General features: G+C 42.5%; 2 protein-coding genes and 2 long non-coding RNA genes across 8 annotated transcripts; 2 read left to right on the top strand and 2 right to left on the bottom strand.

Moving 5' to 3' along the window:
- The first annotated feature begins 464 nt into the window (after nucleotides 1-464).
- Nucleotides 465-32,996, top strand: DCP2 (decapping mRNA 2). Of its 3 annotated transcripts, none has more exons than XM_081213824.1 (11): nucleotides 465-812; nucleotides 10,946-11,097; nucleotides 13,390-13,517; nucleotides 13,885-13,983; nucleotides 16,475-16,627; nucleotides 17,677-17,789; nucleotides 17,921-18,031; nucleotides 21,646-21,778; nucleotides 22,069-22,170; nucleotides 22,868-22,919; nucleotides 27,891-32,852. In XM_081213824.1, the coding sequence occupies exons 2-11, from the start codon at nucleotides 11,043-11,045 to the stop codon at nucleotides 28,046-28,048; spliced, it is 1,104 nt and encodes a 367-aa protein (XP_081069950.1). In that variant the 5' UTR covers nucleotides 465-812; nucleotides 10,946-11,042; the 3' UTR covers nucleotides 28,049-32,852. The 3 variants fall into 3 exon arrangements, with proteins under 3 accessions (XP_081069950.1, XP_081069949.1, XP_081069948.1); XM_081213823.1 differs by lacking the exons at nucleotides 465-812; nucleotides 27,891-32,852 and adding exons at nucleotides 5,884-6,125; nucleotides 27,408-27,704; XM_081213822.1 differs by lacking the exon at nucleotides 465-812 and adding an exon at nucleotides 5,886-6,125 and having other exon boundaries at nucleotides 27,891-32,996.
- A 192-nt stretch (nucleotides 32,997-33,188) lies between these two features.
- LOC308597831 lies at nucleotides 33,189-34,925 on the bottom strand. Its single transcript, XR_014013165.1, has 2 exons — nucleotides 33,992-34,925; nucleotides 33,189-33,927 (listed from the first exon to the last, which is right to left on the bottom strand). It is a non-coding gene; the product is annotated as an uncharacterized lncRNA (long non-coding RNA).
- Nucleotides 34,926-36,464: 1,539 nt separating this feature from the next.
- MCC (MCC regulator of WNT signaling pathway) lies at nucleotides 36,465-238,413 on the bottom strand. 3 transcript variants are annotated; one of them, XM_081213590.1, is made up of 19 exons: nucleotides 238,082-238,413; nucleotides 217,795-218,042; nucleotides 202,187-202,398; nucleotides 111,184-111,297; nucleotides 102,813-102,955; nucleotides 97,189-97,331; nucleotides 91,930-92,093; nucleotides 84,267-84,473; nucleotides 66,584-66,730; nucleotides 66,152-66,241; nucleotides 61,689-61,837; nucleotides 58,576-58,716; nucleotides 57,267-57,367; nucleotides 54,368-54,551; nucleotides 46,971-47,205; nucleotides 46,456-46,662; nucleotides 46,042-46,139; nucleotides 38,545-38,667; nucleotides 36,465-37,501 (listed from the first exon to the last, which is right to left on the bottom strand). In XM_081213590.1, exons 1-19 carry the CDS (start codon nucleotides 238,234-238,236, stop codon nucleotides 37,321-37,323), a joined length of 3,042 nt encoding a protein of 1,013 aa, XP_081069716.1. In that variant the 5' UTR covers nucleotides 238,237-238,413; the 3' UTR covers nucleotides 36,465-37,320. The 3 variants fall into 3 exon arrangements, with proteins under 3 accessions (XP_081069716.1, XP_081069717.1, XP_081069718.1); XM_081213591.1 differs by lacking the exons at nucleotides 217,795-218,042; nucleotides 238,082-238,413 and adding an exon at nucleotides 204,926-204,953; XM_081213592.1 differs by lacking the exons at nucleotides 202,187-202,398; nucleotides 217,795-218,042; nucleotides 238,082-238,413 and adding an exon at nucleotides 179,144-179,831.
- On the top strand, nucleotides 49,426-52,608 carry LOC308597924. The gene is made up of 2 exons (XR_014013291.1): nucleotides 49,426-51,781; nucleotides 52,302-52,608. It is a non-coding gene; the product is annotated as an uncharacterized lncRNA (long non-coding RNA).
- Nucleotides 238,414-242,646: the final 4,233 nt, after the last annotated feature.

The raw sequence follows: 242,646 nt of genomic DNA, 5'->3' as shown, positions 1-242,646 counted from the left end.
CCTTTAATTCACTGTCCCCTCTCTCCTCTTGCTTTAATATCCATCCCAATTAAGAATTATGGTCAACCTGAAAGCTTGACTGCTGTTTTATAATGTTTTAGTTTGACCAAGTAAAAGGTATTGACTGATTGTGCTTTCTCCCCCTTCCAGTACCTTTACTTTTAATGTATTATGTAAGGTACTGTATTTTACATAATACATTGGTTCTCATTGAAGGGTGCTGGCCATTTCTAAGGGATAAAGAAACTGTTTCTAGATCCACTCTTTCCTAGCCAGAAGAAAAGCTACAGTAAATAGTTCTTTGTCATCATCATAGACTTTTATTGTGCTAGATATAGGCCATGGCATCATTCGGAAAAATAACAAGAGGAAAAACTGCAATAACCATAAAAACCATCAGGTACAACTACTAAGATCGTTTGTTGCATCAAATAGAATAGCAGAAGATTTTCTAGTAAAATGTGCCAAATTAAATATCCGAATCCCCTTTGCAGTTGACCGCTATTTTATCTAGCTCTTTCCTCCTGATCTCCTTAGCTGCCAACGCATAGAGTGCTACTTTATAAGTTACAAAGTCATCAGTATCACTCAGTAAATAGTTAAGTTTACCCCCTTTATCCAGTTTCTTTTATAAGAAGATGGCCTTTTTAAGATCACCTGAAGTTGCAACTAGTTCCAGCTGTTCCACATCTAACTTGTCTGGCTGCTGAGTGGAGAGGGAATGATGCTGAGCTTCCCTTCCTGCAGGCTCTCCTAGCTGCCATCTTCTGGTGAGCACCGTTGACTTGGACCCTGATTCTTCCCGTAAATAGGTAGGAAACACAGAATGCAACAGGGCAGTCTGTCATGTGTGCATTGTGGATACGGGTCACCATGTTCTATCCATTTTATCTTCTGTCCAATTCCCTTGCTTGATTTCCATTTCTGCTTCCAACAGACGTTGAGTATTCTGGGGCCACGGAACATGCTCAGTGGACTGATTTAGGGCATTTTTGCCCACTCGTCATTTTTGCCTAAAATATTTTTTCCACTTCTGCAACCCTTGGGATTCTCCTGGGCATGGCAATACCGTACTTTTCCGTGTATAAGGCGAGGGGTTTGTTTACGTTAAAATAATGGTAAAAAATTGGGGGCGTCTTATACATGGGTAGTGCAGAGGGGTGACGGTGGATTGTTTCCTTCTGCGAGCAGTAGATTGTTACTGGCATTAGTGTGGGTGATTTCTTGCTGTGGCAATGGCTGCTGTTGATTGGCCACTGCTGCGGCTTTGGGCAGTCAATTGGTGGCTGCTGGCGGTGATCAGAAACACAATTGGAGGCTTCGGCATCATGTGCTATTGGACGTGTTGGCCAGTCGGGTGAGCGTTTTCAGGCATCCCCCCAAAAAAAGCTCAACAGCTCTGGGCAATCTCCCCCCATTTTCTAAATTTTGAGTCCCCCATGTCTTATACATGGGGGCATGTTATACACAGAAAAATACTCCCTCTTGTTTCACAATAGGCCCATTTTATTTAAATGTCTGTTGCCACTCATCAGCTCACAATTAGAGAGAAGGATAGTACAGTGGTACCTCTAGTTACGAACTTAATTTGTTCCAGAGGTCTGTTCTTAACCTGAAACTGTTCTTAACTAGAGACATGCTTTCGCTAATGGGGCCTTTTGCTGCAGCTGTGCCGCTGGCACACGATTTCCGTTCTCATCCTGGGGCAAAGTTCTCAACTCGGGGTAACTCTTCCAGGTTAACAGAGTTTGTAACCTGAAGCGTTTGTAACCTGAGTCATTTGTAATTTGAGGTGTTTGTAACTCAGGGTACCACTGTAGTAGTTCCACAACCGCACTTCCCTTTTAGTCATCTCTGGAGCTAAAGTTACAGAGTTGGGACTGCAGAGATACAAAGTAGGCCTAGATAAGAGATTGTTAGTTTGTGGATTATGCTGCATTCCTTTGCTCCCCAAAGTTTATTTTCCACTGAATTCTTGTTATTTTGCAACGGGGAATGTAGGTATTTTATTCCCATAGGTTATACAGTGGTACCTCGGGTTAAGTACTTAATTAGTTCCGGAGGTCCGTTCTTAACCTGAAACTGTTCTTAACCTGAAGCACCACTTTAGCTAATGGGGCCTCCTGCTCCCGCCGCGCCGCCACAGCACGATTTCTGTTCTCATCCTGAAGCAAAGTTCTTAACCTGAAGCACTATTTCTGGGTTAGCGGAGTCTGTAACCTGAAGCATATGTAACCTGAAGCATATGTAACCCGAGGTACCACTGTATTTGCTGAACTCAGTAGAAGGCTTACCTATGTGCCATCCATTATTATTTATCCTCTGCAATTTTATGGAAGCATTTTAAGTACTGAAAGGAAAAGCGCTTCCTTGCAAGCATCCAGTAATATGCGACAAGTATACAGTGAGTCAGCTTTTGCAGTTGAAATGGTAGTGCTTATGTACAATCTGGAGTTTTTGGCATAAAAGTGGCACTCCTGGATGGACTGATAGCAACTAAAGAGCTTGCTGATGCTGGCATCGTAAACCTTCAACAAGGGACATTACAGCATCGCTGCTGTGTTGGAAGTACATGTTGTGAGACAGCCGGTATTTGAAAGTTGACTGCCAGTGCCGTGTATTCCTATTCAGTGTCAAAACAAAAACGATAGTTGAAATCCCTGTGGTACGCACATAGTACTGTATGCACAGAGCATCAAATATAAATGCATAATTTGGCAGAATGACTCACTGCATCATGTGGTTTGTTTTTTTTTTGGTCTTCTGTGATTCTGTGGGTTGGCCCATTTCTTTGTAGAGTTAGGATACTGGAACAAGAAGCAGAACATTATCAAGGTCTTACTTAGTATTCTGACAACTTTTTTTTACTGGTTCTGTAACGTGACATGCAAAACCTGGTGAAGAGCTCACTGTTTCCGTCTCCAGTCGCCAGCTTAATTTCTACATGTAAAGTTGCTCTGAAGTCATTTTTATACTTTTGATATGCCTTTAAGAGTGCTTTGCTCTCCTGCCTCGAACAGCTGTTAATGTTTATCTCTACTCAGTGAAAAGCTTTTGCAAATGCACCTGAGGTTAAAAACACAGGAGCAGGCAAGGCCATTTTATTTCTGGTCTGCTGGAAACTTTCAACTCAACTATTTCTATTATTACTTTCTATTATTCTTAGAATAAGGCTTATATTTCTCTACAGGCAGTGGCAAAGAGTGTATTGGAATGTAGTGTGCTATTTTCCATAACTCTGTTCAAAAATATATATTAAAATTGGAGCAAGTGCAAAGTGGTATCTGATCAGGGATCAGCTTCCATGTATTTTCAAGTGGAGCTTGACACAGGTGTCCTTGACAATTGTGTGTGTGGTTTGTCACTGTATCCCTCTAAATGTAAAATCAAACAAGAAGCCACCCTTTGTAGGCAGGCAACCAATGAATGAAACTGTAAAGAAATAACAAGGTCAGTATTCAGACTGGGCACAGGGAATTGACAGTCCAGATAACCAATTCGAAATTTAACAACTTGAATGGCAAAAATGGGTTAATAAGCCTGCACCAAACAATTTAGCTGAGATTAGGACCATCTAACAGGGGCTATAGCTATTGCACCATTATACAGTTTTTACTCATAAACTATCTTGAAGGGAGAGGGGCATATACATGAATAAGATAAAATAAATAGTTTAATACCAGCAAACACAGGTTGTTAGTGAGTTATTTTCAGGGGAACATGTGTGGTTTTGTTTTTAACAGGATGGGGAATACTGAAAACAGGTTTATTTACAATTTCATAGTTTGTAGTTTTCAGAGCCCTTGCCCCATCCTAGCCTTTTGTCTTTTTCTCAAAGGTCTGGCTATCCTTTGTTGTTGTTGTAGGCATTGTCTGAATGCTTAAAGAACAAAAACAAAACCAAAACCCTAAAAAAGCATGCCACCCTCTGGTGGCTGAAACTGATATAGAAATGCTTTTATGTGGGAAGTCAGCTGAGAATGCTGTGCATAGAATGCAATGAACAAATATATATTGAACTGAATATATATGTGCACTGAATATATATTGCACCGAAATGATGCATTTCTTGTGGGTTAGGGTTAAGGAAATGTGTCGCCCACAGCAGTTAATTAATTAATTATACCGCCCTTCACCTGAAGGTCACAAAAACCCATTCCCACGTTTTAGTTTAGTATTTTGCAGATGAGCTCAGCATGGCTTACTTCTGAGTTGACTGCACTATTGAAGTCTCTCTTGTTTGAAAGTCTCCATAGTCTTAGATAAATCTAGTCATTCAGTTAGCGAAAGGTGGAATAACAAGTTCCCTTTGATGACAAGAGGAGTATTAACAAGTTGCATGGTAAAACCACAATCATGAGTGTTCATAAAATGCTGCCTGCAGGGTGGGGCTTTCTCTGTGGAGCCTCTCAGCAAAGGAAAACTGTACAGCCACATATGACTAGCAGGCACATTTTTTACTACCCTTTAACCCAGGCAGAAATGGTTCAGTTTCTTTGGAGCGACAATAATAGTTTCGTAACACTTAGAGTGGCCCTCTATCCACTGGCTGCAAAACAAAAACACTGGAGAAAAGTAGTTAGATAAAATTGCTGTATTTTTTGGTGGCGATTCGGAGGTTTAACCTGAAATTAAGCTGTTGCTGTCTTTAGTAACTTCTCTCTTTTGGACAACAGATGTTGGCAAAGTGGATTTTAAAATGGCAAAACAATACAGTGGTACCTCGGGTTATATACACTTCAGGTTACATACGCTTCAGGTTACACACTCCGCTAACCCAGAAATAGTGCTTCAGGTTAAGAACTTTGCTTCAGGATAAGAACAGAAATTGTGCTCCGGCAGCGTGGCGGCAGCGGGAGGCCCCATTAGGTAAAGTGGTGCTTCAGGTTAAGAACAGTTTCAGGTTAAGAACAGACCTCTGGAACGAATTAAGTACTTAACCCGAGGTACCACTGTATTAGAATTGAAGATGTGACAGAGAAGCACAAGATGTGTTGTAATGCTCAGAAGCTTTGCAAAAAAATATTTTATTGATTTATGTTCCGTATTATATTATTAAAACTATTGCCTAACACAAGTTTGCCATGGCCTTTGTTTTGAACAATAAGCCTGTTAGCTTTTTTACTACCCTTTGAGTGATCTAGCTTTATATGCGGAGCTCTGGAAGTATCAGAAAATGCATTCGCATTATGGGGTAGGTTCAGCAAATGGGCTTCGATATTCTCACGCTATCTATCCTAGGCCTTAAGACGTGCGTGAAGTCGTAGAAATCCACGGAGCTGGAGGGGCCCAACCCCGCGCAGAATCGGGCTACAAATCTGACTCGTGTTCATATGGAGGGGCTGAGAATTACCCAAGAAGCTCAGATCACAAGCTGATAAGGAGCTGCCTGGTTTTGAGAAATTCTCACTTATCTACCCATATCCCCTGAGCATGTGCAGGGCGCGGAGTTCCTGAGCAACCCACATAAGCCGGAGTCGGGCAAGGGGGAAAGAGCTTCCAGGTTACGGGGTGTGACTGCCAGGCGGGTTTGAGCCTCGGCGGCTCTCATTTTGGAAATGACGCACGAATCGCACCTCGAAAGCTCCGCCCCCCTATTTTTATTTTTTTAAAATCTGATTTATTTATTTATTAACGCGGAGCTTTAACGTTTCTTTCGTTTCCCTGGGTGCTGAACGCTTCCTCTCCTTCCTCTTTCGTCGCCCCGCCCGTCGCTCACCGTCCTTCGCCGACTTGACTGGCTATCTCCGCTGTCCGTCTTGAGCAGCGGGCAAGCCGATTAGTCCATTCCTTTCCTTTCGCCGCGGCGGTTGGTTGAGAGAAGCAAGGGTCCTTGCCTTACCTCCCGCCCACCCCGCCGCCTCGCGCCTCTCTTTACTAGAGACAGAGAGACGATTGGCTCGCTGGCACCCTCTCCTCCTTCCTACGGGACGGAAACGGCGTAGTCCCGCCTCCAACCGCCTCGCCTCGTTTCGTTTCCCCTCTCGCTCGCTCCCCCCCCCCCACTTTTAAGGTCCGTCTCGCGCGGCGCTGTGGGCCCCGCGGAGTCGGGATGAACCGCGCTGCTTCCCCATGGAGACTAAGCGGGCCGAGATTCCCAGCGGCGTCCTGGACGACCTGTGCAGGTATTAACGCCTCCGCCCCCACAAGCGGGGAGGGGAAGGGCCGGAGCGAGACCTCCCGGGGGTCAGCAGCGCCCGACGCCCCTTCCTCCACCTCTGGGAGCTGGCGGAGAGGCGGCCGCCCTTCAGGCGGGACCCGAGAGAGAGACCGCGTCGCCTTCCCTCAGTTAAAAGTCCCGCCAGGCTTAGAATCTCGCGGCTCAGAATTGCCCAGAAATCGGTGGTGCCGGTTAATTAGCTATAAGCCCAAGTGGCGGGGAGGGAGAGGGAGTCGTCGGTTGTATAGGCGGCTTTAAAGTGCGCGCGCTCTTACGACGCGTGTCTCTCTGTGCGAGACTATATATATATACACACACACACACACACACACACACACACGCAATGCACAGATATATATATATTGAACGTAGCACTGAAATGATGCATATTTTTGTGGATTAGGGTTAAGGAAATGTGTCGCCCACAACAGTTGATTGATTGATTGATTGATTGATTGATTGATTTTCTATACCGCCCTTCACCTGAAGATCACATACACACACAAAAACGTTCCCAAACTTTAAAATGGAAAATTCATGCCGCTATGAAGTTATGAAATGAAAATTAGGTAGTCATTTTACAGCATAGTCAGTATAGCTACTGTTTTTGAAGTAACATCCACAATGTGTTTTGACAATAGGTGGTTTTGTAAATAGTTTTGTTAGACTTTTGGTGCTATTGTATTGTACACATAGCATGTGCAGTTTGATGGAATTATTATACCTCAGCAACTATAACTTTCATTTTAGCCTAGTCCCACCCTGTACGTCTTTTACAGTGTACTGTACAGTCATACCTCTGGTTGCGTTTGCTTCATGTTGCGGATTTTCGGGTTGCAAACGCGGCAAACCCGGAGGTGTTCTATTGCACTTTGTGCAGACTCAGTAGCAGCGCTCTACTGACAGACTTTTCAGGTTGCGAATGGCACCCCGAAACAGATCACGTTTGTAAGTAGAGGTACCCCTGTAGTCCAGTGCATGTTTATCATATATATATGAAAAACGTTTCCCAAGTCTGTTTTGTGGCTTCCCGGGAGCATTATGGCATATCCTCCAACATTTGTGAAAACAGAGAAGCCTCCTTCCATGGCATTTTTAACTGAAGGGACAGTTTTGAAGGATCCTTTTAGGGAATGGCCATGTTGGACTTGGTAGAGGTGCACTTGCTGTTACCTCCAAGTCAGATTCCACACCCATTTCCCCTTTTTGGGTCTGGTGTCAAAAGGAAACAAGCAGCTTTAAAACACCCAGATCTGGCATCTGTGCACTGCTTTCTACTGCTGCTGTTCAGACATAGTATGAGGGCAGTTCACATGTGCAGATCTCAACCACTACTGTTGTTGTTTTTTGTGGGGGGAATCCCTCTAAAAACAGAAACACAATTTTTGGATACACTGTAGGACAGTGTTTCCCAACCTTTTTGGGGCAAAGGCACACTTGTTTGATGAAAAAAATCTCGAGGCACACCACCATTACAGCCCCGTGACGTCAGCGCGCAGCGTCACGCCGGGAGGGACGCACGAAAGTGTAAGTTTCAATTTTTTTCCCTCCCCCTTGCTGGGGAACCTCCAAGCTTTGGGGGTGGGGGGGGGGAGGAGGCAGCAAAGCGAGGCAGGAAGGAGAGCGCGGCTTGGCTGGGTGAGCTTTGGCAGGGGCAGGGAATGAGAGCCGCGAGGCGGGCGCTGCGGACGGAGGCGCTGCCCGCCGAGCTCGCAGGCAGCCAGGCAGGCAGACGGCGAGAGCCCCGCGCTGGGCGGCCACTCCTCGCCGCCGCCGCCCCGCCTCTCGCCGCCCGACTCGCCCGCCTCCCTCCAGGCAATATCTCGCGGCACACCAGGCAACATCTCGCGGCACACTAGTGTGCCGCGGAACAGTGGTTGGGAAACACTGCTGTAGGAAACCAGTTTTGCCCCCATTTAGTGGATCTGTATGGAGGATAACGGTACTTGGTTTACCAACAGGATAGCAGTCAGAGGGAGAACTCATCCACAAAGTGTTGAAACGTAATGAGATGGTGTGGAAGGTGAGAGAGAAGGGTAGATAGGCAAGAGAGAATATCAAAGGGACTGCTGCTCTGGAAATGCTGCTTTTACCAAGTAGGGCTGCCAGGTTATTTACCAGTTTTGCTTCTGACAACACACTGAAATGTGGAGAAAAAGTAGATAATGCTTTTCACATCATTTTGCTTTCATACCACTTAATGTTTGCATGTTAAGGCAATGTCAAAGGGAGAGAAGCCAGTAAAATATGTCGGCTGTTCCTCCTCATCTTGGCATGTGCCTGTAAATGTATTCTGTGCTCCCAGCCTGGTATTTCCCAGCAAATTTATTGAGTTCTTGCTATCCAGAAGAATGCTCATCCATCCAGGATCAGTTATTAAATTCCAGAATTAACATCTGTTGTACAATAATGATTTCTCAATGATCTAATATTAAGTGAGATGAGAAGCCCCAGGCATGCAAAAATTAAATATCTGACAATTATTGTCAGATTGAACCTGTTAGATGAGATACAAGGGTGTTAAATGATGCTTAGACTTCATAAATTTGGGGTTCTTCTTCCTAAGGTGGGTACACCAGTTTCAGTCTAAAATACTTTCTCCCTTATTTGAGATAGGAAACTGAGCTTGAGAAAATAGGGCATGTCAGAAGGAACTCTGTACAAACTCTATGCCATACCTAGTCCTTACCTTACCCATAGAGTTGCAATGAACAGTGTCATGAGGGTTGCAGGGTAAGTAAGTAAGAAGTCCAGCCATGAAACAAATCAACAGATTCATGTCAGACTTTGATGTGGTGGCCAATTTGAATGATATTATCCTGGCTTTTTAAACCGGGACCATTGCTAAGGCAAAAGGAGGAGGAGAGGAAGGGGAAATCCCATTGTGTCCAGGGGCATGCATGATGTTGGATCTCACCCAAAGTATGCCTTTAGCTTCAGAATAGTGGTGATTTTTTTTTGCTTATTCATATTTAATTGATTAAAACTCATAGTTAATAAAATATTGAATCAAATTAATAACATAAAAGTCCATTTATAACCAATCCAGTTGTTACAGAACTCACTATGAGTTTTTGACCCTAAATCAACTTGTTGCTGGATAATACTGCAACATGAAACTCACCTGGTTTTTGGTCAAAATGAAAACAGCTCCCAAAAAGTCCTTTCTCTTTGCTTGGTTTAAGTTGTAGGAAGAAATACAAATAAAATTAACCAATAAATTTAAAATATTTATTAGCATCCCCAAAGTGTTTTCGTTAAAACACTAAAACCTGATATAAAAATACCAATCCAGCAACTTTTCTGAGGAAATATGCACTCAACTGAGGCTACAGCTTTTATGTGATAATAAAACTAGAATTATGTATCTCACAAAGAGCCTCTCTTCATCCACCTAGTATGTATGTGAGCTTCAAACATTAAATGCTCTCTGCTTCAGCTACCTATTACACACAAAGTAAGAACCATAATGGCCAGAAGCAAGGCTTTTACACAAGTAATGCAAGCCTGTTGAACGTCTTCACTCAGATGCCTATACAGTGGTACCTCAGGTTACATACGCTTCAGATTACAGACTCCGCTAACCCAGAAATAATACCTCGGCTTAAGAACTTTGCTTCAGGGTGAGAACAGAAATTGTGCTCCGGTGGTGCGGCAGCAGTGGGAGGCCCCATTAGCTAAAGTGGTGCTTCAGGTTAAGAACAGTTTCAGGTTAAGAACGGACCTCCGGAACGAATTAAGTACTTAACCAGAGGTACTAGCTTTTATGAGGGTTTGCAAGGCACTTCTTTTTCATTTGGCCTTAGTTCATTAGCTTTTGTTGCTAGATTTATCTTAGTCTTACATTGCATTTTTATCTGTTATTAGCAGTCATTGTAATACACGTTAAGTTATGAAAAGGCAGTATACAAGTGTATTAAGTAAAATAAAAAAATAAGTATTGTCAAATATTACAAACATCCTGACAATTCCTGCATTTTTATAACCCCTTCCAAGCTTTCAAGTGAGGTTCATGGCGGTGGTGCTGAATCATGGAGAGCTGAAAGCATTTGAAGGTCCTATGTAAACCATAGTATTTACTCATATGCATGAAGCTTAAGGATTCTAATCTCATGGTGGCTGATGGGAGTTTGTCACTAAAATGTCCCAGATCTTGAATACATGTCTTGAAATTTACCGTATTTTTCGCCCCATAAGACACACTTTTTCCCCTCCAAAAATGAAGGGGAAATCGGGGTGCGTCTTATGGGGCGAATGCCTGCAAGCCTCGCGCGCCCGGCAGGAGGTCCCGCTGGGTGCGCGAGGCTTGGGGCAGCAGCGGACTGCTTGCGCGCACCTAGAAGCTTGGGGCCAGCTGAGCTCAGCACGCCCCAAGCTTCTCGGTGCGCGCAAGCAGTCCGCTGCCGCCCCAAGCCTCCCGCACCCAGCGGGACCTCCTGCCGGGTGCGGGAGGCTTGGGGCGGCAGCGGACTGCTTGCCGGCACGCAGAAGCTTGGGGCGCGCTGACCTCAGCTTGCCCCAAGCTTCTGGATTAGCGCAGCGCACCTGGGGGGGAAATAAATTTTTTTTCCTTTATTTCCCCCCCTAAAATCTAGGTGCGTCTTATGGGCCGGTGCGTCTTATGGGGCGAAAAATACGGTATGTGTGGCTTTTTTTCAAATATGTGTGGTCCTTTTCAAATAAAACGTTTTGACTTTGCGCTTGCTGTTTTTGTAATTTAGGAGTTCTTTGTGCTTCAGATGTTTCAGTGACTGGTTCATAAAATTATTTTCCCCCTCCCTACAGTCGATTTATTCTGCACATTCCCAGCGAGGAACGGGACAATGCCATTCGAGTGTGTTTTCAGATTGAGCTTGCCCATTGGTTTTACTTGGATTTCTACATGCAGAACACACCAGGATTACCTCAGTGTGGGATAAGAGATTTTGCTAAAGCTGATATCCTTTCTGTATTACTGTGTCTTTTTGTAGTCTGGTGAACTATGTGTGGTGAAACTGTGTTCATGAGTGCCATTCAGGAAGCTGCCTCATACTGAGAACAGACTATTATTCTTATTTGCCCATTTAGCTCACTGTTGTCTACACTGACTGGCAGCTGCTCTCCAGAGTTTCAGATAAAAGTATTTCTCAGCCCTACCTAGAGATGTCAGGTGCCCTGGCAATTTACCTGTGTCATGAGACACTTGAGAGTAACCTCTTTTGAAATCATTCTGATTAGGTTTTAAGGCAAGGGATCTCCAGAATTGGAATTTGTGAAGTTCTTCACATTAACCACTGCTGCACGTATTTATGTGTGCTTTCTGTTCCTTTTTTTTTTAATGTTCTTATTACACAATTTCTATGTGTTTGGAGGTGGGAATGGCACAGAATTTCACTCATTGTTAATGTAGAGTGGGCTATCCTTTCTACAGAAATGAATGGGGAAATTGGTTTGTGCAGGAGTGCCCTTTGTTGGAATGCATGCACAGCTCTGGCCTGGAGGCATTACAAGTAGATTCTGTTGATTTTTGTGGTTCCTGTTGCTATGTAATGAATGCATGTAAAACTGGAAAATGCCAATCAGCCCATACTTTTTCTGGGGTGGGGGTAGCATGCATTCTAAAATTACTTTAAGCTGTTGTTTCTCACCTGCCTGGCCACAGCCGATTATTAGGCTTCTTACTGCTGCATGCCAGAATCTTAGGCAGAGACTTTTAAAAAGAAGTGCTATGATTTACCGTAATTTTCGGCCCATAGGACGCACCGGCCCATAGGACGCACCTAGTTTTTTGGGGGGAAATAAAGGGGGGGGAATTATTTCCCCCCCAGGTGCGCTGTGCTAAGCCCGAAGCTTGGGGCGTGCGGAGCTCAGCGCGCCCCAAGCTTCTGGGTGCTGGCAAGGTCTCCACTAGCCGTGGGAGAGCCGCGCGGCTCTCCCAGGGCTAGCAGAGCGGTGCGCTAATCCCGAAGCTTGGGGCGTGCAGAGCTCAGCGCGCCCCAAGCTTCTGGGTGCCAGCAAGGTCTCCGCTAGCTGTGAGAGAGCCCCGCGGCTCTCCCCGGGCTAGCGGAGCGCTGCGCTAATCCCAAAGCTTGCAGCGTGCGGAGTTCAGCGCGCCCCAAGTTTCTGAGTGCTGGCAAGCTCTCCGCTAGCCCTGGGAGAGCTGGGTCTCCCACGGCTAGCGGATAGCTTCCTGAAGCCTGGAGAGCGAGAGGGGTCGGTGCGCACCGACGCCTCTCGCTCTCCAGGCTTCAGCGAAAGCCCGCATTCGCTCCATAAGACGCACACACATTTCCCCTTCATTTTTGGAGGGGAAAAAGTGCGTCTTATAGGGCGAAAAATACGGTATATACTACTTTTAGACTGCAAAATTCACAGAGTGGTTGAAGCTATAACGTTAAATCCCATTTATAGGACAGGCTAAGTGTGCTTCTGGGGCGTACGGTACTCTCAGCAGCGCCCGATCTGAGGAACGCAGTTGCCTTGCAGGGAAATATGATAGAGCAGAACCCTCCCAACCCACAGAGACGATCCAAACGGAATATTCCCCTGCCCATCTACTTGCATAGGTCATCAAGAAGGGAAACAAGGCAGTTTTCTGACCCCAAAGCTGACTGAGATTAATCTGTAACCAAGAGTGTGATGGTGGACTGTTTGGCCACTGTGATAACAGAACAGTAGACTAGATGGGCCTTTTGCCTGACAGGATTCAGTGATGATTTCTCGAACTGGGCCTCACGACTGCCCCTTCAGGGCATCAGGAACACATCCTACCCTAAAGGACACTGGCCAGCTTGTACTGCTAGCTCATTGATCTGTAAATTTAGCCATGCCATGTACCTGACCCATTCCCCTTTCATAGCTTAGGTTGTGTAGTTTTAAAGACTAGTGCCCTGATTGCCAGTTTACAGATATATAGCTCTAAGGTGGTGGGGGTGGTGAAATACGTGTTTCAAATAGGTGCTTCAGACTATGAAAGCATCCCTATGCAAAGTTAAAGTGCCTCAAGATTCTTCACAGGCAACAAGGCAAGTGACTTAACATATCAGGTCCGTCCCCCGTCCCCCCAATTATTCCCATGGCAGTTCTTAAGAAAAACCAACCCACTGGTGTTAAAGCTCGGTGGTGTGAAGGTTCCCTCATTAATGTCAGTGATTATGATTTGCTGGAGACAAAGAAAGAAAGAAAGGAAACATGATTTGAGGAGTGAAAACGTGTATCCTGGTGCAGTGAATTTCCTTGACTTCCTATACTTTTCAGTCATTGTCCTTTTTTACTGCCTCAAGGTGAAGATGTGCAGAGGGTTTTAGATGAATGGAAAGGGTACAAAATGGGAGTGCCAACCTATGGTGCCATTATTCTCGATGAGAGCCTTGAAAATGTAAGTGTGAAACTGATCTGAAGGATTTCTTTTTATGTCTTGGAAAATGGAATTAATATTGATTTAGATTTTAACATTAAAATCATTAGGTGTGACTTATTTCAAAACCTCCTAAACGATACCTTTTAATGTAAATACTAGTTTTACAATTGAATAATATATATCGTTTGAGATTCTTTCCCTCACTGTAAGAAAAGAATGTGTGCTGGATTTTCTTCCTTCTCAACCATTTATTTTGGTGTATCGTTCTTGTAAATAAGAAACTTTCCCAATCCCACTGGTGCTTAACACAATTTTATGCCCTCCAACTACTTCTCTTCTTCTAAGTGCTTAATTATGTCTTGAATTTACTTCTTAAATTTTGCAGGTGCTGCTGGTCCAGGGTTATTTAGCAAAATCTGGCTGGGGATTTCCAAAAGGGAAAGTGAATAAAGAGGAAGCTCCACACGACTGTGCTGCTAGAGAGGTGACTGAGTTGCTTTTATGCTCAAAACGATGTCTCTGACATTTTCCCATGTGCCTCAAGTGCATGTACCATATTAGTGTTTCTCTATCAGGTGGTGATTTTTCTGTCCCCTGATATATGACAAACGTGGGTATAACTTTTTACGTTGTTGTTGCTGCCATTCCTGTGCATTCATTGACATTCAGTCCAATAATATTGTACACAGTTATGTAAGAATTACTTTAAAGAAGAGGTATTAATGCTGTTTATATATTGGTCATACTTTGTGCCAAGTGGCATAAGATAGGGAAACTGGTTGTTGTAGGGCAAGGCTTGCTTTATGGACAGCCTCCTTGATTGCTTTTCCTGCTATGTAACCAGTTTCCCTTTCTCAACATAAAATAAAAACTTCTTGTGCTTTTCTGGTGAAGGACAAAGTAAACATACAGGATCGCAATGCATGTCATCTTGAGTAACTTCCCCCCAATGGGTTTTTGAGTTGCTTGCTGTCATTTTTAGTACTGCGACTGAGAGACAACAGAGGGAATTCTATAATCCCCTACCTGGATAAATACTCTCTGGAATTAATATGAAGCATGAAAAGTATTTTAAATTCATAGATGACATTATCTGTGTTAAGATTTTCTATATAGCCAATGTAATAAATAGGTTATAGTTCTTCTCTTGATTAAAATTGGATGACGTTATAGGTAACTCACAGCTTTCGTGCTTTTAACATGTGTAATTTCAACTTTCCTGACCCAACTAGTGCCGTATGAGTCTTACCCCCTACCTCACCTCACCCCAAGCAAGGCAGAGAGCTTTTAAGATCTCACAGGATACTCCAAAAGCCTGAAAACAAGGCAGAGAGCTTAGAAGCTCTTTTTAGAATCATAGAATCATAGAGTTGGAAGAGACCACAAGGGCCATCGAGTCCAACCCCCTGCCAAGCAGGAAACACCATCAGAGCACTCCTGACATATGGTTGTCAAGCTTCTGCTTAAAGACCTCCAAAGAAGGAGACTCCACCATACTCCTTGGCAGCAAATTACACTGTCGAACAGCTCTTACTGTCAGGAAGTTCTTCCTAATGTTTAGGTGGAATCTTCTTTCTTGTAGTTTGGATCCATTGCTCCGTGTCTGCTTCTCTGGAGCAGCAGAAAACAACCTTTCTCCCTCCTCTATGTGACATCCTTTTATATATTTGAACATGGCTATCATATCACCCCTTAACCTCCTCTTCTCCAGGCTAAACATGCCCAGATCCCTTAGCCGTTCCTCATAAGGCATCGTTTCCAGGCCTTTGACCATTTTGGTTGCCCTCCTCTGGACACGTTCCAGTTTGTCAGTGTCCTTCTTGAATTGTGGTGCCCAGAACTGGACACAGTACTCCAGGTGAGGTCTGACCAGAGCAGAATACAGTGGCACTATTACTTCCCTTGATCTAGATGCTATACTCCTATTGATGCAGCCCAGAATTGCATTGGCTTTTTTAGCTGCCGCGTCACACTGTTGGCTCATGTCAAGTTTGTGGTCAACCAAGACTCCTAGATCCTTTTCACATGTACTGCTCTCAAGCCAGGTGTCACCCATCTTGTATTTGTGCCTCTCATTTTTTTTGCCCAAGTGCAATACTTTACATTTCTCCCTGTTAAAATTCATCTTGTTTGTTTTTGCCCAGTTCTCTAATCTGTCAAGGTCGTTTTGAAGTGTGATCCTGTCCTCTGGGGTGTTAGCCACCCCTCCCAGTTTGGTGTCATCTGCAAATTTGATCAGGATGCCCTTGAGTCCTTTGATCAGGGTACCCTTGAGCCCTTTTGTGCAGGGTTTTCCCAGTGATCATGAAGGGTATGACCTAGAACATACTCGGTGCTTTCCTACACACTTGAAGAGAAGGTGGCTGTGAACAAACTGTCTTTCAAGGATGCTTGTTTGCTAGCATTGATTTCATAGCGGAAACCCTGATGAGCTTCTAAGGATGTACAGGATTCCCAGAAACAGTTTAAAAACTGCTAAAGGGGATAGCATTAACAATAGTGGATGATTCAGAGAAAAAGATTTCCAGCTACTGGAAGCATCAAATTTCTCTAAATTGTGTCTTGTATTGAGAAAATGCTTTGAGATGCATGCATATAAAGCAGTGTAGAAATATCTGTAATAAATAGTATGCTAAAATTGAGAAAGGATACACCTACTCTTTTCATTTTGGGCTCTTCAGTATATTTATAAGATGTGCAATTACCCTATTATAAAGTTTTTTATATGTCAAAACTTGCTGTAGAGATTGTTAAATATTTTTGGAGAGGCTTGCAGTGTATGTTTGATTTTTAAGAGAATCTCATATATTTTTTTAAAGCTGTAGTGAAGAGCTTGTATTTTCACTCACATATAGTTCCCCAAGTGAAAAGTATTAGTCAACTTTTTCATTACTTTGAACTATAAAGTGAAATAATTAGTTGCTCAGCAGCTAAAATGCAAATGCAATTTTTTACTCTGGCCTGTGTATTTTCAGGTATTTGAAGAAACTGGTTTTGATATAAAAGATTACATCAATAAAGATGACTATATTGAATTGCGAATAAATGATCAGCTGGCACGCTTGTACATCATTCCAGGAATTCCAAAGGACACAAAATTTAATCCCAAAACAAGGAGAGAGATTCGGGTAAATAGACTTACATGCGTGGTTTTTTGGTAAGGTCTGATCAAATTAATGGGTATTGAGAAAATAATGATTTATGCAGGACTAAAGCAGTGGTCAAATGTTCTAAGGAGTCCTTCTCTACTGCACCGTTCTGGTATGCAGGACACCAGCATCATATTGTTGTCTTGTTTGTTAGAGTCACATGGAAGTATTCATTTTGAAACAGCTAAATGCTGTTTTCTCATGATATATTATTTGTATGCTCCATTTTTTACTTTCATTGCCCATTGGGCCTACTTTCATGAAGTCCAAGCCCTGGGGTTGGGGGGGGGGACCTGATTCCATAGGCACTTAGCACATTTTGAAAACTGTAGACAAAGAACATAGAAGAGGGTCAAGGCAACATGCATATTAGTTGTGATCTGCAGTCTAAATGGTCTGGTTTGCACATAACACTAAACCACGGGCTGGCATTATGTGTGATCCAAGCCTTTCAGCTTAACTTTTATTACCTAAGGATAAAGGTTGCCAGTTAAACAAGTTTTGTAGTTGGTTTATAAACCTTAGTTAGCAATTATCATAACTTAGTGTTATGTGTAAATCTGGATGTCCTTAACCATGGTTAAGATGCCTTCATGGTCCAAAAACTACAGAACCCTGGGTGAAGTGTGGCAACAAAATCATGACTGCTCTTAAGGCTTAGCTGCTCTCTATTCTGTGATGTACTAAACCAAAGTTTGTCTGCCAGACACCTCAGCTTTAACCATGGCTTACTAATTATGGTTAACATTATCTACAGTTAACACTAATCATGGTTTAGTGTTATGTTTGAACCAGATCAACATCTAGGAAGAAATTGCAGTACATTGAGTGTTTTTTTGCAGTTGAGGGGGGATATTCTGAGTTTTCTGTTTTTGGTGGGTGTGCAACATATAGAACTGAATTTTAATCAGTGATTTTCTAGAGATGGCAAAGAATGCTGTTTTCTGACTAGGTGCAATGTTATTTCAGATTCTTATCCCTGTCCATTATTTATGTGTAATATAAGGAATCTCTTTTCTGTGTTTCAGAACATTGAATGGTTCTCAATTGACAAATTGCCTTGCCATAGAAATGATATGACTCCGAAGTCCAAGTTGGGTTTGGCACCTAACAAGTTTTTCATGGCCATTCCCTTCATCAGGTGTGTTCAGGACGAGAGAGAAAAACAGTCCTTTATATTTCACTTCTGTGTTGAGGAAATTTTTATTTTTGTGTTCTAAAATTTGCCCTAAGAAGCTGGATGTTGCTGACCCAATATTACCTTCTCCACAGACCACTGAGAGACTGGCTTTCTCGACGGTATGGAGATTCGTCTGATAGTGACAATGGATTCTCATCAACTAGTAGTAGCACACCACCTAAACCCAACATGGAAAAAATGAGGTAACAAACTAGCTCAACTTGAAATCTACCAGTAACCTTATAGCCATTATATATAATTTTAATGAAATCAGTGATATTTCCTTGTGCAGATGAAACATTCTCTCCCTTTTGGCCCCTAAATCTGTTCTGGGGTTCCCCCAACCCTCTGAAGTCAATTTGGGATTGGTGTGGGGCATGTATAGAGGAGCAGAAGGAGGAACTCCCATTGGGATTTTTGAGTGGGATTTGTTCCATTTGTGCATTATTTTTTTAAAATACATTAAAAAATTACTGATTTTCCAATATTGTTCCAATAGCAGCTTCATTATAACAATACCAATTTTATCCAATTAATACAATTACTAATGCCAATTATTCAACTGTCAAATTATATGATTTAATTAAACTGGCCCCCTTGCATGCTAGAGTTGATGAGTTGATTCTTCTCCTTTTTTCTGTGTTCCAAAATTTTAATAATTTCCATTCAGCTATAATAATCCCCTGTACAACAGCTACAATCTTGTGATTTCTATTTGTGTTGGTATAATCGATAATTTATAAAGTTTCAAGTGAGGAACTTTAGCTGTAATCCTTATTCTTTCCTGCGTGTGACAGTTTTCTTCTTGATGTTTTCCCATCCATATATGGTGTTGTAGCCTTCATTCCTGTTGATGGTCCCCTTCATACCCCAGGAGAAGCTGTTATCTCACAGTTTCCAAAAGTCGCTGCATCACTTCATCCCGTGATTCGGCTTCTAGTAAACAAGTCATCTTCACCATTTTTCCAGCCTAGGAAGAATGGTCTGAACCCAGACTGCAGATGGTTAATCCAAAAACTTCTATTCTCGCAGCTGGTAGACTCCTTTGCTCCCTACTGCTGATTTATGGCCAATTATCTCAAATACATTCCTTTGGATAATGGAGGTTAGGGGGGATTTTGCTCTATGTTTCAAAGCATAGCATTTCTCTCCCCTGCCTTCCCTCTGTTCCTTTCTCTCACACACGCAGGTCCTATTTTGTTAAATTCCATGTTATATTCCAATTTCTTCTGTCCTCACTTGTGCAGATATTTTTAATAAAACTTGCATTCCCAGGGAGGGTTGCCGTATCATAAATGTAGAGAAAAACTTTAAAGAAGCAGACTGTGGGCTCCCCTCCCTCCGTTCTCTCTTTCACCAAATGAAATCTCTCAGTCCAAACCTTTTACATCCTTGTAGCTGGGTTGTTTTTGCAGTTTCTTGTCTCATCGTCTGGCACGCACCTGTAGTTTACTCCAATTAGAATCCAATTAACAGGATAACCTGTGCTTCCAGGAACGGGATGGGGGGGGTCACGGCAGCCAGAGTGCTCCATGCACCCAGTGCCTTTGCCTGCCCTCTCATTCCATGGGGAAGCAAGTGACAGACCGCCAGGCAAACTGCAGGCGAGAGCCTGGTACCTCTTTCAACCAAAGAGAAATGCAGATAATGAAATTGGTGTTGGGAGAGAGTCCATTTCTGGTGCACTGGAAACAGGAAGCCGCCATTTGTGCAATTATTTAGTTGAATACCTCCCCAAGCATTGTCCATAACACCTAAATGGAGCGAAAGAATGATGGAATGTTCTATTAATAATGTTCTATTTTACAGAAGTGTTAACCAGTATAGATGTTAGAGGGAAAAAGACTTGCAGTACAATCCCATACATTTTAGCTCAATGTAAAACCTATTACAGTGGTACCTCTGGTTATGAACTTAATTCGTTCCGAAGGTCCGTTCTTAACCTGAAACCGTTCTTAACATGAGGCGCACTTTCGCTAATGGGGCCTCCTGCTGCTGCTGCCTGACTACTGCTCGCATCCCGGGGCAAAGTTCGCAACCAGGAGCATCTACTTCTGGGTTAGCAGAGCTCGTTACCCAAAGCGTTCATAAGGAGGACATATGTAACCCGAGGTTCCACTGTATATGCAAAGGGCTTATTCTCAGGGAAAGTGTATGTGGATGCTGAGAGTACATAACTATCATCATTAGCATTATCAACAGCAGTGGTATTAATACATTTGGCATCTATGTAAGTGGTACTTTAATTAGAACAGATCTGGCTGTTCCTTTCCCTGGAGGACTTACAGTCTAAACATAAGCAGAAGGAAGAAAATGGAGGAAGGGGTAAACAGTGCCATTATTTCAATATTTCAGCCTAGTTACAGTAGGGTATCAGGACTAGGGAATTGTTCCAAAGACCCTCCAGAAAAGTTTTGAGGAAGGTTTTGAAGGGAGCAAGTGAGGCATAAGGAATAGCAAGGGCTGAGTCATTTCAGGGGACAGGAGATTTCTGGACCACTGAGCAGTGGATCAAGAAGAGTGAAAGGATGTGTTGGGCTGTTAAGACAGAAGGACTACGTAGTTGTATGGCTATAGGACTGCAGTCTTTCCAACCTAAATTAGGAATGGTTATAGCTTGTTGCTTGGCAAGACATCAGTGAAAGTCTTTGAAAGCAGCAAATTCTTGAGTTGCGTACCAATAATTAGGAGCAAATGAAAAGGTGTTTGGTAAACTGACATATGAAATGTAGCAGCCTTCAGAATTCTGAATCAAATGGCAGTCTACAAATCAAACAGGATCACAGGCAAGTTCACCTATAGTTCATTGCAAGTGCTGAATATGTATGAATGTGTAGTAGTTTAAAATACTGCCAGGTACTGCTGTATGCTTGTATCGTGGGTATTCAATAAATGCATTGAACTGCAGGAAAATGTTACTCAGTGATGTGGCATTTTGGTTCACCGGCCCTTTCTTTTCCCCTGGGACACAAATTTAACAAACAATGTTTACATGCAGGCTTTACAGTTCCATATTGGAAAGAGACCTCTGCAATAAATCTCATATTGTCTTTTCTTTAAACCACCACTTGGTTCCAGACACATGAGAATGGACACTTTTATATGGACAGTGGAGCAATGTGTCTGCCTCTGTGATACATGTGGATGTTTCTGTGATTTGCAGATGATGTGGCAAAATAATGTAATGCACATAATGGTAAAATTTCCACAAGCCTAACTTGATCACACCTTTGTAGAGATGAAAAGATTGTGGAATTGGCCACACATGCCCCAGGACCTGCTGGTGAAGGGCAGGTAATAAATTGAATAATATACTCTGCATCTCTCATTACTTGGTATGTACTGTAGTTGACAACTCTACTGGTCCACCATGTGTGTAGAATTGCAAGCATGTAAATGATCAGTGAACCCTTAGTTGCTCCAGTGCCATTGGCATCATTTGATGAGTGCTGCTCAATGAAATTTTCCTAGTGCAGTGGTGTGTTTTTTTCTGTTAATTGCTATCAAGGCAGGTGACCCCCCCCCCCCGCCCAGCACCATATTGTACCTTGTCACTATAAGCATTGCCAAGCAATGAATCTGAGTGGACTGAGAATCATGCATTTGTCAACAGCAATCGCCACTTTGCAGTGTCTTTGAAACAAGCAGTAATTCCCTAAAGAGGAAATCTATAACATACTGTCGCAATCGTTAATTGGCAAATATAGTCTCATGTAGGGAATACCTAAGCAGTTCGAGTTAAAGCTGTTGTGATCATAATCTGCTGTTGATCTTTTCTAAACAAGCCCCCTGCTCCCCCCTTTTTTTGATGGATTAGATCCAAACTCCATTATAGCCAGCCAGTGGTTACAGATGGTCCTTCAGGAGACCAGTGGACGAAACAAAGGCAGTTGCAGCAACAGAAGCCATATAACAATCATTTTGAGACGTCTGATGCGTTAAAACTAAAGGTGAGTTTCTTTTTAATACATTTTTGTGCTAGCTCAAATTCTGTGAAACTTTGTTTTCTGTGTACATGAGGCATTTTAACTTTCAAACTTCACAAGCTTGTGTCTTAAGGGAATAAGACTGTATATATTACGGTAATTGGAGAATTACTAAGCATATGCACAGTACTTTAATCATCTGCAATATAGTTATCAAATTCCATTCAGTTTAATATATGCATAAGCATACAGGATGTGGCCATGGATTTTTAACTTCAGTTCCTTTTTTTTTCTTTGTGTGGTGCTTTGCTCAGAACCCACGTAGCAATGGTAGAAAGCAATACCAAGACACTCCCAATCAAAAGAAGAAAACTAACGGAGTGCAAAGTCAGCCAGCTAAACAGAACCAAACTTTGGTAAGTTGTTTAATGGTAAATAAGTGTAAAGAACATTGAATGGTCAGCAGTGCTGTAGAATCACAGAGGGTAGCAAGAAGATTGCAGTGATAGTTGGAGCTGCAGGTGCCCTCACAGTGCCCTCGTGCTGAGACAGGCTGTGGACAGATAAAATGTTGGCTTGGACACTGTCAGCTTCTGGGCTTTTGCTGCTCTTGAGACCTGTCCCAGATTTTGGCTGGGTTTAAAAAGGAAGTGGGGAAGGGTCCTCTCGTAACTTTATTTGGATTTGCCCAGAAGTAGTTGAGAAGAATCTGTTGTGCTTCCTATTGGTAAACTGCCACTCAAAAGTAATCCTGGGGAGGATAGCAAAAGTAGTAACGGATTCATGTGGGGCTCAGTTAGCTAGAAAAGAATGCAAAGTAAAGGGGTTAGAGCTTGCAGTATGAGTTGCCACAGGACATACATATGCTTTCAGATTTCTGTATGTGGTGAAAGACCATTGGGTTGTGGTAACCTTCCATGAAGTTAGTTTGGCCTGCAAAAGAGATTCTTCTTTGTAGCTTTCAAGGTATAGCAACCTAATTCTGCATTTTTTAAATATATCTACGTGGTAAGAGGCATCTCTTCTGCACTCTTCATCCATTGCCAGATACATTTAAAACAAAACTCAAAACTAATACAAAACCCAAACTCATACAGTTATCTTCTTAACCAGAAATGTGAAAAGAAGTTACACCCCAGGAGACTTCAAGATAATTTTGAAACAGGTAAGTATGCGTATGCTACATTCTGAAGTTAGCACTTTTGCTGGTTATTTTTCACTGTGCATTGTATCTTAAGCAACACATGACACCCTGGTTCAGATGTAAGGCTCTCAAGCCACTTAACCATGGTATATAGAACCAGGCACTAGCCATGAGTGCAGCTGTGCTTGCTAACCAGGATACAATACATGCTGGTTTCATATCTTAGTTGGCAACTAGGGAACTCCCCCCCCCCCACCAAGAACTGCATTTCCTTTGGGGTCATGTTTTAAGGGATGGTTGCTGGTAGTGGACCTAGCCAGAGTCACCCACCTTTGTAGTGGTGATCTTGAGAGTCTCTTCACCAACCCACTCTCACTCATACACACATACAGCCAGTCCTCCCTCTCACGCATACACCCACCCATCCACAAACACTTCCCTAGTGTTAATTATTAACTGGGGGGTAGGACACTCTCCCCCACCCTTTATACCGTCTACACATTTTCTCCACTTCATTATGATAAATCTTAACCCTTTGTTAGGTTTTAGTTTTAAATGTTTTAATTGCTTTAATTTGCAGCACCTTAAATGGGGGTTGTTGTTTTTTATAATATTATATTATATTATTTCATTATCTGCTGCAAATGTTAAAGATGTTTTTATATATTTTAAGGTGTTTTAAAGGTGCTTTTATTGTTTACTTTGTTGTACCACCGTGAATGGTGGTTTTTATTTATGTATTTTTGTTTGTTCCATTTTGTTTTTTTGGGGGGGGGGTTGGACACTGAGTGGGGCGGGGATTGGTTTTGTTTGGGTATAATTGTTTTGGTTGTTTTGTTTTCTATTTGTAAATGGAGGTTAGTATGAGGCTTGGGATTGCGACCGTGGAGGGGCGAGGGAGGTATGGCGGTGGGGGCAGATGTTATAGGCGAAGGGGATCGAGATATGGATATGCTCGTACCCCTTCCAATCTGCGCCCCATCCCGAGAGACGAGGGTAGGGTGAGCAAGGATTACTCACCTCCTTCACTGGTGTTGTGCAATGCCAGGTCTATAGGCAACAAAACTGCTACCCTGCGAGATTTCTTTATCTCGCAGGGAGTTGACCTGGCTTGTGTGACGGAGACCTGGGTGCGCGAAGGGGTAACTGTTACCTTACGAGAGATGGCGCCCCCGGGTTTCTCCGTCCTCCACCAGTCACGGACTGTGGGCCGGGGGGGAGGGGTGGCAGTATTAATCCGGGAAGATTGTTCTTTCAGGGCTCTACCATCGCCATCGATCCCCGGCATTGAATGTGTTGGCCTAGTGTGGGGCTCCGAGGAGAGCTTGGCTGTCTGGCTGGTGTACCGGCCACCTAGCGCACCAGCAGCCACCCTGTCAGGCCTGCTGGAGGCGGTGGCCGGCTGGGCCTTGGAGTTCCCTAACCTATTGGTATTGGGAGACTTCAACTTCCACGCTGATGCCACTCCCTCCTCACAGGCTCTGGACCTGGTGTCTTCCATGGCGACACTAGGGCTCTCCCAGTTTGTTTCGGGCCCCACACATCAAGCAGGCCACACGCTGGATTTGATCTTTGGCGCCGGTATAGATGTGATCATGTCTCCTTCGATGAAGGTGCCATGGTCTGATCACTACGCTCTGAAAGCCAGGATTGACTTTCCACCCCCATCCTGCTTAGGTGGCGAGCCGATTTGGGCTCGCCCGCGGAGGCTGATGGACCCGGATAGATTCCGTCAAGCCTTGCGGGACCATGCTCCCCCTGGCGACTCATTGACTGAGCTTGTTGAGGGCTGGAATACCCAGCTCCTGGCAGCCATCGATGAGATCGCACCTAAGCGCCCTCTGCGACCCCGCAGAAACCGGGCTCCCTGGTTTACCGAGGAGCTTCGGAAAATGAAGCGGGACCTCAGACGGCTAGAGCGAGTATGGCGGGGTGCCCGTGACGGAGCCTCAAGAACATCTTATAGGGTTTTTATGAAAACCTATGAGATGGCAGTGAAGGCTGCTAAGAAGTCTTACTTCTCGGCCTCCATTGCATCCGCTAGCTCTCGCCCGGCGCAATTATTTAGTATAATTCGGTCTTTAACGTCCCTTGAAGGACAGCCAAATTTAAATAACAATCTGACACACAGCTGTGAGGCATTTGCGAGCTTTTTTGCGGAGAAGGTCCTGTTGCTCCGCCATGACCTCCCTGCCAATTTGGATACAATAAAGGAACTGGAGGCCCCTCGACTGTCCTCGGGTCCAGTATTGGACCACTTTGACCGGATATCTCCAGCCGATGTGGACAGATTCCTCCAAGCTGGAAAGCCCACCACCTGTCCTCTTGACCCGTGCCCGTCATGGCTGATTAGAGCGTGTCCAGACGAGGTGCGGGGCCCCCTGGGGGATATCATCAATTTGTCCCTTGGCACCGGGATATTCCCAGGGGAACTGAAGGAGGCGGTGGTGCGTCCGCTCTTAAAGAAAACATCATTAGATCCCTCAGATCTATCCAATTACCGCCCGGTCTCGAATCTTCCATTCCTGGGTAAGGTGATTGAGAGAGCGGTTGCTGAACAGCTTGGTAGGTTTCTGGATGAAACATCTGCTCTGGACCCATTCCAGTCCGGCTTCCGCGCTGGTCATGGGACCGAGACGGCTCTGGTCGCCCTAACAGATGATCTCCGCAGACAGCTGGATCGAGGCGGGTCGGGGCTGCTGATTCTTCTAGATCTGTCAGCAGCCTTTGACATGGTCGATCACGAACTCCTGGACCACCGCCTTGCCGACGTGGGGATCCAGGGCACAGTCCTTCAATGGCTGCGCTCGTTTCTCTCTGGTCGGGGACAGAGGGTGGCGCTTGGGGGGGAATTGTCATCACGCCACTCCTTGGTGTGTGGAGTGCCTCAGGGTGCAATTCTCTCCCCGATGCTTTTTAACATCTTTATGCGCCCCCTCGCCCAGCTTGTCCGGAGTTTTGGGCTGGGTTGCCATCAGTATGCTGATGACACCCAACTCTATCTGTTGATGGATGGCCATCCTGACTCGGCCCCAGACACACTGACCAGATGTCTGGAAGCTGTGGCTGGATGGTTGCGTGGGAGCCGGTTGAAGTTAAATCCTTCGAAGACAGAGGTCCTCTGGCTGGGGCGGGACGATATGGGATCGAGGGGGCAACTCCCATCTCTTGCGGGGGTGCAATTAGTGCCAGCACCGTCCGTTAAGAGTTTGGGTGTAATCTTCGATACCTCCCTCTCTATGGAGTCGCAGATTACAGCTATAACAAAGGCGGCATTTTTTCATCTCCGCCAAGCTAAGCAGTTGGCCCCTTATCTCTCTCGTCCTGACCTAGCCACTGTGATCCATGCGACGGTCACCTCCAGACTGGATTATTGTAACTCGCTCTACGTGGGGCTGCCCTTGAGACTGACCCAGAAACTCCAGCGGGTGCAGAATGCCGCGGCGAGACTCCTTATGGGGTCTTCGCTGCGAGAGCACATTCATCCGGTATTATACCAGCTGCACTGGCTCCCGGTGGAGTACAGGATCAGGTTTAAGGTGCTGGTTTTAACCTTTAAAGCCCTATACGGCCTAGGACCCTCGTACCTACGGGACCGCCTCTCCTGGTATGCCCCACAGAGAAACCTACGGTCTGCAAATAATAACATCCTCAAGGTCCCAGGCCTCAGAGAGGTTAGGCTGGCCTCAACTAGAGCCAGGGCCTTCTCGGCTGCAGCTCCAAACTGGTGGAATGCTCTGTCAAAAGAGACTAGGGCCCTGCGGGACCTGACATCTTTCCGCAGGGCCTGCAAGACAGAGTTGTTCCGCCAGGCCTTTGGTCAGGGCGCAGCCTGACTCCCTCCTCTGGCAACCTGCACATAATTCTACTTAATTGGTTGCCATCAATTTGATTTAATTAATTTTTATAATGAAATATTTTTAGATTGTGTGATTATTTGATTGATTATTTTATTGTTGTTAGCCGCCCTGAGCCCGGCTTTGGCTGGGGAGGGCGGGATATAAATAAAATTTATTATTATTATTATTATTATTTGTGGGGGAAGGGGGGGATTCTCATGCAGCTGCCAAGGGAAGATCTAACCCTTCCCATGTACTGCAATTCCAGTGAACCCCCGCACCACAAATGTGGCAATTATTATTATTTATTTATTTAAAAGCCTCCCATTTTACCTATAACACTGAAGCCCTACACCGCAAACCGCAGAAAAAATAGTACCTCCTGATTCTTTGTAGGTACTGGGCCTTTTGTCCTATAAAACTACTGAAGTAAAAACCACACGTCTTAATTCATAGCTTGGGTGTGGGAGATTTTGGTAGTGGAGACCAATTGTATGTGAACTACTGTTGTTCAGAAAGTCACATGTTGAACCTTGACCCATGATCACATCCTGATTCAGTTGATATGCCGTATTCAAGAGTCACTTGTGTAACCAGAGTGTTCTACAAATGTCTGTGTGTTGAAGGAAGATATATATGTTACTGATTTTTTTCTACATCTATTTGACAGTCTTTGGCTAAAAGGCGGTACAGTGGTACCTCGGGTTAAGTACTTAATTCGTTCCGGAGGTCCGTTCTTAACCTGAAACTGTTCTTAACCTGAAACACTACTTTAGCTAATGGGGCCTCCTGCTGCTGCTGCGCCGCCAGAGCATGATTTTTGTTCTCATCCTGAAGCAAAGTTCTTAACCTGAAGCACTATTTCTGGGTTAGCGGAGTCTGTGACCTGAAGCGTATGTAACCTGAAGTGTATGTAACCCGAGGTACCGCTGTATATAAATGCTATAAATAAATCACTTCAAATGTAGATTGTTCCAAGTGTTCTTTCCTGCAAACCTGTTTTAACTTAACAGTTTTTAATGAATAAGTGGCCGAATAATTTGAAACTTTCTTTAGTAATCTGTATGCACTGTTCTTTTTTAATCTGAATAGTAAGGCTATTTCTGACACTTGCCGCTGCTAAATAATTTGTTTTATCTTTTTTTAAATCCAGAAGCAGCATATGACATGTGTTGTGTCAATGAAGACCAGCTCTTAGAACATGGACAATCAGGGTCATGCAATGGCCACTGCAAATTCACTTTCTCCTCACGAGCTTTTCTGAGCTTCAAGTTTGACCATGACGCTATCATGAAAAGTTTTGACCTTTGATGGTTGTTCATTTGCACAAGTCTGCCACAGACCTGGTGCAAAGTAGCTGAGCAGGTTTCTTAAATCCAGCCTTTACCCTTTCTCAGGTTTAAAAGCAATGCAGGGACCTAGTGATGGGCTGGAAGGCTTCTCATCGCAATATGGGAGTGACACCATTACAGTGTTGCACTTTAAATGCAGTATAGCTTTTACCTGCAGAGGGGAAAAAATGCTTTCCAGTGTTTCATTTGCTAGTTCCTAACTATGCATTAGAGGGCATTTTTTTTTTTTTTTTTTTTTGCTGTGTGTTTAGATTTCAGAGAAGTATTTTATTTAGCCCTAGTGCTATACTAACCTCTTAAGTGTTTAAATTTGCTCTGATGTACAATAATTATTTGGTTTCCAGTATGTCACAACAGGGTGGCAACTGGCCTGAAACTTCTGAGTACACACCTGTTTTGTATTCTGGATATAGTTAGACCTTTTATGACTTTGTATGCTAAAAGGCAAATTTCTCTTTTTGCTAGTTCAGGATCCTCCTCCCTCGGATCTTCTGGCTTTTGAAACCATTTGATTCTCTTTTGCACTGTACCAGGTTTTTTTTAAAGGCATGTTTTAAGGTGGTAATGGTATAATGAAAAGCTGAATTCTGCTCAGAGATTGTCTCCCCCCTCCTCTCCAGTTCCAGTAGGATTGGGTGGTGGTGGTCAGCTATGGTAAACCTGGTTTTCTTGGTCTGATTTTGCTGTTTCTGCCATTTTGGAATAACAGCAACTGGTTTGAATATGCAGCATGTTAAAATGTGGATTTTGGGGGGGATAATTTTACTGTATAGAATGTAAGCTAGCCTTTTTAAAGTACTGCAAGGAGAGAATTCAAAGCATGTTCAGGACAGCACATGATATTCAGCCTAATGAGTTTTGTTTTGTCATTGTACAGTTCTATTGTGTTATAATTTTGACCAATATCTTTTTGGTTCAACATTGAGTTTGGTGTCAACACAATAGTTGCAACAGTTTTAACGTTTTAACAATTTTAACAAGAATGCAGCAAGGAATGCAAGAGAAAGGCATTTAAGTTTTTATTTTAACAAAATGTACAGATTGCTTAATCTAAAAAAAATCTTGAATGGTTTACAAAACGACGTCCCATGATTGTTCTGAAGGCATGACTGTGAACATAACTTACCTACAGAGCTGCTGCTGAATTTCTCTCTTTATCTCCATATCCTGCCTTTACCTTGGCATTGTAGAACAGCTTGTAATAAGTGTTTGAGGTTTCAAAAACCAAACTTCTAGCCTACCTGGGTTAAAGTTTGGGAACTGAGTAAACCATTTATAATTTTGCATAGTGCCTCTTCTCTTGCAAAATCTGTATAATCTCCCTTGCTGAAGGACTGTCAAGGAAAGTATAAACTTTGTGAGTCTCCATTTTGCCTGGGAAAGAAACTCAAATTAACTTCCAAGTAAATCAGGTTTTATTTACAGACCATTTTAAATATTGCTGAGTGACAGATTTGCTGAGTAGTTACATGCCTGCCGCATCCATAATTTATTCAAATCAGCAAATTCACTGGATCTGCTAATCTGTTAAGACAGTTGAAAGGTTGGTGATGGAAGGAGACACAACTTTCCCCCTGTCCACCTCTATTTAGAGGGGAAAATTTTGGTCAGTATTTAGTGCAGTTTGACTTTTTATAGCAATAAAAGTGCCTAACTTGCTAACTTCTCGTTCATGGCAAATTGCATTTTCAGACTGCTTGTGCCAATCTTCTTCTGATATGTAGCTTGATTTTCCAGGAATATTACTCTTTATGCTGCTTCCTTTTTGGTACACCATGGAACTCTGGCACAGTTATGTGAATTTCAGATATGAAATGAATTCCCTCCTGACAAACGCTAAATCACTGTAGTTGCAGTGAGACAAAACATCTAAAGTGAAACAGCTTTGTGTTCAAGTGTTCAGAGTGTGTAAGTTCTGCCCTAACGTCTGGATAGACAAAGTGTAGCTCCCATTTTGCAATTCCTTAGCAAAGGCAGTGTCAGGCATCTTCATGGATAACTTCCCAGAAGCTATAAAAGACTAACTTGGGTTTGTTAAATCTAGCCTTAAAATGGGTTGCAAGTAAACATGGTAAATATGCAATAATTTTCACTTTTACAAGGTACCATGTTTCATAAAGTTGTGTTCCTTAATTTTATTATCATGTATTAAGAGTGTCTGAAAATAACTGTTTTATGGATTCCTGGGTGTCCTGCACTGTGAACATTTCAGGTTGTTTACTTTTCTTTTTTTGTATGGTAAGAGTTTTTTTGTTTTGCTTGGAAAGTGTTTAAATGAATCTTTTTATACGCGTGTACTCCAAAGTCCAGGCATATGGTTTACATAGATTTCTGTAAAACAATGAAGAAAAGGCGATTTGGGAAGTGTGAATTTTTGTTTCTCTGTGGGCATTTTAAAAGATGGGGGAATAAATGGATATGTGAATTGATTTGAGATAATCTTTACAGAAAGATCAAACTGCTTGAATGTTGACTGCTGATCTGATGTGCTTGAGGAGATGCAACAAACTCTTCTCTGTGCTGCACCTAATTGCATTACTCGTCTGATCCTTTTGAGGTCCAATTATTTCTGCTACAAAAGCAAAGGATGCTCAGCAGACAAAAGACTTTAAACAGGATCCTTGGGACTGCATACTGAGCTTTTGGAAAATGGTTTTGTATAAATTTATGTGTGTCTGTGAGTTGCTTAGTGAAGCTTTGATTTATAGCTACTCTGTTTTGTTTTTGGTGGCTCATGAAGTCTGTGGTTTCTGCTAGACTTGTGTGCTATTGAAAGCTTTGTATTCAGTATCTGAGCTTGAGAAAGCAGAATTGAGGAGAAAGGAGCAGTTTTCACATTTAGCTGCACTTCACTTTTCCAAGGGTTAAGGTAGCCTTTAAGCGCAAATATTTGTGTGCTAAGGTTAGCAGTTTGCTTTGCAGAATTGTAGTACTAAATACTGGTATACAGCTGTGGCAAAAATCCCTCTTGATTTTAGTTGAATTTTGGGGCTGTTTTGCATGGTTGGTTGCAGGAAAAGCACAGCAGAATTTTGCAGTGGCCCATACTAGTGCTGGAGATTTATGCAAGGGTCCTTAGAGCAGCTTCTGACATGAAGCTTGGTATTCGAAAGCTGGTGCCTCTCCCTGTTCCTTCCATTTCTGTCCCATCTGAAACGGAACTGCGAGTTGCAAATGTTCTGAGTCTGGCAGCTTGTGAGTTTTTCTTAGCCGGTCATGCAGAGGTTATGCATGTTCCTCTGCAGCCCAAGAAGTCTGAGCATAGCTGTTATGGTAGTTCCTAATAGTGAAACGTCCAATTCAGATGTTCTTGCTCACAGTTGTTCCTTACACTAGAGTGCTTACATGTGACAATAATTTACTGTGCACTGTGAAGGCATCCTTACAGGAAAGTTAGCTATTACTGAAATCTTGGTATACTCTTTAAACATATGTAGCTATATCTTTTTCACAAAGGGAAAGATAAATAGGCTTATACCTTACTTTTTGCAGTAAGCACTGACTGATGCAATATGGCTTGTATGCATATATATTCAGCATACATTTATGGTTGCTTTTATTTTTGATAAGAACAATGGAAAAAAATAAACTCTTTGATTTGTTATTGTCAGGATCACGAAAATCCTAATGTCCTGCCTGGTTTTGAACTCTTCAACCAGTTTTTAAAATATTTAATCTTTTTTGACAATGATCCAAGGAGCCACATGGCCCATTCTGTGCATTTGTGTATTTTAGTAGGCATGAAACTGATTTCTCCCCGTCCACTCCCCTTTTTTTTCGTTTAAGCAGTAGCATTTTATGGTATGTAACAAATAACTGCTTTTAAAATGGGAGAAGTGAAAAACAATCTTGTTGCGCTCTCCAAAAGCAGCTCTTTAGATTCTTGCTGCTGTGGTTTAAATAACATAATGAAACTTGTAACTGTGGTTTAAACTATTAGAACTGTGCTTGGAAATGATGTACAGGTTGCTGTTTGAAATGAGTTGACTGAATGGACCAATGTTATAAAAAAGTGACATTTAATTTGTGTCATTAATGAAGCATAGATCACATCAAGAAAGGAATGTACATTTTACAATATATTTCTACAACTAGAAATATTTTATTAAAGGATCAATGATGCTACCTTTCATAACGGCTGTAGCCACTGTATTCAACTACAGGCTTGTTCTTGCCCAAAATTGGTTATTCTTTCAAGCTGAACAATTTTAATGAAACTAAACGTTCTCTGAAATAAATTTTACTTTAACAGATTGAAAATGTGTGTTTAAACAGTAGGATTGTTCACTGCTTTGTGAAAAATGGCATTGCTACAGAAGGGTGTGCTTTTGATAGGAGGAGGTGTGCATTCGGCAATCACCTAATCTGACAACTTGTGTTATTTCAAAATACTTTAATGTACAGTGATTTGCAGCCTAGCTTTAAAGAAGAGATAGTAACAAGTCGTTCTTCATAACTTGTGAGAGGCGGAGAGCAGTGGGATAGGTATGTATTGCTTTATTTGTTATAGGCTAGGTAATATAGGTTACTTTTTCACTAAGTTAACATGGTTTGAGATTGCTCTATTAAAAAAGTACACTGTTAGGTGCTAAGTAAGTTAATGTGTTTATTTTTATGTTCATTGAGCAATTTGATTTTACTTATTACTGCTTTTATATTATAAAAATGCTTACTAGTAAGTTTTGGACTTCTGGATAACTTGTAAACTTGAAATGTGATTATTGTTCTGAACTGCAAAATACAGCTGGGTCATGCCTACAATACTGATGTATAAAACACTGCAACTGGTGTTGCCCCTAGGTATCAGTGTGTGAATTGTCAAGAGAAAGCATTTTTCTGAAAATTTGTGGAATTGCACTTGGAGCCCACAAAACATGAAAACAGAGCATAAAAGAATTGTCATGTGAGTTGTGTCATTCATCCATTTGCCATTAAAAGTTAGTTTTCATATAAATAAATGGAAAGCTGTTTATTGTGCAAGCAGTGAGAAGGGTTCACACAATGATTAAAATAAGAACCAGGAAAGCATTTTCCTGTCTAGAAGCAGTGACTCTATAACCTTTGATAAAAAAGAGAAAAGGCCATGGCAGAAGGCGTAATGATATTTGCATTAGAAATTTATTCAGAATATAAGAACATTTGTAAAAGTATTATAAATGCCTCTGTATAAATAAATGCAGTTTGTACAAGTCTATATCAAATAAAACAAAGTAGCTATTTTACAGCAGCTAAGGAACTAAAACTGTTGGGAAATCAATTAAAATTGTAGTTTTCCATGAAAAATGCAAATATAAACAGCAAAGCAATACTGACATTTAATGCAAAATTATATGTTCTTTGTAAGTAACTAACAGTACATTCAAGCTGGTGTAAAAAGTTTTTTTATGCCTTAACCGGAAAATAAAAGGTTTAGAACATGTTCCATGCAACATATGACAAACTCATCGACTTCTAGAAACCTGTTCTAATAATACAACTCAACATGTCACATTTAGACGAAAAGGACTGAATAATTGACTAGATTTGTCATTAAAACAATCACTTCCATGTAACAATGGAATGGATAGTTCTGGAAGTAACTATCCTGGAAGTTTTGTTTAGCATGACAATACACAGCACCCACACACGTCTGCCTGAGGTCTTGGGCACAGAGATGGTTTTTAAAACAGTTGCATAACTGAATTTTTGGTATTTCGTCTTGAGTGGCAGTAACAGATTTTTGCTTTCAACCTAAACACCTTGAACTGTATACTGGCAGTAGCCCATGTCTGCTTTTTTATCATTCTAGCTGCTGATTATGTTCCCTATGATGAAGTGACTGCTTGTTGAAGGAAGCATCTGATAGGCGGGAGAGCTACTTCCCACCACAGAAACATACCAAAGCTTAAATTTAATAGACCACCCCTCCTGTGGAAGGTTCATAACATACTCACAAAAATGTTGTTCGAGAACTCATAAATTGCTGTTCCACACAAGTGTTTTAAAGTAACATTATTGCAATGTTGTACTAAAAAATAATGGATCTGTATTTTCCTGCCAATAACCTCTAACTTAAGTGTTTTGGTGGTGGGTGGGGCGGTTTCCCACCACTTTGCCCCAACCAAGTACAGTTGTAGCTTGGTTTTCAAACAGAATCTGTTTCGGAAGTTTGTTGAGCTTCCTGCACTCAATCGGAAGCTGCATCGGATGCTCGGCTTCCAAAAAAAATTCACAAACCAGAACACTCACTTCCGGGTTTGCGGCGTTCGAGAACCAAGGTATGACTGTAATGAATTTTGATAACGCAGACAGTTCTGGTTATTGAAACACAGCTACACTCCCTTCCTGGAAGTGAAATTGGTGAGTACAGCACACATGCATGAATGCAGTCAATCCTGCAGGAAGGATAGATACGGTTTATCACAGGTATTAGTTAGATGAGAAGGTTATTAGCTGCCCGTTTGCACCAGAAATCAAGAATTAAAACTTTTAAGGTAGTGGGAAGGTATCTTACCTAATAACCGTGGCTCAAGCTCTGGGCATTTAACGTATAAAACCAGAGTTGGGGCAGCAGTCTTAGTCCAATAAACAATTGGTACATAGCACATTGGGGACAGATGCTTTACTTTAAAGCTGGAACTTGTAAAATAGGAAAGTAGTCTTATGAGAACATGCCCCAATGAATTGGACAAAGCTAAGAAAATCTTAAAGGATGGGACAGAAGGGAGTCTCGGTGCTCTTTTATATGTGCTCAAAGTCCTTGAAAAATCCATCAGGATTGATAGCAAAGCAGTGCCTCTAATATAATATAAAACAAGCATCATTCAGGACCGCAGAGGAATGTATACATTCTATAAATACCTCATGTATCTTCCAGGAGGCATTCAGGTCAGCTGAGCTGACCCCCCCCCCCCCAATGAACCGCATAGCTTCTTTAATCAGAAAGGCTGGTTCTGTAAGATGCTTGAGCACTGAACACAGCAAACCTGGTTAGTGGGAGAGTTTAAAGAAGGTGCCCCATACTGTGTAGATGGTGGACCGAAAAAGTTTTGGGCTTCTTTGCAGATGATTATTTCTTGATAGTCTGAAGACCTGAACTGAAATCCACCCAGATTCTATTGCTCCTGCACCATCAACTCATTTAACAGAGCTTATTCACAGAAGCTGTGGCCTGCATCTTCTTCAAGACAATACAGGTCACAGCTACCAACTAGCCTTGAAGATGTCACTGCTTATCTTTTAAACATGCTAAGGTGAAGGAGTTGCTCCTGGGCCAGAAGGTCCAGTTTGGGTAGCAGTGGCCATAGCTGGAAGGTCTTTCCCCCCGGAGTTGGACAACCAAGGCCTCCTTGGACTGGAATTAAGTGTTATACCTTGTCCTCTCCAAATCGATGGCATTAATTCATTTGGAGAAACATTAACATAGTCTGCTTGTAAACTGAATTTTGCTTAAGAAAGCCAATTAGGATGAAGGGCAAAAGATGGCCAGAATTGTCCGCCTGCTATACAGCTTGCCAAATGGATAGATGTGCTATATCGGAAAACAACAATGCAGCAGAAAGACAGAGAACAAATCAGGTATAAATGAGAGTTAAACATGCATTACTTAACATTAATTTTCACATATTTGCCCTCTTCCTGAATGCTAAACCTTAAAAATATGGACAGACAAAACACCCCGTAGAGCAGAAGTGGCCAAAATTCACCCTCCAGCTGTTTTTGAACTACAATTCTCATCATCCCTGGCCACTGGTCCTGTTAGCCTCGGATGATGGGAGCTGTAGTCCAAAAACAGCTGGAGGGCCAAGTTTGGCCACCACTGCTGTTCACCTCTTTAGTTTGAACAGGTAAAATACCACAACACAGAAGAGAGACTGCAGCAGAAATCCCAAAACCCGTCCAGAAAAGCACATATGATCAGCTACAGTGAAATTATGTGGAAGAACCTGGGACCGTTGGCTGCTTAGAGAATCAGTTCAAGGGGGGGGGGGGAGAGTATAAAAGAGCAAGGCACCATAGAGTTGCTTGCGCCACGACTGAGACACTCCTCATTCCCAGAATGTTTGCCTAGACTCCCTCTTCCTGCCACCAATTAGTTATTGCTGCGTTTATGTCTAGAGAAGAACAGAGGCTAGAATATTAAAGATAGCTTTAAAAGCTATTACAAAGAACTGACTAAGGCAACCTGCTGCACTCCCACTGATAACGATGGGTTTTACAGGGCTGAACTAGCATCATCATAACACGTTTGCAAGTGACTTCATCCAGCTTTTCAGGGAGCACCACCCTACATTCATTTGATTAGGCACATTCCTTACAACCTAAACCACGTTCAGCCTCGGAACTTGATGATTTGATTATTCTGACACTATACAGCGATTGCATCTACTCCCATTGGGGGGGGGATGTACAATTTTGTACCACCTCTACCTGGATCGGAAAAACAGTTGGATTGCCTGCTTTGATTCTGCTGGTATGTGAAGAGAGGTTGAAACGGCATAGCACCCTCCTGTTAGATGGAGGGTGTCAGGCACTGGGTCAGGATATTCAAAGCTCCTTTGAATTGCCTCTTCCTTTTGAAATACTACTCCCCTTTTAAAATCTCACTTGGCAGCACTAGCTGCAACGCATGCAGAGCTGGTTGGCTCCAGTCTCCTGGAGAGGAATGAGTCAATTCCTTAGATGTGTCTTGCAGGGCTATGGTAATGCTTGCTTGGGCTGAATCTGTGGCCAGAGGCCACCTACAAATAAATGTCTGGTTCTTCCCTTAGTTAAGTGTCTGAGCATTTTTCTGGAGAAAAGGAGCTAGAGGGGATGGGATAGAGAATTGCTACCCATTCAAATGAAAGCTGCCTGTCCCATGGCCTTTAAACATCCCCCCAAAAAAAATTCAGGGGACTCAAACGAATGTTCTTGATGCATAAGAACAGTAGAGTGTTCGTGACCATAACAATTTGGAGGAAGAAAAAGGGAAATTTTGTGAATAAAAAAATTACATAGAACCTTGATAAACGGATACATTAACCATCAGGCACTGTCTGATATGCAGAGCCATCCAAAGCCTCACTTAAACTTTTGGCTCCTCCAGATGGCTATATATTGCCAAAGCCATAACTCCTCTTTTTGAGGCACTGACCACCACCTTTCCCAGATCTGCCTGTGTGTTCACCACCTATATGAGTCTTTCCAGGAGACAAATATGCAACGCACATGGATTCTTTTCAAAATTAAAATAAAAACCTTCCCCTCTACTTAAAGTGACGTTTCATTGGTGTGGGGCCTCGAGTTCTCCTCTTCCAGCAAGGCAATTCTTTGTTTGAGCATTCTCACTTGGGTCTCGTGCCTTTCAACCATCGCCATCATTTGGGATTCCAGTTTCTTCAGCTTGTTTTGATGCTTCTTCTTTGCTTTCTCATAGGCAGCCACAAGGTTGCTGTTTTAAAAGAAGCATCCACAGGTCATTCTGGGGTCTTTCATGTGAGAATCTCAAATCCGCATCTGAGATACAGATATCTTATTTTCTGGATAGCATCTTCCAACCCCAGTTGCCCATGCAACTTTTATTAAGTGGGCAGACAATTTTACAGTTTTCATTGCTTCTGGGGGCATAGATGCAAAGCTGTAGTCTGCTGAAGAGTACAGTTAGTTGCTTTATTTGCATACTGCTTTTCTGTTAACTTTCACTCAAGGTGGTTCACAATAAACACAAGTTTCAAACATTAATAATAATAATATAACAATAATAATTTATTATTTATACCCCGCCTGTCTGGCTGGGTTTCCCCAGCCACTCTGGGCGGCTTCCAACTGAATATTAAAAACAATAGTGTGTCCGACATTAAAAACTTCCCTAACAGGGCCGCCTTCAGCTGTCTTTTAAAAGTAAAATAGTTGTTTATTGCCTTGACATCTGCTGGGAGGGCGTTCCACAGGGCAGGCACCACTACCGAGAAGGCTCTCTGCCTGGTTCCCTGTAACCTCACTTCTCACAGCGAGGGAACTGCCAGAAGGCTCTTGGCGCTGGATCTCAGTGTTCAGGCTGGATGATGGGAGAGACGCTCCTTCAGATATACTGGACCGAGGCCGTTTAGGGTTTTAAAGGTCAGCACCAACACTTTGAATCGTGCTCGGAAACGTACTGGGAGCCAATGCAGATCTTTCAGAACTGGTGTTAAATTGTTTCGGCGGCCACTCCCAGTCACCAGTCTAGCTGCCGCATTCTGGATTAATTGCAGTTTCCGAGTCACCTTCAAAGGTAGCCCCATGTAGAGCACATTGCAGTAGTCCAAGCGGGAGATAACTAGAGCATGCACCACTCTGGCGCCTAAATAGTTCCAGTTCGGTGTCGCACATAATTTAGTTGAGATTCCTGCCTGGAAATTTAGTTGAGATTCCTGCCTGGACCAGGGGTCTAACTACAATTCTATGATTCTAGTGCGTACTGCCATTTGGCCAGGGGTGGGTGAGATCCTTTACCTGTTTGCTCTTTTCAAGTCATTGACGAACTCTGCAGACTGCTGGTGCCGGATTTCGCTGCTCTTTGTCAGTCTTTCTAAGGCACTCACCAACTCCTGCACTCTGCCTTTCAGCTTCTTTTCTCTGAAAAGCACAAAGCGCAATCATTTATCACTACACATTTATGCATGAAGGACAAGTAGACCCAGCGTGGTGTAGTGGTTGAAAGTGGAGGATTAGGACCAGGAAGGGTCCAAATACAGACTCTCAACCTATAGCCTTCATTGGGGTGGTTGTGAAGATAAAATGGGGTGGGGAGATTGCGTATGGCACCTTGGGTTTTATAAATGAATAAATAGTTCAAAATCACTGGTAGGGAATGGATATACACAACTGGAAGTTGCAGCTGCTGTTGTGTAACTCTTGGAGTCCAGGAAGCCACAAGAGCACTTACTTCCCACACTTGGGTTAACCCTCTTCCCCAAGGATTGATGTTGTGTAAAGGAGCCACCACACAGTTTTCTCCTGTGTGATCCAAGTCTTTGCACATTAGCCCTACAATACGAGAAGCTGCAGTAGCTGGGTCTAAAGTGAAGCATTCATAAGAAGGTCTCTCCTAGATCTCTTTAACAAGAGCCATCCCCAAGGTAAAAGCATCTCAGATGTGATCAGTACAATCAAGTCTATTTTGTTGTTCTGCACAGACAAAGGGCACTTAAGAGAGTTATTTCTCATCGTTCTAGCTTTAACTTGTGTTTTCATTGCACAATTAAGCTTGTGAAAGGTTGAAATTGGCATTCAGAATGAGGGCTCTCATATGGTTTCTCTAAGATAAGGCAACCACTTAAAGTTCTGATTTTTGCAGAGGAGGAGATGGTTCTAAGCCTGGGAGCTACGAAAGGTATTCTCTTTCCCCTTGACAAGTGAGATCAGTGATGTGGAATGGCTTCCAGGCACTCAGCAACACTGCAGAAAGTCTCTGAGAGACTGGTGCCACTTTGAAGGAGATGAGAAATGAAGTTTGTGCAAGCACAGTCAACATGGCTTACTGCAACCTATAAAACAAGCCAGTGGGGAGAGTTTAATTAGCGCATAGTCCTAGACTGGCCTGTAGGTGGCACTGTCCCACTATGTCAGGAAGTGTGACCAAACATGCTTTTTAAAGTTGAGAGTTCAACAAAAAAAATTATTTTTTTTGAAAAAAATATGTGCTGGAAATGCACTTAAAATAGTCATCACTAGTCAACTTGCTAAACATATAGCTAGGGGAGTGGGCCTCAATTGGCGAGATAAGAGACAAAGAGGCAGCTTTGTGTCATACGTGAAAAATATCTAAACAATTGTCCTAACAACCTGGGAGAAATTTCAGTTTCTTAAAACTGCGCATGGCAATCAAAACACATTTGGATGAATATTTGTGCCTTCTTAAGAGAGAAGCTTTCTTTATGAGGACTAGCTAACCTGTTGATGAACTACAATACCAAATGGCCTTGCTGGCTGAGGTTGCTAAGAGTTTGAGTCCAACAATATTACCAGTTAGTGAGCTATAAGATCTAATACCCTTAGGACCTGGGTTCCACTGATCTTCAAGTTCCTTTCTATAGAACAGAAGCTAGAAGATATACATGAAGCTGCAAAGAGTGCAGTAGTCCCAAGATTTGCTGCTTTCTGAGTCCTATTCAAATTTATTTTCATAATAATAGCGTTTTACCCAAACACATGGATTCAACAACATGTATTTTATAAAATACTCTTTCCAGATCCAGAGAACAGCTGGTTTTTATATTTTCAAAAATCAGCCACTGGGAATCCTCTTAGAACATCTTAGATATAACCTGGAAAACGCATAGCACCGGGGAGAGTTGCATATCATATGAAATTTGATACCTCTTCCCCCACTCTTAAGAATGCTACCTTTGCCGTCTTTATGCTTTTAAGACCAAGCTGGCTTTTTTTACTTTCCCATCCCAGCTTTGCATAACGCTCCGCCTAAAGAAGTGTCCTGGAGAACTTCAAAGATTGCTTGATATTTTGTCTCTCTTTTTTTGTCGGCTTAATAAAGATACTGACCTACTATGGATTTGGGGAACTATTTTTCCAGTAAACCACAAACCTGGATTAAAGGCAAATTGCTGCCTGCTTTGGAAAAAAGTTACTCACTCTGTAGCTCCCTATTGCAACAACCAAATTTCATTTCCTGAGTGATGGACCTATCATTCCTTTCTGTGTAGTGACACGCAACATGGAACAATAAGGCATTGTTCAACTATAATAATGCTGTTGAACAGACAAACCTGTGTTGTACTGCGTGAGTCAGGACTACTGAGCTCAGTATCTTGCTCTGACTGGCAGTGGCTCTCCAGAGTTCAGACAAGAGCCTTTCCTACCTGGAGATGCCAGTGTCTGAACCTGGGCCCTACTACATGCGAATAACATGTCCCACCTACAGTTTCTCCCCTAAGCACTGCTTCATCCTCCTGGCTGGCAATATAAACCAAACACAAAGATGCACCAGCTACTGTCAACTCCACAAAACGTTTTCATACTAATGCTGATACTTACAGAACAACCGTCATCAATAAAGGGAATACACTTTTGTTAATGGTAGATTCATGTAACTAAGTGCTTTGCATTTCTGTCTTCCTAAATAAAACTTAAATCACACTGTACAGCTAAGACATTAGTAAGAGTGTATTTCACATCAGGACATGGTTTGGCCATCAAAGTAGGGTGTCGAAGAATATATTTCTCTCCCCAGCCCCAAACATCCATCGCACAAGTATTCTCACGATAGCCGAAAGAAATCTGCAAAATTCTGTGAAGTATACCCGCTTTTCTGGAAGGTGTTTCTCAAACATTCCTCCCCCCTCCCTACAAATTCAGTAATACACACATATATTTTTCAACGCCAGATAACAAGGGTAAATTCAATCATTTGCTGAAATGTGAATCATAGAATCATAGAGTTGGAAGAGACCACAAGGGCCATCGAGTCCAACCCCCTGCCAAGCAGGAAACACCATCAGAGCACTCCTGACATATGGTTGTCAAGCCTCTGCTTAAAGACCTCCAAAGAAGGAGACTCCACCACACTCCTTGGCAGCAAATTCCACTGTCGAACAGCTCTTCCTGTCAGGAAGTTCTTCCTAATGTTTAGGTGGAATCTTCTTTCTTAAATATTGTCCTGGTTTAGAGAGTCTGTGCTATTTTGCAGTTATGCAAAAATACGGTGGCCTTTTATTAGCAATATGGGCATTTTCAAAGAAAGGTATGACACATCTCAACTCTCAGTAGATTAGGGACTCCCTTTGACTAAGGAAAGGTTGAGGAAAGATGGGATTAATGAAAAGGCAGGAATCCCTGTACCCTGCAGATGGCCACGTCATTATCAGAAGTGCTCTATAGCCTCTGTTACAATCTGTCTCAGGATTTGGCACTGAACTGTAGCAGAGCCCCTACTGTTTAATGTACATGGTAATTAGGTCATGGTAAGAGCGAAGTGTGGAATAAAATCTGGCAAGAAGCTGTGAGCACAATGCTTTGGGAGGAGCAATGGGTTTGCTTTAATACACAATCTGAGTTGGCATCTGTGTGTAACTACTGCAGTCTAATTTTTGCTATCACTTTTTAATTGGGTATTGTATGTCTGCAGTACAGTACTGTATTTCATTTTGGTTTTGCTTCTTCAAGCACTTCTGGTATCCAAGAGAGGACCAAGCTCATCAAAATCAATTGTCTTCCTGAAAAGCGACTGAACAGGTCCTAATCCCCGCAAAATGCGTATGTTATTAAAAGAGGCACATACAAAGATTTTTGTTCTGCAGCCCATTATTAGAATGGCTGTGTCTTATAACAGAGGCGCTTCACCAGCCTAGACCAGTTTTTGCCAGCATCACTAAGGGCACTAGAGCGAAACAGCAAACACCCACCCAATAAAGGTCATTCTGCTGAGAAGGAAAAGGACCAGACAACCACTATTAAAGTGAAAATAATTTATTATAGCAAGCCACTGTGGTGCAGCAGACAGCTGCTTTTTATTATTGGCTACTTTTGTACCCCAGACTTCTCAGAGGAATTTTAGCCTGATAAGGTAAAGCTGATTTGTGTGAGAGCTATGCAAGGTTACTGAGAGTGGATCTGAGCCTGTATCTTTGACATCCAGGCCTGACGCGCCACACTGCTAATTTACAGCTCACTGGTTTACCCTAAATGAGCCACTATCATCAGTAGTTTTGCAGTTGGCAAAATGAAGATAACAATCTACTCCACAATGGCTGTTGTAAGTAGGAATAAGAGAGGCGTGTGTAGTTTGGGGGCCGGATATAATGGAAGGTTGGCGGTTCGAATCCCCACGACGGGGTGAGCTCCCGTTGCTCGGTCCCAGCTCCTGCCAACCTAGCAGTTCAAGAGCACGCCAGTGCAAGTAGATAAATAGGTACCGCTCCAGCTGGAAGGTAAACGGCGTTTCCATGCGCTGCTGTGGTTCACCAGAAGCGGCTTAGTTATGCTGGCCACATGACCCGGAAGCTGTATGCCGGCTCCCTCGGCCAGGAAAGCGAGATGAGCGCTGCAACCCCAGAGTCGGCCACGACTGGACCTAATGGTCAGGGGTCCCTTTACCTTTATAATGCCATCAATGAAAAGCAGTAGCAGTAAAATCTCAGGAGTCAGAATTTAACCTTTTAAACATAGGGATTTCTAAGTTATTGGCAACAGTACTGCTTCCAATTCTGTTGAATGTCCAGTATAGAAGGCGGATTTCCTCCATGACTTATTGGTCTTGCTGCTGAGGTGGTCACGAGTCTGTGCTAGCCAAGCAGCATGGATGTTTTTGTGACCTAAGATACTATTCCACAGGGAGTTCAGCTGAAATCATTGCACTTCATGCAATTGTTCACATCACTCACCCTTAAGTGGACTGGCTTTTGGTCAATAATTATCTGCTCCAGATTTGAACTGGGGAAGTAAATCTGAATACCTTTGTATTCTCCTTGCTAAACTCAGTAATCATGTATGATGCATTTTTTTTCAAAAAAAATAAAATTTCTGTCTCTTATCTCTCTCAAAAAAATCCTGTGTCGCAGATGGAGAGGGGAGACATTTACTCCCATTTACTCCTATCTGTTTCAAAGGATTGACAGAGTTTTTGAATCTCTCCCTTCTTCTCATCCATTTTTCATAGAATCCTAGAAATCCGAGTCAACCCACCCTCACAAAAAAGCCTCTGTTAGGTCATCTCATCCTCTGCTTTGCCAGTGCATGATTGTTCCCTACAGGACATTTCTCTCATTTCCTTTTCCCTGGGGAGTAACTGCTGTAAGTGCTCGTGACCTGTTGGTGAATTTATTAAGGATGAAGCCCAACAGGCAAAATGGGGGAGTCTGCGAAGCAAACGATCACTGTCTACATGCAGCAAGGAAAACGCACTGTAAGCATTACAAGAAGGAACGGTGCTGAACTTATTCTAGAGTTTAAGGCTGCAGTCCTGTCCCCACTTCCCTGGAAATAAGCTGCACTAACCTCAAAGGGACGAGTGTCTGAATAGACATTTAAGGCTCCAACAAACAGTAGTTTTTCCTACATAGACAATTATCTAGGAAAGCAATCTTACATCACATGTTTTGAAATACACAGAATTATCAAAGAAAGCCTTTATTTCTACCGCAAGAAACCACCATACAATGATATTCACTAATTTTACTACATTTCAGAAAAGTGTTGTCTGTAGTGCTAGGGAAACACTAGGGAGTGCAACTCCTGAACTTTTCTTTTAAAGAGCAGAAGCGATGACATAATCTGCTAGAGTGCCGGGGCAACTGATGGATCCTGCTTGCTCTGACAAGTTAACAAAGTGGTAATCAAGGCTTTCAATGACTCATGTAACACATCACCGTAGACCAGGGGTGGGTTTTCTGGCCAGTGGGTCAGATCATAAATCTTCCCAGCCCCTAGCAGAGAGTGATGTCAGGTGATGCTGCACTTTGAAGGCCCAGTTGTCGGAACTTCATAGCAAAGTGCAGGGCTGTTTGAAAGCCCTTTGCAAGCAGCTCTGCACTACTCCTGAAACCCCAGGAAAGTGGGTTTAAAGAGAAGCACTGGGCAGTTTACAAAGGGCTGGGGTTTTTTTTGCTGTTTTGTCTATTGCACTGATTAGACTAAATCTCCATTGATGAAAAAATCACTTTCTTTTATATAAAAAAAAGTACATAAGATGGGTACTGATCCTATAATTGTGATGATCTTTGATATATTTAGGCTGCAAACCTATGGACGTTTACCTGAAAGACAGTGGAGCTTATTTCTGAGTAAACATGCATTGGGTTATGCCGCAAATCCCATACTTGTGACAGTAAAAGGTTGCCCTAAGCATGCAAGAGATGAAGTCCAGTCATGGGGCCTTTTGTTAATTTTGACCAGCTTGAGGGAACATCATTAGCAAATGCAGGAGCAACAGAACTGATGGGCTTATACCAGAGTTCCATTACACTGCATGCTTATTAAGATGGTCTAGCATCAGGGCTGAAGAACATGCTTTGAACCCTCTTTTTGCATTATGCCTTTCTTCACTCAGTGTTTAACAAGTCTAACCTTTAACACTTCGCACCAATTTAGCTGGGAAGGAAGTTAGGCTTACAGGGTCTGTAATTTCCTGGATCCATTAAAAAAAAACCAACTGGTGTCAGGTCAGATAATAGTTCAGGTCAGTGATTCCAGTGATACATTATGGAATTTACTTAATAGCCCAGCAATTTGAAACCTGTGGCATGAATACTTTCAAGCCTGGGCGAATTGTTTCTTTTAAATTTGTCAATCAGTTCTACAACTTCATCTTTTATTTGATATTGTTTATCAGATGCACTGCCAGCAAATGGTAGCCTCTAGGCCTGCCTTCCTGGTTCCAATGTTTTCTAAACAAAACGTTCAGCTATTTGTTTTTTTAATTTTCTAAAAGGTAGTATTATTCGTGGTTTAAGAAATAGCTCAATCAGTACAGAAGAGCAGATGAGTAGATGCTTTTCCATTCTTATTCAACCAATGAACATAATAACTGGAAGGGGTGGTACCTGAACTGGGATGGCTGTTTGGGGCAATCCTACACATTTCCTGAACGAGACGGGGACCTTTGTCCAGCTACTACTCTGTTGATCTAGTCCTTGTCTTCGGTTATTTTTTGTGCTACTATTAATGCAGAACCAGGAAGTCTAATTGTCACAGAGATGACATTGAAATGCTATTCCCAGATTTGCAATGTGTCTCCCTTGGGGTCTTTCATTAACTCAGTCAGCTATTCTTGTGCCTCAGGGTTTTCATGTGTGATGTGGGAATTAGTGACAATAATTAAGCCCTCTATCTTTAGAGGCTTGAAGAAACCTGGAGGGACCATGTTGATGAGCGTTGAAGAAAAGTAAAGGAGGAAAGGTATTCTTAGAAAACCGCAGAGGGGCAAGGAAGTGTGATCGCTTAGTATCTGAATGATTTAAAGCCCCAAACGAACGATATCATGAAAATTTTGCTTACCGCCTAAGTGCATTTGCCAGTTCTGTAGTCAGTTCACTTTCACTGTAGGGTTTCAACTCAGCTAGCGTTAAAGATGCCGTGGTGCCATCTGTGCATTCCTGAAAAATAAAGCATAGCAAGTGGAGGTTATAAAAACCCAGAGACATGTTTACCAATAATCTGCAACACCTCCTTGCTGGATATTCCCTATTTGCTTCCAAGCACATCCTACACCTTTTCACATTGCTTCCATTCATATAGCACTCTCACTCCTTGACTGATACCCCCTACACCTGATTATGCTTCCCATAGACACACCTGACTCTCCTCCTCCTCTCCTGCCCTGTGAGTGATCCCTGATATTCACAGGAATACTGCCGAAGGGTATCGAGGTTCCAATTAGTTCTCACCTGAAGACCCACGACAGCACCTCACCTTACTTGACTTGTCTTTGCTGCTGCTACTAGCTGAGCTTAGGGACCTCATCCTCTGCTCCTTTTGTTCTTCCACTTCCGATTTCAGGTGCTCGATGTGGACCAGGTATGCCTGTTCTTGAGCTTCCCGGCTGCTCAGCTTCAGCTCCAGAGCCTTCTTCTCTTTTTCTAGCAGGTACAGCTGCGCCTTCAGCTCTGCCATTTCCTCCTGGTGGGGAAGCACAGAAGATCATGGTAGACTGCAGTTTCACACAGTTCTGCGCAACCAGGGTACAACATTCAGAGAGTGGCTGATAATGCCGGCTCCTTAATATTTGCCTATAAAGGGCAATGGATTCCATACTTTGTGCCCTCAGGCCTCTTCCTTCTAAGGCACTGGGTCTCCTGGGCCAAGGTTTTTAGGGGGTGTTGCATGCTGGGATTTAATGCTTTTCAGGTAACGAGAGATGCTGCAGCTACATTTTAAAAACCGGAAACCCTGAAACAGCTCCGTTCATAAGTCCCTAAATGAAATACCTTCATTGCCATGAGTTCTTGCATGAGTACAGCATTTTCTAGATCCAGCCTTTGGCTGTCTCCGCGAGGCTTGACATCATAGCTGAGGGGATCGATATGGATGCTCTCCAACTCCAGCATGGTCAGCTTGACAGCTGCCCTGTCGTTCTTCAGCTGCTGAATGTAGTCCTTCAGCCTTTGCTCATCCTCCTTTGTGAACTCTGTATCGCAGCTACTTGCTGTCGAACTAGTAGTGCTTGGAAAAGGGGAGGAAGTATTTAGGAAACAGTAAGTCCCAAAAGCGCTCAGTATCTCGTTTGGTGTGAAAAGTAAAGAACAAAATGCAAATACGTGCACATTATTTCTTAAACACAGAGGCAGACATGTAGAAAAGTAAAGGTGCTTTGTTTATTAGTTAGGAAAAAGTTAAAGACCTGTTGTGAAAGATGTCTTTCTGCCCAAGGCCCCAGAGGGATTTTGCCAATCCAGAAAGACATTGCTGGGCTAGAGAGACCTGTTATAACTAAGTTCCCTATGTCACCTATATCCTTATTGCAAAAGGGATGGGACCAACTGTCTTCTGCCTCACACTCCTAAGTTTTAAACCCAGGTATGGTGTACACGTTCAGCATAAAATGTATTAAAGGTAAAGGGACCCCTGACCATTAGGTCTAGTCGTGGCCAACTCTGGGGTTGCGGCGCTCATCTCGCTTTACTGGCCGAGGGAGCCGGCATACAGCTTCCGGGTCATGTGGCCAGCATGACTAAGCCGCTTCTGGCGAACCAGAGCAGCGCACGGAAACGCCGTTTACCTTCCCGTCGGAGCGGTACCTATTTAGCTACTTGCCCTTGGATGTGCTTTCGAACTGCCAGGTTGGCAGGAGCAGGAACCGAGCTACGGGAGCTCACCCCGTTGCGGGGATTTGAACCGTCGACCTTCTGATTGGCAAGTCCTAGGCTCTGTGGTTTAACCCACAGTGCCACCCACGTCCCTCATAAAATGTATTAAAATGGTTCAATTTCAAACTAAAGATGAGGAACCACACTTTTAGTGTTGCCTTGTATACATGTGTACTGCTGTCACAACACACCTCGGAAAACTAGCTGCTCTGGAAGCTGGCTAGGTTAGAACATCTCTCCCAGATGTGCCAGTTTTCTATCTGAAGGGATTTTTAAAAAACAAACAAACAGCCAATCTGGTGCCACTGCAAAAGGGCCTATCTCACCTGTATCCTGAATTGACACAGCCAACTCTACTATCTCAGGATTGTATCGGCTGTGGAGAGAGGCCCCTGGCACTCCTCATCAGGGTTCAAGCCATGGGTCACCAGTGCTTGCTCCTAAAGCCAGTTTCTGATACTGTGGCATATAGTGAAACAAGTGACTTTGACGACAAAAATGCCTCTGTGAACATAGACTTTGTTCCTGTTCTACCAAGCCTCACTTCCTACACATCTTGTGTTGGGGCAGGGCTTCCAGGATATGGTTTGATCACAAACCAAGCCTTGTGCTCTTTAGGCCCACCACAACCTTGGCAGCTTCTAAGCCCCACATTCCCCAACCTGCTGGGCCTCTGGATGTTGTCGGACTACAACTCCCATCAGCCCTAGCGAGCATGGCCATTTTACAAGGCAATGGAAAAATATATAATATTTTTTAATGCAATATTTTTGTAGGGTTCCATTTCAAATTAGGAAGGAAAAAAGAGGAGAGAGAAATGAGGCAATTTGACCCCAGTTTGTACATTAGCAGCTTTAAAAAATAAATAAATGTTAAGATACACATCGTGTAGTGTGATAGGAATTTTATGGTCTTAGATATATAGTAATGTTCATAACTGCACATACATAGATCAGCACAGGAAAGCCAACCTGGAACCATTTTGATTCCTAAACTGACCAAATCCTTTCTCTGCAAGGTTAAAAATGGAAAAGCCTCCCCATTGTCTCTTCCTTCACAAATCCTGTCTTAATCTGTGTTTGAATAAGGTGTGAGCCTGTGACCTGGCCCAGGAAATAAGTATTTTAGCACTACAAAAGAATGGCCAGGCTCCCCAGAAAATCCAATCAAGTAACCTGCTAGACAGGAGATAAACAAGGACAAGAGAAAAACAACATTTAAATTTCTGTGATGTAGGTGGGATGTATCTGAGGGGTGGTCTTAGGTTACACCCCTTCTGTGATGTATGCATAATGTTTCTGGGGGTGGTCCTGATCTAGAGAAGGGGAATTTCAAAAGTCTTTATAAGGCCTTGCAGGCTATTGTTCTGGGTCCTCTTCCTCTCCTGCGTGTGAGGGGAGTACCCTGTTGCAACAGATCAATAAAGATCAAGCTTACTAGCTGCTTTGCTTTTCAATATTCTCTGGTTGGCCTCTGTTATTTTCTCCTACCAATAGGGAACCTATGTAAGGACTCTATATGGGCTCTTGGATACCCCATAAGGGAAAAGGGCATATTTTTATTTACAACAGTAGTTTCTAAACAAGTCTAGGAGCAGACCTCATTAAAGTCTTTCCACCACTCCAGTCTTCCAAAGAAAAAAAAAAGATTTGCAGAGGTTAATTGCAATGCTACTACCCATTCCTTAACATTCCACTCCTCGGCATAATTACAACAACACTAAAACAGGATAGAAACAAGCCTGCTTTTCTTACAGTCTCACACAGAGACAAAGCTGCCTGCTGTCTCCTGAGGACCTGTAATCAGCTGCTGGGTGAGGGTTAAGTCATCCATTAGCTGTGCCTGTCTGGAATGCGGGATGATCTCAGTTATCAGCAGGGGAATAAATCACTTTCTGCACTGGGTTGCAATATTTTTCCATCTTTCTTGACAAAGGAAGGGAAACACAGAGATACACACACACGCACAGCATGGTTTCTATAGCCATGCTGAACATGGCTTGCTCTTGAGGCAAAGGATGAAGGCAAGGTTCATGAAAAGGGATGGCTTAAAGCTCAAAACTATCTTTCACTTCTGAGAAGTAAGTTAGATGAAACGGCCTGTTGACATTGTAGAGGAGCTTTCCCCAAGCCGGTGCCCTCCTGATCCTTGTGACTACAACTCCCATCAGCCCCAGCCGGCACGACCTTGTCGAGGCTTCCAAGCAGACTGCTGTTCAGGAGCAACACACACAGCAATTGGCTGGGATCCAAAGGTTTCCCTGAGCTACTCCTTTCCACAAAGTGTCGCATTACACAGGCTTTTAAATTGCAGCTTCTTGCTGATTCCAACTGGTCTCTTCCCTCTCCTAGGGATAACAGGTAATAGGCAAAGCAGCAGCAAGCAAACAATTTTACTTGTTGTGTTTCCCTTAAATTCCGGGAGGAATTCAACACTGCTGGTACAGATTTGTTTAGCAGTGTGGTAGTTTTGCTAGTACAAAAATGGCTTCTGAAAAAAGAAGGCAAAGGAAGCCAGCATGGTTCTTACGGCTGTGCAACAGATTGCTGAAGTCCCAGTACTTCCTGTTCCACAAGCTGCCGCAACCTTTATTTTCATCCTCATACTACTGCAACAGCTCTCAAGTTGGCGGGCAGAGAACTCTGAAAACTGGGCCTCCCTCTGCAGTAAAATCATGGCTGTGCTGTCTTGCTTGCCGTAAATAAAATATACGGGCTTGAGGAAAATATGAATTAATTTGGGCTCACCATCAGAGAGCGAGAGATGGGGGCAGGGGAAAAAAAGAAATACACACCAAAGCTTCTGAAAAACTTTCTATGGGCTCACTAGGCAACACAACACAAGTTAAATCTTCACACAGACACAATTGTGAAGACCTAATTGCAGGGTGTGTGGAGAAAAGTATCATCTGACCTTAGTGGTACAGTGGTGCACTGTCCCTCAAACACACTTCAGAGGACCTCCCTGGCCTCAGAAGTTTTGAAAAAGTAGTCCCCAGTCACTAATATCTTCTTTTGGAGAAAGGCACACAAAAGGGAAGTGGTGGTTCAACTACAAGTATACTTGAGAGAATTATTTTGGCACATTGCAGTCTGACTTCAGGCCTGGGTGTGGCACTGGAACTGTGATGACCTTTGTCAGAAGTGGAACAGGAGGAGTGTGGCCCAGTTGATTCTCATTGACCTCTCAGTAGAGATCAATACCGTTGACCACAGTATCGGTGCAGTTCTGGGCTGGGCGTGAGAGTCACAGGAAATCCAGTCCTATCTCCAGGGTGTCATTTCTAGAGCGTAATATTGGGAAACTTATTGCTCAACCTTATGAAAATCAATTTTGGTGTCCACCATGTTCAGTCTTGTTCCATGTGTTGTTGACATATGAAGTCATTGGGAAATGTCCTCAGGGGATTTGGAATGAGGTGCCACCAGTCTTCTGATGACACCCAGCTCTAACATTTTGTTCCTTTTGAATCGGGAGAGGCAGCTCAGGTACCGTACCGTTGCCTGGAAGTAGTAAAGAGCCGGACTGGAGCTGAATCCTGACAACATGAAGGTTCTGGGCTTTTGGGTCCGTGAAGCAGGGACACTCCCTTCAGGAGAGGGTTGCACTCCCCAAGAGGAACAGCTCTTGAATCCAGCACAGCTACTCAAGGCCAGATTTGGCCTTGGTGGTTAGGTGTGTCTATTTCCAGCTATGGTCCCTTCCAGACAGAAAGACTGGCCACAGTAACCCATGTCCTGGTAATTTCCAGACAGGACTACTGTACTATACTCTATGTGGGGCTGCCTTTGAAGATGGTTTGGAAACGGCAACTGGGTGGAAACCAGCAGCTACCGGGCATCACTGGCTAGGTTCACATTACATCAGTCCTACAAGATCTGCACTGGCTGCCACTTCAAGAGGCTTATGTTGACTTATGCATCCCTCAGCAGGTGAGGCCATACCTTTAAACTTTTTCTGATGCAAAACTGGGACGCACGTCTCCCAGGACATGCTCACAGGTGAGTCGTGTGACCTGTGCCTCGCTCTTGACCCCCAAAAGGGGGCCTTTTCTTTAGTGACCTCCAGGCTATGGAATGCCCTTCCCCTCTGAGGTGCACCTTTCATGCTTTTCTTTGGAGGGCTAAGACACACCTTTCTACCCAAGCCTTTGGAGGAAGGATGAAGTAATGTGAAGGGTAACGGTGATTTTATTTACTGCTTACATGTTTTATGCTGTGTATTTCAGATTGTTATATTATATCCTTTTATGTACCCTAAGACCATGTGGTGAAGGGCAGATTATAAATGCAACAAACAGACTTCTCTAGTCATAGTTTTTGTGAGTTTTCCTGTTTAACCAGGCATTCAATGGCTGAAATATGCTATTTATTCCTGGCAATCTTGGAATCACTGCATGAGAAAATGTGATTGTTTTTCATGATATTGTTATTCATTTGTTTGTGCCCTCAGCTCCTTTAGAAGGAAGGAATATAAAGTGATGATGATGATGATGATGATGATGATGATGATAATAATAATAATAATAATAATAATAATAATAATAATAATAAATGTACTACTACTACTACTACTACTACTACTACTACTAATAATAATACATTGTTGTATCCAACTAAATGAGATGTCTTTTAGTGGAAAATGCCTTTGTATTGACCTCAACTATGTTCCATCTGACATGCTCTTACAACACTCATGTAAGAACTGTAAAAACTGAACTGTGTGATACACTGCGGTATAAAGGATTTATTGGCTATCACGCAAGTGCTTTCCATCTATTATTCACAATACATAAATACAGCAGGTTTAATATATCACAGAACTCTGTCTAGGTGGTACAAATTCTACATTTTATATTAGCTGAGGAAAGGTTCAGATTTCTGTCCTACTTTTGACCCCATTGATTGCCCAACTGACTGGTTCAAATAATTAAGGGATCTTCTTAATGCAGCAGATATTTTGATGATAACAATTGTCCCTTCTAGGCTTTCTCCATTAGAACAATTATGATTTCTTAATATGCCACAGATTTTCTTCTTCTGTTTTCACAAATAAATTGGCAGCCTTGCTGGGACGCTGCCAGCCCAACAAATTGAAATGCTAGCTATTATTTTTATTCACTTCACTAACAACAGCCTCTGTACTGCTTCTCCCCCCCCCTCCCGCCCCCATTTTGTTGCAGTTGCTCCCTTTTACAGTCTTTTAACCCCTTGTCACCAGTGGCTGCCTGTGCATTTGTTCCCAGTAATGTGTTCTGCAATGTGACATTCAGCGACTCATTCCTGATGCTGAAGTTAAGTCTGGGTCAACACTCCCATTACAAACTCCCATTTTGAAGAGCTTCAAACTGCAGGGGAAATTATTCACTTTGACATGAAAAGTCCTTGCCAAGGAGAAAGCCTCCCCACCACCACCACCCTCAAAGTTTACAAGAGGAGTTTCAACCGCCATTTTGAGTTATTTTATCTGCATACAGCTTGGCAGACAGATTCAAATGGCTTAAATTGTTTCGCCTGGTTGTGAGTATTTTTGGTCAAGGGGTAGTCATCCTTTGCCCTACAGCACATAATGAAGCGGTGTAGCAAAAGCAGGTATGAGTCTTGTCTGTGCCTGGATGGAGAAACATATTGAGATCCACCAAAGAAAGGCTGAATACAAATGAAATACGCAAATAAAATCATTAACTTTCTATCATGTATGGACACTGGCTTTTTTGGACTTTTTAAAGACCAAAGGCCACAATGCAATAAAAAAATACTTGTGTAAGTCCAAGCAAGTATATACCATTAAGTCACACAGTGAGAGTTCTGCCATTCACTTTTAGAGACAAAATTCAACACTGACAAGCATATTTTGATTGAAAATGAAGAAAGATTGAATAAGTGGCTCTAAAGGCAAATTCAGTATTTGGAATTTCTTATTCTATTCTAAACTCCAAGTAGTTCACATACTGAACTGATGTTTCCTGCAGTTGCAGTCATGGAAGTTGCTGAGTTTTGCTTTTTAAAACAATAAATGCTGATAGAAAAACACTTTTAAAAAAAACCACTCTTTTCTTCTAATATGAAATGAATATATTTATGAAACGAGAACACAACTTGCGGCCACTTCAAAAGTTTGAGGCAAAAACCTACGAAGTCTTTAGATTGGAAACCTTTGCGGCCTTCACAGAATACAGGTACCTGCTTTAGGTTTCAATGAGAAGAGGGAATTGAGGGACAAAGAAAGGGCAGGGAAATCACTGAAGTAAAACAAATGGTATGAGTTTGCTCTTTATGAAAGAGATCAGAATCACCCACACGCAACAAATCTACACAAACTTCTTTTTTGCACAGAGCCTGTCGAAAATCTTGGGAGAGTTCAGTCACCGAGGCACTGAAGTGATTTGTAACGAACACCAGTATAACCCAGCATGCTGATTTGAGGATAGATAGATAAGATAAATGAAACACAACATAATCTACTTCATTCTGAACGCTAAGGCCTGGGGATTAACAGACCCAATGAGCTATGCTTACCTGGTGTGGCTATTGGATGACAGGCTCTCCCAGGGCTGCACGCTGCAGCCGGTGACTGCAAACGCTCCACCGCAGCTACCGTCCAATTTCATCAGCAGGGCTTTGGCTGCGTTCTCAGCTGTCTTCCTGCAGTCATGAGCTCTTTTAAGCATCTGAGTGATGTTTTCATCACCTGTTTGGTCCCCTGTTTGCCAAGCAAATGATCAGAGCTATGCAGATAATAAGCATTAATATGAGTAGATGGGCTCTTAAGATGACATCTTGCGCTTCCAACTAGGAAGTTAAATGTCTGATAAAATACACCAGGATTATAGTGGGCCCACAGGCCACGATCCAAATGCAGAGCATGGTTTCTGACTCTCCTCTTAGAATCATAGAATCATAGAGCTGGAAAAGACCACAAGGGCCATCGAGTCCAACCCCCTGCCAAGCAGGAAACAGAAAGCAGACTCTGAGGCTGCTTGACAACTCTCAAAGCTGAGGGAAATGAAGCAGGTGAGGTCTGAGTTTTGGAAATCTACATAGAACTGCATTTACGTGCCTAAGGATCACCACTGCCATAGATGAGATCTCTTAGCAGATGCTCTCTTTTGTTATATCGTTCTCCCCTTGTATCACGTGAAGCAAAGCAACGGCAGTTGGTTCTTCCAAACTTATCCACCCATACAACTGTTTCGGCGACTGAAAATCACCACCCCTTTTTGCACCTCAGCTGGGAACCACTGTGTTTAATCATTTTTGTTTGTGTTTTATTCTCTGCGTTTGTTTTGTTTGTGTGTGGAACGTTCAATGGAGTCGTTGCTGGTGCATTTTAAAATTAAAATAAACACTTTTTGTTGTTGTAATGAAGTACCTAAGCAGGACTTATGGAATAATGGAATAATGGAATAATGACAGTCTCTATTTCAAAGTGTGAGAAAAATATGTATTAGCATATTTCATCACCTTTATAAATGTTAATTACATCTCTCCTATGTTACCAGGATACAGGGAAAACAAATAGCCATTATGCATTTCCATGTGATCCACATATGCATACTGCTAATACAAGAGGCATAAACACACACTGCCTCCTGCAAACTCATCTCTACAAGCTCACACAATTACTTGCTATGCCTTTCTCTGGGTGGCATCTCTTTAATTTGAGATGATTGTGAAAAGCTTCTTGTTCAGTCATGTCCTTCCAGTGAATTACTTATAAAACTCATGTTAGTTTTTATTTAGGCTGATGACTGACATTTTATTGCTGCTTGTGTCTTTTATCATTTAAATTATTTTTAAATAGCTCTTTAAAAATTGCATTGAAATTTCTATCTGCGCTTAATTTTGGGCTCTAATAATAGAAACACAGCATTAAAATTCCACAGATAAATGTGTTGCCTCATAAAGAAAAAAACAAAACAAAACATGCCCAATCCACAGGACTCAAAACAAAATGCCACCACATCTGTGGATCATTGACTCTAGTTTGCTGAAACTCATCCATCACTGAAGCCAGCTGGTCATTTTGTCCTTAGGAGTTTTCACATTATATTTCAATGGCTCTTGAGAAGCTGGTGATATAAATTAGATTTTAAAACAAGCAGTTTCCATGTCACAGTAGAGCATGGGAAACAATTTTTCCTGGGCCCAAAGGTTTCCCCCATGCCCTACAACTCTGTATTATAAACCTTGAATTGCCATTTTGGTGAGTTGAAAATGTGTGAAATCACACATTTTTCTCAACTTCTCTACAATAACAAATAATTGCAATCTTGATGTAATTTTCCTAAATGAACTAGGGGTGTGTCTAGAAAGTGGCTAACTCACTATTAGACCATGCTGTCCCTAAAGTACTGGTTGTGGTTCGTGGCACTAAAACCTGACCCAAAATGCTGAGGTATAGACAGGGTGAAAATTCACAGCAAAAGAATAATGGCAGGTCTAGGGTGAGCTCTTTTGAGATATCTTCATCATCATCTTATTTGTATGCTACCTTTCCACAAAATGGGTCCCAAAGTGCCTCACAACATATCAAATAAATAACACTGGTCAACAACGAATTTGTTGTCTGCGTTTTGTTGTCTGTGGTGAAGCAACATGCAATTTACGTGTATATCCTTTATCAATGCCCACCATTCAGTTTACAGTAATCAATGTTTCTATCAGGTAATCAATATATGTTGTTGGAAAAACATTTTTTTCTCTTAAAAACATATTTAGGATGATATGTGTTGACAAAAATCAGCTGATAATGCCACAAAAATGTAATCGATTTTGTCACAAGATCTGATTTTTTTCAAATCAACATAGCACAAAAACCTGACCTGATGGAGAGAAACGGATACCATTTCCTGATTCAGCAGTGCAAAAATACCCTAAAGCAGTTGTAGAAATCTAGACAACATTCAAAAAGTAAAAAATTGTTGCCCAGTGGAACAATTGATAAAACAGGAGAAACTATTATATCTTGGCTGTGAGTCCTGGAAGTGTTAAAAACCAACTTCTTCTCTCATACATGTGTCCAGCCATCTAGCCACTAAAAATTATGCAGTTCACTTGAATATTGGGTTGGAAACATGTGATACAAATTAAATAGCACTTATTCAGGAATTGACTATACAAAGTATGTGGCCTCCTTCGTTCAGCCTTTGATGTTCCCTTTTGGTGGGTTTGGAACCAAGAGCTTCAATCACTAACGTTCCTCAATTTCCTATACTAGACACTATGGCTATTCTCATTTGATTGCAGTTTAGCTTGGGTTAAAAATGTGATTGAAAGAAAACATACTTGATTAATTGGGGGGCAGAGGTGGGAGGGGGTTACCTGAACTGTCACAAGATGACTGGGTGTTGCAACCCACCCTTTGAGGGCGAAGTACAGAATGGATTATGGAGAAAGTAACTTATTGAGTTCTTACCAACAGACCCGACACCTGCAGCTCTGAATTGCCCAAGAATGAGGGACTGTTCACTTTCTGCCAATGCCAACAGCAGCTCATAGGCTTCAATGCACTGTTCACTGGAAACAACAAAAACAATTCACTATTTGTAACTTACGAGACAGGAAAAAGGCAATATAGGTGACAGCAGGACAGAAGTGATGTCTGAAATGATGTCATTTCCTCTCTGTCTGTTAGCTGGGAAACTAGAACTTTCTTGCAGCTTAGGCTTGGTGATCCTAGCCAATCCCTACCTCATGATGCTGTAAAGGGCCCTGTGATCTTTGGATGAAGTACAGTACAGTGGCACCTCGGGTTACATATGCTTCAGGTTACATACTTAAGTACTTAATTCGTTCCGGAGGTCGGTACTTAACCTGAAACTGTTCTTAACCTGAAGCACCACTTTAGCTAATGGGGCCTCCTGCTGCCGCCGCGCCACCAAAGTACAATTTCTGTTCTCATCCTGAAGCAAAGTTCTTAACCTGAAGCACAATTTCTGGGTTAGCGGAGCCTGTAACCTGAAGCGTATGTAACCTGAGGTACCACTGTACTCTTAAGCCAACATTTAGGCACTTTGCTAAGTGCCATGAATGAGAATAACCTGTAAGGCAGTTAATGTACAGATGTGAACTGAATAATTATTAAATACTTGCACATTCCATCTAAACCACTGAGTCTCTTGGGCTCACAGGTCAGAAGGTTGGGCAGTTCGGGTCCGTGCAACAGGGTGAACTCCCGTTGCTCTGTCCCAGCTCCTGCCAACCTAGCAGTTCGAAAGCATACCAGCACAAGTAGATAAATGGGTACCGCTGTGGCAGGAAGGTAAACAGCATTTCTGTGTGCTCTGGCTTCTGTCACTGTATCCCGTTATGCCAGATGCGGTTTAGTCATGGTGGCCACATGATCCAGAAAGCTGTCTGGGGACAAACACTGGTTCCCTTGGCTTGAAAAGCACCACACCCCATTGTCTCCTTTGACTGGACTTAACGGTCCAGGGGTCCTTTACCTAGTATCAAGCCAAATTGGCAACTCTTCATTTTCTCTGAGGCAGTCCCCAGAGAGCATGAAATGGACACTATCTTCCTACACGCTATCCCTGCCAACTCACACTGAGTGGAGTCCTAACAAGTAATGGTGCAAGGTAAGGAAGTGAGTAGAATTAAGGCGGGGGTGGAACAGTACATTATGTGTACTTACATACCTTCAAGTCTCTTCCAGGAAACAAGCATTACACAAAAATGTCCTACCTCATTTATTTTGTCTCTTGCATTCTCTGTGCACGTACCTGTATTGCAAGGCGAGCTTCAGGGCTGTGGAGTTCGACTCATATTTTCCAACCAGCATGCTCATCCTCTCCGCATTACTCTTGCACTCTTCCAGAGTTATTGTCAATAAATCATTCTGAGATTTTAAATGCTCAATGCGGCTGCGGAGAAGAAAACCATCTATAAACTTTCACAGAGCACCTACTCAGCCCTACCTGCCTTGAACATTCTCCAAATGGCTCCATCTCAAAATGTGAAAAGTAATCTGGCCTTAATCATTTTCATCCATTACTGGAAAAGGCAGGGAAGGAATAAATAATGCAAACTGCATGAACAAGTCTTACGGAGAAAACCCTTTCACCAATAAAGCCCAATGAAAATGTGGGTGGCTTTATTATTATTTTTTAAGAAATGATATGGAGCTGCTTATATAGACACATTTCATTGGTGTACATTTTTCCTTACCAATGCCCACCTCACCCTTCTGTTCTCAACCTTGTGGTTTCTTTTGCTTTAAAGGAGTTCTGCAGCTAACTGGCACAGGAAGAACATCACATAAAAAACAAAAACTAGGGTTGCCATATGTCCAGGCAGAAATCGGCAAAATGTCAAAAACCTCTCTTTTGAGATTTTGCGAAAAAAGCAGCTCAACAACTCTTGTGTCCTTACAGCTTTGTGAGTAGCTCCCTGTACTGCATTGTCACAAACTGCTTTTAAAACTGTCCTGAGTTTTCAGAACCATATTGGGAAAGTTTATACGATGCAAGTTTTCAAGAGCCAAGGAGGCTGCTGCTATAAGAGGTTAAGTCAAAAGCCCTATTGAGGTCATGGAAGCAGTTATCTGTGCAACTCCCTACATCAGTGATACAATTCACTATATCAGTGGTGGGGAACCTCTGGCCCACGAGCCTCGTTAAAGCCCACCAGGCCTCCCTATTTGGCCTATGAACATATTTTGCCTTATGCTTAGGAATGGGAGTGGAATTCATGGAAGACTGGCTCAAAAGTGGATTCATTTGATTCAATCAGGATCATTGGGCGATGCCAGAATTTATGGCGCTGTGGTGTAAACCACTGAGCCTAGGGCTTGCCGACTGGAAGGTCGGCAGTTCAAATCCCGGCGATGGGGTGAGCTCCCGCTGTTCGGTCCCAGCTCCTGCCCACCTAGCAGTTCAAAAACACTTCAAGTGCAAGTAGATAAATAGGTACCGCTCCGGTGGGAAGGTAAACAGAGTTTCCGTGTGCTGCTCTGGTTTCGCCAGAAGCGGCTTAGTCATGCTGGCCACATGACCCAGAAAAACTGTCTGTGGACAAACGTCGGCTCCCTCAGCCAGTAAAGCGAGATGAGCACTGCAACCCCAGAGTCGTCTGTGACTGGAGTTAACTGTCAAGGGGTCCTTTACCTTTAAGGAGGACACCCACCTGTCACCATCTTCTGTCTGGTTCTGACGAGCAGATTTGGAATGAAATGTCTCAACAACTTTTGACCCCAAGTGCTCAAAAAAACCTGTCAAAATCTTCAGTCATTTGTGTATCTTAGGTAGGCTGACTAGGTTGGAGTTGGCACACCGACGATAGCCAGGAAACTCCACTATATTTAAATAAAACACTGGTTCACAACATGAACTTCACACCGATCCAAATTGTGAACTTGAATAAACGGAACTATATCATCGACTGAGGCGTGAGGGCAGTTATGCAGTATAAATAGCCTATGGGAAATTTCCAGTTGTTCCTAAACAGGCCCTACAGGTGCACGCTCTCAGGGGAAAATGCCGGAAACTGAGAGGCTTCCAGAACTGAGCTGCCTGCAATGCGATTGCTCAGTTCGCAGAAGCCATGCCTATCTCTCAGTTGGATTGCAAATGCACCCCAACGTCTTCCAAGTGACCTCAGCGAGCATTTCAATTTCAAATATTCTGATATTTTCTACTTTTAGTTAAGTATTTTTATTCATTTACTTGATTTGGAGGCAGGGAGCCACTCCCCTGCCCCCTGGCTACACCCACATTCAAGATCCTGATTAGATCATGGGTCCCCTTTCAGAACTCACATCCCTATGGATCCCTTTATGAGGAGTCGGAGGGCTGCCTCTGTCTGGGATGCTAGCAATGTTTTTTCTTTCCTTTGGGAAAGCTCAGTCATCCAGCTGCCAACAGCTGGGAGAAGTGAGCACCCAGGGTTTACTGCTGCTGTACATTTGGAATAGAGTGGAGCAAATCTCCCTGGGAGCAATGGGAGTCAATGACACTCTGTCAGTTTCAGAGGGAACTGTACAAAAACAGAAAACAACAACACCATCGCTGCTTCGCTTTGAAACAGGTGTGAGGCTTCCTGCCAAAGGTAGGGTTTGCACGCAAAGCCTATCTCCTTTGCCTGTGCTGTTTCAAAGGAGGTGGATGTGGAAATGATACAGTTTGGGTATTACTTCTGAATATTTAGGTACAATACATTGCTTTGACTGTCAACAAGTACAACAATGCCAACAGCACCTACTCATCTCCACTAAAATTATCACACTGATCTATGCAAATCAACTTGAAAACTGTATTTTGGGTTCCTCTGGAGGCAGCACCAGCTGTTGCTAAGACCTGCAGAATAATATGCAAATCCTAACAAATCACTTTATGGCCTAATGCTGATGACTAAATTATCTTGTTGAAAGAAAGCTATTAATTCAGATTAAGCCCTCCTTTTCATCACCATATTTTCCCACATTTATATGCAGATGGCATAAGCATAATTCACACAAATCAAAATGATGGGGGTAACAAATCAAGTTAATCAACTGAAAGTAAGAGCTGATTACCATTATATGATTTTCAGATGCTGAATTTCCCCCTGCAAGTCAGCGCGATGCCTACATACATATGCAAAATATTTTCTATGAATATGTAATACACAGAAACTGGCTACTGAAAAGAGTCGTGCTCTGAAAGGCAGGTTCCAAAGTGTTGCTGTATAGTTGCCCTGGTAAGCTAATCTTATCTGATACTTTATTCACATTGGTCACTAGTGTTCCTATGCAGGCAAGACTCCATGACCCAGCTGAATTTCCCAATTTCTGGAATAAAATTAAAGGGGAAATCCACTCTAAGCAAAACAGAACTCTGTATATATATGTAAACTTTACCTGTTTAACCGCTCAGTTTCCACTTCAAATTCTCGGATTTTGCTTTCAGAGATAGCAGATCCATGCGAGTAGAGGGTCTGGAAAATTTCTTGGATGTTGGAACAGTCTTGAAGAGAGTGGGCTAAGTGTTCTGCTACACTACTAGAAACCTGCAATGAAATGGGGTATTTATGGAAAACAGTTAGCGAACTCTATGCATGTTGTATTTCACAGATTTATCACCTTTAAAAAGTAGTTGTAAAAGTAATAAACAGGAAAAAACCAAACACACTGGATGAAGGGTGGCATATAAATTTAATAAATAAATGACACTAAGCCATAAACCTTGGTTTACTAAACCATATACTGTAATATGCCAGTTGTGTACTAGTGTCCGCAGCCCAACCATGCCTGCATCACTCCTCAATTGGCATGTGGCTAAAGCAAAGTCCTTTACAGCATCCCAGAGCCATCAAATGGGAATCTTTTGTCATATTAAACTATCCACAAAGCAATATGGACGCTGGGTACTGTAACAAATGAAGCAGTCCAGAAAAGGGGCACTTCGAGCCTTCTTTAATATCCATGTGGGACTGACTTTTTCTAGTAATTAAAATATTTGTGGGTTTTATTTCTTTAAAAGTCACAGCAAAGGAGGTAACAAACAATGCGAGTGGAAGTGTGGTTTTGCCACAGACATTAAGGCTTCACTCTTAAGCCTGGGAATCACTGCTTGGGATCGGGATGCAAATTCTGTAACGAAGGAGACAAGGGCGACAAGGGAAAGAGCTAATCACAAGAGAACAGGAAAGGGTATAAGGGGGTCACCTGATTCTCATTAATTAATAATTTTCAGCAATAGACTGCTCTTCATTAGGAAAATCACGAAGTGTTTTACATTACATTCCTATTCTAGAACAGCAAATATTATATGGAGTGTTCAACATGCATCAGGAGGCCTCAGAAAGGGTGAACACTGAGTGCTATTCAACTAAGTCATTCCTAGAGTAGATCCATTGAGATTTATAGATGTAAAGAACTTGAGGCCACTTGAGTAACTTGACTCTACTTGATTTTCATGGGTCAACTAAGCATGACCAGGAATAGATATCACCCATTATATCCACCAGGTACTTAAAAAGAAATGGGGCACCTGCTCATTTGCAAGAGAGTAAGTATTAAATTTCTCATTTAAATTGTGTCACGAAAGTTCAGATTGAAGAACCTAAAAGCTCTTAGAAGTTCTTCCCTAACCAATCTCTCCTGATATGAACAATAGATTTGGGGAGGGGACTGTCCAAATGTATTGCTGTCCACACTTGTGTCAGATCACAGTGAACTGTTTACTTTGCCTTCGGATTTTCCCTCTGCTATTATGTGGTCCACATCTGCACAGGTGTCAGTTAACTGCTGTTATTCTCCGCCACATCTACAGTGGTACCTCAGGTTAAGAACTTAATTCATTTTGGAGGTCCGTTCTTAACCTGAAACTGTTCTTAACCTGAGGTACCACTTTAGCTAATGGGGCCTCCTGCTGCCGCTGCCACCGCCAAACAATTTCTGTTCTCATCCTGAAGCAAAGTTCTTAACCCAAGGTACTATTTTTGGGTTAGCGGAGTCTGTAACCTGAAGCGTCTGTAACCTGAAGCGTCTGTAACCCGAGGTACCACTGTATAGCCTTCTGAAGTTGCTTTGCAGAACCGTGTGAAATGATGAACCACCATTCATGAATTGCTACTTTCAAGGAACCTTTTTGAGTTTTTGCATCAGTGTAATAAGGAAGTTGCAGCAGAAAAAATAGATTGCTTTCCTGTCTGTGACTCTGAGGTAAGAATTACAGAGAAAGAAGAATGAAGAAAAGGTGTGGCTATGAACTTTCTTAGCTGCTAATGGTCATCAGCTTGATCAAACTGAAAAACCAAACTACTAACAGGAATCACTCTAGTAATAGTAAGTCAAGAGGGTTCCAATTTCCTCTATATTTATTTGAATGCTTATGCTTTGCTTTTCTGTAAAATAAAATCAGACCTGAGGTGGCTTACAAAGCACAACAAAATGAAAAATAATCCTGACATTAAAACAGAATCAACAACCAGGTGAATTATAAAATAATTAGTCTTTGGATACCAAGTAAAGCTTTGCTAGATACAATCTTCTTTCTAGTACGATCCTCTTTCTAGTGCACTTCCGTATAATAATGTTGTCCAAGCATCAAACAAAACCCCTAAGATGAGGACTAGGGATTTTGCTGCTTCATAAACAAATAATAGACAGTTGGAACAATAATGCAGTTATGAATGTTTTACACTGAAGTACTCTGCAAGAGATCAGAATTATTCTCTGGCATCAAGCTTAGGTTGTAAATCATCTTAATTTTCAGTTATTGCATGATATCCTTCTGATGTGGGTAGAATTATTTATGTGAGTGGGATTTTATCTTTATCCATAGGGTTGCTGTTGGGTTGTATTAGAACTGCAAAAATACAGCTCCCTCCCCACAAATTCATGCTGAGTCTCCTTAATAATATAATCTCCAGCTGTAAAAGCTGGTCATGGACTTCTGCCACAGAAACCAAATGCATGGCTTTGCATATTCCATGCACATGGTACAATAACAAGACACCCTTATGCTGCAACATGAAAATAAGTTCTGCTCTCTTTCCTCTCGAAAACAGAATTGTATCATGTGAATATAGGTATGCTTTCTTAATCTGCATAATTTAAAACCACTGTTAAAGAACAGGAAGAAGAATACAGTTGTGCCTTGGCTGCCGAACGCCTTGGAACTCGTACATTTCGGCTCCCAAACGACCAAAAACCGGAAGTGAGTGTTTTGGTTTTTGAACGATTTTTGGAAGCCAAATGTCCGATGGAGCTTCTGATTGGCTGCAGGAGCTTCCTGCAGCCAATCAGAAGCCGTGCTTTGGTTTTTGAACGTTTTGGAAGTCCAATGGACTTCCGGAACGAATTCTGTTCGACTTCCAGGGTACGACTGTACCCGAATAAACCGACAGTTTTCACAATGGAGGGGTGCAAGAAGTGGGGTTCCCCAAGGACCAGTATTGGGAACTGGGCCTTCTAACTTGTTCACAAATGACCTGCTGCTGGCGGCGGGGTGAAGTTTCCAAGTTTGCCAACGGCACGCAATTGCTCAGGATGATTAAAACAAAATTGATTGTTAGGAGCTCCAAAGGTATCTCAGTAAACTGGGTGAATGGGCATTTAAAAAAGCAAATGCAATTCAATGTAAGCAAGGGTAAAGCAAAGCAGATTGGGGCAAAAAAAGAAAAGAAAAAGAAGAGGTTCTGAAATGGGACTGACTGATGAGGAAAGATCTTGGGGACAAGGCAGACAGGTGAATGAAAATGTCAAGCCAGTATGCAGAAGCTGTGAAAAACACAAATTCCGTTTTGGAGATCATTAGGAAAAGGGCCAGAAATAAAACTTCTGATATAATAATGCCACTATACAAGTTGATGGTGCAAATGCCCTTGGAATACTGTGTACACTTGGTTGTGACACCTTAAAAGGATATTGTAGAGCTTGAAAAGGTGCATCCAAACACCCCTATAAGAGTTGTTTTCTTTCTCTGTTATCATACTAGAACCCAGGATCATTCAGTAAGGCTGAATGTTGGACGTTTCAGGACAGACTTCATACAGCACCTAAAACTATGGAATTTGCCAACACAAGAGATGTAGCCACCAACTTGGATGGTTTTCAAAGGGGTCTAGACAAATTCATGACGATAAGGCTCTCAGTGGCTATAGTCACAATCACGATGTACAGTGGTACCTCGGGTTACATACGCTTCAGGTTACAGACTCCACTAACCCAGAAGTAGTACCTCGGGTTAAGAACTTTGCTTCAGGATGAGAATAGAAATTGCGCAGTGGTGGCGCGGCAGCAGCAGGAGGCCCCATTAGCTAAAGTGGTGCTTCAGGTTAAGAACAGTTTCAGGTTAAGAACGGACCTCTGGAACGAATTAAGTACATAACCAGAGGTACCACTGTATTACCTCCAGAATACTAGTTGCTTGTGAGCACAAGTAGACAGTGCACTGTTGCAATCATGTCCTACTTGCAGGTTGGTCATTGTGAGTGCATTATCCTGAAGTATACGGGCCTTTGGTCTAATGCTAATGGGCACTTCTTGTTCAGATTTTCTTTATAAGATTACTTATATATCACCATCTCATGTAAGGCTATGTACAATATATACAAATCCTTATGGAAGGATTATATGTTTGTAGCATTTATGTTTTTTTCTGGGGATACTCAGTACCAGCAAACCGCCCCCCTCCCAGATATTAAAAGTGTGGCACTTATTGTAACAACTTCATGGTCAGTACAGGGACCGTTTTTCCCCTTAAAAGAAGATTATTTTAAATATATATTAATTCAATTTTTATACCACCCTTCATCCAAAGGTCACAAGGCAGTTCATGACATGAGCATAAATCCTATGTGATCATTAGCACTCACCCCTATGCTGCTGATTTCAGATCCCAGGACAGGACGGTCAGATGTTGAAGATTCCGATCTCGTCTTTGAGAGCTTTACTCGTTCAGCTATCTAGAAACGGGGGGAAAAAACCCCACCGCAAATATTAGGTGTCGTATGTAGCTTTTGCATAGCTATGCAAATCCCTCCCCCTTCTTCATACATCCAGAAATTGTATGTTAAGTTGATTAATGTAAACTGGCATGTGTGTTGTGACTAACAGAGGCTTAAAATCCTTAGCACTTATCTCTCCCTGCAGCTCGAGTTTTCAGACTCACTTAGGATCCTTGTAAATTCCCCGGGCGCTCTGGCTCATGCCTACCAGTTAATTGCATGCCTGCACAGCAGCTGCGCACAGCAAAGGCTGCGTCTCCCAGATAATGAGAGGCACTGTGGCAATGTACAAGGACTCACCTTGGCAATGGGGATGTCATTACTGCTGCTGCTGGTGCTCAGTTCTCCAGTGCTAGGGTTAATGGGACGGTTGGCAGGAGTAAGACGGCCGGGACTTGATGGGCCAGTTGCCTGGACACTTTGTAAACGCGTCTGCAGTTCTCGAACCTGGAAGAACACACAATATTAAGACAAAGTCATTTGTTTTCCTTTGCATTGGTCTGATGAGCAGTACTGGCTGCAGCAGCCAAATTCTGCTTTAGCCTGGGGTTATTGATTTATTTGTTAAAGGAAGAAAAGCTTGAAAAAGTTCTGAAGCAAAAGCTTTTCCATTGTGTCAGGGAACTGCCATCAGCTCAGAGGTGAGAGGTGGAAGGGCAGTTGTGTTACAGGGAGCCTCTGAAGATCTTGCAAAGCAGTTCTTCCTCTGGTGGGGAGGGAGGCCCCGCCTCCAGTGGGGAAGGGGCGCAGGGATCAGAAGATGCTAGGGAGAGCCTCAACACCGAGCCTGAGCAAAGGGGAGGGGAGGCAAGTCCCCCTTTGCCAGCGCCCACGTTGCACAGTAGGTAGGTTTGCGCGCAGAGAGAGGAGAAGGATGGGGGTCACATGACTGTTATGCTGGGGAAGGTATAAGGACCGCCCACTCCCAGATTCTGCTAGTGACTGAGCAGACATGGACTTGAAACGCTCTGCACTGTAAGATAGTTTGTACAGATAATAAAGTCTGGAAAAGACGGGTTGGAGTCTTGCCTGTTTGCTCTCGAGCAACCACACCACCACCTGACACATTGGTTCTTCGGCTGCTACAAAGCAGTTTCTAGTACTACCAAGTTTTATGAAGCATGGACATATTTACTGAGAGTAATCTGTCTTTCTGGCCATATGAACACCTTTAGTTAGAGGTCAGATTCAATGAACACCACTGGAAGAAACGCAAACAACACATGCAGGGGGGGGGAAGCGGTGGATCTTGTTCACTTCTTATATGCTACGGAGCAAGATGAATAGTTAACTCTTGATGAAAGTTGCAGTGGTGAAAGGGGAGGAATAATTGTACTGGATCCCACAACTGTTATGTCCCCAGACTTCAGATGAGTAAAATGACATGGACTTAGGCACATATTATGTATAAGCAAATATACAGGTATGTGCCACAAGAATTAGCCTTATTTAGATATACATAAAAGCTGCGGATGTATGAATTCTTTTATATGAATTTATTTCAGCTGAAGATTCCTTCCAGACCACAAACCATTTCAGAATATTCCTCCCATCCACATTGCATCATTGCAAAAGCAACTTGGCAGAAAGACATGGTTAGGTAGGGGAGACTAATGAACCACATAGAATCCATAGGTGTGCCTCTGGGATTATGGCCAGAGTTCTCAGAAATTGATTTATGCATTCAATTTAGCAAAATGAATGCTAAACGCAAGGAGGAGGAAGAAGAGGAGGAGTTTGGACTTGATATCCCACCTTTCACTCCCCTGAAGGAGTCTCAAAGCGGCTAACGATCTCCTTTCCCTTCCTCCTCCACAACACTCTGTGAGGTGAGTGAGGCTGAGCCCAAGCAGCTGCATGTGGAGGAGCGGGGAAGCGAACCCGGTTCACCAGATTACGAGTTCCACCACTCTTAACCACTACACCACGCTGGCTCTCTAGCACTATCAGCTTCACTAGGATTAACAGGTGGCAGTTAAGAAGTTTCAGTTCTCACATAATGTGCACTTCTAGCTTAGAGTTCACTCTGTTTCCCATTTCCAAAATGGTTCCACGTGTGTCAAACTAGCTGCTAAATCAATCTCGGTGCTTGAAAACTCCAATGCACACTACAGAGAGCCTTCAAACCAGTAAAATGCTCACATGCACACAATGTTCTGCCCCAATGCAGGAAGACATTACAAATGAACCACACAGTTCCACATTTGAATGTGTTACATCCATGATCATCTGACCCCAAAACAATAATTTACTTCCAGAACAGATCAAATGATTGGGACGATAATGAGCTTAAAGAAACACAGTGCAGCCCAGTTCGCTCATCCTCTTCTCTTGCCGCGCGCGAGAGAAGGAGGTGCCTGCAAAGAAAATCAGGGCATCATACAGATGAGAGACTTTTCCCCAGAATGTGACAAGCAAATGGATCCTCACTTTAATGGTGAGAGATAACTCACTACTCTGGTCAACTGGGGGGAGGAATAATTCTGAGTCAAGAAAAGTCTGACTGGAGGAGCCATTGTCAGTATGCAGGGCTGGTGGGAAGGAGAAGAGAAACTGATTTCAGGAGCTACTGATGAGGTGCCATGCTACCATCCTCCTGGCAGCAGGTAGTGTTGCACTAGGGTAGAGCAGAGGCAAGGATGGGGAGGGAGCAGCAGCGTGGTGCCACCCCACTGTGCCAGTCGCTGTTGGGTATTCATTCACAAAAGAGTTAACAAAATCTAAGATTAAAGTAACTTATTAAAAAAGCAAACACACTGTGCTTTATTTCATCATATTGAAGTACAAACATACATAGGCAGGCAACCCATTTCCAGAAATGCCTACACAACAAAGCTCAAAACAATAATAAATCTAACCAATTTAGTGCAAACGCCGATAAGTAAATTGGAAGGTTCTTCTCAGCTACTAGGATAAATTGGCACCCCAAATTTCCATCTGTGAGCTGATTCAGACTATTTTCCCCAGCTTCATAAACCATGATTTATCCATCTGGAGGCAAGCGTCAGGATCGAATGTTCCTCCCCACCCCTCATAATATGCCCTTGCCTTATAATCCTGGTTTATTCACCACAATTAAACCAGTATCCTGGTTCAGATAGAACAGGGAATTGTGGCTTAACACATGCCAGGAATTGAGCACCGAAGCTGGCGCATGAAGTGAGGAGGAGTAAGGTGAAAGAGGAGCAAGCACGATGCTGGTCCCTGAATTTATGGTTTAAGACGTAGGGAAAGATAATTTGAACTGGCTCAATGAATCTGTGTTACAGGATACTGAGCTAATGGTCTGCATGTAATAAAGCAGTTTGAAATAATTATTTGTAGAGAAACATCCTAGGATGACCTCATTGCATTAAAAACCCAAAGCGATTGAAGTGTAAATAATTTATTTATACTTCAGAAGCTATAGTTGAAATGCAGCACTGCAGAGCAGATAAATGCTAGAAACACAGCAAATTAGAAAAGGGTACCCAACAAATCAGTGAAGTAACTCAATACCCCCAAAGTTGCTGAACAACTGCATTGCTTTTATTATATGCAATTAAAAACAACAAAAAGGTATTAAAATAAAGCAGACATGATCTCAAAATGGCTTTAGGACTAGAAAAGGAAGGGGGGGGGGAGCTTGCAAATGACATTTTTTGATGCAAGATTATAAGCTTTGCCTCGGACAAATACTTAAAGAAACAAATGGCCTTCTTCAGCACAGCAACTTGGGCCACAAGGGAAATCAAGAGCTCATTTTTCCTGCACCACTAGCATAGAAAATAAAAGAAGAAGAAAGGAAATAAACATGCAGTCTGAAGGGGAAATTTCCTTGAAAGTCAAACTGTTTATTGAAACACATAAATATCCCTTCCGATTATAGCTGTGGACAGAATAAAGAAGTGCAGTGAGCTATAGTCCCTAAACCCAGAGGAACTTAAGTAAAAATGAGTTGCTACATATATACATAAGTTGGCAGCTCATGAAGGACAGGATACTTAGAAGCTCTACTCCGAAAAGATAATACTAATATTTGAGCTATGTGTTACACTAAGTACCCATATTTTAAAAGGATGCTTAGCACTATTCCTTTCTTCCAGCTTCATAGACTCTGACCCAGACTGGGAGAATGATGGGTACAAAGGGGGCTTAACCCAAAATTATTCCTCCTGGTTTCAATTCCCACCCAGAGCTGCTGTTTGCAGTAAAGCAACACCTTCAAGGGAAATAACACATGATTTGCGGCAGGAAAATGTCATGTGAAGGAAACCCCCTCCCCACAGTTCCAATCTGGACCAGACCTTCATGCAGCTGCTTTTTTTCCTGAAAAACCATTACAGTGGTACTTCAGGTTACGAACTTAATTCGTTCCGGAGGTCCGTTCTTAACCCAAAACCGTTCTTAACCTGAGGCGTGCTTTCGCTAATGGGGCTTCCAACTGCCACCGGCACGCAATTTCCATCCTCATCCTGGGTCAAAGTTTGTAACCCGAGGTACTACTTCCAGGTTAGCGGAGTTTGTAACCTGAGGTGTTTGTAACCTGAGGTACCACTGTAGTTGGTGCTAAGCACTTGGATAAAAATTCACTCGTGCTTAGTGTCATGTGCGACTTGTTCACATCACACCAACTGAAATTCCCTCCTCTGCACAACTGTTAAAGATGTTGCAGCCCTCTTCTTTGCTACTGACTATTAGGGGCTCTTTCCGACAGGTGTTTTCCCCCAGTCCTACCTGGAGATTTCACGGCTGGAAAGTGGAAGCCACCCCTGTCAACATGCAAAACTTGTGCTCGGCCAGAGAGTTCTGGTCCTTCGCAAAGCAAGCTTTGGTATGTGTTTTGGGACCAGGATTTCAGAAGAGTCACTTCTGCCTTGTGACTCTGAGGCTCCACCGGAAGCATCAGAAGTATTGCTTCACACTCCACTGGAGTACTGAATGGTTAGTATGCTAGCCTGGGTATTTTCAGGGGTGGCATCCAGGAGTCTTGATTGGCCCCCTTTTGATTTGTGTTTTGGTAAGTTGTCAAAAGGGACACAGGTGGTGCTGTGGGTTAAACCACAGAGCCTAGGACTTGCCGATCAGAAGGTCGGCGGTTCGAATCCCCGCGACGGGGTGAGCTCCCGTTGCTCGGTCCCTGCTCCTGCCAACCTAGCAGTTCGAAAGCACGTCAAAGTGCAAGTAGATAAATAGGTACAGGTCCGGTGGGAAGGTAAATGGGGTTTCCGTGCGCTGCTCTGGTTCGCCAGAAGCGGCTTAGTCATGCTGGCCACATGACCCGGAAGCTGTACGCCAGCTCCCTCGGCCAATAAAGCGAGATGAGCGCACAACCCCAGAGTCGGTCAGGACTGGACCTAATGGTCAGGGGTCCGTATACCTTTATGTTGTCATAAACACAGTTTTGCCAAGCTTCCGGTTTGGTTGAGTTTTTCTCCTTTCTGTTATTTTAACAGGCTGCTGGTCTTAGTATGGTCCATTGGTTTTGATTTCCATATTGATGGTCTATCATTTTAATTAAAGTTAGCAGCATTGGGTACCTTGTGAGGAGCTGAAAGTTGGGATATAAATATTTTAGTAAATGAGTTTAAGATATCTTTAAGTTATGTTTTCTGCAAATAGCACTTCTAGGGAAAAACTGATATTATATAGGGTAATTTCTGGTTAAACCCTTTTCTCATATACGTCATGGCGCGAGTTTGGAGCCTACTTGGTTACTTTTTCTATTAAAAACAAAACAAAAAAAAACAGACAATGCCAAGCATGTTTTTATCAAGAAACACCCAAGTGCTTTTATCGTTTTGTTCTTCTAATAATCAAAACACTAAAGATATTTGCAATTTCCCCTATTTTCAATAATTTATAAATCACTTTCACAGAAAACATAGGAAAATTTCTGTCTCCTTGCTATGAAGGTTTCATAACAGATGTCATCTCCATAATGGAATGAAAGGGAAACTCATTGTAAATCGTGCCAACAATTGCCACTGAATAGCAATATTCTGATATTCATTTGTACATGCGCGCACACATATGGTAATCTGGATATATTTGGGGTGGCCGGAGTGGGGAAGGGAAGCTTGTTAAAATTTCAATGCTAAGTTAAAAGCCACTAACAACTTATCAAGCAGTGACTGCTAGCCATAATTATACACCATAAAACAACATTCATAACGGAAAGAAAAATATATGAGTAATATTCAAACCACACTTAGGGTGGAAAATCTTTTTTCAAGAAAGTTTAAAAACTTTAATCTAAACAAATAATAAAACTACAGTATAGGGTGGGATTCACTTAATGAACCCCACCACTGGAAGCCCCTGCACATGGACTTCCACTTGCAAAACAGGGTTCCCCCAACCCCCCTCCTGTGCCCCAAAATGGGCTCTGCAGGGGTTGTGATACCTCCCAGAATATAGGGGTGAGGAGAGAAGGATCACTCCACCTGGAAACATGCAACCATAGGAACTAGCTTTTAGTCTTTTGGCTGCTCCAATACATTATTTGAAGGGGGCAGGCACTGCCCAAGTCAATGGGGATTGCTATTCAAATGGCGTGCATGTGCCATGTTTTGTGACCAGTTATGCAGGGCAGGGGTTACCTGGGCACCCCCAATATTTTATTCCAATTGGCACCCTTGGCTACAATGCTTGCCCAGGTAGAACATCTTTCTTTCATACATAGCATGATGCTGAATTCCACCCATAGTGCAGGCAGTAAGGTAAAGGACCCCTGGACGGTTAAGTCCAGTCAAAGGTGACTATGGGGTTCTGGCACGCATCTTGCTTTCAGGCCGAGGGAGCAGGCGTTTGTCCACAGACAGCTTTCCAGGCCATGTGGCCAGCATGACTTAACCATGACTTAACTTCCTGCCGGAGTGTTACCTATTTATCTACTTGCACTTGCGTGCTTTCAAACTGCTAGGTTGGCAGGAGCTGGGACAGAGCAACGTGAGTTCATCCCATCACAGGGATTTGAACCACCAACCTTTTGATCGGCGAGCCCAAGAGGCTCAGTGGTTTAGACAACAGCACCACCCGCGTCCCTTACCTTTACCTACTGGGAGTACTGTTGTTCCTCACTGGGGCTGGGAGAGGGAGGAAGAGAGGGAGCTCATGGATCTAAAGCAGCAAATGTCACTGCAGCTGGCCCAATGTGTTGGTGAGAAAGTGGAAGTGATTAGGGAGGCAAGAGAGAGGTATTGCAGGCCAGGGTAGAGAGTAAGGAGCTGAAGAAGGCAAGCGGATCTCCTGAAGGAGCACAAAGAACACCTCCCCTCCCCATAGGCTCTGGAGGCTGTGTCACCTCTGTGAGGCCAAGCCAGCAGCAAACTTTCTATCTGTGTCAGCAGGAGCCTGACTGTGACCTTGTTCACACGCAACTCTAAGCCAAAATTCAAGAGCGATGAAATGGAAGAAATGAAACGACAGCAGATCATATACATAAGGCAAGTCAGTGGTGGTTCAGGAAGTAGCTTGCTGGCTCAGAAGAGTGAGTAAACATTCTGATATATTAAATAAAAGAGTGGAACATAGCAAGAACAAGTGGTGGTGGGAAACAAGGTGAAACATCCATGGCCAACAGTACAGCTCTGAACTATGCAGACAGGAGATTTAAGTCCACCGCCCTGCTTGGCCCTTGTGGTCTCTTCCAACTCTATGATTCTATGTAGGTGGTGGTGGGGAAACCCACTGGTTTAGCACACCATTTGTTAAAACCATTTGCAAGCGGTTTCTTCAGTTCAGAACTTCAAGGCTGGGGGGGACGGACCTACTGCGAAGGAAGGTTGAGGAGCCGTGTAGGTTAAAGGAGGGCAGAGGAGGGAGCATGGCCCAATTAAAAGAGGAATGCCACTGCAAGGGAGGGATAAAAAGCCTACAGGGAGGAATCAAGAGAAGGAAAGCAGAGCATAAGTCTGGCTGCAGGGCTGGAGAAAAGAGAAATACCAATTTGCTGACACAATTTTGGGAATGGGGATGCATGAAGGGGGGTGGGGGGAAGTCAGGGAACAAGGTTAGGAAAGTAGGATTTTCTGAAATTATACATGTTTTTGTCTTTTGTCTTTTTTTGTGTGTATTTGTCTCTATAAAAGGTGAAAAACCAATAAAATTTCTATAAAATACAAAAAAAAAAAAAGAAAAGGTAGCTGGGGAATGAATGGAGGGAGTGTTTTGCACATCTAATAATCCATCAAATCTAAAAAAGAATTTGAGGAGAAAAATGTTTGTGGACAAAAGGAGGACATGGTAAAGAGATTACCCAGTTTATGGGCTTGCAAAAGAACAGAATAAAGAAAAATGGGAAATCTTAAGACTAGACAGCTACAAACACGGGATTCTTACTTAGTTCCGGAATTAGCAACCTGCCACATGAGCACGTCTAAGGAGGGTATGTCTTATTCACAGCAACCTTGGAGATGGCTTAGGCCCATTTTGGAGTATTGGCAACACCTACATGATTCTTCGTAGGCATCACATGAAGAAACTGATTAAATGAACTGGGACTTCCACATGGAACCCTTGCATGGGGCTGCCATGATTGCACATTTTGCAGCAGTTGTGCATACAGGCTATGTAGGGAACCACTGGTTCATACTATCAGGACACCCATGTGTGCACACACACCTCCCACCCAACTGTCAAACCTGTGCGCTCCTGCTGGTGACAACATGAGGTTTGCCAAGCAAGTGCTCGGGCCTCAGAATACTTCCAGGTCATTCTTAACTGTTCATCAGGCTAAACACAGAGAAACACTCCACACTGCTGCCTATGGTTGCCGCCATGGAATTCTTTCTCCAATGAGATTCACCAAAGCCCAACCAAGCATATCGCAGTGGCATAAGAAGGCGTTGTCATCTGGGTCAGTAGCTAGGGTTTGTTTTGTAGTATACTTAGCATTGCCTCGGTGGGCATCGCGCTGAAATAGGTCCTTCCATCTAAGACTATGGCAGGATGCATTAATGGTTTGCTGTCTTTTTTAAAGAACTATGCTATTTAATTACAGACAAAAACCATCTCCCTGGGCAGAGAATGGCAATCGCCTGCAACACAGGAATCTCAACTAAAGCGTCCATGATAGATGGTCATCCAATCTCTGCTTAAAAATCTCCAATGAAGGAGTGTCCACCACTTAAATGTTGTGACCCCCACATCCCCATCCCACCAAGGTGATCCAAAAGTATAACATGGTAAATTGTATCCAAATATAATGTAAAATATGACTCTTAAATTCATATGACTTTCAGTGTTTAAGTATGCAGTTGAAAAACTACACGCTAAACATCAGGTATTCTACAGTTTCTAAGTAAATACGTAGAAGACACAAACTTGACTAGAACTCTTAAAGTTGATTTCTAATGAAATTGTTAGCTACGCTTACTAAAGTAATTTTTAATCAGCAATTTCAGCAATAAGCTAGCAATAGCTGTAATTACCATGCAAAAATTAGCCGAGAAATCTAAGCCTCTTGGGTTGTATCTTAATTAAAGAGAAATGTAGTTACTGCTAGTTCTCACTACACTTTTTAATAAAGTGACAGTCGGGATCTGAACACTAATTTTAAGGTTTCTTGACCCGTATTATTATTATAGTATTATTGAACGGCTGCGATACCTTCGGTGTATCTTAAGAAATGAAAGTAGCGCTCTCTAATTCAAAGTCAATACACTTCCCAGGATTGATTTATTCACATGGGATACATGCTTCATGGATGAGTTGCCTGGAAGAATATAGCTCTCGTGTTCTCTCACAATTATACTAGGCCAGAGTCACTTGAGCCTGTCTCATTCTCAATTTATAATGCCTCAGTTATGCTCAGCATGAGGAGGACCTGTAGTTCCAAAACGAGCCGTGACAATGTTCATAAGGCGGAAAAAGTTACCTCCTATTGTTTACTTTGCACATTCCCCTTGCTACGTTTCTGGTCAATTTTACTTTAGAATTCAGTATGACTCTGTATATAGACACATGTTTTTAATCCCTCCTCAGAGAGGCTAGATTTCAACACAGCCTCTTAGGAATTATGAGTGGCTTGCAGATATTGCGCACTTCAGCCTTCTCATAGCAAACCACATAACCACCAATGTATTATAAGCCTAAAAAAGTTTAAAACGCCAGTTTAAAAACTAAGGCTGGTTTATTTTGTTGTGCATTTGATATTTGATGTGCTTTGCCTCTATGGTTTACAATTAGAATGCCACTTAGAAATAGAATTCCTTTGCCAATTGCTTATATGCATTTCTAGAGGTAACTAAGTTACACACGCAAAGCAAATAAAATCCAACTAAGAACATGAATTCACTAGCAAAAATTCTCCCCCAACCATTCTTTGCAGCTTAACTCAGAGCCCCCCAAAAAGCAGCCCAAATAGCCAGGTCTTAAAACTTCCAGAAGGTGGTTAGGCTTGAATTCTGAGCAAGTCTGTAGTACAATGCCCTTTTCACACAGCTTTACAATAAAGGTGAAAATGAAACATTTTCAAAGAGCCCAGAAAATATCTAGATTGGTTAAAAAAATAAATAAACCACCAACACACATTTTCATGCTTAAAGAACAGAGGAAAGGCCAGTTGAACATTGTTCCCTTAAGCAGCATGTCTGTACGGTGATGGTAAAGATTGGTAAGAAAAATATGCTTAGCCTCATCCTGACTTTTGCTGCAAGATTCATGGGAGCACAGAGCAGAATCTTTCCCATTCCTGACCTAATACTATATATTAGGCTTCCTAAGGAGATTTGTCATGTCAGAGCTAACATATTATTTAAAAAGCATTCAGAGGTCATTTATAGGTGAGGCACATTAGCTATTTAGTCTTATTTATCTATTTTGTGGCTATATTATACATATAATATTATATTATACATATAACTGCTTCTGTCAACCTAGCAGTTTGAAAGCACACCAGTGCAAGTAGATAACTGCGACACTGCGACAGAAAGGTACCACTGCAACAGAAAGGTAAATGGCGTTTCCATGCGCTCTGGCCACATGACCCGGAAAGCTGTCTGTGGACAAACATCAGCTTCCTCGGCCTGAAAGCGAGATGAGCGCCGCACCCCATAGTCGCCTTTGACTGGACTTAACCCTCCAGGGGTCCTTGACCTTTATCTTACATATATTCAGTGCTTTTTTCCTTAAAAATGTTTAGGGGTATTCTCATTTTCCTACTCATATTGAAATACTGCCCCTCAATGAGACCAAACTTAGATGCACAAAATGTTTAGGAGTATGTGTACCCCTGCGTACCCCCAGAAAAAAGCACTGCATATATTATATAATCCCCTTAGGCCATGTTAATAATTGGATAGTCCTACTCCCAATGCTAAACCTTAGGGTGAAGGGCAGACAATAAACAAATAAATAAAAACCGCAGTCAAATGTTAGGACTGTTTACAATGTAATATTTGGGGGAAAGGTGCACATAATCTCCAGTATTATTGTTACAGTGGTGCCTCGCAAGACGAAAATAATCCGTTCCGCGAGTCTCTTCGTCTAGCGGTTTTTTCGTCTTGCGAAGAAACCCTATTAGCGGCTTAGTGGACTAGCGCTATTAGCGGTTTAGCGGTTATTAGCGGCTAAAAGGCTATTAGCGGCTTAGCAGCTTAGAAAAAGGGGGGAATCGGAAAAAAATCGGAACACTCGCAAGACGTTTTCATCTTGCGAAGCAAGCTCATAGGGAAATTCGTCTTGCGAAGCAGCTCAAAAACGGAAAACCCTTTCGTATAGCGGGTTTTCCGTCTTGCAAGGCATTCGTCTTGCGGGGCACCACTGTACTATTAATTTGATATCTCTTTGTTGGCCCATCTGGTTTGTTTGCAGACTTAAGTCACATCTGAGCTCTTGGGCTTGCTGATCAGAAGGTCGGCGGTTCGAATCCCCACGACAAGGTGAGCTCCTGTTGCTCTGTCCCAGCTCCTGCCAACCTAACAGTTCGAAAGCACACCAGTGCAAGTAGACAAATAGGTAAAGCTGTGGTGGGAAGGTAAACGGTGTTTCCGTGCGCTCTGGTTTTCGTCACAGTGTTCTGTGGACTTAACCGTTCAGGGGTCCTTTACCTTTTACCTTTACCTTACTATCTAACTGTCAAAGTGACTCTTGTTAAGGAAAATAGTCCAACTTGCAACTAAGATGGAACCACTTTAGGCTGTTAAGCTAGTGCAAGTGTTTTCTACCTCCTGGCGAGAAGCTCAAAGGAAAAAGAGTCAGTCTATAATTTCACTTATTCAGCTCTGTTTAAATAATTTTTAGGGGTTTCCCATGAAGAACTAAGAGATTTTATTTTCCTTGAAAAAACAAATACTTTGCCTCCTACTGGTGTTTAACTGAGTTATAATCAACTATTATATTGGTCTGCATACTTTCAGTCTGACTCTTCTTTGGTTTACATGAATTTTCAAGATTATTTATCTAAGGTCATTCCAAAGTAGAGAAAGAGGACCAATCAGTGGATGGTGTGCATTTAAACAAACACACACGCACATCCGACATGGCAGACTGAAGCGCAAGGAGAGCAGAACATTTCTAGACTTCGGCCAGGCAATATCACCATTCAGCTGGCTTGCTCCCCTAGATTTTGTACTGAGCTTACAGAGAAACTAGATCTTCCTGCAGACAGAGTTACCATATAGAGCATTGTACATGTTATTGCTTTCCTGGAAATAAGCAGTCCACGTGTTTGCCCAAAACCAAAGATGCATATTTTGGTAGAAGCTGTTTCTACAGGTCACAAACAACTCCAGTATTCAGGGTGCTCTCTTTGTCTATGGCTATTTTGCACAGAGGTAACACTACATTATGGACACTCTACAGAAGTAAGTAATTACCTCATTTACTAATGACCTGCGAGGGATAAAAATCCATACACATGTCATTTCTTAGTTATTGCACTGCAAAGCAGCACAATCTGTTAACTGAATGCATTAAATATCTAATTTAATTAAACCTCTAACAAGGCTCCGAAACCCCATTGAGAGCACTTTGTTTGATTACAGACACTGGGCTAAAGCAACAGCCCTATTGATTTGCTCGGCTCCAACTACTTCTATCTACCCAATTTAGTGTGTGTAAAACAAACAAAAAAACTATTTTATTTTTTTTGCAAGGGCTCCTTTCCTCACTCTCTGGGGAAATAATATAAAGTGACTCTTGGTTCACGGATGCATATATAAAATATTTAGTAGGTCAAAGAAAACATTTATTTGTGTGGCAGCTATTGACTGCATTACAGATGCAGATAAACTCCCTAGTGCTCACCATTATATAGTGTGGCTGACATGGACATCTGTAATAAACAGACTCCTCTCAAGGGAAATAAACCCACTGTTCACCAAATTAGCATACAGTTCACAGCACCAGACTTCACTATTTTCCAATAACCCAAAAGAAGGATAAAGGTAGAAGTAATGATCAATTCTGTGATTACCGATCTGGAATTGTCCCTTCATATTTTAATGTTCAACACTGAAGGGAAGTAGACACTCCTCTTTGGTTACAAAGCAGTTTCTTTTGCATCCCCAAGAAGATCCTACCATACTGCTCATCTCTCTTAGAGAGAGGTGAACAGATGTGGGGTGGGAAAAAGAACAAAAGCACAGTAGGGCCAACGTTTTATTTTAAGCCATTCATTGCCATAAATTGTGAGGATCAGACACACCCATGGGGGAAAGTTTATCAATGATTATAAACAATGACATTATATGGAATCTTCCAGATTTCATATAACCTCTGTTTTGAAACAGCGGCTCTGGTTTCCAGTCGGTCTCCGGGGCCAATTCAAGGCGCTAAAAGCCCTAAACAACCCAGGCCCCACATACCTGGAAGGCCTCCTCCTTTCCTACAGACCATCTTGGATGCTAAGAGAAGTGGAGGGCGCCCTGTTGGTTGTCCCATCATCCTCAGAAGCTCAGGCTGTGGCAGACAAGGAGAGGGCCTTCTCTGCAGCAGCCCCTACCTAAGTTGGGGATGTTCAGGGGCAGCCCAAGGCATTTTGGCACCTGAGGTGAAATGCCCCAGCAATGGGTTGGGGAAGGAAATTCCCTCCTCCCGCCCAGCATCAAGGCTTTGTATCAGCTTCTCCCTTCAGGGTGGCTAACTCATGGCCCTATTTTGGCAGCCCTTGGAAACATTAAAGAAAAAACAACTTAAAGCCTTAAAAGAATATTTTTGTTTGTGCCATGCGTTATTAATGAAAGCATATACATCTGCTTGGGTATTAAATTTGTTTAATAATTAAAAATATAAAATATGTTAATTGTGCAATTATATATATTTAATTAGCTATATTAACTGTGTATATTAAATTATATTGAATATATTGCAAACACTTTAATTTACGATATGGAGATTTAATGCGGTGTGTGGCTCACTTGGGATGAAAAGTCGCCCTGATCTACAATGACCAGCTGCAAAAAAAAAAAAGGGTGGGGGGAGTTCAAAGCTCCCACACATTTAGTAGTTTTGTAGAAAGAGATTATTCCTTTAGGTTACCCACAGTTCTCTGAAGATATCCATAGCTATAAACTAACTTGCATTCCTTTCAACATCATAATCCTTTCTTATTAGGCCTGCAATGACTTCTGCAACATGACTGTGGAATCAAAAACACATGAATATTTGGAAAACATAGTCACAAAAAGAAATAGTTACAAAAGTAGATTCTTACATCCAATCCGTTTGATGCAAAGACAACGCAGGATTTGATGTTGTTTCCTTGTCACAATTCAAAACATTTTTAGTTGTGTATCCTCTCGGCTAGCTTAGTATCTGATTAAGTGGAATGTGGTCCATGAAACCTTATATAAGCATTTAAGGTGCACCAGCAAACTTTGCTGTTTTTGCAAAAACCACCCTTCCAGAAATGTAACTTCTACATCCACATTTCTCACCTCCTGCTTTCTGACTGTGACAATCTGCTCGTCTGGTGATTAATTTTCAGCAACACCGGGGTTAGAATACCCAGCAGCGTGTCAATCATGTGTCAATTGTGCGTCAGTAAGAAGACAGGTCTATCTAACCAAGCTAATTTATCTAATTAAGATCAGCTGTTGGAGAACAGGGTAGAAGAAAGAAGCTCTAATAAGCATCCAAGGAAGAAAGGAATGGAGGTGGGAGTAAACAGTAGAGGAATTAAACACCTGAACCTCAGAAAAACACTTGTGTACTCTTCCTCTGGGTAATGAACCTTAACTCTCCCACCAGCTGGCACAAAAGGCCATTAGACTGCCACAAGGCTAGATGGAAACTGATGATTTGCTCATGCATCTCCTTTCTGGACAGGCCAGTTTAAGACAATATATCATCTTCACTACCTTGAAAACCAGATTTTGGCTGGATCTAAACAGAAAATCTCAAAGACACAGATCTGAATTAAAACTCTTTCATATAGGTCTTGCGATCCACAGCAAAAAAATTGTACACAGCTTTGAAGGAGAATAAGAGAGGGCTGCTTTAAACGCTTTGGCCAAGAAGTGGTAAATATATTTAAGTGAACACTATAAAATGCATTCCCACTGCCAACAAGTGCTCTTCCTTGAAATGAAAAAAAAAAAGGAAACACCCTACAAAACATCTGTGATTTTTTCCCCATGCAAGGATACATAAATGTGCCAAATCTTCAAATACAGATGGATTAAGGCAGTTTCCCTGGAGACATCGTATAGATGCCTAAGAGTTACGGTCTCAGAACCAAGACCAGACAGGGACCTGCAACTTTCAGATTCATTTTGGGCTGCAGGAAGATGAGCATGGAATGGAACAAGCAGGGAAAGGGTGGGGCTTTAAGAGTTATAGGGTGAGGGGCAAAGGGAGATTACATGGAGGAATGAAGATCACACCCACACCATGCATTTATAGCATACTTATAAGCATGGCTTTCCTCAAAGAATTCTGGGAACTGTCCCCCTCACAGAGCTAGAATTCCTGGCAGATGAGACTTCCACACAGATTCATACAACTGCTTTGAGAACACTTTTAAAACGTTACAGCTCTGGTTATCTAACTAAACAACAAAGCAGGTTACACACGCAATCTGTTTCAGTAAGAAGAGTAGAAGAAGAAGAGTTTGGATTTGATATCCCGCTTTATCACTACCTGAAGGAGTCTCAAAGCGGCTAACATTCTCCTTTCCCTTCCTCCCCCACAACAAACACTCTGTGAGGTGAGTGGGGCTGTGAGACTTCAGAGAAGTGTGACTGGCCCAAGGTCACCCAGCAGCTTCATGTCTAGGAGCGGAGACGCGAACCCGGTTCACTAGATTACAAGTCCATCGCTCTTAACCACTACACCACACTGGCTCTCTCGAACACACCGAACACACACACATTAGACTGTGCTGGACCAAAGCTTTGAGTGAGATGGTTTCTGCAAATGAATACTACAAGTGTGAAAATAGTGAATGACAAAGTCTAACACAGCACAGAAAAAACCACAAGTGCCTTTAGAAATTAGTTTTTTGATGACCCTTTGGCAACAATAATCCATACAATCAACAAGGACTTGAGCCAGAAATGAACCATTAAGTCACAGTTCATGAGAACTGCTTCAAATAAAAAGTAAGAGAAGACTGGTTTTCTTCTAACTCAAATTAGCACAATAATTTTTTTAAAAAACCACTTTAAACTTATTGTGTTCACAAAGGGAGTGGGAAGAGGAGAGTTCCGCATTGGAATATACAGTCGTACCTTGGTTGTCAAATACCTTGGTACTCGTACGTTTCGGCTCCTGAACGATTGACACCCGGAAGCGAGTGTTCCGGTTTTCGAAGCTTTTTTTGGAAGTCGAACATCCATGTGGCTTCCACTATTGTTTCTGGTGCTGCCTGCACAATCAGAAGACAATCGGAAGCCGGTTTGTTGGTTTCCGAACATTTCAGAAGTCGAACGGACTTCTGGAAAGCATTCTATTCGAAAACCAAGGTACGACTGTACTCTAGAAAAGGGATGGGGAATCTGTGGCCCTGCATATATTGTTGAAACAGATGAAGATCTGCTGTATCTTTCTACTCACATGTTTATGCACAAGCTCCCGTGTTATGTATTGCATCTTAGATACAATAAAGGGAAGCTCTTGTGGCAAAAGCACTCCTCCTCATCCAGACTTTTGGCTAATTATCTAATCTATGGCCTTTTAAACTGTGGGTGGGGGTGTTATTTTGTTTGTTTGATGCAGTCGAAATAAATTAAAAATTAAAAAATTGTCCAGCAGCACCTTAGAGACCAACTAAATTTGTTCTGGATATAAGCTTTGGTGTGCTTGCACACTTCTTCAGATACCTGAATCTGAAGACGTGTGCATGCACACCAAAGCTTATACCCCGAACAAATTTAGTTGGTCTCTAAGGTGCTACTGGACAATTTTTAATATATTTTTGTGTTTTAATACTGTAAACCACCCTGTGATCTTCAGACGAAGGGTGGTATATATTATTATTATTTTATTAACAACAACAACAACAACATGTGCTTCAGCACATCATATTGAAATTTTTCGAAAAGTGTTATTTGGTATCTCGGTTGTTCAAGGAAAGGTCAAGCCTTCTATCAAGTTTTTCTAATTCAACTCTCTATACAGGTGCATCCCTACTTCCGTGGGGGTTATGTTTTGTGTTGCCATGTGCATAGGTGAAAAGCATCTAAGTGGGCAGCACTCTCTAAAAAGCCTCTAAACCCCTTTCTGTTGCTCTCTTCCCAATCCAGTCCAAAAATACTATCAAAAAACCCAACGACAACCACAACTAAAATTGTGGACGTCCATGAGTCTGTCATACGTAAACTGGGGAACACCTGTATATGATAATGTGCTGAGCAGATGAGGCTGGGCAACTGAAGAAACTCAAGAGGTTGAAGAGAGAATCCATTACACGGCAGATGAGGAAGAAAACAGTAAATGCCTTGAGAAATGGAGCCTGGAAGCGAGGATCCTGCCTGCTGCCAACTCCTTTTATATTCTGACAAAATATTCTTAACGTTTCTGTAGCAGAGTGTGCCACATAAGTGGTTACTGGCCTCACCCTTCTGCGCAATCTGTCTCGCTCCTCCCGGATGGCATTCATGGTGGCCTTCGTCCTGTTTAGCTCCTCCTCCTTGCTGCACAGCATTGCCGTAAGGCTCTCGTTCTCTTCCCTCAAGCCCGCGAGTTCCTTCTCCCAGCGAGACCTCTCTTCAGCCAGGTTGGGATACAGGTCCCGCCCAAGCACACCTTCAATCTCTTCGACTGTCTGCAGAATATTTCAAAGGAACAATAATTCATACACGAAACACTAAACGCATTATTCACACTAACGGACACATTTCAGTTTGCTCTTTTCCATTTTACAGAAGCCATTTTAATTAGCAAATGCCAGCATTGTTTTGAAAAAAAAATGAAACAATTTTTAAAAAATGGTCATTTTTGTTTACATCTTGTTATATTAATGGAAGCAACTGCAAACCTATGGCATTTACAGAGTGCATTAGGCATCGAACACACTAATGAAGGTGAAAAACAGGAAAGAGTGCACATCCCACTTAATCAGTTGATATACAAAGTGGACTGCTGCTTTGGTGAACTAACTGAGCAAAACCAAAGCCGCAGTTGACCAGATGAGTGGTGACAACCCAATAACAAAAATGTTGGATATCACTGACTAGAGGCTTTGAGAACATTAGAAGATGCCTGCTGGATCAGACCAAAGGCCCGTCTAATCCAGCATCCTTTTCTTCCAAATGCCTTTGGGAAGTCCAAGCACAGGACATGAAGGCAATACATGACATGAAGGCCTGAAACTTGCAAGGGGCTTACGTTACAGGGGTCTGCACGCAAAGTCAGAGGGACCCCCCCAAAACCGCTCTCCTGCATGACCATTTCTACCTGTCCGATGCTGCCAAGCTGAGTGGGCGAGATCGCAGGAACCTTGCAGGCTCTTCCAGAGCCCTCACAAATCTTCCAAAAGGCTGGTAAGCAAGGTAGAGAGCTGAAAAAGGTCTCCATATCAGGAAAGCTTGGTGCAGAAAGTGCTTTTAAAGCCCTCCAGGAAGGTCACGTGACCTCTGATGGGTTTTCACCTGTCTCCTGCCGTCTTTCAGCAACTGGTATTCAGGAACATATTGCCTCTGATACAGGAAGCAGTCTTCTGTCATAATGGCTAATCTTATGCTCCACAGATATATCTAAACCACTTTTAAAGCTGTGCACGTTAGAATCATAGAACTGTAGAGCTGGAAGGGACCACGAGGGTCACCTGGGCCAACCTCCTGCGATGGAGGAATATTTTGCCCAACGTGGGGTTTGAACCCACAACCCTGAAATTAAGGTCTCATGCTCTACCAACTACATCTTATGTTAGTGAAGGATAGGATAGAAGCAGTCTGCCCCACCGTAAACGTTCATACTGAAAGGTGTGCCATACTGCCATTTAAATCTACCAACTGCACATGGCTGAGTCCTGATTTAAGGAAATACTCTGTATTTCTACCGGAAGATGTCAAAGCTGAGCAACAGAGAGAAAACTATCCAAGCCTGTAACCAAAGAGTGCTGAACCAGAGAAATCTGCAATACACTGCCTAAGCCTAAGGTAAGAGGCAGTAGCATTTTAAATAGAAAATTAGTTTGCAAAAGCAGCAATCCACTTCATAGAGTTCCTCTTTCATAGGAGGAACTAGACTGCATGTGGGTGGAAATGAATGGAAGCAGCACATTTTATTTTAGTTAGTTCTTTGTTTCAAACAATGAAACCTACCATTATGTTTGCGGGAAGGTTTATTTCTGGATTACCTTCCCAGTTTGCTCATTATTCATTTATTCATTATATTTATATACACATTTTCCTCATCATTTCCAGTACCTAGCGAAGTTCTGAAACTAAATCCATCCACCTCCATCCTCAGAGGTTTTGGCATTCTGGATGCGTGGGTGAACTTCATTTCTGAAGTGTGACGGAGGAAATAAAACAAGAACCCTCTGGGAGAAGTAAAGAAGCAAAAGGCACCTGAATTCTTCCCCTTTGACAAGAATTGCAATACAGAGGAAAACCCAAAGAGGATGAAAATAACTTGACCGGAATAAGAATGTATATAGTAACGATACTTCTACCTTGCTTCCCAGCAATGCTTTTACAAAGCATAACACATAATACCAAAACACACAGAACAAATCAATACCATTTAAAATAGTTGAAATTAAGTCTGCATGCACGGCCCAGAAGCTTCAGCTAGTGCAGAATCCTGCCGCTAGACCGATGATGGAAACAGACTACCATATTGCCAGCACATGGCACCAGTGTTGAAAGACCTACACTGGCTTCCTGTCCACTATTGGGTCAGCCAGGTTAAAGCTTCTTGTACTAGCATACAAAGGCCTGAACAACGTGGGCTCAGAAAACCCACTTTACCCCAAGTTAAACACTGAAATCATCTGGAGGGAGCGCTATTAGTGATGCCCAATCGACTAGAAGCATGGCTGACACCAATAAGGATTCATAACTTCGGTACAGCAGACCCAACTCTATGGAAGGCCTGGGGCAAGAGGAATGTTTTTATCTGGCACCTAAATATATGTAACAAAGGTGCTAGGTGAGTCTCCCTGGGGAGAGCATTCCACAAATGAAAAGCCACTGCAGAGGCCTGTTCTCGTGTTGCCACCCTCTGGACCTCTTGTGGAGAAGGCACACAAAGGGCCTCAGATGATGACTGCAGGGTCCCGATTGGTTTCCATGAGGAGAGGTGGACCTTGAGGTACTGCGGTTCTAGGCCATTTATAGGTCAAAACCAGCACTTTGACTTGGGCCCAGAAGCTAACTGGTAGCCAGGCAGTTGGGCCAGGATCACTCTAATATACTCAAACTGCCTTGCCCCCAAAATTTTGTATACTGTATTTTTCTTTCTCCAAGCTACTTTTAGATATATGATGAAAAGAAGGGTATAAATTTCTTAAAAGTGTGGACTGTTTCAGTTCAGTGTTCCACTCAGTCAACCTGCCTGCCTTGCCCTCTTCCAAGATACTCTACTCCACCCACCCACCCCGGTTTTCTGTCCCCTCCAACACTCAGTTAAAATGATTTAGGCCTCATTTTAGGTCTTGTTCCCCAAACTTTTTTTTTTTTGTACTTCTGCAGATCTTGGGGTTCCTCCAAGCTTTCTGATGTTTTCTACATGAAAAATATGAAGGCTATATAAAGGAGCCACATGTGAATAATGAGTTTGCTATTAGTATATATCAGGCATAGGCAAACTCCGGCCTTCCAGATGTTTGGGACTACAATTCCCATCATCCCTGACCACTGGTCCTGTTAGCTAGGGGTGATGGGAATTGTAGTCCCAAACATCTGGAGGACCGTAGTTTGCCTATGCCTGGTATATATCCTAAAAGAGGGCAGCTCAGGGTCCAGGTGGGCCTTCCTAGGCAATGAATTCAGTATGTGGAGCACTCCTGCTTAAAAGGTTCAAATCCAAGGGAGGGGTGCATTCAGCCTGTGGGTTTAATTATGCCTTCCAGCCCTCTCCATTTAGCTCATAAAGCCATCTTTGCCAAAAACTAAACCCAGCTGTTCTACCCCTGACTTCAGGTATGGAGTCGAAAGAGAGGTTTCAGTGCTTTGCAAGTTCCACTACCCCTCTTTTTTGCTTTGAGACTTCTTGTTTCTAAAAAGGAGATGGGAACAAGTAGCTAAGCTGGAAAGTCAAACTTTTTATCCTTTCCCACACAAGGAGGCTCACTCAGTTGGGAGCTTAGCCTATTGGAAAAGTAGTTTCCTAAACAAGCAAGGCATTTTAAAAAATGTACAGTGGTGCCTCGCAAGACGAAATTAATTCGTTCCGCAAGTCTCTTCGTCTTGCGGTTTTTTCGTCTTGCGATGCACGGTTTCCCATAGGAATGCATTGAAAATCAATTAATGCGTTCCTAGGGAAACCGCCTTCAGACCAGGTCCGGGGACAGTCTGTCCCCGGACCTCTTCTGAAGGCTGGGGGGACGGGGACAAGGGCTTTTCTTCTCACCCCCAGCATTTTAAAAAACCCTGGGACAGCGGAGGACTTCACCGCTGTCCGGGCGATCTTAAAATGCTGGCGGGCGGCATTTTAAAATCGCCCCGGACAGCGGAGGACTTCTCCGCTGTCCGGGGCGATTTAAAAGCCCCTGGGAAGGCAGGCAGGGGGGGACAAAGACTTTCGCCCCCGCCCGCCTTCAGAAGGTGTTCCCACCCCCCCGCCTGGCTTCGCAGCAGCGCTACGAAGCCCGGCGGCTGGGGCAGGTGCTCCCGCCCCCCCACCCCGCTTCGGAGCAGCGTTCCGAAGCGGGGTGGCTGGGGCAGGTGTTCCCACCCCCCGCCCAGCTTCGCAGCAGCGCTACGAAGCCCGGCGGCTGGGGCAGGTGCTCCCGCCGCCCCACCCCGCTTCGGAGCAGCGTTCCGAAGCGGGGTGGCTGGGGCAGGTGTTCCCACCCCCCCGCCCGGCTTCGCAGCAGCGCTACGAAGCCCGGCGGCTGGGGCAGGTGCTCCCGCCCCCCCACCCCGCTTCGGAGCAGCGTTCCGAAGCAGGGTGGCTGGGGCAGGTGTTCCCACCCCCCCGCCCGTCTTCGCAGCAGCGCTACGAAGCCCGGCGGCTGGGGCAGGTGCTCCCGCCCCCCCACCCCGCTTCGGAGCAGCGTTCCGAAGCAGGGTGGCTGGGGCAGGTGTTCCCACCCCACCCCCCGCCTGGCTTCGCAGCAGCGCTACGAAGCCCGCGGCTGGGGCAGGTGCTCCCGCCCCCCCCACCCCGCTTCGGAGCAGCGTTCCGAAGCGGGGTGGCTGGGGCAGGTGTTCCCACCCCCCGCCCGGCTTCGCAGCAGCGCTACGAAGCCCGGCGGCTGGGGCAGGTGCTCCCGCCCCCCCCACCCCGCTTCAGAGCAGCGTTCTGAAGCGGGGTGGCTGGGGCAGGTGTTCCCACCCCCCGCCCAGCTTCGCAGCAGCGCTACGAAGCCCGGCGGCTGGGGCAGGTGCTCCCGCCCCCCCCACCCCGCTTCGGAGCAGCGTTCCGAAGCGGGGTGGCTGGGGCAGGTGTTCCCACCCCCCCGCCCGGCTTCGCAGCAGCGCTACGAAGCCCGGCGGCTGGGGCAGGTGCCTCCGCCCCCCCACCCCGCTTCGGAGCAGCGTTCCGAAGCGGGGTGGCTGGGGCAGGTGTTCCCACCCCCCGCCCGGCTTCGCAGCAGCGCTACGAAGCCCGGCGGCTGGGACAGGTGCTCCTGCCCCCCCCCGCTTCGGAGCAACGTTCCGAAGCGGGGGGGCTGGGGCAGGTGTTCCCACCCCCCGCCCGGCTTCGCAGCAGCGCTACGAAGCCCGGCGGCTGGGGCAGGTGCTCCCGCCCCCCCCACCCCGCTTCGGAGCAGCGTTCCGAAGCGGGGTGGCTGGGGCAGGTGTTCCCACCCCCCCGCCTGGCTTCGGAGCACGGGGAGATCGCTTCTCCCCACCGCCCCTTGCTTCAAAAGAGGTCCGGGGGAAGCGCTCCCACTGCCCCCGGACCTCTTTTGAAGCAAGGGGCTGCGGAGAGAAGCGATCTCCCCGCAGCCGCTTGCTTCAAAAGAGGTCCGGGGGCAGCGGGAGCGCTTCCCGCTGCCCCCGGACCTCTTTTGAAGCAAGGGGCGGTGGGGAGAAGCGATCTCCCGGCCGCCCCTTGCTTCAAAAGAGAAGACCCGCTGTCCCCTGGGCAAGCTTCGTTTTGCGAAGCAAGCCCATAGGGAAATTCGTCTTGCGAGGCAACTCGAAAACGAAAAAACCTTTCGTTTTGCGAGGCGTTCGTCTTGCGGGGTACCACTGTATATAACCAATCAGATAACCTATCCCTATCTTGATTCAAGGCCCTTTCTGTCTGCAAAGCAGGGAAATGTTTACTTACACAAACTACCAGATTTCACTTCGGTCAAACATTTACCAGCGCTGTTAACACTCAAAGCTAAATGTGCACTGTAAGCTGCTTCTCAGTGTGCTTTAGCTATGCTGCACAATTCAAAGTACAAAAATAAATTCACCAGGAGACTTTGCATAGCTCTGACAATGTCTCTCTTAAAATGCCAATGAAGTATGGAATTTAGGGAAGTACAGAAGGTGAGAAGAGTCTATGTGAATCATCTTTTATATGCAAACTACATGCCCTCAGACGTCTCTCCCTTTAGAGGAATTTTTGCAGTGTCTCTTCTATCTTCCATGATTTTACCCTATAGGCCACATCTCATATTTATTGTGAAAGTAAAGCAAATGCTAAAGTATACCATCTCAGGGATGGATTGAGGATTACTGCCAGCCCCTTACTATCTACTTGGCAGTTTCCAATGGAGTAATCACAGCAAGAAAGGGAAGGATGCAGCCTTCCCTCTTGACCTCACATGTGGGGGGTGGAAAAGATGAAACCAACTGCAAGCCCTGACTTCCAAAATACAGCATAGTAGTAAAAGTACAGTGCTTCTAACATGAACACAATAGGATGCAAAATCATGGAACAGATTCTGCATACGAGGCCATCCTTTTAAATGTTCTATGCAAAAAGAAAAGAGCAGTATTACATTTATTCAGACACTATTGTTACTCTTGCTCCCAGAACTGGAAAATATTTTATTGTGCTTTTTCTTTTAAAAAAACACACACCAAAAAACAGCCACACACCAACCTTAGAATAAGAGAACCTTAATAACCTGGCATTAAACTCTTATACCTAAGGCAAATTCTAGGAAAACAGAGTAATATTTGAACAAGAGGTCTTTTCACCTATCCTGTTTCTCATTTAAAACCCCTTAGCAAATGCAGAATGATTTCTTTGCATTGGGATATCTCCCACAGAGAGCATGTCTGACAAAGATTGATGAAAAAGAAGAAACCAAACATAGCTTCTACAATGGAAACAACCAATGAAGATAAACACAGTGGCTTCTTTCTAACTTTATCTAAAACAGACCCATTTGCTAGAAAGTCAAATGTTACAGCTAAACCATGCACAGTTGTCGGATTGCAGAGAATACCAAATGCCATCACTGTCATAATGAGCAGGAAGGAAGTTCATATCCTACTGCATTGAAGGCCCTACGCTACTGAAACCACCTACAATTAAGCGTGCAGTGAGACAAGTATATAATATCTGAAATGACTTCAGGAATAGCTAGGTTGTTTCCAGTTCCACCCATCCCTATGTAAACCTCTCCCCCATGCCCTTTCAACTTCACTTTTGAACCTATTATTTCCACCATGGACTGGCCCTCTCAATCTACCTTTCCTTCAGATTGTACTCTCTTTCTTCCTTTTTTCTGAATCGGTGCTCCCTTGTCCCTTAATTTCTCTACCTCTTGGGCCTGGTTTCCATCTCTACAGGCCAACCTAAAGCCTCTACAATGCACAAAACTCCTTGGTATGATATTGCCAACACAGTGGCACTCAACAGTTAAAATGTTTGTGAATATTCTGTAACGTGACAACAGGTTAGCTTAATGACAAGAGAAAGCTCTGCAGATAAGATGTCAGGCAACAACCAGTTTTCAGCCCGTTTTTATAGGTAAGATGTCTCTGTGACTTAATTATCCTTTCGGTAAAACAGGCTTTATTGCTCAACTGTTATCAGAACTGTATGACAACATGTGCTTTGATTATCTGATGAAAGACGCCATATAGGTACAAATTATGCTCTATTATGTCAGAAATTACGTAATAAAGATTAGCAACCAGCTAATGTTTCCACACCTTAATGGCTAAATCACAGTGTTCACTGGCAGTGGTAAGCTGTTCAATGTGTCTGTCCACATCTGCCACAGACAAACTGCAGCTGCTCTTCTTCCTCCCACAGACAACATTCTCCAGTCCCGTCAACACTCTCTGCAGTTCGGAGTTCAAGTCACTACAGGTATCTGTGGGGCAGAAAGAACATGTCAGACATACATTCCAAGTCACCAATAGACAGAGTTTCCATTCAATCTTAATCTTGAGGGTGGTGGTGAGAAGGCTGCACACCTGCAAGAGGTAACTCAAATCTGCAAACATTTCTCTTCACAATCTCCCAAGCACAAACAACATCAAGGTAATCTTGAAAGTTACTAATTTACTGTGGGGCTAACAACTAGACAAGCTTGAAATCTGTGTGCTTGGCTTTCAAGATCAGGAAATACTTACAAACAAAGAAGTCTTTCACATGTGACTGAATTGGCGGAGGGGTGTGTGTGTCATTTTGTGATGTTATTGGAAGCAGGAAGGAATATCTCCTTCCCTGACCCCCAAGAAAGACTGCTTGGTGGCCTTCAACATTTTTTTCCCATGTGGCATGGAGCATGAGTGGAGTAATTTGTTTTGCAAACATCTTTTTTTTTATTACTATCTGAAGCATGGTAACTGCGTGTTGCCACAGCAGCAAGTGTGTAGATCTTGCTTCCTGCTCATGGCACATCTAGACTGTCAGCCTGGCCTCACGCTAGTGGTAATGGTGAGAAGGGGCTGGACTCAGTAGCACTTAATCCTATGATAAACCATTTCTTTTTCATAGGTACGAGAGCTACACAAAATGAGATGGAAGCAACCATTTCTGATTATAGCCCAGATAAAACCTTGCTTGGAAAGTTTGGGAATGCTGGAAACGTTTTGCTATGTGCTGATCAAGAGTAATGACTTAATCTAAAAAGGTTTAACACCAGGAAGACATTATTTTAAAATGAAGTTCATACTGTCAAACATTTGTATATACTGCTAACCCATCTGCTTTCCATTGTTCTAGCCTTCATCATTGTTCTTCTGCCGATTTCTTTTTCTTGAATAATTACAGTACTGTGTTATGTCCTGCAGGGCATCTTATGCCTATGATTCTCAATGAGAGCTCTGGCTCACCAGTGACTGACCACAGATAAAAACAGGGGTTATTTGCTTCCCACTGGAGACCCATATAATTCTGAACCTGAGCATTTTTCCATAAATGAATATTGGCTGCCTCTTACAAGGCTGGGGTTAAGCAAGATGAGGCAATTAATTTTCACAAACCTAGTGTTTTACATTTTAGTATTTTATTTTAGAATTGCATTTCATTGTTTAATTCTTTTAAACGGAGAATTATGTTTTAATTCTCTAAGGCATTAGTATGAGAAAAAGTTGCTTCTTCAAATATTACAGAGTCCTTTTCTCCAGGAATCTACTGATAAATAATTATTAGTGCAATGCCAATTTTATATTAATTGTATCCACATCCAGCTCAGATTTAATGGACAAGCATTAGCAGATGTTCTCAATATGTAAATATGGATGAATTCATTCTGGCTTCTTTTGCCTCTACAGAGTAGCATCATCAAAGCATCTAGGGCTTGAGTTCACAATTAAGAAAACACATCACAAAACAATAAATATCCAGATACTTATTACTTTCTGGCATGAAGCACCCCAACAGAGAAACAGACAATTTATTACAGTGCAAGTACAATACAGGAGTGGGGAAAAGTTGTGGCTACACAATTAGCATTGTAGTGAAGTGTTTTTGATCTGCATTGTCTCCTCTAACATACACCCACAATCTAATTCAATGGACAGCCAAATACATGCTAACAGAAAGGCCATTAAAATCACAGCTGCACTTACAAAGTCCCTCCTTTTTGGATAAATGGTAGCTGAATGTGGCCCTAGCAGCATTTTTGTGCAACCTGCGGTTGCAGCCCTGCACACTAGACCTTCACAGGAGTCCTACAGGTATGCTTTAATCTGGGAAGAACACTGAGTAAATTGCTCAACAAATCATATTCCATGCTATTATCAATGTGGATTGGTAAAAAGGAGAGCATGGGAGTCTTCTGAAGTCCGTTCATGTGCAAAAAGTGCTTTAATTGTCCCCATAAAAAAATATCTCTGCCCTGTCGACTCCACTTAAAAACCATTTTCCTGCATTAGAAGCTATTCAGCTGCAAAATGTTTGTTTTTTATAAATACAGTTTCTCACAGATGCACCAAGGAGATTGCTGAACTGATAAAAACCTATTTGTGTTGCCTGCATTCCTGAAGCGCCATAACAATTTGTACACATTTTGTCACATTTTACAAGACAATGGCTTGCCCCAAACAAGCTCTTGTATTCTAAGTTCTAGCCCTCAGGCAGCTTTCCTCCCAGGAAATAAGACTTTATAACAAGGCTAAAGAGACCCACATCTCAAGGAGAAAGTAGATTAAACCCAGTCATAGGATTTACAACATACAGCAAGGGAGATTAGCTGTTTTAGCCCTTGATGTTTTATTGCCTGTAGCAGTAGAGAGGCATATCTAAATTTACTAGTATATCATGACATGTGAGTCTAGCTTCGTATGTCAATGAGGTTTCTGCATTCGTGCAATGTGCAGTTCCACCTTTTCATCTCAAGATAGATTTGCATTCTGAGTGTATCCAACAGAAGGGGCTCAAAGGGGGTGGGGGGCTTAAGTGAATGTACCAGAGAATTCGGTGATAAAATAAAACACATACAAAATCAAGAGGAATGAAAATACATTTTTTTAAAAACTTGCAAAATTGTGTTGTGATATCCACTGCCACTATTTGCAGGAAACAGATGTAGCAATCAGGGCCATCTTTACAAATTTCACTACGAGGAGCGCCAGCAATCAAGGCAAGCCAAAGTTTTAATTTACACTTGTCTTCTCAGCTGTGGGAACTCCTGTTCCAAAAACTGCTAGAAAGCCCCAATGAAATATATAGTGTGTGTTGTGTGTGTTGTGTGTGTATGAGTGTGAGTGTGGGAGAGAGAGAGAGAATGAGAGAGAAAGAATGAATGAATGCAGCCGCTTGTTTAAGTAGCTTCACTAAAAGTTTTTATATTCTGATATTCTATGGCCTTTTTATTGCTCTGAATCTGAACGACAAGAGAAGCAGACTCTTAAATGTTTTAGCCCCCACTTTGATTTACATAAGAAGAAGAGTTTGGATTTGATATCCCACTTTATCACTACCCTAAGGAGTCTCAAAGCGGCTAACAATCTCCTTTCCCTTCCTCCCCCACAACAAACACTATGTGAGGTGAGTGAGGCTGAGAGACTTCAGAGAAGTATGACAAGCCCAAGGTCACCCAGCAGCTGCATGTGGAGGAGCGGGGAATCGAACCCGGTCCACTGCTCTTAACCACTACACCACACTGGCTGTATAGAGCCAAAGTGGTTAAACTGTAGTGTAAGGCATTTCAAAATACAAGGGAGAATGCCTTGTCCTGTTATCTCATATTCTTGTCCTGTTATGTCAATTTGTTTCAGGCCAGGTCTGGGAACTGGCAAGATATGTATCATAAATTGTTCATTTTAAGACAAGCGTATCTTCACAAATCTAAACCCCCGAAGTTCATAATGTTCTCCTCCTACATCGCTGTATCAGTCATCTATAACCTTGCCTTGGGCAACATTACAGTTGAACATACGGAGCCAAATTCCTTCAGCCGTCCCTAGCACCACAGAACTTAACCAATATTAATCGTGTCTGTCTAACACCACAAACAAGGGAGTAAGATTACAGATGCTCTGTATTAATTTTCCCTTTACAGGAAGGTTATCCCATAGTTGAACAGCTATGAATTCTGCATGGTAAACCTTCATGCTTAAGGGTGAAACATCATCAAGAAAATGGCTAACAGCCAGCCATTTTCTTTGTTCTTTGGGGAACTTCAGTATTTCATACTGCTTCAACAATATGGTGGGGAACAATCTACTTTTCGGTGGGTGCGGTTTCAAGCCTTTTTTTAATCAGCATATATCTAAGTCATATACTTGAAAGCAGAACTGAATGTGTGATCTATATGTTGTCCCTCTGAACTAAGTAGCAATGACCCTTCAGAACCTGCAAAATATGGCACAACATTTCAAATCCCTCTGTCCCAAAAGTTAGAGCAGGTTATTTCAACAGAACATGCTGGCTGTAAGCCTAAGTTTTTGAACCAGAAAACCTGCTGGAGTTTGACAAAAGCCATCATTATCAGAGTCACTCTGACACAAACAAATGTCCCTAGCACTTCCCAATTCAGCCAAATGTTACTTTGAAACCTGCCATCTGTAGAGAAATTACACAGCTTTCTGAAAGCAAGAGGCTTTGAAAGAACATTGATTATGCAGTGCTGAGAAGCAATGGATGATACAGCTACATGCAGCACTGAATAAAAGAAAACAGAAATCACCAAATAATAACCAAGGGTGATATTTAAGAAGAAACTACTGCTAAATAATCTTGTAAATTAATAATTAGAAGTAGAAAAAAATTAGATGGACATGCGAGAATGAAAGATTTTGTTTATGTTTGTGACTTCTGGTTTCAAACATCAGACATAGCCCCAAATATTTTTGTGAGCTTTCTAAAATTAAAGGGTCAGGACTCATTGTCTATTGAAGATGATGTACGTTTAGCTTCCATTTCCCCCTTTTTGCTTACAAAAAGTTGCTCAATTATGCTCTACTGCTAATATATTATTAAATGTTTGTTATGGACATTTAATGGAGCAGTATGGAAAAACACTGCTATAAAAAGAATATGCTGATATGCATGGATTAAGTATGTAAAGTACAAGCGAGAATAATAATTAGAAACGGTTATAAGGTGTATTATCCAAAGAATGCAATGACAGTATTCAAATTTGAACCAAAGGAACTCAAGTCGTGGTGGAGGGAAGTCACGCGTATGTGTAGGGTTTTTGTTTGTAGTGTAGGGTGTGTATATGTATTTTCTTTTGGTAGATTGTGTATCAGTATTTGTTTATTTTATTTTCATTTTCTGTATCATGTACTAAGAAATAATAAAAATTAAGGGTTTTTTTTAAAAAAAGTTTGTTAAATGCTTGTTTTTATTATGTGCTGCTGTTCAAGACAGCTTGAATAATATATACTTTTAAGTCTAATAATAAGATGCCCCACCATATCCCTTACTTTTGCTTTTAAGTTTTTTACTCTGTCTTATGAAAGCTGCTGTAGTATTCTGCTCCTACTATGAGAGGCATTTAAAATATTGCTCACCCATGTCAGCTGTGACCATTGTAGACTGGTTCTCTGGGACTGAAACAGAAGTTTGATCTTGATCCAAGCTGTGTGAATCTTCATTGACCTCATGTTGACTATGACTAAGTTCTGATCGCAGTTCTGAATACTCATCTTCTTCCCTGAGGAATGAGCCACAGACAAATGATTTTTCTTTTTTTTTAACCACCTAAGAGAAACAGCACAACTGATGGTCCTATAATCACAATAAGTAAGCATTACAAAAACTACCATGCATCTAATAAGCTACAAATATCCACAAAACTTTCATTAGAATATGACCTCTGAAGTCCACAAAATTCACCACATACTTATTAAAAAGGAGATGATTAGGTGCATTAGACCATCTTACCAAACAGGTGGCATGGTTATTTAGATTGTTTTAGAATACTATTTCACTCTCTTATCTATCATTATACCTGACTCTTCCTTCCAGCATGTCAGGTACTGAAATTTTATCCTCATAATCATTTTGAATGGTAGTTTAAGAATTACTCTACAAAAACTTGTAGCACATCTAGCATATATAATGAGTAAGTAAACAACCCAATGGAATGTTCTGCGTAAAAGCACTCATTAAAATAGTTGGATAAGTGTGTGTGTGCACACATACATGGCTTTGCAAAAGGCATTTTGTACGATTCCTTCTCATCTCTATGTGGCACGTGCAAGTAACATTTGGATATCCGGGGAACTTGTCTTAAGCTCTAAATTAAATTAATGGTTGCTTAAAAGTGCTCATTATTGCTAAGATTCTGTGCAGATATAATTGCTAGTGGTTTACCTATGTAAATAAACTGAATGGGGATGTGGAGGGGGGAGTCTTGCAGAAGACTGTGTCTTTCTCCATGATTAAAAGAACCACATAGTGGTTTTTCCAATCACTGAAAAGGAGCTTCAATGAGTCCCTCCTCCCACTTTACAATGCTCAGAAATCATTTATTTCAGTTTTCCAGTCGCAGTAACAGCTGCAATGGATTTTAGGAGACAGAAGGGAAGAATGAATTAAGTCAAAGGAAAACAAATATGACTATTTGCTCTTCACATTGCCCTGTTTCAGTGTGAACTCAGGCATATTGAAAGTATAGCTTTTTAACTATTTAGGAATACTGAAGCATGAGGCACCTTTTGTCCATGACGCCAAGCAAACATTCAAAATACACCAAAAGGCTAAGTTAAAATTGGATCAAAGCAGCACTTGAAGGTTCTATGCGATACATGCTAAAGTAGGCAAGAAAACCAAGCCCCAAACAGCACAAATTAAAGTACAAGATAATGAAGACCTATAAACGTGGATTAATGTTCTATGAATAAGTTAATTATTAGGCACAACACAAGCCAACAATAATTAGCTTTAGACAAAAAACAATTACCATGCAGTCAAAGAGCTGTCTTTTTTTGGTCAGAAGGCTAATATGTTTGCTCATTTATGTCGACTCTCTGCAATTAGCTCTTCATTTTAAAACCTGAATTACTTCTGAGTGGTAAAGAGAATGGGCTTATCACAGTGCTAACACTTACACACACAAGCTTTAGTGAGCTTCATATGCTCTTCTTCCAAAAAGACCATTTATTTATACTAAACACAACATGTGTTACATCACTTTCACAATGCAAACTTAGGTAGAGAACAACTTCAGTTCATTTCCTGAGTAGGAAAAGTATCTTATTTATCTCAGCAGATGCTATTCTTTTTAGCCTAGAGGTTTTAAATCCAAAATATGAGGCAGTATGAGCCATATAAACAATTCGTCCTCCCCACCGCAGCTTGGTGAAAATTAATATTGCAAACCAATATATGGTTGAGGCCAAACTTTCAAACCTGGCATGTGAATTAAACAAAAAATGCATGAAGGAGAAGAGGAGCTTGCCAATTACATTTTTGTTGCTCTGGTTATTTATTCTTCTTGCCTTCCCAACGATGCAGTTGGCAAAACAGATTATTTTAATTTTTAATTAATTTCATTGATTTATGAATCATCTTCTACATGTGTGTCAAGGTGATTCATAAACATCATAAAGAACAGGTAAAGGTAGCTTTAAAAACAACACAAAAATAACTGAATGATATTTTGCTTTCCTCTGCCTTGTATATTATTTTAATGCAACTTACATATATTGGCCATTTTCTACTTTATCGGCTCTACCTCTTTGTGGGGACGCGTTGCTGGGGAGCCACCAAGCCTTCCCCCTCAGCGTAGGGGGCCTCCCCTTACGCTGGGGAGGCACAGCCATGACAGTTAGCCAAGCAGGTGGCTTGGGGGGCATGGCCAGGGCCAATTTAAACCATGGTGCGACGCTGAATCGTCCCTTTTCAGCCTCGTGCCACAGATCTCCCGCCCTCCCACCCTCTCCTCAGGTTGCATCATTGGCCTTGCTATGGACTTCGGTTGGTCGCCATTGAGGGGCCCGGTAGGACTTTTTCCACTTGGCAAATTGGCACCAGCCACTTGGTTTTCGCCTACCTCGTAGCAATCGTCCCAACTTTGTAAGGTTTGGTGGTTAGGCATTGGAATAGCGATGTTTGGGGAAGGGGAGGTGCAGCCATCACATGCCCCTCCGTGCTCAAGGGTATTCTGTTAAAGGAATCCAGGGGTGTGGATCTTGTCTGAAGCCTGAGGTGGGGCTAGGGCCATGCCACGACCCCAGCAGGAAACCAGGGGGTGTTCAAGTCGATCCACATCGGCGGGGCTCCCCCTACTGGTGGTTTACCCTTCCATACTTCCTGCAAGGCGGGCAGGAGTCAGAGATAGTATGTTGATGCCAATGCCTAAGCCAATACCGCTCACATTCTGTAACCAATGAAGTTGTGGCCTAAATTTTGCCCATTAACATTAACCTAAATTCTGTGTCCTTGTGTCTTTATTTTCATGGGGCTGGCTTAGGGCTTTGACACGCAATTATGTGGTTTTTTTTGCATTTAAAAATATTTTTTTGTGTGTTCCTTCCTGACAATTTGATTTAAAGTTAGGGTATCAGTCTTATTCGTGGGACGCGGGTGGCGCTGTGGGTTAAACCACAGAGCCTAGGACTTGCCGATCAGAAGGTCGGCGGTTCGAATCCCCGTGACGGGGTGAGCTCCCGTTGCTCGGTCCCTGCTCCTACCAACCTAGCAATTCGAAAGCACGTCAGAGTGCAGGCGGGAAGATAAACAACGTTTCCGTGCGCTGCTCTGGTTCACCAGAAGCGGCTTAGTCATGCTGGCCACATGACCCGGAAGCTGTACGCTGGCTCCCTCGGCCAATAAAGCGAGATGAGCGCCGCAACCCCAGAGTCGGCCACGACTGGACCTAATGGTCAGTGGTCCCTTTACCTTTATCTTATTCAGAGTCAACCCTGCAAACAGAGTTGGCTTACAGTGAATACTATATACCAGTGACAAAGATATCTTGAAATATGTTTGGACAACCATTTGTGGTCTCTAGACTTGGGTGAACAACTTCCATATTGTGCCATACAGCTCCCTCTTAGCCATTAGGCGCCAGGAAAGCTTACTTGGCTGTTCCTCTGGAGTATTCTGCTGGCACTTTGATCAGATCACAATTACCAAACCCTGCTTTAAACTATGGCAATGACTTATCCTGATAGGTAAAAGTTGGAAAAAGGAAACGAACAGTGTAATATGTAAGTTTGTCTTCATCAGTTTAGCATATCAGAGCAAGAAATTAGGCAAGTGGCACTTGTATTTCCCCATTGCTATCTCCGCTAAGGAATTCATCTGGGGTGTTGACAGGGTGTGTGCAAAGTAATTCTCTCATGGCTTCAAAACCCAGTCTAGGCATTGGCTGGTTTCCAACATTTGCTCTGCTTTAATTAGTGCTGGTAAAGCACTTTGATATCCTCAGGTGTTAGGTCCTCTGTGAATACAACGTTTGCTAGAATTATATTTATGCTAATATTTTTGTCGCATCTACTCAAAAATAAGCAGCTGCCATTTTTATTTCCTGTACCAAAGTGAGGGCAGGTGCTAGTTATCCATGTACTTGGCGTTGAAAGGGCAGCATTCTCATCTCTCCTAAGAAATCAATCTTCTAACGTTAAGATTCCTCTCCTATGGAGCATGAATAAAGTATAACGCTTTCTGGGCAGTGAAAATATATATGAGATATTACGCAAGTGTCATGAGCCAATTAGGAGCTATCTTGAAGCGAGACACCTGCAAATTCATTAGTAATTAAGGGTTTTGCAGATAACTCATTTTGCTTATTTCAGACTCGAGATGTGATTTTTCTTCAGGTGCAAGATCTTCTGTTACTTCAGAAGTAAAGCATAAGCTACAACTGTAAGATCTAATATCGTTCTGTGGTAATTTCATAGAGCTGCTCACGAATGGAATATATTCAACTTAGGAAGAAGCGTGAGGATCTAAAGCAGCCAATATGATTAATGTTTGCAACAAAATTCCTTCAGCTCTAGATAGATTCCATAGATGAATTCCATAGCTAGTATTGCCAGAGATGTACTTTGCAGAGAGTACTACCAGACATTCACAAATACCAAATGTATCTGAAAGAGACAGCATCACATTGAAGAGACATAGAAGAAACTCAGTGTCATTTCCATAAAGAATCTGAACCTGAACACCAGCTGGGTCCTACATTTATGCTCCAACCATCATCACCATTGTCATTTCCCCATACCCCTTTCAATGAAAATTTCTTTGCAAATTGTGTAAAGAAAAACAAAAGCCACTTTAGAAGTTTCACATATACAACCAACAAAATGCAAAGTTTAGTTTTCACAATAATGGTTTGTGGCCCACTGGTGAACCTCAAAAGGGAGGACGAGAGATGTTTTGGCCGCAGATCTATTTACTTTGGGCGGCATAGTGTATATCTGGCTCAGGGGAGAGAAGTATTACTGGATGGATAGCTCAGTCAGTAAAGCGTGAGACTCATGGCTGTGGGTTTGAGCCCCACGTTGGGCAATAGGTTCCTGCATTGGACTAGATGACCCTTCCAATTCTACAATTCTATGACTGGGCAAGTGTATGGGGAAGCAGCAGCATACAACTGTAAGGATTAAGGGATATAAAACAAGGAAGTTTCTAAGCAGGTACATGCATGCGTGCCGTGTGTGTGTGTGTACACACACACATGTATGTGTGTGTGTGTGTGTGTGTGTGTGTGTGTGTGTATGCAACCTAATATGATTAAGGTAAAGGAAAAGGGACCCCTGACCATTAGGTCCAGTTGTGACCGACTCTGGGGTGGCAGTGCTCATCTCGCTTTATTGGCCGAGGGAGCTGGAGTACAGCTTCCGGGTCATGTGGCCAGCATGACGAAGCCGCTTCTGGAGAACCAGAGCAGCGCACAGAAACGCCGTTTACCTTCCCGCTGGAGCGGTACCTATTTATCTACTTGCACTTTGACGTGCTTTTGAACTGCTAGGTTGGCAGGAGCAGGGACCGAGCAATGGGAGCTCACCCCGTCACAGGGATTTGAACCGCCAACCTTCTGATGGGCAAGTCCTAGGCTCTGTGGTTTAACCCACAGTGCCACCCACGTCCCAATATGATTAGATGGGAGCAAATATTTATCGAAGCTCAAGAGGCAGCTTTATGCTGGTGTTAGGCTGACACAATTGATAAGGGACCACTCTACCTTATAGTAGTTCCTTGAAGTCGATCGATTTTCTTATTTAGTTCTGCGATAATGCTGTGGAGCTCCGTGATCCGTTCTTCGTAGCGAAGCGTCGTCCGCTCTTGCACATCTTCGTGCTCTCTCATGAGGTGGGACTGTTCACACTAAAAAAACAGCAGCAGAATAAAGACATTCAGAGGAACAGCATGGACATAATGGGGAGCTATATGGAAATAGGATACAATAAAATGCTTCACATAGGACTCAGCTACATTAGTAAAGGAACAGAGATTTAAATGTGCTATAAACAAGCAGCACCAGATGGCGCCAGAGAGCAGGAAATTTTAAGACGTGATTTTCCATAGCGATTTTTTTCTTTTGTTATAACGATCTAATTTCTGACTTATTTATAGTATGTGTGTTTTTCCTGTGTATATATCCACCTGCAGTCTCTCACAATCCCACATAGGAAATATAAATATAAGTTTTGAATAGGAAATTATAAAGAATAGATCTTAATTTATAGTTTTTCAAAGGGAGGTGTGAATATGAGTTTATAAGCTATAAGCAGCACTGCTTTTTGTATGAATTGTGTCCTTTGGTTGTTGCCAGTCTGAGTAGGAGGCAAAAGAGTTGGCTGAAGAGGCAGCAGTAAATGAGAGGGTGGGTAAAGACTGACATCTTCAAATAGTGTTCAGTTCAGAATGTGATTTTCTGTTAGTTCAACAGTAAAACTGTCTTTATAATATGCTGTGAATCCCTTTTAATGTCATGTTTGACTTCTCTCGTTTAGCTTACACAAAGAAAACATGTCATGATGCACATTACTGTACCAAATTACTCTCTGGCGCCCATGAACCCGATCTCAGGCCTAGCAAGCTGCAAGTTTCAGACATCCTTTGTCTTCGATCTGAAATAATATTTCAGACATGTCAGTGTGTGACAATTACTTTCTGCCAATAAATAAGAACTCTACCAGATTTCATCTCTCAAAGTGGTTGCGCTGAAGAGATGGCCATTGCTTATTTTGACTGAGGATATACAGACTGGTGCTAATGGACTTTAGCCACAGTAGCTATCCTGGTCTCTCTCAAATCAATGGACAGCCAACATTTTTCAAAATAAACCTTATCTGATGACAGACACATACAATGAACACTACAGTACAAGAACAAGAGACGGCACCAAATCTTTGAAGAGGAGGAGGAGGAGGAGGAAGAGGAGGAGGCATGGAAGATAAATGTATATACCCCTGCTCCCATAGACCCTTTAAAAAGGAGCTCACAGTCCGCTAGCATTTGAATCTAGTTCAAAATGGGCTTGATCCTGTTGTGCTTGTTCCTTCTTCAGTTTTTCTTGCAATATTTTATTAAGAAAACATCTTGCTGTCCATCCTTAACCTCTTCTCCTGCCTGCAATATTCCTCCAACTAATCATTGCATCTTATCAGATCTTTTTCTTCCCTCTTTTTCTTTTGTCTCTCTTCTTAGTAACTATCCAGGATATAATAAAGTCTTGACAATATGCAATGCTACACAGGGTAATATGGGGCCAAAACTATCCTATGTTTATCCCAAATTTGTTATAGACTCTTTTACCCAATTAAGCATATTGCTCCATCTGTCTTGTTCATCATAACCCAGGCCCTCAGTGATATCGAAACCTAATTTTGTTCAATATCCCAGCATGAATGAGCAGTCTGCAATTCCTAGGAATGTAAATCTGTCAACAGGGCAATATTTGTTGATATTGGGAGCCACCAACATAACCTCTTTAAGATTTAGCTGCATGATACACGCTTTGATATTAGGAAGTTTTTAACCTGTCCAGTCTGGTTTTCAACCTCTATATTCTTCTGAGTGTGCATGGTGTAAAATCTTCCATATCAGCCTTCCCCAAACTGGCTGTGCTGGCTGGGGCTGAGGGAAGCTGCAGTCAAAAACATCTGGTACCAGGTAATAATAATAATAATAATAATAATAATAATAATAATAATAATAATAATAATAAATTATTTGTACCTCACCCATCTGGCTGGGGGCTTCCTAGCCACTCTGCGCGGCTTCCAACAAAGATTAAAAATACATTAAAATGTCACACATTAAAAACTTCCCTGAACAGGGCTGCCTTCAGATGTCTTCTAAATGTCAGGTAGCTGTTTATCTCTTTGACATCTGATGGGAGGACCTTCTACTCCCACTTCCACTACTGAGAAGCCCCTCTGCCTGGTTCCCTGTAGCTTTGCTTCTCGCAATGAGGGAACCGCCAGAAGGCCCTCGGCGCTGGACCTCAGCATCCAGGCAGGTTGGGGAAGGCAAAGTCACAAGGGCTTTTTTCTTGGTTTCAGCTCCTAATTCTTCCATGAAATTTTGTCAGCAATGCTGATACTCTTTCTACTGAGGTCGCCTGGGGCCTCAGTTCACAGTCACATTTTCTTTACTTTTTATACTCTTCCTTTTGGCAATCAGTCCACTTCTCTTGGCCTGCAACATCACTGCTGTGTCACGAAGCATTCTCTTTCTACTCCCTCCTCCTCTCTGTTCTTAATAGTATTTTCAATAGTTTTACAGGTACAGTCGAATCTCTGTTTACATCACCCTCTGGTTACGTAAACTACAGAATGCATGTGCGGCAAACCCGGAAGTATTTGACCGGGTTTTGCCCCCTCACGCATGCGCAGAAGCGTCCCTCAAGTTGCGGGAACCTTGGGATCCTATCAGACCTCTGGAACAGATCCCGTCCGCAACCGGAGGTACCACTGTATTTCTACTTAGCAACAGACAAGTCAGCAAATTCTGGAAATGAGTAAATAAGCTGGTCACTTGAAGCACTCAAATTGCTCACCTTTTCCTCCTTTTTGTCAGTCTTCTTGCAAATGTACAATTTCTGTAAGTTTGACCACTGAAGCTAAATATCAGCATTTATTAACCTTGTTTGTTTTATATTGGGCATTCTCTATTTAGTGGCAATTAAAATGTTTGCCACTGCTAACGTATACCTTCCAACTCCATATGTTAACTCTTTCATGATTCTTAGTAAACCTGACCAAATTGAGCAATGGTTCTATGGGAATATGATATCAAATCAAATTGTTTATTTGTACAAAAACATCTCCCTGTGTTTCTTTTCTTTCTTTCTTTCTGCATTCCTATCATGCATGCAAGAAATCTCGTATCAGGCTTCTCTGTCTTTTTCACTGTTATAAACGATGCATGGTATCATGGGTATTTACACACACATGCAGACTCTTTTAAAAAAATGACAAAATATTTTAATATCACTGAAGTATTTAAAAGCACATGTGGATCCAATAATAAACAAACAAAGACCTGTTTTCAATATGCTTGTCTATAAACTGATGTCCTCCTCTCACTTTAATATAATTAGTAGCAATATTTTTGTTTCATATGGCAATCATAAATGAATGAGGCTTTGCCGCTCTTGCAGTTTGCTGCTACTTTCAGTCTTGCAGTACAAAGCAGGCTAATGCTAAATTCTACAACACATTTTCCCACTCTTCATGGTTGTCTAATTTGTTTAAAGTGGAACTGCCCAACTGAATAAACGAAAAACTAGATTGTTCCAGTCCAAAAACATAAACCTGAGCAATACACCAGTATATTGGAGTATATCTCCAATATTATCCACCACTGTCTGCAATGCGCTAACATCCTTTTCCCAAATAATCTTTCATATATAAGCACACAGAACTCTGATTTACAAGATTACCACAGACATACTGAATTCATTTGGGGCACCAAGCCACAATTGAAATTCCTTTTCTGTAGTATTTTTTTGTAGATGAACTTTTTAAATGGAAGATTTAACTATCATAAGCAGCAGCGGTTCCAGAAAAGATGGAAAGTTTGGTTATTTTAGCCTAGGACTTTCTTCTTCATGTTATAGCCCTTTCCAAAATTTTGGCCACCATACATGTTTATAATTACACTCTTCCATAGATTTCTCTTTAAATATCTGATCATCTTTCTACCACTGCACTTTCACACAGTAATTATAGGTAATTTACAATTTTACCGTTTCAGAACTAAAGTCCCAGGTCTTTGTTTCAGTGGTCAATGTGTTGCAGTTAACAATATGAGGAAGGAAAGGCTATGTTGATGAGAATCAATGAATTCTTGCAAATGTAGAGCCCTTGCTTGGAACAGGGTAGAATAAAAATTATTTCCAGGCATGAAAGACATGAATAAACTTTAGTTTCTGGGATAGGGATAAGAAGGGCTCACAATGAAGGAAAGGTACTTGGAAAACCTCAAGAGCTAACAAAAAGACAAAGCAAAATATAGGGTAAGAAAAAGACACCGGGCCTGGGATATTGGTACAAAAGCACGACTGCCTTGTCTTTTAATACACTTAAAGTTGCAATGCATTGGATGCAACAACGCAGCTGTATTATTGTACTGAACTAGAAGGCCCAACCTTAACCCCCAGAGCTGTGGTAGCATTTGCTCCACAGACTGAGGCAGCTGCATAAAGCCGAAATCAAATCTTTGAGCGATGAGAGATCCACGGCAGGTCAGGACAGTGCAAGTCATTACACGATTCAGCTGTATCTAGAAAGCCACCCAATAGTTTCTACAGCTTGCATGGCATTTTAAGCCAAGGGAGAAGATTTGGGATGCTAACAGTTAATTCACTCTTGTTATCTTAAAGCTTACACTTTCGTCATTTTTGACTGAGGGACCCCTTAAAGACTCACTGAGGCACGGTTTTTCTCTTGATAGTACAGATGACGTACTGTTCAAATATATCAGTGGGCAGGTGAGAATGATTAAGAAACCTGATATGTGGATGTTGGGTCTGACAAAGAGAACATTTCAAAGCAAAACAAGCACCAAACCAAAACAATATGTCAAGAACCTAGGTCAACTGTATAATCACTCCAAGCTATTTCCTCACTCTTGTGTCACAGCAGTGATGTTCCTGGGCAGTTATTTCCCAATATTACATTCCTGGACCTATTGTTCCAATACACGAAACTAGCTATTGCAACAATACCTTAGGACACTGTCTCTGAAACTTGTGTCTCCAGCTGATCTCATCATCCCTGACCACTGGTCTTGCTAGCTAGCGATGATGGAAGTTGTAGGCCAAAAACAGCTGGAGACACAAGTTTGGTAAACCCTGCCTTAGGATAAAAGTGCAACATCATACACCTTCTATATCATCACAGTATGCATAGCCACAACATGTCTAGTTGCTGTTTCTTTTCTGGGAGAATTGCGTATCTCCAAAAATCTCCAGTTGTGTAATGCTTCCTGGCAAAATAGTCCTTTGGAGGTTAATGAATGCTCTTTTTGATTATGCATTGCCTAACTTTTCCAGGAGTTGTGAGGAATAAGCAACACCCCACTAGCATGGGATTCCCAGATGTCTATTATTATTTGGCAATTTGATGATCTTCTTCCATTGCTTATAAGCTCCTAAATTCCATTTTGTAAAGAAGTTGGTGCTATTGTGTAATGGGCACAAGTGTTGTCACATACAGGAAGCAAGTTTGTGAATTCTGACCATATTACAACTCAAAACTACTTGGAATTCATAAAACTGAAATGCTGTTAAATTTGTTCCATACTCAGCTCTGGTGTTGTACTAATTCCTGTTCAGCCTGATCCAGAAGTGATTTTATTTTCTCCTTGCTGCGAATGGGCGGCTCTGTTAGCAAATGCCTCCCTGACTGTCTTTTTACAAGCTCTGTCTTTCAGAAACTGACAAAGGTTGCACATAACCCTGGGACAAACCATGGTTTAGCATGAATGAGAAGACTGACCTCTGCCCGGGTCCTGCTGCCAGCACACTACTCGAGGTTACCCCATGGTTTGGTTTCAAGGGACATCTCTAAGCTTGTGGTTTGTCTTCCTTCTGACAAGCCAAGCTTTGTTCTCAGTTTACCATCTGTGGTTTTTCTGGGGTTCAAGAATAACACCAAGATAAACCATGGTAGTACAGCAAGACCAGGGGAGGAGAACAGCAGCCATAATCTTTTCCCCAGTAGCACGCATATTTGTTTATTCACTCAGTCTAAGCCATAATCTTCCTCAATGTTAAATGAGAACTTTTTGTCAGCACTGCAGGGGACAGTTAATGCACACACCCCCCCCCAAACATTGAATGTTTAAGCTTTAAAAAGAGGTGCAGCAGAAAGACTTTTGACTCACTTCCAGATGCCTATTTTAAGACATGCTGTGCCAGAACTGATCCAGAGCCAGGGAACATGTGGCCAATACCATTTCAAAATGTCCCAAAACAAAAGATCCTGACAGTATTAATGCAAAACTTGGATCCTGCTTTGTACAGTGGTACCTTGGGTTAAGTACTTAATTCGTTCCGGAGGTCCGTTCTTAACCTAAAACTGTTCTTAACTTGAAGCACCACTTTGGCTAATGGGGCCTCCTGCTGCCGTCACGCTGCCAGAGCACGATTTCTGTTCTCATCCTGAAGCAAAGTTCTTAACCTGAAGCACTATTTCTGGGTTAGCGGAGCCTGTAACCTGAAGCGTATGTAACCTGAAGCACATGTAACCTGAGGTACCACTGTATTCCCATTTTAGGCAGGTGGGATAGGAATGCAATCATCTAAGTAATCTGCTATTTTGCCATCATTACCTTCTCTGAAGTACTCTTTATTTTAATAGGAGTGTTGTTTTTAAAGGGTATCAGCTCATCCCCACCTTTTACAAGAGAAATTACCTAGATAATTTGTTACACACTTCATGTGAAAACCTTTCTATGAGTGAAACCCTTTCCAGCAAAGTGTGTAGCGAATTATCTAGACAGGCTCTCTTGTAAAATGAGAAGCAAGAATTCTGAGTGGGTCAAGCAAGTCTTCAAGAAGTTATTCCCTCACAGCTGATGTTTATTTAATTTTTGGGTGTCCAAGTTGGACCTAAAAATGTAATAATGGAAATTAAGAAACCAGCCCTTGCCAGCAAATTAAAATCCAGCAATGGCTTGGAATGAGTGCTTTATTATGATGCAAATGAAGCCTGGTTAAAAAGCAGTACAAAAGGGCTAGCAAGTGCTATGACAGATAATTTAACCCTGCATTCCTCTTCAAGTCTGCAAACCAACGATGCACAACAAATAAAAATCAGTGTTGCTAATGTGAGACAAATATATTGAATTGTCTACTGGGGTTTTTTGCTCACAGCACACATCCCTTTGCACTAAATTGTGCTCTTTTCACTGAAAATGGTGGACCACATCTACAGGAAGTATACATACGATGCTTGAGTCAGAGCAAAAACATTGGGCAGTATTTATTGTAGCACGATGCACAAGCAGAAATACTTGTGCTGAGGGAGCAAACTCCCCTCTCGCCTCCGCAACATGTTTTTTCTGGGGGTTCTCCTGACCCTCTGAAGCAGATTGAGGGGAGGTGAAGGGAGAGGTGGAAAAGCCCCATTGTGCTAGTGGGAATCCTATCCACTGTCTTTCTTTTCTCTCAAACTAGACTGTATGTCAGCAAAATAAATTTCTGTTTTACTGAGTGGAACTTCATGCCATTCATATTTATTTAGAATACGTATACCCTGCTCTTCAAATGCATTTGCATCAGTTAGGATGGTTTACAACAAATAAAAACACAATGAATTAAATAAGAGAGATGAAAAACATTCAGAAATGAGTGTGCGCCACAACAAGATATTCTGCCTAGCAAAAAAAAGGGTGGGGAAAACAGGAAAGCTTTAACCAGTTGTTGGAAAACAGTAAGATGGGACCAAATGAATCTCATAGAGTAATGTACTTCTCAACTTGGTCATGGTCAATGAGAAAGCCCATCTCTTGTCCCAGCCAACAGTGACTCAGTCTATGACGGACACAGAAGAAGGGCCTCTCCAATAGATCTTTGGGAGCAGCAGGAAGATACAGGAGAAGACCAGCTCCTTGAGTATCCTGCAACCAAGCCATTTAGGGCTTTAATGATAGTCAACATTAAGATTGTGCCCAGAAACAGGTTGGCAACCAGTTGGCAACCCTTGCATAATAGGGGGTAATATGATTCCATGAGCTTGTTATGCATTCTGGGCCAACTGAAATATCTGAAGACTTTTCAAAGGTAGTCCATGCAGAGTGCATTCCTCTAATGTAAGTAAGGCACATGTTTCTGGGTCTTTTCAGGGATGGGTGCTGGTGGCACAGCAACCTAAGCTGAGCAGAGTTATTCCAGGCCACAGCCTCTGTCTGGACATCCAGAGAGGTGTTCCTTTTACCCACTCAACAGCCTCAAACAAACTACCAATTTTCACTGTTTGACTGTTAAAGCCTCACTTATTTGACAGCTATCTTACAACAGTGCCTTTTATCTTTTTACCGATTAAACTGTTTGAAGCCTTGAGAGCAAATACCATTTCAGCGGCTGAACAATCACTTACCTGTGCCTTTGCCAATTTCTTTTCCAACGAATCCCTTTCTCGTTCGGTTTGCTGTAGGCGTTTGTTAAGTTCAACTATGTCTCCTTTCAGAGATGCCAGTGCTGCTAAGTGGAGCTGTAACACAAAAACAAAATGCAGCTAAAATTAAACGTAATCTACAAAATGCACCACTTCCTTATATGTATTCTGGAGCAGTACTGGTGATACAAGTGTCTGAAGCAGGGTGCGATGTTTCACACTTCAGAATTTGTAAATCAAAAAGTAGGACAAGCTATTATATGCTTTCATTTGGGACATTTCCAGCTTTACTGCTGAATACATTTGCTTATCAGAACATACACCATAAAAACTTAAATGCAATGGAGTTTAATATAATTGGAAGTTCCAGTGCATTACTCTTTTAGTGTGACTTTAAATGCAGAATTCTACGTTACCGAAGACTTCATATACTTTGGTTCACTTTTATGTCATGTAAGTCTCCCAGCAGTCTGTTGTCTGAAGAGTTCTTCTTCAAAACCTCATCTTCAGCTGACACAACTAGAGCTAACCATATCAGACTGTTCTAACTCACTTATCTTCCACTTTCTCTCTCCCCCTTTTAAACCCTCTACTTATGTAAGAATCTTTCAATCTCTTGTTGGATAGTCACCTCAGTGTACCCTTGAATTATTATTTTTGGTTGCATGCTAAGAGTGCTACTTAAATGGTATGAAAAATACATATATATATAAATGTCTGGATAAAGCAGTTATCCACAAAATATGGAACAAAGCCATAATCTTAACCCTTATCCATTTAGCTTGAATACCCAATGCTCTCTTAATCTGAACCTAACATACACATCACTTCCTATTTTTTAAAGGTTCTGTCCGAAGCATATAAACTCTGGCCTTTTTCTGAGTTTATTTCAAATTAATTCTGACTTTTCAGCATTCTGTTAGGATATGAAATGCCTATTCTATCCTTCAGTATATTATTTTGCTAGCTGCAAGCATTTGCACAACACTCCATGCAGACTTAAGAGCAAAAGCCTTGGTCATGTGACACCAGCTTGACCGGACCATCAACCGGGCATGGCCATCAGCTTTGGCTTGGTCAACCACAATTACAATTTATAAGACTTAACATATTCTTTACATGGTCAGCAGCGAAGGCATTTCCTTAAAATATTTGGTATTTTAGTGCACGTGAGGATTATATGAATGAGCCAAAATACTATCTTAGAGAAAAATAATATTAGACATAGCACAGAGTTTTAGCTATAAACTTGCAACTTTGGTCAGTTTATAGATATAAAAACTCGAGGGAAACACACATTTCCCTCCACAGCTTCAAAATTACCAGGAATTTTATATCTCTAGTACAGACTCTTATACAGTGGTACCTCTGGATGCGAACGGGATCCATTTTGGAGCTCCGTTCACATCCTGAGTAAAACGCAAGACGCGACTGCGTGTGTGCGGGTCGCGTTTTGCTGCTTCTGCGCATGACGTCATTTTGAGTGCGCATGCGTGAGCGGCAAAACCTGGAAGTATCGTGCTCCATTACTTCCGGGTCGCCGCGGAGCGTAACTTGAAAACGCTCAACCTGAAGCACATCTAACCTGAGGTATGACTGTACTAGAGCCCACATTCCCAGCATGTTTAGTTCTGTCTCAGAGACGTCTACACTGGCTTGGACCTATCCACAGAATGGAAGATGGCTGTATTCTGAAGGATGTATTCTATGGGGAGCTGGCTTCAGGTACCAGGCCCGTTGGCAGACCAACTCTGCATTACAAAGATAAACCCCACGGGGTGGGACTCCCTTGCAGATGACAGCAGCCCCTGGAAACAGTTAGGTTGTGTATCCACAGCAGTGACCAGAGGAGAAATGACAGCTGGGAGGAGCACAACTGGATGTCTTAATCTGGCCCAGCTGCACCAAAACATGTCTCTCCATGTCTCTCTACAATCTTCCAATGGTTTGGCTTCACCCCCAAGGAGCACTCCTCCACCGTCTCTCCCAGAACAGATGGATGCCAACAAGTACAGACTCTACTGATATTGTCCACATGTAAAAATATATAGCTCAATCCGAAAGCTCCCATGTTTTATCTGAGGGGAATTGTGTCCCATCAGACACAGAAGAGCTCTCTCTGGCTAGCTAGTAATAAAACTTAACTACAGGTTGCATGACTTGTATGAAGCTGCTACAATTAGCTTTTAATGAGCTGTGTTTTCAAGCTATGCCCTCCGCCATCCTAGATGGACGATTTAACAGGGTACCATACGAAGACAGGCTCTGCATATGTGGGCAACCCAGGTGGAAGACATCTTGTGCTATTTACTATATTGCCCACTATACATTGGACTTAGGAGATGGTTTCTCACCTTACTGTCCATACAAGAAAAATGTCTCTCCCTGGCAGATGTAAACACTAATAAAGTCTCCCTTTTTGCTTTGGCAGCCAAAACGATTAGAAAGGAGACCCTGAACAACGTATCAGTGTAAGGGAGACACAGAGATCTAAATAGAGACCATTATTTGTGGTGTGACACCCCTTTTGCTTGCATTCATTTTTTTATTCAGATTTGTCATGGCCAATGGCTGGTACAATAACGTTATTCGGATTGGATTGGACTAGCTCAGGGGTCTGCAACCCGCGGCTCCAGAGCCGCATGTGGCTCTTTTACACCTTTGCCGCGGCTCCGGGGCGGATACTAGCGAGGGGAGGAGGTGCATTGTGCGCCCCGACACTCCCCACTGTGGCGGGCGCTGTACTGGCTGTGACGTCGCATGGGGGCGGTGCGTGCGTTAGTCACGCACCGTCCCGACGTCACCTTCCCGCCCGCTGCGGCTCCCAGGGTTTTTTTCTTCGGAAACGGGTCCAAGTGGCTCTTTTTGTCTTAAAGGTTGCAGACCCCTGGACTAGCTAGTAGTCTTGTATACCTCTAATCCAGTTTATTACCACATAAAGGCTCTGCTACTCATAAGATTTCCCCTCCCCCATCAGATATACCTGTCTCATCTGATATTATTTATCCATTCTGCCTGTTCACATTGCCTGCATAGTCTCTGTAGGCACTCAGTTCCCATTTACTCATTGCATGTTGCTCCTGAATCTGACTCTAACTATATAAATGGCCCAGATTTGACCGATGTGTCAGTCTTACCTATCCATTGGCAGAGGTTCTAAAAAAATATAACGCAAAGTACTGTGTCTCCTGGAGGAAGAAACACAAACTTTTTAACTGTGGGGCAGAAGAATAAGAATAATCTGTGCTCCCATGCCCTGGAATATGTACAACTCAGATCTGGCATCACAACCAATACCACCATATATTTCTTACAGCTATGTTTCTACAAGAATGACAAAGGAAATACAAAGAGGAAAATATAAAATAATCCAATTCTTCTCTTTGTATTCATGAACTAAATCTAAAACCATTTTCCCTCAGGAAACAACATTTACTGGATAGTATAACAAGGACATGTTTTGTTTAGCTGTCAAGCTACTGGTTTCTAAGATAAATATATCTTGCAAATCTCCCATGCCACACAGCTTCTAAGTCATGGTGAATGATGATACTTGCCTTTTTTTTTTAACATTATCTGTTTGAATTGAATTTAATGACAAAACCAACCAGCGACCTGAATACCAATTTCAATATATGTGGTAGCAAAAACACTGAAATTACTGTGTTGTATAGAAAGTTAGCAGAAGTCTTATAGCAGCACATTTGGCAACATTTCTTTGGTCTTAACCGGCATTGTGAAAAGGTCAGTTTTGATTTCAAGACGGGGGGGGGGGGGAATTCACGAATCTGAGTTACATTTTCTGCAGGCAAAGTGGATGTCCTAAAAGACCTGTATTGCTGCATTGTTCAAAATTGGATTTCATGGCACAATTTGTTGGGTAACTTCAAATATCGTAGAAGCAAGGTAGGATTGAAGCAGTCAGTCAGCCTGGGAAATAATGGCATCTGAAATATTTTGTTGAAATGACTTCTTCCCTCAACTTTAAAATAAAGTCCAAAAAATATAGTACAACCACAGTAAAAACAGGACCACAAAGTCAGTTAGCATAGTACTGTACCTATATATAGAGACCAAAAGCATAGTAATTACAAATGGCATAAGAGTGCATTTAATTTAAGACTCGCAAAGGACACACACAATCCTTCTCTATACACACAAGCTGTTTAGCTTGTATGTCAGCCTCACAGAATTGCTCAACTGATCTCAGAACCCCTGTAAAGTTTCAATGCGTTTGTATTTCACAAGACTATATGCAAGGCAGTCGAGCAGAAAAAGCAAAAATACTATAAGTGCCACAGATTTCTACAGCAGCATGTCTTTATTAGCCAGAGGGTCTTTTAGCAGTGGTGGTAATTGTTAATGACAGAATAACCTTCAATGTTAGTCCATGGCTATTCATTTTGAAGTTTTTTTGTTGCACACCTTGAAGACTAGCTTATTTGAAGAGCCTGAGTTTCCATAGTCTACACTCCATTTCATCAAAAGCTGCAAACGATTTCACAACCAGCATTTAATATCTTATTATTTCAGTTTAAAAGAAAAATACTCTGTGGAATCTTTATCCTAAAGCAGAATTTCATTTCTTCAATCAGGTTTTACCATGAGAAAGCAAATAACAGGCAACTAAATTTTGTTATCATTTGCTATCCTGTCACCTCACCATCCATCTACCTGAACCAGGGGTCAGCAACCTTTTTCAGCTGTGGGCCGGTCCACCGTCCCTCAGACCATGCATGTGGTGGGCCGGACTATATTTAAAAAAATAATAATGAACAAATTCCTATGCCCCACAAATAACCCAGAGATGCATTGTAAATAAAAACATATTTTACTCATGTAAAAACACCAGGCAGGCCCCACAAATAACCCAGAGATGCATTTTAAATAAAAGAACACATTCTGCTCATGTAAAAAACACACTGATTCCTGGACCGTCCGTGGGCTGGATTGAGAAGGCTATTGGGCCGCATCCGGCCCGCGGGCCTTAGGTTGCCTACCCCTGACCTGAACTAACCTTGGAAGTAATATTCCTGGGTGTTTTTTATTGCCAGACTTCTTTGCATTTTTTAACAGGAACTGGTCTAGTCTATGTTGACTACTAATATGTACAGTTAACAAGATATATCAGTGCCCACAAGCTGTCAAAATTGGTGGAATCTTCTGGTAGTGAATTCCTTAATTTAACTAAGTGCTGTGTGAAGAAATGCTTCTTTTTCTTCCCCTGTCCTGCAAATAGCACCATTCAACTTCATTGGATAACTCGTGAGTTCCAGTATTATAAGAGGGTTCTCCATCTCCTCATTTGGCACACAGTGCATAATTTTATTACAACTCTGTCATGTTCCCTCTTTCTTCCAAACTAAAAAGCTTTTTTTTCTAACCTTTCTTTGTAGAGAAGTTGCTCCACTGGGCTGTCTTTTTCTAGTAAAAGGTAAAGAGACCCCTGACCATTAGGTCCAGTCGCGGACGACTCTGGGGTTGCGGCGCTCATCTCGCTTTATTGGCCGAGGGAGCCGGTGTACAGCTTCTGGGTTATGTGGCCAGCATGACTAAGCCACTTCTGGCGAACCAGAGCAGCGCACATAAACGCCGTTTACCTTTCCGCCGGAGCAGTACCTATTTATCTACTTGCACTTTTGACATGCTTTCGAACTGCTAGGTTGGCAGCAGCAGGGACTGAACAACGGGAGCTCACCCTGTCACGGGGATTCAAACCGCCAACCTTCTGATCGGCAAGTCCTAGGCTCTGTGGTTTAACCCACAGCGCCACCTGCGTCCCTTTTTCTAGGTCCCTCCCAACTCTACGATATTCTTAGCCAGGTCTTGCTAGAACTGTACACAGCATTTCAAATACGGATGAACCGGAGAGTCATTATGTCATTATGATATTGTCAGCTTAATCCCTATCATGGTGATTCCTAACAAGGAATTTGCCTTTTTCACAGCTGCTGTTAAGTGCATAATGAATAGTATCACTCCATGACTACTTTTGCAAATTGGTCTTTTCCTTGGAGGTGGGGGGAGGATAACAGAAAGCACCAGATCCTTGTTCGGATAATACCATTCCTTTTGAGGCTCGATCTATCAAGACTTTGTTCTTTAGTCACAGTAAGACAGGTATCAGCTCTGAAAATGTAGAGGGAAACCTGTGCTTCTACTACTGTTCCACAAAGGTGTCATGATGTTTCTGGTGTCTGTGCTCAGTTTCAATTTCAGCAGTCGACCTTCCCCCCACCCCAAATGATGGCTCTATTGCAAAGAGACACATTTCTTTAAAGTGATTGATCTATACATTAATAGTTTGCTCAGACACTTTCTCAATTTTGTACCTTTTTTTAAAGCTAACATTACACAAAGACACATTTTTATGACACAAGTGATGAAATGAATGTAATCAAAGTCCATTTCAGCAAATGCACTGACAAGATGGGAATGGGAAACCTAAAGGGTAAGCCATCTTCTAGAATTAGTGACTTGACAACTCAGAATTCCCCAAGACAGTCTTGCTGTTTGATTCCTAAAAGCATGAACCTGGAATGCTACAACCAATTGGCCCTTTTAAGCATCCATCTGAGAAAAAGCAAGAATTGCTTTTAAAAGGCATCATTACATTGCTGGTGATTTCCGGGGGGGGGGGAGAGAGCAGAGGACTTCACTAAACTGTTACTTTTGTGAGAATCTAGGATAAAAAGGTAGAAACACCAACAGATTCAAGATACAGCTGAACGAACTAAAGTAGCTACCATTGGATTCATTCCACGTACAGTGGTGCCCCGCAAGGCGAATGCCTCGCAAGACGAAAAACTCGCTAGACGAAAGGGTTTTGCGGTTTTTGAGCTGCTTCGCAAGACGAATTTCCCTATGGGCTTGCTTCGCAAGACGAAAACGTATTGCGCTTTTTGCAAGTTTGTTTCCTTCTTCTTAACACCGTTAATACAGTTGCGACTTGACTTCGAGGAGCAACTCATAGAACGCGGTGTGGTGGCCTTTTTTGAGGTTTTTGGCGATTTTTGAAGCTTTTCCTACACTGTGCTTCGCAAGACGAAAAATTCGCTAGACGAAAAAACTCACGGAATGAATTAATTTCGTCTTGCGAGGCACCACTGTATATACGTGAGAATAGCTATATAGAAGATGTAGAAGGGATCATTTGAACCCAAGTCTAAGATACTTGATTAGCATGCATCTTACAAGACATTTTGAAACGCACCTAAATTCTTGAAGTGCAGGAATGATCAACCAATGCAGAAAACCTCTAACACTGCAAATGCGCAGCCCTCCGTCCTGCCTATCATAGCTAGAAAATTCAAGTTCTACAATAAAAATGATCTATATAGATTCACTTATGTGTACCTGTGGACACTGCCTCTCACCCTAACATACCTCACAGAACTGTTGTATGGATAATAGGGACAGACCTACATGTACGTTCCTGAGCTTCTTGGAGAAAAAGTGTTATATAAATGCAATAAAATAAATACAATTGTACCTCAGAAGTCGAACGCCTCGTGAGAAGAACATTTTGGCTCCAGAACTTCGCAAACTCGGAAGTGATTGTTTCAGTTTGCGAATGCTCTTTGGAACCCGAATGTCCGGCACAGTTTCCGATTGGCTGCAGGAGCTTCCTGCAGCCAATCAGAAGCCGCGTCTTGGTTCCCGAATGTTTTGGAAGTCAAACGGGCTTCCGGAGTGGGTTCCGTTTGACTCCCGAAGTACAACTACAAATGCACTAGGGAGTCTTGTTCTTGGCATTACAGCTTCAGTCCAGCGAGGCCCCCTGGCCGGCTTAGCCTTCTGAAGCCTGGGACAAATGTGCCTGGATGCCCAACACCCTGTGCGGGTCTGCATGCATTGTTATGTGCTGCTTCCATCATTCAGGCTGCAGTGATTTTTTCAGGAGGATGGATAGCCTTGTGGCTTAATCTCAAAATGGCAAATTCCAATCCAAAAATTGTGTGTGCACACATGGCAAGATTACCAAATTACTCAACCCCGCATCTGAAAGTACATGTACAGTGGTACCTCAGGTTACAGAATCCGCTAACCCAGAAATAGTGCTTCAGGTTAAGAACTTTTCTTCAGGATAAGAACAGAAATCGTGCTCCAGCGGCGTGGCAGCAGCAGGAGGCCCCATTAGCTAAAGTGGTGCTTCAGGTTAAGAACAGTTTCAGGTTAAGAACAGACCTCCAGAACGAATTAAGTACTTAATCCGAGATACCACTGGAGGTGCATTTGCTCACATAAACTCCTTGCTGTTGTTTCTTTCATCTTCTCCTCCATACCAGTCCACTCTTTCTCCCATTATCAAAATTTGTAAGCGTCTCTGGGAAAGTGACTTTTTTTATATCTGAAGTTACTCTTTATACTAGGATAAAGCATCATGCACTATGACTACACTGTACAGATAGAGAACTTTTGGCAGGAGCCTACAAAGTATACACACAAAATACAGATGCAAAAACTAGGTTTGCTGCTCCAGTACAAATGTTTTGCAGTATGTTGCAGAAAGCTCATACGTTTTCAGTAAAAACAAGTTGCAAGAACTGATCTGTCTGGATGCACAGAACATACTTCTCCCCAAAAGCAAGCCGAATCCAATGTTCTCACACGCTCTTTACTTCTAAGTAGAAACAAATGGGTGAAGACCAAATGACACAAACCTCTGGGCAATAGTCTGCCCTTGTAATGGTATCAAAATTAAAAATTGATTTCCTCCTTACGGCTTGCTGAGTCTTTCTGATCTGATCACAGTACTCTTGCCAAAAGCCAACAGAGAAAAGTAGAGCCAGACACTCATACCCCTGTTCTAAAAGCATTTGATTCAAGTAGAACCCATACTGACCTCGAAAGAACTTCTGGCTTCAGGAATGGACTGTACGGCAGCCTCAGTCAAGGGCTGTGCTGAAGAGCCAGCTTTTTCCTTCCATCCCTGCTCAACCCTGCACTCCACCCAGTCTAAACAGCACCGTGACAAAACAGAAATGCAACAAACACCCTGCGCTAATTTGTTTTCCCCACAGAACAGGTTTTCAAGATTGCATCAACCGCTGGATCAAGAAGCCTCTCCAACGTTTTAGAAGTAGTAAAAAATATAATGGAGTCAAGTTCTACAACACTCTCTCTCTCTCTCTCTCTCTCTCTCTCTCTCTAAAGAAGACTACTGCAACCACAGTGTCCAAATACATTTTTTTAGAGGGAAAAAGACTGGTGGATAGATAGGTGGAGCAACTGCAGTCCCTTAGGACTGGTCTGGAAGCTGCAGCTGGTGCAGAACAATGCAGTCAAGTTGCTGAGGGAACAGAACTGGCCACTGATCAGCTATCTGCTCACATTCAAGGTCTTGTTAACATTTAAAGCCCTGAACAACTTAGAACCAGGTTACTTGAAAGACCACTTGGCTCCTGTGGCTCTGGGGAAATTTTACTCATGGCACTGCATTGTACAGAATATCACAGCACAGTTACCCAAGAATGGAGATTTTTTACTGTAGCTCCTGTTCTGCAGAATGCCCTTCTCTCTGCCATACATGAAGCAGCAACCACCAGCTGCTTCAGATGCCTTCTAAGACATCTTACCTTCTAAGCCTTATGAGGAACAGTTGAAGGAGATGGACATGTTTAGCCTAGAAAAAGAGATGAGGTATGATAGCCATCTTCAAATATCACATGGTCTGTCACATGGAAGAGGGAGCAAGCTTGTTTTCTCCTGCTCTAGATGGTGGGACTCAAACCAATGGCTTCAAGTTATAAGAAAGGAGATTCTGACTAAACATCTGGATGAACTTTCTGACAGCAAGAGATGTTCAACAGTGGAACCATCTCCCTTGGGAGGCTTCCTTGGAGGTTTTGAAGCAGAGGTTGGATGACCATCTGTCATGGATGGTTTAGCTGTGATTCCTGCATTGCAGGAGGTTGGACTAGATGACCCTTGGGAACCCGTCCAACTCTACAATTCTATAATTCTAAGAGGAATCGTTCTGTCCAGGAGTTCCCCAATTCCCTGTTTTGTGTGTGTGAATCCCCGAATATGCTTTTTATTTGCTTTTGTGTGTTTTTATACTGTTTTGTTGTTGTCAGGATATATTTTTTGGCATTTTAATGAATATTGTTTTTACATTGTACATAGCATACACCTCTTAGGTATTTTTGAAATATTAAGCAGTTTAGAGACACTTTTAAATAAATACAATAAAATTGAAAGGGGGGGTGTAGGTACATTTTTCAAGCAACCCTTTTTTAAAAGAGTCAAAAGAACAGGCATCCTATACAGTGGTACCTCGGGTTAAGTACTTAATTCATTCCGGAGGTCCGTACTTAACCTAAAACTGTTCTTAACCTGAAGCACCACTTTAGCTAATGGGACCTCCTGCTGCCGCCGTAGCACGATTTCTGTTCTCATCCTGAAGCAAAGTTCTTAACCTGAAGCACTATTTCTGGGTTAGCAGAATCTGTAACCTGAAGCGTATGTAACCTGAAGCGTATGTAACCCGAGGTACAACTGTACTTGATGCTAGGTTTTCCAAACACCAGGTTTTACAGTGATTTCTAACATGATGTCAATGATAAAAAATACAGTGGAATGTGCATTACAGGGTACAGAATCTTGTTTGTTTTTTCATCTTGTAACTAGCAATGTGAAATGAAATTGTGGACTGAACTCCAAAACATATATACATTTTCAGTAAATAGGTGCATAATTTAGCTTGCCCGTCTGCTATTCCTACCCTGCAAACGCCAGCAGCAATGACTTGGTTGGAATGTGCTCAGAGCGATTCCAAAGAGGAAGCTGCTTTCAAGAATAAAAAAGGAAGCAGTCTCCCTTGTTCACCTCACGGGAGAACAAGTTGCCATGGAAAAGTTATGAAGAGTTGGGGGTGGGGTGGAGGTCAGAGAAGGAAGGGGCCTGAGGTACGTCATTCACATCTGATTGGCTCATTTGTTTTTATAAAATAAACTTTTGAAATGGGAAATTTCTTTTCTGAAGTTCTCATTGTTCTCATGAAGTTGACCTATATGAGCCAAATATTCACTGCAACTGGGCAACTAAGAGAACTGCACAGAACAGTCATCTCTCGTGACAATTCATAATTTAGGATGCAGGTCACATAAAGGGGCAGAGTCAACGCAGGAGCAGATGGAATTGTGTAATAAGCTTGTTCACAAGCTAGTAACTTCCGAGTCACTCCAGAGCAGGTTTCAGTGTGTCAGCGAAATAAAGTTAAATCATTCAGAAGCACATACAATATTTATACCTTCTGTTCTTCTTGCATTGAGAAATACAACTTACTAAGCATCACCTTGAAAATGTACAGCAGAGCTTTCCAAACTGTGTCGTGACACGTTAGTGTGTCGGCTGCTGTGTGTGGGTGTGCCGTGTGAACGCTCCCCACGCTTTTGTAAGGGGTTAGTTTAACCTCTGGTTTGCTAGTAAAACTGAATTACTGTGTCACAAAATGATGCACGTCTAAGAAGTGTGCCACCAACATGAAAAGTTTAGAAAGCTCTGGTGTACAGGCTTAAAATAGTATGGAAGTTGTGTTGCTGTTGTTGCGTTTGCATCCAGAAAACACCTCGAGTCCTGTTCCAAAAGATTAAGCCTTCTTCCCCCATTCCATAGCTTTATTTGAGTAAGTATCATTGCTTCCTTACTGAACAAAACTCCTCCCTGCCCAAGGATAGGCGAAATCAACATGCAACGTTAATTAGCTTTCATACTATTGTTATGCTGCAAGACAATTAAGAAACTCTGCATTATTATGGTGCCAATATCAATTGTCACTATAAGTAAAGGCTGGCTCACACCATGAGGTTCTTATCCATGCAAGCAGGAAATTCTAGCCATCCTTGCAATGTCTGTGATAGATGTACTACTGGGGTTGGGGAGAGGAAGTATTCCACAGACTGCAGAAAATGCAGCCAGGCCATGTCTATCACTACAACACAAAATCACATTTTCTTCTACTCCCGTGACTTCCTTTAACAGGATCAACACTCAAACTATTTTTTTCTCCTTTGCCTACAATCACCCTAAGGAAATTCTAACCTGCTTAGATTTCATTGTGTCAGCATAAGAACCAGTAAAAGAAACTGGGAATTCTAGGTCATCCGTATCACACACTGTTTGGTCCAGGCCCAGTATCACAGCCTAACCATGGTTTGCTTTGCAGTTCTGTCCCTCTCATTCTAATTTATAAAAACCATAGTCTGTTGTTTTCATCCAAATTAGGCAAATCAGTTTTTTATTTTAATATGATGCTCCACCCCTGCAATAGATCCTTTTAAAATTAAAGTATTTTGAAAACTGTTGGCATAAATCAAAGTAATTTTATAATGGCTCTATTCAGGCACCATGCCAAGTTTGTCTGCTTTTGCTTTCTGTCTGGTTCACACTCCAGTCTCTAGAAGCAGCGGCTACAGAGGTCGGGCAACAGTTTTAATGAGGGTAAATCAATTCAGATATGACATCATGGCTTGCAAACGAACTTCAAAACAAGGTTTTGGGGTTTTTTGATTTGCTGGATTCCTGCAGTATTGTAAGCTGAGATATTGCAACAATTCATAGTTAAGCTTTTTGGTTGAGAGAAAAGGTGACTAGGAGGCAAAATGATAGACGTGTTTAAAATTATGCACAGCATGGAAGGAGGGGGGGGTAGAGGTAAGTTTTTCTCCCTAGAACTAGAACTCAGGAACAAACAATGAAGTTGAATGTTGAACGACTGAAGGCAGACAAAAAAAGGATGCTGTGCATAGCTGACCTATGTTACTGTATTATTCCATGTATAAGACTAGGTTCCCCCCCTTAAAAATAATGTCAAAAATTAGGGGGTTGTCTTATACATGGAGCCATCTCCCTCCATTTTCTTAAATCTGAGCCCCCAAAATAGGGGGCATCTTATACATGGGGGAATGTTATACACAGAAAAATACTTTGAAAACTGGATGCTTTGGCATAATCTAGCAGGCTCTTACATTGCATTGTTCAGAATATCAGAACTGAGCCAATGTTTTGCACAGATTCATATTCAGAATGTAAACCACAAAGAAACGGAAGTTTTCCTTGGAAACATGGGACTAAGCTCCAAATGAGAAAAGCTTTTAACAGCAGATGTTGGGTAGGGGGATGACTCCAAGGAGTGGAGAAAGGTAAAATGAACGACCCCAATATATTTCCCCATTTGCTTCTCCAACTTTCTGCCACAGTACATCAAAGTCCTGCATAAGCATCGTTGAAATCCTTATTCACATAACAATTTTCGTCAAACTTTGCTCCTCCAAAATAGTTTTTTCCTGAAGTTGTTCCTGCTGTTGGAAACCTTGTTCCCAGAGCAATTTTCCTGTAGAAGATTGCTCTGCATTCCCCAAGCTTCTACATGTCACACAAGGGAAACAACTGATCCCATGCATGCTTAGAGCGCAGGTCCCCATCCCCCCAGCTAACTATGAATTATACTAATGTTCTTATCGGCAGAAGCAAGTTTTCACATTTGAGTAAGAAGACTAAATGGAGTGGGAAGAATTCTTAACATGAGTGGCTTCTCTGCTTTTGCTCACCATATTCAGCCACTGCATCGCACACAACAATCATTTAATAAGCCAAATATAGTCATGGACCACTTAAGGGTTTAATGGGCCAAAGTAGTAAAAAGATGAAAAAGTCAATGTAAGTCACCACTTGTAAATTATGGGCAGGGTGATATATGTTAGCACATGCCTCTCAACACTGCAAAATGTCTGCATCCTTGCTATGACCTCTTACTACATTAGAAAGAGCCCTTAAGAAACATGGTTATGTGCTCACAGTCATTGACATGGCTGTAAATCCAAGTAATGTTACAGGCACATAAATCTTGAGTTCTGCAGGCTGCCCATATAGGGCCATAAATCTTAACAAGAGAAGCACACTGCAACACCTCTTTATCTGCTCTTGAGTATTTTGTTCATATGAACTGCTGTGAAAGAAAAACAACCATAAACTGCCCAACTGTGAGGAAATTATTTATTGTCTTGCCCTATGAACCTTTCTTCTCCAGGTCAATTTATTAACAGGTGTGTCAAGCTGGAAACCTAAAGGTATGCTGCATTCTGTTCTCAGCATTGCAGACAACTGAACGACAGGTTCCTTATATGCTTCTACGTCAGCACAATAAAATCTCATTTAGCCTTCTGGAATCTCTGCAGCCCTCAACTTATGAAATCTGACATATCTAGAATCCGGCTGAACATAAATAGGAAGTAGGCTGACATGCTGACGACACTGTTATTAAGGCTTCTAGAAATAAGAGTCTTACAAATTCGAATTCATTGCTTTCCATGTGGCTGGGCTCTCCCTGAGTCACATACCGCACAATCCTATTCATGTCTTTTAAGAAACTTACTCCCAAATGTGGACTGCAAGAAGAACAAACCTATCCATTCTTAAGGAAATCAGCCCTGAGTGCTCACTGGAAGGACAGATCCTGAAGCTGAGGCTCCAATACTTTGGCCACCTCATGAGAAGAGAAGACTCCCTGGAAAAGACCCTGATGTTGGGAAAGATGGAGGGCCCAAGGAGAAGGGGACGACAGAGGACGAGATGGTTGGACAGTGTTCTCAAAGCTACCAGCATGAGTTTGACCAAACTGCGGGAGGCAGTGGAAGACAGGAGTGCCTGGCACACTCTGGTCCATGGGGTCACGAAAAGTCGGACACAACTAAACAACAACACTCCCAAATGATCGAGTTTAGGATTGCAAACTTAGCCTATTCCATGTCATTGGAAAGCTGCCTGTGGTTAAGAGTTTTTTTTAAATGCAAGCTTCTGCTCCCCTTTCACTGGTCCTCAGTATCCTCACCTAACATCCAGAGGGATGGTCCCTGGTGCAGAAAGTGCTGTAAGCTCCCTAAATCAGGAATGGAAAACATATAGCCCTCCAGAATTTGTTGTAATGCAGTTTCCACAATAGCTGACAATTGGCCATGCTGACTGGTACGGATGGGAATTGCAATTGAAGAGTATATACAGAAGACCAAAGGCTAGTAAAGTAAAGCATCAGCACAATACATACATACAAAACCGACTTCCAAAATTTGGATTATTCAATAGAGGAGAACATCCAAACAGACATGTGATATGTCTGGATAGGCTTCCTAGAGTAAAACAAACCAACAAAAAGCTTTTAGCATGCATCTAAAACAATATAGTGAGGATGTATGGCTAATATGAATAGGCAGGAAGTTCCAAAGCACAGATGTTACCACACTAAAAGACAGGCTCCTCACATATGCTGAATGAACATTATATGGCACTCAAGTCCTGCAGATTGAAGGGTTGGGGAGGCACATATGGGGTGACGCGATCCTTAAGTTAAACTGTTAAGAATTCTATATACTTTACACGTAACTTGGTAACAGCCCATGCAGATGTTTGAGCAAAGGTGAGAGGATGTCAGCCACTGTAGTGCAGAATTCTGCACTGACTGCAGTTTCTGGACCAACCAAAAGGAAAGCCCCACACAGAGTGCATTGCATTAATCCAACTTCCAAGTTCCCAATGCCTTAACGACCCCCAGTCCAGGAATGTTCACAGCTGTTGCACAAGCCAAAGCTGACAAAAACATTCGCCAGTCCTAAGCCACCAAAGGCACCTGGGCAAACAGTAACAAAGCCTCATCCAGGCACACCTCAAACTGTGTACCTGCTTCTTCAGAGGGTTACAACCCTGCCTAAAAAGGTAAAGGTAAAGGACCCCTGACAGTTAAGTCCAGCCGCAAACGACTCTGGGGTTGCGGTGCTCATCTCGCTTTACTGGCCGAGGGAGCTGGCGTTTGTCCGCAGACAGTTTTTCTGGGTCACGTGGCCAGCATGACTAAGCCACTTCTGGCGAAACGCCGTTTACCTTCCCGCCCGAGCGGTACCTATTTATCTACTTGCACTTCAACGTGCTTTTGAACTGCTAGGTTGGCAGGAGCTGGGACCAAGAAATGGGAGCTCACCCCGTCAGAGGGATTCGAACCGCCGATGTTCTAATCAGCAAGCCCAAGGCTCGGTGGTTTAGACCACAGTGCCACCTGCATCCCGCAACCCTGCCTAGGGCAGACAATTGGCTAATTTCTCAAGCATGGGAAGCACTCGCCCACAGATCCTCTCTCCCTTGCTAGGATTCAGGATCATTTTACTTTCCCTTAACCACACCACAATTACATCCAGGCACCGGTTCAGGGACTGCATAGCCTCTCCTCACCCAGTTGTTTTGGAAAAGTAAAGCTGAGTGTCCTCAGTATTCTGATGACATATTGCCCCAAATCTCCTAATGACACAACAACTTCATGTAAAAGGGGGCTGAAGTACAGCAACTTCTAGAGTCGCCCCAATTTCCCATCTCTGCTCTACTAAATATGAGGAGGGATTCAGTATTAAAACCAATCAGTCTTCAGCAAGAAAGGATTATGCTTGAAATCATTAAAATAATTATAAAGAAGTGAATACATGTTACTTCTTAGTTACATCTAGTTAAACTAGCAAGAAGACAAGTTAAACTGTACTTATGCAGAGTAAATAAGTTTATTTTAGTACCTTCTTATCATTTTAGACCACACCCTTGGTCATATTTTTACAGTGGGTTATATTTTTTTTGAGGGTCTACTCAAAGCTAAAGTCAGTTGAAGAATCTCTGAATCACAAGCCATTCATACACTTGGGCACTTGAATATTTAACAATCTGAGCTTTATAGAAGGTTTCTATCAGAAGCTCCTAGTTTAGAGATCCATGCTAAAAATGCCTGTGCTGATGGTTTCTTATAAAAATTCCTATTCATGAGAGAGCATTAATCTTACCACTCTAAAAATGGATTTCTTCTTCTTCTTTTTGCACAGGCTTTAATGATGTGAGAAAACATTCTTTTTAGAAAAGCCAGTTTGTTTGGGATTCAGAAATCCCCCAGTATAAAAGAGTCTATTACTACTCAGAAAGTATAAAACCTCTCATATGGAAACTGTTTGCAGCAAAATATGTAAACATCTTCAGCTACATTCCCTTGCTCTGCCCTGTGAAGTGTAGATCAAGACTGTAAAGTCTAAATAGATAAAAACTGGGAAGGGGGTAGGAGAAAAAGAATGTGTGGTGGAATAATCCGCTGGGAATTCTGAAAGCTATAAATGACTCCAAATGCATTGACCAAATGATTGAAAATCGCCATTCTAGTTGACCTCTTGAACATGCATCAGAGCTGCTTTTAGACTTGAGACAAAAAGGGGGAGAGGAGAAATTGCCTTAGTCCCAAGTAGTTAGCAGATCTCATTTAGCAAAAGTATAAATTGAAAACAGCAGTTTGACAAAAGGAGGAAAGTAGACAAAGCCAAGGAAGCAAGATCATAGCAGCAGTATGGCCTGGTGTCATACATCATAGAAACTTTCTACTGTTGATTTTTTTAAAAAACACCCACCCACCCTCATTTACTTGGTTTTCTATAACTGACAGGATACAGCACTTGCAAAGCAATCTGGCAAAAATGAATGAGTAGCTTTTGAAAGATCAAATGAACTGGTATAATCCAAACCGGAGCTGTCACAGTTTACCACAGTGACATAGTATGGCACAACAGTATAATCAAATTTTTAAAATGCTAAATGAATGGATGATCATCAGTGATTTTCAATTAGATGTTTAGGGCATCAATTCTTCTGCCAATACTGTGTGTGTGTGTGTGTGTGTGTGTGTGTGTGTGTGTAAGCATTAACATGACTTTCCTAAAGCAGCAACAAAGGTTGAAGCTAGAGTGGGCAAAACACAGCTTTTATTATAGGTAAAATATATTTCCCTCCAACAGATATACAAAATTTTAGAATTGAAAACATATGTTTCAAGAGATTAAAGGGCTCTAATTCATATGTGTTGTCTTTTAAAAAGGAGTCCCGAAACAGTTAAAAAACTGTGTAAAACATGAAGCCAAGCTTCTCAATGAAGTGTCTTATTTCAATAAACCTGGCAGATTTTTTAAAAGGTGGGAATTAATTAAATAAGACCTGCATCAACATTTGAACTAGATACTATCATCAAGGGATACACAAAAGGGTCTGAGTCTCGCAGAGTAAGACAGGGGGTATAAACACAACTGGGAAAGGTTCCAATCTTCAGGACACACAAAAGGTTGCATATTATTCATAATCAAGAAGGTAGGGATGTCAGATGGGAATTGAAATATAGATACAGCTTATCTTGGTTTGAGCTTGTTCACATTTCACGCAGGCCCTGCGGTCATTTCAGAATGCCCTGTTTTCCATTATAAATTAATCATAGGAGCAGCGTAGCCTGTTGTCAGGCACCGTGGAAATGCAGGCTGGCTGACAAACCAAATTCTTCCCATCATTTCAAAACAAAAGCGTATCAGTTTATGTTCTTCTCCACAAAGCAGCTACCAAATAAGAAGGAAACATTTACCCCTCTGGGCATTAGGAATAGATCAGGTATAATTTTTGTTTTGTTTTAAACATTTCAGAGCGGCTGTGAAATGTATTTTTGCACACTGAAAAAGCTTACGTTGTAAAAGGTTCTTTTCATCTGTTATTGTTTATAAATTATCAGCAGGGAGTCAAACCATTATCAAAAAGCATGAAGGGTGTTATCCAACCAGGTTTTATTCAGAATAGACTCATTTAAATTAATGACTGTAACTATGTTGTTGTTGTTTAGTCATTTAGTCCTGTCCGACTCTTCGCGACCCCATGGACCAGAGCACGCCAGGCACTTCTGTCTTCCACTGCCTCCCGCAGTTTGATCAGACTCATGCTGGTAGCTTCAAGAACACCGTCCAACCATCTCGTCCTCTGTCGTCCCCTTCTCCTTGGGCCCTCCATCTTTCCCAACATCAGGGTCTTTTCCAGGGAGTCTTCTCTTCTCATGAGGTGGCCAAAGTATTGGAGCCTCAGCTTCTGGATCTGTTCTTCCAGTAAGCACTCAGGGCTGATTTCCTTCGGAATGGACAGGTTTGATCTTCTTGCAGTTCATGGGACTCTCAAGAGTCTCCTCCAGCACCATAATTCAAAAGCATCAATTCTTCGGTGATCAGCCTTCTTTATGGTCCAACTCTCACTGAAGGGAATGAGATTCAGCATGGTATGCGTAGCACCTGTTTGTGCAACAGGGCTTCACCGTACTTTCTTTTTCTAGAAAAAGAGGTGCCAGAACTCACCATGAACGTCTCCCTCATTCTCTTAGAATGATAGACACCTGAAATGAGCTGGAACTGAGTTCTGGGCAGTTCTCTCCCCTGCATGCTTCCCCAAATCTCTCCAGAAGGGTAGAAGACCCCCTGGAGCAATATTTTTGGGCATACGTGGGGCTAGAGGAAAGAGAAGAAAAGAAATGGAAGTCCTGTTGTGCAACAGATTGCACAAACTTGTGGACATCACTGGATGTGCAAGCTTGTGAACCTCACGAAGATGGGCTGCTTGGTTAAATGTTATTCAAAATGCACACCAACCAGGGGTTTCAATCCTGCATGGGAAAGAGCATCTAAGTGGAAAAATGATGGACAGGGAAAGGCGCGGCAACAGCAGGAGGCCCCATTATCTAAAGTAGTGCTTCAGGTTAAGAGCAGTTTCAGGTAAGAACGGACCTCCAGAACGAATTAAGTACTTAACCCGAGGTACCACTGTACATCCAAAAGCACAGAGTGTGAAAAGGCCCTCAGGCACACTGCCTGAATTAAGAACATTATTTAGGTTGTTTCTCATGCAGTATACATTTAGGTCCTAGGACAAGAAATAAAACCTTATGCTTTCAGCCCTACGCTGTTAAAAATCATTACCACACAATAGCAGAAAAGTGGAGATGGCCATTCATTTTAGAAACTGATGTGTTTACGTTGCCATTATTATCCCCATAAAATGCAATTCATTTGCGTCTACGTATTAACTCTTGTAGGGCAAAACTATAAACGAAATGGTGGAGAACAAAGGATACAATGTTTTATAAAGATGCTCTTCAATTATCTAGCAGAGACAAAAGGCTAAATGAGATAAGGTTGCAAAACCCCCATGAGGGCCCTGGCAAATAAACAGTTCTTTGCTCAGAAATTAGATGAAGTTTGGAAAAGTGCCAACAGGTATATATATAACTTGGGGGAGGGGGAACCATATGAACTTCAGAGATGCGGAAAGGACAAAACCATTCATTTAAGGTGATGTAGAAGCACACAAGGTCGCCTTGTTATTCCAGTGACCTGTGCGTGGTGTAACAGGAGGGTTGGTTAAGCTGGAGCACAGGTGGCGCAAAACTGTCTGAACCTGACCAAACATGGCTGAGGCTGCACCAATGTCCCTATCACATGGCGGTGGTACTTTTGTAAATGCTGTCCTGCAACTCAAGCCCCAAATATCTGAAAGACAGCCTTCTTCCCTACATACCCTCATGGGTGCCGAGATCAGCAGAGGGGACCTCTTGGTCGTTCCTCCAACTTCAAGAGACTCAGGGTGGTGGTTCAGAAGAGGGCATTCTCTGTGGGAGCCCCAAAACTGTGAAATTCCTTCCCCACAGAGGTATGTGTGGGACCTTTATAATACAGCTTCCAGAGAATACTGAAGAGACATTTCTTTACCCAAGCTTTTAACATTTAAGGTGCATATTTTTCAGACTCTCCTTATTTTCGTGGTTGTAAGTTGTTTTAAACTGTTTTTAATATTGTGGTTTAATGTTGTAACCCACCCTGGGACCTTAGGGTGAAGGTGGGAAATTCATCACCATCATCATCACTCCCCCATATACGTACAGTGGTACCTCGGGTTAAGTACTTAATTCGTTCCGGAGGTCCGTACTTAACCTGAAACTGTTCTTAACCTGAAGGACCACTTTAGCTAATGGGGCCTCCTGCTGCTGCCGCGCCGCCGGAGCACAATTTCTGTTCTCATCCTGAAGCAAAGTTCTTAACCTGAAGCACTATTTCTGGGTTAGCGGAGTCTGTAACCTGAAGTGTAAGTAACCTGAAGCGTATGTAACCTGAGGTACCACTGTATATCCTCAGCATTCTATGGAATTCATTTAGGCCCTGCATACAATTTTTGTTTGGGGCAGATATTAGTCTTAGTAATTTCTTTCCCTGTGAACAGCTTTGGACACACTCACTGAGCCGTGCCAAAGGGAAATAGATTTTCAGGGCTTCCCTCCTCCCCTCTGGTGTTAAGGGCAATCTCCCCCCTCCTTTTTACCTTTCAGCCTAAGCCTGCAACATGCGAAGAGACACACTCTCAGAGGAACAACAATGTACACATAAGTCTGGAATTGCTCTATTAAAAACAAACATTTGTGAATTAATAGGGAAAGCTGTTGTTTTAATTGTCAGGATCCCTTAACTGCCACCGAACCTTAAATCTGAAAGGCTTCAGAGTTAGGAAAAGGCTTCAGAGTGAATCTGTTTGAGGCAGGTGCAAAGGAAAAGCTGCCAGCCCCCTTTAACCTCAGCCAAAAAGAAAAGGGTTATTTACACCTGGTTCCTTCTCTTTTCTAGGCCCTGCTTCTTTACCTGATGACAGAGCACCACAATTTTTCTGCCTTTATAGACACACGTATGTCTCTCTTGCCTTGCTCATGAGTCAATTCAATCTGCAGAGGTGCCAAACGGGTGTTCTGGGCCCAGTGAATTGGGGTCTCAGCACCACCTACAAAAAAAGGCATGAAGTTGCATAAAATCTGCATATGCTTCATACCATATGCAACTTTATGCATATATGCTTTCTTTCTTTGCAGAAGGGGCAGAGGATCCAAAAATAATTTGGTGGCAGACAGACAATGTCAACCGAAGAAGTTTCTCTCAATTTTATTTCTAGAAAATGCTTAACCTGTTGGATTTCTGCCTGTCTAACAGCTGTTAATTGCACAGGAACACTGTTCTCCCCCACCATAAACCCTGCAAAAAAAACCTCAAGTTTCATAAGCTGTAAACTAATTATGCTCCTGTAGGTCTTTCATCAATTGATCTTAAGACTAGAAATACTACATTCAGCGCAGTACAAGTGACCAGGTATGATATTTCAGCTAGTAAAAGTGGGGTGTCAAAATAGCTTTAAGATGTATAGAAACCAAGGTTCAAGTGCCCATGATAGGATAAATTAATATTGTGAAAACTATATTATACAGGCTTCCGGTCCTGCCTGCCTTAATGGAGGCAGCCCCCATGACAGCGGGGAATTGTTGGTGAACGAAAAACAAGGATGACGGAGGGTAAATAATCATTGCAAATTCCCCCCAGGAACAGGGAGAATGGGCTTCACTCGCAGTTCGTCTCATTACCTGGCTCTCGCTCAGGCACGGAATGTGGGAGGCAGGGAGGCGCTGAGTGCAAAAGCACTTCGCCTGGCAAAAACACTCCTACGCAGCCATTAAGAAGCAGAGGTTCTCCATTTAATTGGATCTTTAATTGGGTTTAAAGTACCGGCATGTGATGGGAAAGGGTTGCAACAACATACTGCCGAATATACCAGCTACATGGATCAAAGGTTTGAATTGAGATAAGATTTTCTTCAGCATGAAAGTCGGTTGGGAAAAGGGAAGCCCACCATTTGTTTATTCTAAGCTTCTTTTATATATTTATGATTCCGCATTCGCAAGTGAGGAAGGGACGCTGAGGTAATATTGGTATTAACAAGCCAAAATGGAAAACTGCATGTGATCTGAAATGAAGAAAGGAGGGGGAGGGGAAGCTCAAGTATGACGATGTATGACTATGACTATGTAATTGCCCTCGCCTCCGTTTGAAAACAACAGACAAGAAAAAAAAGACTAAGATTTGCATGTGCTACTGATGGAATGGAATCTAAGATAAAGTTTAATTGGGCCATAAATCTCTTGCTGTAAGGAAAAGGATTTGGGGGCTGTGATAAGAACGCTGCAGAGATTCTGGGGGTTGGAAAGCAGTATTAAATATGCAGTGCATTCGAAATCTGCCCACCTTTTCCTAGGCTGAGGGGGAAATGGTGAAGATCTGCAACATGTTTTACTAGTGAGACTAGTGAGACACTTTGCCGCTGGATCTTTGATTGTCTAGCCGTGGGGGTTTCTCCTGCATTGTTAGCAGGCTATGCATAATTAGCTGAGCTCTAAGCTGAAAGAGTTTGCTGGTTTGTGCAAGGCCTTATCATCATTTCTTACCGGTTAGGAGGGAGGATGGAGAGAGCAAACAAAGCTGGAGACACCTATCGTTCAGGTGAGCTACCCCTGGGAAGCTGGGAAGTCTCCAACTTTTGTACTAGTATATTACCTTGTTGAAACACTTATCACAATGTTATTTCAATACCGGTAATTCAACAATATGGCAATTTATTGCACAGCCCTAATCTTCTACTTTAAGGCATTCCTATCCGCAGGCTTCATTTCGGTGGAACTCTGAACACAAGGCAGATCTTTGAGCTCAGCCAGAGGAGCAATAAAGAGCAGCATTTTGCAGGTTGGACAACCCAGCAGAAATGATTTAGCTTGGTGTTCACTGACATAAATGTAAGTTATGGGCAAAACGAAAAGGTAAATGTTAGACTAGATGACAGGAAAGCTTCTGATTTATTAAATAGCAAAAGGCTTTTCCACAAGGGGTAAGGGTTTCTTGATGGCTGAACAAAGCAGCAGCTACGTGCAATAGGAAACAAATCCTGCGGTTAAAGGGAAATGAACAAGAACGCGTAATGGTTTTTCAATGCAGCACATCACTGGGTTCAACTTAATGCAGCATGCTGTTTTTAGTTTTGGTACTGCTGCTTTTAGTTACTGATTATTGTCTCTTTCTAATTGTTGGCTTCTTATGATTTGCTTGTATATTGTTCTGAAATCAATGTTACTACAAAAAGCCGAACACAAACGAAGTAAAACCGGCTGCTGCGCTAAGCCGTGTGTCAGCTGCTGGAAGGCTGAGCAGCCTCAACAAAGCCCTGCTGTGCCTGCAGCTCATGAAGAGACCCTCTCCTCAGTCCTTAGAGGATGTTCTCTTCGGGCTCTGGGGAGGGTCTCCTCATGAGTCATGGACTTTCCAGCTCTCTCCCACCACTTCTGGGCTCAGGGTGCTGCATGTGTGTGCAGTCATGTTCAAGTAGATTGCATGCAAGTGGGGAGTTGTCTGTATGCATAATATGGTTGCATGCCTGTTAGTTTGGAAGTGAAAAGGGACCAACCATAAAATCCCCTAAAGGGATTCGTTAGGTAGAACTAATTCGATCCAAGCCATGCCCCTTCACCCTTCCAGTGATGAGGGTGACAGGGCATGGACAGGACTCTCTTCCTGACACCACAACACTAACACAGTGCTGGCCAAATATATTTTGCTGTCTAAAGCATGCCCCAAATGCTCTGCTCCACCTGCGAAGGCTAACAGTTGTTGTTTTTTTAAACTAGTTTCTGCCCATCCATACCACCTACCATGGTACCACCTGAATCAGGTCATTCACCCTGCCGCATGGCAGGAATGGTTCTGCTATTACCACATTTTCACCAGAAATATAGTAATGAACTCAGCAAAAGGAAGAGAAAGGAGGCATACAAGATTTAAAAAAAGACTTGTCCTGATTGCCAAAAGCTGAACAAATTAGCTGACTGCAACTGTGATATTAAGTATGGTGTCTCATTAAGTCTTGTACAGATGCCTGCAATTCAACAAACAGCAGCTACAATAAGCTAGCTAAAAGGAAGATTAAAATGAAGGTGCTTGCCTTTAAGAGGCAATTTGGATTTTCTGGCTGCCAGTTGGCCGTTCTCCGAACGAGATCTCCACTGCTAGCCTGTGTAATTCAATGGTCTTCAAGGAGCAGCTTGGAAAATCATCAAATTAAGCCATTCTCCATTCTCCTACAGCCTAGGTACAAATGACTTAAGTGTAATTGCACAAGAGACCACATGTGCTGTGTGGCCTTTTAGAACTCATCTGGAATTAGTTTTGCTTTTTTTCCAAAGGGCCTTTCCAACCGGAGTGGAAACTGACAGAAAGACCACAGCTCCAAAATTCATTTCAGCTTAAGATGAAGCCTCTGACTCAAGACAAATATGAGACAATGAAGGGGAGGGTTGGGGCAGTGGAATGGGAGACATTAAGCCAAACTATACAGGACACTCTCTTTAAGAAGTAAAATTGCAGCTCTGTGAGAATGCAAATTCTAAGGTGCATGCACCCTTTTACAGGCTCAGTAAATTGTATTGGAAAAATACTGTTTACAAAATGTTCTAACAATTGACAATATTTTCTAGAGTCTTAGAGAGTAGTCCAGACTTCCTGAACGTAGTTGCATCCATGTTTACGACTTTGTGACAACATCCCTCAATAAAGATTAAAGGTAAAGGGACCCCTGACCATTAGGTCCAGTTGTGGATGACTCTGGGGTTGCGGCGCTCATCTCACTTTATTGGCTGAGGGAGCCAGTGTACAGCTTCCGGGTCATGTGGCCAGCATGACTAAGCCACTTCTGGCGAACCAGAGCAGCGCACGGAAACACCATTTACCTTCCCGCCGGAGCAGTCCCTATTTATCTACTTGCACTTTGACATGCTTTTGAACTGCTAGGTTGGCAGGAGCATGGACCAAGCAACGGGAGTTAACACCGTTGTGGGGATTCGAACCACTGACCTTCTGATCGGCAAGCCCTAGGCTCTGTGGGGTTTAACCCACAGCACTACCTGCGTCCCTTCAATAAAGATTAGAGTGAGATAAAATGAATGGATTTTTGGTTGCTTAGACTTTCCATGTCACAACACTTGAGAAGTTTGTTTCTTGAAAACCAGCAGCAAGGTATGGCAATTGTGTGGAAGGGGGAACCTGTGACCACTTACCCTTCACTGTGACAGAAGCCAGAGTGAACAGAAAGGCTGTTTACCTTCCTTCTGCAGCAATACCTATTTATCTACTCACAACTGCTTTCGAACTGCTAGGTTGGCAGGAGCTGGGACAGAGCAACGGGAGCTCACCCCATTGCAGGAATTTGAACTGCCGACCTTATGATCAGCAAGCCCAAGAGGCTCAGTGGTTTAGACTACAGCGCCACTCACGTCCCCAACAGGAGGGAAACTGAAAACTAGACGTGGGAGAATGGAATGAAGTATTGTAGGGAAGGTTGTTGGACCGAAGCATTCCACAACATTTTGTTGTTGGTCCCAAGTATAAACAAAGTGCAGTGTGAAAGACGGTTGGTTCCAAGAAAGGACTTCCCTTCTGCTTCCTCAGTCACCAAGATGCCCTAATTACTACAGTGGAATATGCAACGTCTGCAGTGAAAAAAGCTATTTTGACATGGTAAAGATAAGTATGCTGCTGAACAAATTGGACCACGCGGGTCAGTTCATACTACTGTCATATAGTATTAAAGAATGACAGTGAAACTAGGATGAAGGTCTCGGAATGAATTGCATACTCTGACTAGGAACATAGGACTTGCCATAACTAATCAAAAGGGTGGTCCATCAAGTCTGTTGTTCTGCCTCAAACTGAGACAAATAGGTGATACAGAAGCACAAAAACAAAGCCAGAGAGCACATAACAAATTCAGTCCCCCATTCTAGGACTGCAACAAATGCAGTCTCCTTTTTTTGAGAAATGCTGCATACATTACACACTATCTACACATAGGCAGCCTTTTTTTAGAAGCATACATCTTCTTCGTAACAGTTGGAACATATTGATGTTTTCCTGTTGTAAATATAGAGATCAGGCAGGTGATAAAGCAAGCATCTGTTTTCTTACACATGAATTATCTCCTCATAGGGCAAATGAAAAGTGGAAATCTGAAGGACATTATTTGAGTCAGGATTTAGCTGTAAAACGTCTGAGGTCAGTAGCAGAACCGTAACTTAGCAAGCTCAAGCTTGGGGGAATTTAAACAAGAATATTCATGAAGAAAAGGGGCTTGGATCCTGCCGTTCCCCATTCCTCAGTGAAGTCCTCTGTGCAACCCACAAAAACACTTGAGTGTTGAGAACCAGCCAAAACAGAGGGAGGCTGCAACAGGAGGGAGAAATTAGTGGAAACAAAAGGAGCACTTTGTGAATATGCCTTTCTGCTCATGATTAGAACTGAAGGATCCAACGCAGAAGATATCACTATCAAAACCAAATAATTGCAGCTATCTATGACAAATGAAGTGGAATTAGAGAGCAGCACTACCAGATCAGAGAACACAATGACACGTAGAATGTTGATATATGATTCAATTTGTTTAAGTTTATCGCTTCTTAAAATATATAGTTTTATTTGCTGATAATTTATTTCTCTTTTTAAACTACTTAGAGGTTTTGCTCTGTTGTTTTCTTAAACAATCAAGCATTGAATAAATTTTATGAATGATAAACATATTCCAGAAGTCTGGTCCAGTTCTAAAAGCAATTTAGTGACCATAAGACTTTAAACAGGAACAGTTATAGAAAGAAGAAGAAAATCCCTGGAAATGTGAATCGCAGTACAGTATAGTAAGCCCACAACTTAAGTGAATGTTTGGTTCCTGGGTACTGTTACAGAATACTTTGCTCACAAAAACAACCATATTCACCACATAAAAAGGCATGGTTGTGGTTACTGAAATTTGACTTGTAGACATGCCTTGATTTGCAGAACTAAAAAGTTTTATGAAGTGGTCTAACAAGACCCCACTTCTCCAATGGTTCACAGGGATGATATTTTGAGATATGCTACTATAGATGGTGGGCTTTGGAACAAAACATATCCACTACTGCACTTACGTAACAATCTGACATAGTTGTATTTCATGATCAACAGCTGAGTCAGACATATTTGTACTGCTTAATAGTGTGCATACATTAGTCTTGTTAATTGTTTTGATTATTTTTATTATGCATTTTGTGCTTTCATTATTTTTATTATGTATTTTGTTCTTTATATATTGTAACTTTGTGTTGTGAACTGCGCTGAGATGGGATAGTATACAAATTTAATAAATAAAAAATAATATTTCAAGAATTCTCCTTGGTAGTTCTTTTTGACCGTGTAAGCTACTCATTAAACCACATCACTTAAAAATTCTTGGGATGCATTGTTTCATTCAGATTTATAGTCCAAGGGTTCAGGTACAAGGTAAGTGAACATTTATCCAAAGTTTACTCAAAAACAGGAAATCAAGAAGCTAATTCATCATAAAGGAATAGAACAACTCCAAACTAATTTAAATCCAAGAGGAAAACATTTCACTGATGACACCAAAATAATACCCCTCTACATAGGCTGGAATTAACACAGCACAATTATATTTGCCTGGAACTTGAGAAAAGGTCTCCCTGTCTACACAGTCTGTTAGGGATTGCTAGCCAAAATATAAGTCGGAGAACATATGAGACAATATGAGGCTCTCTCTTTGCCCACTGTCCTAAATACTGTGTATTCTGAGTACCAGCCAGCAGGCATGACCAGAGTTTCTGTGTTTCTCTCAAGCACACAGTTTCTTTCAGAACCTCCAACTGGAAAACCAACAAGTAAAGTTTTCATTGAAACAAACCAGTTTTTCTTTCACCCTTCACCTCTCTGAACTTTTCTTCAGTTTTCTGCTAAGAAGACCCACAAACGTTTATACGCAACACACTGAGAAACAAAACCAACAGTTGTGATGAATTTTCAACTTGGCCGCCGTCCCATTTAACGAACAGCAGGAATTAGCCAACGAGAGAGAGACAGATGAAAAGCTTAAGTCAAAAGATTATATTGCTAGTTGAGTTGACACAAAATGCACATGAACCACATTAATTATAAGGACCAGATGAATTACGAGGAGAATGTGCACCATTACTTCTTCTATGTAACATTCACAAAAAAAGTTCATGATCTGTTTTAAGTCATGGTTTTGGGGAATCCAAAAGGGAACAGCCACAAAGCATGCATAAACCCTTCCCATATGTGAATACTGTGCAGTTTGATGCCTGAACTAAAAATACGATATACAGGCAACCTCTGATTTGCGTGGGGATTGGGTGCCTGGCCCCCATGCACGCTGGCAGAGTGTGTATAAGCCTGCCCCACCCTCTTACAGCCCCGTTCTGTTCTGTCCCCATTCTGCCCTCTTCTGGGTCCAAAATGACATGTGTATCGGCGGTCACACATCAACTGAACATGCTGAAAATGGTCTGCTTCTGAAGGCTGTACAGAATCAAAACAGCAAGGGCCAGAAGCAGACCGGAATAGGTCTATAAAATCAGAATCATCCAGAAGTTCCTAAACTATGTTAAAATTATTGATTAGGAAGGATAAGACAAATGGTTTTTTTCCTCCAAAGTCTTGTTTAATCATGTCAAAAGCTTGACTCCTGTCCTGCATGCACAAATACGAGTAAATCCATTTTTATTCATTCACTTAAAAGCACTTAAAAGTTAGCTGATCTCTGGTTTAAAAATTGTTATATTGTTTTCACTGTACAGTTTGAAAACCACTCTGGTTGTTGCTTTTTTAAATGAATAGCAAGCAGTATGGAAGTATTTATATTGATAAAAATAAAATAAATAATATTCAAAGAAAATCTCTAAGTGGTGTAAAGGATAGCACTTTCAAGGAATGACAAGATCTAATTTGGTATTTATGGAACTTTTCTCTCTCCCAGATTTATTTGTGACCAGTCCAGTCACGTAGCTCTTTTTGTGCTGCATATTTTATAATGGCCAGTACATATATGGCCATATATGGCTTTGTTCCTAGATATGTGACTCTGCTAAGGCCAACAAAAGAAAAATATTTTTCATAATTCAGAATTCTGGTCATTTGCATTCCCCATGGTGATGCTGCCAGACATTCTAACCTGCTGTTCACATTTGATTGTGCTTCATTTGCAATTTCTACCTAATGTCGGAAAATGGAGCAGACTACTGATTATTGCCAAGAATTTTTGTTTGCTGTTTCACTTATAGTGATCTTCCTCTGCCCTTTTTCTTCAAAAGACACCATGATATCCGAAAAACAAACCAGGCCTATGCTTAGAGACGTATTTCTATTTCTATTACAGCCCAAAAAATAAAGCAGACATTTTTTTCAACAGATCAGCCACCACTACAGTGGAACCTCATGTTACATACCGTCCTCCTTGCGAACGCTGCGGGTTACAAGCTCTGCTAACCTGGAAGTAGATCCTCCCGGTTGCGAACTTTGCCCCAGGATGCGAGCGGAAGTCACACACCAGCAGTGCGGCAGATGCCATTAGTGAGAGCACGCCTCGGGTTATGAACGGTTTCAGCTTAAGAATGGACCTCCAGAATGAATTAAGTTCGTAACCGGAGGTACCACTGTACTTTTGAAACATGAATCTAATAATCAAAACACACCTCTCTTAAGTCTACTTGTAAGGAAGTGCTCTTACCTCAGTTAACTGCTTACTCCTCCCAGGGGTGAACACAAGAAGTCTATGCTCAACAAACCTTACATTTGTTCGAGCATCAAAAGAACACCAGGTGTTCAGTTCTCCTTCATGGACTTAGCTTCTACAATGCCTTTTAATCAACTAAGTGCAACTCTGTTTGAGCTTTCCTTTCACCCTCCAGCTCATCATAAATGGCTCTTGCTACTCTCAATCAGAGATGCGCCGATGTGATTGTACCTTCACCATCAAGATTAATCACATATCAATAAGAGCTTTCAGCAGCCTCCAGAACTAAAGAGTATTCTGAATCTTAATGCTGCCTTAGATAACCTTCACTGAAGACTGTAGAACATCCACTTGGAATGCTAAATTTCCAGAAAAGCAGTGCAGGAAATATCACCTGAATTAGCCAGGGAGCTCCATAATGACAGAGGGTAACAACGATAAATTAATTTACTACCTCCCCTTCACTTCAATGTTTTCTTGGCCATATGACAAAAGCCCATTCACCACTCAGAAAAGCTCCGCCGGACAGCTGCTTGCAGATATAGCGGTGGTGCAGAAGTAAGGTTTCTTTGCCCTCGCCACACCATAACCAAGATTACCTCTGGCATCTTGGTTAGGGAGGTTGTGACACTAGCAACATCCCCATTCTGTCTCTGACCCAACACTGCAAACAATGCCTCAAACCCAGACAAATGGCCTCCTGGTAAGGGACATGGAATTGTTATGGATGATTTCAACTCTAACTCTCATCTAATAAGGGCAGCCTGATCCATACATGATTACTCTCAACCAAGTCTCACAGAGTTTGAAAGCATGCACTTGCAAACATGTAAAGGGCGGCAAAGTCAGCTTGTTGGCTACCTTAAACATCCCAGTGAAAAGGTGGATATACACTGCATAAATAAAATATAAAGGTAAAGGGACCCCTGACCATTAGGTCCAGTCGTGGCCGACTTTGGGGTTGCGGCGCTCATCTCGCTTTATTGGCTGAGGGAGCCGGCATACAGCTTCCGGGTCATGTGGCCAGCATGACTAAGCCGCTTCTGGCGAACCAGAGCAGCGCACAGAAACGCCGTTTACCTTCCCGCCGGAGCGGTACCTATTTATTTACTTGCACTTTGACGTGCTTTCGAACTGCTAGGTTGGCAGGAGCAGGGACCGAGCAACGGGAGCTCACCCCGTTGCAGGGATTCGAACCGCCGAGCTTCTGATAGGCAAGTCCTAGGCTCTGTGGTTTAACCCACAGCACCACCAGGAAGTACACTAGTTTATTTCCATAAGAGAGTGGAAAGCATTTTAAAAGCATGGTCCTCCTAAGAAGATGGTATTTTAAGAAGAATTTGGCAGCATGGTTGTTTTGCATGCAACAGAAGCTCTCACCATATAACAGCTGTTGCAAACAGGCACCAAAAAGGCTCGTTCTTTCTTTCAGCGTAATTTACACCCAAGACAAAAGCGGCAATCAATTTCCACGCAAGGTGAGATTTTTATTTTTATAATAAACGGGAATCCTAGACCGTTAACATGTAGAATCAAAATAGTTTCAACACACCAAACCCGACAGCATTATTAAAAGGAAACCACTTCGTTACAGCCTTAACATTTGCTGACATGCTGTAAAATGCATACTGGGGGCTCACTGCCCCATCATTCTTGGGGGTGATATACAGAATCCCTGACTTCTTTCCACAGCTCATCTGTGCAATTCCGCCTTGTTAGACTTAGCCATTGCTAAGGGCTACCTGAACATCATTATTAACCTGGGCTCCTTATTAACATGTAAACCTAGCTAGTGTTAACTGTGTGTGGTGCCAATTAATTCTCTGTTTTCAGGGCTGTCAGGAAAATATGCACTCAAGAAAGATCATGTGATCCATAGTTTTAATAAACCTGAAAACAGTAGTATCCTGCACATGAAAGCTGAATTTTGTGGAACATAGTCCATCTCGATTTTTATTTTAGATAAAAATTAAAGCTTCTGGCTATTATAGCTGTGCCAAAAGCCTCAAAAACGTCACCTATAACCAGCACTGACATTTGTGTATATTTGCTTCTGTTGCTCCTGCTGCTGCTAGCTTGATTAATTCCACCTGAGACAGATTCTCTCCCCAGCCACACACAAATGAAAAAAGGTGAATCTTTCTGAAGCCAAGAGGCAGAAAGACCTTGCTTTGAAATCACAACTGTATAACTTTCCTTCCTAGCTTAAATACTGGATGGCCTCAAGCTAAGTACAAGATGCAGCTGACACCAGGTTTGGCCTCTAGTGTGCAGGTTAAAGAGACTTTCATCTACATCTGTTCACTCACTCCTCTGGCTTGCATGCAGCCAAGGTAATTTCGAACAACGTGACTCTGTCCTGGTGCACTGCCATTCCATGTGATGATATACCGTATTTTTCACTCCATAAGATGCACTTTTTTCTTCCTAAAAAGTAAGGGGAAATGTATCTGCGTCTTATGGAGCAAATGCGTGGTCTCTGGAGCCGAATTGCCCAGGGGCAAAAAGCAGATCATGCTTTTTTTAAAAAAGACGAAAGTGGGTATTGAAACAAAGCTGCTGATTGTTTGCCATCGGGGAGAGAGATAAGGGAGGCTAGAGATAAAGGAGGCTGCCTGGGAGGGGGGAGGTAAAAACACATGGATCCTCAGGATTTTTGCATTGGGTCACCCCAAATTCACCATCAGATCACATGTCTGTGGCCACAGCATGAACCACAAAAATCATACATCCACTATTTTGTTCAGAATATTTTTTTCTTGTTTTCCTGCTCTAAAAACTAGGTGTGTCTTATTGTCAGGTGCAACCTGTGCTATGGCCTTGAGTAATCAACAGCTTAGATATGGCCTAAAGCCGGGGGGGGGGGGAGAGAGACCACCAGCAAGATTGGTTAATACATCAGAGAATGTGTCCTATTGCAAAATACATTCTCCATTTCAATTCCTACATCTTATATAGGGAAATGGTAACCATGCCAATGATGCATTTTCTTTTAACAACTATAATATCCTGAAAGTATATTCTTGTGACTGTATTAGCCAATGTCCATTAAGGAACTTGCGTCTGAAACCTCAGAAGAAGCAATAGTGGCCGTGATCTCAGTGAGACTGCCAATTTTATCAAAGCATGCTAACAATGCCCACTGACCTACTTTCCTTGGACGAGCTAAGCCACCTGTCTGCCCGACACAAAATCCTGGTCGGATCACATCAGCCAGAGGGTTATACACAAAGCATTTGCATATTTTCTCCACCTCTCCATGCCCATTACACAACACAAAAATGCCTTTCTCTCTGATACTGAATGAACGCATTTAAACAGCTTGTTAAAAACATCTCTCTGATATGCCCTATCACCAATATTCAGCCATCAAAAAACGCTACAGCAAAGTCTTTCGTAATTGTGAAATGTATTCTGAAGAATTCTAACAGGGCACCAAAGGGGGAAATGTTCCTGAACTTGTGCAGAATACACAAGGGAAAACAAAGAAGGACCTACACACGAAGCTCCCCCATGCATGTGCAGAACGCACTCCCTCCCAAGAAAAAAACTTCTCGAAGGGTGCACAAAAGATGTACAGCGTCCTCCCTTTACAATCCTTCCTTACCTATCTGGGGAGATCAAGGTGTGTGATGGACCATATGTCTTGCATGCAGAAGGTCCCATATTTAACCCCTGGACCCCCAGGTAGGATTGTGAGAGAACCCTGTCTGAATCTTAAGAGAGCCCCTGCCAGAAAGCTAGGTGGACCAAAGGTCTATGTCTCAATATAATTGCAGCTTTCTATGTTTGGACTTGAATCAGTCCTTAATTCAGAACAATGAGGACTGGAATCTTGCTTTATTTTTAGAGGAAAAGCTGCAGCTCCGTGGCAGAGATTTTATATGCATGCAGAAGATCTCAGGATCAATGCCTAGTATCTTCAGGTAAGGCTGAAACCTGGAGAACTGCTACCAATCAGCGTAGACATTACTAAGCAAGATGGACCAATGGTATGATTCAGTATAAGGCAGCTCCTTATGTACCAAAATAAGCTTAAATATATTCAATAAACTTTTCAAAAACAACTGAAAACTTGGGTTATAATAAACTTTTTCATAAGCAGAATGAAAAACAATTTCTGGAAAAGTCACTCTTCTTGTAGAAGGCAGTACTTACTAAACTCAGGATAGAATAGCTTTGCATAGCTCTGTGTTTGTATACTTTTGCCTACCTCCTCTCCAGGAATAGGATTGTAGAAGTATTTTTAAATAAGCAGGGTGTCAACATAATCCAGAATCAGCATTTTGGGAACACTGTGCCCTAGAAACATTGGATCCATCCCAATGAGTTTGCTGCACGTTTTGAAGGAGCACTGGAGATGATGGAGGTACTGCTTTACTTTACGCCCAACATATGCAACTGCCCAATTTAATCAATGGAATTATATAATTTCAGAGTGTATACAAACAGTATTAGATGCCGTTTATTCATTTATATGCCCTCAAATCAGTGGACCGAAACATGGGGTTGAGATGCAGGAGGAGTACAAATACTACGGCAAATGCATCAAGCCTGTGGGACAGCTCAGCAGGTAGACTCTTACTCTTGGGGTTGTGTGTTTGAGACCCAAACTGGTCAAAAAGTTTCCTGCATTACAGGGGGCTGGACTAGATGACCATTGTGGTCCCTTTCCAACTCTACAATTCTATGATCCTCCAAGAGCCTCATTTAGAGAGTTAACAGGAAAAGTGTGATGGCCTGGGATTCAGACTCAGAGGCTGAACCTGAGGGATCCCAGCCTGCACAGGAGTCCCCTCCTCCAGAACCAGCTGCAGCCGGGGCTGGGGCCTGAGCCTGAAGGGTCCTCACCTGTGCTGGATCCTCAGGTGCAGGCATCAGCTGAGTCTGCTCTGCTTGACCCCCCTGCAATCCCTACACAGATCTGGCTGGCACAGGGCACAAAACCACAGCTCGCCCCTATACACGAAGCCAAGCCAGAGCACAACTATTTGCAGTACAGCCATCTTCTCAGAAAAACTCTTCACAAGCTCAAGAGGTCAAGACACGAAAGCTTTAGCAACTAATCCACACCTAATGACCCTCCTAAGTGGTACTCAGAATATCACTCAAGAAATCACTCAAGATATCCCTCAAGTAATTAATGAACAAAAGAAGAAAAGGCACACTAACCTGGGAACTTCCTCTCTGCCCAGAACGTTGGAGGCTATACACCACACCCCCCCAACAGTATTTATAGGAACTCAAACACTGAGATCCTGCTCTGTTCCAGTAACAAGAAGCCGAAAGTACCAGCCTGAAGATGACGAGTGAGACCTCGTCGAAACGTCGCCTAGACACCCCAACTCTTACACGGGAAGACACCCGAAGACACCAAAACCTGCATATATATATATATATATATATATATATATATATATATATATATATATATATATCTCCATTAAATTAAAAATGACATTGCTCCTTCAAAAATGGCCTAACTCCTGCTCACCCCTCTGATTCTAACCCTGCAGTTTTCCATGGAAGTGGAAGTGCAGAACAGACAGGCCCCAGGCCAAACATGTGGCTACATTCCATCTGAACTAAAGCTTTGCAACTGAATATATTTTTTTAACTGACAACTAAACTCTTAAACTGGTTACTACTAACACCTGACCACGAAGCCTCTTTTGGCTATCTAAATAGATTTAACACCTTCTACTATTCCACACTACACTCACAGCTGCTTCTTCTTTTCAAAATGTGTCCATGCTAGATTCCCGCACACGCAAGAGAATTTTTTTTTGAAAAAAGGCAAAGAGAGATTGGACTCCTAGAAAAGAGGATTTACCCTCTTGAGAGATGGAACAATGTGCACTCATGGCAAAGGAGACCTTTAGAATTTATAACAAGAAAAATCTTTATAACTATTCAAGCCTTCAGACATGATCATGTGCCCTTTATCTTATCACAACTCTAGGGTCAGGAAAGAAGAAAGCATATTATGTAGAAAGGTTTAAAGAGCTGTACAATTTTATTTTAAAGTGTGTGGGGGGGGAGAGGATCAATCATCAAGGTATGCTTCCACCCTACAAATGTAAATGCAGGCAGCTTTAGATGCCCAAAGTATTACTTCCAATCTTTCTTTCTTTCTTTCAGCAAAAATTAACACAGCTCTGAGATACCACAGATGCTGTATCTAAGATTACAGTGGTACCTCCGGTTACGAACTTAATTCGTTCCGGAGGTCCGTTCTTAACCTGAAACTGTTCTTAACCTGAGGTACCACTTTAGCTAATGGGGCCTCCCACTGCCGCTGCACAATTTCTGTTCTCATCCTGAAGCAAATTTCTTAACACGTGGTAATATTTCTGGGTTAGCGGAGTCTGCAACCTGAAGCGCCTGTAACCCGAGGTACCACTGTATAGTAATGCAAGGAAATGAACAGCATAAGGAAGACAATCTGCAAAAACCTCCTAAAATTTGGAATGCTTGGTATCCATCTCTCTGCTTTACTTAAAGAATCCACTGGTGTCAACAAGGGGTGTTCCTAGGGGTTGGCTCGGTTTGTCCCCACCAAGGGCGCAGGCCCGGGGCGCACAAAAATCATACCTCTCCACTCTGGCTAGGTGTACCTAGGAGCCCACCATTGCTCTTAGCAGGCTCCTCCTGCAAGGAAGGCTGTACTGAAACACAGCAATCTGATGCAAAGTAGCTTCATGAGTTTTCATCTGAACAATTATACTTACTATTCAGTAAAACAATGCAATCCTAACCATAACCACATGGAACCATGCAGAAAAACCTATCCATTATTTTAAATAACTTAACTGTATTTGCCGTTAAGACTACATCCCTTTGCAAACGTTTTGCCAGCTCGCTAACACACATTCCTTCCCAAATGCCATTAAAACAAAAACAGAGCATCCCGAGGGATTCTCAACGGAAGCCCAACTCATCAGAGAGTTTTATTCAAGCCTGACAGAGAATTTCTTTCAAGTAAGTGTACTTGGGATCACAGCCAAACTGAGCAACGATTCTAAGGGACTTAATTCACTTCTGTGTGGAGGGTATGCAGATCAGATGTGCCTGCATGAAACTACAGTGGTACCTCCGGTTACAAACTTACAGTGGTACCTCGGGTTAAGTACTTAATTCCTTCCGGAGGGCCGTTCTTAACCTGAAACTGTTCTTAACCTGAAGCAGCACTTTAGCTAATGGGGCCTCCTGCTGCCGCTGTGCTGCTGGAGCACGATTTCTGTTCTCATCCTGAAGCAAAGTTCTTAACCTGAGGTACTATTTTTGGGTGAGTGGAGTCTGTAACCTAAAGCGTATGTAACCTGAAGCATATGTAACCCGAGGTACCACTGTAATTCCTTCCAGAGGTTGGTTTGTAACCCGAAACCTCTTGTAACATGAGGCGCGGTTTCGCTAATGGCGCCTCCTGCTGCTGCCGCGCTGCCGGCGTGCAACTTCCGCTCGCACCCCGGGGCAAAGTTCGCAACAAGGGGCATCTACTTCCGGGTTAGCGGAGCTCGTAACCCGCAGTGTTCGCAAGGAGAATGGTGCATAACATGAGGTTCCACTGTATTCAAATATAGGCACATGCAGTATACAACACCTGTAATTACAAGAGCCAAAAATAAAAGCAGAATTTCCAATCACCAGTTGTATTTTCACAGCTTCTCCAAAGCTAATGTGAAGAAGAAAAGAAGTTGCTCTCTTGTGGTTTTATTTAATATTTTTGAACAAGCATTTGCGCTGAAATCTTTAGCAACAATTACTGTGAGAAAACAGTTTCTTCATCCTGCTTTTAGTATTGCTGATCTGCCTACAAATAATAAATGTCATAGCTTGAACACAAAAAACCACAGCGGCTGGTATGAGCAGTAAAAAAATAAAAAGGTAGCTTCATAGACTACTCGGTTTGGGGATAGTGGCAAGACCTGTCTAACTCTGGTATTTCCAGTAGCAGGGGGAAGGTTTTACAGCTCATTTACTTGGTTGTAAGAACTCAGTGGCAGCCTGCTCCATCACCATTTCTAAGTCTGGAGGGTGTATAGCAATTGATTGATCGATAGAGATAAGACACAATCAGAGAAAGAGAGAGAGGGAGGGAGAGGGAGAGAACGAATGAATGAATGTGTGTGTGTGTTTAAAAGCATATACCCGTATTTTTCGCTCTATAAGACACACCAGACCACAAGACGCACCTAGTTTTTGGAGGAGGAAAACAAGAAAATATTCTGAATCTCAGAAGCCAGAACAGCAAGAGGGATCGCTGCGCAGTGAAAGCAGCAATCCCTCTTGCTGTTCTGGCTTCTGGGATAGCTGCGTAGCCTGCATTTGCTCCATAAGACGCACACACATTCCCCCTACTTTTTAGGAGGGAAAAGGTGAGTCTTATAGAGCAAAAAATACGGTAATTCTAAGGGGTTGTATCCAACAAAGTCATTCTGTCAGCACAAGGGATTAAGCCAGAAATGGGACTTCCTTTCCCCAAAAATCTGTCATTGGTGGTTAAGGGAACCCCAAAACAGATTTGGGAAGGCAAGGGCAGAGGAAGTCCCACTCCACAGGCAGAAAGTCCTTGCATTGTGTGACTTTGTTGGATGCAACCCAATGTCATTAGCTGCATTAATACAATAAAGAGGTCTCTAGCTCTTAAATTCCAATGCAACATGAGGAAAAGGGAGGAACAACAAAGGAACTGTCAAGGTGAACAAAGTATTAGAGCTAGATAAAGGTAGAATTAAAGTGAAGTGCAGATGGACTATGGAAGGCGAAATCTAACGAGTAGGGCTCAGCAAGTAAGAAAATGTGAAAACAGGAAAAGATCCTGGGCTTAAAGGAAGACTAGAGTGACTGGAACAAAGAAGTAAAGAGGAACTGAAAGGGGGGGGGGATAGGAAGGTGTCAGACCACAAAGTAACTTGAGTGAGAAGGAGTTAAAGTGGTCATGTTTTTAGATATTCTATCCTAGGAGAACCATATTACAAATGCACACAAAATGGCACAGCTTGGTACAATGTCCACAAACTCTACAAAAAAAGGGGTTACCTACAGATTATCCACAAGTCTAAGGACATTGGAAAACAAGTTCTTCAAGCAAACAAGACAGAAAGCCATTCAGTATCACACATACCAGTCTTGCTGTTAAGCGATCTGCAGACAAGAAAGCTTTGACTCAAATCTTAGAACTGTTGATGTTGCTTTTACCTTGCTTCAGTCAGTGATTGCGGTGCCTCTTTCTGTGTTTAAGAAGCAATTATCCACATGTTTGGCAGCATTTTCCTTTCTAAAAGAAGACCATGAAAGCGTGCTTTCCTCCTAGTTTAAAAGCATTTACCAACATCTTTGTGCTATGCTACACACAAAGTGAAACTTCCCTCCTAAATCTTTGCCAGATTTCTTGTTTTCCTAACGACATACCAGGAAAGGGGAAACCAAACAATGTTTGGCTTTTATAGTTGCACACACATATAGAAAACATTGAGTTAAAAACCCTGGACTTATCTGCCCACTTCCTTAAGGAAATTCAACACTACCCCACCCAGCTTCCAGCATAGCAGCATACTTCACGTATACGAGACAGACAACAAAACAAAACAGGAACTGGCAGGGGCCAGCACACAGATGTCGCATATGTGAGAGGGGAATATTATGTGAATATTAATCATCAAGCAAGAGTCTGCCCTTCTGCCTAGGAGAAAGCAGCCACCAGGAGTGTAAATGAGAAGGCAACAGATGTTTCAGTTTGAGTGAGTTGTGTCTAGGAAGCCCTCATTGCAAGGAGCACCTGGTTAAGTCTGCTAGATCACTGCCAACTGTGTTGGCCCCTGGGGAGAAAGAACTTGCTCCCTTCTTGCAGAGGCCAAGGCAAATTGAGTGTTTGGAAGTCTTGAATTATGATGGCTCTTTATGTACATACACATCCTTCTGCAAGCTTAGAGGGACCTCCCTTGATCGAGGGATGGCCATGTGTCCTCCTCTGCAGAATGCAATCTTCCATTTAAGGGGCTGTGCCTTTTGCAGATACAAAACCTTAAGAAGGGAGAGCAAGGACCGTGAAGACACCCACCAACAGTTTACTTCTTGGACAGCAGGCTTGGCAGGCACACAGATCACATCTACCCCATGGCAGTGAGATGTCCTTCATTTTTATGCTTTTATACTTGTCCCTATACTAGGGTTGCCATATTACAAGAGGTAAATGTCCACACCAGAGCCCGGGTTGCCCATGCCAGAGCCTGAACCAGACATATCCAGGAATTCCAGGACGTATGACAACCCTACTCTATACATATAAAAGACGACATGCACATTTTATGCAAATCTGTCTTTCGCTCTAAGTTTTAGTTAATTGTTCCCTTAAGCATCTCACTGTAATGTGAATACTGTTTTAGTTAAAGTTGTGTGCTTACAGAAGAGGAAACGATGCACCAAGATAGGGGAGGTGAGCTGCGAGACTATCATCAATTTGCATCCCCATCTGTGAATTACTATTCCCCATGCACGCGCGCACACACACACACACACACACACACGGAGAGAGACCTAAACCCAATTGATTCAAAGGCAGACACATTTGCTTTATGCTTCATTACTATTTCCTAGTCACCCCATATTAGTTTCTATGTAACATAAATTGTAATAGTAGTAGTAGTAAATAATAATAATAACAACATTAATCACCTACAGGCCTGATGTGCATACCACTTCTTAAAGTCCCACCATACTTGATATGAAACATAGTTTAAATGAAATTAAAATATGATTTAAAGAGAACAAGCAATATGCTAGTGTACACGGATGAAAAGGCTCCACGGAGCTCCCCACCTCAGCATACTGGGGAAGAAACAAACCAGAGGTTGGCTTGGTGTTATGTGAGAACCGACATTTGTGGTTTGTTTCTCTCCTAACAAAACACAATGGTAAGCCAAGGTTTGCTTCCACTCCTCACCGCAGTGTTATAGTGGGGAAAGGAAGGCGAGTAAATGATGTTTCTTGATCTTCAGTGAACATTCCCAGAAGAACAAGAGACAACTGTTTGCTCTAATTCCAAATGCAGCACTGAGGAAATTCTCCTCCCAGCACTGAACTCCAATGGGGAAGAAACTCTTGAATTATCTCCAAAAGTGCCTCTTCTCCCTTTATGGTAACCCTGAATGCAGCTGACATGCAGAAGAGCTGAACTGTGTCGTCCATTAGTGTAAGAAACAGGGCAGGTCTTCCATGCAAGATACAGTGGTACCTCGGGTTAAGTACTTAATTCGTTCTGGAGGTCCGTTCTTAACCTGAAACAGTTCTTAACCTGAAGCACCACTTTAGCTAATGGGGCCTCCTGCTGCCGCCGCACCACTGGAACACAATTTCTGTTCTCATCCTGAAGCAATGTTCTTAACCTGAGGTAATATTTCTGGGTTAGCGGAGTCTGTAACCTGAAGCGTATGTAACCTGAAGCGTATGTAACCCGAGGTACGACTGTATGCCCACCCCCTCATGGAAAATCATTAAAATATATCCCACAGTATTTCTGATGTAAGCGTGATATAGTTTGGAAGAGAATTCTCCCCACCCTCATACTATTACAGTATTCCCCCTCCCCTCAATGAAGTTGACATATTCATAAACGCCTGTGGCACTGTACAATGATTTGAGTGGACAGAACGGAACAAAATCTTGTGTGCGTGCCAGACTGAAGTAAAGGGTAAAGAAAAAGCTCTCAAAAATCTTACGAAGATAAGTGAGGTGGAAATACTATTGCAGCAGCTCTGCAGAGCCATTATTTGAATTACGTTCTTCGGCAACTCCTGTAATAAAATTCAAACAGACTGGGAATATAAAACACACTGCGTAGTATTTCCTTTTCCAGTGAAATCACAGCTCAAGTATTCTTGGCTACTAAAGCAGAAATGAAAGCTTTGCACGGACTTGTCATTATGCAGAACACATGAACTTCCCCAAAGATATGGAAGAGGAGGTGAATTTTTTTTGTACATGGCATTATGTTTAACAGTCAACTTGGTTGTATTCTTTATCTATGTTGCTGCTTCCTTACTTGTGCATAAGTGACTTATTTGGGATGCACTCCTAGAAAGCAATACCACCTTCTCTCTGCATGTTCACCTGGAAGTATATTGGAATAAATGGTATCTGAATAAATATAGTTAGGGTGATGGCAAAAGCTAAGGAATGGAATCAAAACACACATTCACACCAAGAGGAGCTCCAATAGACAGAACAAAAATATGCAAAAGTTATCCTTATGCTATGGTAAAGCATGGAAATAGTTCCCAGTAGCCTGAGTGCCACATTTCAATTTTCCAAGATTTTAGGGAATGTTTAGGGAAGTTTTTAATGACTGATGTTTTAAGGTATTTTTAATCACTTGTTGGAAGCCGCCCAGAGTGGCTAGGGAAACCCAGTCAGATGGGCGGGGTAGAAATAAATTATTTATATTTATTATTATTATTATTATTATTATTATTATTATTATTATTATTATTATTATTATTATTATTATTATTGGCTGTGCAGAACTATTATAAAAGGCTATGCAGAACTATGGACAACAACTATCCTCTAACTTCCAAATTCTTAAAGCATTGCTATTCAAATGCTAAAAAGAAGTGCCATTAAATATATCCTCATGATACAATTCTCTTCCTATAGTTTGCTAAGCACTGAGGATCTTATTAAGTCTTCTAGCCTAAACGCAGTAATGAAAAGAAGGCAATTTAATTCACAAGGTTAATACATCAACTGCCTCCAGAGGAACAGATGGCTCCTAGCTTTACTCATATTAAGATGAATAACACTATTAATATATTCTCAGAATTAAAAGGGAAAGGTGTATGTAGAAGTGAAAGAGTGTGAAGTGGCAGCACACCGAGGCACAAACACTCTGAACGTCATATATTAAGTGGGGTCAAAAAGGTGACTAACCAGGAAATACCGTATTTTTCGCCCCATAAGACGCACCGGCCCATAAGACGCACCTAGATTTTTTGGGGGGAAATAAAGGGAAAAAAATTTATTTCCCCCCCCAGGTGCGCTGCGCTACACCAGGAGCTTGGGGCGTGCTGAGCTCAGCGCGCCCCAAGCTTCTAGGTGCGCGCAAGCAGTCCACTAGCCTTGGGAGAGCCGCGGGGCTCTCCCAGGGCTAGCGGATCGCTGCGCTACACCAGGAGCTTGGGGCGTGCTGAGCTCAGCGTGCCCCAAGCTTCTAGGTGCGCGCAAGCAGTCCGCTGCCGCCCCAAGCCTCGCGCACCCGGCAGGAGGTCCCACCGGGTGCGCGAGGCTTGCAGACACTCGCCCGAAGCAGGGGGAGCCCTCCCGAGGGCTCCCCGTGCTTCGGGCGACAGGCTGCCGCCCCAAGCCTCGCGCACCCGGTGGGACCTCCTGCCGGGTGCGCAAGGCTTGCAGACACTTGCCCGAAGCAGGGGGAGCCCTCCCGAGGGCTCCCCGTGCTTCGGGCGACAGGCTGCCGCCCCAAGCCTCGCGCACCCGGCGGGACCTCCTGCCGGGTTCGCGAGGCTTGCAGACACTCGCCCGAAGCAGGGGGAGCCCTCCCGAGGGCTCCCTGTGCTTCGGGCGACAGGCTGCCGCCCCAAGCCTCGCGCACCCGGTGGGACCTCCTGCCGGGCGCGCGAGGCTTGCAGGCATTCGCCCCATAAGACGCACCCCGATTTCCCCTTCATTTTTGGAGGGGAAAAAATGCGTCTTATGGGGCGAAAAATACGGTACGTATTTGAGTTATGGTGGTTAGATGAAAGTGTTAACTCTGTGTGGTGCTGTTGACAAGAGGTGAACAACATGCAAGAGACTTTTAAGGAAAAGAACTGAAAACAAGTTCAGGGACAATGGAAGAGTGCGCTGGGGGGGTTAGTAAAGTCAAACTGTTGCAGAATTACAGCACCTGCTGTGACTGTAGAGACAAGATACGGGAGAGACATGTTTTATTGCAGGTGGGGCAGATGAAGGCATCCGGTTTTACTGCTACAGGTGCACCATCTCTCTGTGCTCCTCCCAGCAGTCATTCCTCCTCTGATCACTGCTGTGGATTCATGACCTGATTGTCTATCTCCAGGCACCTAGTCTGCAAGGGATTCCCATATGTTGGGGTTAAGGTTGCCAGCTTTCATGCCACGTTTGCAGATATCTTTGCAAGGCAAGAGTTGGTCTGCCAACAGGAAATTAGTCTTTTCAATTAATGCTTGTTGATAGGGCAAGGATTTTGTGCTCGCAGATCTATAACAGTATTTTAGAATTAAATAGTCCCAAGATTTCTCATATGAATGTTATTCTGACTAATGGGGCTTAAATCTCCCTATTGTCTCCTCAGACAGAATGTTAATGTATCACATGTTGCACAGAAAAAGGATAGTTATTTGTTCCATTAGTTTTGAAACCTCATTTACACCAGACATGAACTGGCTCAGTGGATTAAACAGTTTCTGGACTGTTTCAGATTTCAGATAGATTTCGACCAGATCAGAGTAGTTTTAACCAAGTTAGCAGAAATTTACAAAGTATGGCTGTAATTATAGCTACACAGTGCCTTCATTCCTTTGAAGAAAACATCTGCATTAAGTACAGTGGGGGGGGGGTCAGGGTGAGCACTGCAGTGTAAAATACTACGGATAGCTGCAGTCACCTTTGCTTAAATACCACAAAACTGTGTTAGTGGTAATTGCAATATACCATCAACTATCGCAAACTGCCGACGGTATGATCTAGCATTATTAAAAGCAATGGGGGTTTTGACACTGACGTTGACACAGTGTGGGCTGCAGTTCTTTTAAATATCAACAGATATACAACAACAAATACGCTATTCATTCCAAAGAAAAATGATGCTATTGGCTTATTTATGCAACACACCATTCAAGGTATGCTTTTTCTTAATAGTAGAACAACATATGCATAACAGAAAGAGAAATATAGCACATTATTCACATCCAAAGTAGCTGTGCTAATTTGAAAGCTTGAAATAAAAACAGTAAACACCTGATGAACAGATCATTATGAAATAATTCATCCATATGAATCTGTCATTTTCTTTTCCCCTATCCTACAGCATTACAAAAAGTTATGTAGCAGCACAGGCAAAATTAAGATTCCTACAAGGCAAGCAAATGGCCTAACAGAGTAAAGGATTCCCACCATTCCAATTTAACAACTGAAATGTTCTTTACCTTTTTAAAAATCTTTACAGCACACTTCTATGCATGCAAGAAGAAATTTCCATTGAGCTAAACAGTACCTATTCACAGACATGCGCCAGCTTGGGGGGGTGCAATTTGCCCCCCAATAGTTCTTAAGGAGGGGGTCAGCCCCCCCAATATTGAGCAGTGAAGTGACATACCACATCAGAACACTGTGCGATGTGGCATATGCATCATCAGCACATCGCACAATGTAGCATATGATGTCTGGCATCAGCCCCTTCAACGGGGGGGGGGGGGGGGAGGGGAGAGTTGGTGCTCCTGCTCACCGATAAGCATACTTAGAGGAATGGAGGAGCCAATTTCCAGATTTTGACGCCTCTGGCCATAATAAAAAGTAAAACAACTAATGACACACAAAATTATTTTATCAACACCCCGTAATTGCTTAAATCTGCAGCTCTAAACCAGCAAGGTGTGTCACATCTTGGTTCAATGCATATAAGAGCAAGCTGCAAAATGTATCAAATCCCCCCAAAACTAGTGTATAAAATCTGGGACCTCCTTTGGGCTTGAGGCCCAGGAGAAATGTCACCCTGTTGATCCTGCTCACAGATAAGTGCGTTTGCAAAAACCTTCCATATTCAAAACTAGCCCCTTTAAAATTTCAGAAAATATTAACGCTTTTGGCTTTACCTTCCAAAGTGAAAATCACAGAAACTACAGGTCTTGCTTGCTATGATATTCTAATCCGCCTTAATGTCTTCAACAATATAAATGTCCTATATACTCGAGTATAAGCTGACCCGAATATAAGCCGAGGCACCTAATTTTACCACAAAAAACTGGGAAAACTTATTGACTTGAGTATAACCTGGTTTACCACACCACAAACCTGGTGGCGGCGGCAAAGGCGGAGGAGGAGGAAGGAGCAGCCTGAAAGGACCCTCACTCGAGTATAAAAAAGGCTCTTGGACTTCCGTTCATTTTTGTCTCAACTTTGAAGCTAGGACACGTTGGAGAAGGGAAGAAACAAAAAGAAAAAGATAGCTCTATGCAGGTTTTTTAGAACTGTGATTTTTTTAAGTTTCTACTGAGGTACGTTCATATGCAAGACCAGAAATAAAGTGCCAGAAATAAAGGGAGAACAAACAAGCTTTCCCATTACTATATCATTAGTTGTTGGCATCTGTCTGTCTTGGGAGAGGTTGGAAGAGTGAGCATGCATCTTCGGGGGGGGCGGGTGAGGTCAAACCATTGGAGAGTTACAGCAACTGCTGTGGCTGTAGAGGCCAATACAGGAGAGACATAGTCCGTTGCAGCTGCATAGATGAAGGAGTCCGGTTGTGCTGATGCAGGTGTACCATGATGTTTCTTATTTCTGTGCTCCTACTACAAATTGTTTGCACACATTTTTCAAATTGCCTATACAGTGGTACCTCGGGTTAAGTACTTAATTTGTTCCGGAGGTCCGTACTTAACCTGAAACTGTGCCGGAGCACAATTTCTGTTCTCATCCTGAAGCAAAGTTCTTAACCTGAAGCACTATTTCTGGGTTAGCGGAGTCTGTAATCTGAAGCATATGTAACCTGAAGTGTATGTAACCCGAGGTACCACTGTATACACACAGTATAGTAGCTAGTAGCTGAATTTAAGAAAACCAAGGTCATAAATCCTTGGCTTAAACCCTTCATCCTTATCCCCAACAATAAATACAGAATATGCACATGCAGTTAAATGTGCATGCATTTAACCTTTGTTTTCTCACCTTGGTCCTCACTTTCTTTGTCATTATCCTGCACTGCTAAAAATTAAGAGATACTAAGCTTTATAGGTCAGGGATCTGTTTTCCTTCTCTAGGTGAGCGGGTCAAGATTCAGTGTCCTTGAGTGGGTATGTAGTCCTGTAGAAATTAAAAACAACCGGTTGCACGTGGCAGCTGATTTACCACCACACACACTTATTTATCATTTCCTTGCACCAATGCTGTGTCTTTCAGTTTTGTAAATTCCAAAATACCTCAATTTTTTTAACTTGCATTATCCAAAGTCTGAGGTTAGAGCATTGATTAGAAAAACAACAACCTATACTTTTTATATTAATGCTAGGACAAATCCAGTAAACAAAAGCAAGCAACTTTTACTTTGAGTCTCCTCCAAAGAGCTCAGGGTTGCAAAAGTGGTTCTTTCCCTATATCTCCATTTCGATTCTCACAACAATCTTGAGATAGGCCAGTCACTCTCCCTCCGCTAGTATCACAACACTTTAAGAATCTCCACATTACAAACAAACTGCAACTAACTAGAGATTGATGTACCTGGAGGTGTGGAAAAGAGTTATCATCATAATTTGTGAAAAGCTTTTCCCATATGACAACATGACATTAGAACGTCCTACACTGCTTCAGCTACGGAATCTTGTAAAGTGGCTGAATTCATACAGCTGAGAGAAGCAACTGAAGTGTCTCATACTAGGAAGGCGTAACGGAAATTTGATTTTAAAAGAAGTCATCAAGACATCTATCAAAGAAGATTAACATCAACAAAAACATGTAAATGCTTCTAGATCAACAAACTAAGGCTCAGGGACCGGATCCAGCCCAAACGCCTTCTCAATCCGGCCCGTGGATGGTCCGGGAATCAGTGTGTTTTTACATGAGTAGAATGTGTCCTTTTAAAATGCACCTCTGGTTATTTGTGGGGCCTGCCTGGTGTTTTTACATGAGTAGAATGTGTGCTTTTATTTAAAATGCATCTCTGGGTTATTTGTGGGGCATAGGAATTGGTTCATTCCCACCCCCCCAGTATAGTCCAGCCCCCCACATGATCTGGGGGACAGTGGACCCGCCCCCTGCTGAAAAGGTTTGCTAGAGGTCACTGTGTTTGTTATTCCTGATCCAGAAAGCTTGGTGAAATCCTAAGAGGAAAGGTATTTTTATTGTAATCATTAAAAAATCTCAGAAGTAAGTAAGCCAAACTCTGTTGCAACTTCTAAATATAGGGCATAATTCTAGCAATGCTAATACTATTGTTGAAGCCAAAGCATATTTATAACTTTCAGCTCATAGCAGCAATTTCTGGAGCAATATGGAAGCAGCTCAAGAATTTAGGGAATTCCATGGCCTCTTCCTTGTTTTTGTTTTTTTACACTACTTATTTAAAAAGTACGAAGTACATTCATAGACCTCTAAATCCTTGAATAAGGAAAAGTCTAATTGTGCTAGCTCACAGCTGCTAAGGAAGCTTCTGGTGAAGAATCAAGGTGGTTAGATTTTTAAAATCACGTCTCTCCACCATGAAAGATACACTAACTGAACTAAGCTACACATTTTACAGGAGGAGGAGATGTGGCAAGTCTTGTACAAAGGACTCACATAAAGATTCATTATACAGAGGTAGGTTCCAAGATTTTGCAAGATTATGCAACAACTTCTGCATAAACAAGAAATTATTTTTGCAATCTGCTATACTCTTTAAATATGATAAATAAGGCAAAATAAGGGACAGCGACTATTTTATTTTAGACAGCTTGAAACACACGGCTTCTTCCTAATATAAGCAATTATATATTTCACATAATCCCATTTTATAAAAGATTTAGACAAATTCATGAAATCAAGATGACAATATTGCCAATCGTATGTCTCTGAATACCAGTTATTTTTTTTTTTGTACAAGTGGGAGTTGTGCTACTGAACTCATGTTTTGCTTGTGGTCTTCCCATAGTAATCTGGTTGCCACCAAAACAACATAATGCTTGACTCAATAGGGCTTTCATTCTATCAAGCAGGGGCCTTCCTATATCATTAGTTTTCTTCTGCCCGCAGCATAGGATGGACTTCAAATAGATAATTTAACACCCCAAATTTATACAGACTATTTGGAAGTAGTAATGACATACACAGGAGGATAGAAAGTTGTATTATATAATTCTTTCCTTTTGTTTCCCATTTGCAACCTAATATAATGCAAAAATAACACAGTGTCTCTGTCTTTATTGTACCAGTAATTACAAGTAAACTTTTTTTAAAAAAAACAGGTCGGATATAAAATAGGTTTATTTCACAATTCCCCCTATGTTTTTCATTTATTTAAACGCGTTGCCGGGACCCAATCTTCACACAACTACTATTTCCTTTTACTTGTTGGTAGTGCAGACTCACAGATACATATTCGCTTAAAATATCATAGCTAAAATTATCACTCTGGTATACACCTATAAATCATGTATTATTTATTACATTTGCCAATTATCTACCTACAAAGCACCATGTCTATGAAATGTAGCACTAATGAAAGCAAAATATCACCAAGAGGTTAGTACTAGTGGAATGTCAGTAGTTGATCTCTGGCCAAAACCCTTTCCACTTATTCAGGTCAATTGTTTTCTCTAGTACAGTCTAAAATGTCAGAGTGATAATAACAGGAAAATAAGCAACAGGCAAGAAATTGGATCGACCTATAGATGATCATATCCTAATTTAAAATATCATCCAATATTTTTTAATGGTCAGACTTTTCACAATACATATTCCAAGTTCCTTCCTACCCAAACTTTGTCTAGTCTACCCTTCTCATTTTGTAATTCATTTAAGGGAAAGTTGCATGGTTGAAGAAAGAGAGAACAGGATAATGAAAAATACATCATTTGCAGGAATTTAGCCAAGGAAGAGAGTGGTTACAATTTTACAGCTGCAATTTCTTAAGAAGCAATATTTAAATATTTTTATGGCACAAAATGCCATAGTGAGGCATATGTACAGCTGCAAAAGAGAAAGATAATTATCCTGTAACTAGAGATAAGTTTTACAATTATGGTACAGAATTATCAGACTCATTCATAAGCATAAACAGTAATTTCATTCTTACAAAAACCCTTTGCAGTCCCACTACAGTTTCTGTATTGCAATGCAGAATCATTACTGTAAATCTAAAAAACAGGTAAGACAAGAACACCTCTCCTGAAACATTTAAAGCAGGAGAAGTAGTAACTTTGGGAATTTGACAAGAACAGATGCTAGCATAAATCTACAGCAAAGGTTGAAGAAAGTAAGGAAGAGATCATTTTAACAGTGGTCATAGTATAGTGCTCATGAGTATATTTAAAAACCATGTTCAGTAGAACCTTGGTTCTCGAACTTAATCCATTCCGGAAGTCCGTTCGAATTCCTCAAACCATTCGAAAACCTAGGCGCAGCTTCCGATTGGCTGCAGGAGCTTCCTGCACTCATGGGAAAGCCTTGTCGAACGTTTGGCTTCCAAAAAACGTTCAAAAACCGCAACACCGACTTCTGGGCTTTCGACATTCAGAAGCCAATTTGTTCGTCAACAAAGCTGTTCGAGAACTGAGGTACCACCATAGTCCTTGGGACACCTGGAAACTGTTGAAAAAGTCACATTTCCTTTCCACTGAAGGAGCTGCACAATATGGTTTAAAGGTAAGGGGGGAAAATGAGGAATTTACAAACTGGTAGAGAGATTTGGTAATCAACTTTGTTTCTAGGTGGTAGTACAAACTGTCAGCGAGAAGCCATTTTAAAAATGCAACAGTATCTGCTATTTATTGAAATTAATAGCTTAAAGAATTAAGAATGGCTAATTAAACCATTTTCCCAATGTACCGAATATAAACATCATGCATACATTATACTATACCTGATGCTATCCAGCTTTCCTAAACATTTACACTAATGTTTTACAAACATGCAGTGCTCTATGTAGCTTACAAAAACACAAAGCTGTTCTTCATCAAACATTTGTACTATCTGAGCTATTTGGAGATACGGATTTATTTGTTTCTAAATGCAACCTTCTGCTGAAAGGCTTTAAGTAAAATGGGAAACCTAAAGGCATAGGATAAAACAATAATAAATTGACACCATCTTGGAAGCAGAGAAGAGGGATGAGATAGGGGACCAGATTCCCCACTGTAAGAATGATCCGGGAAGGGACACTAAGTCCCTCAAGCCGTTAGGCATAAAAGACCATTGCTAGAGGCAAAGCTGACTGATGCTCTTGACAATAATTCACTCAATTAGTAGTTCTTTGATTTGCCTGTTAATCTATTGAAATGGTTGTGGTAAACTCATCGGAATAATACCGAATGTTCTTTCCAACTTTATTCTTTGATCATTAAATAAGTACAGTAGATGGGCATACAGTCGTCATTATATCCTGACTGTCGTGACATCCCCACCTCCACACCACCTTAAAAAACATCCAGGGTCCCTGCTGTCAAGTAAACATGGAGGAAAATGAGAACATGCCTTTCTGAATGCCCAACATGAAAATTGTCACAACCCAAGTAATTACAGCAAGTGAGGGCACAAAATGCCATGGGGAAAAGGGAGGGGAGGAAACAAGGAGGTGAGACCCACTGCAGATAAATAGGCGACACAAACATGGAAGATAAAATAATTAGCAAATTCAAATTATAACTTGCATTCAGGGGTCCTGGAGAGAGTTAATGATCTCCCACTTGAATGTCTTATCAAGAGGAATTGCCTACTTTTATAAGCTAGTTTGGTCCCCAGGTCGATTCTGATGATCAACACACTCAAAGGTTACAGTAGAGAATGAGAACAAACTGAACAGAGTGCCTTGGGAATTAATTAATATTAAAGCAGGGTTAGATTTTCTTAAAAAGAAAGAAATGTCCATGTTGCTGCAGTGGTGGTTAGTCTGTTGTCTCTTGCACAAAAGAGAAAATAATAGTTTGTTTCCATAGCAGATTTTTACCCTGTTTAGAAAGGTTCTAGCTAATTTTACATCATGTACTGTGTCTCTAAAGCAAATTAGAGCTATTTTACAAAAAAAGAGATTCATAATAGCTTTTCAGCCTCTCGTGGTGTTGCAAAATGTGCTCAGCACTTACATGTTTCATTCTGAAAGCTCTTAAATCAAACCCTCCAATGTAATAAAGAGGTCTGTAGACTTTCCTAAAGTGTATTCATCCCAATTTCTTTCTGATTTGAGAGCCTAAGAGCAGTACTATAAATGAATACACACAGCCTAGCTAAGAAAAACTGAGTTCTGAGATTATCTCAAAGGATGTCTTGACAATCACTGTACTGCAGTGTAATTAATGGCTTGGATTTTATGGACCTTCATGCTCTTTAAACAATATTGTTATATTTCAGTGCCGGAACAGTACAGAAAGCATTTCAGTTGACAACCCCTAGTACAATAATTTATTTCCCATGGTGTCAGTCACAGAGCTTTAGTCTTAAAATGGGAGGAAGGAGAAGCAGGGACCTCGAGAGTGTTCTGTAGTGCACCTGTGTGCACTGGAATGTGGGTCAGAAGAATGGGTTGTGCCCTAGAACAACAGCAGATGGGAGAAGGGGCGACTCAGAAATGAGAGAAGGAGCCGATACAGAATGGGCCCAGGAACCAAGAGACTGCTGTTTATGGCAAGGAGGCAGCAGAAGAGAGGGAGGGTAAGACGAGATCATCAGATATCTGCTCCCACTTGCTAGTCTTGCTCTTGCTGGGCCTCTCACCATAAGGCAAGCCAGCTTCTATGCCCAACTGCAAACTGCAACCCAAACAACAAATCTTATGGGTGTACTAGAATAGACACAGTTCCAATTTCCAGGTCTCAAGGAATTGTCTGAAGGCAAATGACACAGAAACTTTACAGAAGTAAAAATGGCGCGCGTATCTTTTCCTTTCCCCTCGTCCCTCCTACAGCCCATGTACCCCATTAAAAAATCTCTCAAGAGGGTCAGGAAGGACTTCCAAATGTCATGGAGTACGACATATGAGGTTGCAGGAAGAAGGAATTGCTTCAAATTAATCTGAGGAATCTTGCACTGGTATATTGCTATACTAAACAACGTATTAAATTCATTAACAATCAGAGATAAACAGTACTAATTTTGCATTCATGATTATCAGTTCTCATTCGCAAAAGGTTTGCTGTGATAATTCATTCTAGGATTCAAATGAATAATAAGTTTTCATGTCTTTAGATATTGGTATCAACGCAACACTCACTCTGTGATATTCCTAAGCATCTTCAATTAGTCTTCTACAACGTATTTAGGAATCATATCACCCTTTTGTTCACAATGATTAATGCTGCTTTTATGCATATGCCATCTGTGTATGGATGCTAATAGTGTAGGAGGCTAGAAAGGTCTGAAGCCAATCACTCTGATGCAAACTGAAGACATATTAATCTAAGAATATTGCTGTATGACACTCTGAATGGAACAACTTATCCATACATGATTAGAATCAGTTATTAGCTTTTATGCAATCTATTCTACGCAGAAAAATGGATTTACCATGAAACCCACCAATAACACAGAAAAAACAGGAATTCAGAGCAATTTCCTGGGATTAAGAGAACAGCTCATCCGTGAAAGGCGATTAGTGTATTTCTTTGACTTCCAAAAGGAATAGGTATTGAAACTCAATGGCATGAGCTTTCATAGTTCTTAAACAAACATAGCCAATCAGGAGCCTAAATATGGAGGAATTGGAATGCAGCAGAGTACTCAAATATGAAAGATAAGAGGACAAAACAGTAATGAATCTATAGGGATGTACTAAAGACATATTTTTTTTTATTAAAACAGCCAAGAGTGCACCTGGTGGGAAATTGTGACAACCGCTAAGCTCTTTTTCTTCCTTACCTCTCCAATCCTTCAGCTTTCACTGGTTTTGTTCAGCTTTGTTGCACTCCAGGCACCCCTGGAGACACTGTTATGTTATGTCGCTTAAGGCACACTGCACACAAAAACCAGGCTCAGGGAATGGCTATTATAACTTATTTAATTAATTTCCATACTGCCCTTCATCCGAAGATCACAGCACGGTTCACAGCGTAAAAATACTAAATGTAAACACAAAATACATAATAAAAAAAACAAGAGCAAAAACAAAACAAGCCCATAACCTCCTTCCCACAAACACATTTCAAAGGCCGCTGCCTGTCCTGTCCTGAGCCTTCCCTCACTCGGGGCCACTGCCAGGCCTTGCTTGGGGCTGCAGCTTAGAAGTTGCTCTCAGCTGCTTGCTTACTGCAATCGGTGGGATTGTAGGGAAGGCTTGGGACAGGCTGGGCAGTGGCCCCCCAAGCAACTTCCATGCAGCAGCCCTGGTGGCGCACATGAGTCTCTTGCTCTCTTTTCCCCACACGCCCTCCCTGTTAAGTGGAGTGCTCCCCACTTCATGTGATTTCAGTTATACACACGGAGTCCCAGAACGTAATTCCTACTTAAGTGAGAGGGATGCCTGTGCATTGAAGGGGCCAAGGAAGCCCTCCATGGGGAGAGTATTCCAGAAACAGGAACCACTGCAGTCCTGTTCTCATGCTGCCACCCTCTGGACCTCTTGTTGAAGAGGCACACAAAGAAGGGCCTCAGAGGATGATCACCAGGCCTGGGTGCCATTGCCCATCGTAGCCCCTCAAAACCAGAATCCCTTTGGGAGGCTCTGGGACATATTTGATTTTGTGGCTGCACTCCACTTTTCCAACAACCATGCTGACCTCTGAGCAGCTAACAATAAAGAATTAAAATTAGCAAACATCAATAAAATAACATCAAAATATGGACTAAACTGGTGAACTCTGATGTTCAGCAGGGGGTGGTTTGGGGAGGGAGGGCTGTCAGAGCAGCTACTACTTGTAAGCAAGCTGTGGTAGAAATGATTTTGCAGGTAAAACTGCTCAAATGCAGCTCACCTTGGCTGCCAGAGACATTTCACCCACAATATGTTGACTTTTTCTGTACACCCTTGGGGGAAAATAAGGAAGAACATTCCACTGCATAGTTGAGCATCCTGGCTACCACTCAGGACAATGTTTTCATGTACCTACCATGTGTACATTAGCCTAAAATGTACAACTGAAGTGCAGGTAATTAAAAGACAAGTATTGCCTGTGTTTTAAGTGGTAACCTCAGACACACAACAAGCATAGAAGATGGCAATTTAACACAGTGACATTTACATTTTTCTTATTCATAACATCCGTCTCCTCAAAATTGTGATTTTCAAAATCCCCAGGCATGATTCCAAGTAAACACCTCACTTCTGTTATGTTCACATAATACTATTTAGTAAAGCTAAGAATAATAAAAGGTTGGGTTTTTTTATTGCATTTTATTCCAATTATATATAATGTCTTCAAAAACCTATGTTAATCTCTGCCCTCCTTATTTGAGCTGGTTTAATTCTTCTCCTTCAAGCCAATGAAAATTAGAATTAATGCTCCATTATTTAAATCTACTTTGAAAAAGCGAACAGAGTGAATTATTTCCAAACTGTATAAGCAAAAATCTAGTTAATAATATCAATGTATGAACATCAAGCAAGCAAGTGGTTTTTATTAATCTCTCCAGTGTCACGGCAAAGTCACCAGCTCACTGTGCAAGCCGGCACTGAGCTCACAGAAGCTCATAGAAATATATGAACATTTAAAGGATTTCAAAAACTGTGGCACAGTTTTGAGTAACATTAACTAGTTAAAAATTGTGCCCTTGGATTTCCAACTAAGGTTAGGGGATCTTTTATTATGTTGCACTGTAAATAATCTTAAAGAAATGAATTTCTGGCTGTACAGGTACAGTATAGGGATAGATTTGCTGTGGTACTCTACTATGCCTGGCATGTTACTTCCAGGCAACGCATGTTCAGCCTTATTAACTATGCAGTTCATAGTACATTTCTTAGTGCCTGGCTATTAGCTGCAAGTATTTTAATAGCCTACAGATGAATTACATAATCTCTGCCATTTTTTCATTAGGAGGTCTTGAGAACAGCATTATCTGTACTGACAATGCCCCGGTGTTTGAGAAATCTTTTTATAGTGCTTCAGTTTAATGACATGCAAGCCTCAAACATTGTGTGCAACTGATAAGCAGCTCACACAAATCCAGAAAGTAAACATTCTTTGAAGTGATGTGTTTTATACACCAGAAATGCCGTATGTCTGTCACGCTAGGAATAGCATACTAGAAATGTTATCAATGAACCAGACTACAGGCAAATTCATGGATGTGATTTTGGCTTATTTCCTATTTGTGTGCCCAAGCCTAGAGAAAAAAGGTAGATATATACCAAGGCCCCAAACTGATGCTGTAATCTAGATTTTCACATTGCAGCACACACAATATAACAATCCATGAGGGTTGTTTGGAGGATCAAAGTACACGGCAGACACCTGTAACCATCTTCCAAAACTCTTCTTTTTTTAAGCGGAAAAAGTAGCCCCTGAAATTGAACTGTTTTTTGTTATGCCACATCCTCTTTATGGCAGCATTTTTGTGACTGGCACCCCCACCACTCGCTCAAAATCTGAAAAAATGATAATTTTATTTATTTATTTATACCCCGTCTATCCAACTGGGTTGCCCTAGCCACTCTCGGCAGCTTCCATCACATATAAAAACATAATAAAACATCAAACATTAAAAACTTCTCAATACAGGGCTGCCGTCAGATGCCTTCTAAAAGTCAAATGGTTGTTTATCTGTTTAACATCTGATGGGAGGGCGTTCCACAGGGTGGGTGCCACTACCGAGAAGGCCCTCTGCCTGGTTCCCTGTAACTTCAACTTCTAGCAGTGAGGGAACTGCCAGAAGGCCCACAGAGGTGGACCGCAGTGTCTAGGCTGCACAATGGGGGTGAAGACACTCCTTCAGGTATAAAGGTACCCCTGCCCATATGGACCACTCATGTCCGACTCTAGGGTTGCGTGCGCATCTCACTTAAGAGGCCGGGGGCCAGCGCTGTCCGGAGACACTTCCGGGTCACGTGGCCAGCGTGATGAAGCTGCTCTGGCGAGCCAGCACCAGCACAACACACAGAAACGCAGGTATACAGGGCCCACTAAATGTGCCCAGTAGTGCAAAAAGGTTGGCGACTCCTGAACTAGTTTCTACAAATCCTCATACCGTTCTCTATCTTCTATCCAGACAAGCATTGTCAGAATTCCTGGACACACACACACACACACTTGGGGGGGGGGCATTTAAGGTATGAAGAAGAAGTTTTGAGAGCCAGACAGGATGACTTGGAGGGCAGTATTCAACCCCTGGATCCCATGTTTCCAACCCCTGTACCAGGAAGGAAAACAAATATATCCTTATGTTTTGTCCTGCAAGTGAAAAAATAGCTGCAGATTTGTGACTCTGAACACAAAAGGGCAAGGGATTAGTGCTCCCTTCTCAACTACCAATCCTCTGGTCAAACTGGCAGCTTCCCACAGCTGTTTTTCATTTTTTTAAAAAAACGTCACCAAAAAGATGTTACACACATCTGCCACGCATCATTTACTTACCAAACTTAATTACAACCAGTGGGAGAGTACACAGGAGTGCCAGAAATGTCTCATCTACCCATTTAAAAAAGATAGTTTATATTCACAATTCATCTAAAATGTTCACATTTTTAAACAAAGCAGATTAAATTATTTGTTTAGTTGTGAATAATTGTGGTTTGATTTAAAGTAGTTTTTAAAAAATTGTCTCCTCTTAACTTTGATATCTAGACTTCCTGTCTACCGTCCATGAGCTCCACCATAAAAAACCATCCCTTACATCTATTCATTTTTTGAAAATTAGATAACCCTCTGGTTGCTACTTTTCCATCATTCATTAACTGGGCCATCTTGAAAATGCCAATTTAAAAATGGATAAATAGTGCTAATATTACATTTCATCGAAAGCAGAGCAATACTATCTGAGCTCAGCTACACAGGGACAGATGAAGACAAGCTATACCTCATTCATTCAGCAAACTACCAAAGCAAGCATCTGCAACAACATGAAGCAAAGGCAGACCGCAATCTTTGCTGACATTCTCTGCATGTATTACAGAATTGTGTGAAAGCCACAAACAGAGTTCCATTTTCATTTATCTTTTCCCAGCCCAAGTCAACTCAATCTGAATTTCAGCTGGCTCTAAGTCCACTACCATTTCCTTCAATGCTGTCATTTGCTCACTTCAGTTAAAATCCATGTATCTGCACACATACAAATTTTGTTGATGGTCACATTGGACCATAGTTCTACACAGCACAGGGGTAATGGATATAGCACCCGAGGGCAGTTGCGTAGCGTAGGCTGTCAGCACACAGGGCTGCGCAGAAGGGGAGGGAGTGAAACTGATGCAGTACGCATGCACATTCAACTGCCTAATGGAGTCTGCGTCACCCAGAAGATTGAAGCTGCAGAGATGAGAAAAGAAGAGTTGTTCCATTGTGTGGAGAGGTCCCTTCCTGGTTTGCATGGAGAAGTCGTTTTCAATGAAGCCTAGTGACAGAAGTACGCAGCTGTATTGAGGCAGCACCAGGTGTTTAAATTTTGCGACCCTAACAATTTTGTGCACGGGGCAACTGCCCCTGTGCCCGCCCCCTGCTACCCCACTGCCTGAGGGCACACAGGCAGCCTTAGAGGCCTTTTGTGTGCTCAAGGGGTCCCATCCCCATGCCACTGAAAGAATTCCTCTTTAGCCGAATGCAGCTTTTTCCAAGGCTAACTGCACCATGGAAGCTGATTTCAAGAAACTGCAGCTGAGGAGGAGAAAGCTGTTTCATGTATGTGGCACACGCAACAGTTTCTCTGGCGTGCAAATGTGCCCAAATACGTTGGAGACCCCTGAGTCATAGCCTCTTTCATCCATATGTGTTTCCTTTATAAGATTCAGGGACAACAATACCACTGGGCAAAGTAAGGCAGCCAGCCACTGCCTTAGGTAGTGAGCTGTAGTGGCTCACCAGATATTCCTCCTGAACCCTTCATGTGTTTCTCTCTGCTAAGAAGAAGAATAAGAAGAGTTTGGATTTGATATCCCGCCTTTCACTCCCTTTTAAGGAGTCTCAAAGCGGCTAACATTCTCCTTTCCCTTCCTCCCCCACAACAAACACTCTGTGAGGTGAGTGGGGCTGAGAGACTTCAGAGAAGTGTGACTGGCCCAAGGTCACCCAGCAGCTGCATGTGGAGGAGCGGAGACGCGAACCCAGTTCCCCAGATTACGAGACTACCGCTCTTAACCACTACACCACAGGACAGATCTGGTCTGCCTTGCACCCTGTAAGTTGCCTTTCTGCCCTCAGCTATGGTGAAGGATAATATATTTTAGCTGGTACTGAAATAAGATTCAGCTGTCAACACATGTGGCTTTAGCACATGGAAGGGAGAAGGGAAAGAGAGAGAGATCTTGTCCTTTGCCTTAGCCAACAAAATGTCCTGTGCCTGGATATGACTGGTATGAGTTGGTTAACTATTGCCATAATAGAGAGGGTTCATACAAGATGTTGTAAGTAAATTAATGAAAATAATGGCAGATTCTGAAAAATGCCAGTAGAATGTTCCAATCAGAATTCCCAAGTTACCAAAAAAGATTCCATCCTCTCAATAAATCTATTAGAGTTAAATATTTTATCAACCAAGGAAACACCGATGGCTGCCACATTGTTAATGGATACCAATAATTCACTTTAGTGACTAGGAGATGATAATATTGTATTTACTTGAATGTAATGTGCACCTTTTTGGCCAAATTGCATCGTGAAAATTAGGTTGTGCATTAGATTTGATTATGCCAGCAAATGCTTTTTTGGTTCCAAGGTTTTGAAAACTGAAGTGCTTATTAGATTTGTGTAAATACGGTACTAGGTAGCATATGTTAAGATTGATAGTAACTGATATTTCCACCAGAGCAGTCAAAAGAAAGTTCCTAAAAACCAAAATGTAAAAGTAACTAGTTCAATTTAACAAACCTACCAAAAGATAATTATACTTTATAATTCGAAAAGATATTAATTTCCAGAATCTACTAGATACTACTTTTTAAACATAACGTAACTAATATTCTGAAATCTACTACACTCACAGGTGGAAAAGCATCAGCATGATCCCTTACATATGTTTTGAGATAGTAATGTACAATCTTTGTTTTTTGTTCATTAAAGTAACTTTTCTTATACAGATAAGGCATAATGGCAGAGAGATAAGCAACTTGGCAAGAGTCCCAATTGCTTCCATGACTAATATAACATCATTCTACTTGCATCACCAACAGCATGCGTAGCCAAAGAAAACGCTACACCACCTCTCTATAGCAGCAACGATAAAGAGTTTTCCTGAGGACTGGAGCAACTTTGGGAAGGAACTGCAGAATGGGCTTCCCCTACTTGGTCTAGGGCAGGCATCCCCAACCTTCAGCCCTCCAGTTCCCATCATCCCTGACCACTGGTCCTGTTAGCTGGGGATCATGGGAGTTGTAGGCCAAAACATCTGGAGAGCCGTAGGTTGGGGATGCCAGGTCTAGGGGGAATTACACCAGCAGTGCAGGAAGGAATGACAAAGTGTTTCCTCATTGCCAGACTGAAATGAAATCCCACTATGCACTCATTGGAATCATACTCCCCTGTTTTAACATTGAACACCTTGACTTAGTGGTTTGGGAATATCTGATTGGTGCTGGAATCCAGGGTGGATTACTGCTATGTGCTCTACATGATGCTGCCCTTGACATTGGTCCAGAAGCTGCAGCTAATGCAAAATGCAACAGCTCAACTGCTCATTGGTGCAGAATTTTGCTACCAGGTTACTCCACTGTTGAAAGAATCACACTGGCTGCCAATTATCTACTGAACTAAGTTCAAATTGCTGGTTCTGGTATATAAAACCCTAATGTAGCTTGGGGACCAGGATATCTACAAGACCATCTCAACTCTTATACACACAATCAATCATTGCACTCTACAGGAGATGGCCTTCTTTAGATCAGTGTTTCCCAACCTTTTTTGGGCAAAGGCACACTTGTTTGATGAAAAAAATCTCGAGGCACACCACCATTACAGCCCCGTGACGTCAGCGCGCAGCGTCACGCCGGGAGGGACGCACGAAAGTGTAAGTTTCAATTTTTTTCCCTCCCCCTTGCCGGGGAACCTCCAAGCTTTGGGGGTGGGGGGGGAGGAGGCAGCAAAGCGAGGCAGGAAGGAGAGCGCGGCTTGGCTGGGTGAGCTTTGGCAGGGAATGAGAGCCGCGAGGCGGGCGCTGCGGACGGAGGCGCTGCCCACCGAGCTCACAGGCAGCCAGCCAGGCAGACGGCGAGAGCCCCGCGCTGGGCGGCCTCTCCTCGCCGCCGCCCGACTCGCCCGCCTCCCTCCAGGCAACATCTCGCGGCACACCAGGCAACATCTCGCGGCACACTAGTGTGCCGCGGAACAGTGGTTGGGAAACACTGCTTTAGATAACACCTTATCAGGAAGTCTGTTCTGCACAATATTGGAATTTGGCCTTTCATGTCATGGCACCTACCCTTTGGAATTCCTTCCTGTTGAACATTAAGACAGATGCCGCCTCTATTGTCCTTTGGGCACCTATTGAAGACCTCCATCTTTCAGAAAGCCATTTAAGTAGAGATCTTTCGCAGTCTGCATCTGTGCTGGAATTTTTAAAGATGATTCAAATTTAAATTGCTCCGGGGCCTTTTCTCACAATCAAGATGTACAAAAGTTATATTAAATAAAATGAAATAAATTATGGCTTGAGCTCCTCCGGGAGGAAGGACAGGATATAAATTTATTAATAAAATAAAATTTTCCTTCAGAACTCCTAAGATTTTAAAGTCGTATGGGACGTTCATTTTTAAAGTTATATTTCACAATGTCAAAATAATATTTTTAAGTACTTGACAGCGTAAGCGGAAGGTCACTAGGTAGTGCTGATTTAGCAACCTGCAATACAAATTATATATGGATACCTATAAGCTTACAGGCATCACACTATTAGGAAAATTGGATTCTCATCTGACAACATTTTTGTGTCCTCCATTTTTTTTTTTTTATCTTGGCCAATGGCATATACTCTGTTGCACTATAAGTTCATAATAGGGGCTACCACAAAACTGCTTCAGCTTTTGGTGTAACTTTGGCTAATTATAAACTTACACAATGCCCTGACACAGTATATTGTTGTCTACCAAAAACAGGACAGACAAGCTCAACAGTACATAATGAAGGACGGAACAATACACCTGTGACACACTATTTCCAACCTGAAATTCACACAAAACCTGTTCCCAGTTAATGCATTACAGATCTTCACCTATACACCAAACTGCTTGTAACAAGTAAAATCATGTCCTGGAAAGTGTTCAGAAACTTCAGGTTGGGATAATAAATTATATTTTGGAACTGAGAACATCATTATGTTATCTGTCCTGATACAAGATTTGTTTTACCTTTTGGCCGTTCTAACAAGCCACATTCATTCCTTAGAGCAAAATAGGGTTTATTTAAAGCTTTGGGAATTGCAGGGAGCAATTACAGGGGAAAGCTGTTTAAAGAAAGACAACATCCTTTATTCTCAACATAGTTCCCTCTTGGGGAAAATTACAATTAAAAGAATACAACTGGATCTTCACCCGAACTCTAAAACCGATGCCCAGAAAATGTTCTGTATTAATATGTTTCAGTCAAGATAGCTCAAATCAATTTCAAAACTGTTATTTTAATTTTCCCTGCCCAGCCTTTTTGGAAAAGGGCCATAGTTGAGCGGTAGAACTTGCCCTGATACCCGCTGAATGAAGAAATCTAAATCAGATTATGATTTTTGCCAAAAACTTTAATGCTTAAAACAGTATGGTACATAATCAAGCCAAGTGTTTAAGGCACAGAAAGTGCATAGCACAGCTAAGTGAGCTAAGACGTTGATCCAACGGTTGACATGTCCCCTGGGGCAGACATGGCTTTAATGCAGCAAGCAGAATGTTTCTTTGGACTGCACAAGCAAATGGGAATTGCTTCTGGTAGGCTGGGTTTGAGCTGTCTGTTCATGCCAGTGCTGGGGCTGAGAGATATATGGATCTATCATCCAAAACCGGTTTGAAGTCCATATTGTGATATTGGTTTCATAATTTTTGACCTGACAATAGATCATAGATCACAATGTGTCTCTCTCTCTGTGCGTGTGTGTGTGTATGTGATGCAAAAATCTTGATGCGGGCAAAACTGTGAAGCTAGCCAATGGCTCTATATAGCTCCATTCTTATTTCAGACATTGTGATATATCAGTACATCACAATGTTTAGCTGGTGATATATCACAGTGTTGACAACCAGATATTGCCCAGCTGGCAGCGGCGTCCTAGGCAATCAAGGAAGAGGCAATACCAGCTCAGAACCAGAGTGAGTATTTGACATCTCCTTGGTAGATGGAGGCTTGTCAGCAGGTAGTGCTGAAAGCCAAAGCTGCAGGAGAGTTTGGCATGGAACGACTGAACAGTAACCCATTAGGTCCCTCCCTGGTATCAGACTCCTTTTTCTGCTTCATTCCCACCCCTGTCCCGCTGCAGACAGTTCTGATGTCTCTGTTAGAATTCCTGCTCCATGATTGCAGTCATGGGATTGATGTCTTTCACATGACGGTATATGTTTTGACTCCACAGAGTGGGAAGTGACAAAGACAGGATGTTTGTGTTACTGTGTTCTGTGAAGTAGGACTGTTGTCCTTTGTTCTTTTTTTTCTTTGCTGTCTGATGCTAGAGAGAGAGGGAGCCATGTTGCAGTGCTCCGTGTATGTTTATATGTAAATAAAGTAGATTAGCCAAAATGCTGAGTTGCTGAGGTCTGTTACGCAACTACACAAACTCTGTGGATCCCTAAGTGTGCTGGTGTTGGTTGGCATTGCTCGCTGTGATGTTTGGGCAGAAGAAAGCTTTTGAAGCTACCAAACGACCAGGAGGGAGGGAACATGCCAGTCGGGCATGTGTCTCTGCCAGGGTCCTACTCGAGTATAGGCTGAGCTCCTGACAGTCTCATGGGGCCCTGACACAATCCTCACCCCAGCTCACTGGGTCCCTCCCAAGGATCATAAGCCTCCAACTCAAGCTCCTCCAACCAGACAGTCCAAGAGGTCTTCTCGCGACTAAGGCAGAACATCTGCTTCAAATACAGAAGGTCCCATGTTCAATCCCCACCATCCACAGGTAGAAATTGGAGAGAGCCCTATCTGAAATCCTGTAAATCCACTGCCACTCAGCATGAACATTGCTGAGCTAGAAAGACCAATGATTTGACCATTTCTGATTTCTCATGCACATTTTCTATGTCTGCTTGATGATTCTTATTGCTGTGCAAATATCTTTTTGCCGTATTAAAGCGATACTGACATCCAGCTACTTGTTGATTATAACCTAGCTGAGCCTATTGACATTCCTAATCATCCATACTAGGAGACAGGAGTACAGTGGTACCTTGAAAGTCAAATGGAATCCGTTCCAGAAATCTATTCGACTTCCAAAACGTTCGGAAACAAAAGTGCGGCTTCCAATTGGCTGCAGGAAGCTCCTGCAGCCAATCAGAAGTCACGGAAGCCTTGTGGGATGTTCAGTTTCCAAAGAATGTTCGCAAACCAGAACACTCACTTCCAGGTTTGCAGCGTCCAGGAGCCAAATTGTTCGACTCACAAGGCGTTTGGGATCCAAGGTACAACTGTATGCCCCCAAAGGCTAAACCAGCAAATAACTCCTGTGTGTATCTCATGTGTGAATCAGGCTACTTGTATACATAGTGGGATTACTGTAAAAGAAACTTGCTCTCAGTAGGACTGTATGATCCTAGTGAAAGTCCAGCCAACAGCCAGTTCCTTTAATGACCGTGACACTGCTGTCTCCCGGTGGCCAAGTAGATGTAATCAAATGTCACGAGAAAGCAAGCACATTGGGCAAGGCGAGTGGAAGCAGGAGGAGACTGAGAGAAAATGACAGAGAGCAGAAAGGTTAAGGAGAAGCAGGAAGAAAGGAGACACAACAGCCATTATGATAAAGCACCTCACATATTTCAGTAAACCACACAAAAGACATCGAGCAAAACAAAAACAGACACACACAAGCTTAACATTAGTACGGCATTCATAAATCAGTGAAGTTTAGAGCCAAGGGAGCCAGCTTTGTGTTCATGAATTATTTGCAACATATTCAATTACTAAAAAATGTGGGAAGCAGCACAGATCATGACTTCCATATATAATCCTAGACATTCGTCTCCAGTATTGAATTCCTGGGAGAAACCATCATCCCTGCACAGATACTCAACACTATGAAAAAATATATTGGAGTGGCTAAATAAAAATCAGAAAGCTTGCTCATGATTTTAAGCACATACTGTACATGTTAATCCTAATGCTACTGCAGCTTTCTGGTTAGAGTATTATTTAACATACAGCAACATAAGAACATGAAAATGTTAAGTATTTTCTCCAACGGATTCAAAGGCATTGTCTTCCTATCAATAATGAAACTCAAAAGCATTCACTTGCCAAGCAAGTACCAATAAACACAGAATATAGATGCAATATTGTTGCTGTAAAAAACTCGCACACACACTCAAAACCAGCCAAAATCCAAAAAAACACCTGGTCTACTGCCCCAGAAATGTATTGCTGGAGAGCTCAAGCTTGGCTTTAAGTCCCAACTCTGGTACTAGTGTTCTCAGCATTCATTTCTAAAGCTGCCTTAGCTGGCAGTATCTGTGCCAGGGGCAGTAGCAGGGTCACAGCCTGTGCCAAAAACCCACAGGGCACTCCAAGGCACTGGACTGTGCAGGAGCCAATGAATCAGTGTAACAATGCACACATTTTGTATTTTAAGGGATACTACCTGTTAAGCTAGGCAAAGTTAGATCGCTGTCTTTCTTGCCAAGCATAACATTCTGTTTCCATCTGCAACAGCACAAGCCACTGTCAGTGTCACCATGGCTGACACAGTTTATGAAGACCAGGCTGCACAACCATCATCCTAAGAATGCCAATGAGAATAACAGAATGAGAAGTAACCATGCCGTTGGTCTACTTCTGTACACGGATGGACCAAAGTGATATGTAATGGATTAACAGAAAGAAACCACAGCGCTCAGGTAATGAAAAAATGGATCCTTAGAAATTAGTTTGATACAATATACAAATGTGTTTAGGATTACAGTGCAAGAGACCCATCTGAATTATGGCAAGTTTTTAGGAGTTCATTCATTGAGTCATTTACTCATGATGAAGGTCAGGCTTGAGTGTTGTCCACAACTGCTACTATACTGATGCCAAGATGCAGTTTTTATTCTGTTTTTTTTAACTTGCAATAGGTGTCAAGCCATTCAGTCTAAACAGGATGTGCCTTCAGGTCACACCAAGACAGAACTAAGCACTCAACCAACCAGAACGCTGTATTCCATATAATAGCAGTGCTGGGCAGAATTAAGAGTTTTGGCAAAGAATTCTGAAGCAGACTCCCATCACTTAGGAAAAAAAGGTGTCTGGTGTCTTTACACTGAACTCTCAGTTATCATCCAAGGCAATTATTCATTTCTCTTACAAAATATAGGCTTACAAATAAAATATGGAAGCACCACTGACTGAATCTTGGCCACCCTCTCCTCCACCTCCCACACCAATTTCTTATCCCTTTGTCCAGCCTTGCCAGGATGCCAATTTGTCCCTTGCATTTCAGGTTTATGTCTGATGCCTTTTCTAACTGCACAAAAGCCAGAAATACTAACTCTATAAATAAACATAATCCATGTAGCTTTCATCCTCCTGCAGAATATGCTATATGAAGAAGCTATAAAGCAAACAAGCAATAAAACAAATCAAGACTGCATATCCAAAACTGACCATTTAAATGATTTTTGATATGGCATTAAAAATCTGTACTCTGTGACAGATTTTAAAGCATTTCTGAGAGACAGTGATATGCCCCGTGGCATTTTAGTAGTCATCAGATCTGGGGAGTTACAATGGTGTGCAGCATACTGTGAAGGTTGACTTGGAAATAAGTCTCGGATACTTCAATGGTACTTACTCCTGAATAAGCGTGCACAAGATTTTAGTCTTAGTCATAAAATATCGGCATGCACTCAGAAATCTGACAGAAAAGAGAATACAAATTTGGAACAACTTAAGATAAACAGTGCAATACTGGCCCAGCAAGAAAAAAACAAGAAACACTTATCAGGACTTATTTCTTCCGCCACCAGGTAAAATTGTATGCATTTAAACCAAGTGTGCCTTAATACAAATCAACTGTGTCACATGATTTCTTGCTGAAGCGGCTGTCTTAATATTTTATTTTATTTCCCATTCTAAATTAGCTGCCATCTGCTTGATTTCAACGGGGATCTCACTCTGCTTGTTTTACCTACTGCAGAAAGGAATGCTGTGTGGAAAATGCTGCACTCCGGAGGTGGGGGAAAGGATTCCTTGCAGCAGGATGCCAAGTTGGGGGGGGGGGGGAGAGAGGCGGACCTCTGTACAGTTGCAATCGTTTGCCCTTTACCACGTAATCCTTACAATTCAAATCTCACATCATTTCCTGGGCAGCACTGCAAGTTTGAACAAGGGCACATTCACCCATTAATGTTTAATTGCATTGCCTTCCAGAGTGGATAACACCCCCCCCCCGCAAAAGGGAGACACTCTATTCGGAAAACAAAACCCAAGAAGCGTGGAAAAACACACACACAAGGACATTTAATAAAGCAGCTTACCTCGTTCAGTTCTGCGGAGGAGTCATTTCCATATTTCATGGCAACTCCAGAATTCATGATTAGACTTTCCAGGGCTTGGCTGCTTTCTATGGATTTTAAGGTTTCCAAGCTCTGCTCCAGAAGATTCAACACCCCCTCCGTCTCTGAGCTTTTCCTGTCTTGCACATTTTGCTCTAGACAGCCATTTTCACTCAACATTTAGATAGCCTTAAAAAAAATTAACAATGCACAGGGTTCTCCTAAAGAGGCAAAAAAAAAGGGGGGGGGAGAGCTGGTTGCCGTTTCACAAACAATCCATTGCTGCAAGATACTCATTTAAACACTGCAGAGTGCACGGCCAGACAGGAGGGCAGACGAGCCGTAACGATCTCTCTCCTGGCTACTAAAAACTGCCTGGGAGAGCTGGGCTTCCGTCTTATGTCTTCATTCTCCCCTCGCAGCTAGATCGTGGCGGGGGGGGGGGGAAGCATCTCCCAAATGAGTTCAGCGCATCTGAAAAAAATTTGGGAGCCCCATAGGCACTCACAGCATCCAAACCCACTCAAAGAGCGCTGGTTAGATCCGATCGGGAGGTGGAGGACAGAACAGGACACAAGACGCAACGAGCTGCTCGCTCCAAAGTTTCCCCTTTCCAAGGGAGCCTGGAGTTGTAAGTGGTTTATGATCAAACACAGCTGTCTTGCTGCTGGCTACAGGGTGCATGGAAGAGGCGGTACGAAAGGGAGGAGGGACTGAGAGAATGGGGAGGGGGGGGGAGGAAGGAAGGAAAGCAGCACACATGCTACAGAAAGCTCACTTTGGGATTGCAGGCGTCCTTTCCAGAATTCTGTGTGCTAATTGCAAGTTGCTGTGTTCCAAAGTGCAAAGCAAACCATATAAAGCAAAGGGAGAAGCCACCTAGGTGACCTTGCTGCAAGTTCTTTATTTCCCCATTAAATGAACTTCCCCTTTTGTGATTCAGAAGGAAGCTTCCAAATAAAAATTTAACAAGTATTTAGGGCAGATCTTACTGGAATTTTCAAGTGCTTCCGTGCTGCTTTCTTCACATGAAGCCAAAGACTTAAAACACAATTATTATTTTTTTAATGACTTGCGAGGTAAGCAAGCACTCGGAAGCAGGAAACAGTGTGAAATCTGCCTTCCGTTCAAAACCCCAATTCCTACAGAAAGCAGCTCTGAAAACCTAAACATTATTTTGATAGACTGCTGGGGTGTGTGTGTGTGGTGTTCAGAGATCCAGTTGATTTGATTTACTGGTTTATAAAGGTTTCTTCACCCTTCTTTACAAGAAGTTTCCCCAAACATGTATCACGTGAGCTACGGTAAGTACTTTTCTGTGCACCAAAAAAGGCAAAAGCAAATGGTTTTTAAAATACATGGTGGTCTTGAAGCCACCCCTTTTGTGCTTTGATTTCAGTGCAAATGAAAAACATACTTCTCAAAATCAAACAAACCAAGTTCTTACTTGGTCGTGAGCCTTTAAGCGCACGGAAACCAAAATAACACAATCATCAAAATACAGCACCAAATGCATAAAATTGTAGCATCTAACTCTCCCTCTTCCAACCTGATTGCACATTTTATCTTGGAAATTCACAGGGAGAGAAAAATACAAAATATAGGAAAGCAAAGTAAGATATTTTATTTGGTATATTATACACTGTCCTATGTGTGCTGCCTAGGTACTAGACAATTGCAGCAAGTTGCAAAACACACAAAAAGCAATAAGGTCAGCATCATTACTTCTTTTAAAAAGAGGCTGTCACACACACCCAGCAGCAAGTAGCATCATAATGCTGTATAAAAAGTCATAAACATGGGTGCGTCCCTCCTTTTGCTAGAGTCAAATGATAGGGTGAGAGTATCAGTACACGGACTTATCTTACGCAAAGGAATTGCACACTTTAATTTCCTGTAGACTATCACCCATCTCCTATGAAAAAGGCACACGCTGGATGGAAAATTAAATCGCCATAACTCTAATTTTATTTAAATGAAAAAACATATAGTATTAACATCTGCTAGAATTTGTTTTTACATTACTATTTCAGCAGAACTTTGACAAAAACCAGATACCGACCACCACCACCCTAAACAGAGATACTTGTATGTAAAGGTAAAGGGACCCCTGACCATTAGGTCCAGTCGTGACCGACTCTGGGGTTGCGGCGCTCATCTCACTTTACTGGCCGAGGGAGCCGGCGTACAGCTTTCAGGTCATGTGGCTAGCATGACTAAGCCGCTTCTGGCGAACTAGAGCAGCGCACAGAAACGCCATTTACCTTCCCGCCGAAGCGGTACCTATTTATCTACTTGCACTTTGACATGCTTTTGAACTGCTAGGTTGGCAGGAGCAGGGGCCGAGCAACGGGAGCTCACCCCGTCGTGGGGATTTGAACCGCCGACCTTCTGATCGGCAAGTCCTAGGCTCTGTGGTTTAACCCACAGCACCACCCGCGTCCCTATACATGATGTAGGCATGCCCTATTTCTATGGAAATGCTGACAAACCTAAACTATTTGCATAAGTTGCATGTAGCAATAGTTCAACGTATCTACAGAAAGAAACCATGAAATTCACCTCTTTCACAACATCTGCACTTTGTAGACCTATCCACTACAATCCCAAAGTCTCATTCTTGATCAGTCCCTATCTGTCCAGACCTTGTTAGGATACATGTAAAATTTGTAAAAAAAAAATTGTCCCTTGTATTTATGCTTAAATACATTAAATCACATTCGCCACTTTACTGACCCAATTTGGATAAAACCTTTGGGAGCTCTTCGCAATCCCTTTTTGTCTAAACCACCCTGAACTATTTCGTGTCAGCAAAACTTCACCACCTCACTGCTCACCTCTAGATCATTAACGCACAAGTTAAGCACAGGTCCCAATACTGATCCTTGGAGGGATCCACTTTCTAAATCTCTTCATTGGAAGAACTGCACATTTATTCCTGTTCCTGATCCAGCTGCAAAGCATGGAATGGCAAGGAAAGGGCAGAAAAGAGAATTGTTAATTTTGCACTCCAGGACTGAAGTTGTAGTACATCTAAAGCAGTGTATGTGCCATAAGACCATTAAGTCCAAGGTCTAAAATTAACTAGCTGCGCCATTGCTTATAGTGTGTCCCAGTACATTATGAAACACAGAGCTTCCTTTTCATCTGGTTTGTTATGGACTTGCTAGAGGAAAAGCAGCTTCCCTCTGGAGGAAACCACAACTATTTTCCTGCTAGTGTCCTAAAGACTCACCAGGTCTTCCTGATCCTGACAAATCTTACTTCCTGGTTTAAAGCTCAGCCTTACTGTAAGTCTGCATCAACGGCTAGAAGACATCTTATCCCATATAATCATAGTATTTGGGCCTACAGTCAGGTGTGTTTTCCTATTCATTCGTCAGGTTCCAAACCTTTTCCCGAGCCTAATGACTGAAGTGGTGACCTTCACCCAATATTGTGTCACTGGACCTAACCAGATAGCACCGAAATCTTATTTGAACGCAGAAAGTAAAAACATAGGAGTGGTGTAGACAAAGGGAAATAGATGTTTGACTGAAGAAAGCACCTTTGTATCTGAAAGGCAACCATTAATCATCATGAAGAGCCAGGTCCTGAGAGATCCATCTGCTGAAGTGGAAAATAGCTTTTCCTTAAAGTATGCTACATAAATATAAAGACAAGTCAATTAAGGAATTCAGTTTTCATCATTATGTACTATATGCATTATGAACGTTTAACAAATATCAAAGTCCAAGATGCATAAGATGCTACCTGTTTGGTTTAATTTAATTAATATTTATCATTAACAGTTCATTAGAAATAGAGTTAAACACAAATCAATGTTAAATATGAAGTATCCATATTTGAAATTGCTCATACTGTATTGCCAATGTAATTTAAGACTGCACTCTTCATAGGCACATACAAGAGTTGGTATTCAGCTTGTTGTAAACTTTATTGAGTTCTGTCTAAGCACTCAACAATGTAATTTGAGCAATATTCCAACACATGTATCAACACCATATGTGCCAGTGTCAATGACTTACACTTCTAGGAACAGAACATTAGGTTTCTGATGGGGGGCGGGGCCCACAGATAGCAATCACATGTATTCACCAAAACAATGTTTTTCTCTTGTTAGTAAGAATTAGTTTTGATTCTAATGAAACTCAGAGAACCTCCATATATTCAGTTCAGTGACCATGTATTATCCTTGTTCTTCCTGAAGTGGGGTGTCCACAAGGTATGAATGGAGAAGTGGTCACAGTAAGAGAAGATCTCTGCCAATTAAAGACACTACTACCCATGGAGAAAAGGGTTTTAAATCCTTACAACAGGCACATCAGTTATGAAGAACCAACATGTGTGTTTCGTTGAGTTTTTCCATTAGTACTGGTCTAATCATTTCCTGATTACCACTCACAAGTATTTTGAAAGGAAAAGCTGCAAACTACAGGTCTCTCATAAAGGCCGTGCACTGTCCAGAGTACAGTAACTCTCAACAGAAAGTAAGCCTCAGACATCAGTGCCTTGGAAAATAAAACGGAAAAGTAAAATATAAGGGTGGGAAATCCCATTACACTAACTGCACTTCACTCAGTTTCCTGGCCACTCTGGCACACTTGAAATACTAAATCTACTTAAAATGTCATGTCTCTGCCTAAGTTAATCTGCTTCACAGTTGGTATTAGTTTCCCTTTTCCAATATTTCATGCCACCAAACCGTTTATTAATCTGCCAAAATTAGTCCGTCCATTTCATTCTCAAATTATCTGGTATCTGTTGGACCACCACCTGTTAACAACAGTGCCTCAGAAAATGAGGTAGAATAGCAAAACACTTCCCAGATAAACAGAGCAGGCTTTTTGCATCCTCTCTTGTAAGAATGTAGAAACTATATTTCCCTTAGATTATTCTTTTTATCATTTCATTCCTTAAAATGTATCATTTTTGTGCAGTGCAATTATTACTGACATCTGTTAAGTTTCTCAGATTCTTGGTATGCCAACTTTTATGTATTTTAGCCTTCTCCTTCCCCCTTTTTAATAACACTTATTAAATCCATCATATTGGCAGATACATTTAGTCAGTGGAGTGGTACCAACTGGGTACTATCCAGTACCCTTTAGATTTTATTCATTCAACAAATCAGATTGTAGTTTCTAAGTGGTTTACCAGAAATATTAACATTATCAATAAAATCCATTGAATTCATTTAAAGGTAAGTAATATTAACAATGCAAAAGACACACACATCTACATCTCTGGATACAAAAATAGATGTGGGGTTGCTAGAGCCAGTGTGGCGTAGTGGTTAAGAGCGATAGACTCGTAATCTGGGGAACCGGGTTCGCGTCTCCGCTCCTCCACATGCAGCTGCTGGGTGACCTTGGGCTAGTCACACTTCTCTGAAGTCTCTCAGCCCCACTCACCTCACAGAGTGTTTGTTGTGGGGGAGGAAGGGAAAGGAGAATGGCAGCCGCTTTGAGACTCCTTCGGGTAGTGATAAAGCGGGATATCAAATCCAAACTCTTCTACCCGTTAGACACATAGAGTCAAGCCCTACCCAAACAGTTGGTTCATTTAAGTACCCCCACACCTATGTGGGTAAGTGGTTCTCATGCTGACAGAAGAACATCTACAGTGACCTTCCTTTACATGATTTCACGGACGATGTCTCAACTCCTCCCCTTGTGTTTTCTCTCTTTTACTGCTTGAATTGATAGGTCTTCAAGTCATGGTGCCTGCTCCAGGAAGTACACTGGGCTTAAGGATGCGAGAACAACAAAATAACCACCTCTTTTCTTCTTAGCACAAAAATGCACCCCTCCACCTTCTCTCTCTGGCCCCTTCTTGCGCACAAACACACACACACACACCACAGCATCTTGTTTGCAATGCCAATAAAGCCATGAAGTTCATCTTCTCTTGCCTGATCGTATACGCCGCTTTATAGAAATATGAATACCTAGCACCGAAAATTAGAACCTTTTGTTTTAACTTAAAGGAATTCACTTGGGCATATCAACCAGATTACATAACAAACTATCCACAGAACAGCAATTGCCCTTCCTGAAATTGGAATTGCTTATTTTGATTGCTTCCCACAAGGATGAAAGGAGTATCTTACCAATACGCAGCACTATGGCCATAATCATAATCTGTCTCCCTGCTGTGGAAATAGCAATGGGCTTTTGTCCTTTAAAATGAAGCAATCGCAGTGAAAGGGTTTTTCCATAAAAATGAAGAAAAGAACCACTCCTCTCAAAGGATATTTTCCTACTTCAACACTAAAATTATTAACAACAGCTGGATCGCTAGCTAGCTTTTTAGTTAAGAATCAAAAACAACTGAGATCTGTATGAACAACTACGGGAAGCATTTTGCCCCAACCGAAAGCCATTATCCTACGTGTAAAAGTTACAGAGGCAAAGTTTTTAATTTTCTGAGCTATACCACTGGTTTAGTTTGCTAAAGTGCTGTATTTTTCGCTCTATAAGATGCACCCAACCATAAGACGCACCTAGTTTTTAGAATAAAAAAATTCCTTCCAGTAGCACCTTAAAGACCAACTAAGTTAGTTCTTGGTATGACTTAGTTGGTCTTTAAGGTGCTACTGGAAGGAATTTTTTTATTTTGACTATGGCAGACCGACATGGCTACCTATCTGTAACTAGTTTTTAGAGGAGAAAAAGAAAAGCCAGCAAGAGCAGCGGACACGCTCGCTTGGCGCGGCTCTTCAAAAATAGAGCGGCTCTTGCTGGCTTTTCCAGGAGGTGGGAGAAGGGACTGAGGGGCTGCCCTCCATCCCTTCTCCCACCTCCCTGAAAAGCCAAAGCAAGCTGCGCAATAATCGCTGAAGCCAGCAGAGCAAGAGCGATAGCTGCGCATCGCCTCTTCAGTGAAGTGGGAGGAGGAACGGAAGGGGCTCCATAAGGGCTCCCTTCTGTTCCGCTTCGCTGGGAAGCCAGCAGAACAAGAGGCGCTGCGCAGCTCTCGCTCTTGCTCTGCTGGGTTCAGCGATAGCTGCGCAGCCTGCATGCGCTCCATAAGACGCACACACATTTCCCCTTACTTTTTAGGAGGTAAAAAATATATATTAATGTGCTCCAATGGAGTTATCCGCTAGACATTCTAAAGAGAAAAGATGCTAGGTTAAGAGAGCTTGAAATGATGATCAAAGAGATCAATATGAATAAATCAGTATAGCATTTTGAGATTGTTGGCTTGACAAAGAATTTTACAATTTCCATCTTGTTCTTTAGATCCTCATGTCCTGAAAAGAAACAGCACTGAGGGTTTTTTATTGTATATATATATATATATATAGAGAGAGAGAGAGAGAGAGAGAGAGAGAGAGCGCTAGCCTCAAGAGTTAGAGCAATCCTATGCATGTCTGCCAACAGAAGTTCCATTGGATTCTATGGGGCTTACTCTAAGGTAAGTCAGCACCTCTCAAAAACAGCTAACATGGGCATTCTTTAAAGCAATGGTAGCTGTGATTGTGCACCAACCCAAACCTTTTCGCACCCACGCTCAGAAGAAAATATAGCAGCAGCCAAGGCATTCTTATTTCATATGAAAACAGTACTTAATTGGATTTTTGAAATATTCAACATACCTCTACAGAAGTCAACAGAGTGCAACACTTCTGCATGCAAATGAGCACCAGATTTAGGCTGGGAGGAAGCTTAAGTGGACAATTTAAGTAGACTGAGCTTCACTACAACCTGAGGAATGCTCTTGTTAGGGGTGGGGGACTGTAAATTCAAACCTGCCTCACAGCTTCATTTTTAGACTATATTGTAGGGCTATTCTAAGCACCTCTCTCAAGTGTTCAGTCCTTACACTCCCCCACTTCCTCAGACTACATACTGTAAGTGAACTCTACTCACAGCATGGAAAATCTGAACGCAATAAAATGTGTAAAGTGATCTAAAAAAAAAAAATGTTTTCTTAAAACTTGCCTTTGCCAATACACAGTACAAAGGAGAACAATGACTGTAGGACCAAAATCTGCACAGCTCCACCCAGTTCACATTTTCAGTAAGAGAAGGTGACTCACTTTTCTTGGAAGTCCACCCTGTGTCCAATTCCTGAAGTATGCACACCAATTCCTTCCCTGCTTTCTCTTTATAACAGCATCAACTATCCAGCCTCTTTTCTTTACAACTGATCCACTACAGTTAAGCACCACACATAAACATTATGCTCTGTCTTCCTTAGACATATATCAGGAGAGGTGAAAATAAGGCTTTGTGTGCCTGGGGGATAAAAATTCTGTGATGTACATAAATAAAGTACAGTTTCCCTATACAGTACTTATTTTGCCAAACTAGTTCTGCCTCTTATTGTCATTGGCAGGACAAGGAGCAACGTCCTGTCTCTTCCCTGGAAATCTTCCTGTGAGTCTCTATTTCTTTTATGCAGGCTATCCAAAAATACACTTCTCTAGACAGTGATGTGGGACTGCAAATGCTGTGAAAAATATTATCGTGCTTTTTTTTTTGGCATGGTATTTTTCCTGTTTCACAAGTTCATTAGTAACAATGAATTCTATGATTCTATGAATGGATGTCCGTTGCATTAGGAAAGCTTGACAGTTTCAAAAGGTTTATCGTCGTTTACTAAATAAGCAGGTGAAATTAGAACATTCTCTAGGTCAGGGGTAGCCAACGTGATGCTCTCCGTATCAGTCACAACCTCCCATCAGCCACAACCATCAAGGATAATGGTAGAGGATTATAGTAGTTGCTAGTCTAAAACATCTGGAGGGCACCACCAGGCTGGTCCACCCGTGAGGCAAAGGGAAACAGCTGCCTCAGGTAGGACAACACTTCCCCTTTTGTCTCATGGCAAAACAGACCACCACATTGATTGCCTTTGTTCTAGGTACTACAACTCCCTTCATCTCTAGCTAGCAGGACCAGTGGTCATGCAATAATGGGAACTGTAGTCCAAAAACAGCTGGAGACCCAAGTTTGGGAAACACTGCTCTATGGTATCAGAAATTTATCTGATGCAAACTATCCTAATTTGCAAAGGGGGGGGCAGATAAAAATCCCCAATTTAGTCGTGTCCCCCCCCTGAAAACCAACATTATTGTCTCCAGATGATCCACAATCAAATTAAAGAAACAGCCCACATGCTTAAAAACTTTTTTAAAAAGTTATACGCAGTACCAAATTCCGTACTTTTTCTGTGCTTAGATGAATTGCAGAGTACAAAACAGCACTATTCCTAAGCCATATAGAATTTTTAAAAGTGCACCTGCACTTTCCCCCAGTAATAGGAGCACTTGCTTAAATCAGATCAATTCTTAGTCAATATCTTGGAAATAACTGCATGTTTAGCTAAAGCAGTTGTTTAGGGAGGCTGTGATCATTCAAACCCCTTCTACTTTGTGCATTCTAAAGAGCTTATATGCTACTGGGTAGGAAACATGAAAAGCCCACATGCAACCTGAAACATAATGCACATAAAACCTTAAGTTTACAACCATAACTGAGAGCGTGCACAAAAATCACTACTTGCTTATCTCCATCCACATGTGTACATTATAGACACGCTCAGCTTGGTACCATGTATGTTCTTTAACAACACAAATTACAACATCAATCCATCCGCAAATGCTGGTCAAGCACCACTGTTTTCTTTGATGAAAGTTGCATTACTTCCCTATAATGGAAAAACCTCAATACCATAGCAGAGATTCAATTAAAAGCCTCAGTTAAGAGCATCTGTTATATAAATTTTAAAAAGGCTGTCGGAACAAATGCGCCTTTTACAGCGCTCTGAACCTGCCATTCTGAGCTCTGATCAACCACAAAGGCAGAGAATGACAGGTTGACCTTTCAAGCATAGCACACAAATATACTACTATCAAACATTTTTGAAATACACTTTGATGTAGTAATCTACCACTGATGTAGAATTGGCAACCATCTGCTAAAGTAGCGAGTCCTCAAAGTAGTTTAATATTTTCTCATACTCATCTGTATTTCTTTCATGGTCTATTTAAGTTGAGGAGATAGAAATACGACATCTTAAAACCACGCAGATGAGTCCTGGGCAAACCATGTCCACTTTGAATCTTTCCTAGAAAAAAACCCTGAATAAAACAACGGGGGTGAGCAAGAGTCACATAAACACAATGCATGAACCTATTTTACCTGATTCCCAGCACCAAGCTAACAAGAAAACTTTCAATGCAAATAAAAACTTTTATCCAAGTTTTATCCGAGTCTGGAAAGATCAAATTATCTTCCCAGAGCCACAAACAGCTGCCCGTGTTCTTGGCTGGACATTGTAGCATAAGACTGTAAGTACTTCTCAAAGAGGCAGGGACAGTTTTGTATCTTAAGCCTATTTGCTAAATCCATATTCCTATAATCAATTTTCGTTTAGCCGAAGCATTTACTTGCTAATTCAAATCTGATGAAGTGGAACTACAAGTGCATATAAGACAGCAATCTCTGAAAGAGGCATTATATTAAACCGGTATTCCGTATTCCTCTGCAGTTTCTAGTTGCCCTTTTTATTTTGTTATTAGTGCAGTTATATCTGTGGTGATGGGAAAGAGTTATGGGCAGATGGCACAAGTGTATGATAGCATATCGTACATGACACTAACTGAATGATAGCTGGGGGTGTAGGTACATACACATTTATGTTGCCCTTGGTCAGGGCAGACTATGGCAATATGGCACCCTGAGTGAGGACAAAAATGCCACCCTTCAAATATTTAATTTCATTCCTTTCTCCCTCTGGCCTTCCCTTCTGCGCCCCCTTGCCTTGGTGACCTGTGCGGGAGAACCTCCTGCACCACCCTAAATCCAGGATTGCCTTGGTCTTTCTTGGACATTATAGAACACAACTGGAAACATGGGCTACCTTGAAAGGCAGGTGCATTTTCCCACTGGAACAAATGACAACAAAAATCAGATCCTATCATCCCTGCCAGCTTTGTATATGGGTAATGATTCACAGAAGATAAAACCACAGGCTCATGTGAATTACAAGAGTTTCAGTTCAACTCTGTCACAAAATTCAGTTACGGAGTATAAACACCCAAGAATATATGCTAATTGTACGGATGCTTCCACACGCAAGGCCTACAGATTCATTTGTAACCTCTCACTCCCTGCAGAATTCATATCTATCATTATTGTGACAAAACCTTAAGATTTCTTTCTTGGGCAACTGCTATTGGAACAGGATTTTATTTGATGCTCCTGCTCTGGCCAAATCTATTATAAAATAGGCACAGGCTACCCCCATGTTTTGAGGGACGCGGATGCCGCTGTGGTGTAAACCACTGAGCTTTGGGCTTGCCGATCGGAAGGTTGGTGGTTTGAATCCCCGTGACGGGGTGAGCTCCTGTTCGGTCCCTGCTCCTGCCAACCCAGCAGTTCGAAAGCTAATCAAATGCAAGTAGATAAATAGATACCACTCCGGCGGGAAGGTAAACGGCGTTTCTGTGCACTGCTCTGGCTTTGCTGACCACATGACCCAGAAAAACTGTCTGCGGACAAACTTCCGCTCTCTCAGCCAGTAAAACAAGATGAGCGCCACAACGCCAGAGACGTTTGTAAATGTCAGGAGTCCTTTACCTTTTCCCCCCTAAACCACCCATGTTATTTCACAAGGCCGTAGATCCTACAATGGTTATGTGATGAGTGATAAGGATGCTGAACTTACAGCTGCCAGTTTTCCAAACACGACTGGCTTACACCCTTGAGGCAAACAATAAACATTACTAGCAACGTGAAAGGAAAACCTATGTATGGCATGGGTGTTGTGAAGTTTTACTTAGCCAGTATCAATGCTTATTTAATATGAATATTTATTCCAAATAGGCCAGAGAGCATGCATATACCGTATTTTTCACCCTATAGGACACACTTTTTCCCCTCCAAAAATGAAGGGGAAATGTGTGTGCGTCCTATGGGGCGAATGCAGGCTTTCGCTGATAGTGCGCACCGACCCCTCTCGCTCTCCAGGCTTCAGGAAGCTATCCGCTAGCCGTGGGAGACGCGGCTCTCCCACGGCTAGCGGAGTCCTTGCTGGCACCCAGAAGCTTGGGGCGGCTGAGCTCAGCACACCCCAAGCTTCGGGCTTCGCACAGCGCTCCGCTAGCCGTGGGAGAGCCGAGGGAAGTCGCGCGGCTCTCCCAAGGGTAGCAGATAGCAGCCTGTTCTGGGGTCCCCCGCCCCAGCCCCGCACCTGGGGGGGGGAATTTTTTTTTTCTTTATCCCCCCCCCAAAAAAAACCTAGGTGCACCCTATGGGCCGGTGCGTCCTATGGGGCGAAAAATACGGTACTTCTACCTGTAGAAATATTAAAAGTTGTAGAGCTAAGCATACCAACGCCATACCAGACATGTGTTATACTGGACAGGGTATTTGAAGACTGAGTTAGATAGCAAAGGTGGCAAATCCATTCAAGACTCTCTGGCTGCCAAAGACAAGGAAAGGGAACCTGTGGCCTTCCAAATGATGCTAGATTACAATTCCCATCAATCCTTGGCCTCTACCAGCTGGTGCAGATGGAACTCCAACAGTATCTGGAGGGTCACAGGTTCCCCAGTTCTTGTTTATGAGACAGGCAGACAAGATAGGGAGATGGGCTATCAGTAAAGCAAAGACTCTGTGCCAGCTAGCAAATGGGTAGAGCTCATCCCTGAGCTCTGAGATAATTAGCAGAGACAAAGCAGAGTGGAGAGTTTAGGATTGCAGTTGGGGATGATGTGGGCTAGAGGAAAATAGCTGCCGTCTGTTAAATGCAGCAAGCCAGAGAGAAAATCAGAGCCATGGCTGGTGTCTTTCTAAATCCTAAATTGTGCCTATGGAGGAAGCAAGACCCTCCTGGAATGTAATGCTGGGAATCCCTCTATTGTAGGCTCAGGTTATATATGTGTGTAACTAAACCATAAAGCAGAGACATCACCTTGCCAACAAAGGTCTGTATAGTTAAAGCTATGGTTTTCCCAGTAGTGATGTATGGAAGTGAGAGCTGGACCATAAAGAAGGCTAATTGCCGAAGAATTGATGCTTTTGAATTATGGTGTTGGAGGAGACTCTTGAGATTCCCATGGACTGCAAGAAGATCCAACCTATCCATTCTTAAGGAAATCAGCCCTGAGTGCTCACTGGAAGGACAGATCCTGAAGCTGAGGCTCCAATACTTTGGCCACCTCATGAGAAGAGAAGACTCCCTGGAAAAGACCCTGATGTTGGGAAAGATGGAGGGTGCAAGGAGAAGGGGACGACAGAGGACGAGATGGCTGGACAGTGTTCTCGAAGCTACCAGCATGAGTTTGACTAAACTGCGGGAGGCAGTGGAAGACAGGAGTGCCTGGCGTGCTCTGCTCCATGGGGTCATGAAGACTCGGACACGACTAAACGACTAAACAACAACAACAACAACACCATATATCCTAAGACACCACAGTCTCTGCTGTACCTCATTTTCTGAAAGGAAACACAGACCCTAGGTAAAGCGTGCCTGGAACTCCCTGGAATCTCACACCGCTCAGAGATTGGGGGGTGGGGTGTAACAATAGTCTTTCACATAAAATGAAAACATTATTCATGGCTATATTCTCTAAAGTCAGAGCACAGACTATGAGCTTGCAATGGGAGAGAACAGCATTATTCTGTTACAGTCCATCAGAATACGTCTTTGCAATAAAATACTTACACAAACAAGGAAGTTCACATCTTATGTCCTACAGAATGGCTTCCAACAGAAAGAAGCAAGGTTCAGTGTTATGCCATTACTGCTTGCAGTTTACTGGCTTGCGAAGCCAGGTCAAATATAAATGGCATACAATGGAAGAAACACAATTTTGATATTGCTGAAGTGACACAAAGTGCTTTAACGTACGATTAGATTGGAAAAAACAACAGAGATTGGCTTAAGAACGATTAATGAACACAAATAAAACCAAGATTAGAAAAAAAACAAGAAGCCAGATGAAAGAATCAACGGTATATGTAAATAGCAAGGAAGCCAACTCAGATGAAAGGTTTTACAACTCCAAGAGCATGCCAGCATGCTCAAGTGATTTTAGCAGGCTGCTAGATGAGAAAAGTAAATACAGCTTTTGCACACATACTCACAAAGCATTTGTAGGAAAAGCAAATACAAGCTTAAGAAAGGCAAGCAGATCCTAGGCAAGTGAACACAATGCTTCGCTTTTAAACTACTGTATATAACAAAGTGGCTCAGTCTGTAACATAATACTAAGCCAAACCATGGCTTAGTGCAAACATGTGGGCTCCTAGGAAGGAGATCACAGCCCGCTTTCCTCCTCCAGTCCTGCTGCTGCTGCTGCAGACCAAGAACAAACAGCTTGTGAGAAAGACGACAAACCATCAGCCCTCATTCCAACAGTAAGCTAAGGCAAACCATAGTTCCATTCGCAGCAGCCCACAGCAGGACCAAAGCGGCTGCAAATCAAAAGAACCTAGAGGTCACCCAGAAAATGTATGCTTGATTTCATGGAAAGTGCCTGTTTCTATAATCTATCAGTGACGAAGTGTGGTATTTGCCAAAAATATCAGCTGCAGTTAGTTGGCACCCTATTGCATAACTAAGTAGAGCGATAAAAAAGTAAAAAATAACAACAACTACCAAGTAGATACCAGATATGGAGGATGCTTGTACTGCAGCTTAATAAGGACATGTGAAACATGTTTTAAAATCCAGGTGCTTATCCAATGCACCAGAGGCACCAGATGCCCAAACAGGACGTTACACTGATGAAGAAACTTGCACAGCCTTTTGTTTTTGTTTTTTACCTCCCGGCCAAGTGTGAGATTATGATTTCTGCATAGGCATTGGGGCTTGCAAGCTCCCCCCACCCCCATAGCAACTTATCTAAAGGCAAGTCACTGGTGAAATTTGGGAGCTGAAGGTGTTTCAAACCCTCAACAGAGCAAAAGGAATTTGCAGTGAGAAAAGTAATAAGGACCCCCCACTATGCACACTCACAAGCCATTGTGTATGCATGTATTTTATCTTCAAGTTGCTACCCACCAACAGGTTTAGCAGTTTGAGGTTCAACTCTCCAGGATGTTTTCTAGGGGATATTAGGGAGATTGCATCTATGCTAAAGATTCATTGTTCATCGTCACACAGCTGTTTAAAACGTTATTTATTGTTTAAAGCAGTGAGAAACAGAGTTTTAATGCCCCAATGTTTTTTCCAGATGCTGGGGGGGGGGATATTTAACACTGGTCTCAGCTCAATGCCAGTGGTGCAATACAGTATTCAATTCCTATTTAATTCCACTTTTTAAAACATGGTGTGCTCCCAAGATGTCAAGGCCAGCAGGAAGGCAGTCTCTAAACAGCTGCATTTTCAAAGAATGAAAAATTAAATTCAGTTTGCCTTTTTTAAACACACACACACACCGACGACAACAACTGTGGTACAGAATGAAAGCACTCAGACTACAGAGAAAAAGATAATGTGTTGTTGTTTTTAAGTTCCTAAAAATGGCACTGCAAAGTAATCACCATCCAAACATCACATTATTGCCATAAACAGACACCAAGGCTGGAGTAACGTTTTTCAGCAATCATCTCCACAACAGAGTAAAAACTACACACTTATTTTTCTAGGGCTTGAACATTCCCTAGGCATTGCATAACCTTTAAAAAGCAATACAGTCTACCTGCAGGCTCAGAATCTTATAGGCAGACTTAAGAATAAAAGGGGGGAGGAGGGAATAGGATGGCTGGCAAATTCAGGCACGAATGCTTAATATGGTTACATAAATGTTTGACCAGGTGAAATGGCCGTTGAAAGAGGCAAATTCTGAGAGTGGAAGAACCAAATGGTTGCTTGTCCTAGCCAAGTCAATTGCAGGGAATCATGCCTTCTCAACTCTCCCTCTTCTGTAGCCAGATTTCCAAACACGAAATAAATGGCAGCTTGGAATACCCATGTGTTAAGACATATTCTTGCTTGCCAATCTCACTCTTTTTGAAAATTTAAACCGTTAAAGGCATTTTGAATGCAGAGGCACAAACAATTGTGATCCAAGTCTTCAAATGCATTTCAGGCTTAGCATTCGATTTTTATGTAAATGATCCATGCAAACTCCAGTACGATGGACAATGCAAAGCCCAGACAAAATTAGATCCTGGCACAAGGACACACAGCCTGCTTACTAATTATTCCTTTATAAAAGCACTGTCTGTGGACTGTTCAATTTTTATTTTTTTTCCCAGAGTAAAAGAATCCCAATTGGTCTTTCACAGGAAATTCAAGGGAAGCAAATTCAAATCAGATGTCAAGCAATCCTCCCCCCCCCACCCGCCAGTGATGAAAAAGTCCATTAAGCAAGATTCCAGAAATAAGTCACATGCCATTTTAAAGGAAACACTGTATTAAATCATACACAAGAAGAGACTGGTGGACTGAACAGGCTGTATATTTTTGTATACATGAAATATGTTTGTATGGAAAACAAAAACAAATGCTTTTTGTACATGTAGATGAGTCACCAAGATATTCATGCTTCTCACAACTCTAAGTCATATGAAGTTTTGAAGGCACTTTTTAAGAAGGGGACTGTAACTAGAGATTTATAAGAGTAACAAGAGTAAGATGGGAGCAGGGAAGACAACGACCCAGATATGCTCATAATTCACTTCTCCAAAGCAAAAGGCAACAGACTTCTGCACATTTCTTACCTATTCCTTATCAAGGAAAACACAAATCCCACCTTGAGTAATAGGTGACCTTCAATTTCCAGTAGACAGGAATAGCTACGTCAAAAGACACTGTGCAAATTGGTTTTAAATTTTGTTTTAAAACCGTGAGTGGGGGATTCCATTTTCATTATTTTGTGAGCTGACCAGTATTAAAGGATAGGATAAGAAATGTATTAAATTACATAAATATATAATCCTATGCATGTTTATTCAGGATAAAGTTGCACTGAGATCAGAAAGTCACAGCCTTAATAGCAGCAACAGGACGAGAAATCCCAGTCCAGTGGTCAGCAGCCACCACAGAGCTTAAAGCTTCCTGACAAGCAAGCTGCCACTCATCTCAGCTAAGGCCACAGCTCTATGTATGGGTGAAGCAAAATGCACAAGCAAAACTTCTCCTTCCATTCAATGTGTAGAGGTTCCTGAACACACAAGGTCTAGAGCAATGCAACAGAGCAAAACAAATACCTTCATAGGAAGAGCCCTGAAGTATTTTAAAATGTTAATGGTGCAAATAAAGTTGAACTATATGTTCCAAAATATTGGCACTGCTAGATCCCATTTCTTCCCAACAGAGCAAATGTACTACAACTTATTAAGTTATGGCTGCTTTCTGAAGAACATCCATAACGGAGTATGTTCCTTAGATCCATTTGTTTGCCCCTCTACTAATGGCTGACATCTGCTGGTGCCAGTTTTTAGTTTGGGAATTTAAACAAATAACGCCTCTTGGAAATAGGAGAGTGAAATAATTGATGACTAGAGAAATATGCTGAACATGAAATAAAATTCTGTATTTGTATGTTTTAAAAGATTATTAAAACCCAGCAATAACTACATTTGCTGGGCGTTTAACATACCAACTGTTACTTTGTGGTAATTTCAATTACTTATTTCAGGTACACACTATGTTTCTTGATTCTTTACACTAGAAGGAATTAATGAGGTAGCATAGGAAGAGGCTTAACTGTCTAAGAATGCCCCCTGCCAGCCACTCAGAGAAATACACTGAGTGAATGTTTACCTAAACAGAATGGGAAATGAAAATGAACTCTAATCAAACCAAGAAATAAAAGCACTGAAGGATTAAAAGTACATACCCTCCAACATTTCTGCAATGAAAAGAGGGACGTCCCATTCCATAATGATAATTTTATTATTTCTTCTTCTTCTTTTTCTTTGGCAATCACTCGTAGCCGAGTAATAATAATAATAATAATAATAATAATAATAATAATTTATTATTTATACCCCGCCCATCTAGCTGGACCTCCCCAGCCACTCTGGGCGGCTTCCATAGAAACCAAAAATACACTAAAATATCACACGTTAAAAACTTCCCTGAACTATAACGTGTTCTATAAACACGGTGTTAACAATGAGTCCGTAAGTGACTGTGGAGGCCAATTCTGGATCCACACTTCCTTCCACAGTGAGGACATTGGTTTCCAGGCGGAAGTTGATCACGGTGTGGATTTGCCAAGCATGCCTTCTTCTTAGCATGTTTCTCCCTTGCATCCTGATTTTGAGTGTCTTCAAAGCGCATGACACTAAAGGCTGTTCTCCAACTGGAGCGCTCACAGGCAAGTGTTTCCCAGTTGGTCTGTGTTTATACTACATTTTTTTTATATTTTCCTTGATACCCACTCCCATACACACATCTTAATGGGTTGCCCCAGCCACTCTGAGCAGCTTCCAACACATATAAAAACGTAATAAAACATTAAAAAAATTTAAAACTTCCCTATTCAGGATTGCCTTCAGACGGCTCGGGGGTCAGATAACTCCATAGCCTCCAACATCCTAAGGAAACAGGCACATCCTAAGGAAAAGCGGGACATTCTGGGATCAAATCAGAAACCAGGACGGCTTCTCAAAATCAGGAAAACAGGGACAGTTGGAAGGTCTGAAAGTAATTCAAAGGAGCAGAACGACTTATACAGTACCTATAAAAATAGTTTGACTGCAATCACGAAACACTTTATATTGCAATATTGTAATAATACACACTGCACAAGAAGCTTTTGATCTTTCCAATTTCCATCCTATTCAAGGAGATCAGGGAAGCACACATTAAATTGTTTCATGTAGTCTTGCAAAAATCTTGAAAGGTAGGCAATGGTATGAGATGTGACTGGTACAAAGTCAGCATTTATGACTAATCAGGGATTCAAACTCAGGTCTGACTGATTCAGGCTTGCCAGATTTCACTGACACACAAACGCACACACAAAGCTGTTATCACATACAGGTACACACTATGTGAAGGCAGGCAGGCTAGTAAAACATTGTGGGGCCTGGTAAGGTTTTTCTTGTTGCTAGTTACATATGAGCAATATCTGATCCACATCTACAGTGTTTGGTTTTCAGTTCAGGGCACTGCATATGCCTTAAATAGACAAATGGTAACCCATTATTTCAGTGTGAGGAGGCCATTAATGTTCTTTTGGGCAGCCATCCAAAATCAATTTGCATTGCAGCTTGAAATAAATTTAACCCCCAGTGATAAGTCTTGATTTCTGTTTTTAGTGCGGATAAAAGCTACTTGTATAAGCTGAAGCAATCAATCACAATCCAAGTTAGACTGGTTATAAATAGTAGGCATTCGAGTTTCAATGTGACAAAGAGAAAACACAGTTAACTGGAAAAGAGGCCCACCTTGGCACCACTGAATACAGTGGTACCTTGGGTTAAGTATTTAATTCATTCCGGAGGTCTGTTCTTAACCTGAAGCACCACTTTAGCTAATGGGGCCTCCTGCTGCCGCCGGAGAACGATTTCTGTTCTCATCCTGAAGCAAAGTTCTTAACCCGAGGTACTATTTCTGGGTTAACGGAGTCTGTAACCTGAAGTTCTTGACCCGAGGTACCACTGTATAGGAATTGGCAGGCAAGATGAATTTCCATTTCTCAATAGTGTTGGGATGGCAGCAGTCTGAGAATAAAGATGGGAAGGGCACTCCTGGAAAAGCTAGCCTTGCTCAGGGGTTAACTACCATCTGCAAAAACATATTCCCAAATGATAGTGTAGGAAGAGAAAATATGGTTCTTGTAGGCGATTTCCAAACCTAATTTTGCTCATTTAGATCTTTAAGGTCCTTCACAGCTTTAGTGTCACCCAGATGCCACCTCTGGGTGACTCCTACCCCCAACCCCACTGGTGCTGGTACATGGCTACTGTCTTTTTTATCATTATGTGAGAACCTTGTTTCAGGAGTTTTAATTCTGTTTTTATCCTGTTAATCCATTTTAGCCCTCTTTTAATTCTGAGTTCCATACTACGCTGTGGCATCATATTTCAATATTATTTAGTTGCTGTATTTTAAAGCTTGTTTTACATCAAGAACCTTTCGTTTCAAAAGAGATGTGTAAACACCGACAAACAAACAAAAATGTGACTCTCCAAATGTTGTTTGACTACAACTCCCATTAAATAAGACACTTGTGGCTTGGATTATAAAATTTAAGGAGATCTGGTCAGATCACTGAACCTCAGCAGCTATGCTAGCATGCGAAGGAGGATTGGAAACTAAAGTCTTGGGGGCCAATGAGGTGTAAATTCTGCCTGCTGATGCAGAAATCAAACTGGAAGGAAAGAGAGAGATACATGTGCCCCGCTCTCCAAGCTAATTCTGTATTAGAAGATGTCGTGTGGCCAGTGGATACGTGGTTCTAGGAAAGAATGGCATAGTCAGGGTCCAAACTGCACAGGTAGAAAAGGCTCCCCACTTCAGACCTTTTGCATCTCTAACTCCCAGGCAGCACCTAGTTTTGTTTGTTTACATAAAGGGAAACTTCATTTCAAAGGCAGGTCCACACATGCTTCCTCTCACACATGCATCTCTCTCTCACACGTGTGTGTGTGTGTGTGTGTGTGTGTGTACACACACGCACCCCTCCTCCCTTACAAAAATTCACATGAGCATCTGCATTCTCATGCACGTAAAGCACACACTTTAGCGTCCGTAAGAAGTCATACAGAAAAATGGACACGCAACCTCTGTCTCAATGGCAAGCGCATTTATTTATTTGAAACATTTCTTATCCGCTCTTCGCTGCATATGCAATTCCATGGGCTCTTACCCTTTAAAACAAATTGAGATACATCCTACAAGTACTATGAACAAGGCAGATACTTACAAGCAGCCAACTAAAATAAACACCAGCAATAGCGCTATAGTCCATCAAAAGTCTGGACAAATTTGCACAAAGGGCACTCTTGTTTCTCATTCATATAATCGGATGCAGCACACTTTCTTGTGGGACTTTTTGCGGCTTGGCCCTCTGTTACGTGTACATATACACGGTATTGTTCACCTGGCCTCTCTTCATCTAGCAGATGTATGCCAACACTCTCTTGCTACAAACGTGTGTGCATGCACTCACAAACACACCCCCAGGCACCTTCTCACTCACATATGCACATACCCCTGCTAACTTTCTTTTCTCTCTCACCTTCAGGTGCATAATTTCATGTGCATTCTCTCTCTCTTACATCTGCACAAACTCTCTTGCTCAGTCACATGTTCTCAACATTGAATACATATGGAATTAGACACTCTTTCTTTGCAGATTTTTACTCATGCAGGACTCTTGTGTGCTCCTCCTCTCTCTTGTTGTCTGTGTGCACATCCTGACTCTTGCATACACCCTCTTCCCTATATGCACACACTCCTGAATTCATACACATTCGGCCACCCCTTCTCCTTCCCTCATATACTTGCCCTCTGTCCAGCACACATAAAAACTCTTACAGATCCTCCTGCTCTATCACATTGCAAATTCCTTTTGAGAAAGTTACCAATGGGCACAATCTAGCTAAGCCTCGTTTAGACAATGGAATGGGACCTGGTCATGATGAATGTACACTCCTGTACTAAAAGCTCCTTAAGTAAAATACAAACAAACAAAACAGTAAAATATCATCATCATCATCAATATGCCACCAATGAGACTGGGTTACCCCAGCCACTCTGGGCGGCCACCAAGTAATGCAACTAGCAAAAGATTAAACATGCATGAATCAATAGCAACCAAACAAACGAGAATGTTTAAAGTATTAGGACTTAAGGAAGACAAGGAAAAGATGGGTGCATCCTACAAAATTGTGAAAAAAGTGTGCTGTAAATAAACCAAACACAAATCCAAATGTTAGAGAGATTATAATATATATCAGACTAGCACAGAGGAGGTGAAGAGGAGTTGGTGTAAATCAGGAGTGGCTAACATGTTGTAGGATTCCCAGCTTCAGCTAGCATATCAAGTGGTCAGGAATGTTGGGTGGTGTAGCTCAGCAATGTCTTAAAGACAATAGCTTAGCCATCCCTGGTGTACATGAAATCATCCCCCTAGGTACAACTATATTACCGTAATCTATCTCAAAAACCAAGTCTGTAGTCTAAAGCACACTACTTCCAAATTTCCACAATAAGGCACACCACACCAAGGGATATGACACTTTTCCCCAGTCCTTAGTAGCTAAACAGCAGGTAGGGAGCACAATGGGCATATAGGGTTGGCTTCCTCTCATGGAAGGATGTAGCACACCTGAAGTTGTGGCATTACCAGCTCCCTCGCCAAGCCCTGGTCATCTAAAACCAGCTGTGGAAGTTCGGCTTCGCAACAAACCCTCATCAAAAAAGCAGGAGCTATCCTTTTGGCAATGCCTTCATAGTATTGCTTAACTCACTCTTTTCCATATACCATTACTTTCCAATCCATTGCCTGGCAAGGAACGCACATTCATTCTTTCATTTTTACAGTCTGTACAATCTGAGGAGCAAGATTCCAAAAGCTCGACCTGCTCAGCTGGTAACGACAACTCCTCCTCTTAGGCTTTCCTTAAACGGAATTGAGAATGTATACGAGTCTTCTCTGTAGTGAGAGTGTATCATGTTTGCACCCCAAGGAATTTTCAGAATGCAGTTTCAAGAAAACAAAAACAAAACCAATAAATAATAGACTGATTTTTCCTTCTGTACTATTCTGGGATAAAGACTTGCACACGGGCTAATTTAAATTTCTAAACGGATTTTACATGCTAGGTTTTTTAGTAGTCAAATTTGAATAAATCATAGAAGCACAACCAAGTAAGTTATGGAAACAAGATGTTTTTGAATACCAATCCTCAACAACAAAGCAAGTGCTGGGGACTGATTATTTACAAAAATAAAAATTTAATGATGTTCTCTCAGATGAAAGCAGCCGCCTGGTGTTTTCCTATGGACTATGATTTAAAGTATTAATTACTATCTGAGTTGGGGGGAGGGAAAAACACAAAAAATCAAGACTTTTCAGTGAACTAAAAGTGTACTCACAGTGTTGGCAAGTTCCAGGTAACTTCCTCCAACTGAATTACTAAAATTGGAAGCTTGTGTAAGAAGTCTCTGCATTGCAACTTGTTGATTCATGGCATTGCCTCCATAGTCCAAGAATTTCTGCAGAGTTGAACGACTGTGCAAGTCAGGGCTCTGAAGGTCTCTAGCTCCAGAATCATATTCCCAACTTTCTCTAGCTCCAGAGAGGGTACCTGGGAAAAAGGGGGGGGAAGGCTAGTTTATTAGAAGGAAGTGAACAGTCCAATTCCACATCTTCTCCACTTGCGTGATCACAGTAGTTGAGATCTTGAGGCAACCTCCATGATAGCACCTTCCTTCCTTCCAATCTCTTCCCAAACCTCACATTTTCACTGGAGTTCTTGAGACAAGGCCCTGGTCCTCGGCCCCTACTGAAATTAAATACATCTATGTAATCTGAATGCATGGTCTTTCCCTGCTTAATTTCATTTCCACCAGCCAAACTCCTGGGCTGAATATGATAATTTAAGTTTCCTTAAATTATCCCTTTTTTCAGGGGCCTGTCTTCTTGCTGCTAATTTGTAATGCCCCGTGCACATGATTGATAGTCTATTAATAATAATTCCACCCTTTGGTCACAAAGGCATTCCAGAACCAATGACTCTTCCAAGAAGACCAACGCTACACCATATGTATCTTCTACAGTGGTACCTTGGGTTACATAAGCTTCAGGTTACAGACTCCGCTAACCCAGAAATATTACCTTGGGTTAAGAACTTTGCTTCAGGATGCGAAGAGAAATCATGCGCCGTTGGAGGCGATAAGTGTGAAGAAAGTCAATATGACAGGGGGTTGGGTGACATATGAGAAGTTAATGTGTAAAAGTGTAGGAAAATGGAAAATGAGATCATTTGAAGAAGTTAAGGACTATGTGAATGACTGGCTGCATTATTTTCAAATTAATGAGATGTTTAGAAAAGATTTAAATCAGAGGGGTTTTGCTGACAAAGAATCAAAATTTCAGACAGAAATACTGAATAATGATTATAAGAATTTAGCAAAAATGTATAAGTTGTTACAGGAATGGTGTACGAAGGATGAGGAGGTAAAATCAGTTATGATCGACTGGGCCAAAGATATAGGGCATAATATTCAAATGGAGGATTAGGAAAGACTTTGGAAAGATGGTTTAAGATTCACTGCATGCACAGTTATAAAAGAAAATGTTATGAAAATGATGTACCGATGGTATGTAACATCTGTGAAGTTAGCAAAAATGTATAAGATAAGTAACAAATGTTGGAAATATAAAGAAAAAGAAGGTACCTTTTTCATATGTGGTGGGAATGTAAGAAGGTAAAATGCTTTTGGGAAATGATTTATAATGAATTGAAGAAAATGTTGAAATATACATTTGTTAAGAAACCAGAAGCATTTTTACTAGGCATTACAGGTAATGAGATAAATACGAAAGAAAAGAAGTTATTTTTATATGCAGTGACAGCAGCAAGAATATTGATGGCCCGGAAATGGAAACAGGAGGAATTACCTACGATAGAAGAATGGAGAACTAAAATGATGGATTATGCAGAACTGGACAGAATGACAGGAAGGATCTGGAATCGACGAGATCAAAGATTTACAGAAGATTGGGAAAAGTTTATCCAATATATGCAAAAACTGAGTGATAATAAAATTATGTTTGTAAGCTTTAAGGAAGCTCTGTGAGGGGAAAGGGTTAAAAGGGCAGAAATGTGTAAAAAGTAACAATAGGAAGGAATGGCAGACAAATTGAGGGAAGTCAAAAAAGAGAAGTAAGATGTAATTAAGATGTATGGAATGTATAAATTTGTTTTTGTATTTGAAAACTAATAAAAATATAATATAAAAAAAGAGAGAACAGAAATCATGCTCCAGTGCCGCAGCAGCAGCAGCAGGCCCCATTAGGAAAAGTGGTGCTTCAGGTTAAGAACAGTTTCAGGTTAAGAACGGACCTCCGGAACGAATTAAGTACTTAACCTGAGGTACCACTGCACTCTTCTTCAGTCTTTGTGAAACAGATACCGTTACACTTCAGAACAGACCCCTTTGCATGTTTTTAGTGACCTGCACCAATCACCAGAGCAGGGTTTTGTTTTGTTTTTTTGCCTGCCTGCTCACTTCAGTCTTCTCTCCTTTGTGTGGTCTGACTACAGACCCCCGATGTACTTGAGCAGCCTTTTAATGACCCAGTTCATTCCATGCTGGTAGTGTGCATGGAAACAAACTTCTATACCGGCACCCCCCTTTGTTAACTCAGGTCCAGCAGAAGGTCAACAGGGAAGCAAATCACACCCCAAACAAATTACATCAAAATTCCACAAATTTTGATTGAGTGCACTTCCGTGCACTCCATGTGAATCTACAAGGACCCTGAGATCATCTTCTGAGGCCCTTCTTCAGGTGCCTCCTCCATGAAAGGTCTGGAGAGTGGCAACACAAGAACAGGCCTTTTCTTCTCCCTCCAGGGAAGTTCAGCTGGCACCTTCATTATATACCTTTAGGCACCAGGCGAAAACCAGGCCATTGACTGATTGACATCTGCTGCCCTTTTCAAATGTGTTGTGAAAGGGGAGATTATCGAGTTGTCTTTGTTTTTATTATGTATTTTATGTTTTTCATATTGTGATTTTATGTTGAGAATCTCCCTGAGATCAACGGGTATAGGTTGGTATACAAATTTAAAATAATAAATAAGAATACTATATTTAACAAGGATACCTCTTGTCACCATTCAACACTTCCTCATATTCAGTTCAGAGATTTGATTACTGGGCCTCAAAACAACTACCCTGTTACCTTAATACTTCTACAGCTAATAAAAGAGAACATATTCTGTTGAAAACAGACTGGGGGAAAATGTTCTGCTGAGACAGTGACCTTATTAGATTAAAATGTAAGGATAAGTAGGCCGTAAGCTCTTGAAGTAGCAGCAGAGAAACTGTTTTATTGAACAATTATGTGCACATATTAATAAAGCTTTACTGAGTACACATTCAACATTCTGAGCTCCCAAGCAGAAACAATCGCCACCATCACTACTATACTGTAACAGCATAATCAGCTCAGAAAAGTATGAAACACCCCAGAAAAGCTAAAACTAACCACAGAAATTACGACAGTATATTGAAGTGTTGGTCGCAATTCATATCAAACTAGTAAAATACCTCCCAGTATGTTCCATAGCGAAGAAGGGGATTCTTAATAATCCCATGTAGGGTAAAGTAACCTGTTTCTCCACACCCTCAAGAGAATATTGCCCATCCTCATTTTTAACTTTTTCATGGTGTTCCCCAGTGGATAGCTCGGTTGGTTAGAGAGAGTGGTGCTGATAACGCCAAGATTGCAGGATCAATCCCCATATGGGACAGCTGCATATTCCTGCATTGCAGGAGGCTGGGCTAGATGATGAATCTCAAGGTCCCTTCAAACTCTATCTGCCAGCCAGTGGCGTAGTGTGGGGGGTGCAGGGGGGGCCGGCCGCACCGGGCGCAACATCTGGGGGTTAGGGTTAGGGGGCGAAAATCCACGGGTTAGGGGGTGCAAATTACTTGCCTTGCCCCGGGTGCTGACAACCCACGCTACGCCACTGCTGCCAGCACCCTTCACTCCAACGCCACAACTTCCACCTACCCTAAATGTCAGCCTCCCTCACAGCAGCTTCCTTCCCGACACAAGTAACAGCTGGATTGAGATGGGGAGACAAAGCTGTGAAAGCATGAGTTCCCAGTCCTAACTCTACCCAGAAATGTGATTTTATTTTATTTTTAAAAAATCACATAACACCAAAGTGTGTATTTAACACAACATGCAAGTTATGATAAACCTCCTTTACATGCAAGTTAAGAAACTTCCTTTACAATAAACCACTAAGAAAAAATGAGCTTATAACCCTTGAGGGGCGGAGCTTCAAAAAACAAAGTACTGTATAGCATTTTACAGGGTAGGTTGAAATACGAACTTGAATATCTTAAAAACCTAACATAGCCATACCATCTCTTAGTAACCTTAAGCTTACCCATGATGATAAATTTTGCTGGGGTATTTATAGGAGTGTGTTTGACTGATCTAGCTGAACAGTTTTATGTTTGTTTACACAGTCATGTCTGCATCACATTTTCAGTTAAATTGATCCAATTTGTTCAAAATGATTAAGTGTGAAAGGAAACCAAACAGTGAAGTGCCAAACGATTAGTAGCAATTGTGCACCTTTAAATATTTTTTTTTTAAATGAGCATTTTGGTTCACACCGTATCAATGAAGTCTATTTTCAGTCTTCCTAAGACTCATTTAAAAAAACAAAGACTATTTTAAGATGCTGGATATAGTGCAGGATAATGTTATTTTCAAAACAATCTAGACACAAATCTATATAAAATGCCTTTTCCTGCAATAAAAATACATACATCAGCTTGAGGAAACACTATTTATAAACATCTGTTTTCTCCACTACTTCGATCCTCTGGCATCAAACATATTTTCCCCTTATGGTTTTTCTTTTTAACTGAAATCAATAGCAGGTGATCTTCAGTTGTAATGGACAATTGATCACAAGGAGATGAGTGTGTTTATCATATTCTAACATCATACTGAGTGTAGGAAACAGCAACTTGGACTTCTGGTGCCTGTTAGGTGATTTTGCATAGCTACACACTAGATGTAAATGATTTTTCAAGTACTTTAACACCTTTGTGAGACAAGAGTGCCTTTAAGATGTTCTCAGCTGTCATTATTTTAGTTTTTGAATTGAGACAAAAAATTAAAATACCTGGTGTCCTGACTAATCAGGTTCATATTTTCAATTGGTCAAACCATTTTTAAAAAATAATATATAAATTAAACCAAATAGGTTAACTGGATAAAACATCAGTTATAGATTTGTATGATGTCAAGATGAACACGAGCAGGGGGAAAGCTAATTCATTTATTTAAACTAATGGTGCAGCTACAGAAATGAAGAACATACAAAGAAAGAGGAAGAGAGAAATCAATAGCAGAAAACCACAAAGGGTAGTTCCAAGCACACAAAACCAAATCCTACTTCATGGCAAGCCCAATCATTCGTGGCACAAAGGCCATGGCACAAAGATTGTTATTTCTTTACATGTTCGGCGACTCTTTTGTGGTTGATTATGATGTCCTCCTTTCGAAGCACCCTATCGAAACTTACTAGCTTCAGGGTAAGTGAACACAAAAACAAGAAGGTTCAATATTGTTCTATGTTCCACAAAGTCAAGAATGTCCTACTGTAAAAATGGCAGCATCTCACAGCGGAGGTAAGAGCAAGAGGTCCTTGTTCTACACACATGGCTTACCAGAGCCAGCTCTCTATACAAAAGAGTTGTGACATAACCTGCCTTATGCATAAACAGGGTTGTTGTTTTTCAGCTGGAACTCCCTGGAACTCTGTTCCGGCACCTCTCAGGTGGGCGCCACTGGCATTATAAGAGAACAAGGGAGGCGTTCATGGGGTTCCGGCACCTCTTTTTCTAGAAAAATAGCACTGTGTATAACCACAAGTACACTTGGGAAATAACTGCTTTTTGGTTACTATGTGCACGTTAAAATATTTACTAAATATTTAGTAACCATTTTATCTATCCTGGGGGCTCACGGAATAATCTTATTTAGCTGTTCCATCTTTAATACTCATTAAGTTGATTCCATAGCCTTGGGCAAATTGCTATTTCCCAATCCCACTGAAAAGCTTGCTTCAAAGGCAAAAATGTGTTAACTTCAGAATGACATGAGCCCTCAGAGGCTTGTAGGGTCCTGTTTGTAAAATATTTTAAGGATAATATATCCTGTATTTATAGCTACTTTGATTTGGACACTATTTTTTGCCAATCTTGTTGAAAGCACTTATTTAGGTGGCTGAATGAGTTTCAGTTGTTGATGCCCAAGGGTATTGTAAAGGCATATGGAGGGATAAAACCTACCTCCTCTGTGCTCAACTTCCCCTGAAATATCAGGTTGGTAGTTTAGGGGTGCTGTTAGCCTTATCCAAGCACTCTCAATCGCACTGGCACAAAGCACCTTTCAAAAGCTTAGGCTAATGCACCAGTTACAGCCTCTCCTGATAAAGACAGTCTAGACCAGGCGTAGGCAACCCAAGGCCCGGGGGCCGGATGCGACCCAATCACCTTCTCAATGTGGCCTGTGGACAGTCCGGGAATCAGTGTGTTTTTACATGAGCAGAATGTGTCCTTTTATTTAAAATGCATCTCTGAGTTATTTGTGGGGCATAGGAATTCGTTCATTCCCCCCCCCCAAAAAAAAGTCCGGCCCACCACATGGTCTGAGGGACGGGGGACCAGCCCATTGCTGAAAAAAGTTGCTGACCCCTGGTATAGCCGCAGTTATTCCTGCACCGATAGCATCTCATTCAGAGTACATGGTGTTGCTTGCTGGAGAAATGCAATTAGTGCAGAGCACATCAGTAAGTTGATTAACTGGAGTCAGACAAATGGAACACATCTCTTCAGTTCACAAAGTGTTGTGCTGCCTTCCCATCTGTTCCTACGCACAATTCAAAGTGCAGATATTGACCCTAAGTGACTGGTACATTAAGGACCAGTTTTCCTTGTGTGAAACCACCTGGGTGTTAAGAATGGTCTCTAAGGCTCTGTTCTGAGTCACTCTGACTTCCAAAGGAAGCTGAATTGTGACAGGAAACAGGACTTTTTCAATGATGCCCTCCTTTATCCTATCTGCATTTCCTCTACGGGGAATCTGGCACTCCCATTATTTTGTAATCAGTGCCTGGTGAACAGCTTTTACAGTGGTGCTCCGCAAGACGAATGCCTCGCAAGACGGAAAACCCGCTAGACGAAAAGGTTTTCCGTTTTTGAGCTGCTTCGCAAGACGATTTTTCCTATGGGCTTGCTTTGCAAGACGAAAACGTCTTTCCCCCCCGCTTCCCCCCTTTTTTCCAAGCCGCTAAGCCGCTAATAGCCTTTAATAGCCGCTAATAGTCTTTTAGCCGCTAATCCGCTAAGCCTTTAATAGCCACTAAACCGCTAATAGCGCTAATCCGCTAAGCCGCTAATAGGGTTGCTTCGCAAGACGAAAAAACCGCTAGACGAAGAGGCTCGCGGAACGGATTAATTTTGTCTTGCGAGGCACCACTGTATTTCGGTTTCTTTCTTCTTTTCGGTATTTAAGAAGGTAACTCTTCTTTTAGGCTGGTATTTTATTTTAAGCTACCTTGCTATGATTTGTCAAAACAACAAGGTCACAGTGAAATCATTATTAAGCAAATTTCACTGTGACCTTATTGTTTTGACCTGTGAACCTTAAGTGAGCATACATGCTCCTTAAAGCACCTGATAAGGGAAGTTAGGATGCAAACATAAGAAAACTATTTTCCAGAAACCAGTAATTGTTTTATGTTTTACCATAAGATAAATATAAAGGAATCATCATTCTATACCCTTGTTCTGTAAGATTTCCGGCTGCATCTTCTATGAGAAAAATGATACACAAAATCCCCACTTAATCACAACATTATCTGAACAATCAGAGAACAGCTGCAGTGCACTGAACTGAGCCAAGGTAGTTAAATGCCAAAATTTGTATTAACTCCATGCATAATGGTGACTTCTGCTCATATAATGCTTATAGTTCTCAACTATACACCAGTAAAATCCAACGTATGTCAGAGCACTGCTAAAAAAGAAAAGTATGCACTGTGCTGCTAGACTTTATTTGAGATAGTCAGGTAAAGAATAGGCTTAACACATGATTGAATTGCTAAAGAAAACCATGAATCACAAATCAGGAGAATTCGGAGAATTCCAGTTCCACCGAAACCAGTGGAACTTGAACATTAAACTGTGCACTTTTTGAAATAAATGGAGGGTAGAACTTTGCCCCAAAGTACAGGCAATGACCCTGTGGCAAGCATGAACCTCCATGGCCCTACCATTGGCCTCAACGTACATGGGGCAGGGACACGGAGACAGTACAATGGAAATAATAATCACAGTGTGGGAAAGACCCTGGACAAGAGTCCTAGCGGACATTGGAAAGGCCGGGACCTTCAGTATTCGCAACTGCTTCATTGGGGCAAGACCTGGAAAAGGTTGCAGAGGGTAACCCTAGGCCGGAGCTGTGGTTTGTTTCCTTGAATAAGCAGTTAACTTCATTGGCCTTGGGTGACTTATTGTTTTATTTTGCTGACCTAAGCCTGGCTCCAACCCTGACAATGGATGAGTGGTGTTTTATTCTGGGCAGACAAGGCATTTAGCAACAGCACCACCAGGCCAGAGGGTTGGCTGCCCAGTATCCCCAGATCCTGAAATACAGTGGGCAAAGCAGAAAGAGCAAGGGTTCTGATGGACTCCTCTTCACCAATGGATACCAGTCCAACTCCCATCCCGCCCTTGACCCTGGCCCCAACACGTAACATCATTGACCCACCTCAAAGACATAGGAATGCAGCAGAGAGCGGTGTCTGGGGGAACATCCACAAGGAGACATTTACAAAAACAAAAGCCAGATGTGACTCACAAAAATTCCACACTCCCTCCTGCCTCGCACCCACATCTAGACCACATCCAGTCTCTCACCTCCAGAGAAGGAGATAAACATTACTCACAAAGCCTACAAAACAATAAAAGGGGCTGAGCCCTTGCCTTAAGACACCAGTGCAGGTGAGCTGGTTTGGGGAGAGAACCCTGAACAGCTGCAGCCACTCAGGCTAATGGGCTACAGGCTCAGTAGGACCCAGTCCTGATGAAAATACCTCCCAGAAACAAAAGCAGCTGCTTTTGCAAGGTGGGTAAGAGGCTTGGTCAGTGTTTCCCAAACTTGGTTCGCCAGCTGCTAGGGATGATGGGAACTGTAGTCCAAAAACAGTTGGAGATCCAAGTTTGGGAAACACTAGGCTTGGTGTTAACCAATACCAGTACCTCTCCTGCTCTTCCAGCCAGCTGCCTCTCCCCCACTTACTTCTGCTTCTGTAGGAGGAATTATCAGGGCAGGAATCTCATTTCCAGCTCCAATTTAAAAAAATACTTCAAGTGAAAGCAAGTATTTCAAAGCAAGAACACTGGCAATTCTATAGGTAACTTTTGCATACAGAAAAGTTGCTTTCCGGGGCAATAAACGTGACAGATTTACAAACCTGAAGCCTACAAATTGAGATGCCCCCTTTTTTTCTCCAACCCACCCATTATTAATGACCAGTTCACAGCTTTTATAGAGAACAAATGCTACGATTCTTCCTTTTATGTAATTATAGGATGCATAAGACAATAAAAATGCATAAGAATTTATTATGCAAGCCTTGAAAGATCAGAACAACAATATAAATGTCCCAATTTTATCAGATTCTGCTTAAGGGAAAACATTCTATTATAAAGATGCCAAATTTATTTCAACATTGCCCCCCACCCCACTCAAAAATCCATGTCATTTAGTTCCCAAGTAGCTAATTTTGAGATTTCTCCCCTTAGGGTCCCCCCCGCAACAGATTTTGTGTGTTTGTGCATACCTCAGTGTCCCCCTTAGTCTACTGATATCTCCCTCTTCTGCATGGCTGCTATGTTTCTAGCTACATAATTGTGGGCTCTTCCCCCTGAAGTTCAGAAAACAAAAATAAAGTGATTGCCAGCAAAGCTACAGTATGGCATATCTGTTTCGGAGGGGACTCACAGCAAATCATTTGCTTTCTATTTAATTAAGACTGACCTACACCATTACTCACACACAAGACAATTTAATGAAAACTGCACGTATCAGTTGCAGAGAACACAGAAAATGGGATGCACAGTTCTTACAATAGGTCATTTATCTTGACATTATGCTAATGGCAGTAAAACCTTGGAGCAAAACACAGTTAACATGTTTACCACAAAGTTCTTCATGTTAGATTGTTCTGTGTATTACATGACTGCCACTTTTCCTGACCAATGCTCTTCTGCAACTAAGATAAATAGTTCCTTGGAAAGTCATGTTGTCTTAATCTATTTACAGACAGGAGTGCCCGATTCGATGTATGTTTACTCTTAAGCAAACACTGCTCACTTCAAGGAAGCTTATTCCCAACCCTGGTTGTATCCAATGTTAGTCCTGCACAGAGCAGATCCACTGAAATGACTAACTTAGGACCTTCTATTTCAGTGGGTCTACTCAGAGGAAAGCTTAGTTGGTGATGGTAGCCATCTGAGGATAGTACATCTACTTGCTAACATTAATTTACTCCCAGCATGGTGTGCAACAACACCAAGCGATGGCATTTAAAGCATACATAATAGAAATACAAATTCAGTGCCAATACACATAAAAAGCCAATCTGCTGTTATGACCATAAGCCTTAAAATCAATTTGCATGTTTGTTCTGTTTGAGAACCCACAATATTCTTTTTATCCCTTGGCTCCACTAAAAAAAGGTATTACTTACCTACAAACGCTTATTCTGGAGAGTGCTGTGCATAGTAATAAGAGCCGTAATCTTATATCATCAGAAGACCAACATGAAAACTAAATGCCCATGAAATTTTACAGCCAAACTCTACAGCAGAAGAGGGCATAGAATTCTGAGCTACAACATCATCATCAAATAGTTCTTGTTAGCTATCCATCTGACTGGGTTTCCCCAGCCACTCTGGGCGGCTCCCAACAGAATATTAAAAACACAATAAAACATCAAACATTAAAAACTTCCCTAAACAGGATGCCTTCTAAAAGTAAAATAGTTGTTTATTTCCTTAAACATCTGATGGGAGGGCTTTCCATAGGGAGGGTGCCTCTACGGAGAAGGCCCTCTGCCTGGTTGAGGGATCAGTATATAGTCTGGCAAATCACATTTCCAATCTAGTCAAAATTAGGTACTTTTAGCATTTGGCTCAATTCTATTGGACAAACATTAGCAATATGCTAACTCTCTAGAAGCAGAACAGTTTCAGACTGTCATGGAATATCAACACACTGGATACTTCCAATGGCCTGCGTTCTATAACTGCCCCATTGTTAAAGCTCAAAAACCACCTCATTTGCACCATCACGTCTCTCCCAGCCCTCCAACCTGTGCAAAAGATTTTCAGGACTGTTTTGTCTTCTTTTTTTCAGTAGGTGGCACCCTAATGCTATCTTGTCAGTTAACCCTCTGGTGAAAAGAGCTGTGTAGTTCACCAATGAACAGCAGCAAAGTCAGTGTCAATCTCATACATGATGAAACATAATTCTAGAGAACTAAGTCACAATTTCTCTGGAATTTTTCAACTTAAGTAGCCAGGATTAGGCACACACCTCAGAAAAAGGGCAGTAGCTAGGCACAGTTCAAGCTGTAAAGAGCTATCACTGCAATTGCATCCCTCAGGATAAACATTAAACAAAGACTTGCACAAAAGCATAATTTTATTTCAAAGTAACTTTTGCTCACATTCTTGATACAAAATTATCACCAATGCTTTTAAACAATTGGCAAATGAAGTGTATAGTTTATGAAATTATTTATTAAGTTAGTTTGAAATTGAATTACAAAACAAAGACCATACTTTTAGCAGGCAATTATTTAGAACAAGATAAGAACAAGGCATGGGTGTGTTAGATAGATAATTCATTACGGTCAAAGACCAGCTCGCATAACACAATGATGACAGCGTTCATAAAGATAAAATATACATTTAGAGTAGATTGCAGCAATAGCTCATGAGTTAAAATTGAGATATATACATACACCCGTTATAATGGTTGGGAGTTACTCGTGCGTAATCCTGCCCCGTTTGGGCATTAGATTGCCTGGTTAAACCCTCCGGACTGCACAGCCCATCTCAGCGTGGCTGCCCTTAGTCACTCGTAGAATCTGTCTGTGGGCGTTTCTTAAAGCGTTGCCAACATAAGAGTTGTTTGACACCCAATCGTTTCCGCCTCTCACTGCGGGGGAGTCTCCTGCGCAGGGTGGGCGTGGGCAGCGGGGTGCTTGGGCTCTCCTCGCTAACTTCCAACGAAGAGTCCTGGAGCCCCTGCACCTCCCTGTCCCGTTGCTCTCCTGGATCCCTGGTGTTACACTCATTCTCTTCCCCTCCTTCCCAGCTGAGTCTCCCTCTGGCGCTTGGACCTTCCCCTGCAGAATCAGAGACCCTCTCCTTCTCCCGTGCCTCTGATGGCAGTTCCCTGACACCCGTACAACTGAGATTTGGGCTACCATAAAAATTGACCCTGAGGCGCCCCAAAGGGCGACTTCAGGTTTTCCCTAGTAAGCTATTTTATTCTAGAGGATGATCTGTGCCTACAAATCTGGGCGCAGAATCTGGCTACCAGCCAGGACGTCTTGTGATCTTTGCCTAAGGCATAGGTGTGTTTTTTTCCATTCTAGGTTTAAATCAGTGTTTCCCAGACTTGGGTGTCCAGCTGTTTTGGACTACAATTCCCATCATCCCTGACCACTGGTCCTAAAAGCTAGGAATGGTGGGAATCGTAGTCCAAAAACAGATGGATACCCAAGTTTGGAAAACACTGATTTAAATGATCTCCTGTGCCCCTCCAGACACTGTTGGATTCCAACATTTATCCATCTCAAAGAGCCTGGCCAATGATCAGGGATGATGGGATATGTAGTCCTGCAACTTGGGAAGGGTCACAGGTTCCCCATTCATGGCCTAATGCTTAAGATTCTGGCCTTGATCAATTCATTATTCACTCTCATATTACAAATCTAATAAAACTATCATGTCAAGTGCTGGCAACCAGGGTGGATAAAAATCAATGATTTATTTTTTTTTAAGGGATTTTAAAAATTTAAATCAGTTTTTTTATTTAAATCAGTTTTTTTATTTAAATTGGATTTTTAAAATAAAATGCTTTTGGAGGAAAATTTTTTCTAAAGATAGTTTTCTATTTAAGTTCCATTATAGTCCAAAGGCTATTCATCAGGAAATAAGGATTTGTTTTAAGTTTTTCATGTGTGCTAAAACTCAGTCTAAGGTTTTTGTTTTTGTTTTTTTTAAAAAAAAGTTTAACCACATCAGTTAACAAACACGGATACATATGCTATAATGTTATTGTTTTAGCTAAATTGATTGTTTAAATTGTTATTGAGGAAATTATTGTTTTTCTCCTTCCAATAAAGTACAGCAGAAAAGTTGTCCAAATATAAACAGTTAACTTATTAAACCTCACAATAATTTCATAATTATCGGTCTATGTATTTCTAATAGTATAACCAAATCAGTATTTTTTGATATAACTGTAAAAACTACTCTGAAAATTTATTATTCCAAAAATGAAACCTTCCTACTGGTTGTAAACATTAAGAGTATACCAGCAAGAATGAGTCTTTCTGTAAAAAATGATTTAAATCAAGTCTTACTGACTAGTGATTTAAATAATGATTTAAATCGGTTTGATTTAAATCAAATCCACCCTGGTGGCAACTAAACCTGCAATCCTAAGTAAACTTACTAGGAAGCTAATACCCACTTAAGAAAGTTGCATTTACTTATTTAAAGGTAAAGGTAAAGGTACCCCTGCCCGTACGGGCCAGTCGTGACCGACTCTGGGGTTGCGCGCCCATCTCGCTTAAGAGGCCGGGGGCCAGCGCTGTCCGGAGACACTTCCGGGTCACGTGGCCAGCGTGACGAAGCTGCTCTGGCGAGCCAGCACCAGCGCAGCACACGGAAACGCCGTTTACCTTCCCACTATAACGCGGTACCTATTTATCTACTTGCACTTAGGGGTGCTTTCGAACTGCTAGGTGGGCAGGAGCTGGGACCAAACAACGGGAGCTCACCCCGCCGCGGGGATTCGAACCACTGACCATACGATCGGCAAGTCCTAGGCGCTGAGGCTTTACCCACAGTGCCACCCGCGTCCCTATTTACTTATTTATATATAACCTAATATAAAATTAAGAAATGCTTATATTCTTCTGTGTCGACAATCAAGCATCTGGGCTGTGAACTCAGACAGCTCCAAGTAGGATAGCAAAATACTAACAGTTTCACATAATATATGTAATTAAAAGGCTAAGACTTCATGAGAAACCAGGTTTTTTAAGAACATATGTTTTCTATTAATGAAGGAATTTTTAAGAGATTGCAAAATATCGCATCTTGCTATTATAAAATAACCCTTAACAGTCTAAACTACCTACACAGCACAAAGTATGCTTTCACACATAATGGCCTTTTAAAAGGCATCCAGAAAAAGATGTGAATTAAGTAGGCCTCTCCACCAAAAAGAAATTTATGGAATGCTTAACATTATGTGCCCTACTTTGACATCCTATACAGGTTGAATGCTTGTTTGCTACTAAAACTAAAGCACAGAAGTTGATGCTACCAGCAAGGCTGCAATCTTTGCTCCGTTTGAATGAGAGGGTATATCGCTTGAACATACTTCCCTATCCATTGTTGACCCATCAGCTTTGGCAGGGCCACCATATCTGGACAGAGATAGCCTAACTTCTGTCGCCTCTGCTCTGGAAACCTCTAAGTAAGATCACTGCAACCCATTAAAAGTGGGGATGTCTCTGAATAAACTTCAGTCCGGTTTGGAAACTTAATCTGGTACAGCATTCAGTGGCCAGGAGAAACTTTTTCAAGCTCTAATAAGTTGCAAGGATGGCACCTGTCCTTAAAGAGAAGTTTGGCTAATTTGCTATGTAGGATCTTAGAAGGCAAAACATTAAAATGTGCCAACAAAACTGTTATTCTGTACTTGGGTAACTACAGAAAAATGTAGATGTGATATGAATTTCTTAAAAGCAGACTAAGACAGGCCCAGACTGTATTGCATGTGGTCCATTAGCTGATGCATGTAGCTTTTTTTCAAATTTGTATCTTTTATTCTCTAAACCATAGATTTGCACTAGGTACAAAGACAGCAGATAAAAAGACAAACCAGCAACAGAAACTTCCCCCATTAACTCTCTTTCCCACATAGATACAAAAGAATTGAGCAATACCTGATACAACAGAGAAATATAGGAGGGGCAGGAAAGCAGATTCAGAGTGAGTAAAGTATACCTCTTCCAAGTTTTAATGAGCTAAGTCTGACTTTCATGGTTAAGGGTAGTACTAGCGACACATTTAGGTGTGCCCAGTATAGGTCCAAGAAAGAAACACCAAGCTGTTCCTAATGAAAACTTAAGCCCAGAAAACCAGATTGAGGCTCTATACAAATTCTGGTTCGCAACTTTTGCTGTGTTCACCCATAGGGTGCTGCAACAAATTTACAGTGGTGCCCCGCAAGACGAATGCCCCGCAAGACGGAAAACTCACTAGATGAAAGAGTTTTCCGTTTTGGAGGTGCTTCGCAAAACAAATCTCCTATGGGCTTGCTTCACAAGACAAAAATGTCTTGCGAGTTCCTGCGGGGTTTTTTCCCCTCCCCCCCCTTTTTCTAAGCCGCTAAGCTGCTTATCAGCTGATCCAATCAGCTGATAAGCCGCTAAAAGCCTCCAGATGTTTTTGGCCTACAACTCCCATGATCCCTAGCTAGCAGGACCAGTGGTCAGGGATGATGGGAATTGTAGTCTGGAGGGCCGAGGTTGAGGAAGCCTGAACTAGATAATACCACAATGGTGGCCGTATCTGATTAATCTTTACTTTTAGACAATGGAGGCATAACGAAACAACGCTTACCCAAACTGTTATTGCTGCTTGTTGGCCAGGAAGCTATTCTATCCCTTAATGTTTTCTTTTTGCAAGAGTCATCTGATTTCACAGAGAGTTCCACTTCTTCCTTCCTGATTTCTCGCACAAGCTGCATGCGGCATCGTGTGAATTCCTGAAAGGAAATCTTCCCACTTTCATCTGCGCCAAGTTGATGCATGATCTCAGCCACAGAATCCTCCATGTTCAGTTGGCGGCAGACCATCAGCAAGTCATTCCTAGACACGAGAGAAAGGGGGAAAGGAGAAAGAGAAGACCCAAACAATTGTAGTTTAGTACAAAGACAAGCACCTCCGTACTGGATGATTAGTAACCAGTAATTCAAAACAAGTTTTCAAGTCTGATAAAGTAACTTCATTTTTTCTCCCATTTCTTAAAAGGATAAGATTTCAGCCACAGAAGTGATGTCTGAACCGGGGCCGTCTCTACCCAGGGGTGCAAGGGGTGTGGTGCATCTGGGCGCCGGACTCTGAGAGGCGGCAAATGCATACCGATTCCTCTCGATCAGCGGCAGTGAAAAACAATGAAGTGGAAGTCCCCATCTCCCCTCCTCTGTCGTTCTGTTACTCTGTAGCATCAAACAGAAGCAGTTTTTTCACTGCGTCGTCGTTACAGGTGAGTGATCACCCCCCCAAAAAAAAAGGTCAACAACTTTGAGTTCACCTCCCTTAAAAAAAAGGGGTGCTGGGTGGACCTTTCACCTCGGTGGTGCATATGCTAAAGACGGCCCTGGTTTGAACATATGGTAAACTCCAGTGCTTTCTTGGCAGAGCTACATAAAGCAAACCCTTGAGAAACTACATACCCGTACTTTATGTTCTGGCATTTGTAGGTGCCTTGATCATTGCAACTTAGAATGACCAAGACTATACAGAGGCTGTGAAACACATAAACAACGAAGCAGAAGTGAAACAAACCGATGTATATTGTGCTCTAGGAGGCTTGGTTTGGTCAGAATCGAGTATACACTTCCAGAGTTAACACTAAAGACATTACTTCTGGTAAATGAGCTATCATAGCCACTAGAAGGCTGTGAAAATTTGTGTCCCGGGTTTTTTACTCATCTGCCCATGTGCTGCTATCTGAAACCAAAGAGGTGCATTGGTTTGCCAGATGTGAAATATATTGGCATTATTTTCAGCCCTACTTTTAAAACCTTGAAATTATTAGCTGAAAGAATATGTGACTGTTTCTAAATGTTTTTTTAATTTTTCTTTTCTTTTAATTGTATTCTTTTGCAGTTTTGTTGTTTGTTGCCCTGGACTCCTTCGGGGTTAACGGTGGCATAAAAATTTAATAAATAAAATAAAATAAAAATAATGTTCTATTGACACACTTCAAAACTCTAATGCCGATCTGTTCTACAAAAGGATGTCTTAAATATTTGTTTGGCTAGAATGTGTTCATACAACAAATCCAAACAGCTGTTCAAATCCAAACAAATCCCTGTTCTGACTTTTTAAAGAGTAAAGCTATATCTACTGCAACCAATTCAATGTTTACCCAGGTGAATTGGGCATTTTTCTCTCCACACAATCACTCCCAAACATGAGGTGACATATTACAAGTTATGTGAACCGCACAGTATCCATGGGCACAACCTTTGGCCATTTCTATTACCAAATCTGCAAAAAAACCACAACATAAGATTGAAAGCTGAAAACAACCCACACCAATACATGCAGATAAAACCAAGTCAGATGTGGAAGTTCCATCCGCCCCGCCCCGCCCCCAAATTGAGGGAACAGTGGATTGGGACTGCTGTACACTTTACCTTGGCTTTGACAGCTAAGGTGTTTTTCTGAGACCTAGCTCTTCTGCTTTGTTTAACCTACACTATGCTAGCTTTGTTTGGAATTGTTTTACTTGTATGATTATATTGTTGAAACTCACCCTGTGACCCCATGGCAGCTAAAAAAATCTTACAAATAAAATGAAGGAATTTCCCCTATGCATGCCAAAAACAACTTTAGACATGGGGGGAGGGGGGTTTCCAAGGGTAGCGTAACACTATTATTTCCAAGTTTTTCATCAAGAAGCCTTGAAAACTTCACGGAATCATAGCATTGCTGAGATAGAAGGGAAAGGGTCATCGGGTCCAACTTTCAGCAGCAGTTATCTCAACAAAAGCATCCAGGACAGATGGCCATCCAACCTCTGCTGAAAACCCTCCAGAGAAGGAGAGTCCACAACATGGGTAGGCAAACTAAAGCCCGGGGGTCAGATCCGGCCCAATCGCCTTCTAAATCCAGCCCACGGACAGTCCGGGAATCAGCGTGTTTTCACATGAGTAGAATGTGTCCTTTTATTTAAAATGCATCTCTGGGTTATTTGTGGGGCATAGGAATTCATTCATTTCCCCCAAAAAATATAGTCTGGCCCCCCACAAGGTCTGAGGGACAGTGGACCGGCCCTCTGCTGAAAAAGTTTGCTGACCCCTGGTCCACCACCTCTTGTGGGAGTCTGTTCAACTGCCGAATAACTTTGGTGTCCTTTTGATACTATGGGAATAACTTTTTATTTGCCCGTGCTTTTTAGAATCACCTTTTAGGTCTTACACTGGTACCTCGGGTTAAGTACTTAATTCGTTCCAGAGGTCTGTTCTTAACCTGAAACTGTTCTTAACCTGAAGCACCACTTTAGCTAATGGGGCCTCCTGCTGCTGCCGCGCCGCTGGAGCACGATTTCTGTTCTCATCCTGAAGCAAAGTTCTTAACCTGAAGCACTATTTCTGGGTTAGCGGAGTCTGTAACCTGAAGCGTATGTAACCTGAAGCGTATGTAACCCGAGGTACCACTGTACTGTGTGTGGGTTGCAACGTCTTGCCTTTCAGTTAAATTCTAACACAAGTTTACGGAGCCCTTAAAATCCATCCCAACATTAGAACCCATCTGAAAAGTATATCAGTGCGGAAAAGCTTAGCTCGGAACAATTAACCTAAGCTGCCTAGAGCTATAAGCATGGGGAACAATTTCCTGGCCTTCAAAATGCCACAAAATGTAACATTGCACACTGCCAAGACTGTCAGTCACTGAATATAATTCATATATTTTTTAAATCTCCAGTATTAATGTAGTGGAATGTACTCATAGATTTACTGCATATCTGGTTCACTCAGTGTCCATTAACCTTGCTGATTTAGTGACACAGAAAGTGTTTTCGACTCATAAATACCCATTTGAGCATGTGGGGCTGGGGGGAGGAAATCAAAGCTAATTTGCCTCTTTCAGGAAATTAGCTCTTATTTTAAAAGAACTTGCATAGCAGTATCCAATTAAAGATCCCAGAACTACAAGATGGTTAAGCCAACATAACATTCTTGCTAAGCGATAAGAAATGAAAACCGAAAGACAAACATGAAAGCTGAAACCACAGTGGCTTTCCCCACTTCTAAGACAGGACTCCCCCAAAGAGAAGTCAAAGAATATGAAATATGGCAAGGTTCCTGCTGCAACATATTTCAACCACCAGCTGCTACTCTGGGAAAAGTCCCAATGCTAATAGGAGTACGATGAGACAGATTCGTTTCTAACACTATTAATTGATCAAAGAGATACTGGCAAGTTAAAATAGCTTCAATTCTCTGTGATGCAGACATTTAGAAGTCTCTTGGGAAGTCTGCAGCAGAGTAGAAGATCAAAATTTTGCAGCATAAACACAGTGGGAATCCTATCCACGAAAACAACATTGTCAAACTGGCTTAAGGATTTATTATTTAGGTCCTGTTTATAAAAGAACAATCCGACTGCATTCAGGGAGACCTTGACTTCCGTGTAAGAACCTCCTTAGCATGTGAAATAGCCCTGTGACAGCCTCTGGAACAGGGGTCCTCAAATTTTTTAAACGGGGCCAGTTCACTGTCCCTCAGACACTGTTGGGACCAGACTATAGTTTGGAAAAAAGCTCGTAATCTCTGTGCTTTCTGTTCTTCCACCTTATTAGCTCTTCTTGTCCTTGGACTGAGCGGAGGAATGCTTTCCAGAGACCGTGAATCTGTTGGCTCCCCCCCCCCCACAGTGCTTCTTCTCCTAGCTGTTCCCCATCCAATATTTCCTAGCTTCTGCCTTCTGGACTATGTCCCTCTGCAAACCACTGTTCCAAATCTATACTATCCTCCTGCTCCTGGGAAGATTAAGGATCCTGATCAGGAGCACGGAGGAGAGGGGGAGGTTCCCACCATTCTTCCTCCGTGCAGCCCTCCTCAGCACGGTCCTTGACACCTGCCAGCACCGACTGAATATAGAACAGCAGCACTCTACTGTAGATTGACTAAAAGGCCCAAGGCAAGGATATAGGGTTCTTTAGGTTGCTCACAATCCCCTATGATCAAACTACACCAGCTATATACAGTGGTACCTCGCAAGACGAACGCCTCGCAAGACGGAAAACCCGCTAGACGAAAGGGTTTTCCGTTTTGGAGGCGCTTCGCAAGACGAATTTCCCTATGGGCTTGCTTCGCAAGACGACAGCCCATAGGGAAATATCCGGGACAGCGGGGAAGCGCAGCGCGTCTTCCCCACTGTCCTTGGACCTCCTCCGAAGCCGGGCGGTGGGGCGGGAACGCCTCCTCCCGCCGCCGCCGGGCTTCGGAACGATGCTCCGAAGCCGGGCGGCGGGGCGGGAACGCCTGCCCCCGCCGCCCGGCTTCGGAACGATGCTCCGAACCCGGGCGGCAGGGAGGGAACGCCTGCCCCCGCCGCCCGGCTTCGGAACGATGCTCCGAACCCGGGCAGCGGGGCGGGAACACCTGCCCCCGCCGCCCGGCTTCGAAACGATGGTCCGAAGCCGGGCGGCGGGGGCAGGTGTTCCCGCCCCGCTGCCCGGGTTCGGAGCATCGTTCCGAAGCCGGGCGGCGGGGGCAGGCGTTCCCGCCCCGCCGCCCGGCTTCGGAGCATCGTTCCGAAGCCCGGCGGCGGCGGGAGGAGGCGTTCCCGCCCCACCGCCCGGCTTCGGAGGAGGTCCAAGGACAGTGGGGAAGACGCGCTGCGCTTCCCCGCTGTCCCGGATATTTCCCTATGGGCTGTCGTCTTGCGAAGCAAGCCCATAGGGAAATTCGTCTTGCGAAGCGCCTCCAAAACGGAAAACCCTTTCGTCTAGCGGGTTTTCCGTCTTGCGAGGCGTTCGTCTTGCGAGGTACCACTGTATATAGCTGGTGTAGTTTGATCATAGGGGATTGTGAGCAACCTAAAGAACCCTATATCCTTGCCTTGGGCCTTTTAGTCAATCTACAGTAGAGTGCTGCTGTTCTATATTCAGTCGGTGCTGGCAGGTGTCAAGGACCGTGCTGAGGAGGGCTGCACGGAGGAAGAATGGTGGGAACCTCCCCCTCTCCTCCGTGCTCCTGATCAGGATCCTTAATCTTCCCAGGAGCAGGAGGATAGTATAGATTTGGAACAGTGGTTTGCAGAGGGACATAGTCCAGAAGGCAGAAGCTAGGAAATATTGGATGGGGAACAGCTAGGAGAAGAAGCACTGTGGGGGGGGGGAGCCAACAGATTCACGGTCTCTGGGAAGCATTCCTCCGCTCAGTCCAAGGACAAGAAGAGCTAATAAGGTGGAAGAACAGAAAGCACAGAGATTACGAGCTTTTTTCCAAACTATAGTCTGGTCCCAACAGTGTCTGAGGGACAGTGAACTGGCCCCGTTTAAAAAATTTGAGGACCCCTGTTCCAGAGGCTGTCACAGGGCTATTTCACATGCTAAGGAGGTTCTTACACGGAAGTCAAGGTCACCTCCTGAAGGCGGGCGGGGGGCGAAAGTCTTTGTTCCCCCCTGCCTGCCTTCCCGGGAGAGCGGAGAAAAACAGCGCATTTCTCCGCTGTCCCGGAGGGCTTTTGAAGGCAGGCGGGGGGGAGCAAAGACTTTCGCCCCCCGCCCGCCTTCAGAAGAGGTCCTGGACCTCTTCTGAAGGCGGGCGGGGGGCGAAAGTCTTTGCTCCCCCCTGCCTGCCTGTCCCGGAGGGCTTTTGAAGGCAGGCGGGGGGAGCAAAGACTTTCGCCTCCCGCCCGCCTTCAGAAGAGGTCCAGGACCTCTTCTGAAGGCTGGCGGGGGGCAAAAGTCTTTGTCCCCCCTGCCTGCCTTCCCAGGGGCTTTTAAATCGCCCCGGACAGCGGAGAAGTCCTCCGCTGTCCCGGGGCAATTTTAAAATGCCGCCCGCCAGCATTTTAAGATCGCCCGGACAGCGGAGAAGTCCTCCGCTGTCCCGGGGTTTTTTAAAATGCTGGGGGTGGGAAGAAAAGCCCTTGTCGCCCCCCCCCCCAGCCTTCAGAAGAGGTCCGGGGACAGACTGTCCCCGGACCTGGTCTGAAGGCGGTTTCCCTAGGAACGCATTAATTGATTTTCAATGCATTCCTATGGGAAACTGTGCATCGCAAGACGAAAAACTCGCAAGACGAAGAGACTTGCGGAACGAATTAATTTTGTCTTGCGAGGCACCACTGTACTTTAACAAAACAATTTTATTCCTTTACAAAATATACATAACATAATATTGTAGTCAATTTAAATCAGGGCTTCCCAAATTTGGGTCTCTAATTGTTTTGGACTACAACTCCTATCATCCCTAGCTAACAGAACCAATGGTCATGCATGGTGGGAATTGTAACATAAAACAAAGGCGAAGCAATACAGTATAGTAATTTATATTTTAACATATTTCTCTGATTATCAATTTTTTTAAAAAAATAACTTTCTTCTAGGTGTTCCATAATGATAGTTCAGTTTTGGGTGAGTGAGTAATTCATTAAGAAAAAAAGCACGGGGTTACCAAAATGCTCTTAATCTGCTATCATCAGATTTATGTCTTTTAAAAAAATGTAAATCTTTCTTGTAGCAAATGCTGTATTGAATTTTATTTGGCAAAACCATACCAATTTCACTTCACAGTTAATGTTCTCATGAGCCACGTTTTAATTTCGGAGGGTAGCACTTTCTTATTATTACGGTTAATTATATAATATAAAATAATATATAATTTAATGTTCTAAATTTCTTGCCACCTTTACTGAGATTGTGCAAATATGCTTTGCATATTTTAAAATTTAGTCCCCAATAAAAGTATCAGCAGGAATTAGGTGGCAAATGTTCTCATTAAGATGAACCGTGCTAATTAACACCCAGGGAACAGCCACTAAACAAGGGAGATAGTCCCTATTTTCGCTGCTAATTCTGTCAGATGCACATGAATACTCTCAGCAACAGCAGAGAGAGCTTACAGGTATTCAAGTAGTTCTTTTCAAACTAATTTCGCAGGCTTGTCTGGACAACCCTGCTACCACCCATCCTGCCTGAAGTGTTCAGTGAAGTGCATTATGACTTTAATTTGTTCTTTACCCCTTGTTTACTTTTTAAAAAATGGAAGGAGGAGGGGGAAGGTTTCATTACAATTCTCTACATCTTGGAATGCTCTTCTCCTTCTTATTAGTCCCAATTTACACTTGCTAAGGAAGGCTCCTCAGACAAAAATGTTTGGCAGGAGGCCCACATGAAGGAGAAAGCAATCTTTGAACTCTGAAAATGGAAGCAATCCAAAATAAAACAAGGGTTGCATTGTATTTCAGAAGCTTCTGCCTTGATCAACTGGAAGGCTCAAAAGAGTGCAAATGCTGATACTGGCCATGTTCAGACAATCAAATACTTCAAGGACTGTCATGTGGAAGAGGGAACTAGCTTGTTTTCTCCTGCTCTGGAGGGTAGGACCCGAACCAATGGCTTCAAGTTACAAGAAAGAAGATTCCAACTAAACATCAGAAAAAACTTTCTGGCAGTAAGAGCTGTTCGACAGTGGAACGGTCTCCCTCGGGAGGTTGTGGACTCTCCTTCCTTGGAGATTTTTCAGCAGAGGTTGGATGGAAAGGTGGGCAAGCGCTGAACCCGCCTTATCTGTATCATTTCTGGGCTTATCAGATCCTGAACTGAGGTCATTGGTAAGGAAAGTCCTGTTCAAACAAAATGCGGGCTGAAAAATGGAGAAGGAAAAGACATGCGGATAAAATACACGACTACTCTAATCTTTTCCAAAATAGGTTTAAACAAATTATCTAGTGACAAACTGAAATATGTGAAATAAGAATCTGTACAAATATATTAGAAACCATAAGGAGGCAATGTAAAACCACTTCTCAGGTTATCAGCACACAAGAGTCATCCTTCTTCCTCCAGCAAGCTATGTAACAATTATCATAAAAATGTGAAATTACTCCTTTCAGTGGCATCATACAGGAATAAGATCACCTATTTAAATTGCAAGAGGCTCTTTTTTTAAAAAAAAAAAAATCCAGTTAAAACACCATCTCTAAACCTGTATGCTAAAATCTGACGCACAGACCGTGAAATCGCTAAAAGCTCATAAATGTTAGCTCTCTGTGCTACACACATCAATTCAAACAGGTTTCTTCAGAAGTTCACAATGTCTTTTCCTGTATAGTAAACCTGGGGAGGCAAGTCTAAACCCATCACAAACTAAACACATTTACTAGACCACCTGTGTGGTCCTTATGCACATACAAACTGCAGCATGGAAACCCTACTATTCTCAGGTTCCAAACAGTTTTTGTGCACATAGGGACCATACAGGTGGTCAAATGAAAATGCACAGGTCAAGTGGCCAGGCCTTGGCACCAAGATCCTGCTTCTCACAGAGCCCAGGGTGGTAGGAAGGTGGTCATCACAGAGACAGTTAAAACTGTGTAGCAGACTGTTTGTTGGTGGACCATCACAATGACCTTTGGATGTCATCAACCCACTGCATAGTATCGGATAGTAGAATCCAACAATCTCTTGACCAGTGTTAGAAACTGAGATGAAAGCTAGGAGCCAAATGGTACCTTAAACCTGGGTTGTGGGCGCAACAACGGAATGTCTAGGCGTGCTTTTTTTATAACAAAAATACAAAGCTGAAAATGAATGAACTGCAGTTTTCACATGGTCTAGTCATTTCCCTGCCCACCCCCCTAACATTCTTAAGAGGGTCTCTTCTCCAGTATTCAGAGAGTAGCTGGAAGTGGGGAGGCAGAAAAAGGTCCTCCTTTCCTTCCACTCTGCAGTTTTAATCTGAAATCTTAGGTGCAGTACTGCACCCAGAGCTCAGAAACTGCTCACACTAATGAAATTCCCTGTCGCAAAATGTGCCTAGAACAATGGGAGTTTCAAACACTTCTCTTGACTCAGCAGTCCTGTAGGACAAAAGGTGGAGGGAATACTTCTTAAGAATAGATAGAGCTTGCCATCAGCAGCTTTTATAAGCACTTGCATTAAAAAAATACAGCAATGTGCTTTCTTTTTAATCTGTTGCCTAATCAAACAGGTGCAACTTTTAAATTAATTGAAGCTTCAAAGTGCAATCCTATACATTTCTCTTCAAAAGACAGACCTGTTGAATTCAAAGGAACTTACGGTACTTCCACCCAGCAAAGTGTTTATAGGATTGCAACTTTTAGTTAAGTTATTAAACACGGTAAGGTAAGGTAAGGTAAGGTAAGGTAAGGTAAGGTAAGGTAAGGTAAGGTAAAGGACCCCTGGACGGTTAAGTCCAGTCAAAGGTAACTATGGGGTTGCGCCGCTTACATCACTTTCAGGCTGAGGGAGCCGGCGTTTGTCCACAGACAGCTTTCTGGGTCATGTGGCCAGCATGACTAACCCGCTTCTGGCACAACGGAACACCGTGACGTATGCCAGAGCACACAGAAACACAATTTACCTTCCTGCTGCAGCGGTACCTATTTATCTACTTGCACTGGCATACTTTCGAACTGCTACGTTGGCAAGAGCTGGGACTGAGCAATGGGAGCTCACCCCATTACGGGGATTTGAACCGCCAACCTTCTGATCGGCAAGCCCAAGAGGCTCAGTCGTTTAGACCTCAATGCCACCCACGTCCCTTGTTAACACTGTAGTAACTGAACACACCTAATACCTAATCACTCTCTTTCTCCCCACCATTCACTCCTTATATCATTGATCTTTAAAAGAATCATAAAAAGGTGACACTTTACATTAGAAAGATGACTCAGGAATCCTTTTTATTCCATGCAGCATCCTCTCACTGTTAGCTTTCCTACATCCTTGTTAGAAGCCTTTTGTGGAAAAATGAAGCTCACAGCTGTGACTAGAATCTAGGTTTGTTACAACCACGGACCTCCAAAGGGGTCCCACTTACAGCAACCTGGTTTGCCCAGTTTGCTTCCCCGCAAGATGCTCCTTATGGACGACAGTCGAATGATCACAATTTACCACTTAATTACCTATCCTGCAGTCTAGGTCTGCCTAGCAACACTGTGCAATGTACACTCTGTGGTAGCTCTGTTTCCTTAATCTGAATTAACAAAAGCATGGGTTCTAGATGCAGAAAAGCATTCACGGAAACATCAAGTCACCAAGTCTTACTCACAGTCCTAGCCTCTCTATTTTTTGTGCTCTCCCCTGCTCAAAATTCTGTTCGGTGAACCATTAATTTAACCTAACTATATTTCTAAAGTCCTACCAATATCACCAGGAACTGTGAAGCAGACAATTAAGAACGCCTGAGCAATTTTATTGCAGCACATCAATTTTTCCTACCAGATGTGCAAAGCTTCCAACGTGAATTCCATTTACTGATGTTGATTATATAATTCTGTTTAGCTCTTAAGTGACTCTGTATACACGATTATGACCAAGCTAAGCCTCCTAGAGGACAATATACATCAGGAGGCTTAGTTCCAGAATCCAGAGTTAACGCTAAATAAGTTACTTCTGGTGAATGAGCCACCATAGCCACTAGAGGGCTGCTAAAATTTGTGTCCCGGACTTTTAAAGACTCATCTATCCATGTACTATCCGGAACTAAAGGGACACACTAATTGCCAGATGCCCCAGCTCCCCTAGCCCAATACGTTAGGCCAACCAATACCACAAAATAGTGGGCAAGCTTTTGAGTATTATACTCCTGCTTCACTGGCTGCTGACTTGTTACTAGGTCAAACTCAAGGTGTTTCTTTTAGCATATAAAACCCTCAGCAGGTGACTTGAAAGACTGCCTAAAGCCACACGCGGCCACTCTCCTGCTTCCATCTGCGGAACTGACACTTTGACAAGCGCTATATCATGTTCATGTAAGAAATTCATCTTTAGGTGTGCCATCGCCATTTCTCTGGAACGCCCTTCCTATTTAGTATTAGACAGATCCCTTTGCCATTTCCAATGCCTGCTTTAAAAAAAATTTAAAAAAATTAAGCCATCCTACTCAGATATGGAACTTTATTGTGCATATTTGTTTAAGTCTGTTGATTCTATCAGTACTTTCTTATGAATATTCTATACTGTTTCTCGTAAACTGCTTAGACAACGGTTGATGCTATTATAAAGCGGCACACCAGTTTTGTTAAATAAATAAATAGTAGTCCATGTCTTGTGGAAGCTGTCGTTCTCAACAATGTATGGGGGACAACAAGTAAGGATGACTGCTCTAAGGTCATCTAGAAACATCATACACAATGACCCAGCTAAAAAAAACCAATAAAGGAAAAGGTAAAGGACCCCTGGACGGTTAAGTCCAGTCAAAAGCGACTATGGGGTTGCGGCGCTCATCTCCCTTTCAGGCTGAGGGAGCTGGCATTTGTCCACAGACAGCTTTCTGGGTCATGTGGTCAGCATGACAAAACCGCATCTGGTGCAATGGAACACCATGACGGAAACCAGAGTGCATGAAAATGCTGTTTACCTTCCTGCTGCAGTAGTACCTATTTATCTACTTGCACTGGCATGACCCAGCTAAAAAAACCCCAATCATCCCCACTAGGGCTAGGCGATGTATCAATGCATAGTCCAAAATCAGTTTGAAATCAACAAAGCGATAATGTTTTCATAATATTTGACACGGAGATATATCACAATGTATGTCTGTGTGCTATGTAAAAAACACTACAATATGGGAAAACTGTGAAGCCGGTCATCACTTCTCTCATGATTCCTGCTGCCCCTGTTGGTCTGGACTATAAAATAACAGTTGTAACAATATGTGAAAGGAAAGCAAAAAAAAAAAAAAAAAATGTATCCGTTTTAGACCCCTAAGTAGTCACAGTTGCCAATACATTATCCCACTGCCTTCTACATAGTTACCGTATTTTTTCGTGTATAACACGCCCCTGTGTATAAGACAACCCCTATTTTGGGGGGACTCCGAATTAAGGAAATGGTCAACAGCATAACCTTATAATATAGTGAAATTAAAGTTAACTTGTTACCGTTGCTTGTTCCAACATTATGCTGCTGTGCAGTTGCAAATAAATGCTCTCTGTCTGAAGAAAGAATAAAGCATATCTCTTAGCAATTTCAAAAAACAAAGCATATGTAGAGTACACAAAGCAAATTATAAAACACAATTGTGAACTGGGATCATTACTGTACTCTCCTATACCATTGGCAATTAATATGGCCTGACTTTCTAATTAGAGACCTTATCTTACACATGCATACATGACTGAACACAAATTTAAGGCTTACAAGGTTTACAGAAAAATCTGGGAAAGCAATTCTGCAAATCTGTAAAAATAATTATGACGCAAAACAGAATGGTCCTGTGCAATAATGTCATGTTTTCGACATTTCTGACACTAGCTTATATCTTGGATTGGAGCACATGCTTCAGCATTCAGGTTGCCTATTAAAAGTACATGTGTGAGCTTGCAAGAAGCAAACCGCTAAGCCGTGAAACAAGGTGGATAGGGGCCACAAGGGAAAGCCAAAGGAAAACAGGGAACAGAGAAGGGAGAAAGGAAAACCCACAGTCCCACATGGTAAGGAAGGAGAGGGAAGCAGCTGTGAAACTTGCAGAGAGTCCCCTGCAAAAAAAAAAAAAAAAAGAACTAGAAGAAGACTGAAAACACCTGATTCCAGGACACAGAACAATTCATTCACTGGAACTGCCCTGGAACCTTTATCTGTTCATTGTAAATACAAGAGAAAGCTTGCCTTAGGGAGGAAGAGCCTATCTCCTAATTGCCAGAATGGGAGACTCACCATCCCCTCCAGTGTCTAGAGCAGGGTTCCCCAAACTTGGGTCTCGGTCTGATTTTGGACCACAACTCCCATCATCCCTAGCTAGCAGGACCAGTGGTCAGGGATGATGGGAACTGTAGTCCCAAAACAGCTGGAGTCCCAAGTTTGGGAAACATTGGTCTAAATAGCAGGGTGGCAAGACTGTTGAGAGAAAAATCAACTCTTCAGAGCAATGCCTAGCACGTATGTTTTGAGCAAGCAATACACACAGCCCATGTAACCAAAACCATCTTTAAACTAAACCACAGTTCAGAAGCGGAGGGGCATTTTCCCTAAGAGTTCCAATAATTCTATTCAACGCTGAAACGTTTCCCAAGAAACGCCTCAGTTTCTGCAGTAGTCTTGTCCTTTTACAACCAGGATACTAGCTTATTATTATTATTATTTGCAATCACAGCTAGAATGTCTCTTACATACATGAAAGCGAGTTGTGTGAAGTTCCAATCTCCTAAAGGCCTTTCTTGCGTGTGCATAAATGCACTTGCCACGGAACATTCCTTGAACGTTCAGTGGGAGGAAGAGGCTTTTAAAAACCAACTCTCCACAGGTTGATTTTTCCCAGCAAAGCTTTTCAACTCCCAACTCTGAGGGAACAGGCAGGATAAAAAAATAAAGAACAAATGTTTATCATTTTTGCTGCCATCACTTTTTATGTATTATAAAAAAACACCAATTGCCAAAAACATTACTGCTGTGTACTACAGTATTTGAATTTTAAACAGACATTATTGCATTTTGGTAATTTAGTTACAAAAATGTCTGTATTCTGGTAGGAAAGTATAATGTATGCCATTTGACTAGATGAGTTCCAAATTATATTCCACTGCCAAATTGAATTCCCATCCAGTATCAGCCAGCAATTATCCTTTTATCTGCCATTTTAAAATGTCAGCCTAACTATTCATAGACTGACAATTAATTGTTCTCTCAGGAGGTGCTCTTTTCCTCTCCATGTGTGGCTCTGCTACCCAGCAAGTATTTAAAGAGTTTTCAGTTTAATGCGCAGCAAAGGGTTCCCACAGCTGAGACTCCATATAACTTCATTATGTATGCAAATATATATTATTCGATTTATATCCTGCCCTTCCTCCTGAAGGAACCCAAGTAATGGTAAAATGTTTAGAAAGAGCTACAACCAAGAACAGTTTTAAAACACTCATTAAAACTATGAAAAAACATTCACAACCAGTGATCTTGGGGCTGCCAGGAACAGTGTCCTTCAGCCATCAAATGCCTGCGTAAACAATGATGTTTTAATTCCCTCTCCCAAAATGAAATCAATAATGACACCTCACTAGGGAAGGCATTCCACAAACAGGGAGCCACCACTGAAAAGGCACTACCACAAGTCACTGCCAACTGGGCAGCTACCAGTGGCACCACCACCAATAAGGTTTCATTTCTTGATCATAGGGTCATAGATGGTTGATATTGGAGGCACTCTATGAGGTACTCAGGTTTTAAGCCACTTAGGACAGGCATAGGCAAACTCAGCCCTCCAGATGTTTTGGAACTACAATTCCCATCATCCCTGACCACTGGTCCTACTAGCTAGGGATGATGGGAGTTGTAGTTCCAAAACATCTGGAGGGCCAATTTTGCCTATGCCTGATTTAGGGCTTGATATGCTAGTACTAACACATTCAATTTGGCCTGGTAGCTCTCTGCCAGCCAGTGAAGCATTTTCAGGACTGGAGACACATGGTACCACTCCGCTGCCCCAGTTACGAGCCTAACAACTGCATTCTGCACTAACTTGTCCCGATATGCTAAATGAAGACATGTGCAATGGAAAAGTGCTTGCCTTTAGCAAAAGAATAAAATGCAATTCTTCCCTCAACTGGCTTTGGTGGCTGAGAAGCAGCTTCACAAAGGGTAGGGAAATGACAAAAGAAGGCTAAATTAATTTCAGAGCTGCATGAATGATAGAACTGATTTTTTTTTAAAAAAATATTCATAACCCACAGAGTAAATTGCACATTTAAAAGAAAAGGCATTCCAGTCACTCTTGAACTGTTCACTGTGACTGTTGGTGGTCTATCTAGGATTTACTGTTTCAGTGGTGCTCCAGAAGTTGGGCATTTATAGGTTTTATGTTTCTCTTCACCCAATTAAACATACAGATGTCTGAACTATTTACTACAGAGCAAAGCCAAGCCTAAAGGCTTGCATCTGGAAACAAGGAGTTAAACTAGCTTGCAGTTTCTACTGGGGCCATGACCCAGTAGGATAAAAATCCAGGGTGGATAAAAATCAATGTTGCGAGATATATATATATATATATATATATATATATATATATATGCAGGTTTTGGTGTCTTCGGGTGTCTTCCCGTGTAAGAGTTGGGGTGTCTAGGCGACGTTTCGACGAGGTCTCACTCGTCATCTTCAGGCTGGTGCTTTCGGCTTCTTGTTACTAGAACAAGAAGCCGAAAGCACCAGCCTGAAGATGACGAGTGAGACCTCGTCGAAACGTCGCCTAGACACCCCAACTCTTACACGGGAAGACACCCGAAGACACCAAAACCTGCATTCCTGTACCCGTGAAAATCTACGAAAGCATATATATATATATATATATATATATATATATATATATATATATATATATATATAAAAATTGGGTTTTTAAAATTTAAATCAGATTTTTTAAAATCTAAACTGGATTTTTAAAATAAAATGCTTTTGGAGGAAAAATATTTCTAAAGCTATTTTTCTATTTAAGTTACATTATAGTCCAAAGGCTATTCATCAGGAAATAAGGATTTGTTTTAAGTTTTTCATGTGTGCTAAAACTCAGTCTAAGTTTTTTAAAAAATTGTTATTAAGGAAATGATTATTTTTCTCCTTCCAATAAAGTACAGCAGAAAAAATTGTCCAAATATAAACAGTTAACTTATTAAACCTCACCTCACAATAATTTCATAATTATAAGTCTATGTATTTCTAACAGTATAACCAAATCAGTAATTTTTTATATATTTTAAAATTTCTCTGAAAATTTATTATTTCAAAAATGAAACCTTCATCTGGTTGTAAATACTAAGATTATACCAGCAAGAATGAGTCTTTCTGTAAAAAAAAGATTTAAATCAAGTCTCACTGACTAGTGATTTAAATTGGTTTGATTGAAATCAAATACACCCTGGCCATGACTAGATTGTTAGAGAAGGTAAGGAGACACAGACTACTCCTAAAAAGTTTCTATCAATGCCCTGGAAGGAAGCAAAGGGGTCTGGAAAGAACAAGGAACACAGCTGTTTCCCACAGTGTCCCATAGCATCTTTAGCTATATTCCATTTGAGTTTCTTCCTCCCACATTGGTGTGGGTCTACAATAAAAGCCTTTGTCCACATGGTCCTTCAAGTATATGACACAAGCAACATCCAGTACTTCAGAAAGCGGGCATCAGTTGCATGGTACGTTAAACATGCCACCAGGTCGACTGCGCAGAAGGAACATTTACAATGATGTAAACCACCCTGGGAGAAACAAAAGAGGAATTGTGAAACTATATTAGTTGGAAGCGCATGTAGAGGGGTTGCCATAGTACAGGGATGTCCAACAGGTGGCGTAAGACCATCCGGCCATGGCCCCTCCTCCATTCACGCATGATCGCTAGAACAGAAGACAGAGTTTTCGCTGTGAGGCTGTTTGTTTCCTTAGCGAACCTTTTGTGAGTGCCTTTTCTCGTTTTCCCTTTAATAAAGTTTAACATTTCTCTCTCAAAAAACGCTAAACAACCTGCACGCCCAAAAAAACTTTGACTTGAACCCCCCAAAAGCAGCACAGTCATACCTCTTTGTGTTAGGTTCATGTTGCATCTTTTGAACAAGGCAAACCCGGAAGTGTATGCCATCTATCAATTTCCAAACATTTTAAAAACATGTACAGTGGTACCTCTGGTTACGTACTTAATTTGTTCCGGAGGTCTGTTCTTTACCTGAAGCACCACTTTAGCTAATGGGGCCTCCCGCTGCCGCCACACCGCCACTGCACGATTTCTGTTCTCATCCTGAAGCAAAGTTATTAACCCAAGGTACTATTTCTGGGTTAGCGGAGTCTGTAACGTGAAGCGTATGTAACCTGAAGCGTATGTAACTCGAGGTACCACTGTATCTTAAAACTAGCCCTGCATAGAACCTCAGGTGGCACAATCGTTCAGTGCATCTGTCTGTTAACCAGAAGGTTGGTGGTTCAAGCCCACCCAGAGACGTCTGTGGGCCAGATTCCCGCATTGTTGGGGGTTGGACTAGATGACCCTCGGGGTCTCTCTCCCAACTCTTTGATTCAGACAAGCTGAAAATCAGACAAGCTGCAAGTAGAACTGTGGATTTTATTCACTGGGGCATGTAAAAACTTGCCATTTCCCTCCCCACCATAAACATGCACAGAAATACACATAGTGAAATTGTCTTGAGAGTCCCATGGACTGCAAGAAGATCAAACCTCTCCATTCTTAAGGAAATCAGCCCTGAGTGCTCACTGGAAGGACAGATCCTGAAGCTGAGGCTCCAATACTTTGGCCACCTCATGAGAAGAGAAGACTCCCCGGAAATGACCCTGATGTTGGGAAAGATGGAGGGCACAAGGAGAAGAGGACGACAGAGGACAAGATGGTTGGACAGTGTTCTCGAAGCTACCAGCATGAGTTTGACCAAACTGTGGGAGGCAGTGGAAGACAGGAGTGCCTGGTGTGCTCTGGTCCATGGGGTCACAAAGAGTTGGACACGACTAAACGACAACAACTGGGGGAGCATTTATAGGAATTTTGTTCTGCTCCTGTCCTGTGCCTCTTCCCGCTAGGGGGAAAACAATGCATGTGAACAAATGAAATAACATGTATAGTATCCACCTTGCATGGGTGTAGCAAGGACTTTTGTTGGGGGGGGGACAGGACTTTCGTTGGAGGGCAGAACCGATGTGATTGGTCAGTTAAGTATTTATATTGTTTTACTTGCTCTCAGGGGGAGCATCTGCCCCCCCTGCCCCCCCCAGCTATGCTCATGCTACCTTGGCTGGCAGTGCTACCCGCAGCTGTGCACACTCTGTGCACACAAGTCATTATTCACAATTGTCATATACAGGTACCCTCTAAAAAAAACCCTTCTGCTTCTGTTTCTTCCAAAGTGCCATCCATTTAGATAAGATCATCAACACAACCGCATCAAGGGTCAACACAATCATTATCAAGTCTTTCACTCCTTTCAGCTCCACCAAAGCAACATGAGATGTTCTGGACCAGCTGCCAAAAACCCATTGACTTCCAGATGTTATTGCACTACCATTCTCATCACCCTTGATCACTGGCTATGCTTGCTGATGCCAATGGGAACTGGAGTCCAAGGAAATCCAGAGGTTCACAGGTACTTCACCCCCATCCCTGATCATGCAATCTCAAGCCCTTTAGCAAGGGGGTCAGTTCTTGAACAACTGGGAACAGGAAATGTAGACCCTGCCCTCTCCCTGGCTGGCAGCAGGGTGTGAACCGCTACTGCTGCCACAATGCCAAGCTAAAGCAAGTTCCCGAGCTGAGCACAAGGGCCTTCACATTCCTGTGTAACAGTGAAATTGAAAAGCTGCCTTCTCCTTTCAACCTGCTCCCTCAACATTGGTGCAAATGAACCTAATACTACCAGCTCAGCTTAATTTGAACTACAGCTCAGCATGCACAGTCGTAATGAAGGAGAAAGTGCCTCGGGGCGCAAACAGAACGCCTGGAGTCCCCACCACTATGCAGCTATAATCAGCACTTATGCATTCTGGAGTTTCCAGGGCAAAGAACATAACTGCCTGACACCACAATAACAAAAAAAAGAGGAGAGGAATAACCTGCTGGGTAGAAGTTTCTTCCGAAAGATTTAACCATCAATTTCTATAGGAAGGCTTCCAGAGTCACAGCGACCACCTTGCCAGAAAGGCCGGCACGCCACAGGCAAACTCAGTGGCGTAGCGTGGGTTGTCAGCACCCGGGGCAAGGCAAGTAATTTGCGCCCCCTAACCCGTGGAGCCAGGTAGGGGCAGAGAGCTGCGAGTGCGAGCGCCCCCCCCGATGTTGCGCCCGGTGCGGTTGGCCCCCCTGCACCCCCCACGCTATGCCACTGGGCAAACTAGTAGGCTTCTTCCTGACCGCAGCATGATTAGCGATAGCTCAGCAACGGAAGAACCAGACTGAAATACCTGCCAACATATGGGAAAATAATATCTGGGATACAGCAATGTCTGAGCATCTCGCCAGATAAAGGAGGGAAATTAAAGGCGTAAAGAATAGATACCTTCCAAGAAACGTGGACCCCTCTCTTTAACTATATTAATGACAAAAAACAAGACCTTCTTATACCAACTGCTCAATATTCTCAGTGGAAGGGTTACGCCAAGTAGTATGTTTGAATACTGAATGTGTAAAGTGTATGTCTAGAGCAGTGGTTCCCAACCTTTTTTTGGCCATGCCCCACCTAAGAATCTCTAAAATCCTGATGTTGTCGTTCCCCCCCCCCATTGACATATAATTCTTATTATTCGAAAAGTGAACTACAGTGGTACCTCGGGTTAAGTACTTAATTCGTTCCGGAGGTCCGTTCTTAACCTGAAACTGTTCTTAACCCGAGGTACCACTTTAGCTAATGGGGCCTCCCGCTGCTGCTGCGCTGTCACCACACGATTTCTGTTCTCATCCTGAAGCAATATTTCTGGGTTAGCGGAGTCTGTAACCTGAAGCGTATGTAACCTGAAGTGTATGTAACCCAAGGTACCACTGAACTATTCATGTTGAGGAAGCCTAAAAGGCCATTAACTTGGTCTAAACAAGTTTCCAAATTGTCCCCCCTAAAAATCAAATTGCGCCCCTGTGGGGGGGGGGTGCCTCACGTTGGGAACCACGGGTCTAGAGACAATGGATAAAACAAACACCATTAGCTGTACTGCTGGCTAAGTGTGTGATTGCTATTGTATTTGTTTAAAAAACAATAAAATATTTGTGTTGTTGGCCAGCACGCTACCCTGGGTGTGATGCTGATCCACCCTGCTGACCCACCCCCTGCCCAAGAAGCGTCCATCTGTCTGTCTGCCGGTCTGTCTGTCCCGAGGCACCTCCGTCGTGCATGAAGCGCAACTCGCATCTGAGAAACTTGCTCAGAAGTTGAGCTGCCACTTTTTCGGCGGGTGGGCGCGAGCGCGCGCGCGCAGAGAGAGAGCAGCCGGCTGCCCCAGCGGCTGCGGTTACCTGCTGATAAAGCCGTCGCCGTCGCCGTCGCAGGTCTGGAAGAGGCGCCTCATCCTCTCCTCCTCTCCCGTGCTGGAAGTGTCGCTGCTGCTACTCGCGGTGCTGCTCAGGCTCACCTCCACCACCACGGCCGGGGCGGCCGCTGCCGCCATCATGCGCTCTTCTCCAGAGGAGCAGGAGGAGGCGGTGGCAACGTCCGCACAAGTCCGGTCCCTGGGAATTCTCCGTCTGTGCTTCCCTCAGCCACAAGCCCGTGTGTGTTTGTGTGCGCGCGCAAATCCGTCCCGGCCCTGCAGCCGTACAAAGCGCGAGGGCCACACAATGCAAACAAGGGGGTGGGGAATCCCAGGCAAGCGCTTCTCCTCGCCTCGCGCACGAATTCAGCGCGCGCCGCCTCGCGCGCCAATCAGCGGCATCCTGGGGATCCGGCGCGCCTTTGCAAGGAGGAGCAGCAGCAACAGCCGCCCTCCCGCCTCAGGCACCTTCTTCTGGCGAAGGGGTCGCGCGCCCCTCGAGGGAGACGCGGGAGAAAAATGGGCCGGAGTTTCTTCTGCGGCGTTTTGCAGAGCACCCCTTGGCTGCTGACCAGTTAGTGGCATAGAAGGGGAAAACCGCAACTCGAATGGAGGCGCTGGGCTCAGCCCCGACGAGTTTCCCAGATTTGGCTTTGAGCAAGGTCCGTATAGTAAAAGCTATGGTTTTCCCAGTAGTGATGTATGGAAGTGAAAGCTGGACTATAAAGAAGGTTGATCGCCGAAGAATTGATGCTTTTGAATTATGGTGCTGGAGGAGACTCTTGAGAGTCCCATGCACTGCCAGAAGATCAAACCGATCCATTCTTAAGGAAATCAGCCCTGAGCGCTCACTGGAAGGACAGATCCTGAAACTGACGCTCCAATACTTTGGCCACCTCATGAGAAGAGAAGACACCCTGGAAAAGACCCTGCTGTTGGGAAAGATGGAGGGCACAAGGTGAAGGGGACGACAGAGGATGAGATGGTTGGATAGTGTTCTTGATGCTACCAGCATGAGTTTGACCAAAGTGCAGGAGGTAGTGGAAGACAGGAGTGCCTGGCGTGCTCTGGTCCATGGGGTCACAAAGAGTTGGACACGACTAAACGACTAAACAACAACAAGTTCTCTTGGGGTTTTTTTGCTCAAAATCCTAGCCTTCCTCTGAGGTCAACACAGCATTCATTCATTTGAAACACAAACTCTCAAAGCGAATCACAACCAAAGTGGTATCAGAAATAGAAGTCATTCTTTACCTTCCCCGCATTTATTTATTTATTTATTTATTTATTTATTTGATTTATAACACCACCCTTCATCATAAAATCTCAGGGCGTTTCACAGAATAAAATACAGGATAAAACAAGTAAATAATTAAAAACAAAACAGCAAAAGAATAATCCCCCCTTCCTACATTCTCTCCCCCCTCCCCAACCTCCTTCATGTGCAAGGTATCCCTTGCCAGGTAAGATTGGCTAGGGCAGTGGATTTCAACCAGTGTGCTGTGGCACCCTGGGGTATGCAAATGTGCATGGGGTATGTGCCAAACTGGATCTTTGATGTGGGTGAAATAAAACCTAGTTTCACCCCCAGCCCCCTCCTCCCCCCCAGCCACCACTCCTCTTCCAGCCATGGGAGTGGAACTGGCTAGGGCTGGAGCCATGTTTTTCCCCTCCTACCCCAGCAGCCAGGGACCTGGCTTATTAGACTATGGTATAGTGTAAACATAACTTTTACATGCACTGGGAAATAAATAAAAACGTGTGATTACAGTCATACCTCGGGTTACAGACACTTCAGGTTGCATTTTTTCATGTTGCGGACCGCCCAAACCCAGAAGTACTGAAACGGGTTACTTCCAGGTTTCAGCAGTTGCGGATGTGCAGAAGCGCTAAATCGCGCTTTGCGCATGTGCAGAAGCGCCAAATTGCAACCCGCGCGTGTGCAGACGCGGGTTGCGAACATGAATCCCGCACGGATCACATTCTCAACCCAAGCATCCACTGTACTTGCTTTATTGCGGTTGTGTGGAACCAAACTTGCAATATCTCCAAGGTATGCCTGTATTCCTACATCTTAGGACAGTGGTCACCAACCTAAGGCCCACGGGCCAGAAGCAGCCCACGGAGGTTGTTTGACCGGCCCACTAAACCAGCACAGCGTGGTGTGGGGACTCGCTTCCACGGTGCCAGAAATCGCGTCTGCGCATGCGCAGATACCAGAAATCGCACGTGCGATCCTGCCCACAGAGATATCTCTGCGGGGCCGATCCAGCCCAGGCAAGATAAACCTTGCTGACCCCTGTCTTAGGAAAACACATCATGCATCTGTACATGAAAGCTTTTGTCATTAAAAATGTTAGTCTTTAAGGTATCGCAGGACTTGTTTTTGTAGCAAACTATGCATTTCTCATTCAGGTCATATATTGGATGGAGAATATTTCTCTAAAATGTCAAATAGATATGACAACATTTTATATGATTCTTGTTTGGCTACCAGGTTTTAATTAGGTATTAGCAGCTGGCAAGCTGGACATCTGACTGGGACTGACTGTTGTCAAGGGAGCACAGCCTGGGTCACTGCTCTCTCCCTGCTGACGCTGTGTTACAGCCCAGTGGAGGAATGCAGAAGCAGCAGCGAAGACGCACAGCATCAAAAGCAGAGTCCCCTCACTTGGGGCCTCCAGCAACCTGGCACTGGGCCTGGGTTTTGTTTACATTAATAAACATTTTCCTCAAGTACAAAAGTTTCCTCAGATCTCTTTATTTGCTTCTTCTGCCAAGTCACTTTGCCTGATTCAGTTCTGTTTAGCGAAACGTGCTAAACTGACCCAAAATAGTCACAGTGAGTTTTCACAGGTCTAATCTCAGTGTAAATCAGCCAAAGCCCCATAAATATCTGGTGTCCACTCACTCATCTCCAGCCAGCCAGAACCTGGTATTTTCCTCAGGTCAGACAAATTATTTATTTCCTGCCCTTCACCTTAAGCTCCCAAGGCAGATTACAACATTAAAACACGTTTAATCAACCTACAATCATAAAAATAATGTCCTCTCCTGAGCCATCACCAACCCAAGTCTCTGAGGGCAGAGGAACTAGCAAGAGCCTCCCCTGAGCCAATTTTGTTGTACCTGTAAGAGACAAAAGGCCCATAACTTTCGACATACTCCAATGCTTTAGATATGAAAAACAAGTGACTTGCTAACATCTTTGGTTTCTCTTTGATAGCACCATATTTTCAATTATACCCCAGAATTTGCCATGAACTAGAATTCTACAATCTGCTATAAAATTAGGTAAAAGAGCAATTCAGATTATAGGGATCCACCTTATTGTGTGGCAGTTACCACACAAATAAATGCATCAAACTATTTAAAAATGATCCACAGATGGTATTTAACTCCTAGTAAATTGGCTAAGATCTACAAATCAGAATCAGATACATGTTGGAAATGTAAAGAAGTGGAGAGAACCTTTTTTCATATGTGGTGGACATGTAAAAATGTACAAGTGCATTGGGAAATGATTTATGATGAGCTGAAAAAAAATGTTTAGAATTACTTTCCCCAAAAAACAGAGTCCTTTTTGTTGGGAATAACCCAGACAGAAATTCCTAGGTGACAGAAAGTTATTTTTGTATGCTACAACTGCGACCCATGTTTTGTTAGCCCCCAAATGGAAAGTGAGCGAGGTCCCAACTAAAGAGGATTGGCAAATTAAGTTGACAGAATATGCAGATTTACACATAGAATAAGAGGGCAAGAATTATGTATATTTAAAGAAGAGTGGAAAACATTTATTGAATATATGGAAAATAACTGTATACAGCTGAAAATGCTGGCAGCATTAAGATAAATTCAACAGTGTAAATAATACTTGATATAAAAGTGGAAAACTGATTTGAATGGTTACAGTAAAATTTGCAGGAATGTATGATATGTAAAATGAACCATGGAAGGGGAAGAAGGGAAGGGCTGGTGACATCTGGAGGAGGAGAATCCAGGGGTCAGAGGTGGGGAGAGGCCAACACTCAGTTGGGAGGGCTTTCTGCCCCTTCGTTGCCAGATGTCACAGGGGAGCCATCTGAGTCAGCCTCTCCTTTGCCCCTTGAGAGAGAAGTTCTTATAGTAGCCAAGGAGGCAGCTGGCCAATGGGTGGGGCTGTAGGGGGCAGAGGTGGCAGGAGAGTCAGAGGGACTGACTCAGATCCAAACCACCTGCAGGAACGCACACTTGTAAGCAGGTCTGTCAAGCATATGCAGTGCCGGGGTGCAAAGATCCACCCGCCCTGCCCCCAGGTTGCCCAGTCCCAGGCGTGCAGGAGGGCAGATCCGGCCAGCCGCCTCAGTGTCTCGCTGGCTTGGTCACCCCCACACTCGCAGCACAGAGCCGCGCGCAGCAGAAGAGCCCGCCGTGGAGCTCTAACCGATGGCTCTTCCCCGGACTCAACTCTCAGGCCCTGGACTCTCAGCCTGGCGCCCCTGAGAGCCTGGTGACCGGGTGCCCCGCACCCCTAGTGCCTATGGGTAAGGCGGCCCTACTTGTAAGCACAGT

The sequence above is a fragment of the Podarcis bocagei genome (assembly GCF_964188305.1).
Source record: "Podarcis bocagei genome assembly, chromosome: 11".
NCBI lineage: Eukaryota > Metazoa > Chordata > Lepidosauria > Squamata > Lacertidae > Podarcis > Podarcis bocagei.
Note: the sequence above shows the minus strand (reverse complement) of the source record. Positions and strands in the feature narration are given on the sequence as shown.

Bases quoted from the DNA above. Each gene is read 5' to 3' on its own strand.
- MCC (XM_081213590.1), bottom strand. From the start codon at position 238,236: ATGATGGCGGCAGCGGCCGCCCCGGCCGTGGTGGTGGAGGTGAGCCTG. The intron at 92,094-97,188 runs GTGAGCAATATT...TCTGCCCCACAG, and splicing joins AATGGTCACAGCTGACATGG to ATACCTGTAGTGACTTGAAC. The intron at 46,663-46,970 runs GTATTTCATTTA...CTTCCCCACCAG, and splicing joins AAGAACTCATGGCAATGAAG to GAGGAAATGGCAGAGCTGAA.
- DCP2 (XM_081213822.1), top strand. From the start codon at position 6,073: ATGGAGACTAAGCGGGCCGAGATTCCCAGCGGCGTCCTGGACGACCTG. The intron at 6,126-10,945 runs GTATTAACGCCT...CCCTCCCTACAG, and splicing joins GTCCTGGACGACCTGTGCAG to TCGATTTATTCTGCACATTC. The intron at 13,518-13,884 runs GTAAGTGTGAAA...TAAATTTTGCAG, and splicing joins TCGATGAGAGCCTTGAAAAT to GTGCTGCTGGTCCAGGGTTA.